Source organism: Scatophagus argus, chromosome 21, assembly GCF_020382885.2.
Source record: "Scatophagus argus isolate fScaArg1 chromosome 21, fScaArg1.pri, whole genome shotgun sequence".
Lineage (NCBI taxonomy): Eukaryota > Metazoa > Chordata > Actinopteri > Scatophagidae > Scatophagus > Scatophagus argus.
The window spans coordinates 4,183,909-4,472,266 of record NC_058513.1 but is presented as its reverse complement, the minus strand read 5'-3'; the positions used below and the strand labels follow the sequence as shown (position 1 = coordinate 4,472,266).

Below are 288,358 nucleotides of genomic sequence, written 5' to 3'. Positions count from 1 at the left end.
CAAAGCAGAGGGGATCTAATCAGCCTCATTTCAGCTTCATTCATGGCCTGGGCTGACTCGCTCAACATTCCTCGCCTCTCCACTAGCATGAGACTCCCCTTGTGGTGCTGGCTGCAGCTTCATAATCTGATAGAACCTGCTATTTAACTCATAACCCTGCAGGATTATGACTTGCTGAGGTTGGGAATTGAAGACTTTTATAGTTTTTTCTGCAGGTTGTTGCATAATACTGTTTTACACTGAAGTGAAATCCATCTATTTTTTTTTGCCATTTTTCTTATAGCATGTAATTGTTGGACACATACAGTCTATTTGCTGGTCCTGTGGTTTAACTTAGCTTATACGTCAACGTGAAATTGGTTTTCTGGATTTGAGGTACTGCATTAAAGGTGCACTTGTCAAAGTCAGTTTACTGCTCGCTGGGAAAACAGTTGTAAAAGGTCTTCTGTGGTTCTGGATGTGGTTTTCAGGGTTTTCTTGGTTTAGCTAATGAAAATTCTGGGTCCTGATGATGGCGTTAGATGAAAATTTAGCAGATTCATCCTCTGCGTACCATCCATCCATCCATCCATCCATCCATTTTCTACACCGCTTATCCGTCTGGGTCGCAGGGGAGCTGGAGCCTATCCCAGCTGACTACGGACGAGAGGCGGGGTGCTATGGGGTGCTTGCTATGAGGTGACAGTGCTAACCACTGCACCACCGAGCCGCCCCCTCTGCGTACCATGAATAAAATTTCATGGTAATCCATCCAGCAGTTGCTAAGATATTATAGTGTGAGCCTAAGTGGTGGGCTGATCGACACTGACGTCCTCCAGCCACGCCGCTAACAAAGCAAAGAAGATGTTATGGAGTTGCATCCGTGGGATCTAGCAGTTGTAGCTTGAGTTGTATTACGGACGGTGACACGACATGAGGTGGTCTGGGTCAGAATGTGTCTCGGTGCAGTGCAGTTTGTTCACAAAAATCTCACCTACGAATTCCCCTAAAGTCACCTATTGCTCACTCAAGCTACCTGGCAAAATGCTATAGATGAGCCCTTGGCATGGTTAAAATGTCCACCAGGTCCACACTGCGAAGAGATGTTCAGATAACAAACCCTTAATATCAAGTGTACGTGCAAATGGCAATTGGCTTTCTGATGGTCATCGTCTTTAAAGGAATCACTCCTCCTTCAAGCTACCCATCTCTGCAGAACGTGATCCTCTCTGAACGGCTTGCTTTTAAAATTCCAACTGTGCACTTTTTAATAAACTCTTTCCACATTATATCCCCGCTTAACCGTATCAGTTTGCTGTAGAGAAAAGCGGAATGATCCCATCTTGACTGTGAGCTTCAACTGTGTCATCAAATGTATGCAGAGATGTGATACTGAGAGCCGGTGTTGCAGAATCTTGGCTGTTGTCGTATCCTGTGCCTGGATACACTTCCTAGTTGACCGGTGGGGAGAGGCTGTGCTATGTCTGAGGGCAGCTCTGCCTTGGATCACTCCGTTTTTATTATGAAAGCGGAGTATAGCCGAGTCTGTGTATGTGTGCATGTTTATTTTTGCAACACCCCCTCCACCTCTCTTCCTTTCTCTCGCTCCCTTATGAGCAGCCTTAAATTACTGTCTGCCAATATTCTCGTCCTCCCCTCCCTGCAACCCTCCTTCAGTTTAGTCTTTCATCTCACTTTCTTCATTTCCCCTGTTTGCGCTCAAGCCTTTTGCTTTCATTCACCCTCTCTCTCCCCTCTGTTCCTTCGTGTCCTCTCTGTGGTTCCTTGGCTTTGCAGGAATGCCTCCACAGCCCCAGTTCACTAATCAATTCCCTCCTGAGTCAGTCACTTTTCTTTCTTTTTCTTTTTTTTTTACTCTCACCTCACTTCTTTCTCTTCTCTCTAGCTCCACATCTATTTGATGTGCTTCATTTTCCCATTTTTGCACAACTCTGCAGCAGAGCCTCTCACCTCACCTGTTTTTATTCACCCATCATTGTTTCCCCTCCCTGTCCACCTCCTGTATTTGCTCTCTACTATCTCTCTCGTTTTCTCTCATTATGTCAGTGTTATCTGGTGATTTGTTCCCTCCCCAACCTCCCACTCTCTCCCGGTCTTCATCCTTCTCCTCTTCTTTCCTCTCCATTGGCTTCGTCTTTATGGGAACTGGTGGGAGGCTGCGGTGGTCCATCTTGAGTTATAGTTTGTTTTGATGTGCTGGTAGAGACAGAGATAGAGGCTGAAGCACTGGGGCAGTGGTAGAGGCTGGGAGGAGAGGAGGGTGAAGAAGAAATTTGGCCAGGGGAGAGACAGAGGAGATTGACAGACACAAAGGAAGAGGAAGCGGAGAGAAGGAGGTGTATGAGTGATGGCTCACTCCACAACGGCTTGTTTTACCTCCCAGCCGACCCTTCGGGATCACTGGACTGAATGAATTAAAGCTAAGCAGTCCTCCAGAGATACTCTCGCTGCATGAAGGGATACAGTGATGGAGGGAAAAGGAGAGGGAGGCAGTGCCCTGTGTTGGGGAGACAGGGGGAAAACCACAGAGAGGTCCCTGTGTGGCGTGAGAACCATGTTAAAGCTACAGATGGAAGCCTGCAAGGATTATGCAAAGAAGGCAAAAAGCAGATGACTGAGCACACTGAAAACGCTTTGTTTCAAGGCTTTCGAGGGAGTAGCTGTTGATTCTTTTCCTTTCACCTTTTAGTATTTAAAGTGTTGTGTGGGTTCCAAGATCAGACCATGAATGGGAGCTAAAAGATCAGACTAGTGTTTGATCGTTGAATCTGCTACTGCTGAAAGATCAAATTCAGCCAAGTCCTCCAAAAGAACTTAAAATAGCAGTTGGTTGCCATTCCTTTCCAGAATGACCCATGCTTTTTGACTGTTTTTTGATCTGGCAATGCTATCATTATCTGCCAGTGGCATTCAAACTTTGGCTGCTGCTGCTGCTACTTGGTCATCAGAGCTGGTTTTGCTGACAGCAGCTGCCTCTTGTTTCTAAAAACAAGAATGAGAGATGGGAAACATCAAATTTACAGGCCTGAAAATCAAAACATTGCGCTTAAAGATGCCGAAACTCCCCCGCAACCCCTGATTTGATCAAGTGTCAATATAAGGGTATTGATTAATACAACTTTAGGGTTACAGATACATTGCTGTTATGGAGACCAACACTGTCTGATTTGATGGGCTGCAGCAGTCTTCCATGCCATGCTTTGCTGACCCAAACGTCCACCTTAAGAAGTTTTGCAGTGCCTCAGCGATTTTTTGACTTCTTCTTTTCTTTGCTTCTCAGTTTTCATGCTAACAAAGATGCTTGTCAGCTAAATTTTAACCACGGGTCGTTTTATGCATTTTAAACAACTAATGCTGATGTTTTTCTCTGTTGCTTGTCTCTGTCAACACTCTTAATTCAGCTCACTGCACAATCATGCACCTTTGACGCAATGTTATTCCCCTCGGTGACAAATACACTGAATTTTCTCGGACTGCTTCACAATGAGAGCTACCCTGGGGTTAGCCATTTATTCACTTTTGATGCGAAGCCATAGGAAATGTTCGGTTTGCCTAAGCATTAACTTAATACCACTCAGATGTGGCTGCAGAGAGCGATTCATGAACGGCGAGGCTTCTATTAATGATATACAATAACAATAATGTTGAAGAACATGCAAGCATTATTTTCTGTGGATACCTTGTGTGTGGAGGCAATTTGAATGCCATGAAGGCAAAACTGCGCTGTAAAAAGGGAAGCCTAACCGTTGTTTGCTTTCTCATGAGGACTGTCTCACTTTAATTTACTGCTCCAACCTGGAGAGTTTAAATGAATGTTTAAATGTTACTCCCCACAAGAACAACATAATTAGAATATAACAATTTATTTTCCTTTGTTCTAAGGTCTGATCCTCTTCTTCCTAGGACAGTTGAGGTAACTAATTTTATTCACTCCAGTTCCTGTAATTTGAATTTGTGTGCACTGAGTCACTAACTTCATTAAGTTTTTATTGACATAATGTACTTCACATAGATCACACTGGGTAATTAATACAAGTGTTGATGGCTTTCCACAAGCATCCAAATTTTGGCATCAAACTTTTGGACCTACTACCAGTGAATGGTTAGTCAGCCAAGAACAAAAATCTGGCTTTACTTTGTGCATTTTGTAATTTCCAATTTTTTCCACTTAAAACAATATGGTTTGAACTGTGTCCTTTAAGCTTTTTGAAGTCGTAAAAAACATTTCCAACTATGTTCTTTCTCTATTGAGTCAGCATGCTTTTCTTTGAAAACACTGTGAAAGCTCTTTTTTACTTTTACTCTTGTAGATTTTTAAGCAAATCGTTTTTCTTCTACTGTACTGAAATGTAGGTAAAATAACGGCACTTTTGCTTGGGGATATTATAGTCGTCTTTCCACCGCTGCTTCATTTTCCTCTGCTTGCCCTTTTTATTCTCCCTCCTCTTTTGATTTGTACAGTACTCCCTCTCTCTCTGCCTTAACCCATTCTCCTCTCCCACACTCCCTCCCTCTCGGGCCTTGGGTTGGTATGCAACCTCTCTCTACCACCTTCTCTCCCTCTCTTTCTCCCCATCGCCAACTTTTTCTTGCATTTTCATCGTCCATATTGCAGCTATTTGCGCCATCTCCCATGATCAAAGCGGAAGCACTAAAGTTCAGTCGCATTCACGTCCCTAAGAGGGTCAGTTGAATCATAGCCACCATAGTCTCTTTCATCCGCAGATCCTCCCGCCTCTTTTCCCTTCTCTGTCTGGCTTTTCAGTTCCGTCACTCTGCTGATGATTTAAGTTTCTGCCCTCCTGTTCCCGTAGATCCATTTCTTTCCTTTTCTCCCCTCCCTTCACCTCCATTTGCAGTCTCCGTCTTCAGTCAGTCAGCTGAGTAAACAGGACCGGTTTATCTCGATGTTTTCGACGTCAGAGAGCCGTCCCACAACCTCTATCATCTGCCTCTGAGATCACGGGGTCATTATTTCTGGTTTCCCCCGGAGACCTCTGAGAAGAAACCAACAAGTCTTGGCCCGGCGGGAGCAGCCCCAGCCCACGCAATAGCAAAACAGACAGCTTTTAAATAAAGTTACAGCTTTGAGGGGACACTACAGCGTCTACTTTTGCTCCAGCACAAGAAATGGTGCTGCACAATTTCACACTGATGCTGAATATGAAGAGAAAGGCCACAAGCAGCTGTGACACATAAATCTGTGATCTGACGTGACTTGATGTATGGAAAGTGAAAGCTTTCGCTGATCAGTCCTGTCAGGATCACAGAAAAGGAAGACATGTTGATTTATCACCTGGAGTCTCCGCGCATAGAAAAGAGATAATTTGGTCATGTCAGAGAAACTTTTCTTTCTTTCATTGTCAGTGTGGAGCTTAAATTGCATAGTCTGTCCAACGATCTCATTTTGCGTGAGACAAAAAAAAACACAAAAAAAAACCCAGCAAAGTGTGTTTATCTCCTTTCAAAACAGATTAGAATTTCTAGAGAAGTGGGCTGTTTTAAAGCATTTATGGGTTTATTTTCTGTTGACATAAAATCTAAACTCCACTTACAACCTTTGAACTGAAAAGCACATAATAGTTATATACTGCTGTGCTGATCCATGTTTAAAGGTTAGTGGGACAGAGTGGGAGCTGATACAGTTAATGGTGTAGTGCAGATTTTTTGACATATGGTGACTCACTTGCAGTTGAATTGATGTGTGGCTATTATAAATAGTGAAAACTGTGGTTTACAGGGTTTCTGGTGGTTTGTAAAAAGTCCAACATCCAATAATCTGAGTTTTGGGTCTTAAAATGTCTTACAGATATGAATTTATTGTTATTCCTTTTTTAGAGAGCTACAAAACGAAACACACACACGGAGCCAATAATCACTAATCGATCGGAGCACACCCTGATAGTGTGTCGTGTGTGGGCTAACATAATGTTATATTTGCTCTTCTGACAATATTTCCATCTAAAATTAATTGCATTCAGCATGGTCTTGAAAAGGCCTCAGAAAGCCTGAAATATAACTTGTTGAAACCTGGTTTAGCTGGGTGACTGTGTATCACAGTGTGAATGTGAAGTCAGGTGTTTCACAGAGAAAAACATGAGGTGTTCTGTTGAACTTCCCTGGCTGGATGAAGGTTAACACAGTCAGATATGATGAAGGTTGTGTATTCTGTTGCTGTGTCTTGTCACAGTGCTGTTGTGTGTCTCCTGTCCGCTGCTCTTTATCTCGTCCTAATCACTACAGCCTCAGCTTCAGTCCTTCAGCTGCAGACGCACTGCACTCTCCAGGCCTGAGAGAACCCTGATAACGCAAACACACACTCACATGTATGCTCATATGCACTTAAGTGCAAGTATTTGTGTACATAGATACACACACATGCAAATACACGCTGAAGTACGACCACTCGCATGAACGAATGTGCAAATGCACATGAAACCCACGTAAGCAGTTGCACACATGCTCAGACGCAGGCATGCATGAGTGGCCAAGAGGCTGAGAGGGGCTAATAAACTAATACCTGCTGTCTGAGCGGGAGTGTGTCTGCCTGCCTCTGTGTGTGGGTGTGGGTGTGATAAGTGAAGTAGAGTAGAAGTTCAGTCCTAATCAGCGGCCGTCTCTCTCTCTCTCTCTCTCTAATGGCTCTCTTCACTGTCCACTCACAGCACCGCCACATCTCCACAACAAACACACACCTTCTCCACAACAGCAGACAGGCAGAGATGATTGGGGCAGACATGCAAACATCTGCACACACACACACACACACACACACCTTGACGATATCCCAGAGAGGCAGCACTTGTGTTTGGCACCAGAGAAAGGAGAATGTAGTCGCACTCTTCAAATCAGTTTACCAACTGATTTAGACTGAGGAGCATTTTTACTCTCAGTGAAGATATTTCATAAGAGGCAGTGTAAGCTGAAGTTGGATGGCAGCCTTTTAACTATAGACTGTGTGCTAAGTTGTCAGGGGTTTTTATCTGTGTCCCTGTGGAGCAGCCCCTGCCTGTCTTAGGCTGCTCAGAAATGCAATAATTTGAAAATATTAAAAAAAAAGAAAAAAAAAAAAAGTCAGTCGATCAAAATAAAATGAAACAGTTTTTATGATTGTCAATTAATTTACGATTATCAAGACAACTTATTATGAAAGTTAGATTTTGCTTCAGAGTTAACATCTGTTAACTACATTTTAACATTACTTCCCTGAATATGCTAAACACTCAGGAAACACACTTACAGGAAAACACACCAACAGATTTTCTGGTTCCTTCCCAACGTCTAGAGTGATGGAGTGGAGACTCTGCCGGGTGAAAACTGCATTAGATAATCCCTGAAGCAAACCCAAACTTTAACAATAACAAAGCTATCATCACCAAAACTATTTGCTGCGCGCGCACACAGGGACACACATGCACACGCACTCACACACAGAAGCACATGCGCTCACGTCCCCATCCACAGTCAGATCAGTGTGGGAATGTTTGTGCCAGCACGAGCGTCTTGTGCTGTGTTGATGTTGTGATTATAGGGGGTGTTTAAGGTTGAGGATGACTCATCTCGCATACACACACATGCTCACATACACACACCGTGCACCCACAGTAATCTAGATAAAGATCATCACTCACTCGCCCTCTCCTCCTCCCTCTCGTCCTCTGACAATGCTTACAGCTCACCGGGATTTATCCTCACCACGTCACTCGTTTAAACATCTTTATGTAAACGCTTTAATTCCTACATGCCGCTCAGGGACGGAAAATAACTTATAAGAAGGAGATAAATTAATTGAAATCGTTATCAGAGCCAGTGTATAAATGGTATTTTTATCTCGGCGCTGTATGTGCATTTCATTAGAACAAGCCAACTTCGTGACTCGCTGAGGGGGGTTCTGGGTTGTTTCGGTGAGCAAAAAGCACATTCTCCTGTCCTGTTTTCGTCCCCACACGTCTGCCTTGTTTAGTTTTCGATCCTGTGAGGGATATTATTCACAAGACATGCCTAAACCCTGTCAGTTGACTGTGTTTAAAAAGATTTATCGTTCTTTGTGCTTGCCGTTTTCATTTTTCGAAGGCTCTTGTTTTTCTTTGCTCCTCACATATTCACTCATCGAGGTTCACATATTTATGTCGGCATGTATACACACTCAGCACCACCCCTCACCCCTCATGCTTGGCGAAAGCCTCTGGCACGAAAGATCAGCTCACAGTATACACTGTCTCTATCTGACTGACTTCAGCTCTTTCTCACCTGTTTTTAAACGCATTCACTGACTGGTTTGTCTCTACAGTGTCATGTTGTGTGGACAAACTTTGATCAGCCCACTTCATTTTAGCTAGCTGTGTTAGCATGTGATATAGCAACATTAGCATTCATCTGGAGACATGTCTCCGGACATGTTCAGTATGTTCACCCGCTAGTTGCTAACTTTGTCTGTCAGTCGTTTGGTATATGGACAGGTAGCACACAGTGTAGCCTCCTACTGCTGAAAACCACGCGAGTTAAAAAGACTACAAGAGCTCTGTAGAACTGCAGTTCGCAGTAATTTCCTGCAGGGTGGGCACTCCGAGCAACATATTTCCAAATTATTTAATTACACATTAGCTGATTGATTTTTAGTTTTACGAAATTTGTTAGTTCAGCTTCAAATTATGTTGTTATGTATTCCATGACTGTGCATGCATTCGGTTGAATTTGAGAAAGACATATAGAATATTTGCTATAGTGCTGTTTTTTGCCTCACACCTGTTGAAACAGCAGTTGGATATGTGGTCCAAAATGAGTCAGTATTTCACCTTGGTGCTTGCTTGCTTTTGCTCAACCAGGACTACAAGTCTTTATTGTGTCACAAGACTGAGGACTCAGCTCTTGGACATTGCATATTCAATATATAGTGGACCCTTTGCCAGCTAGGAAACCAGACACCCTTGTGCATGAGCTGCGACATTGGGCGAAATTATTGTAATCTCTCCCAGTCTTCTTCCCAAACTTTCTAATTTTCTTTTTTTTTATTATTATTATTAGCATAAAATACTCAGTTTGAACCCCAGATTTTGTCTCTGTTACAGTCCAGTCCTCTGTCCTTAATCCCACCTGTGCCCATTCTGTTGCAGCCACGACTGGCAGGCTGAGCCCTTCAAGTCCAGCTCTCCTCACTGTCAAGTGCTAAATCAGTTCTGTTGCTCTTTAGATCTAAACAGACAAGGAGAGTCTGTATGGAGGAATGAAGGAAAGGATGTCAGGCATTGCGGTAGACAGATGGAGGGAATGCGCCATCGAGTCCCAAACAGAGGGAAGGTCCTGAGGGAGAAATTTGTTCTGTTCTCCTCTCCTACGCTTTACCATCCCTCTTTCTCACTCCTTCCCTGTCTACTTTTATCCCTCCTTCTCTCTGTTTGACTTCCCTGGCTCGACTGCAATTTGTTTTGTTTTCTGCTAATGCTATCTGTTGCTATTCTCAGAGGCTCACTGGCTACAAGGATGGACAGTGTGTATACACTAGCCTCGAGTGCGGCGTGGCATCAACACTGCCATGGCTGAGTGTGTGTATGTGTGTGGTGGGCAGGCTGAAGGGGGGTCTTTGTGGGAAAGAAAGGGCCTGAGAGACAGAGAGCTTGCACGTAGACAAGCATGGCTTCACTCCACATTGGCAAAAAAATTTTACTACTAAAAATTCTACTTGTTGACAGAAATTCTATAAAGCACCCTGACTTGTCTGACTTAAAAAAAAAAACTCTCAGTGAAAAGTCTCTGCACTATAAATGAGGTTTCTAGCTCACAAAGCAAAATGTCACTTTTCAGCATGAAGTAAAGAGGAGCTCGGAGCAGTAATCTCTCGTTCTGGAGGCAGCCATTTTAGAGCCTCCTCTCTTCATGGTGGCATTGTGGTGCAGTCCCAGTTGATTAACATGTTGTGGGTAGCTGTGGCTGTGTCTCTCTGCTCTCTGTAAGCTACTGTGCAAAGACAAGACAAAAAATCGTGTAATATATGACTTTGGTTAGAATCCGGGACTTTATTGCATGTTGTGAATACAGTGCATATGGTTCTGATTTGGGTTCCTTTTTTTTTTTCCCTAGCTGGAGTGCAGACATTCAGCCACACACATGCAGATGCACGCAGACGAACACAGAGAAATATGTGTACAAAACACGCACACACAGACATACACACACTCATATATGCAGAGGTGCAGATACAATACACACTGTGTGAAATCCCCTTCAGAGCGGTGTGTTTTCCTATAAGATCACTATATTCACTGATCCCTGCCCTTTGTCTTCCTCACCCAACTATGGCTTATTCCTGATGGCTGCTCTTGCAGTTAATTGGCAGTCATGGTCAGTGTGCCCTTATTGAGTTGCCTTGATTATATATCTGTGCCGGTCATGGACTCATTACTTTAATAGGCCTGTGCTGACAACTATACGTTACAACTGAGGAACCAGGATCTACATGCTCTCTCTAATGGCTTTTGACACATCTTTGTTGCTGTTGCTGCAAACTCAGGAAGGATTTTGCTGGGATGAAATGATGTAGCTTGGCGCAATAGTCTTTGTCAGCGGAAATAAGCTTGGTGTCGTCACCCAGAGATAGTGTAGATGTTGTTTTAGAATATTTAAGTTTCAAGGGTAGAGTGTTGAGTTGAATATTCTCATGCTGTCATGCTGTTATGCAGGGTAACAAACATTGGTTGTTAGTCCTGGAAAAAAACTAGATGAGTTGGTGAAATGAGGGGGAAAATGTTGGCCTACAGTGCAGCTGCCAGGAGGGCAATGAGTATGATCATGAACATACAGAAGCTGCACTCAAATATGCATTCAGCATCCTTCAGAAAGCAGTTTGGAGTTGACTGCTATGGGTTCTCGTTTCTCATTTCAAAGAGACTGAACAAGAGCATTCATGAACAAGCAGGAGCAGTCTGATTCTTTTGTGTTCACAGTGTGGTACTGTGCTCGGAAAAGCATTCTCGTCAAAAAGCGTGCACAAACCTTTTTCAGAAATTTTAAAAGGTAAACCAGGTGTGTTTCTTTATAGCCAGTGCAAAAATATGCCCCCCCCCCCCATTAGGCAGCTGATGTGCCCTTGAGCAATGCACTTAACCTCCAGTTTGCTCCGCGGGAGCTTGATAGCTGCAGCTCATTGCGCCTGTGTGTTTCACTGCATGTAATCTGCCGGGTGTTGCACGTGCGTTCATCTTAGGATGGGTTAAATGCAGAGAACAAAGTCAGTGTGTGTATATGTAAAAAATATACAGTATGTACTGCCAATAAAGTGATTCTTAATTCAAGGAAAACTGGGTTTAAAATCTGGTGTCATACATGGTACGCTCCCATGTGTTAATCTGACAGCTACATTCTTAGTTTAGGTTGTAAGGTGGGTAATTGTACAACTTGGACAAATTCTGAGGGATAATGAGCTGAGGAATAATAAGCACTATAAAATGGATTCAGTATTTCTATATAGAATGTAGACAAACATTTTTCAGGCAATACCAATCTATGAGAAAACATATCCTCCAGTATGAGGGATTGTTTAAGAATATCCTCTGGCTCTGATACAAGAAACTTAGCAATGGTGCTGAAAGACAAAAACACAAAGTAGACATTGTTTTCTGAGTCACGAAATAGTCACTGTCCTTATGAAAAGAAAAGCCAGTGGCGGAACGACACAGCGTGCTGGAGCTGCACATGTATGAAAATACATGATGCCCACCCAAACTGTTGAGAGAGGTGGCTTTAAGGCAATGGTCACAAAAAAAAAAAAAAGGATTCACAGTATGAAATAGCAAGCCACAAACACTTCACACAAAACAATATCCTGAAATTGTACAGCAGCTGTCGTGAGAAAGAGGAGCAAATGGCACACACACACACACACATACACACACATACTCACACATAGCGTCAGCTGTGGAATGTGATTACTTCTACCAACTTGTATTAACCTGCCTCCACAACCACTGTAAAGTATATTAACAATTAATTGATAACTCCAGGCAATAAATTATTACTTTCTGAGAGTCTTCCATATATGGATTTTTCTACTATTGAAAAAGTAAAAATTATTTTGGCATACCCATACACTGTTACCGTAAAATACTGATATGATGCCATGATTATGAAAGTGAACGTCACTGCTAAGCACATTGGGAATTTGACATTTTCCATCCATTTTCTATACCACTTATGCAAAATTTGATATTTGTTTACATTAAATAATATGAAGTCTTGATACCAATAGGCCAGAAAGTGTGCATTATTTTCTGATAATCGTATTACTCTAACATAACAACATCATTGTTCTAAATTGATACTCCCAATACTAATGCTTATTATACCAAGCAAGCGAAGAAGTCTAGTTAACTAGTAATAAATAGTAGTGGATATAGATTAACTAATTAGTAATAGTTGCACTAGCTAAAGGTTGTGGTTAAATTGTTGAAGTGACTAGTTAGCTAAAAATAGTGGCTAAAGTGGTCTGATATTGATAGAGATATTGATAAATCGTTAAAATAAATAGCTAAAGGTAGGCTAATGATTTAGCAGTTCATGTTTGCAGTTCATAATTGAACAGTTCAAACAGTTAGTTATAGGTAATTTATAAATGGTTTGAATAACTGGCTAAATGTGATGTGGTTGAAAGTTTAAAAAGTCTGCCAGTCCTATCAGGACTATCAGGAACGGTGACAGATTGGTCACAAATATATGGAAAAACATTGTAACAATAACAACTTTTCTGTAATTTTTTTTTTTTTTCAAATAACACGTTGTTTGAAATCAGCTCAAATGAAAACAAAGAACATGAGGGGAAGTGTTGATAACCGGGTAGTATGAGTTTATCTGAAAGGGCTGTGGGGGTGTAAGGTGGGAACCACATCAGACCGCCTCACCAGGACACACACTCACGAGAAAGTTCAGATTTTGGTAGCGTACTTAATACAGCCTTTTTGAAAACAACAGTGGGAGGTAACTAGGTCAAAAAATACACACACACACAAGCAAACACCTTATTCCATGAATTATTCATCTCTGCCTCTCATATTTAAAAAGAAAGTTTTTGTTTACTCAAAACCTGATTAACCACAGTGGGGCTGAATTATTGGCAGGGGGAAACTGTCACTGCACTCATTTAATAATATCTCACACAACAGTGTTCCAGCACCCGATTGATTTACTTTTTTTCACATTTCCTGTCAAATATCAGCCCTCTAATGTAAGTCAGTACATTCCTCCCAGGATTTCACTACACGTCTTTATGTATTTGTATTTCGATAGGTTGGTTCAAATTCTGCTCAAATACTATTCTTTACAGTAGATCTCACCTTGGGAATCATACTGAAGCATGCTTGAAAAGTCAGAATAACCAAAAGTAAATCAATGATTGACAAAGTAGTTCCAAAGCCACATATTTATAGTATCTTTATGTACCCTATGTCTGTTTTTCTTGTGATGGATGCAGAGCCTCTGACCCCTGAGCTGAACTCTCAAGTCTATTATTGAACACACAGCTAAGCCCAGCCGTGGCTTAATACATAATTCATAACGCTGGTAATATTTTGGCCCCTTCCTTACATTACTTGCTTTCTTTCACAACTGTTTCTTGGCTTGGAATTAAGGATTCAGACTGCTGCCCTCAGATAATAAAAAGTTGAGGACTCCGGGAAAAAACATGACAAATTTGCCTGACGAAGAGAAATAAGGTCTGGTAGACCAAAAATCCCCTGTATAACCAATACCTTATGGGTATCACTTAGTAAAAGCAAGGCTTTGGATTTTGATAAAATATTATTTACTTAGATGCCTGAGGTCCTTATGTGCCCAGTTAAAAAATGGTACAACCGTAGTAGAAACTGTAGTAGAGACTTTGTCTGTGAGGAAGAATATAATTTTGTATTGTCCCATATGCGATGACCTGAGGAATCGTCTGTTCTGAGAAAAAATCAGTCAAAGAATCCTGATTTGTTTGTGCTGTGTGAATGTATCACCTTGAACTGACTTAAAGAGGAAATCTTCATCATGTCACTATCTTAAGAGAATCAGTGCACTTTGAGATGTTGCCCTTGTGAATTTGTGGAGCTCTATGCTTGCATCTTGGTTGTTACTGCAACATGGTGTGTTTTTTTTTAGCCTATATGAGGTGGGAACCATTGCACTGGGTCAGGACACTTGAATTGGCGATAGACAAGTTTTTTTGCTTTAGCCTATCATTATGAAGTAAATGTTGATTGCACAATGTAATGTGCAATAATGATACCATCAGCATTTAGACTGGTTCACAATAAACCTCATTTTCAATGTGCAGTTCAGTCTGCCACGGGGCATGAAATCTCCTGAGAAAATGAGGGCTGACTGGTGATCCAGTCAAGCTGGCAGTCTTGCAACATTTCTATCTGCTTTCATGCCTCCATTATAGACTAAATGAGCTACTCTGAGGAAAATGTAGAATGATCTAGCTATCTTTGCGACAAGATAATGGGTCTTATTTGTTTACTTTTGGCCATCATTGCCATCAGTAATAACAATAACATTGTTCTCATCAACTTCACTGTAATGCAGTGACATTGTTGAAAGTTGTCAGTCAGAGCAGGCGACATGAAGCTCATAAAGGTTTCATAAAATCCTTCAGGTTAACCAGACTCAACTACTGCTGCACTGTCGTTGTGCGTTTTCCAATGAAGTCATGATAATTGATAGAAATGAGGGTCCTAGAATAAGGTCCAAGTTGTAATCAGACGAAATCATCCTTTAAAGCCTATTCACCCCGAGGAGGGTTGTAAGTTTTGTTGAGAAACAATATTAAACACAGGGATGTTTCATTGCCTTACAGCTTAATGAAGAGACTTGTTTGTTGTTAGGGAGCATGCTGTTCATTAAGGGAAGTGTTTATGTTGCAGGGCAGCCTCTGTGCAGCAGACCGCAGAGGGATCTGCACAGACACTCTTATCCCTACCTGCTCAGAAAGCAACCTGCTCTTCCCACTTTGTCCCACGTAATCATCATAAACCATCACCCCCTGCCACCACCCTCCTCTTTTATCCTCCAAACGCTTTCATCTCTACCCACTTTTGACTCCTTTCTCTCTCCCTAGCCCTTTCTTGTTTACCTTCTCCTTTACTCCTCACCTTGACTTTCTCCACTTTTGCCTTTGCTTTCAAATCCTTATGCCTTTCTTTTTCCCGCCTGCCTCCTTGCCCTGCATCTGATCTCAGTGTTACACCAGCCCCGAGCCTTACAGTGTTTGAGGAGCACTTTAAAAACTGTTCATACCCATGCTGCGTTTTAAAAATGTGAGTACCTCAGTACTTCAGTACTCTGAAGCCAAAAGAAAAAACCTTGATACTATAAAATTCTTGAAAAATGCAAAAAAAATCCCAACTAATGGGAAGACTTTTCATTTGCTTTAGGAAAAAAAAATATGACTTTGAGACACACTGCACCAGAGTAAGTGACTGTATAAGATGCACATTATTCCCAGTGGGAGGCTGATGGATTCAAGACATCTCTCGTATTTGTTCTGGTTTCAAAAAACCATGTATCATTGGTTTTGTCGGGCTGGGTGGCAACACTAAAAGGCAGCAGTATCATTGTGTGGTTGTTTGCATTTGTTAGCTGACAGGGAAATCAGATGAATAAATAGCTGTTGATTGTTGATACAGTAAAAGATGGGGTGGCAGACAAAGCCATGGGCTGCCAATAGATGAATTTTTCTGCATGTAATTCCTCTTTTGTTTCCAGCAAAAAAAGCACCCAACCGTGTTAGGGAGTCAGCCTACCGCAGGGAAAACATACTCTCCTCTCCATCCTCGGGTTCTTCAGCTCCTCACATCTAGAAGCACTCTGCATATTTTAGCATCTATATGAATCTCATGGTTTTTAATGGATCTAATTGGCTTTAGTTCATCACTCTGGAGTGGGCTTTAATCTTTTGTGTGTCAAGGTCTCGCCTCACTTGGTGAACCAAAACAAATGAATCGGTACTTGTCTCCATTTAACTCGTCGTGTTCATCCACCTCCCCTCTTCTCTCTCTGCAAGTGGCTTCACACACAGAGGATCATTTTGGAAATAAATGCAATGTGAAAATTGGTATGTTCATATTGGAAAGGGTGGAAATGAAGAATTACCTGCTCATATCGCTGTGATTGAGTAGCTTTTTTGTGGGTTTGAATAGCTGAGGTCAGGATTTTTGCTTTAACTCAAGTAGGTTTTGACTGAACTATGGATAATTTTTACTGCAGTATTTTCCATTAGCTGCAGAGTGTAAGCTTTAGAGGTTGACATTAAGCATTTTGTATTAAATTGGCATTAGTTCTTTTTTGCCTCCAACACAGAGACAATAAAAAGAAAAAATGTCAGTTTAGGAAATTGAAACTAGAAGCTATTTAAACTTTGAAGACCCTTAGATGAAGTTTCTAACAAACAAATATGAAACCTAAAATTTGAATTATTGTTACAGATAAAGGAAATAAATCAAAACAAAAAGGTACTGCGCTCAAAATGAGATCTCAATTTTTCAGCTTTCTTGGTAGCTTAACCACCTCAGATCAGATGATTGTCCTTCTATATTCAAAGGATGAAACAGCTGTTACTTTGACCCGCTAAGTTATGCTAGTTATCTTTTAATGATGTTTTAATTAGCCTCAATAACCCCTAAGTAGCAGTAATCGCAGGACAGTCCTGAAGGACTGGGATTTTACTTTTTTTTCCCATTATAGTTAGATTTAGCTACAGCTTTACTTATGTTTTATACCAAACTCAATTACTAAAATGTTGGAACAACAAAATAGATGTTTCAGTTCCAGGAAAAAGTGGGTAAATTAGCTTTAGCCAGGGCTATCTAACCAGCTTGTCTCCAGCTGGAGTGCAGTCATTGGAGTTTGTTCTTTTTAACTCTGTTTTGTAGCTCATGTGAATGTAATTACATTTTTCTTCCATAATCATTTTATATGGAAAAACTGATTCTAAAAATGTTTTGGCCAAATATGCAGTTATGGTGTTTTGGCATGTAGTGAGCTGTGCAACATGGAAGCAAACCAAAAGGATAGAAAATTCCATGAGTGCAGTTTGTCTATTATATCCATGGTCAGATATCCCTGTTGGTTACTTTGATTGCTTGAACACTTTTCCTTTTTATCAGTAGCGTCTGTGTGAGATCACATCATCACACTGATTGTATCTGACTTTAAGTGTTTTGGCTATTTGAGTAGAATGATTTTGCATTTGAAGTCGAGAATGAAATGGACCCATTTTCATTCAGTTTAAAAGAGGCTTGAGATTAAGAAGAGACCTAACTGGAATGGAAGGTTGTTGTCTGTGTGATGCTGATTGGTGCACTCACCGCTGTTTTTGTTGTTGTCGCCATCTTGTTTTTGTGTCAAATGTGCTCTGTGTGTGTCTTTGTGTTCGGTGTATGTGTGAGTGCGAAGCCCAGGTGTGGCTGGGGAAGTGAGACCATTAGCATGTTCACACCATGTCAGAGCTGCTCTCCTCGGGGGCACATGAAGGGGAGTGATGCCTCATCCTTTCTCCATGGCAGAGGTACGGTGTGGAAGTGTTAAAGGAAAACAGCATTAGTTTCTGTTCTAAAACTCCTTTGTATTGGTAAATGAGTTTCTTTTCTTATTGAGAGATCACACACAGTACCACAGCATATTCATAAGTAATCCCTTATGAATTTCTAGTCTCTTTTTAAAATTCACCTCGCATTTCTTAGCTTGGAAATTGCAAGTTATTTATATCCTGGACATCTCCCATCTTTCTTTCAGTTTATTTTTTATGTCATTAGCAGCTATTATTTGATTATTCTTTTTTCCCCAGGACCTCGGGGACCCCAAATTTCCCCTGGCTTATCAGTTATTCATTTTCTTTCACCTCTCGGTTGAAAAAAAATAAACAAAAGTGGAGGCAGACATGCAGCTGTTACTGAAAAAAGACCTGGCGCAGCCACCGCTGACCCTTCACAGTTAACCATTTGACAATTCACTAACCTCCTGGATTGGGGTCACAGGGATGCAATGTGTGTCAAATGCACTGTCATGCTTGCAGCCCATCTGCTATAGGAGTCATGGATTGGGTGGCGGAATATAGGGCAGAGCTGTGGGTCATGTTACATCACCACTGTGAAATGTGTCTATGTATGACAGAGAGACAGCGTGGGAGGAGACCTGTGCTCCTGTATAGGAGAAAAGAATATTTTCCCATATGCTTGGCTGCAGATACACGAACATATCTGCATAAGGGGATTTGCCTGTAGAAATAACCATATGTGCCAAAACACAGGAGCACACGACAGCAACATCCTGTGAAAAAAAAACCAGAATAAACCCAAGCACCACTTGTCATGCTTCACTGGTGGAATTTTATGTAAATCCAACTGGGTAGAACACAGAGCTTCGGCGAGTTATTTCTGTTCTAAGAATGCATTATCCAAAGCGATGAGGACATTTTTTGAGGTCGTTCCTGCTGGAAAACACTCAAGACGACTGCATGTGCCCTCCCCCGAAACTCTCTGTTCTCTTCTAATTGCTGCTTCCCAAAAAGCTGCTCCCTGACAGTTTTGCACAGAGTTTGACAAAAGCAGCAGGGAGAGCGGAGGAAGTGAGGTATAGACGGCATGAAGGGGCGAGAAGAAAGAAAGGAGGGTGGGTGGAAAAAAAAAAAAAAAAAGAGAGGGCGAGGTTGAATGGCAGAGACTGAACGTCAATACCGTTACCTTCCAGGGAAGTGCTGCCAGCAGTTTTTCTCAGCTTTAGCTTCGTCTCCAGTGTGCAGAACGCTGCAGCGCCCTCCTACATTAGCTGCTGTGCTTTATGCATTCATCTTAATCCCCACTGTTTTAAACACTGGCCTCCCCTACAGAGTCCTACACTGTACCTGCTGTTTACTGTATTCATCAGGAGAGTCCTGTGATCTACTCCTACAGCCAACCTTTGTAGATGCACATTTTATGGTAAAAAGTACATATGAAGAATGAGCTTCTTGTATAATCATCAAAAGAATTCCTCACCTATAAATATATTCAGTACAAGTATCAAATACTCATCTGGTGAGCCATCCAATGGACCATGGAGGACAGGATACTGCCAAATGACTACATTAAAGTTGTTATTATCATTGGTAATCTATATAGCTAGTTATTTTTGTAGTTGAATTTGCTCGAGAATTCACATAAAGAAGTCAAATTTGACACAAAAGACATTGAGAACCCCTCAAACAGTCAACCAGCTGTGCGTAAAAACAGTGGGTTCCATTGGTGAACCAGAGTCGCAGCAAAAAAAGGGGCATCTGTCAGATCTGAACTTCTCAAGCCACTCCTGCTGTGGAATCCACTTGTTCACTGTTGATCCATATGCTCAGCATGCAGTACTGCTGAATGCTGCTTTCTATTGTGGTATAGAGTATATCTGGCTATGTTGTGGACAAATCACAAGTGAGTGAGCAGATCAGCGGCATTAATCGCATACTTCATGCACTGACAATAAATCTTACTCTGTCAGCTGATGAGGTCTGTGAATAAAAGCTCCAGAAACAGCTAGAGAGTGGACTTTTGAGTTAAGATTATTTGTCACATAGTATATTGGATGTTATTGTTGAAGATAACTTTGAGTTCATTCGTGAACCACACACTCAGTTGCGACACTGTTTGGCTGCCATTGCTTCATAAATAACATAGCACAGTCGTTCCACAACCATGCAGGGTTTCTGCCCGGCCATCAGTCTCTCTGTTTGGATATCTTTCATCAATACAGTCCCTGCCTGTAAGGCTTAGCTGGTGACTCGAACCTGCAAGTTCCCACTGTGACAAACAATGTGCAAATACCCATCTAAAACCAAGGCAGAACAGTGAGTAAGTTAGAGGGTTGGTGGGTGGTTTAGTTGCTGTGTATATCTGCATGCATAGTTTTATTGAAAGAACAAACAGTACGAAGCAAAGGATCCATTACTGTGGTTTATGAATCATTTACTGATCTTAATTTCAAGCCTCAGTAACTAAAGACAGACTCGGGTTTTTATTTGAGATTTTTAATGGATTTTCTGTCCATTGCATGCACTAACATGCCAATGCATTAAAATGTGGAGCCACATGTTTTTATGATTGTTGTTTTCCCCATCATCAAGAATTTTAGGACCAAATTGTATCATTACTGCAGAGATATTGTGCCTGTGGAGAAACGTTCTGCAAAAAGGTTGAAAATACTACGGACCACTGACTGACGTGTGTGTGTGTGTGTGTGTGCAATTCAGAGTCGGCACCCATTTGGTTGACTCGTGATAGGAACAGCTAACATGGTATTTAGCTCTCCATTATGTGTGGATGGGTTTGTCTGTCATGATAACATTAGAATGAGCTCAGGGCTGCAATTTAAAGACCCATTCATCAGTACAATGGAAATCGAGGAGAAAGATTTTATTGTCAATATCCGAACTCACTTAACTTACCGAAAATACTCGCTGGAGGAGGAAGAGTTAATGAAAGAGAAGGTAGTAAAAGAAAAAAATGAAGGGAAGGCTTTGTTGCAGTAGTTGGTGACTGATTACAAATGATCTTAATTATATGAAGTCCCTACAGATGCATTAGACTTCATGTAAACAGCACCAGTGGGAATGGCCGTCTGTTCCCCCATTTTCACCATCCCGAATGCCTCCTTTATTGGTACTTTACTTTCTTTTCTTTTCTTCTCTTGTTCTTTGTTGCTCTTTCTCCTCTCTTTTCCTTTCTTTTCCTTATCGCTCCCTTCAATTATTTATTACTTTACGGTTTTTGAGTGCGTTATTTCCTGTCCATCTGTTGGCGTGAACGGACATTGCCTTCCTGACTGTTTGCACAAATGTCATAAAGATTTGGGAAGCGTTTGATTGACGGTGACAAGCAGTGACAGCGTCGCCAAGTTCAACCAGGCGTTCACTTTCATGGCCTCAAGCTGTAGCCAATTTCGAAGTACGAGTGATGATTGCTTCATGCTGGCTCCAAAAAAAAAATAATCCCAGGTCGCATAGAATGTCCTTCAAAAGCTTTCAGTTTCTATCTTGAAATAAGAACTTAAGAATATTTCTATCCATCCATTCATCCATTTTCTATACCGTTTATCCGTCAGGGTCGCGGGGGAGCTGGAGCCTATCCCAGCTGACTACGGATGAGAGGCGGGGTTCACCCTGGACTGGTCGCCAGTCAATCACAGGGCCGACACACAAAGACAGACAACCACACACGCACACTCTCACACCTAGGAGCAATATAGAGTAGCCAAGCAACCTAACCTAACCATGTGCATGTTTTTGGGATTGTGGGAGGAAGCCGGAGTACCCAGAGAAAACCCACGCAGGCACAGGGAGAACATGCAAACTCCACATAGAAGGGCCCAGACCGGGATTCGAACCTGGAACCCTCTTGCTATGAGGCAACAGTGCTAACCACTGCACCTCCACCCTTGTTTCTATCCACATTATGCTTATTTTTTTATCTATTTTTGAGAGAATGATAAGCCAACATTGTGTATAAGATTTTTTTTAGCCTCTAGAACATCTTCGGTGCTCCTTGAGAAGCAGGATGTTTCCAAAAATTCTTCCTCGTCCATTCATTCACCATTTCTTTCTTATGCAATACAGAAAAGCTGTGAATTAAAATTTCTGATTCTTACTGCACATACCTTTTGCCTCATCACCATTATGTAGAATCTGTAATATGTGACATATTGCATTATGGGATCACTTGTTATAAGTACTGAGGTTGGAATGAATTTTGGGGGTCAAATATAATTCAAATACTCAAAAAAATACTAATCAAATTGAGAAACTGCTATTCAAATAACATTTTTAATGCATGTCTTGGCTAACATGAGCGGAATGGGAGCTTCTAAGGAACAATTTTTCTGTTATTTTTCTGGCCAACCTGCAGGTGAAAACAAAACACTTTTGTGATGTTTCTTAATTACTCTCTCATATTTCCTGTGAGTGATGTCATAATCAGTAACTATAATCAGTCCAGATTATAAATCTGGAGTTAGATTCTAATTACATTGTCAAGGATCACTTGACATTATGTCTTTAAAATGGCAATATGAATGAACTTTCTTTCATGAAACACATCTGCAACAAAAACTTACACCAAAGAAACATCATCTCACATGTTTGTTGAATACACACAGTGAAGGTATAGATTGTGCCAGAAGAGTCATTTGACCAGCTGTAAATGCTGAAAAATGCATTGAATTTGCATTAAAAATGACTTTTCAAGGTTGTGTCCACTTAAGAACAAGGTAAAATCTTTTCAGTGTTGATTTTGAAGCAATCCAAACACACACACACACACACACACATTATTATTTTTTTCATATTCCTTTTGTATTCCTTTTTTATTCATTTCAGAGTAATCTGACTCAACCCTCCACAGATGCAACAGGGTGAAGACAGAGACACTGGAGCGTCCAGTGAATGATGGTCTAGTTAGCAGCAGTCTGAGTCATTCTTTCTTCCTGTTCGAAGGCAAACACAGGCGTTGGTTTGGTTTGCATCAGGTCGGACTGTTCTTCTGTTAATATTTTATGTGCTACTTTAATGCACTCTGCTCTTTGTCCAACTCACTGGGAAGTATGATTGTCATACTTTCCATCTTTTTTGCATTAGTATTATGGTTCTGACCGTATGACGAGATGATCTGCGTTTGCCAAGATTGTGGCTGAATGTGTGTGTGCGCGCGTGTGTGCCTGTGAGTATCCATCTATTTTATTCCTGAAGTTTGATTCCCCATATTTGTGGCTTTATAGATGATCTTAGCATTGTGTGCTTTGTCTACTTGTGTTGATGTTGTGTGCGTCTGTGTGTTTGTGTGTTTGTGTGTGTGTGTGTGGGTGGGTGTTTGGAGCAGACAGGAGGCAGGTTCGGGGCCAGCGTGTTGTGGTGTAGCATGGCCTTCCTCCAAAGCCCTGTGGCTGTTGAACTTTTATGGAGAGTCAAGCGCTGTGCAGACCTTTCAGAGTAGGCCTAACTAGTACACATCGCAAACGCACGCTTCACAAACACACACACACACACACACACACACACACACACATCAGCAGCAGCAGCCCGGCCTTCATTAGAAGTGCCACCAGAAGCCAAGCCTGCAGCCTGACACTTCAAAGAGCTCTCTCTCCCTCTCTGTCTCCCTCTCTGTCTGTCTCTCGTCTCTCTGTCTGTCTCTCTCTTGTCTCTCTGTCTGTCTCTCTCCATCATCCCTCTCTACTCTGTGCTCCTCCTTTCATTTTTGGGGCTTGTTTGCTTGCTCTTCTATCCATCCCATTATGGCTTTCTGTATTTATCGCTTTTCTATTCCATTATTTTTTACTATTAATTTTCCTCCATTCTGTCATGAGCATATTTCATTCAGTTGACTGGATCTGAGAGAAAACACTTATCATTACTTCTCTGTGACCTTTTAAAGGCATATTCCACCAAAAACATTTCCTTTGAGTCTTAAAACTCCCCGGTATTTTCTTATAGTCCTGTAGGTGGCTCTAAAAACACTGTAGTTTGCTCCTTTGTGGAGACAGAAGATGTAATCAGCTTGGATAAACAGCAGTTTGTGCCTGGTCACACCAGTAAGTGGCAAAATGAATTCATTTGCACGGCGTCGTAAAATCGCTGAAAGCATTGCGATCTTGTCACTATTTGCACTTTCATTTCAAAAAACATATAAGTCAAGTCAAGTCAAGTCAACTTTATTTGTATAGCCCATTTTTACAAGCAGTTTGTCTCAAAGGGCTTAACATAACATCAGCAACATCCTCTGCCCTTCGACCCTCACATCGACTAAGGAAAAACTCCCAGAAAAACCTTTAACAGGAAAAAATGGAAGAAACCTCAGGGTGAGCAACAGAGGAGGGATCCCTCACCCAGGACGGGCAGACGTGCAATGGATGTTGTACAGGCAGGAAAGCAATTAACAACATGAGAAATGACATTACTAAAAAGACAAGTAAAACAAAATCTCAACTGTTTAGTTTCACTTTTGCTACCACCTCAATATGATTTTAACATTTCGCAAGACTGAAATTGTAATAATGAAATTATAATGAACTGCTGTAACATTCATGTATTCTTTTTTTATGTGATGTTGAGAATCACTATCATATCAGTTCGATTTCGGCCCGTAGGGAGAACCACCCCCCCATAGTCGGTACATAGAGGAATGACAGGCAGATGTCAACAATACACATTGGGTTGGTCATAGAGCCGGCTACAGTTCAACTTGAAGATCTGGATGGAGAGATACCTGCGGAAAGATACAGAGAGAGAGAGAGAGAGAGAGGGAGGGAGGGAGAGACACAAGACTACGAGGAGCACTGGACACACAGTTAGTGACATAAAATAATGAACTGCATGTTAATCTGACGAGGGGAGAGGATAGAAGAGGAGAAGGAGGAGGGGAAACTGCTTGGTGGATCATGTTTGTGTCCCCCGGCAGCGTAGGCCTATAGCAGCTTAGCTATGATAGAGATTTAAAGATTAACAGTTAGTCAGACCTATTCTACCTGTGGCTATATATCATGAGGTGAGTGAAACTATGCCTACCAGCCCTACACACTTTATTTGGTGCTAACTATATGCTTTACTAAACAGAAAGGTTTTAAGTTTAGTCTTAAAAGTGGAGGTGGTGTCTGCCTGTCGAACCCAGATTGGCAACTGGTTCCATAGCATCCACTCCTGTCTCACGACTTTATTGTGGATAGTTTCAACTCTGAAAAGACAATGGGTGGTGCAGCATAACAAAAATGATGTTGCTTTGTCTCTTTTGTTACCAGTTACAGTTTCCATTTGGTCCAGAACTGTAATGATTACTAGATTAATCATTCAGAAGAAGTCATTTTCAACTTTTCTCTTAAGTCCCTGTTTTGTGTCTTGTATGACAGCAAGCACCAGCACCAGTAACCATATTCACGTCTCAAAACACCTCAAGAATATCAAAATGTCGTTTATACTTTGCACGTTATAGAGAAACTGCAACTGAACATACTGAACTTTGCACATACCAACCGTGTGCATTCATAGCAGAAAAATGGATTATGTTGGACAAAAAACAAGCTCGAATGAGCATTTTGACTCAGCATTTAGACTGTGGGTCCAAAGATGCTGTTGTAACCCACTCAACATTTACAAATATGGATGGTGCGTCTCCACTTCCTCTCCCCCGCCATCTTGCACAGTATGTCATTTGGAGCCAGAGTCCATGCAGTAGCGATCAGGCGGTGGAGCCACTGTATGGAGCCACGAGCAGAGCTCAGCTGTAAATCATGACATTTCACCCCCTTTTTATGACCTCAAACAAACTTAAGAAAAATGCAGACAATGACAGAAACAGAAACCATCTTCGGGAAAAACTTTCTTGGCGTGTACTTTAAGTTTATCCTTTGGCCCATGTACACTCTGCTACCATGGGAGGGAGGGTGATTATGTCCTACGCTGCAGCCAGCCACCATGGAGTGATCAAGATGTTCTAGCTTCACTTTTAGGGAGCTCTCGTGCAGTCCATCTTTATATACAGTCAATGGTTTTACCACCTGCTGTTAACCCCATGAGACGCTCGCACTTTAGAACTGAAATCCTCCTGGGTGTTAAAGGGCTAACAGCTGTGAAGCTAACTCCAGCTTCCACCCACCATTAAGCAGCAAACTAGAAACTTTCCAGAGCCAGCCTTTTTGGTGGAATTTTTCTTTAATCTTCTGGCTGTAAGCAGTGTAAGAGCCATGTGTCGTATCAGATGACAAAACAGACAGATAAAGTCAGGATGTGGAGAAGGACATGGCAGGATTCACGCTTGCACTGGCCAAGTACCGTAACACCCTTCACTACATAATCACGCAGAACAGCGTCTCCTCTATTCATAATCTCTGTTGTGTCTTTCTCCAGTTTCTTTGGTTTATACAGTTACACCGCACATGCACACACACGGCAGAAAGACAGACAGATTTGCAGGCTCAACTTTGTGTATCTCTTTCTGAGCGATGCCGAGGGGTAACTGAGCCCTACTTGGCTGCAGACCAGATCCCACATATTGATTTATCCTCGTGTGGATTGTTCCCGGAGAAATATAGACGGGTCCTGCAGCCACTTACGATGCTCTTCAGCATCAGTCCACTGAGGGAAAGTTTCTCTTGGAGTGGACAGATTAAGTATGTCATGATTCAGCACAGAGCGGGCAACTCTGATGGATTTTTCTTGATTTGGCCAGGGATGAATCATGGTTGTGCACTATAAGCAGCCTGGCAAAGCAAAAACAGGCATCTGAGACATGCAGAGATGAAGAAGTGATGTAGTGAAGCAGAAGTCAGTTTACAAATGGTCATATTAGTAGTACTGAACCTATGCTAAATGCATTTTTAAAAAAGTTAGTGCAATGAAATGTTTCACTGCACTTTTGTGCTTACGATCCTGGATCAGGCTTGAGCCAGTCACCATGTGGTCTCCAGCTGTGTGTATTCCTTTCACAGCATCTGTCAGACCAGAGGAAAAAAAAATCTGTCTGTTTTTTGACTCAGGGAGATCCCAAATGAGTGTGTGTGTGTGCGCGCATGGGTGTGTATATGTATTTAATAGGGGATAACCATGTGACATGCTTCAACTTTGTTCTTTCATTACAGGAAACATTACTCGCTCATTGTTTCGCTTTTATCCTGTTCCTACCTCCCTTCCTCTCATTACCAAACTATCTCTCTCTCTCTCTCACACACACACACACACACACACACACACCTTGCGGTATTAATAGTTCTGCTAATTGTGCATAATATTTAGTTGCAGCCCTGCATCTATGTGAGCGAAAGAAAAGGAGAAAATGGTTCCCAATTAGCTTAACTTGGCCACCATTCCCCTTTTTTTTCTAGAACTTTCCCCCTAGCGGCCCCCAGCAAGGGGTGTGTATGTGCATCCATGTGTGTGTGTTTGTGTTGGTGAGTGTGTATGTATGCATGAGCTTGAGGGTCTGGCACTAAGACGGCCAATTAAAACCAGTGCCGGCAGCAAAGAACCAATGGGAGCAGGGCGCCAAAGCACCACTCCACCGTCGATGTGGTAACGCAAACCAGATGCAGTTGGGCAGTGTGTGTGTGTATGTGTGTCTGTCTGTCTGTGTGTGTGTGTTTGCAGAAGTCTACTGTACGTGTTTTTGCAAATGCCTCTTTGCTGATACACACTTTCTGCTTATGCTTGTAATGAACATTCTTACCTTTCTGGATAAAGAGGTGCAGAGCTTGCAGATTTCTTTGTGCAAGAACCAAAGAGTGTAAGAAAGTGTCAGACAACAAAAATGTGGTGATAGAAAGAGGTATTCCTTCTTTCCCCCCATAGCTGTCCTCTAAAATCCACAACAGGCCTTCACTTGCTTGCCTTAAATATCACAGAAACTCAAGTTGTACTTCTCACTTTCAAACTAGTGCAAAAAGTATTTTCTGCAGTATTTTCTCCATCATGGAGCAGTTTTCACCCTGGAGTGTGATTGCATTGAAAGTTTGCATTATGCACACTAGATTTTTGTTAGTGCCTCTCTTTTTTAATGTCATTCAATTTAATTCTTTTGAAGCTGGATGGATCGACTAGTTCTAAAATCTTATTGTGATTTTTGACGTCTATATATTTGCCGTGCCCAACGGAGGGAAAATGCTGCCTTCTATGTAATGCAAATAACAAGTTTCAGTACGTACGATTTTGGTTTCTGAACAAATACCTGCATAACTGATGTTTCCATCCGCCTCAGCTGTATGTATGTTTAGTTATGTATGTATGTTTAGTGCTAATATGCAAACGTTAGCTTGCTAACACACTAAAATGAGATAATTTAGTAATTATTATATATGTGTTAAACGTTAGCAGGTTGGCAAAGTAGGTGGCGTGGTTGCAGACCCTTGATTTATTTTAAGTTCTCATTAACTCCTCATTCCATTCAGAGGCCGACATTTGAGCGTTCAGATATAGGATATGCAAGAATATTTGTTTGTTTTAAAGGTGACATTTGTGAAAAGCCTAGCTTATTTTTAAAACAGCAATGTATGGTGTGCTTAGCTAAGAACACACATGCAACACCCAGCAAATTACATGCAGTGAAACACACAGGCGCAGTGGGGAGCAAATTGGGAGTTAAGTGCCTTGCTCAAGGTCACATCAGCTGGCTAATGGAGGAGCTGGGGAGCATTTTTTTTGCATTAATCACTCCACCACACCCAAATTTTTCCTACCCGTCCGGTGGGGGAATCAAACCAGTGATCCTCTGATCACAAGCCGCTTCTCCAACCTCTAGGTCACAGCTGCCCCCGGCAACTATGTATTGGCAAGAATCTGGCAATACATATCACAGCACATATATAGGTTTACAATATGCAAAGTCACGATACTCAGTTGTAGCACTATTTTCTTACACACACAGGAATAACTATGGCAAAAGCCTATAGCAAAAACACAAGCAGCTGAAGTTCACCTCTGATGTTTAGATTTCATATCAACAAAAATGATACCCATGAATGCTATGAAACTATGCACTGTGGACCTTTTGTAGAAGAAGTACTTTTCGGCAGGCCAGGGGCTAAATGGTAAAGTTGCTACTCCCTCTTCTCTCCCTCTCACTTTAGTTGTGCTGCTGCTCTCTATCTTTCCTGAGAATGTAACCAACGCCAGGAGAAAATATCTGACTTCCCCTCCAGACTTGCAGTATGACCCAAGTTGGTGTCTGGGGATGCTTTGAGCGCTGGAGTACTTTGGGGATGATTAAACACTCTCTCTCTCTCTCTCTCTCTCTCTCACACACACACACACACACACACACACAAAGCAGCTATATACTATATGATGGATCTTAGCATCCCACAGGGCAGCTGAAGCTGAGATAAAGTGGATCAATCTGTGCATGTGCCCTTGCGTTTGTGTGGGTGTTTTGTGGATGTGTTCGTCTCTTTCTCTCTGCCAGTCATATTGCAGTGTGACTGCAGCCATCAGGAAAGCAGGGAGCTGTTTCTGATTACCTCCGCAGTCATCATTATGCTGTTTGATTGTATTTTCTTTCAACATGCGAGTGCAGAATTTCCACAAACGTACAAAATAACCAAAGCAAATTCTGACACAGCTTCTCGAGCGTCCGTCCACAGATATCTCACTGTGGTGATGAATAACAGAGGAACCTCCTGGGTCTAAGCTGTTCTGTACGTCAGATTGTGGCAGATTTCATTAGATGCATGAAGCAGTTGAAGTTGGGGCGAGGGAACGAAGTATGCATGGATATAAGTAGCGACCTCTCCTGCGATAGCCGGGAGAACTTGTGCAGAGAGGATGATGCAGAGAGGGATGGACAGAAAGAGACAGGCGTTGAAAAGGAGGGAAAGGGATGAATGGAGACAGAGATAGAATGTGACAGTCAGACAAAGGGGCGGAGAGACTTTAGACTTCATCTGCCGTCTGCGGTTGCTCATGATGGATTTGAGACGGAAATGAGAACTCATGACCTCTGAGGGTGTGAAAATTATTATTATTGCCTTTGTGTCTGCCTTTTTGGGAAATGATGTCTTCCTGAAGATGTGGAAACTGTTTCTTTTGGGCGCACCTGTGGAAAATTTCTCAAATGTGGAGACTGTTTGCATCTCTACCTTTTCTATATTCCACTTTTTCCCAAAGGAATGTGCTTCATCTGTCCATTAAGTCACAGCAAATTAGAAATTGATCACTGCGTGTCATAATTCAATCAAGGTGTATTATGTGGTATTGACTTGGTAACAGGATTCCTTAAGATTAAATATCCATGTGCATAAATACAAGCACTTTGCCAACATTAGGGCAAGGCAGTAGTCTGGATTTAGGGATTTAGGAGTAAGTATACTCTTGTACTCCTTTTATATTTAATCTTAAACATTCTTATAGACAAAACTAATTACTATTACTGTTTTAAGTTTTTCTTGATAACATTAAATATTCTACTGGACTAACAAAGAAAAAAAATCAAAGTTTAAAGAAAAAGAAATGTGCTTGGGGCCTAATCAGACAGAATGCAAATTTTGCAGTGAGAGGCAAATTTTTCCAGCTGTTTTCGAAGGACAGTAAGCTTTTTGTGTGCTAATGCCTCCTAACATGCTCAGTGTTTTAAAGGAGTGATCTGAACGCATCAAACGTCATTTGCTCTTTTCCGTCCTTGTCCAACTGGATGAACTGGGAGGAGGGCCTTCTGTGGTGATGAAGATAAAGTTTACAGCTACTCTACAGCAGTCGTGTAGGAGAAACTAGCGCTGGTTGTTTCTGGATAACCGAGTTGTATGACTTTACGATTTGAACGAGAAACTGCGGGCGTGGAGTTTCTTCTGCTTTTTTCTTTTTTTTTTCTACAACCAAAAAACTAGACTTACATTTTGCAACTTGATTGGGTCCTTAGACTTCCAGCCTATGACAACTGATTCTTTTTCTTAGCCACTTGGCTGGCTGAGGAAACAAGATGTGTCTAACATATATAAGCAGTTATATTCATTTAGTTGTGTTTGTGGCCACCTGGTGAGTCTAAGTCTGATATTTACTCTCTTTTAACTTTGTTTTGGACTCCATCAACTCGTGAGAAGAATGTCTGTCTTTATAGCTGGTAAACGCTTTGTTATGTTCACCAGCTACTTGCTGATTTTGTCTGCCTTTTGGTGCTGAGCGGGAAACAGCTGCCTGCTGAGTTTGAATCCGATGCTGGGAGAGCGGTGAGCGTGACTCAAAACACTAAAATTGTGGGCCCGGGCGGCTAAGCAATGAGCTGATATTATATATAAAGTGGATGGGAGCTGCAGATTCAGGTGATGATTGTCTGCTGGGCCATAACTACTAGTTTGTTTCACATTGTCATTTGATACACTGTTATTTAAATATACATTACAGACACTTTGGCATCCCAAAACTCAGCTAATCTACTTCATCTGGAGTGTGTGGAAATGGTTTTCTAAGATTTGATTGACAGTGATGGCATATAAGGATTCCTACTAAAAGTACATGACATCATCTTTTACCAGCTGAGTCCAGCCCACAATCAGAGGAGCACAGACACAAAAAAGTGTCTTGGGAAATAAGCAGCATTGCTCTAACTTAGTAGATGATTTTGTGTTCATGCAGAATCTCATTTCTTACTGACAAAATATGTTTTATGTATATGCATTTGATTTTTTTAAGCTCTTTCATACAGCTTATGTAATATGTCCTGGAGATAAGTATAATAAAACAAAAACTAATGTCTTTGTTCAGTAACCTGAACATCAAAAGAAACTGAATTTATCAGCTGCTGTAATGACAAACAAAAAAACAGGAAGTAAACTCAACACACAGCTATTCCTTCATGTAATCTCCATGAGATCCTCATGTTCTCACTCTGTAGGAGAAGTCCACTTTTCCAACTTCACGTGTCAGACTTTTATCAATGTATTTCATCTGATTGCAATGCAGGAAACAGTGGATTTCATCAGGTAGCAATTACAGCACCACTCTGCCACAAAGTTCATTCACACCAGAAAGCCTTCAAGACACACTGACAAAATTTGTTTCAAATCCATCAAGAGGGGGTTATACTGTTTGTACTGCAACGTATCAACATTCGTGCAGTAGGTTATTGTAGTTTTTAGAAATAATCTCCACAAGGACTGTCTTTATTCATCATAGGGTGCCTAACATCTGCAGTCAATAAACATTTGGTTTGACTATTCTGCAGAGGAGATGGAGGCATTGCTAGTGAGCACGGCGCAAAGATTAATCTATAGAGATGCCGGCAGGAGTTGTAGGGGGTAATCTGTTATTGTTCTTGCAATATGACATGGAGAACTTGCGGAGAGGCTCTTTGCTTCAGTTTTTAGCTTACTTTTCAAACAACTGAGCAAACTGTAGTTGTGGTTGTAAGCTGATTTAAGAAAAACAAAAACAAAAGCCGAGAAACAGAGCTGAGAGTGAAATGATCCTCTGTACCCTCTTCTCATCACATGCTGCACTCTCCTTTCATCTTATTAGCCAGCGCAGTTTGAGAGTTTCCAACAAGCTTGACGCTAAATCCCAAAGCTTTACGGGAATCCTCTGTTAATTAGAATTCACCTTGTGTGAGGTGGATTTTTATCTGAATCTGGCGGCTTCGCTGTGTGGAAACAAATGCTTGTTGAGCTAATGGAACAGAGAGTTTTAGTCTCTAAGCACGTTTCATCCCTGCAGTGGAAGTGCACAGTATGCCTCGGGCCCCTACGGCTTTATACCTGCTGCCTCCACATCACTGCTCGAGGTAGGTGCCCACACGCATTTACTACTTGTGTAAAAAACACTGAAGACTGATTGTGGTGGTACATATAAATGTTGGCAAGCAGGGACTTCCATCAAACAGTTGTAATCCGCAAGGCTTTTGGGTGTGCTTTTTGAAAGAGTTATTGATCAAACACGGAATACATGCTGATAATTTAATGGGCTAATGGTGAGGCGATAAGTAGATGTACATAAATGGTGCCGTTTTGGGTCATTGCAAGCGGGGTGTGAAAGGGAAATAAAGCTGTTTCCACCCTGCATATACCATACACACACCATTTATTTCCCCCAAATAGCTAGAGCTATATGGAAGTCCAAGTGTGTGTGTGTGTGAGAGAGTGCAGACAGATGGCCACCTCTTTCTGTTTGCCTCTGAATGGAGGGATGTGGGGATTACACGACTCATTCCACTACTCCCAACCAGAGAAAAGGAGTGAAGGAAGGAGAAATGGAGCAGAAATGGAGAGATATAAGGTCCCAGAGGAGAAAAAGTGGACCAGCAGTTTAATGAGAACCCTGGTTCTAATGCAAATGGGAATTGATTAACGTTGCCGAAGTGTCAGGAGATACTTAACTCCTACAGGAGGAGAATGTGTGTGTGTGTGTGTGTGTTTGTGTTTGCTGTGTGGGCACGGATGTGTGTTTATCTTTTGTTTATCTTATGGTCAATGTGCTGTCTCTTTCATCTTCTTTACTTGTCACTTCATGAACAATCTCTAATTATACTTTTGTCAGCACTGATGGATTATTGATGGTTTGGGGTTTTTTTTGTTTTTTTTTAAGTTCCTCCTACACTGAGAGCCAGTAGTGGACGAGGGGATACGTGCCTGATTGTGTGCATGTTGTATCAGTGTGAGGCCGAGTGTGTTGGCTTTGTCATTTCATGTTAGCAGCAGCCAGCTATGGCTCCTGAGGGGGCCCGGTGTGACATTTAGACAAGGCGATGGACCAGGACCCCTGTTGATCCATCTGCTCTGTTGTGCCACTGCAAATAAGCAGAGATCTCTGACCAAGAGATAGACCAAGTCAGATTAGACCAAGTCAGTAAACCAAGAGTGTATACCTGTGGGAAAAGGGTTGATGAATGTAATTATAGAGATAATTAGATGTGCACAGCTATTGGAAACACACATCACTGGAACAAAAATTACAAAAATAAACTGCTGTAATGAGGAAGAAATGCTAAAAATGATAAGTCACAGTGAAGATCACGGCCCGAAGCTTTAGTTAACACCAGCATGACCTTTAAACGATTCGTAAAATTGATCCTTATGAATCATCCCCATTGGATTAACATCTTACCTCTCTGTCAAACCCAAACCTCTCCCTCCTTTTTTTTTTCCCCCCATGAAAGCCAGCAGCCCTTTAAAAGTTAACAAAGTGGCCTTCAGCTCTCATTTGCGAATGGATCACTCATTAGGAGCTCCATTAGTGTCTTGTGTTGTGTGATCCCAGTGAATTAGCTGCAATCAAGCCGTCTTACTGATACTAATCTGAAACAACTTAACGGGGTTATCCTAGCTGCTGCCGGCACTCCAATTAAGAGCCGTGTGAGTCACTTAAACAGCCCTCACTTTTAAAAACTGTAATACAAAAGACAGTTTCTCAGCTACACGGGGAAACTGGTGACTACAATGTTTTGATGTTTTTATACTACTTTACTTCATTGCCTAATTCCAGCCCTGTGTCCCACTCATGGGTCAGTATGTATTGCTGCACTAGCTAAAAGAAGATATATATATATTTACATACACACACTGAATTTGTCTTCTGCATTTAACCCATCCTTAGTTGAACACACATGCAACACCCAGCAAATTACATGCAGTGAAACACACACAAGAGCAGTGGGTTGCATCAAGCACCCAGGGAGCATATGGGGGGTTAAGTGCCTTGCTTAAGGGCACATCAGCCAGCTAATGGCGGTGGGGGGAGCAATTTGATTAATGCAATTTTTTCACATTAATCTCTCCACCACACCCAAATTTTTCCTGCCCGTACGGTGGGGGAATCGAACCGCTGACCCTCCGATCACAAGCCGCTTCTCCAACCTCTAGGCCACGGCTGCATGAATGTTCGTTCATAGAGGTGGAGTAACCTTTAGCTGTAGTATTAAGAGTGGCATATACTGTATGCATGTCAAAAACTAATAAGGGGTAGAGAAGTGAGTCTGGATTGAATTCCTTTACAAAGCAGAAGTAGAAAATGATTACAGAGCAAATTCATCAACATGTAGAGGCAGCCACATGTAGCAGAGCAAGACGAACAGGGCCAATATGTGATTTCAGGGAGTTTTCAGAGGAATGAACTTGTCATCTGTAGGAGTATTCACCTTTGTTTATTTCTGTGTATTGACTTAAGTTTTCTGGAGACATCGCTCACTGACCAATTAGACCACAAAATATACAGACAATTACTTTTTAAACTGCTTTTTCCCTTGCATAAATCTGATTTTGATTTTTCTCTTCCACTACATTTTAGTTGGCTAAGCAATGTCTGTGCACATAGCTTTCATTTAGCTACACGCATCTTTTACGCATCAAAGTGTTGTTATCTTCAGGGTTTATCATTAGGAGAGTTGAATCCAAAATCAAAAACTAACTCAGCATCCTGTTAGCCTTGGCTAAACTTTGGAATGTACACCAATCGGCCACAACATTAAACCCACTGACAGGTGAAATAAATAACATTAATCACCTGTTTACAATGCAACGTTCTGTGGGGAAACCTTGGGTTGGGGCAGTCATGTGGACGTTCTTTGACACACATCTAAACACTGTGGACCAAATACAGTAACCATCATCATTTAAACTAATTTAAACATTTGTGAAACAATGTTACCAATTTAACTTTTACTATCCAGGTAAATATTCATACTAATACAAATACATAGCTGATACACAAACAATTTTATTACTATTTAAACACTTTTCACTGACAATGTTTGTTTTCGTTTTCTTACCTTAAACAGGTTTTTCAAGGGGTTACCCCTTGAAAAAGGATGACTGCCAAAATGCCCTCACAATAATTGCTCTCATCATGCTAGATAAGATGTTTGGTCCTGGTGAAGACAAAACCACATCAACACACACTCATACACATATAATAGTTTGATGCTACAGCTATCTGGATCTCTTATAGGGCATTAATGGCTATTAGCCAACCGCTGGTATTTACTCAGCACCCATTAGATCTGATTGTTGGCCTATGTGGCTAATTAGCATTCCCCAGCTGGCTCTTTCACTCTGTTATTAGGTTCTCTATTCACCAGCCGCTACGCTGGCAAATGTATCTGTAATGTGCATCAAACCCCAATGACATCCATGTTTAGCTCTATTGCTATTTGCAGCATTTTTAATGATGTTTCACACAAATCTGGACAGCTTGTGTTCTTGAAGTGGGCTGATTTCTTACCATCAAATTACACATCTATCATGAACTCAGGTTGTCTGACATGAACACTAAATACATCGAGAGAGGAAAAAATGCGTAATCCAGTGCTCTCCACCACCCGAGCCAGGTCCAGCGGTGGTTGGAGCTATTGTTGTCCATGTTAGCAGGTGTCAATGTCACATGTCTCCAGTCCAAACATGAACGCTGCTGAGACAGATCAAACCAAGATCAAACCAATGCAAATCAAACAGGTGGTAGACAGCTTGGATAATAACATCCTTGCGGAAAATAGATTGCTACCATGGATTCGATGGGAAACATCTAAAGTGTTTACCGTCTGTTTATTCAAAGGACTGGAGTGTCATTTGAGATGGTGTTGTGCTTGTTTTGGCTCGAATTTTACTGTTTGTATGACCGGCGCATTTGAGCACATTTGGGCTAAATCACATCTGGAGATTACCAGGAAATAAGAAGCCATCAGAGGGAACTGTGTCTGTTAGCCTGCAAACATGCTGCAGACTCATTACACCGCCATATTAAAAGTGAAGACCATTTTATTGTTCTTCTGCAAGGGAACTGAGTGAGTCAGCGCACAGATAACAAAACATCTGATTAGACCCCATCGTGTGCTTCCATCACATCTATGTAGAAGTGTTATTATTGCACTTGAAAGCAGCGAACAGTGGCTCCCTGGTATTGGTCAGAGCAGCAGAGAAATGCAGACCTGTTGTGCTCTAATTGTGCTGTAGATCGGACTCTCTGTCCCACTCTCTTTGTTTGCGTATGAAAGGCACATTGTTTTTGCCGGGTGCACCTGGAAAGTCACCGGTCACTTCACACGAAGCAGCTCGGGGCCCGCAGAAAGCCGACTGCTCCTCGTGCCTCCTTGTGCTTTTTTATTCCCGTTTACTGATGAGCCTCACCCACTCTGTCTGCTGCTCTTTAACTCCTCCCCTCCTCCCCTTGGCTCCTTTATTCCCCTACATTTCTAGCTTCCTCCCTTTTTTTCTTTTAACCCAATATGTTGTTATTTTAGTGGGGTTCAACTCTTCTTAACCGAGACTAAATCTGTCGCCATCAGCTGGATAGAATTGCACTAGATTACATGTTTGCATTGATTTCCTGTGAAAGCTCAGTCCAGAAAGTCTTTCTTTAACGGAGTGTAACGTTTCAAAAAAATAATATTTGGGCACTTCTTCTTAAAGAGGCCCCATGCCAACCATTCACCATTGTGCATTATATCTTCCATCCAGACAGCCACTGGTTTTATGTTAACCCAGTGTAAAAGCCAGTTTGTAAATACTTAAACTTTGCTTCGGATAGATAATGTAATGCAGTGAAAATGATTCACTGCACAGATATTAATTTCACTAACTCACTCACTCTCGTAAACCCATTCGTTCATTTCTTTGCCCTTTGCTACGCACTTCAGCCTCCTTCCGTCAATCTCTCCACTAGGAACAGAAGCTTCCTTCTTGTTTGTTTCCTATTGTTTGGATTTTTCTCTGTCTCTGATTCTCTCTCCTGCTCTCCCCATCCATCTATATTTCCATCCGTTTCTTTTTCCCCCGGCGCTCACTGGTGTTCCCTCATTACACTGGTTTGCCGACGGCTGCTACTCTGTGAGGGCTGTGTACAGATTAGATGTGTGTGTGTGCGTGCGTGAGTGTGATTAGTTGTGTATTTGATTTTGAATATATGAAAATCCTGCTTTATTCCCAGCGGTTTTTTTTTTGTTTGTTTGTTTTCTCACGGAAGTATTTTAAAGGGATTTGTCTTATCTTGAAAAGAAGACTGTAACTTCTCAAATTTGAAAGACATACAGTACATAATCATGAGAACATCCAACCTACCTAGGAATGATTTCAGTATTATTTTGTCCCATCCCAGTCTCAGATAGAACACTTTCTGTTCAGTCAAATTAAAAATGAACAGCCAATCAGACCACTCATTGCTGCTTTAAAGAAAGGCCATTGGTCAAATTCTCAATTTGGAGACACATGATATTCCTGCTGCATCTCTGCGTGTGTGTTTGTGTAATCACAGCCATATGTGCACGCATTCCTGTACTGTACATAACATCAACACACTCACAGCTCATGATGCCCAAACACAGAGATGCCGACTCCATTGCCATAGAAACGGGATCATAGCCAATAAGAAGGAGTGTAAACATTTTCTTTGTTGTCATGGAGAAATGGACAGTGTTTGCATGGCATGTAGTTGTTCTGATTTTTATACCGCCGTGTGTGTGTGTGAGAAAGAGACCTTAGATACGTTGCCTGCGGGTGTGTGAGGAGGAAGTTCCGGGGCTGGGTATTGTATTAATACCAGCAACACTCACAGTGTGGCGTGTTTTTAGGTGGGGGAATGCTCCAGCAGACTCCACATGTTCTGGACTGTAGAGGTTGTGGTTGGGTCCACGTCAGATGGTGGTGCATAGGTCTGGGAGAGGTTATTTAGAGTTGCTGTTCAATAACTGTTTGTTCTTGTTTGGGTTTTGCCTGCATGCTTGAACTCTATGACACAGACGTCACCGACAGGCAGAGACTGTCAAAAAGGAGCTTATGTTTGAAGATTTAAATTTGCTGTTGTTGCATTTGCTTCTTCTTAGAGATCGTCTCCCTCCCTTCCTCCTTTTCTTTCTTTCTGTTTCTGATGTCGGATGGAGCCAAACAACACAGACCTGGGATTTCTGTAAAGCTACAGAGAAAGTTTTGAGTCATCCAGCACTTATCCACAAGGCATTCTTTGAGATTGGCAAAGCTTTTAGAGTCAGTGGGGTTTATGGGCTCGTTCTCTCCCTCGCACACACACGTTGCCTGTCTTGCTTTCCCTTTCTGAGAAACTATTGGAGCCTATAGCCTTGGCTTATTTGCTTTGTATAATGGTCTGCTCAGTGCCAGAGGATTGGCTTGGCTGGGAGGAAAGACTGGAGGAGAGGAGAAAGTGGAGTCAAGGGAGGGAGACAAAACAGTCGAGCTCAAGGAGGACCTCTGTTCTGGGTCGAAGGTTCCTCAGGTCTCTATTGTAATGACGTGTGTGTATGTGTGTGTGCGTGATGTAGTGGTCACAGGCAGCAGCCAAGTGGAGATTGAAGTATACTTTGAGTGTACTGAGAACCAGACAAAACGCATAACACACCAGACGTTACACCACCCTCATTGCCCCACTTATTATAGACTATTAGAGAGAGTGTGTGTGTATGTCTGCATAACTTACAATGCAGGGACAAAATTATGGAGATGTGTGTTCCAGCTTAGGTTCTTGTTTAAGATATGGTCCGAGGTTTTGATTGAGATAAGGTCTGGGTTAGGAGTTAACTTTGTAATGGTTATGGTTAAGGTTACAACACCAAATGTGCAGAATTTGAAAACTCTGGTTACCACCTGTGAGATCCCAGTTTGGCTTAAATTACAGAATTAATAGCAAATGTTGGCTCTCATGTCTAGAAGCTCAGATACAGTGTGTGTGTGTAACTCATATATGTTGACCAAGGTTCTGTACTTAGATAATGTGATGAAGTCTTGTGCGTGAATTTTGGTTCAATCAATCGAAATTCCGAGATAGCAGCTTTGGAAGACACTTGGGTCTATATATAACTTGTATTAGTCCATGCCAAAGCTTAGTGGATGGATTCTTACACACTCACTTACATTGATCTGCTCTGCTGGGTGAATACACACACACACACACACACACACACACACACACACACACACACACACACACACACACATGTACACATAAACTCCTCTGCTAAAATGAATGTAAGTCTATGTAATGTCCCCAAAGACGATAAAAACACGACACTGTGTGTGTGTGAGTGTGTACATGCTATAGCAATGTTCCTACAACCCCCAAAATAAACTGTTACTTCTCTGAACATTTGTAATCTCAGTAGCAGTAATAAAAGCAAGCCTCTCCACTCTGCCTCACAGGCACATCACTCCAGAACAGACAACACCCCCCCCACACAACCTTTGATCATGATTTAAAACTGAACATTCAGATGTTTTTTGTTTTATTATTATTTTCTCTTTAGCCAGAACAAGACAAGAGAAGACAGTAAGAACAGACTTTTCTGTGTTCTTTTAAAAATGAGACAAGCCACCGAAAGAAAGATAAGAGCAACAGTGCTGTGAAACTCTTCCTTTTATATGGGAATGAAGAATGACTTCAAACTTGTCACGGAAAATCTCACATTCTTTGTCAAGTTCGGTAAAAGGAGTTGAGGATGGCAGACCTAGCAGGATATAACTTGATGCACAGTTCAGCATCTTCTGTATCTTCAGTGTAGAACTTTGGTCACGTGATGACACCTCGTGACACCTGAGCCAGCTCCGTGTGCTGAAGAAGACCTTGAGATGTGATTGAAAGTCCTACAAAAACACATTTGAGTTGATGTATAAATAACAACACAGTATATGACTTTTATTCAACTCATTTCCCTTTTAGCCTTTCCCTACGCTTGAGGGTCCACATAACCTTTTTTGAACTTTTTCCTGTCTGTGTGGATGCATGTCATCGCTGCGCCAGTTTCAATCTGTTTTCCTGTTATTAGCGCTGATTGCTAATTAGCTCTGTATCTTACACATGAATATCCTGTGTATACGACAATTTGAATGCGTTCTCATTGGCCTTGTGTTTGTGTGTGCGTGCAGACCACAGTAGCGTGCCTCTGCTAACTTCTCTAATATTAGCCTGGGTTCTGTTTTGAGGCCAGATCAGCTGCATTGATAAAGCTGACCTCATGTTAATCATGCTGATTCTGGCGCACCACTGCATTTTTCTCATATCATAATTTCCCTCTATTTGCATATTTTCAGTTCGGGCATGCTTTTCACTTCTAATGTTTGTTTGTTTTTTTCTAAGCTTTTCTTTATTCTCTCATTCTGCCAGCTAGCTGACCTTCAGCTGCCCTGTCAATCCAGCACGAGGTGTTTTTCTATTTCCTCTCCCGGAACGATTAAGTGCATATTTGTTTGCTGTGGCATTTAACTGGATTTCCTCAGGCACTGGTATATGTGTGTGTGTTTTTATGCGTGTGTTTTAGGATGTGCATTCAATTCTATTTCCACTGAATGGAAGCAAGGCTCTAAATAGCTTTGGTTATGAATGAAATGGCAGCGGTGGTAGAACTCATGACTGGGCGAGAGAGGGAGAGCGACACAGCGATTCAGTCAATGCTTAATTAATGAGAGGCTGCAGTGAACTGAAACACTTCCTGACCTCTGACCTCTCTCGACTCCCTCTCACTTTCTCTTGTCTCTTGCGCACACTCTTTCACACAGAACAGTTTGTCTGGGAATTTCTCAGAGTGTGTGTTAGCCCACAATAGGTCTATCTGCCATTTAGTCTGATATCATCCTCTCTTCATGATTAAAACCTTGCATGGCCTTCAGATCAGATCAGTTATTTATCCTTCATCTCTCTTTCACCCCCTCACTTTTTGCTCATTTGATTTGCTCTACTCTCATTCTTTGCTTTCTTAGCTCCACGTGTATTCGTGTACTTGCCAGTAACTGGACATGAGATATGAGACATGAGTGTGTGAGCTCGTGTGTGCTTTAAAGAATGTGCACACACATTGAAGTGATTTCTATAGGATGTTGTTCTCTCGTCAAAAACACGTAATATGTATGCTTTCTGTTCCTCTGGGCTGTTAAAGCTCTCACTCACACACTCAGAACACACATGTACACTGGAAAACCAAGCACCTGTCCACACACACACACACACACACATGCACTCTCACACTGGCCAGTGCATCTCTGTCAGTTAGGATGATAGATATGGTGCTGTGTCATATGTGACAAACACACATCTGCCAATTCAGAGCCTTGAGAGCACATCCTGGCCACAGGTGTTTCTTCGTGTGTGTGTGTGTGTGTGTGTGTGTGAGAGAGAGAGAGAGATGATGTGTGTCAGTATTTTCTTGTGTTTTAATGTGTGTCTTCTTATTTCTCTGTCTGTGTGTGTCCTCACCATCAAAACAGCAGCACTGGCTGTTTGTTCAAAAAATTCAAACAAGCTTTTAATTGTCAGTCATTTCACTTGCAGAGAACACGGTTGCTTGGCATCACAACAACAGTGTCAGAAAGGAGGCTGGGTGTGCGAAGAGCGGGTTGGTTTTGACACCCAAGGCCAAAGTTAGCATCACTCCTCCTACCAAAACTTTATTTTATTGTTATTTCACATCATTCTCTCTTCTTTCTGAAAGTTCGCATCTGCAGGCAAATTTGTTTTTCATCCAATTCCCACTCACATCTCTCTGCTGATTTCGCTTGCACTGCCTCGTGCCCTGTCTCAACACACCATTCATCTAACCTTAAAAGCAGGCTTTCCTGAACTAAACAAATAGTTGAGGATTAAGGTCTGCTTTCAATCATATCGTAGGCTCTTCATCAGTAGATGGAGGTGGCATGTTTTCTGAGGTCAAGAGTTGATTCTGAACATGGAGTTCTTTGGACGTCTACTATTCCACTGCAAAGACAAACTCCCTCTGCTACAGAAGATCATAAGTTTGAAAGCTCCAGAACAGCTGTTCAACTGGCCTTGTGGTGATGTTGTTTTCTCTGTTGCTGTTTCCAAGGCCAAGAGGGATTTTTTTTGAACCTTGGCTAAACCCAGCACTTTTACAACCTATTTTTTCATTTAGGTATGAGATTGTTAGATGTGTTATTTGTTGGGCATGTTGGTCATGCAGTAAATTGGATGTGTCTAAGACATTGGCGACTACGTTGGTTTCACCTTGTGTTCACTCACACGGGTAAGCATAAAGCATGAGCAGTATAGTAGTGCAATCACTTCTGAGGAAGGCCTTCACACTGGCTTCCAATATATGGCGCTCAAGAGGTTAGTTCGCCTGTATAAAGCTGCTGATTTGACAGTCTTAGATCAGTGCAAAGAGGCCTTTTACTGAGCAAATAATGTACATCATAAAACTATACTGCAAAAATTAGCACATTTGAAGCTGCAAATGGCAGCAAGAGCTACTGTACCAGTATATAATATACTGTAGTCTTTCCTTCCCACCTTCCTGCTGACCGTAGTGGAGGAAGGGATATTTCCTAATATTACGTCACCACGCATGGCTGCTACAAAAGTGTGAAATCTCTCTCCCACTCCCTTCTCTCTCTCTTTCATCTCTCTATTCACATGTTGGCCTGCTGGCATTTTAATAGGATAGCAGAGCAAAATGTTCTCCTCCGAGTGTGGCAGATCTGAGTCTTTTGACACCACAGGTATTAGATCAGCTCTTTGGTCACACTATGCTTTTTCTATTGCCCACCAGTGACCTGAGGCTTGACAGTATGAAGTCCATTAGGATGGTGAGGGATCATACTTAAGTAAGCTAAGATGACAAGTAAGAGCTTCAGCCTTGGCAGGTGGTTGAAGACAGAAAAGAGTATTCTTTATGTTCCAGGTGCTTCCTGTGGTTGATGACATAGCTGAATTCAATGCCTGACACAGCACAGACTTCCAAATCCCTTGTTCAAAGTTTTACTCCATAACTGCGACAGCACTGCCCCATCACCTCGGCTACAGACACCACAGCAATAGAGATGTGTCTTTGCAATACTTCCCAAAGAAAGCCTGTGTTGCTTAGCAACTCACAGTCCGCAGTGGCAAGATTCAGGGGTGTTTCCTGGCTGATGAGAGAAATGTGTGTGTGTGTGTGGAGAATCTATTTGTGCATTGAGCTCATCACACATACACACCCTTTGGTTCAAGCATTTCATATGTGAAACTAAGTTCTCAAAGCGCAAGGCAGCAGTTTCATGAGCTACCTGCGAGTGATGCACCGTATCCACGAGAAGACATCTGGTTATGTTCTGCATGTTGACCAGGTAAACAGATTGTGAAGTCAGTCTTTTCTTTCACCACCCTCCCATAAAAAATCGATCTTAGTTCATCCTAAGTGTCCCTATTGTGTCAGTGTAATGGTTGCTGTGCTGTTTATATTAATATTCATGAGGGGGGAACATGAAACAAAGATGCTGCCTATTTGAATGGACAGAATCTTAGGGTTGGGGTGAATTTATCAATAATGTAAGCTGGTAAAAGTTTAATGGTGTTTGTTGTTGTTGCTCCCCCATGAGAAATCATTAGGTCAGTTATCTAACTCCCGATCCCCCCACGCCAAACAAACACACACACACACACACACACAGGATAATGCAGTCATTGTGGGGAAATGCCTTGTAAGGACATTAAACTGGTATGGATGTGTGTTCAGTTCTATCCTCCTCATGTATGTCTTCTGTCTTTTTTACGTTTGTCCTGTCGCTTTTCACTTTCATGTCAGCTCGATCACACATACTCCGACGCTCACATATTCCTCATTTTCTGTCCTACTTCCCCTTCCTCCCTTCCTTCCTCCCTCCCTCCTTTCCTCTGTCTCTCTCCTATCCATCCTCCCCGCTTGGTTCTTGCCCATTTTTCATCCCGTCTCTCATATGGAAGGCACCGATACAGCCGGCGTAACAATATGCTGTTATTTGCCTCAACCTCCTAACTCCCCGGCTCCTGACTCATCTACTGATAAGCCGTGTCAGCGAGCGCTTGGGATATGCAGCGTTATACCAGCAGGATTTTCCCTGCCACGAGCTGAGATACTCTGCTGTAACATACTGGGCCTTTTCTTAGAGTTGCTCCTGTCAGCATGTCTCTGAGGCAGCTTATTTAAAAGCCTGATACTCATTTTGAGTGATAAAATTTTGATTAAACTCACAACCACTTGTTGACAGCTGTATCACACCAAAAACTCCAGTATCAACCAGGTCTCCGGGGGTTTTGTGCATCTTCCTCTTGCTTGTCTGTGTGAAGGAAACATATTTCAGCAGTTTATAGAAACAGAGTAAAAAGAACATTAATTGTGTTTGTGGTAATAATGACTGTCTGGAAGCAAAAACTGAGGTAGCATGATGGTGTCTCAAACTGGGCAGATACTGTAATTATCCCACGTGAGTTCTCACAATATGGTCCTTATACTGAATATAAACATAGAACACTGAAAGGTTGTGCCCACAATACCCTCGATACCCTGCTCAAGCTGTTAGACAGCTAGCCAAAATTTTGTACAAGCCAGAAATCCATTGTCCAAAAGTCTGATCACTTGTGCACTTAATCAGGTTCTTCTCCTGGGTTCAACTCTCCAACTCTTTGCCTATTTTTGGCTTAGCCAGAATTAAGGTGGAGTCAGGCATTGCCAAGATTGCGACAGCTGGAGCCATCATACTGAGCTTCACAATGGCTCTTCAGAAAGCCCTGGGTAACATCACAGAGATTACATCCATGCATTATACAGTCTATGAGCCGTAACAGGAAGAAAGAAAGGAAGAAAACTCTATTTTTGTGATAGCGTGGCATTTCTTCATGTGGGGACTCCCAAACATGGACAAATAAATGTAGACATGTGAACGCATGCTCAGGCTTGAGCACACATTGAAGCACAATGACAGTGACAGATAGCACGTTACAAAGGGCTGCAGCAATCGCCCTCAATATTTCATGAACATCCTTCCTCTTTCAGTTCTCTCCTACATTTTTTATTCTATTCTGGCATGTTCAGCATTCTTCCTCTGAAAAAAAAAAAGTTTCAGTTTTGTCAATCTCCTCCTAGCAGGGGTGAGACGATATAGACAGAAAAGTGAAAGCAGAGGGAGAAGAAAGTGATCAGAGGGGACAAAAGCTTTGAGGTGTTTGGAAAGAGGGGGAATTGATGGGAGATGAGCAGCAAAGGTGTGGCAGCAGCAGCTGTCTCTGACTTTTGAGCTAAACCTCACTTTTCACCCTGATTTTTTTCTCCTTCCTGTTTTGCACACCTTCACATATAGTTGCTGTGCTTCTTTTGGCTTTGTAAAGTTTGTTTTCAAAAGAGAAGGCATTGCACTCCTGAGGAAACAATGGCAAAAAGAGAGGTTGTTGTCATGAGTGGTAGAAGACAGAAAATGTTTCGTAAAATACTGAAGCCACTGAAGGGAAGCAAAACTAAGAAAGCTGAGAGTGATTTCAGTGTCAGCATCTCTCTCTGCAGTGGCCATTCGATAATCGTCTCCCCAATTGTTTCATGTTGTCAGACATGAAAAGTTTCAATTAAGTGCCCTTTCTCAAACTGACTTCTGACTGAATAAAAAATGTCCAGACTTCCTTGTACTTCCAGACTTGCAGGCTTCACGGGCTGTACCAATCTAAGACTGGTTAAAAACAGCAGGTTATTTTTATCTCCGGTCAGTGGAATTGCTCATATCCATGGCAATGACTGTGGTTTACAGTCAGGCCTTTTGGTTCATTTAACATTTTATCCTCTTGTGGCCGAGTAGCCTCAGTTAGCCAAGTCACATGTGCAGAAAATGCAGAGATTCCCTTCCTTCCTCTCCATCTTACCCTCATCAAATTGCCAGTAAACAGTCTATCAAAACAGTGAAATCTCATCTGCCTTCTGTTTTCATGCTAACCCAGTCGGTTTTTTCTCTCTTTATTCCTGCTTCTCGTGTCCACCTACCATATCTGTCTCTGCTTCCGTCCATCCAGTTCATCCTACCATTCCAACCCAGTCTGCCCTTTGTAACAAGCCTCAGCGAAGCTTTTAATCGGGTAATGTACGAACACGTTCCGATGTATGGCCGAATGTCACCGAATCTGCCTAGTGCTCACGGGTGCGGGACTCTGCCTTTGTCATGTTTGAACTTCAGGGCAGAATGAGTCAGAATAAAGAAGATGCGCCTTTGCACGTCCTCTGTAAGAACCCTCTGTGCTTTGATATGACTCTCTTTCATGAACATAATGGGGAATCTTGAAGCCAGAATTACACCAGGTTGCATCAAGCAGAGGGTTGTGTTGACACACTATACATAGTAAGCAATACTGTTCTAATTTGGGCCCCCGTTTTTTAATTCCAAAGAGTATTGGTGGAGAATTGAAGCTACCAATTGTAAAAATATATATATATATGATGGAAACATAAGAAGGTAATCCAGAATTATGGACAGAACGTGAAGATAATTCAAAATGATTTTGGTGAGCCAATCAGTCTTCCCTTTGAAAATTAGCCCGACAGAGACTCACAACTTTTCTTTAAGATATTATGTAAAATCATCCAGACAGGTGGAAATTAAAAATATCTAAGAAAGTGAGTGATTTATGATATTGTGATGCTTCAAAGAGACTCCTTCAGTCTCCTTCCAAACTTCATGTAAATATTTACTGAATTTATTTGAAAATTGTCAAAAGAAAAAAATGGGGATAAATGTGTCTTTCAATTTATCCTTACAAATTTCAGCAAAACTTGTCTGTGTACACGAGCAGAGAAGTTTGAGTTTGTGATGACGTGATCAGTGGACTTCTGCACTGTTTGTCACAGCTGAGCTGATGCAGCTGATGGTCATTAGTGGAGTTCCAGCCAATTAAAGCTGCTGGTCCATACTTACATTCCAGCTTCTTTTCAGCATTACAGTAAAGTGAGGTGCTGAACACCTGTCACCCACTTAGCAGTTCATTATCTTTTGTTGGCACACATGACAAAAACATATTTATCTACCTATATTTGTTTCCATATTAACTTAAGGCGTGATACAGACTGAGCAGTTGCATCTTTTTGTTTTATTATATTCCAGCAACACCACATTTTAAGTGTTAACGAGATTTTGTGTGTTGAGGTGGTTAGCTAAACATTCACTGATGGTAAAATAAAATAAAAATATCTGACAAGTGATATTAGATATTTTTTAAACATAAATTTTGTATTAAAGGGCAGGTCCATTTTGTGTGTGTGTGTGTGCGTATCACATCATGCATATCCCGAGATGTAGATTTGGAGAAACAATGCACAAAGAGCAAAGGCTGTGAGGTTTGTGTGGAGACTGGCAGAGCATGGGTGGATGCAGAACCACGTCCTGTGTGAATTATAGTAAACACAATGAATGATATCTATTCAGAGAGGCTTGTGTGTATTGATCGCCCTCGGACTGTGTGTGCACCTCATCTCTTCCTGCCAAGGATTCATTCCCCTGCGCTCATGAAAGAAATAAGAGCTGGAGAGAACTTGATGAGACGAGCTGAAACTTTTTCACACCAGACTTTGCTCTTTTTAATCTGTTTTCTCCTTTCTCCTCCACGGGGCTACACTGACATGCAAACATGTAGTGTACACTATATAGACAAAAATATTCAGACACACCTGTTTTAGGACTGTTTTTCAGCCTACCAAGACATTTTGGACAATGCTATGCTTCCAACTTTGTGGCAGCAGGTTGGGGAAGGCCTCTTTCTATTCCAGCGTGACTGTGTCCCAGTGCACAAAGCAAAGTCCATAAAGACATGGTTGGATGAGTTTGGTGTGGACTTGACTGGCCTGCACAGAATCCTGACCTCAACCCCATCCAACACCTTTGAGATGAACTCAAACTGAGATTGCGATCCAGGTCTTTTTGTCATTTCATTTATGTATTTAGAATTCAATTTCATTAAAGTCCCTGTTGGTGTAATGATCAGGTGGCCCAATACTTTTGTCTATATAGTGTATGTATACATGTACACGCTCTGTTTCTCTTCTCTGTTGTTTGTGTCCCAGTGTCGGATCATTAGTGGACAGAATCAGAATGAATCAGTGGTGTGATTCAAGGAGGCAGGACGTGAGACTTGCATATAATTTTTCCTTTCATTAGGCAAGAAGAAAGGAACTTTAAGTGTGAGTGTGGGCATGTTTGTGTGTGTTAGAGTGTCAAGGAGGGGGATGAACCCATGGGAGCAGAACACAGAATACTTTTTGAGGTCCTGATGAGTTTGATAGTGTTGCCTCTCTGATGAAAGCATTGTTGTGTGAGTTTGCGTCTGTGTGTGCCTGTGTGTCTGCGTTGGAGCTCAGGCTTCTTGCTTTCAGAGTTTTGACAGAGCATATCCTTGTGTATCTTTCCTCTAATTGAATCCATCCCTCAGGGCGTCACCGCTTGTTTATATGCTGACACCATGAAGGTGTGTGTGTGTGTGTGTGTGTTCAGACTGAAGGCAGAACACTCTCTCCTTATTGTTTAATTATAGCCCACCAGCTGTGGAGACAGAGGAAGAGAACAAGGCCAGGAGAGGAAGAGTTATTGATTGAATTAGTCAGATTATTCATTTTTAATGTTTTGCTTTGTCTCTATCCTTCTGCCCAAGACTTCTCCTCTGCCTTTCTGCTAGTAAATTCTCTTTCCCTTTTTTGGTTGTAAGAACTCCAATAAACAATACATTTTATTTTCTTGATCAGTTGACAGGGTCTAAAGTGCACTAATAAAACCTATAAAATCTGCTGTCTACCCGGCTGTCCTACCTTTGTAATGAGAGGGGAAAACCTCCCTTGTTTGTGGGTCTGACTTCTTTCTGAGACCCTGAAAAACTCTTTGGTTTGCTAATTGTTATATTTCTTCTGGATTTTTAGCTCTAAAAGCAGTCTGGATTCCAATATCCTGTGCAACTACATTTTAAGTCATAAAACACATTTTGCCATTTGTAAGTAACTTTTATATGATTATTCACTTCCCAGTAATTCCTGTGCAATATTAGAATTTGCATTAGCTCTTTCAAGTGAACCTGGTTAGGAATTGCAGAATGATGCCAAATGCTAACACATAGTAAGTGTAGTAACGAGTAGAGAAGAGTCATGAAGTCAGCAAAACTAGAAAAAGTAGCAGAAACATCCCAAAAGCTGCTGTTTATCAAGGCTGTAGCAGCAAAATCCCAGAGTGTCTGAAGTCAAACCTGCAATTTTTGGCTACTTGACGTAGCAGAAACAAGTTGCAAACACAGCACTTAAGGCATTATCATCTCAAAGGTAATATGCATACACAACATTAGCATTTGCTTGGACTGGTATTTCTGTCCAGATGATGAATGCATGAAAGTTCACTGTTAGGTTTCCTTTCATTTCTGTCTCTTCAGCTGCTAATCATCCCCTGTGCTCTGTAGCTAGTTGCAAACTTTGTCTATTTTTTTTTCTTTTTTTTGGGTCAAAAACAACTGCCTGCTGAGACTGAGATGTGATGATCATTGCGGGTAGACAATAATAGTGACAGCTAATTATTTTTTAACCCTTTGTTCTTTTTGACTTTGTTTCTTTTTCTAAACGTTACTTAGTCTCAGTTTAAATCTGTATGCTCCCTTTGATATTCTTTCACAGTAAATAAACATCCTCTTCATTTCCCCCAAGGTCTTTTTTCTGCAGTGATTAGTCCAATAATCAATAAGTTGATCAGAGGAAAATTGATCGCAAACTATTTTGATAATCAATAAAGTCAAGTTTTAAACAAAAATATCAAACATTGGCTGATCTTAGATTTTAAATATAAGGACTTGCTGCTTATCTTTATCAATTAGGAAAGTAAATGAAGAGTCTTTGTGCTTTGGACTGTTGCTTGGACAAAAGAAGCAACTTGAAGACTTTGACATTTGGGAAACTGTGAAGAGCATATTTCTTTCCACAATTTCTTAACATTTTATAGACTAAATAATTAATCAAACCATGAACTAGTGTGACTGTCTGTCTTTCAGGCTGTCCAACGTCTGAGAATCCAACCCTGACTGGGTATTGATTATTTCTGCTGCAAGACAGCAGCCTTGTTAAATTATACACCATGTAATGCCTTCAGTGAACCACTCTATCCATCGCATCAGACAGTAATGATACTCAGCATCAGTATTTATGTTGACAGTTTGCCGTGATGATTGTTTGGTTACATTTTACAGAATTCAGAGTGCAAAAACATCCATCCAATGATTTGTACTCAGAGTTTTTGGCATTCAGGATCATTTTCTTTCTTTCTAAATGTATGATTTTTATCAGCCTGCTGTAGGGAGCGTTCAATGTCTCCCAGACCTTGGACAACATTCTGACTTTTAATCAAACAACAGTACATCTATACAAACACTGCTAAAGCAGTATGTTCTTATTCTTTACTACCACTTAGTGTATAACTCAAAACTTAACTCTTGACAGAAATCAAATTGTTTTCCCTTGTCTGCTCTGTCTCCCTTCCTTTGTGCAACGTACACTATCAGTGGATTCTTCTCTGTTTCCTTGGTGATGTAGTTTTGTTTGTACATTGTTGTTTAGGAAGCAAAGTTTCTTAATGAGGACAACTTTTGTTTCTGTTGTGGTACAGACAGAATGTACAAGTTCTGAATATCACTCTGAATAACTCAGTTCAAACTCAAAAGTTTTGTTTTGCTGATGTAAAATAGGAATGAATTGTGATGAAGATGTGCTTATTATTATACTACTGTTGTGCAAGCAGAGCTCAGAAGAAATCAGAGATTAATTAGTGACCTATAAACTATTGCTGTGGTTTAAAAATGATGTAGTATTAAAATGTGTCTGAATGGGGGACAGACATCTCCTTTGAGCTGAATAGTCACACATGCTTTTTGTAGCAGCTCATGTCAGATAGCACACACAAACCAGCAGCTGATCCGTCGAGTGTAGTCTGCATTTTGTTGTTTTGGTTCTCCATAGGAAAAGTTGTCTTTCATACTTCCTGAAACAATGAAAGGCTGTTTATGAAGGAATTGGATTACTATAAATGAGTAAAAGAAATTTTTAATGTAGTCATGCACTTGTATAATAGAACACGCGGTGTATTGTGTTGTCCTCAGAAATCATTAGAAATGTATTTCTCATTTAATATTTCTTTTAGAGGTGGTAATAGAATATCCAAAATAAAGCACTCCAAAATAAAGAAAGATAAGAGAGGTTACAGTATTACAGCAGCAAACAGGATACAGAGGGTGCAAAGCATGCAAGGATAGGGCAAGGTGCATTCAGAAAGAAGAAATACACAGGAAACAAGTACCTCTAGCTGTACACAGTACAGAAAAGAAAAAGACTATTTACACTAGAGTCCCTCAAGTTATGATTAGTGGATGGATTGATTATTGCACAGATTTGTTTCAGGGACTTAGTAAGTAGGTACTGATTCTTGTAGTAGTGTTACATGAGTTAAGATTATTGCACAGTTATTACTACACATGTATTATTGTTATAGCAACATACTGTAAACCATTCACCATCCGGTGGCTGTAGACATGTCCTTTTGCAGAGGAAACTGTTTCTTCTGGACCCTGATGAAGCTCAGTGATGGACTGAAACCGTACTGAACTAAAATGACAATGTGTTTAGCCCTGATGAAGGCTGATAGCATCAGTCACACAGACAACCCATGCAGCTCATTATTTTTAATTAGCCCCACGTTCTCGGTCCTTTGCTGCAAACTTTTGCTGATGCTACCACTGTGTGCCAACAACAGTTTTGCAATCTTTAAAACTTTCGGCGCCACCATTCAAACTGGAGGCCTAAGTGTCTGAGCTTTTGTTTCCTGCTTAATGATTGCACTCTCCATACTGACTGATCTTTTTAATTGTGTCCCCTTGGACTCAAAGTACTTTCTGTGCATCCTCCAGTGTGTAACATAATCCTGTGCTGTCATCTAGATGCAACCATCATTACCCTAACTGGTGCTACTGAGGTTCCTTGTGGTCACAGACTCAACTTCCCTTCACCCTGCAACTGTTGTTCAATATTCCTGTTCAATACTGTATTGGAACTACCACAGAGTATTGCATTCCAGCCAAGTATCCTCTTGGAATGACTTTCATATTGGATGATTCTGCAGCACATGATTTATGCCCGTTGCTAAAGTTCAAAGCCATTGCAGAAAATAGTTTTCTCTTTGTTTAGCGAGGTATGAAACAAAGGTTTGGAGGTTGGGGTTGGTGGATGAGCTCTTACTTTCGGGCAAGAAACATTTCGTTTACCGTCACAGTCCAGGTTACTATATTCCCTTCATAAAGTCACATAGCTCATGGCAGACTCTAGTGTCCCCATTTTTAACCCTAAATTGAAATCTAATACCACGTTCTTTGATACACATGATAATTCTCCTGTTAAAGATTCCTATCATAGCCCAAAGATATTTACAGACTATTGTACGAATGTGGAACCGAGATATTTGAGATTCTCTGTGTTTGACTCTCTGCCCCATACCTGTTTTCAGGTTTTTATCAGGTTGGACAGCATTCTGCTTTGAAATTCCAGCCTGCAGTGACAGCTTTTGACCAGCATAAAGAAAGAAAGTTGAAAACCTGGCTCTCACTGTTGTTGTTTGCCCTGCGCTCACTTCTTTTTATGTTTTGGCTGTGGAGCCATGCTGACCCAGCTGCATTATGGGTCAGCAGGATGAATGAGCAAGTGTGATAAAATGCGATAAAAGACGGACAGGTCGTTTGTCCTCGCAGCCTGTATTGTGCACATTTTTATACAGTCATACACATATACACAGACGAAAAGCACCGTTTTCCTTTTAGCACACACACGCACACACACACGGATGATAAATAGTCTGTTCTGTGTAACATTGTTAACCAGGCTGGATACAGGGTGCTGACTGTGCATACAATACCAATCTACAATATATGTGGTTTTGTTTGTGCATATATATATATACATGTGTGAGTGTGTGCGTGTGTGTGTGTGTGTATGTGTGCTAATTGAAGCAGCCTAATCTATGTTTGGTCTCGTCATTGATTGGTGTCACATACCACAGGCTGCAGTTTAACCTAACCACATTAGGAATGCCCACTTTGACCTTGTGGTCAATAAAGTTCATGCCTGATGCATCACAATGTCTTCACATTCACCAAGACCAAAGCCAGATGCTCCACCCCCCTCTTAGTCCGCCTCTCTCTGTGGTGTCTCCTCGTTAGTATAGTGTGTCTCCTCGTTAGTATAGTGGACAGTATCTCCGCCTGTCACGCGGAAGACCGGGGTTCGATTCCCCGATGGGGAGTGCTTCTTAGGGCGGCACGGTGGTGCAGTGGTTAGCACTGTCGCCTCATAGCAAGAGGGTTCCAGGTTCAAATCCCGGTCTGGGCCCTTCTATGTGGAGTTTGCATGTTCTCCCTGTGCCTGCGTACGTTTAGGGGCAGTCGTGGATCAGCGGTTAGGGTGTTGGACCCGTAACCGGTGGATCGCTGGTTCGATTCCCCGTCCCGGTGTCCATGGCTGAGGTACCCTTGAGCAAGGTACCTAACCCTGCTCCCCGGGCGCTGCACGCAGTCGCCCACTGCCCCGGGTTTGCTGTGTGTGTGCACGTCACTTGGGTGGGTTAAATGCAGAGAACAAATTTCGTTGGAGTGAGTTCTTTGCCTCACACAGTCTCTTTAAAGTGCCTATCCGGCGCCCTCACTAACAAGCTGAACATTCTCCAACACACCTTGCAAACAGGTCTTTGGTTAACAGGGCAATATGGGAGCATCCACTGCCACTCACAACAGCCACGGCTGGGCTTTCCCACTTACCAGACTCCTCTGTGGCTCATTTTTCCACTCATGAACATTTTTTGATTCTGAATTAAAGTGGAAAAGGTAAACGTGCATCACTTTGTCAGAGGAGTTTGAACATTTGAATGGGATAATGAGGTCACTGGAGAAATCTTCTCCTTTTATGCTGGCTTTTACTGCAAACTTTTGACTCTTGTCATTGGTGTGTGTTTTATTTCTTTTTTTGTTGCATTCCTTAACTATTGCTCTCTACATGGTTCGAGCGAGCGTCCATGTTGGTGATCCTGCTGAACTGTGTGACACTGGGCATGTTTCATCCCTGTGAGGACATCGACTGCGACTCTGAGAGGTGCAAGATCCTGCAGGTAAGATTTTTTTTTTTTTTTTGGTTTGATGTATTATGGCTTGAATGCATTTTCTTTCCACACCAAAATCAGAGCAGAGATTTGAGATTTGAAAATTGATTTTTATTTTGCAAACACAGTGGAGATATGTAGCTGAAAGATATGTAAGTAAAAATACACAAGGTGTCCCGTTACATGAAAACAGTGACTGAGGCAGAGGCAGACGCCATGAGGCTGAGTCAATTATTTTCAGGATACCAAAATGTGTATTACAGCAATATGCTGGAAGTGTGGGGCAGTATTCCACTATGAAATAACAGGTTATGCTGAGGAAACTTTTCTCAGTAACCACTAATTCCTAATACCTAATCCTACAGCCATGCACTTCTACACTTCTTGCTTTACCAGTGAGACTCAACTGGTGGCATAGCATGAAGCAGGAGTACTGCTGCTATGGCTACCGGCAGTTTGCTATACAAGAACTCTTTACTGGAACTGATTGCGACTATATGTTTGAAGCATCTTATTGAAAGAAGCACTACAGAGACATGACAGCAGGACGCCTTTATCACTAGCATTCATTTATCTTCCTTGATCTTTATTTAATAAGACAAGTACAACCCAGTGAGAGGCCTTCCGGTGGGATGAGCACGAAGAGAAAACACAAACACGCATTACAGAAACAACAGTCACACACATCGATGTGACACTTAGCTGATGAGGACAACAGATGCAGTGCAATGGCCGGAAAACATCAGACATTACAGCACGACACAGCCACCACAGTTTGCATGGCGGCTCATGAGATGGCACAGGCATTATTTAAAGAACGCAGCAAAACAGATGACAGAGAGCAAGAGCAGTGAAACACTGTTATTTTCTAAACCAGTGCCTTTGATAGAGATCAACTGAAACAATATTTTCCAGCATATCTGGCCTTTGCAGCTCCTTCCATTTGCAACTCAGCAACGTCATCATGTGAAAGTGTTTCCATTAATTCATTGACCTCCATTAAAGCCAACAAATACGAATGGAGGGGTATAGTTGTTTATGTAGTAAAACGCACAGGACAGAAAATACATTTTTTCTGTGTTGGGCAAGAGAATCACGTGGACTGAGGTGCAGTGGAATAGATTTGTGTTACCTGGCACTGTTCATCTTGTGCTGTGAAGAGATAATGCGCTTGCAAAGTGGCTCCAAATAGATCGAATCAGAACAAAGTCCTCTTATTTTCTCGTCCACTGACTCAGTGAAATTGAGCTGTTTCAATTCAAAATGATCTTTAAAAACAGAGCCCTACTTTGAGTATATGCTGTCTGATATTACATTAGTTTGGTAAGGCATTTACTGATCTGCAGTATTTTTTAATGAAATCAATGGTAGCAAATACATCTTTTTTAAAATTTAATCTAAACATTAATTTTGAAAGGAAAGGTATATAAAAGAATGGAAATAAGGAAATGAAATGAGAAGAAAGAAAAGGAGAGGAAAGTAAATACAATAAAATAATAAGAGAGCAATGAGAAAAAAGAAAGGAGCAAAGGATCGAAGAGGGAGGGAAAGGAAAAGAAAGGAAAGCAAAGCAAAAGAGAGCAAAGGGGAGGACAAGAGAGAGGAGAATATGGAGGGTGAATTCAGCAAATATGATGGCTTGAAACAAAAAGAAGCATGAAGAATAGAGGAGTGCATGTTTTGAGGCTGCTGTTGCTAGGGCAGCCCGAGCCCATCGACTCCCTCCATCACTCCGCTCAGGGATATAAGATGTGATTTAATTCAGCCGGTCTGCTCTCTGAAGAGCGGCCGAATGTACAGCCTAGAGGTTAAATGCATTCCTGTTAATTCCTCGCTTCTTCCTTTTCAGTATCCTGATATCAATATGTCACGAGATCGTAAAGGCACATGACCTACACACTCATATGCTTTTGTCTGTCTTCAATCTCTCTCACAATGCTGGAACACACAGACTTTTTTTTCATTATTTACGCACTGTAACAAGTGTTTCTTTTCCTCACTGTCACAGTCTCATGCTCGATGCTTCCACCTCCTTACGTCTGATCTTTCTTAAGAGATCTTGGTTTTAAGGTTCATTTATCACTCTACAACACAGGGTTGGATGAAGAAAAAGGCTTTCTGGTGGTACAACAGCTTCTTCTTTTGCTATAAGAACAATGTAATTATACAATATATACCATACATACCTTTAATGAAATAATGTGGTGTCAGTCATCTGATTGGAAATATAAATAATATAATATTTCAAAGAATTCTCCACTTCACTTTAATGTTATTCTACAAGGCCTATTTGAATTAAAATGATTAACAGCTTTTCTAAAATTATTGCTAAAAAGCATTTAAACTTAAGAATTTTTTTTTGTTCTGGACCACCAACATGCCAACAGTTCTGTGCTCAGGTTTTTACACGATTCACTGGTACAAATGAGCTGTAAGTAATAATAGATTTTGGTGTGAATCCTGCAGCTGATAGCATCCAACTTTCTCGATAAGTTGTAAGTTGATCAGTGGGTAATACAGAAAATAACTGAATCAACAAACAAAATACATTAGCATCAAAAATGATCTGTAACATTCTCTTTCCATTTCTACCCATGAGCTATATTTTCGATATCCCGAAAAGTGATTTTATGATTTCAGTTTCAGTTTGTTGTAATAGCTATTTGGCATGTGTTACATTTGTAACCTAGCAAGAAATGAAAGTGTGCAAGTGAAGTGAGGTGAGGTGCTTTTGCCTTGATGTGCAGGGCTAACCTAACACCACAGTGCAGTGGTGCTGAAATTGATTGGGTGGGCTAACAAATAAATTATAGCCGTAGAATTGCAAGTTAAAGTAACATTCTTATTCTCTCTCTCTCAATATATATATTTATACTGTATTATATTTATATACGTATATTTATATACTTGCGTACACATGCACAAACTCACACATGCACCGTTTTGGCAATTTTTTTCTTCATAGGACATGAAGAAAATGGATTATTAATTATTCTATTATATCAATTATTATTGAAATCAGCCCAAATGGTCAGTGAATGACTCCTTGCGTTGCATAAAATTAGCCCATTTAGAGATATCCTGTGTTATTCTTTTAACTATTTGATGCTGTTGCCACTTTAGGTTTCACTAAAACTAAACCTTTAACGTATAACAAGCTTTTGTGTGTTATTACTTATATATAATTATTATAACTTTCTCATCTTTATTCCATAACGTAGGGAGGGCTTTGCCCCACTAGCCCATTTATACCAGCCATCACTGCTACAATGCTTCTAGTGCAACATGAACACAGTGCCCTACAGTTACACGTGTTCGTGGCTGAGCTCTCAGATCAGGCCTGTGCTTAACATACAGCGTCAGCGCTAATGAGGGGGCTCAGCAAGGCCTCTCAATGGTTCTCCTCTCTGATATGTAAGCTAAATGAGCTCTCATCTCCTGACACAGCTAATGGCTACTATAATAGTCACAGACCACTGTGTCACTGCAGGGTAGAAAGGAAGAGAGGAAGATGACCCATGCTTCATGTGTCAGCATCGTTGAAAAGTTGCCCGGAAGGAATTATTTACAATTTGTTTTAATGATGCTCTAAAGTCACTTGAAATTCTCTTGTTTACAGCTTCATAAACAAGCAAGCAAAGAGGGACAACATCAAAAGAGATAATCCAGCTATCAGGTTGTTACTTAATAGGCCGACTTTTGTTTAATGTCACCCACTAACAGTCTGTTTTCAGTCATGCTAATGCTGTGGCTTTATGGATGCCATTGATGCCATTTGTACACACATTCACGGTCTCCAGATGATTCTGATGACTTTGGTGGTCCTCTGACTTTTTCTCTTTGTGGTTATGAGTGCATTCCATATATATCTACTGAATGGATTGCTGTCGAGTAGTGGTCAGTAGAGGCAAGTGCTAATTGGCAAATGACAGCATCCTATCTATGCTTAGCTAAACTCAGACTTCTACCGCGGTAAACTTGCATGCCTGCTGCATGTTCTCATTGTCATAGCAAGCATGTTAGCTGATATTGACATTAGCCTAAAGTACCACTGTGCCTAAATGCAGCTTCACAGATGTGTTAGCATGACTCTGTGCCTTGGGAATCAATATTCATCTCAATATCTTTGTGTCATACCACAAACTAGAGTTGTAATCTAAACAACAACACGAACACCCTTCCTAAGAAACTTTAAATGTGGTTTTTGGACAATTGTGGTCAAGATATATGATGATTTGGACAGGCTAAGCAATGACAAAACTATTTCTAAATTCCCTCAAACACATCTTTTGTATTTCTGCACTGCACAACAACATAAATGCTGATACCAGTATATCTGTGATCTGCTCAGCTGTATCCTTCATGCTCCAACTGTAACACCTTAATATACACTTCACAACAAGTAAAAATAGTACCACTGTTTTACTTTAATGGGCTGTATCCTCCTTCTCACACTTTATCCCAGTTGATAAATAAACCTGGAAAGGGTACAGATGAGATACAGAAGACAGCACATCAGAGAGCACTCCAGATAAGAGTGAAAAAAATAAGGGAGAAGTGATGATTTAGCCAGTGGAATAGTTTCAAGGAAATGTCAAACTCTGGCTATAATTCAGCAGTTTTAACTTTAAGGATTGTCTCTTTTTTCCCCTGAAGGAGAGCTTTTAATGTTCTGCTCTGAATGCTGCTGCACACACTTTACCCTTCCATCGTCCCTCCACAACCACAGCACAAAACGATGTCTTTGGAAAGCTAATAAATTCATTGCCAGTACAATGGGAACGCTGGGTTACAGAGAGCTACACAGAGAGGAAGAAGGAGTGTGAGAGGGTTGGCAGAAGGAGCCAAAGATTTCAATTCCTCGCAGAGACAGAGCACCTGACATTAGCATATAGAGCCAGAGTGCTGTTGCTGCATGGAGCTGTAGGAAAACACACACACACACACTGGTCCACCCCCGCACCAGCCCGGCATGTGCCTGGAGGATGAAGAAACACTAGATCTTGTGTCTGGGTGTGCGTTTGTGTGCGGCTGCTTTGAATGGTCTTGATTGAGCTGAAAAGTCTCTCTCACAATATTATCTCCCTCCACCTGTGAGCAGTGGATCTCAACTGAATGGCAGATTACAGTTAGCCTGCCCTATTGTCCTTACCGTACGAGGCATGCAGCACCCTCACAGGCACTTATGGCTGTCTGAGAGCATCTTTGTGTGTGTCTGTGATGAAAGCATCTGACCCCTGTGATAATAGCATTCAGACTTGTGACAGGTCGAATTAGCATACATAGTGGCTGAGATTCATTTTCGGGAGAAGCTGCAGGGAGTTGTTCCTGCAGAAATGATGGCACCTGTTTTGGCCCCCAAAAAAGAAGAAGACAAATATGCATTTATAGATACAACTTCATATCATATCTGTGAAGATGTCCTTTAGTTAAGAGAGGGGGAAGAACACAACAGTCATCGAGAAGTGACAGTTTTTTCTTTGCGGTCAGGCTTCAGTAGCCAGGTCTTTCCTCAGAAAATCCTCTCCTGCAGAGAAAGTAATGCACTCACATGAACTTTTAAGAATAAATACAAATTCTGTGGCTGGCGTGGCTTTCATGGCCAAAACTATTGACAGATTTGAACAGAAAAACTAACTTAACTGATTAATGTTGTTTGTAGAGCCCCCCCCAAAAAATAGGTTCCAGTTAACAATGGTCAGGTGAGTTGTAATTAACTGCTTTATGAATTAAGCAGACTATCATAAGTTACTAATATGTCATGAACAATCCCTTCAGCAGATAGCAATTGCTATCTGGCAATTTGGTGGTAAATCCGTTTACTAGCAACTCATCAAGCAAATACAAATAGATTAGCAGCATTTATATTAGCAAAAAGAAAGGAAAAGACACCAGCCCAAAGGATTCTTCACAATCTAATAACGCTTGTTAATGGCTTGTGACTTATCCATAAAGCTTTGGTAAATACGTTAAGCATTAATTAACTTTTCAACCCTTTATAAAGGGTAGCTTATTAGAAAGTGTTTACTTAATTTACTTAATTAAAAAAATTTTTTTAAAAAATCTATGTTCATATTCAGTTCACTATAGAGTAAAACAAAAGGAAAACAGCAAGCTGGAACATGAGAATGTTGAGCATTTTTGATTAATAAATGACTTAAACAATTAGTTGATGATCAAAAGACTAAAACAACTGTCTTTCTGTCCACTAACTAATCAATGGACAAAACGTCAATAACAAAAAAGGATCTCTCTGTTCAAATCACCCGGTCAAAATGCCATGACATTATCCTTTATTGACTGAAATGAATCCCTGCGTACATCCTGTCTATGGAGGTCAGAGGTCAGCTGGTAGGCTTTCATGGTCTTGCTGAAGGGTACTTTGACAGTGCTGTGGACTCGCTGTGGACCCCTTTCTTCTTGAAAGTCTGACCTCCTACGTTCCTATTATTTAACCGCAGATAACCGCTTCACACTTGGCGCCATAACTGCTTTGACACTCACGGGTTTGTAGTGAGCCGCCACATGTCATTAAGGGAGTGTTTTAAGTGCACTCAGCATTAGTGACTGAAGTGCACTTAAAGAACATAAAGGCTCTGTTCAGGAGGTGATGAGAGGGCGTGTAATGTTGGCACTCGTTTGACGCATTGATAACACGCAATACAGCGTGCTGATGTCTGTGTGGGCCTGGCCGACACGTGTGTTTACACTTGTTCTCAGGCAATGAGAGAAGCAACACGTTTACACGCACGCACGCACGCACGCACGCGCGCACACACACACACACACACAGAGGGCGGTTAAGCTTGTGTGTGGTATGACTGTTTAGGCTGAGAGGTTCACACAAGTCTGTATACACATGGAGAGAGAGGGGAAACGAAGCTGTCTGAATGTTTTATGTCTGTATGGCGTAACTGTGTGTGAGAGATAGACACACAGAAGCTTATAGTTACACACACAAATACACTCCAAAGTTATTACGAGCAAGTGCATGAAAAATGACACACACCGTATACACGCGGGCATGCAGACACACAGATGCGCCATTAACCGCGCACACACTCGCACACCGCAGGCGTGCGCACTGAGATACCGTGGGAGACATAATCACAGTAACTGGGGAGTGATATGACTTCCCAGGGAGAGAGACGGAGGCAGTGGGAGAAAAAGATAAGGGAGAGATAAAGATGAGAGAGTTGGAAGTCGGCGGTGGACGTGAGAAGGAGGAAGAGGAGGAGGAGGAATGCCAGTAGCTCACAGAGAGCAGGAATCCCGTCAAGCTGTTACTGCAGAGAGACAGGAGTGGGAGAGCGGAAAAGGATGTCAGAGGGCAAAAGATATCAAGCGTATTTCACACTTCTTTTTCTTCATTGCCATAAAGAGGGGAAATATTAAAGGTTACTTGAATTGGAAACTGAAATAAAATTGAATATGTGTATTCCAAAGGAAAAAGTGATGAGAACCTGGTGTGGACTGCAGCCTCAGTGTCAGTGCGGTTTATATACTGTACAATAACTCAGATGTATTGTCTGTGATGGTTGTCTGTGCGCCACCTGTAGGTTACTAAAGGAACGTTTCACCGCCTGAAACAGGTTTATGGACTGCCACCATCTTTGACAGTCACACAAATGCAATTTTCATTTATAAATATTACATTAAATGTTATGCTTCACATTACTATTGTGTAATAAAATTAGATTCAGTGTTTTTAGGCGTAATTGTATTTTGGGATGTAGAGACCAAAGCAGGAGGCTGCTGCTGTGTCTGCTCAGAGTGAAGACATTTGTAATGCCATGGTACTCATAGTTAAATCACCTTCCTGGTTTACTTCGGTGTACTTTCTGTCGCTGACATGGCAAGACACTGAAAAAGCGACCTAACAGCCGTGGTACTTTGTTTTATGTGTTTTTCTGCCCTCTACTGGCACAAAAATTGATCCATCCCCATACAATAGACTAGACTATAGACTAAATCATATTATGCTTAAGTTAACAGTCCTGCCTTTTGACATGACACAGCACCAGAGTCCTGGTATTGTGCGTACTGACTTGCTGTGTGACTTCCTGGAACGCCTGTATAGAAAGACCTATGCTTTTCCTACCATGACACAGGCCTGTAATGTGCAACATTGGGATATATGTAAATTCATTTCCTTTTTCACTTCCACCAGAGATTAATCCTGTACCCACAGTTCACAGTTTGTAGCTTTTACAATTGCTGTTATAAACAGCGAGTGTCCGGTGAGTCTTTCCAGGGTTCGTCTGGTGCACAGGAAGTGAAGGCTTTTCCTTTTCTGACACTGATTTGTGTGGAATAAATATAGAAGATGAATAGTGTTACCTGCCACCTACACAAAATCAAAAGACAAAGGCTTTACAGTACTGCCAACACTGCTTCATTGACAAATGATCTCTTGAGAGATGCAGTATTAAACCAGTGCAGCAATGAACACAAAAAGCAACAGCAACACAAGCACAACTAGAATGAAAAGTTTTTAAGCTTTTAATGTGTTTTTGAGTTCTGATACACTGGTTAGTTCAGTTTGCCATGGATAACTGCATAACCACCTCCGAAATGACTTGAATCACCACTTAATTTTACTTCAACAGTATTTTTGTATTCATTCTTCCGTCACAGCTTTAAAGAGATAGATTGGGTTGACTCACCACAACTTCTCATTTGTTGGCCTATTTCACATTTGTGACTGTCACGCCAAATGAAAGCCAATTTCACGAGATTGTCTGTACGAGTGTTAGGCTTAATCATATAACATAATTAACTTTTCAGTTTTGTTTTTACATAAAGTCTCTTTAGTCTTTGGAGATAATCCAAAAGTTGCAGAAATTGTTCTACTGGACTTTAAATAGTCTACTCCCTCCCTTTTTTCACTAGGAGCGAAAGCAGCGGAGGGAAGAAATTAGGGACAGTGCGAGCAGTGAGCCATTCAACACAGGTCACTGGTGTCTATTCCCTCTGAGGCAGGGGTGTGTGTGTGTGTGTGTGTGTGTGTGTGTGCGTGTGTGTTAGGCTTCTCTCGACTCCACAAGGACATCCAACCAGTGAACCATGATGACAGTATACACATACAGACACACACACAGACACATTTTGGTAAATAGTCAGCTTGTTGTCGTCAGGAAGCGTTGGCGACCTTAGGCTGTGATTGAAGCGGTATCCACAGAGCTTCTGCTGTATGTTCAAATCCAATCCGTGTTCATCAGAATCATGCAGCGTGTCTCACGCTCTGCTGATGTGTGATGCAAGTTCCAGGAAATTGATATTGCAGAGGCTGTATTCCCATGTGCTGCTACACCAGTGTGCTCAACTGGAAAGTCCTCAGGACTTGGAAGGTTGAGCTGGCTGACATCAGCTCAATGTCAGTTTATCAAGAGTCCTTAAAGGCTGTGTCACAGTATGCATGTAGTGTATGTGTTGTGTAATCAGTGTGCAGAAAAGTAAAGACATTGTCCCCATCATCACCCTGAGTCTTAAGGGGGTTTCTTCTCTTATGGGCTCTGCAGGCTTTAGTTAATGCAAAATAGATGAGTAATCACTCCCCAGCAGAGACAAGAGGAGTCTCCTTCATTAAACAAAAGTGAACAAAGATAAAAGGATGGAATATTAGAGGAGAATGCAATGCAGTCATTATATGCTCAGCACGACCGTAAACATTCCTGCTCTTCTCTATTTTACACCAGGCTAGTTCTCTCTCCGTCATGCACGTTGAGTTGTAACATCTGTCAATAGTTGGATTTTCTGGTTATTCTTCCAGCACACTGTTGATGTGTCCTGTTATCTAACATGCAAAATGTGCAAATAACGTTTTGGAGAGCTGATAACTGACAAGTGCAGGATGCTTCCCTGTTGGTGTAATTGGGATTTTATATCCAGGCAGACAGAAGCTATTCACACATACTTACACGCATATCTATCCTGTGGAAATATCAGCTGCTAAAATATCATTTTCTGTAAGTCATCATTTCCTGGAGTTTGTGCTAGCTAACAGTCTGTTTCACGGCATTAACTTTCTGTACCAGCTCTTACAAGTCATTCAGTTTGAAATTGGAAAGTTAGACCTGAATAAAGTTTTGATTATATTTAATGCTAATTATACCATGGTCTGTGTGAATACTCGATTCTGACTGGCTTCAGGGTGTCCATAACATGGACCACTCTAACTGACATTGAATCTTGCTGGCTTGTTAGCTCAATATTTTATTTCCAGGCACCTGCAGAACAGAACATCACAAGCGTGTGTTTTGCCCTCTTTTTGAAGCTCATGTGTCATGAAGGTAACACATGTCTGTCACACACACCCTCAAGGTGAAGGACTAAAGTGTTCTGGGCTTTCCACATTGTATCAGGTGATAATCAATCCCACCTGATTGATCATCACGTTGAGAATCAACATTTGCAATGTGGCCTTTGCTGAGGGGATTTTCTCTTCCTTTTTCCTCCGAGCCGCCCATCTGTTTATCATAGGAGTTGCAGTGATAATCAGAATCAGAATCAGAATTCCTTTATTAATCCCTGTTCCCTCACAGCAAGAGGGTTCCAGGTTCGAATCCCGGTCTGGGTCCTTCTGTTTGGAGTTTGCATGTTCTCCCTGTGCCTGCATGGGTTTTCTCTGCACCTAGGTGTGAGTGTGTGTGTCTTTGTGTGTCAGCCCTTGACTTTGCTGGGATTGATAAAAGGTATAGAAAATGCACTTTTCCATGAACAGTATTTCATTTATTTATTTAAGACAACAAGTGGGAACTTTTTGCAACGAATTCAGTGATGTTTTTGGAGTGATGTTTTTGCTAGTTTGTGGCTTTTTTTTTTCTATTTTACTAGAATTTCATAGTACATATGCTTTAATGTTAATTTGATCTTTTTTTTTCTTACAAAATAGGTTGAATTTTAAAGCTAAGTTTTAATGTTTTAAAGTTAAATCTTTGCTGTAGTTCAACTTCTGCCCGTGTGAAGTAACTGGTAGCTTCCCCAGTACTGCACAACACTGTAATTTCTCCAGCAGACAGACAGTTTGGATTAAATATAGATCAAACACTGGAGACAATGTTTTTTTTCCCCCACCTTTTCTTTTTGGGGACCATCCATCAGTGAGTAATCTGCTCTTCTGCCACTAAATGAGTAGTGTGTAAAACATCTGGAGTGCTGGACGGTCAGTATTGAGGAGTTAACCTGGGGCAGCTGTTGATTGTATGCCCTGGAAACAGTAGTGCGGGCCCATATGTTTTCTAAGCAGACTACATGAATGCTCTCCAGAGATGGGACAGATGAGAACCTTTCCTTGCATGCACACACACACACACACACACATGTTCATTCCCGTGTGAACCTCTACATTTCACTCACAGTGAACTTCAGAGTAGTGAGAGGCCAGTTTCTGCCTGAGCTAAGAAGATTTGATATATTTATACATTTTTCTGTTCATGTTTGCATGACTCATCTATCAGTGGGTGTCTTGAGCCTTGATCTCCTTCCAGTATTTTTCTTTTATTTTATGACTTTGAGCTGGATTTTTCCCTCTTCATCTCCCATTCTGTCTCTCCTGCCTTTTTAAATGTATTTATTGATTTTTGTATTACAAGAATTAAGGTCTTCTTTTTAATTCTCGTCCAACTCCTGTCCTCATTCTCGCCCTCGTTTTCTTCCTCAGTCCAGTCTGATAATGATTTGGAGAGCTGAAGCTTAGTCAGACAGCCAGACAGAAGGTAATGAGGGCAGGAATACTGATTAGTAAAATGAGTGGCTTGTTGCAGGTTATTACACTGTATACTGTGGACGGGAAGCCATTTGTCAGCTGAGTCTCTGTTAAGGCAGCAAGGTGGCCTCTATGTGCAAAAGCATCATTAGACCGGAGGACCGGCTGTCATGGGCATTTGGCTTGCTGAAGTGCCCTTGAGCAAGTGACTGCAAGGAGGCTGTTCTCTTTTTGTCTTTGCTTTCTTTTTTTTCTTTTCCCTCCACGGGGAGCCTGACCTCCTGACAGCAGGGCAAAGAGAAAAGAGGATTCCTCTGCAGGAATTAATGAAGCATCACATTACCGTCAGGTTCTCAGTAGGCTATTTTTAAACATCAAATATGACTGCTGTTGGAGGCTGCCTAAGATTGGCTGATCTCATGGATTGGCACTATAAAAACACACACACCTATATATATATATATATAGGAGCACTTGTTTACATCAGCAAAACAAAAAATAAAATAAAATAAATTGGATAAATGAAATAATTAAACTACTTAAAAATACAGATTTACTGAAAAGCCATGTAGTATCACAAAATGTAATATCACGATAATTGAGTGTGTTAAGACAGCAAGGTTGTATTTTCTTACACTAATATATGCAAATAAATAACAACGAACTGAAGTGAATTTATGTGGAGATTTATCTGAAGTTAAGCTCAAAGTCTCATTTTTTTTTACCTCAGAAAAAATAGCTCAATTCGATTCCATTTTTGCATTCAGTGAACAGAGTTTGCTTATTGTGATAACAGGCAGCAACTTTAGGTGATCACTTCTTTTACAATCTCTTACAATTTTGTCATATTTAACCACACCCTGTTGCATTCACAGTCTGCTTGAGTCAGTCGGTCACTTTGGTTCATATTAAAATATCTCAACAACTTTTGAATGGATCATCATCAACTTTGTACAGACATTCATGATCCTCAGAGGATGTGTCCTAAAGCTTTTGTTGATCCCTGATTTTTCCTGTTCTGTGACCGTGACGTTTGCATTTGTAAATTTCAGTAAAATGTCTTGAGACCTATGTGATGGATTGCCATGAAATTTGTGTTCCCCTCAGGACGCATTTTAACTTTGGTGGTACTCCGAGTTTTCTTTCAGCGCAAGCACCAGATGAAAATTTTGATTTCTCCAAAACTAAAGCCATTCCCATCGGCTTCAGCTGTACTTTATGTTGTTTTACTCTAGATAATAAAGTTAAGTTGTATTTGTTTGTGTCTGTCTCTCCGCAGGACTTTGATGACTTCATCTTTGCATTCTTTGCCATTGAGATGGTGATCAAGATGGTGGCTCTGGGGATTTTTGGCAAGAAGTGTTACCTTGGAGACACATGGAACCGCTTGGACTTCTTCATAGTAGTGGCTGGGTGAGTTACGCAATGACATGCACAAACACACGCACACAAACACACAGGTGGCCAAGCATAACCATGCATAAACACTGGAGGCTTGAACAAGAAGCAGTATACACACACATGCAACAAATTTGAGTTAGCAATCAGTCTGCAAGTCAGGATTTGGGAAGGCGGGAGCAGATTCACAGAACAAGTACAGAATCAAGAGGTTAATAGATATTTTGAGATTAGAAATGTAATTGTGTCATGAGATTTTAATAAGCTGCAGGATTTTGTTTGCTTGGTGCCCTCAGAGCGGATGAAACATCCTTGGACATGAAGCAGTAACCTGTTAGAACCCGTTCTCTCAGTCACATTGGGCTTCTTCCTAGTGCCTTCCAGACTTTCATGAAATTCATTTTCTCTAAATGTCCTGTGAAAGCCTTTTAAGTAGAAAACATTACCCTCTTAAATTAGTGCTCAGAGTCTGTCTCACTCTCCCTGGTCACACAACCACAGAGAGTGAGCTCAGGTTTTAAGAAAATAAATGCTTAACTTTTTACTCTCTTCATTTGTACACTTTATGACTTTGCTTCACTGGCAGATTTAACGTGTTTTGTGCTTAACACACATGCACACACATGCGTTCGTGTCATGCGCAGAACCCTGCACACGATATACTCACTGACAAATATCGTGGTTTTACACTCACATGTACGTTGAAAAAGGCGCACACAGTGACACACAGTGACACATGCACTAATGCACGCACGCTGTAATTTGATTAAACATTTTACAGAATAAAGCCTGCTGCTTTCAGTCTGACATTTTCATCACGCTACATCCCCTGCTGGTTTTTAATGCCACCCTTCTGCCGCAGCTTCTGTCGTCCATCAGTGGGAACAGCGCATGTTTCCTTCTGAGCGTGTGTGTTTGACTATGTGTGTGTATGTCCTTCAGCAGCAGAGATGAGATATATCTCACCCACTTTTACTCAGTAACACACCTGCAAGGCATAGCTGTGAGAGGCTTTCTTGGGCTTTTTTGTAGCGGCAGCTCCAGAGCTTCTTTCTCAGCCCTCGTTTATTTAATTGCTCTGCTCTCTTTAAACGTATATTTGAGTTGAAATTGTTTAAGATAAAGACTTCTTCCCCAGAGAACAACTGATACAGTGGTAGTGCGTTAGATGGGGATTACCTTAATGCCTGATATTCAGGCACTAATCCACTGAGTGATAGGGCCAATAAAATGATCTTCAAATGTAAACTACAGCAACATTCAATGAAAACAGACGTAATGTTCGGCTATGAAGAGATATTCTACTTAAATGCATACAGATGAATAATGTACTGATGGGAGAAACTGGGTCATTGCAGCTTTCCCTTGCTAACTTGATTTTAAGTTAATGCTGTATTCAAACAAATTCAAACAAATATATTTATACCATCCAGTGCTGTCTCACAACTGAATACAGAAAGACCCGCAAAGAGAAGTGATTCATCGCGCTGGTCACCTTGTAATTATGGGACCACATGCACTTAATATTTAAATATTTAACGATAATTCCTGGAAAAGGTTCCTGGCATAGGTTTGGCGTGTGTGTGTGTGTGTGTACAATATGGAGCCAGAAAACACGGCACAAGAAATGAAGTCTGTTCCTCTGTCGGTAGCTGCTGGTGTCTGCAAGCATGTTGGCTTACATCTGAGAGGTGACGTGTGAGCATGTGTGTGTGTTTGTATGTGTTCATAAACTTTCATGGGTTATGGTATCTTGCCATTTCTGACCAAATAAAAAAAAAAAAAAAAAAACAATATCCCATTTGTACAGAGACAATGGTAACCTTGGAAACGGCTGGTTGTCGAGCATTTGATATATCCTGGCAACAGTTGTTATGTCTGCGGAGGATGGCTCTGATGAACTGTTTGTTTCTCTCCGAGACGATAATTACAGCTAAGCTGCTTTTTCAGCAGGTCTGCGCTCTCTCTTCTTCTATTCACGTCACGGTCAGGAGGGAAACAGGAGGAGGTGATGGAGGGTCGGCTGGTGGAGGTGTGGAGAAGGAGAGGGAAATCTTGGCTGCTGAATGGTGGATGAGAGTGCAGGATTGATGTACTGCTGCATTCACCCAATGAGGACCAAATCAGCAAATAGAAGTTTCTTACCTAAAAGTAACAGATGAAACTCACACTTGATAAATGACATTTTAATGTCGCAAACAATTTGATCACACAAGTCATTTTGCAGTTGCATCACTGGGCATGCCTTCAAAACACTACATATTTCATTCTGTGGCAGGCTCACGTGCATCACTCTTCGGATTCATGTGTGTGAAAAGCTGATGACAGCACCCGGTGTGAATAGAAAAATGCACTCCGGCTGCTTTATGGCTTCAGATGACTTTGTTTGTATTGCCTGTCAAGTCGTTGAGGATCATTCGTGCATGTTATGAACACGGAATATGAAGACATTCGCCTCTTGAGGTCTTTTAACTGTCATCTTTCCATAAAATTCGAAGGCAAGATGGGTCTGTTTTTCATGCATAAATAAGTTCTCACCCTTAACTTGGCAGTCCTTTAAGAACTGTGCTCACATCACAAAAAAAAAAAATACTTTCAGAAAACCAACACATTGCTGAAATCAGACAGAAAATACATTATGGCACATGCTGTTCATATCACATACACGGCAACAGTACAGAAACCAGCAGGAAACACAGCCGACAGTACAGAATATTACAACCCCAGTCTTATTTTTAGCCACTCTGGTGTCAGTCCGTCAGTCGGTCCACAGCCATTGGATGGATTTCATCTTGCTCTTCCATTAGGTTCACATTTCTGATTTTTAATGAAATGTCTCAACAGCTTTTGATTTTCTGGGTATTAAACTTCACTGTGGTGATGTCACTTTAGTACCACATCTCAGTACTCATAACTCTGCCAAGTACAATGTTTTTGTAAGTGGTAGAATTGATTAACAGAACTAGTTATTATTACTGGTACATGTCAAGAAGAAGACACTCAAGTAATCCAACTTACATCTTAGGCTCAGCTCTAAATTGACCGACTTGTGAATAGTGTTTTCATTTATTTATGTATTTATTTATTGATTGGTGCAGTGGAGCCCCAGTCGATAGCCGAGGGAGTCTAAAAAGCAGGGAGTACCGTCACTCACTGCAGCAGACAGGGTATCCTATCCACAGTACATCGATCTGACTTAACACTCTGTCTGTGGCTGAATTCCTCCTGGAGAGAGACAGAAAGGATAACTGAGGAAGAAGAGGGGGAGTGGGGAGGGACCAGGAGGAAGGGTGATAGATTGACAGTGAAAGGCACACAGAGGGGGGAAGAGAAGCTGAGGCAGTCGGGTCGATTTCTTCACTGGACTTCCTCAATATGCATCTGCTCTGATGTTTGGTGACAGGCACCATGGAAAAAAATACTCATTTTGGTTGTACTGGTCAGTTTAAATTTTTTTTTGTTTTGACATTGTCCTGCTATATATTTCATAGACTATGAGTGAGTAGGCGCAGTATGGTAAGGTACCTATTCTAAAGAACCTAGCTACAGAAAACATTTTCGCATCTAAGACATGTAAGCATTTTACTTTAGAATTTTGACATAAAAACCTAAAATTACCCCCTGCCCTGCTATTATCTCTGCCATTATACTACACGCTGGATCAGCATTACAATGCATGCAGTTATTACCTTTATACAGTATCTCCTGTGTATGGCTCACAAACTTTTGTGGCTTCATTAAAATAAGCTGTCTTCCTTTTCCCCCTTGTTTTTCCTTTTTGCTTCAGAGTTTTTGGGTTGTTTCTAATTCCTGTGTTCAGCACCACTGTCGTAGAGCCGTATAGAATTCCTTTTGGGCCAGTTTTTTTATGTTTTGCTGCACTGGACTGTGACTGTAGAGTGATAGACATGACTGAAGATGGATGATTCCTGGCTTAACTCAAACCAATGTCTTTTTAAATTTTAGACATAAAAATGTTATTTTTAGAGGCAAAAATCTATCAACCTGCAATGTACTTTTCCCCTTCAATAAAGTAACCGGAAAAATTCCATTGAAAGTAATTAAATGAAGATATTATTAATTTTACCATGACATATTGGTATTTAAAATGCAAGCTTCGCGTCTTTAACCATCTATAAAAATTCAACACATCCTGTGGATTTCAGAGCTGTGATTGGCTCACACTAAAGGAGGTGAGAGAGAAGCGCAGAACCTAATCCTCAGCGTCCTCTCCTTTTTTCTCTCTTATGATTAATTGATGACTCTTTGGATCGGCTCCAGCCCAGTTTGGGAGACAGCGGAAGGAAGAAAGAGTGTGAAGGTGGAGGAGGAGAGGCGAGGATGGTAGAGATGTCAAGAGGAAGGAAGAGAGAAAGAAAATGTTGAAGGAAAAAAAAATTACGGGGAGAGGAAAAGATGAGGTGGAGGGGGAAATGGAAAGGAAGGGTGCTGATAGAGATGCAGGTAGAGGGAAAAGTGAATGATCATTGTTTTCAGTCAAACATTTTTTGAAAACATGCTTATTTGCTTTCTGTCAGAGAATGAGATGATGATATCAGTTTTATGTCAATGCAAAACAAAGTGCACTGAATCAGTGAATCATTATTCAGGTAACAGACAAACGCAAGCACGTATCAGGCTAGCTAGTTCATGTGTGATTTCCAGAGACATTTTCCTGCTTTCTGTCACCAGTCAGTTGCAGGTTTTGGCTCTGTATTTGCTGAAAGATGCACTTGATAAAATGTCAATGCTTTGAAAGTACTTGACTAAGTTAAACGTTTGTATGAATACAGGTACAATTGTTGAGCTCACTGTGAAAGTTCCAGTCTGTTGCTCAGACTAGCTAGTTCCAACAGAGCACTTAGTGTTGATTTTACACCCACACATTCAACACAACAGGCTGCTGGAGTCAGGGCCCGGTTAGTCTAGCTCAGCATGAAGACCGGAAGCAGAGAGCTAACAGCTAACCTCACTCTGTACGCCATCAGCTACTGTAAAGCTGCCACATTAACATGTTTTATCTTGCTTTAACCCACACATAAACTGAAAAATAGATTGTTTGCGGTGTTAAGGTGAATTGATTTACATTCTCAGTTGATTTCTGACCAAATAACAACCATTCACCCCAGTATGTAAGTCCCACTGAAATTACAAATTATAATTTTTAAGTTTCTGTCAATGTAAAGGTTAAACAAACAGGACACAACATATCGACTACCCTGCTTTAGATGTTGGTAGTTATATTGTTTAACTTTGAGCAGAGCCAGGCAGCCTGTTTCCCTCGTCTCCAGTCTGCATACTAAGCTACGCTAAAGGCCTTCCAATTCCAGCTCTCCTTATCGTACACACAGGAGATTGGTATCGATCTTCTCATCTTCCTTCAGGACAAAGAGCAAATATTTGTATATGACTGTTGGAGAATTCGTTCCATTTCAAAGCAGAGTCAGAGAGAGAAAGCGTGGAAGAGTGATGTTGCAGTCCAGAGAAGAAAGAAAAAGAGAAGACACAGCCTCTATGAACAATGACGGCCATTAAACAATCTGTCCGTTATCAGTAGGTCCCTTGGCTTCTCTCTCTCTCTGCAGACAATGTGCAGTATCAGGACTGTGCTGCTGTATTTCTTGTTCTGGGTGTCCTTAAGCACCTGGGTTCTCCTCCATTGGCTAGATTATCTCCCTACTACAAGTGGGTCAGCAGATTGGTCATAGATTATCAGTCAGGGGGAGGAAAAGAGGAGGGAGGGGGCGAAGATGCAAAAGGCTGAAAGGACGCGTGAGCAGAATGTTTTAATGACAGCATTTGCATGTAAAACTGCAGCTGTATTATCAACCTAAATTACAAAGTTGTAGTCGAGGATCATCCTGCAGAATCTGATTCAGTTTGTGTTCCCGAATGAGACCCTGCTTTCATTAGTCATGGGAAGCCCTCGTCGTGCACAGAGAGTGAATACACTTAGAGTGCAGGCATTCGTCCACAGAATGGACTCATTTGTCTCACGTTATGCTTTTGTCTGTCTCGTTATCAAGAATTTAGGTTATAATGAACTTATGAAAGGGTTGTGAAATTGCTTGTCCTGCTGTCCAAAACAAATAATAATAATAAAAAAAACAAATTTAGTTTTCTTCTTGATGTAGACCTGATACTTTATGATAATGAATGTTGTGCTTCACCACCATCTTCACCACTAGAGCACTGTCAAATACTACTTTAACTTTGATCGATCTTCCATCCTCGTATCTTTTAGTCGAATGTTATAAATGCAAATATATATTAAATGAAACTGAGCCCTGAGTACTGTGTGCAGTCTGCATAGAGCCACACAACCAGGGCCAGACTGGGACCGGTCTCCACACATTCACAACGGACCAACTAGACTGTTTTGCTGAGAATTTGTTTCTGTTCACTCTGCAAGTTATATATCATTTAGTTTTATTGTTACAAAACTCAAATAAACAGCTTAAGTGTCACTTTCAGGTGTTAGTCAGTCACATTTGCATTGTTAAAGCTTCTACCTGGCACTTCTTCAGAGCTGAGTCTGGACTCGTGTTGATTATCGTGAAGCTCTGGTAGCTCCGAGTGACTGCAGGCTCCCTGACAGAGGAGTGTACACATGGTTATTTTCTATAGATTTATCCTTGCATATGTATTTCCTGCTTCCCTGCAAACGGTGATTATGTGTTTCTTATTTTTTGAAAATATTGTATCAACTTGAGATTGTTGTGATATCATTCAGCGTTGAGATCTAACTAATCATCGTGTAATTCTGCAGCAATTAGCGTCACTTCCCTGCAGTCTTTTTCTCCCTCTCGGCTGTACCTCGTCATTTTTTCCCCTCATTCTCCCTCATTTTGCTCGGCTACTCCTCTCCGCACCTTGACTGAACGTTAATGCCGACAGCCTCCACCAAGAAGGCAGGGTAGCCTGTATGTTAAAATAATAATAAATAAATAAAAATCAAGCATGTGCTAAATTTGGCCTGCTGTGAGTAGTAATGCGTTTACAATAAATCTAACTGAAACTGTTCAGTTCCAGAGAAAGTGATGATATGTTTTACACAGTATTCAGCAGTAATTACATAAACTGAAACAGTGTCCATAGAAGCCACTTGATTCTGATTAGCTGGAGAAAGTACATTACTTTCAAATTACATCGTCATTATAGTCATCAAGTTATTATGAAAGCTGGAAGAACACTTCCATTAGTGTCAGCATTTCATAAAGTATAGCTTCTCTTACTTATTGTTGTAGAAAAGTAACAACTCACTTGACATTGATGGTTCATATTTATGTAGTAGTATGAATATGAATATTTTGATAATAAAGAAATTCTTTGGACCATTTTCAAGTGGCGGAGGAATTTCCAAGCTCTGCAGTTATCAAGAAAAGGCACGTATATTATTAAAAACGTACCCTCAGGCATAAGCGCATTCAGAAGAAAATTGGTTTGTTGAGCTTGATTTTGTTTGAACTGGGAGCTATTGGTTTGAATCGGACTATTTTGCATGCAAGAAAGACTGTCGCAGTATGCCAACAGTTTTGTACGCATAGTTTGCTTCATTTACAAAATAATGAGATTTCTGAAGGGGATGAGAGCAAGTAGGTAACTTTATTATTGATATGTTTTATTAATAGCCTGCTGGTTTCACTGGTGTCTTTTGTTTTCATGAGTTTTAAGCAAATTGCACCTCATTACCCATCAGACCTTTCACAGAAAACAGGGGTCTAGCAGTCAGATTTCCCATTAGGGCATATCAACTCTGGTGCACACTGAATGCGTGCCCTATGTATTAGTACAGTTCTGTGGTTAAGACAGTATGTAAGTGTAAGAGAGATATTCAGTAATCAGCCATGACTGTGAGGAATAAGTTGGTTAACATTTGGGTTAGATAAGCAGCAGAGTGGGCTGATGGCAGAAAGTGTTGCTTATGAAAGGCTTTCAATCTGATTCAGCATGAAAACACTCCATCTGTCTGTTCTCTGCGGTTTTTCCTCTCTCCACGTCTCCCCTAATGATACTCTACTTTCTTTCATGTGATTGGACCCTCATTGGTAGCTGTTGTCCATGCAGCACTGTTTAAATGTGTGCTGTCACATAAGAATTGGTAAGTTTCTTCTATGGTACACATACTGAAGTATTTTCCCTTCAGTGATACACTGTGTACAGATATACATACATCAACGCTGAAAATTACCTCCTAAACACACACACACACACACACACATCCACTCAAAGAGCTATCCGTCACTCACAACTCTTTGCTGTGGAACATCCAGTGTGACAGCTTGCCTGTCAGTGATGGAGGAAAATAAAATGCAAACAATATGTGACTAAAGGAATATCAGATGAGGCGTCAGATGACTGGTTAGTTCATAATAAGAGATAAATGACAAGACAGAATCATGTGGAGCTGCAGTGGTAAAGCGGTTTAATCTAATTTTCTAATCTGTTATCTGATGCAACAAGAACATTGGGGTTAAACTCGTGAAGCAGCTGTTTGACTGTGGATCACTCAGTTGGTGTGACGACTGAAGAAATGAACTCAGCTGTGAGACAACGGTTTGATGCCCCAATAAACATCAAATAACTTCTAAATAAATGCATTAATCAGTTTTTGTGACTAGGACTCAGTATTTCGTGGATGAATGGTTTCACTCCAGGATGTTAGTGTTTTATATGCAAATACTTAATATGGTCAGAGAGCCTCGAAAACATTTCAGAATGAGTTCTACTTCTGCACAGAACTAAAACAACCAAATGTAATTTTCTCACTATGGTTGGCACATTGTGGAATTGGAAGTGTGAGCACAGTAACAGTGTGAATGTTTAAAAATATGACTGCAAGGTATTAATTTTAAGATGAGGTTAACTGAAACCATCAGAGAACAGGTTTATTGTTTTCATCCATGTATCTGTTTTATCTAATTGAAAATTTTGACTTGAACAGCTTACTGTCATGTTCATGTTCAGTTTGACAAAGGTGTGCGAGCTGTTTCTCCCAGTTGTGCCATTTCTGGTAATCTGTCAAGAGTGACTCGAGTACTTCTTTTAACTCTGTTTTGTTCTCCACCAACTCCTGAGGGAAATATCTGTCTATCTTTAGCTGCTAAATGTTGACCAGCTAGTTCCTAATCTACAAGTATGAGTCCTGATTCACTCAGTTACAGATAACCCAAGTTTTAGCCCCCCCCCATTAACCCAGGTCTGTGCCATGCTTGCTGCTAACAGCCCATGTAAACATAAAATTATAAACTGTGGCATTCATAATCTCTTTATAATCTACCTCATTCGCTCTAAGTAGTTGTTAGCGAGAAACAGTTGCAACAAATAGCATAAATTACATGGACTTGCAGTGATTACTACCTTATTTGTCATCAGGTGAGTCAGGGAGCCGAAGGAGTCGGGTTAGAAAAATTTCCTGTATGGCCGAAAAGTAGTCCATCCGGATTAGTTGTATCACACTGTAACCAACTGACTTGAGTGGTAGCGTGGGACTCACGATGCCAAACAGATCTGGATCCACAGGACTCGTGACTGTAACTGAGAGCTAGTGGCTTTCTGCCAGGAGTCTTGGCGATATTGTTTGAATTGATGGGATCATGAATGCTGAAAAGTACATGCAGGTTTTAATTCATCATTTCATTCCTTCTGGAAAGCGCTTGATTGGGATTGGTTTTATGTTTCAGCACGATAACGATCCCAAGCACACTGCCAATGCAGTGAAATCATATTTGGAGAGAAAAACAGCTGTTAAAACACTGACAGTCATGGAATGGCTTCTGCAGAGTCCAGACCTGAGTATTATAGACACAGTATGGGATCACCTAGACAGAGAAAGAAATAAAAGACAGCCTAAAAATCTAAAGAAGAAAACTGTGAAGTGCTGAAAGAAGCTTGGTTTAATATGCAAGAAGATTACTTTAGAAAACTTCACGACAGTCTCCTCAAAAGAGTTCAAGATGTGCTCAGTGCCAAGGGAGGTCACACTGAATACTTTGGCCTGTAGAAGTCATTTTGTTCTGAAAATTGTATTTTTAAAATTTTGTGTAAATACAATTCCTAAAGTATTTATCACATAATTTCTTCACTGTTAAACTAAACTCTCCAGTCTCAAAACAAGCACAAAAATTGAGGCGAGTCCATCAGAATTTTGTCAATTCCATTAATCTTTTCTCAGTCTATCCATCATGATTTGCCTAAAAATACAGAGATGGAAACTGAGGCACCTGACCTCACTCGTCAGGTTCCTTTTATCCCTGGCTCACCATTGATTTCACACTGATTTACCGTTTTGGTCCATCTATCAGTCATCCACACCATCTTATTCATCTGTCACATATAGGACTGATGGCTGCCTAAAATTATAACAGCGAAGTAGCTGCAGGAAGTGTGGACTGACTGACACAGACAGAAGATGGACAGACAGAAAGGTAGACAGATAAAGGTTAGTTGAGGACAGGACGGGTGAAAGACTGGACACTGCTCCACATTCCTGAGCTGCCTTGCGTACTTTTCCTATTATAGGTCTTTCTGGGTGGCATTATGTCCATGTTATCATCTGTGTGTGTGTGCGTGTGTGTGTGTGTTTGTTCCACACTGTTCCAACCTGTTCCAGGCTACCTTTGTTTTGGAGGAGACATAGCTGCAAAGCTGTTTGTATACCATCCTCCAGTCTGGTTGCTTTGGCACAAACACACACACACATTCAGCCTGTCCGATAAGAGACGACAGGCTGTCTACAAACACAGGGACGCGTATGTGTGCGTGGGTGTGCTTAAATGTGTGGTTTTGGTTCATGCCCTCATTTTTTGACTTATATGAATCTCATTACGGTCCTCTGTTAGTTTGTCCTTGTGAGGATCTCTCTGTCAGGACGTACACAGGTACCGTATCGGAGCGTGATGTGAAACTGTTTTTCGTCTTCGACTCTGTCTCCATGTGTAGATCTACACTGTGTGCTTTCGTTTGGGAATTCTCCTCACGCAAAGGCCCTCCAAGGTTGGGCCTCCCCCGTCCTCTCCTGCTTCTCATTTCTTAGTCGGCCTCCCATTGTCCTTCCTTGTATCAGCATCATCAACACTGGCACGAGCTCTGACGAAAGCAGCGCACAACTTCCTGTCATTTCCATCGTTTGTTTGATACACTCCATTTCTCCTCGGCTGTTTCTTCATTCCAGATGAGGGGAGATGGGTCAGTTTTCACTGAGCACACCAGACTTCATCTGGCTCTCATCAGAGGCAGCAAGTGTTTTTGCATGGATTTTTTTATTTTTTTTTTATTTTTCAACAGACATCATTCGTCATTCACTTTTAAGTATGTTTATGTAACTCTGTCTGACAAAAAATTACCCTAATATTTGTATTATATTGCTCTGGAGAGTTATAGCGTGTCTTTGGCAGTGTAACTTGGCTTTTCCCATTGGCTTCAATGTTGCCATAAACGGCTCATAGGGACTATGGTTGACTTACCAATTAATTGGCTAAAGTCTTGTACATCACCGTAAATCATTTCTTTCTTCTTTGGTATCTCATAGCCAAATACTTTATCATTGTAGTGTAACAGCAGTACTCTACAGTGACTGTAAACTAAACTTAAAGGGCACTGCAGTGACTCAGTACCGCACATTTATAAAGCAGTTGGACCAACAAGAGACAGATTGAATTTTCGAAAAAAGACAAAAAGAAAGGTCAAAACTGATGAAGCAATGGCTAAAATATTCTGACTTTTATTCTCTAGTATGAGTCAAGCTCCCAAAAAAAAAACAGTCACATTACAGAGACTTCCTTTTCAAGTCCTTTCTCAACTGTTTGGTAATGGTAATTAGGGTTTGGACTTGATTTAGGAAAAAAACAAAAAAACAATATGGATGAATAGTTTCTTAGTCAACAGCTCCTCACAGTCCTGAACAAATAACTTGGATTAAATGGACTTTAATATGCAATATTGTTGACATTGCCCTTTTATGTTATTTTCACATTCCCAATGATGTGAAATCAATGTTAATATTCCTGTTGGGAATAATAATTTTAATGGGACATTCATGTGTTGCATTTCTTTTGTACTTCCAAAGTGCCAGTTGGTTCCTTTTGACCTGGCTGTCCATGGCAGCCATTACCGAACATCGGTCAGCTGTTAATGTGATGTACCTGTTACCAGGAACTACCAGAAACTCCCTGCTGGTGATGGGAGGGCATCTCTGTGCTGTCCTCTTAACGCTTTACCCGTTTACCTACTCTCTGTAGCCCACAGGCCATCTGTCAGCTCTGGGTGTGTGTGTGTGTGTGCTTAGAGCATGTGTATGTGTGTGAGGCTGTGCGTATTTTTGTTTTAGTGTTGCTTTGGGTTTTTTTTTTTTAAAAAAAAGGATAGAAATGGGTTCGTACTGGGACACCTCAAAGAACTGAAAAAGAACAAACACATTCACACATTCATTAAGGGAGTTTCTTGCACTTAAGGTGACCAACCGGCTTGTGTGCAGGCATGCACACGCACACATACACACACACGCACACATACACTGTCCAACATGTGTTGCGGATTTGTCAGACAGACAGACTTGGACTTGGTGCGAGAAGGGAATTCCTTCATCTGCACGCCCCTTCAAGCTGCACATGTGCTCAGCATCTGCTCCACAGACACACACACGCACACACACACAATGAGAGAGAGAGAGAGAGAGAGAGAGAGAGAGAGAGAAGAGCCACTGATAAACACTGATCAAGAAACAAGAAAAACGTTTTTGCAAGCATTCCACATTTGCACTCTCCTCTAAGCGCTGTCCTTCTAACCTCCATCACAGCCTGAGAGAGCCCGCTGGAGAGGCTGTTAAGTGTGTGTGTATGTGTTTGCCTTCTCAAGGTTATGAGGCAGACTGATGTGATTCTGCTCTTTTACGTACTGTGGATGCCACAACCTCCTCTCAATGACGAGTGATTCACCCTCTCTTGACGTCTCTCGAAGGGGATGCACATATGCTGCTTGCTCCTTTGAAGGCTGATTGTGCGAGGGTGCATGTGAATGTATGCGTGTGTTTGTAGGACACACAAACATTGCGTGTATGCTGCGCTCCATGTACAAGCACAAACACACATATTGTGTGTGTGTGGTGTTTTTCTGATTTTCTGGTCTGGTAGTTGGTGTCCAATGAGCATTGGAATGGGAACATATTGTTTGCCAGAACACATGTATTTCAGTCATCTCCAAAGGCAAGAATCTAAATGTGATTCGCAACATTAGAAGGTTAATTACCGCTCGAGTTGGAGAGCATGTAATGCATGTCATAAAAAATTTGCTACATAATATTTCCCTTACATTTTCTGTGGTTTTATTCCCACATGAAAGAGCAGGTTATGCAGGCTGGTAGTTCAAGTATTTGGTTTGTGGCTGCTGTATCTTCACATATTTTCTTTCTTTCTCTCCATACGTTGCAGGATGTTAGAGTACTCCCTCAACCTGCAGAACGTCAGTTTTTCAGCAGTGAGGACAGTTCGTGTGCTGAGACCTCTGAGAGCCATCAATCGAGTGCCAAGTGAGTTCAAACCTACTGACCTCTCACACTTCTATGGATTCCAAACACTCTGTGCTACACCTGTGGTGCTGAACCAAAGCCAAGCTGCTACAGATACACAAATTGTGTAAGGTTTGACTATTGGTGCCATATTGTTGCCGTTGTGAGGGATTTTTAAAAGAGTCGACTTTTTCAGTGCAAGTCTGAGGTGAAAACATATATATTCAAATGTTTGATATGTGAGGTTTAAAGGTCAACTGCTGGATGGAGTCAGTCAGTCAGTCAGTCAGAGAATGCGGAGCCAAAAAAAAAAAGACAGTGAGTGAGTTTAAATTAGGCCTCAGTCTTGAAGTTTCAACAATGCTTTGTCTTCATCCTCAAAATGGACAAATACAAAGTGCAAATATGCATAAAGTCATCTTAGACTCAGTTTCGGTACTTTTGGATAGTGAATCAAAGGACGGGAGTCCCATGTGTGCCAAACACTACACTGTAGCAGGGCTTTGGACTGAAATGCGCTTTAATCTGGAGCAGACCACTTACCGTGTAATGTGAGGATGTGGTGCACTATATAGACAAAAGTATTTGGTATGGGGCTTTTTTTCAGGGGTTGGGCTGAGGCCCTTTACTTCCAGTGAAATCTTAATGCTTCAGCATACCAGGACATTTTGGACAATGCTATGCAGTACAGTTTGGGGAAGGCCCTTTTCTATTCCATCATGGCCGTGCCCCAGTTCACATAGGAAGGTCCATAAAGACATGGTTGGATGAGTTTGGTGTGGAAGAACTTGACTGACCCACACAGAGCCCTGACATCAACCCCACCCAACACCTTTGGGATGAACTGGAACGGAGATTGTGAGTCAGGCCTTTTTGTCCAGCATCAGTGTCTGACCTCACAAATGCTCTACACACAAATGGACAAAAAATTCCCATAGACACAAACTTGTGTGTCATTAAAGTCCATTTTGTCCATATAGTGTATGTGTGCAGGCTGCACCTTCTTCAGTATCTCTGATACTAAAGAAATAGTTTGATATTTTTGGAAATATACTTATTCGATCTCTTGCCAAGATTGAGATGAGAAGATTGATACTACTCTCATGTCTGTACACTAAATATGAAGCTGGTGTTGGCTGTGTTCACTCTCTGGAAGAAAGTGAATAAGTATGTTTCCCACACTGTCATACTAAATCTTTAAGTAGCATTCATAAACAGAGCTTGCCGACACTTTCTCATCATATGTAACCAGTTTAGTTCTTAAGGCCTAAGGAAACAATGTTCATTAGATAATATTAAATAACAATAGGCTAATTAGGCCTCATAAATTTAATTTTTATACTTTAAAGTCTGCCTCCCAGAAAGTCTCTTTTGAAAAATTCTTGCCCTTACGAAAGTATCTGATGCCATATTAGTGTCTTTACACACTAAGTTGAGCAAAAATTGAAGTGAAGCCACAGTTTATAGACTGAAAAGACAGAGAGCTAATAACTTATCACTGTAACCAACAAGTACCAACAGCAACTCAAGATTAATCTGGCTTGGCAGCAGAAATTATCAGCTGTACAGTTTCAGAGAGGACTCCAAAAGCAGACGACAGACTAAGATAAACAGTTAACAAAGTCTTTAGTGGAGATCTTCAGTAAATAGTACAAAACACAGAATGGAAATAGTTCACAAGAACAGGAAATGAAACCGGCAGATGTCCAGGAAGCAGGTGAGGGCAAAAGTCCGGGAGATGTCCAGATTGAAGAATCCAAAACACAAAGGCAAACTCCAAAAGCTGGGGAATAGCAGGTCTGAAGACAGAGTCGAGCAGGGCAGACAGGAGCATGGAGGTGAACCTGAGCAAGGAGAGCAACATTAGTCTTCTCAAAATGAGCAACAACGAAATTCAAAAAATGAGCCTGACAAGATGCCACTAGAGTAGACGGTACGATCTGGCCAGGGTGGAGAGGGAGAGCCGATCTTAAATATCCACGGGCAGTGATGAGTGATTGGAGGCAGGTGAGGAACAGGTGTGCAGGCAGGTGACTGACAGGACACAGGAATGGCTCCACTCCGCTCCGGATTGGACAGGCAACAGAAAAACCAACCGGATGAATCACACGAAGACAGGAAACGAACAGAACGGAACACAAAACAAAGAGACAAAGACATGTCAAGATACTAACCCTAACAACTTCGGCTCCTCTGTCAGGACTGAGTTCCTACACAGCAGTGGAATGTAGGTCAGGGACATGCAGGTCCACGCTTAGTAAGCTGCCTCGAGTGCGTCTCTGTGATTCTGGCTTTCCCCATCCAGTCAGCTTCCGACTCAGACAGATTTATACGCAATTTTCTAACTCATCGCCTTTGATTAAAGTACTGTAGTTCATAGCTACACACGCACACACACACATAGACTGTCACACTTGTTCATTGTGACGCAAACACACAGATCCCTTAGTTGTTTTCTCCATCTGTCATCCTCCCCCTTCCTTTCTCTTATACACACATGTATTATCCAAACCCCCTGAAAAGGCTCTGTATCCCCCTCCCACTTTCTCCCATTAGTCTCCATTAGAGTTTAATCAGCACAGATTGAATTTCCAGTGCACACATTAATGTTAAAATAAAACCACGAGCATTACCCGTTCAGTAGTCCACTCTGTGTATTCGTTCATACCTGGGTTCCACCCACTGCGATGCATTCATGTAAATACAGACCCTAATTGTTATTAGCTCCTCAATTGTTGAGAGGAGATTGTAAGCTAACTGAGCAATGATCCCCAGCATGTGTGTGTGTGTGTGCGTACGCAGGTGTTTAGCCCGTGTAGGTGCACAAATGGGATATCAGCCTCCTTCCCCTCTCTCTCATCCCTCAACTGATGACACTCCCAAACCACCTCTGTAATATCACCCTCTTGTCAATCAAAGCTGTCACAGTGGTCCAATGCTGCTCATTAGGCCACATCTATGTAGACACACACAGAGAGAGAGAGAGAGAGAGCACACTGTCTCACACACACAGACTCACTCATTAGGCATCCAACCATTCCTCATCCTAATCACTGGACTAATAGCGACATTAATGCGTGGGTGATTTGGTCTGGTTCTGGCCCTGCGAGGAAAATGTCATTGGGTAGAGTAGTGGTGATAGAGGGAGTGGAGGGGGACTATTCCCCCTAAGCATTTGGTGTAGCTGATATCTGTCTTCTGCCCCCCCCCATCCTTTCACCCGCCTAATCAAGTCCTGCGGAGAAGCTTGCAGCATTCATCGTAGCTGTGGCTGGGGATGTTTATTGTGGAGCTGTTCTGAGGCTTCGCTCACTTTTAAATACATGGGTGCTCTACTTCTTGGATGCTGTGAATTCACTTTCTACGTGTTGGAATGGTTTTATGACACTGAGTAAGGTGTTTTTTCATCCTCCATTATTAAGCAGTTGTTGGATTGGTAAGAAACAAGGTCGGAGGAAAAGCTGTAGTTTGACTTTTCAAAGTTTGCCAAGTAATGTACAAGGAATTAGTTCTGTCTAATTGGTGCAGCAACATTGCAAAAGAGCTACAGAGTAGGGATGACAAATCATGACAAATCACAATGGATCCTGACAGTACACACATAGAAATAATGCTATGTGGGATGTTTCTGTTTTATTACTCCTGCAGAGTTCAGATTTTTTTTAATTCTTCCTCAAAAACATTGATTGCATGCACATATGCACACTGATTATGTGCATAAGTGACTAGTCAGTATTGAAGGTTTAGGGGTAAACCAGCTGAATCTTCTATAAATTGACAGAAAGCCACTTGGCACATTAGCGACAATTACTCTAATGCAATGGGCATCTAATCAATGTAATATAGCTATGATGTAAATTAAAGAATAATTTATGGCAGAAGCCAGTGTAAAGCATACAAACAACAGGCTGTCATCCATATGAATAGATAAAGTGTCCACAATGGATCTCTAAGTAACCAAAGTGAAGCTGTCAATTTTAAATATCGTAATATGTAGCGTAATAACTGCTGTTTTGGGTGAGGACAAGAGAGATTTATTGTTACTGTGCATCCTGGAGATGTCACTGCATTTTATTATTAAGTGGAAGTGTAGTGCAGTAAATCACATGAGATGCTTATTAATGCCAGGTGCAAACGGAGCCAAGGCTGATCTATAGCTGAAGATGGAGACCAGACGGCGATGTGCACCTCAGCTCATACACACTATAGAACAAATAGCTCCTATCAGAGTGCTTTTACAGGTCAGCACGTTCACTCGACCTGTCAGTCGGTTGTGGTATAAACATTCTCCAGTCTCTTAGTTGACTTTCTTGTTGGTATTTTGGTCACTGCTGCTTATGTGTAACCCAGCTGAACCCGGATCAGCAGATGTATTAGCTGTCAGTCCTCCATTGCCCTTTTCTGCTATCTGTCTATTACATTTTACCTTAGTTCTATATCAGAACAGCTCATCTTAAAATACTCACAAGCACACCCCATCACACTTGTATTAACAAAAACATTGTTCCTCGGCTGCTGTCCACGTCCTGGGCTCTGGCATTGATTGATGCATTAACATGGCAGTCCTGCCAGTGGAAGTGACAGTTACATTTTGCAGGCTTCATCCACCGGCCGCCAACAAAAACCAAAAATCCCAAGCTGTGTCACCATCACATCACCAGCCACCGTCTGCTACCTGATTGCTATTACCCTCACGTCCAGTACTGGCCCACAGGGACCTCGCGCTGGGCCTGTCATTGACAACATCAAGGCAGACACGACAACTTGTGACATACCTCTGTGTGAGTCTCAATATTCACAGATGGCAACTGGTCATTTGTGTGTCCAGAATACTGTTTTTCCTGAGGGACAGATGAGGATCTCCCTCTCTGGAAGCCAAATTCTCATGCATCGGAAACACTGCCCATGCCGTGGACACATCCCCTACATTATGTAATGTAGGGGATGTGTTATGAAATTACATCAGAATCAGTATCTATCGCCATGAAAAGAAAGAAAAACAGCAGGAAAAAAAAGTATTAAATAACGGCTCACTTTAACATCAGGAATATATTGTCAGCAAATGCAACTTATTTGACTTGACTCAGCTGCTATAATATGCAAATTGAGGTGAAGAGCTGTTTGAATGGCTTTACGTTTCAGGCCTCAAGGCACTGAAAACAATACTGACTTTAAAATGCTTAAATTTGTCTTGGATAAACTGTCTTCTGTTTGAAAGAGTAAAGATTTCATTTTTTTACACACAGAAGGAAAACAGGTTTTTTTTTGTTTTTTTTTTTTATCCTCAGGCTGTAGTGCCAAGTTTATTTGACTATCAAGCAAACACTACTGCAGTTTTTTTCAAGCCAACATGTTTTTGAAATAGAAAAGATGGTGACTGCTCAGCTGGCAAAGCGCCTGACTTGGTGGACATCCATCCAGCTGCAGTCTGCAATTTATTCTATGCCTGCTGGCAAGAGTTAATGTAATTTCCCACCCTGGTTATGAGCAGTTACTTAATGCAGCTTAAGTTAAAGCGGAAATCCACTGATTTTACACATAAAAAGTCAGCTCAGAGACATCGTGGGTTCAAGTCAGCTTGTATTTTTTGGCAAGGCATCTAAGGGTAAATCCTGCCTTGCAAAGACAGTGCTTAGAAAAACATGAAATGCAGAAAGCCTGAAAGACTCTAACAGGCTAGAGGTTCTAATGAGGAGACTACTGGTTGAAACATGTGAAATACAGGGTGCAGGTGTTTAAAGCTCCGCTGCACTGAAAGTCAGAACATCTTGTCCTTTGCTGCTTTGGTTAAGCAATATGTCTTTTGTGAGTAGCATAAATTTTGAGACTCAAACCTGGCCTGTACTCGTGTCTTTAGGACCCAACCTGACTGAACCCAACTACCAAATCCAACATCCAAACCTGACCCAAGATTTCTTTTTTTCCCCAGTACTAACTGTAAGCTTATTAGTTTAGTAAGATATTAGTTTCCCTCTTCCCTTTAACTCGACCAGAGCCTGACCCCAGCAAAGGAGACAATGGGTAATTAAAGAAGGAGAACAGGCTGCATCAGGGTGGAGGGCAGAGGTGGAACAGGCCTGTAAATGAACAACAGGCATAACAGAATAAAACAATAACATCCTTCCCCTCTTGGCATTGATGAAGCTTTCAATGCAGCGAGGAAGCCATATTTGAGTGAGGCAGGGTTGATTGATAAGCAGCTGTCAACAGGTGATTATCATTGGACATAAACCCTTACACACACCCTTCTTAATGAGTCAAGGGCCAGAACAGAATATTTATAGCCTCAACACATCCCCTTTCCCCAAAGTCTTCACAAACCTGCACACAAGCTGAGCTCACACACACATTTTCCTCGCGCTTTTACATGTACATGTAGGGCACCCATTTTTTCACCCATGCATCAGTAATGCAAAGCGTTTCATCTTGTTCTCCAAGCTTTGTTAGTCCTGGTGTTTCAGCAGCGCCTAGTTCATACACGCTGTCTTGTACTTCCGCCCAGATAAGCCCTAAAGCCGGTATCACACAGCAACATGATCGACCTCCCAGCTCCCCGTGTGCTCATGCCCTCTCCTCCTCCTTCTCCTCCTATAGCACATTGTTTGCAGAGCCTCATTACTGTAATTAAAGAGCTGCTGGCTTCTATTCTTCACGAGTCCTACAAGTCACCCTTTGACTTCTGTTCTTGCATCGTGAAGTGAGGGAGAGGAGGAGAGCCAGAGGACTCAGTGGACTGGTTTGATCTGGGGGAATCCTTGTTTATGAGTGGAAGTGAAGAAATAAGAGACTGATAAGGTTAGATGGAGTTCAGAGGAGGAAGTTGTCTGCCAGAAGCAAAGAATGTCATGGACGAGTCCCTGCTCCCTGCTGTCAAACCCTGCCCTGCTTAAAACAAAAGATCTTGTTAGTCGAACCTCAGTATGACACCCCAAGCAGCCCTTGGCATGCAAGTGATATTTTGTTGCTTTAAAAGAGAAGAGATTCTGTTTTAACTTATATTAAGTTCAAATTCATTTGCAGTTCAAGGTTTTGAGCTGCTGCAGTTTCCTGAAGCTTGAAATTCAGTTCTTTGATCCCTTCATGCGGTGCTACAGTATTCCCAGATAGCCTGAAGACAGGTAGGGAACCATCTCCCCAGCACAGCTGAGACTTGTCAAAGAGATTTCAGCTAAGTGATTCTTTTGAACCACTAGCTGTGTAAAAATGTTTCTTTTAAAATGAGCATTCTGTGGAGAGATCAATGATCTCTTCTGAATTTATTGCCTTTTTTTCTTAAGTCCAGGGGTTCTACATAGCGATACAGTAAATATGTCTGTACAAAGAAGACAATAGGGTCAACCATACTCATTTGGAAATTCCTAAACTTAATGTAGAAGCTACTATAATCCCACTAGGACATGAGTTGTGGAGAAAAGTAGCAACAATAAAGACAAAAATAATCAGAGATAACAAGGTAAAGCTACTTAGTAAACAGCATTTTTAAAACAATATAAAGCAGAGTAATAGGACAATCCTATAACATACTAAATCACATCCAGAAATATCTCACTTTTGTAATAATATCGGAATATAAGCACGGTGAGACTTGCATCACGCTAGTTGCCGACATACAATACTGCAAAATGTTTTTACATTTAATGTTTTTATACTAAACACAATGTAAAAACTGTGGTATTATGTAAATTAGGAGGTTTAGTACAATTTAACTGAGTAATTTTAGTGATATTTGTGAAAACATACCATATAGGTCAAAACATTACTATATTTGCCTGAATCAAAAAAGCCAGTCGTGGTGCTAAATGAAAGTGTCGGCTCTTATAGCTGAGCTTAGCCAAATGATCTGGCTTGTTAAAAAGCAGCAGAATTCCCATCAGTGGCGGTTGTACCCAACGGTGTTTCTGTTGAGACGAAACACAGAGTGAACAGTGAGCTGACAGTGAAATTATGTGCTAATGGTGTCATTTCAGTTTGGAAGCAGTTGTTTTCTTGCTCATCATCAGCAACTGGTTTTCTGTTAGTTATGCTCACGTGATTGAAAGTAGAGTTGGGGATTGTTTATCCTTGATAACATCATCATTGGATCACAAAGGCTTTGTTAGTATGGTATACATAATCAGGTGTGGTTGGAGAATTGAGCTTACACGTGGCCTTGTACTTCTGGTACTTGTGGGTACTAAATGAGATCAGATTCTACTTCCTGTAATTTCATACAAATTGGTGTACACAAAAACAGGTCACTCCAGCAAACAAAACAGCAGGTAAACAGAGTTCAGATGGGTTCTCTGTTCTTTTTTCTCTCCATCAGTTCTCATTTTTCTGCACGCACTCTCTCCAGGTCACATGGCTCGCTTATGCAGAGGCACATTTCCATTTCAGGGACGTCTAGTCATCTCTGTCTGGGGTCGCTGACATGCAGCTAGTTACCGTTCACTCGGAGCAAATAAGAAGAGACGCAGGTGTACGCTGGTGCTCGACTCCAAAAGCCCATTAGTTCACAGTACACAGATTACAAAGCTGGCTGGGTTGGAGCTAGACCTGGACAGGAGAGCAAAGGAAGCAGACCTAATCTGCCTGCTAACAGATGGCTCCCCGATCACACACAGCCACCCGCCTGCCAGCCATGTTGGAATGGAGTGGCCGCCCACAGTGAGGTTGGAGAGGGCGCACGGGTGGAGGAGGAGATGATTGTTATTGAATATGAAATGTCGATCACTTGGAATGAGCTTGCTATTCAGGTCGGGAGAGGCTCCGAGGATTGATTCTCTTATCTGGGAGGAACACAGAGGTCCATTTCTTGATATTCATGTTTGCCAGCTTCGCTGAGTGAAATGTTGTCCTCATACGGGGCTCTTGTCCAGTTGATGTATTGTTTGATGCCTTTATTTATACCACCATCAAATGAGCAATCAATCTTGAAAAAACTAATTTTTGCCACCAGAAATATTTTATGCCCTCATACCGTTGGGTGAATTGCTCCTTAATTGCATCATTCTTCTTAAAATTCAATGTTCTTTCAAAGCGCTGACCTGGTTTGTGCTCATAAAGAAGGTTGAATTTCTTATGGTTGCCCGATCTTTTGTGAGTGACGTATATTGAAAATTTAAATTGAGACAATTACGCAAACAAAAAAAAATGATTGAAATAAAATATAAAATTACAAATCAGTAAAATAATTAAATGATTTTATGCTGGCCAAACTGATCTGTGTATTGCACCTCCTCTTTTCCTCTCCCAATAAAGACTAATCTTATAATCCTAAATAGCTAATTTAATCTCTCCTTCCTTTACCTTTCTTTTGTGATACATGAAAATAGCTTAATCGTCTGCATAAATAAAAAGTTCAGATGGAACAGGCATCCTTCAGGTCATTAATATATAATTTAAAAAAAAAGTCAGCCTAAGATCTCATATCTTAGCTTTGGAAAATGTTCAATTTATATCCACTATCTGTGTCATTCTGGAGAGATAACTCCTTACATTTTTGATGGGTATCTTAATAAACCCCGTGGGCTTTATCTTAAACAGCAGGTTCACAGGTTTTTGGGGGAAATACAAAACCATACCACAGTAAGTGCCTGCATAAATAGCAGGTTTTAGTGGAATGGGATTCTCTCAAACTGTTGTTCATATCATATGTTGTGATTCATTATTTATCTAATTAATGAACTTGTAAAAGACACTTAAGATTCAAACTTGTCTGTAAATTCCTTTCTCAAGTGTATTACCCCTCTTCTAGATAGGAATGAGTCCTGCACTCTGCAGATACTTTACTACAACATGCCCTATAGAGACGTTGATTAAATGGGTTACAGCAGGTGTAACACACTCCCCTGCATCCCTTAGGAACCTAGCAGGTATTTTATCTAAACCTGTTGCTTTATTGTCATTCAGCTCACTCAACCTTTTACGGTTTGCATTTTCCATTACTCTCTTAAAAGAAAATGAGTCAGCTTGAGGTTCTTTATGAGAATAAAAGCTCTGTAACCATGTTTCTTCTCACCAAATGAGTTATAGTGAACAACTCATTTGGAGTCAAAGATCTTTGCCATCTGACAAAATGGTCTTTTAATCATGTTTAAATACCATTTTCCTGTTTAAAGGCACCCTACAGTATATCTGATCACCACTAATGCTTTGGGGCAATATTTTTATTATGAGGTCCAACCAGAGTGCCGTGACGTAATACTCAAGTATATTACTGCCAATGACTTCATAATATTCCACCGGCTGGTAGTAATGTGCTAAGAAGTGCAGCAATGTGGCAACAAAGATGAGGAATACTGTACGTTATATACCTTTTAAATGTATTTCACAATTAAACATTTATTGAGTGCATTTGTTATGTAATTTTCAATGCACGATTACAGGTTTAGAGAAAAACATGTCAACTCAGAGTTAAACTAATCAATTTCGCCAATTCAGAGATCACTGAGTTTCATGTCAACGATTCAGAGGTTTGTCAAATTCAAAGTCAGCTGCACTGTATGATAAATGAAAAAAATATGTGACAAAGGATCAGTGTTGTTCTGTAAGAGGTGTGAATACCAATGCAAGGTGGTTCAAGTATTAAACTTCATTGTGCAGACATATCTCCACTCTGGATCACAGCGTAGTCAGTGTGCCTCGGCCTGCAGTGGACACTAATCCCAGCTGCTGTCGCTAACTCAGGCACAGCTAAGCAGCATGCTAACAGCTCAGCACATTACACTATGAGGGCAATCGCTTGAAGAAGTCGCTGCTTAATGTAAGCTCTGTGTGTGTGTGTGTGTGTGTGTACAGTCAGGCAAGGGATCCGAGTCAGGTTTGTCAGTGTGAATGAACCTCCACACCTCTGTGACAGCAACTGGGAGCAGCAGAGTATCAGTTCAGAGCAATTATGTTAAACGGGTGTCCTATCAAAGAGCAAGTGGCAACAAATCGCCACAGGCATTGACTCACACTTTTATTTTTACATTTCATGACATTCACTCATGATTGTCTTGTAAAAAGGGCTGTAGCCCAGTACTTAAAAACCTTTTCACACTGTGATTATGAGAGTTTCTGAGATATTTCATCTCACACTGTATACACGTTTATGCTGGTAATTATATCTAATTGCGTAATGTTATTGTGCAAGTTGAAATAACCTGGCAACAGTTCTTCAAGAGTATTGAATGTCATTCGAGAGTTTCCATGTTTTCATTGCTGTCACTTTCTCCCCAGCCGGGTTTCATATTTAGATCTTCCCCTTTGAGACAAGAATGATGCTGTGAAAGACATAATCCACACATGTGTGTTATCCTGCAGATCCTCTTGTCTGCCACTCAATTCCCTGTCCTTTGGTAGAACTTTTGCTCCTTTCCTCCCTTCATCTCCTCCCTTCCTCTCCTGGCTGCCTTCTCCTTTCCTTGTTTTCTATATCTTTGCAAATCTACAAAATCCTCCTTGTTTTCCTTCCATCTGTCTGCAGTGTCAACACTGTCTGCCTCAGTGTGTACCCATATGAAAAAAATGAAAAATCAGACTCTACAGATATGAAAAGTTTCTCATGCAGTTTGGTGCAGTACTCCCAGATGGCACAGTACAGATGAAAGGTGTTGGAACATGGATGGAATTTTTTCTTAAAAAACAAACAAAAAAACAAAACGGGTCTTGTAAATACACATTTTTCATTTAAAGCAACAACTCTAAACAAGAGAGGATTTCACTGAGTGGCACCACATTTCAAACCCAACAAAACACTATAATCTATAAACAATACAACAGTTAAGACTCCCTTTCTGAAATATACCCACATTCAGGGAAAAAAAAAATAAAAGTTTTGAATACACTGAACTGAAACATGTTCTGAGTAGTAAATATATTTAAATATGCCTTCTCTTAAAGTCTACTGTAATTTCATCATACTTGCATGTAGTTGGCCCTCCCTCTGTTGCCTCTGTTCCTCGGCGACTTTCAGCCCAACAGACGAGCTCTGCTGTCGCTCTGGGCCTCTCCAATTACCCAGGAAACTCCTGATCAGGAAAAGATCACCATCACCATCACCTGATTCACCAGGTTACTGCTGGATAGGAAGATAGAGAGAGAGAGAGACCGAGGACCGAGACAAGGAAGGCTACACAGTTGCTGAACTTATCGATCGATAGACAGATAGATAGATAGATAGATAGATAGATAGATAGATAGATAGATAGATAGATGTGAAAATAAGAGCAGAAGCTGCAACAGCAGAGGGACACAGCCAGATTTAGCAGAGGGAGCGTGTGGGCGGCAGGAAGTGTGCGTTGTCAGAAACTTGAGGGAACACTGTTCAGAGCTGACAGAATCAGGGATGTACTGCATGAAAGGCGAAGAAGCAGGTCTTTTACTGCGGCGTTAATTCAGAGCAAACTGTAGGTGTACTGCTGACATTCTCACATGCTGCGAACAAAACTCTTGCGCTTCCGTTTGATTCAGGACTCTCGTGTCTCATCCAAATGTATTTTTAACCTTTATTCATGCAAGAGCGGATGTTTTTAACCACAGTGTTTTGTTTCTGTTTTCCCACAATGGCCTGCTTAATATTTATGCAGTAACAGGTTCATCCACACCCACAACTGAGACAGACATCTTTGGCTATTGCTGCCTTGCTCATAGGTACTTCATTGGATCAGACAATCAATACGTCAAAACTCAACGCAAGGTTCATCACACATTAAAAAATAATAGTCTTTTCATCCCTAGCCACACACAAGCAGCACAGACAGCATCACTATTGGTTTTTGGTGATGATCACGATATGCTGCTGCTGTGTGCTGCGTTTAAGGCTCATCACTGGGATTTCACTCTTAGGTATCACTTTCAACTGGTATGCTGATAACAACAGTAAGGTACAGCTATTCTGTTTTGACAGGCCCTCATTTAGCCAATTTAAATAATATAAAACACAGAGCGGCTAAAGTCACTAGGCTGTGATGTGTAGTAGAGTATCATTTCTAACATTACTATCTGATTCTCAGTAAAAAAAAGTGTTGATTAAATGACACTGAATTGTGTACTTGTTCCACGAAGTGTGTTTTAACAGGCCAGTGCTCAGCAGAGTGAATGGCTGTGAACTGAGAGGCACTTGGATTGGTGCTTATATCGACCAGTGTATTCAATAAAATACCCAATCAGCTTGCTAAAGAGGTTGACTTTTCAGTTCTAACAGTAACATACTGTATACCTCATCCACATGACAACATGTCTACTGCATGTGCATTGGAGCACTGGTTCGTGCTGCCCAGCTGTTTGACTTTGTCCTTGTCTTGTCTCTCAGGTATGCGCATCCTGGTGACCCTGCTGCTCGACACCCTGCCCATGCTGGGTAACGTGCTTCTGCTCTGCTTCTTTGTCTTCTTCATATTCGGCATCGTAGGCGTCCAGCTGTGGGTCGGCCGGCTCAGAAACCGCTGCTTTGTGGAAGAGAACTTCCCTTTGTGAGTTCAACATTTGCTTTTACAATACTTCATCTGTGTATTTGAGTGTATTTGGAGTTTTTTCTGGTCAGTATCTATCTGAGTTTAATGTTAACTGCAGGATTAACATTAAGGAGTGTTTGTAAAGATTAGCTACAGTATTGGTCACACTATCTATTATGTGCAATATGAAAGCTAGCTTGGGAAAATAACTGAAATACAGTGGTTAATTGTAGTTTTGAGGTACTTACACTTCACATTTCATATGTGTTACTTAATACTTTTGCTCCTGAGATGATCTGTTGTACTTAATCTGTACAAAATATGTTTTTGAAATCAGAAATCACATTGAAATGTTACATGCAAAACACCTGATTGTCTTACAAAATATGTTGCACTGTATTTCAAAGTGTCAGTTCATCAATAATAATGATACAATAATAGAACACTGACAGGTTCCACTCTGCATACAACTACTTTTATATTTATACTCCGTGTACATTTTGTTGATAATGCTGTACTTCTCTTGTTTTACTTACTGTCAGGACTTAGTGGAATTTATTTAATTTTATAGTGTGGCAAAGTATCACTACTTTTACTTCAGTAAAATTCAGTAAACTTGTTCTACTATTTGATAGATACATTTATGCCAACAGATGATAGATTAACACTTAAATATTATTGAAAAGGCCGGGAACTTTAGCATTAACGAATCATTCTATTTTTGGCAGTGAAAGAAAACAAAACATAATGGTTGTGCACAAAATGAGCCCATGTTCTCAACTTAATTCTTAATTTCATAAGCATAAGACAGTAACAGTTTTATGCTGTTACTGGCTTTCAAACACATATGTATTCCAAAGGTACACGAGGTGACTGGGTTAATTTATTTCTTCATTATTTTCCTAATAGAGATAAAATAAACAACACTGATGATATTGCAAACAGGTCTACAGGAGGTCAAGGTAATACTACAGAGTAAACCTTGACCTCACACACCAAACTAGGTCATGTACTAAAGTCAATGAGGTCAGCGATTATAGAGAAGTCTCATCACAGTGATGAATGGGAGAGCGACAAACCCTGGAATAATGAGAAAGACCCCGTGAGACCCATGGTATATGGAACATGGCCACCCATGACTTATTCATGTTCCCTGTGTCATCCTGGCTTCATTACTTTCTATAGGATTTATGACATCTTGCAGCTGTAATTTAAGTTCATGCATAATGGCTTTGGTGAGCTGGCATATTTTTTTGTCATCTTCATCAATTTTTACACCTTCTTCATACATCTAAAGGGTCCGTATTTCTGCTTCAGATGAATGCCATTCAAGTTCAAAGTCAAAGTCTGTTTCGGTGCTTGCTTCGGTTCCTCTTGAAATCATATTGCTGATACGTATTTTAGTGCTTTAGCAAAATAACAGCTGTTAATTGTTAACTGGGTTAACAGTGACTCATGCGACATGTGAAAGCACCCGGTAGGCACCACATCCTGCGCATCATGTTAAGGTGTTGTACACCACATGTGTTTCATAATGAGACCGGTAAGTGTTCTCGTAGATCATTCTTAAGTGTGAAATAGCTTTTATGGATACATAAATAAATACAGGTAAGTGAGTGTGAAGTGGTCTAGAAGTGAAAAGGACTCTCCGGTCTCTGGTCCCATAAAGTGTATGAGGCTACCATACAGTAACAGAGCCCACCAGCTGAGTGCATCTTAATAGACAGGCCTGATAACTGACAGTCACCAGACACACATACCAATTATTCCAGACAGAGGAACACTCTGTCACAGATAGGCCAAAAGGTGGTGTAGCATGCAGACAAATGTGTGTGTTCATCTCAAACAATGCACACAGGAGTCTCCTCAACCATTTAGCCCTGGGTTTGTCAAAACAATTACAGCTGGCTTCACTGATTAGTTCCTCCTATTTGTTTGAAGGATTGTTAATCAGTGAAATCAACTGCCTGTCGGATTTTCCTGGAATTAAAACAGACTCTGGGGCTTCAAATTTCAAAGTGAGCTTCATCACTTCATATAAAAACACCCAGCCATTTTATCTGCCTTAACCTGGCTACAAAAGCAAGTTGTGGTAGAACTGAAGGGCAAGGAAAGTGACAGATGATTTTGATGTTTACTGAATAAGCCTATGTACCATACTTCAGTTTGTTGTACTCTTTTTATCTTTCATTTCAGTGGTTAGGCATATCTTAAAGCGGCATTCTGTAATTTTTGAAAAGAGATCATATGATCCCCTTATAAATAAAGGATTTATTCATAAGCAATAAAATGCTCACATGCACATTTCAATAAACCCAGTAGGGTTGCCACTACAGCCTTTCTTGGCTTGGTATGACCACTAGCTTATGGTGGCTAATGTTAGTTAATGTTTGCATAGTTTAGGTCATTTGACTGACTCACTATGTTACCGCAGCAGGTATCAGGCTGTGCTGCCATGAATCTACTGATCCTCCAGTAGACTAACCGCTGCAATGTCCTCTTGTCTCCCCGAAAGCTCTCTTACTTATAACTACTACCACACTGAAAACGACGACGAGAACCCCTTCATCTGCTCTCAGGCCAAAGATAACGGCATGAGGGAATGCAAATCTATCCCCAAGCTATATGAGGAAGGAGGCCTGCAGTGCAACCTAGACATGTATTCTAACATCACTGACAACACCACCTGCATCAACTGGAACCAGTACTACACCAACTGCTCTGATAGTATGGTCAACCCCTTCAAGGGCGCCATCAACTTCGACAACATCTTCTACGCCTGGATCGCCATCTTTCAGGTAACACAGCTTTTCACTCCTGCAAGGTACAGATGAAATGCTGGACCAAAAAAGTAGTCTGTTTGTAAGACACAACATTTTACAGTGAGGCACGTGCAGTGTGGTTTGGCTGGCATGCAAGCCTGTAATACAAGATGAAGACAGCGAGAGAGAAAGAGAACCTAATTGCTCCAGCGGCTGGTGTATCAGAGAAGTAGGGTTTACAGGATTAGCAGGTCGCCACAGCCACACCACCAGACTGCGGCCTCATTTTTCCACACCATTTGTTTGCTATCTCCACATCATCTGAAAAGCCTTTTGTTGGATTGTTCATTCTTCACTGTATAACTGAGGGAGGTAATTTTTGCAGGATGAAAGCCAGATGATTTCTCCCATAAGTCTGCTCACTGCTTCTGTTTGCATATGTGTGGAGTAACACAAGAGAAATGTTGGGGATTAGTCTTCCACTGAAATGCGAAATGTGTTATCTCATAATTCATATTTTTAATTATTCTCTGTATATATCTGTATTTTTTTTCACCATATACTCTCATATTCTCTCTTTTGTGTCCTTCTTTAGGTGATCACTCTGGAGGGCTGGGTGGACATCATGTATTTTGTGATGGATGCTCACTCCTTCTACAACTTCATCTACTTCATCCTACTCATCATTGTAAGTACCACTTCATGTTGCCACCAGCTGTGAGTGTACGTCTCTGCTGATGATTGAACAAGTGGGTCAGCTGAGGGTCTGTTGTGTGAGCATCCATTAAGAGTGTGTGAATAATGACATCTACCCCTCCTTATCCTTAGATTGGCTCATTCTTTATGATCAACCTGTGCCTGGTGGTCATTGCAACTCAGTTCTCAGAGACCAAACAGAGGGAGAGTCAGCTGATGAAGGAGCAGCGGGTACGCTTCATGTCCAACGCCAGCACGCTGGCTTCCCTCTCTGAGCCGGGCTCCTGCTACAATGAGCTGCTCAAGTACCTGGTTCATATCATTCGCAAGGGGGCAAAACAAGTGGCTCATATCTGCAGGCTCTTGGCTCGCCGTGCAGGGCTCAACATCGCTGCCTCGCCCCCAGCCTCCGATCCCCAACGTAGCCAGAGAAGGAGGAGGAAGTCCTCCAGGCAGGGATCTGTCTCAGTTCATCACATGATGCACCACCATCATCATCACCACCACCACCACCACTATCACCTGGGAAATGGCAGTGTGAGGGGAGGAGGGAGCATCAGGTGTCTGGAGGGTAGGGATGTGGAGGCTGGTGCTCATAACAACAATGGAGGGGGTCTTGTAGCAAGCACTGACACAGGGCACCTTACTTTAGTCCCACCATCTTCTGTGACAGCAGCCACCTCTGATACAAACCTGGCCACTTTGTCCAATCCTGCTGCAGGAGCTGCTGATTTATCTTCAGTTCGTAGTGTATTCCACACGGAAACTCCTCGCTGTACCCCCTCACCCACTAACCTGGGGCCTAACGCTGGCCCTTTCTCCCTAGCCCCAGCTCCCATGTCCAGGGCCATGAAAAGAAACTCTGTACCCTTTGTGGCTTCAGGGCCTAAGAACTACCCCACTCTGCAGGCTCGAGCCCTGGCAGAGTCCAGACGAGGGAGTGCTGCTGCCAGCACTCTGACTAACATCAACTTCAACTTAAATATCCCACCCATGCCCCTGGAGCGACGACCATCAAGCCTGGTGGACACACACTTTCCCACAGGTACACAAACACACATTAACGCAAAACACACAAACAGGGTCTTTAATGACATTGCATTCTAAATACCTCATGTCATGTGATAGAGTATTTGTCAGGTCAGGTGCTGATGTTGGATGAAAAAGCCTACCTTGTAATCTCCATTCCTGTTCATCCCAAAAGTGTTGGATGGGGTTGAGATCAGGGTTCTGTGTGGGCCAGTCAGGTTCTTCCACACCAAACTCATCCAGCCATATCTTTATGGAGCTTTGCTTTGTGCAGTGAGGTACAATCATGCTGGAATATAAAAGGGCCTTTTCCAAACTGCTGGTGAAAGCATAACATTGTCCAAAATGTCTTTAAGTTTAAGATTTCCCTTCACTGGGATTAAGAAGCTGAGCCCAACCCCTGAAAAACAGCTCCATACAGAGGTGTGTCTGAATACTTGTGTCTGTATAGTGTACATTGCACTGAAAATAATGATCATAAATACAATGCTTGATTAGCTGCATTAGCTTCATAGCTTTGGTGGATAGAATTTTTAAGGTTGTGCTTTGAAAATAACAAGAGTATCTCATTCAGTCATAATCGTTGTTCAATCTTCATATCAGCGACGCACCACTGGAAGTGTTCCTGTCTCTGCAATTGCCTGTTTGGTGGAGTGCAATATTAGCTTGCTGTGATCAAGCCTCAAACACCATCCTCAAACACCAGTGCAGATTTTTTTTTCATTAGAGACATAAAGAGTGTTAATCACGGTCAATAAATGTTAATCCCTGATGTCCAAGCTTGCAGCCAGCATTGTCTGCCCCTGGCCAAATTCTATTCAGGTCTGCTTAGATTGTACAGAAGATGGAAACGCTGGCAGTCAGCCAGACAGACCAGAGCACAGCCTGTAGAGACAAGGCATTACACATACAGCACACACTGCCCATCACCATCGAACATGCTCCCTCTGAATCACATGCAAATATCCAAAAATGCTGTTAACAACAGATCCCTTTCACTGGATTCAACAATTGTCTAAACCACTTCATTTATGTAATTTATCACACAGATTTCACTGCAGCTTACTTCTCTTTGTCTCACTTTCTGCATCTGACCTTTCTCACTTGGCTGCAGCCCAGCTCTCCTGCCAGCTGTCGGCCTGTGACCTCAGCACCGTCAGCAGTGCCATGGACCCAGCCGCTTTGACCCTGGATCCTGAGAATTGCCCTTACTGCGCCAAGGCCCTTGCCAATGAATCAGAGGGTGGCACCGATGGCAATGAGACCCCTGGAGACTCCGACAGTGAGGGCGTATATGAGTTCACCCAGGACCTTCACCACAGGGACAGGAGAGACAGCCGGCAGCCTAAGAAGAAGCACATTAGGCTGGGAAAAACGGCGGCGAACATTGTTCACTTCTGGAGGCTGGTGTGCGACACATTCAGGAAGATCGTAGACAGCAAGTACTTTGGACGAGGGATTATGATCGCCATTCTGATCAACACTCTAAGCATGGGGATCGAGTACCATGAGCAGGTTAGTGTGCGTGTGTGTTTTTCTATGTCTTATAAAGACAAGTATGGGTGTGTTGAATGAAAAAGTTTAATGCAGCTGTTGGATGGTGCTCCATTTACTTAGTAAACCAAAATAGGAATATACAGCACAGTACAGTGCAGTCATGAATAAAGAGAAGTCACATGAGACCTAATGAAGGCTTGTGAGGTATTAGATTGACTTAGATCGTCCATGCTGGTGCGTGTCATTCTGTGTGATTGTGAAAGCTACACAGCTCCCACAGGCCCATCTGGAATTCCTGATGTCTCTCTCCGGTCTCGTTTGTTTACATAACTGTAATTACAGTCATGTGAGAGAGAAAACGGAAATGAGAGACAGTGGATACAGTGAGAGAGAGGAATCAGAACAGTGTGATTTAACAGGTGATGAAGGCCCCACAACATCTGTCAGAGATGTTTCATCTTTCTCTCATTCTCAGTTTGCAGGTTTTACACCATTTACAGCTGATATAAACAATGCAGTCTGTATCAGGACAGTTTATCTGGATTAGGAAGGCACGTTAACACAAGGTAAAGATGCATGCAGAACACGTTGCAATTGATTTTTCTCCAGTGTTCAAGTGTGTTTTAAGAGCGCAAAATACTGTATCAAGAATTCATGCTCTCACAGCGCAGTTTTCTTCGGATGAGTGTTTTAAATAAATATCTTTATGGTTAGCACTGTCCCACAGTAAGAACGTTCTGGGTGTGAACAGTTGTTTGTGACAAACTGGTAACTTGTCCGGTGCTCTGCCTGTTGTCTATTGCCATCTGGGATAGGCTTGTGTGTGTAGGTTTGTAGCAGGAGTAATAGAGCCAGGTTTTATGGGGTTACTTTCGGTCCTTGACCCAGTGCCTATAAACAAAACCAGATGCCCTCATCCCTAGCACACACACAAGGTTTTATAGCTTTCTAGTCTCCAGTTTTGCTCACTCCTTACTTTTCCTGACTCGCCTCCTTTGCTGTCTGCCCTCTGTCCTCTTTTCTTTTTCTTGGAATAGTCTTCCTCCTTCCTGCTTTTTGTTTTCCAGTAGCCTCTTTCCTCCTACCTTTTTCCCCTCTTCTTCCACTTCTCCTACTTCTCCTTTCTTTCTTTTCCTCAATCTCTTCTCAGTTTCACCTCTTTCGTCATTCCTTCTTCTTCTACCCTCCTTCTTATGTCACTCCTCTTAAGTCTTTCCTCCTCTCTTGAGTGCTCTTTCCCCAGTTTGAGTAACATGGATCCTCTCGTCTCCAGACAGGCCGCTGAAAACCTTACTGAGACGCTTCATTGATTGCAAGCCCATCGACATCCAATAGAAACAAGGATCATTAAGTCTCTGTAAGCCTCCTTCTGCACATCCACATGAAGGAGAGGCAGGGTTTCAACTTCCATGCCTCCTCCTGCCAAATTTTCCACAATATTTATTCAGTTTTGCACACAGCGTGTTCTCCATGAAACCACTATAGGAATGAGGTTCAGTCAAGTCTGACAGACTGTGTTTAGTGTTATACAAGTTTAGAATGATCTTTCATCTGCACCTGGCTGATAAACCAAATATCAGCAACATTAATTACATAATGGAAAAGATAGAAAAGATATGTACGACTTGAGTTTTGCAGTGTCTTGATGTGATTGGTATTTACGAGCTGCACGTGCTGGTATTTACAAATATCTGCACCTTCTTGTTTTTTGTTTTAGTCTTTAGTCTTCAATTTCAAATTTAAGCATTTCAGGAGGCATCAAGTTCAAAATATTAATTATAGGTTTCTCATGTTTACACTAAACTCTACAGTATATTTATATTTTTTATTTATTTGTTTTTTAATATTTTTTAAAATATTTTTTATATTATTTTTTATATTATATTATATTTATTTATATTTATATATATAATTTATAAGCTGTTTATCTAAGGGAATCTGCTGAATGTTGCATACTGCCAGTGGTGTGCCAAAAAAAACCCAAAATGAAACAAAAGAAATTCATCAGTTACACATTAAAATTTTTCACACTACATGTCTGCAGAGAAAAAAAATCTTTTAAATTTGCATAATGGGTAGGCATCTTTCATCTCCTGTCTCAGGTCCTTCCTGTTCTCACGCCCGCCTGTTCAAACGTTTAAAATCTGATCTGAGCTGCAAAGTACAAGCAAAAACCGTAGGTTCGCAAAGAAAGAAGAGAACAAAGAATGAAAAATAAATTGTACAAATAAATGGATAAACAATACATGTGTCAAATATCACTTATTAAGGATGTGATGTCCAAACTTTCCAAAGTTTGTTCATTCATCATGTACTGTCCATCTGAACGTATCGTAGAATGTCATATTTGCAGCCATAATGTTTGATCTGGTACCTCACTGATAGATCGAAATAATTTGTTTATCATCTGCTAAATATGAAACTTTGTGTTCTTTGTGTTTAAGAAATTCTGTTTAGCGTGACTGCCTATCGATCAAGTTGACCTGTTTTGCAGTACCCCCTCCTGTTCTGTAGATTGATCACACACACACATGCGCACACACGCACACAGCAGACCTGGTATTATGTATCATTCAGCTGCAAATAAGATTTTAGAGTTCTAACTGTGTCTTAAGGAGAATTTAGCAACATCCACCCTGATGAGTAATTGATGAACATGTACCAAGTGAATCAAACTTCAGCCTATTTGTAAAGACTAACACCGTGTTTATGCTGGCAGTAATAATAATTACATATAATGTGCATATTAATCATCAATTATCCTGATTATAAGCCGGATGAACAGGAAGTTAGGGTTTCTGTAGCTGCGTGTCTGTGGATTCAATATTACAGTATTTTCCGCTGCAGCTGATTTGTCCCATTAAACAACTTTGAAGTCATCGAGATTTATTGAAGTGTATTTCTCTCCAGACGCAGAATGACTCAGAAACAGTTCAGTCAGTGATAACAGATCTGATCTGGCAGCCCTTCAGCTGTAAATGACAAAATAGTGTTACTGCTGATGGTGTTTATATACTTTAAGAATTCACACATTTTAAGATGGTTTAATGGTTTAATCTCTCATTCATTTCCTGTCACCTCTCTACTGGGACAATTTAAAATAAGAAGGCCATAAAAGGGCATAAAAATTGCTCAAAATTATAGTAAGCATCAGCCAGTGTGTATTAAGTGAAGGGAAACCTCAAAGTTTTTATAATTGCCCAGAATATCTTCGAATCATTATGATTAAGAGCAGCTCTAATACTGTGGACATATCTCATGAACTTATAGCCATTGACTCTTTAGACCTATAACACTAGTCCTGGCACCGTTGATGAGACTAATGAAAGTAACAAATGCACACACAATTAGATACATGTACCTTATGTACTGCTGTGCCCTGACCTCTGAGATAAAAACCAGCCTTTTGAGTAGACTCACCAAAACAGATGTTCATCCACACACGCGTCCTTAAGGAACATCCTACAACCCATCAGGGCGTACGGGGCTACAGGCCACAGCACCTGAACCCTCACTGTCCATGATACATAACAGAGCCCCCTGTCTGCTTCCTATCTCTGAAACACACACTCATAAATATGCACACACAAACACTCTGTGCTGGTTGGAAAATGATGCATGAATACTCTCACTTTGAGAGCAGAAGAAGGAGCAAGCGCAGCAAATGTAAATGTGTGTGCGATACAGAGATGGAAGGATAAAAAGATGATTAAATAGAGTGTTGGATAGAGATGACAGAGTGTAAGGACTTGGAGGTGAAGGGATAGAGGGGGTGATGGGTGGAAGAGTGGAGGAGGATGCTTTGGACCAGTAAGGAGAGGGTGTCTGCTTTATCTCTCCATGCAGTTTAAGAGCGTTACCTTTTATGGTGGAGCTGATGGAATAGTTGTGAGTCTGCCAACTATGTGACACAGCCCATAGTCTATTTACTTGGCAAGGTCATCGTCTCTCTCGCTTTACATAAGAAACTTCCATCCATCTTTATGGTCACAGAGGCAGCCCAGTCCGTCTTGTCCCTGTTTTCTTTTTCCTGCGGTTCTCCTGGCGGCGTTGATGCTGAAATAGATTGAGGCGAAGTTAAGAGGCGTAGAAAAGATGGAGATGTCAGGGGATAAGCGTGGTAAAATACATGGTTCCTGTTTTGGACATTGTTGTCACTGTTATAGTGGAAGCTTTTTAGCACTGACGTGAATATTGATTCAGCATGTACAGTGGCTGTTACATGAGCACAAAGTGAATGAAGTCACTCTTGGGTCACTTGGTCTACATTTCCCACAGGCAAAGTTTTGACTTTATTAACCTTGAAAGCTATGTGCCTGAAGAAGTATATGCCAGAGTGGTTCTTTAAAATTCTCAGTGCTGCTCAGCAGTGATGCCTTTATGTCTTTGATCTTGTTTTCCCGCTTTATGAGGACAAGAGGGAAGGAGTTACTTTAAGAATGGCATGTTAGGGTCAAGTGCATTGGACTGACTTTAAAAGTGGTGTTACACAAACACAATGACCAAACATTTATGGCTAAAACACATTGCAATCCAAAGCATTAACTGACACTTAATGCACAACTTAACATTTGACTCCTAATTAAAATGAATAAACTGATTTTGAGATCTGCCTTTTAAAGCTCCTTGCTAAGTGCAACTGAAACATGTAAGCGCGTTTCTGTGTTTTCTTGCACCAGTGCAGCTAGTTACAGTAATAATGATTCACACTGACAGCAAAACTTACCTGAAATTCAGTGAAGCTTTGACTCCTTGCGCTGAATTTCAGTTACAAATGTCTGCCCATTGAGTCAAGTGCCCAAAACCATTACCATTAGGGAAAATGCTTTTTGAAAGCTGTTTAACCACTGACCTTGAACTTAATTTGTCTCCTAAATTCAGTTTAACAAGACTAAGTCTAAAACTTAGTGAGGCTGTACTTATTCACAGCTGAGCCAAAATCTAATATGAGCATGCTAACATGTGATGTGAAGTATATGTCTACTGCCATCATCATCTTGTTTTTGCGGTCATTTGGTCATCTATCAAAGTTTTGGGCTTAGTTAAAAGGAGAAATACAAAACCCCAAAAAATTTTAACTCAAAAGGAAACCTTAAGACATTAGAGCAGAATGAACAGCAGGACAGAGTGCGACAGGTGGAAAGAAGGCACCATAACAAAAGATTTGCAAAATAAAGTTGTTCCAGCTCTACCTAACTGTACTAGTAGAAGACAGCAGTAGTTTGTAGATGGTAGTTAAACCTGATTGTGTTGTGACCTGCCGGATGAAAGACTGAATATTGAACTCATGTTACTGAGGCCATTATCTTTTTGTTTTTTTGTTGTTGTTTTTTTGAGTGCTGTTTCTTCTGTCTTAGATTTACATTTCACTCTCGAGAGGTAGAATTTGATCCGGTTATTGTAAGGACTATGACTTGTTTCATTTCCATAGGTTATGGAATTAATGTACACTAGTCAGTGTGTTTGTGTATGTTGGATGGCCTCTTGATGCATTCTCATGCTGTGTTGTGTACGCACACATTTGCTTCCCTTGCCGAACACAGAGACAGTGGAAAAACCCTCTTACTGAGCTTCCTGCACCCACCAGAGACAATATTTACTCAGCTTTTATCCTGCCCTGCCTGAGGAATGCAGAGTTGGCATCTGAAGATGCTGGCCTACCTCCAAGACAGGCCTAAGAAAAGTGATTTTCTAATTTGTACAATGGTGAAGACGAAACAACATCTCCTAATCCTGGTTTATAGAGGGAGGGCTTTTCCAAGCCTGAAAGCCATGAAATCAAAACAGGAGAATCAATGAAGTGATCAACTGATGGATTTGGTTATTTCCTGGTTCAGTGAGAAGTCAAATGATATTCTGAATTTAGCAAGTTCTCCTTTCTAGCTCCTGCTCTGAATCCACTAGTTTATCCCTCATTGCCCCCTGAAGTTCTAGTTTCAACTGTTTGTTAATATGATAAAGTCATCATTTAACACTGAGGACAGAGACTGTTTGAAAAGTACAAATGTAACAACTTTGGGTTTGACGATTTGGAACATGATGAGAATGGCAGTTTTTAAAAATTAAAAATCTGTGTGTATGAAATCAGACTGCGAGAGTAACTGATACTGTAAGTTTTCTCATTTTGTATGGTGTTAACCAGTTACCCAAACTTTGTAAATTACTTCTCATAAAGGCTTAATCATAGAATAATATTGCCAGGTTTTAACACCAAAATTGAATGTGGACCCCAAAATGCTGAACACCACAAGACTGACACAGGAATAAAAGTTAACAGTTTAATACAGATAATCAAAGATATTACACAAGAGCTCAGTACATCCAAAAGAGAATGATACAAGAGTTCATGCGTTGGTGTGGAGGGTGAGGCAGTGTGGTCAAAATGGCTGAAGCCAATAGTGTATCCAGAGAACAAACAGTCCAACGGAAAATACGAGGAGGAGCTGGACTCAGAGAATGGCGGAGGGAGGCTGGAGCAGACATCGGTCAGAGAGTGCAAAAATTAGCAATCTTGTCCAAAAGCAAACGAAATTGAAGTGTAGCACAAAGAGTACTTGGCCTGAGGCAGCAATACTGGTATTGCTTTGTAAATAAAATGCTATATGCCAGTGTTCAAACATTAAATATTTGAAATTCATGTAAAGCTGATCACTGTTCAGAGTTTGGTAGAACATATAAATTAAAAACAGCAAGGACACTAAAACTGACCCTTGAGGAACACCAGACTTAAATATACTTATTTCCTTTCTGGCTGAAGGATAGATGACACTTTCAGTAACATTCTCATGTCTGTTCCTTAAATATGAAGACTTTATTTTACATTTTGATCTGAAGCTACTTAGCATGTGCAGATTTGTCTAATGTGCACAACAACCTAACAGTTTTTTTTTTTTTACAGTGGATTGTATTTTGTATATTCTCTTAGCTTGGAAAAAAGTCTCCACTAGGCATGGAATTGTTTTTGTACAGATTAGGCAAGTGGCATATGTGGTAAATAAGTGTTTATTTGTGATTATAAATGAACTCTTAGGGGTTTGTTTCCTTTCAGATGGGTTCCCCTGTTCTTGTCTGGTTTTGTCAAGAAAGCAGTTAACAGCACTGACATTATAAAATGTCATAAAATTTAACTTAACTAATTAAATTAAATCTTAGACTTCAGTCATAAAGCATCATTGCCATTATCAGGCACACCTCGCCTCTGTAGCTTCTGTAAAAGTGTAGTATGGTCAGCCATGTCAAATGCTTTAGAAAGGCCTACCAAACCAATGTAAATTACCTATTGTAATTATTCTTATGTAGTTCTTCCATCTGATAGGTCCAAGGTACTGATAGAGACTTTCAGATCATCTAATACAAATCATAATTATTATTGAATCCCACCCAATTAACTGTAATAATGAGTGTATCATTCTGAATTTCATGTTTAAAATTTCCTCTTTTGTAGCATGTCTTGGCAAATCACTTGATTAAACTAACACACACGCACACACCTTGACACACATGTACCAGACATGGTGCTGCATCGTTGACAGTCTGGAGCAGTGCAGCTCACAGCATCCAGTTTCAATTGGATCGCATCAGATTAGGTGGCATTACATTAGCGTTAACCAGATTACACTATTCCTCATCTAACACACTTTACCCTCCTAATGCTCCTGCAGCCTCATTACCCAGGAAACAGCCATTGAAGGAAGCAATTAGTAAAGGGAGAGCTTCCTTTTCCCTTACACACTCGTGCATGTGGACGCATTCCACTCCCTTTAGGTAGTATGCACACTTCAGTGGCCATTAGACAATTAAGGAATTTCTCCTGTTTGATAAGCTAATAACTGTGAACCTTTGTTGATGCTAGCATGTGTATGTGTTGTGGGGGCGATTTTCTATCTTCTTGTCTTTTGTGTGTTCCTTTGTGTGAGAAGGGTTTTTTATGGTCTCGTTCCCTTGCAGTAATTTTGCATGATGTAATATACAAGCTGGAACAATAGCAGAGCAGCAACAGTGGGGAAAAAATAACGAGCTGAACCTCAGTCTCAAGGCCAGATTCAATCCAAGTCTCACCTCATAAAAACAGTACTTCTTGTTCTGGCTTATCAATCTCATCTATTATAAAGCTGGTTTAAACACACGTGGTTAAAAGTGAGAGTCTGTGCGGTATGTGTCCACACATGGTAATGTGTGGGAGTCGAGCTCACAGAGTGGGTTTACGTGTGTGGCCTGTGGATGTGTGAGTACACAGTATTAGTGTAGCTTTTGGTTACACCTCTGTTCATTTGTTCTATCATACTTGTCTGTACATGAGTGTGTGTGTCGACATAGTTGTGTGTGAGGGCATTCATCTGAAAGAACACATTTGTTTACCCTTTGAACATTTCTTTATCGCACAACATACGTGCGCATATGAAGGATTTGCCGCCGCCTCGCTCGTCATTGTACAAATGAATGGACACAATAAAGCAGCGGGATCAAACGAATAGATTCATCTGTGTCTGTGAACCCAGACACAGACACAAGAGACACAGGCGGTGACAAAGAGGTGAGATGAAACGGAGAAAAGCTTGTTTTCCAGGAAGCGGGGTTCCCTAGCAGGAGCTGCATTGCAGGCTGTGGGCAAATTATTCTTTTTTAACAAGGGGACAGGAAGGGAAAGATGTCACCCTCTTCCCTGGACGTGTTTTCCTGTATTTTTCATTTAACATTGCACATGTATTGCATGATGCCTGCATTAACACGCCTAACAAATAATGGGATGAAATGCATGTCATTTATATTATTTCTGCCCAGTGGTGGCATCTAGCTCAAGTACTGTTACTTGAGTACAAGGTTGAGATACTTTTCCTCTCTCCTCTTTCCTTCTCTACTGCAGAAAATTGCAAAGGGAAACATTATACTATTACTCCACCGCATTTATCTGACAGCTTTAGTTATGAGTTACTTTGCAAATGAAGAATTTTGCACACAAAACCTAATAAGGGCTTTGAAGAGTCCATTGACATAAATCATCTATTTTGATAATCCTTTAACTCATTTTTTTGTGTAAATACATTTCAAGGTCCACGTTCCCAAAGATTTGCTCTTTTTGCTCTGAATTATCTCAATTTTTTAATGCAGTTTTCATAATCTTGAAGTTTAGACTGTGATCCGGGCAGTTGTGACATTATTTCTCACTGACTTGAGAGTTTTTACAAATCAAGCATCAATTAAAGAAGAAGATAACCAGCAGATTAACCCTGCTTTTACATTAATGCATGAGCAACAATAAGGTAATGATATCATATATAATAGTATCATACATACAGTCACAGGGGTCATTTTAATGTATTTAGTATATTTATATACTTACATACTTTTCTTTAATAAGTATTTCAGTTCTGTAACTGCCACTACTGAAGAAAGCGAGTAATCATGTTTCGACTCCTCTTCAAATCACAGTGTGGTAGTTTATCATAAGCCAATGGAATTCAGGTTTGAAATTCCAGGCTCTTAATTATGGTGCAATATCAGGCCCTGGTGCTGCTGGACCTTCGTTTCTGCCTCAGGGCTTACTGTTGCATTCAAGCCTTAGGGGAGCAATGACTTAATACCAAGCAATGATTCATAAGTGTTGACTTGTTTAAACTTAGACAAGTTGTCAAGATGCTCTTATTGAAGTTTTCTGTAGCTAGTGATTGATGTTGACTGTGCTTACACTCCACATATTGAATGAACTGTTTCAAGTTTCAACAACTGAATTCTAAAAAGCTCTGTAAGTTGTTGTTTCACTGCTATGCTGCAAATGGTTTCTATTGTTTATTTTAAGTTGTGTGTGAAATCAACCCTATGCCTAGTTTGGAAGCTGATTCTTGTCCAATACTGAACATACACAAGTGTGGTGTGGAACCTACGATAGGCCTTCACTGGTGCTGCAGTGGGGAAATTCTCACCTTGAAGCGTTTTGTGCAAATACACTGAGAACAGACCTTACAGTGAAAGAGGGTGACATCTTGTGTCCAACAACTTAACTTTTAAAGTGAAAAAAATAGTTATATGTTCATAGATTTTGAAAGTTTAAACGAGAGAAAAGGAGGGCTTTTTTGGGAAAAGACCAAATTATTATTCCAAGTAGATTATTTTATACACATTTAACAATGTTATTCTGCATCTCTTTTGTTTAAAATGTACAGAATCTGAAGTGTAAAAACAATAATTTGCTATTTTTAAAGAGGGTTTCTGTGCCTAACTATGGTGCCAAGCTAGCCAACTAGCCAACGACTGTTGCCTTATATTGACAGTGTGCATGCTCTCATGTAACTGGGCTGAATAAGACTATTCTCAAAATACTAAGCTATTCTTTTAAAGAGGTAAACAAAAACAAGCAGCTGGAATGATACATAATTTACTTTTTAATCGTTTCTCATTACACTTGAGTCTAGATGGAGTATTTTCTGTACCAGATAAAAACTTTATAGGTTTAATTGCATTTTAAATGTGTCCTGCTTTAGAGCAGGCATACCCAAGCAGCCATTTTCACATATGACCTGAAAGCAGTGCAACAGTGACTCTGTGTCATAGTGGCTTAAGTGATCTAGACAAACTGGTGCCATAATGCAGCATGAGGAGCTGTGATGTTAATCTCTTGTGTTCCTTTCTCTCCATATCCATGCTTGAGTTGAGTAGTCCTGCTTACACAGTCATGTTGTATAATGATTAGTGGGAGCCCACCAGGACAGGCTTAATGGCACACACTGTGTTTACATTAAATTACATTACCTCCTGGTTTCAGCCAGGGGATAATGTTTCTGTCTGGACGACGCCTCTACTTATGCACACACACGCAATGGGATGTTGAAACGATAAGGTAGACCGTTAAACACACATGTGCACACATTTGCTTATGCATCTATGATGGAGAATGTGCAAGCCCAGATCAGGTCCTCAACACCTTCCATCGTCTGTGTCATGTCACTGTAATATGCGTGTATGACACCATGTTTGGGTTGTGTAAACTGTGTACTGCATGGGGATGAAAGGCCCCATGAAGCTTGTCTGGGGTGTTACACAGTCCACAGACACAGAACAACATTCCCTCTGGCTCTTTTCTCCTTGCCGATAATTACAGATACTCGCTATAGATGTCTGATTTACATATTGTGTCATATTCGGATGTGCCGCTCCTTTCATCTTTTGGCTTGTGTTCTTTCTCTTGTATGTCTGTGCTGCCTGTTTTCCTCTTCTTTTTTTTTTTTTTTCTGGCACACATACACCCACACTCAAATGCTCACACATGCACACACACATACACAGTAGCTGTTTGATGAAGATGTGAGTGGCAGCCCAATTTTCTGATGAGCTTTGAGCGGGCGTCCCAGGCATATTGTGTGTGTGTCCTGTGTTTGAGATAAAGTTTGAGTGTGTGTTTTGTATTGAGTGTGAAAGCACACATTTGTCATATACAAATTCAATTTAGTCTTTTGCACAGTTCCTTGTGCACATGTAACACAGCAGCTGCTGCCATCATACGAATGTCTTGTTGGTCGGTGATTTTCAGGTTTTATACAGATCACACAGTAATGTCGGAAGAAGTTCTAGAAGTACTAGCAGTCAATCTGAAACCAAGGCAAATTTCTTGGTTCTTAATTTGGAGATACACTGTTTATTAAAGAGTGTATCATCCCATAATCATGCACTAACCACTCTCTTCTCGCTGTTTCTGTCTCCAGCCTGCCGAGTTGACCAATGCTTTGGAGATCAGTAACATTGTGTTCACCAGCCTGTTCTCCCTGGAGATGCTGTTGAAGGTATTGGTCTATGGACCTTTTGGCTACATCAAGAACCCCTACAATATCTTTGATGGCATCATCGTGGTCATCAGGTGAGATGCAGAGCCTCACAACCTGAACCTCAGCCATGTGGGCAGAAAAAAGAACTCAAAAACTAAAAGAATTCAAAACAGTCTAAAAGGGTGATGCAGCAGCTTGTAGTCTGATAGTGCTGTGCTGGTTTTGATCTGATTGTTTTTGTCCCAGAGTGGCCAAAAGAATAAATTAAAACAGCTTTAATGATCTAATCAAAGGAGAGTACTAGACCTTAAAGTAAACACATCATGTTTAGAAGTAGAAAAAAACCTAAAAGATCTAACATAAATGTGTGTGTGGTGTGTGTGTGTGTCTTTTCTCTTTGGACAGCGTGTGGGAGATTGTGGGTCAGCAGGATGGCGGTCTGTCAGTGCTGAGGACCTTCCGACTGATGCGGGTGCTGAAGCTGGTCCGTTTCATGCCGGCCCTGCAGAGGCAGCTGGTGGTGCTGATGAAAACCATGGACAATGTGGCCACCTTCTGCATGCTGCTCATGCTCTTTATCTTCATCTTCAGGTAGCCACAGGGAAACAGGGAGACCTTGCATCGTGTCTCACACCGCCAAAAACATATGTGCATTGATCTTAGAAAAAAAAAAGAGCAGCCTAGTTTAACTTGCTAATGGAGGAATGGCATCAAAGGAAGTTGAAATAGAAGACAGTTGAGGTAAACTGAAAGGAGCTAAGTCAGTCACCATGTATAAATACTGTAGATGTATGGTAATTGAAAGCACAGAAGTGAGGAATGAGATGGGAAGCATGAAGCTGAGAAAACCAGGGATCAGTACTGACATGTGACCAAAGATCAGCCAATGGCCTGATGAAAATAGGTGATTCCCTCTCGGTGTCAGGAGCCCTTGTTTTCTGCCTGATTAGGCCTGTGACCTAGGTCAGCAAAATCAAACATTTCATTTTGTTCAAGTTCTCTGCACTAGTCCAATACACAAGCACTTACTGACTCGCTTACTTACACTTACCTGATCATTAGAGAAACAGAATATACTTTTCTTGTTTTTATGGCTTCACTAGTAAATACCGAAATCCCGAAGCGATGACCACTCCAAAGGGGTCTCCATGTGCACATGTGTTGACTACAAAGACCTGGTTTCTTTCAAAAATGGGTAATTTTTCTTAAAGCCTCTGAAACCGTAACAACATCTCTGTAACATGAAATATTCATGACTAAATGAGCAACACAAAGTAGAATTAAATGCTGCTGACGTTATTTAATCTGTTCCAAAGAGTGAGCACAGTCTGATCAGATTTGACACACCGACTGTCAACAGATTCAGACTCAGTTGTTGCTAAAGACGGAGCTGAGAGAGCTGAGAAGAACCAAAACCAGAAAAATATGTGTTTCAATTAATATAGTTTGAACTCCATGGCTTACAGCAAGAAACTGTTGAATAAAAATCTCTCAGAAGCCTTAAATGTTTCCAACATTAAGCATTTTATTTCAAAATGAAAATATCTAGAAAATAGTTATGGTCACTTTCATTTGAAATTTTTCAGATGCAGATGGGTAAATGAGTGTTAGGTTTATCTGAGCGTGTGCTGCTTCCTTTTATCAGCTTGTTGGGATTTGTGTACATGTAAATGCATGTATTTGAGGGCGCACATGCACTTCACAAACACACACACACACACACACGGATACACACACACACTGTCCAAGGGCTTGTATATGCATAGATAAACAGCCTTTGATTTGAGTGAAGAGTTGCCAAGTTGACACAGCAGAGGCCTGTTCATTGATCCCTCAGCTCCAGTTGAGCTTCAGTGTGTGCGTTTGTGAATAAAAGGCAGACTGCAGTGCAGACTCACTGCTGTTTCATAATAATAACATCACAGATTAGCTGTCCTATTGTATGGAGCAGGGATTTCTTCTTTTCTTTCTGTCCTTTATCCTATCACCCATAGTTTTACTACCAAGTCTACATTAATACTCTAGACTTGGTGACATGGATTTCTAGTAAAGATGGCAAATGATGCTAATAATAATATTACCAAAATTGTCAGTGTTTCTGCTAATGTCTTAAAATGAGAAGAAAATTGCGCTATTTTTGGAAATATGCTGATTTGTTTTCTTTGATTGATTGATACAACTCTCATGGCTGTGCCTTACAGAAAGTATGGAAGTAGAGCCAGGAGTCTTTTAGCATAAACACTGGAAGCCAGGGGAAAAACAGCCAGCTTGCCTCTCACCAATGTTCATATTCTGTTTTATTTGTATATGGACAGAAATGTAGAAACAACAATGCGTAATTGTAGGGAAAGTTTCATCCTCTAACTGTTTGTTGAAGAGCTTGTGACTTCCCAGGGTCGTCTGAGTGAGATTCACAGGAAAACAGTGGAGGTGCAGCACAAACAAACTGGGTGGAGGGATGACCTGCTGTTAACCACTATCCAGGAAATGTTTTTGCAATTTGTGACTCCTTATAAAACCACAAGTTGGCATCTCTGCATGGTATTGCTTGTGTGCAGATTCAAAAATTGATAATCAGTGAGCTTTGAAGGTGTTGGTGGGTATCGTATATTGCATTGCGTTTGGACAAATCTAGGGTCCCAGATCTATCCAGCCCCAGATCCATAATTAAAACATAGTTTTCTGTAATCACCTCATCTCACTCTCTGAAAACGTATTGGTAATATTGTTGGACTATTCATTTAATTGACAAACTAGTGGAAATAACTGGTTTGTCTGAATCAGTGTGTTAGACATTTTACATAAGGCATCACTGCCATGGGTTTTGACGCTCTCCATGGTGCTGAACTTGGCATAAACACTCCATTTCCACTTCCTTTAATGGCAGCATTTCAGCTTCAACGCATTAGGGTTTATTTCGTTGTCTTTGCTAAGGTTTTGGTCATAAAAAACTTGTGTTAATTCCTTTAGTTATGGTTTTGTATAACTGTCCTTGAGGCAGTGATTATTATTAACGTTCAATATATTCTGTCACAGATATTGCAAGAATCAGAATGATATAGTCAAAACAGCAACAAAGTCAAGCAACTTATGTTAATTTCCTTCTATTTGCGCTCTATGAAATGGGTTGGTTGGCTTGATGTAAACAATTATTCCTCTGTTTCCTGTTTGTCTTGTTCTTCCCTCAGCATCCTGGGAATGCATCTGTTTGGTTGCAAGTTTGGGTCTGAGAGAGATGGAGACACCCTGCCAGACAGAAAGAACTTTGACTCTCTTCTCTGGGCCATAGTGACTGTCTTCCAGGTATGCATCGTACCCCTGAATGCTGAAGCCGCTGAAATGCCCCCCAAGCAAGCAACTTAACTTCTTCCCGCTTCATCTGTGCTGACTGAAGCTGTCCTCATTCAGTGGCTGGAAAGACAATTTCCTCTTGAATAAATAAAATATATCAAATTAAAAATTCCCCTTCATTCTCATATCCCCTCTCTCCCTAACTGCCTGGGCTTTATCTATCTCCTTTGCTTTTTCCCCACTCATTTAATTTTCCAAGTATCTTGCAATGGTTAAGTGGGTCTTTCATGTCAGCTTGAATTAGTGAATCAACTCAAAGGGGTCCAATGGGGGTCCAATATCCATCCATTATCTCTACATATCCCACTGTAAAGTATTTTTCACCCTTAATATAGTATTCATTCATAATTCAATGAAACATCTGAACAGGGACGATCTCAAGTCTCACCATGTACAGGACGTTGTTCTGACATGTCTCCTCTCTTGGTGCAACATATGGAGTCTTCGTTGAATCAGTCCATTTACTCGTGAAAGCTTTTAAATTTCAGCGTTTTGTGTTTCCATATGAAAAACTTGTGATGCACACATTTTTTGTTTTTGACAGAGAAGTGCAAGGGAGACACCTATTAGCCTCTGAAATATTATGGAATTGATGATTTGTGTTCCCTGTAACACAGGTCATCCATTATCACTTAGTACCTTTAATTAGGAAACTAGCCTTAATCTTAAGGGTGTGCATGGTGCTGTACAGTAACAGTGATTTTGCATTTAAGGTTTTAGCTTTGCCAAAATGAAAGCACAAGAACCAAAGTGTAAAAGATAGATTCAACAGTTGTTCATTAACCTATCTGGCTAACTACCTAAACCTGTATGGCTGAAGCTAACCTTAACCCAATGTTACTTCCAGAGGAGCCAAGGAGCACTTGGTAAGCTACATGTTTGTGGGGTTACATGATACATTTTGATAAAGCCTTGTTCACAAGCTATCAGAGTTTGGGGAAATACTAACTCCCCTAGGCTGTGTTGCTTTTGTCAAACACATGCTAGCAATCATCTTAAAACATAACATAAAATAACGTAATGTAATGTGACGTGAAAGGTAAGAATATACCCTTTGAAATGAAAATACGGTAAGCTAAGTAGTCAAATGGCAATGTTAAGTTAAAATAAGAGTCTGATCTTATACTTTTTATGATACATAGAATACTAAGACGAGCTGTACAGTAAACATAAAAATCAAGCGGTCAATTATCAGACATACATTACTGAACTACTGGAACAATTGCTGAATAGTGACATGCTTTATATATATATATGTATATATATACGTTTTCTTCTCTTCTCCTGCAGATTCTAACCCAGGAAGACTGGAACAAGGTATTATATAACGGCATGGCCTCCACCTCTCCCGCAGCTGCCCTCTACTTCATCGCGCTCATGACGTTTGGCAACTATGTCCTTTTCAACTTGCTGGTGGCCATCTTGGTTGAGGGTTTCCAGACAGAGGTATAATAATGCCACAAAACTCACTAGTTCTAACCACCTGCTTGAATTATTAAGCTGTTTTTCTGAAATTCACTCTTCAAATCTAAATAATAATAAATTGTGAGAAATCTGCCTTTGGGGTGAGATTGTTTATCTTCTCCTAAATGCAGATCACCTTGTTATACCTTGCACAGTGATCTGGTTTGCTTCCAGAACTTAACAGAAATCATTCCTGTAGAGGGTGAAAGTGTTTTGGACACGTTTTTGTCATTATTCATGCTATTTGTTTTGGTGTTTATTTTTATAGAAAAATTAAGATTTGAGACTAAAGCACAAGGCTAAATTAATATAAGGTGCTTATTTTTCAGTGCAGGAACATTTTACACTAATGGATGGATGTTCACACCCACAGTTACATAACAAACATTCTTAAACACTGTGGGCATTAACCTGTACCTTTTCTTGCACTCTCTGCAGCAGGTTATGTGAGGACATGAGATCACACTAGTTGCAGCGTTTCATTTTCCTCTCCTCTTCATCTTCATCTCGCTGTCAGCCTCTTTTCCTCCCACTCTTTCCCACTATCTCAGCAGTCATCCTCATTATTGTTCTGCTTATTTTGCCAATGCAGTCATGCCATAAAGTACATCATAAGAAAACTATGTCTGCTAGACTTGACTGTGCATCAGCCCACATCTCCCACAACCCCTGCTTCATAAGTCTCATGCTCTGATACCTTCTTTTCATGCCCCCCTTTCCCATCCTTAGTATAACTCTCCTGTGTCATAAACCAAAAATGATATGTTATCCACCACCACAGTATGTTTGGGATTCTTTCCTGAGACAGAAAAAAAAAGTGAGAGGCAGCAAAAAGAGAGTGAAGAAGTTGGATTAATGGCTGTTTTTGTTTAGAGACAGCAGCTGGCAAAAAGCAGTTTCCCCCCTGAACATTTTTGTGTCTACAGGGAGCAAAGAAGTTGAAACTCATTGAGCAACCTCTCTTCACTTTTATAGCCAGGCCATTTGAAGCCTACATATGTACACCTGAGACAGATGGAGTGACTGAGAGAAAGGAATAGAGGGTGAGAATAGATAGAGAGAGTAAATCGCAGGAGTGTTCAGCCTTCCTTTAGCTGTCTACTTGTCTTCTACTCTCTCTCTTTCTTTAAGTGGTGGAAGCACCTATGCTTTGATCTCTGATGCTCTTTGGCTCTTTGGATGAGAGGAGAGAGAGGATAGATGAAGGGTGGCAGAGATAGGGCTTGACAGCTTCATAAAATATGGATTAATTGAAGTTGGGTTCTCCTGCTATTGCATTTAGCTGCTATACAAATATCAAGTGGGTGAGTGGAGTCACATAGGAGGTGGGAGACGTTGGCCAAAGATGCTTAAGATGATACTTTACACTACTATGAAGACTGGAATTAATGCAATTCTGTTGACTTCTTTAAGTCAAACCGAATTTAAATTGAATTTGCTAAAAATAATATTTCATATCTTTGGTTTTTGTTTTGACCAGATTTACTTTTGTCATTAGCAAAAAGAAAAGGTAAAGCTTTATTTATGTATTTAGTCTATAGTTGTTTTTCAGTTAGAAACTGACAAAGATTCAAATTTCAGTTTGGAGGTTTATAGTGTGCTGTCTTTAACTTTTATGGCTGTGATAGCTATGAGAGAAAAAAGAGAGAAATCCTCAAGAACACAAGCATGTACATGCTCTCATATACACACATAAACAGATGTAAGAACTTCCTAAGTCTATTAGCTCGTGCTCTGCATTACAAAGCTTTCGGCTTAAGTCTCCTCTCTCCTGTTTTCAACTTAGCATCCTCTTCTGCAAACACCAAGTTTATTTTTAGTTGGTCAAACTTTCCCTGCGTCAGAGTTGCTTAGCAACGGGCGCTTGAACGACGTGAGCTAAGCCAAGAGAGATGTGTGCACGTGAAGCCAAGACACACACAGCCATACAACTATGGTGTATTACTTATGATGTTCAAATTGCTTTGGACCTAAGGCAGATGGGAAATTATCTTATGTAGATGTCAGTCCTCTTTGCCTGCTTTTCTTGATTTAACTCTTTCCTTTTCATCTCCTCCATACTCTATTTCTTCCTTTATCTCTTTCTCTCCCCTCTTCTCTCATTGGGTCTTTCTCTCAGGTTGAGATAGTGTGAATATCTGCTGCAGAGACTGTAACCAGAGCGTTCTGTGTCTTCACGGAGACGAATGTTGTACTTCTTTTTTTCATTACACCTCTCAATGTGACAAGACACATACATTTCACACATACCAGTATGCAAACAGTTCACATGTGAACACTGAACAATGCACAGCTGCACTGCATTGTCATTAAATGTATATGTCAAAATCATTTTCATTTTATTTCTGACACAAAACATCAATGGACCAAGTGAACAGTAAAACATGGACGTGCTTTTCTCTTCTACCCTTTGCTGTCCAGACTTTTCATGCTTTCAGCTAATTCAGGTTGCTGAAATACACATGTGCAGCACATGCACACTGTGATCCGGGACAGTCGCTTCAATATGCTCTGTTGCATGGTAAAGACAAAATGTTACAACAGGCCGAATCTCCTATGACTCTGTCCCTCTGCTCTTGTCTACTCCTGTGGTTCCACCTCTCACCTTCTGTGCCTCTTTTCCTGTGTGTGCCTCCCTCTCCTGTCCGGCTGCAACAAACACTTCCACTATAGGAAGTGGCCAAGCGGGAGGAATTGCATGCCCAGCTGAGCCTAATTCAGCTGCCTGTAGATTCAGGGGTATGTAAAGCTCTGCAGCTCTGCCTTCCCTCCTTCCATTTAATTGACTAGTGTCCTCCTACGTCCTCCCCTCTGCCCTCCCTCCACCCGTTCTCCTCATCCTTCCCTCACAGAGGCTTTTGCAGTTATGTGTCAGATTTCTCATCAGCCACAACTTGGAGGTCACCCTCTTCTTATTAATGGCTGAATATACAACAGTAACAACATTGCTCAAAGTGTATGTTGCTCAGTTTTTCTGTTCTAAGCCCAGCTTTTGTGCATTATTTTGACTGATCAACAAGCCATCTGGATCATTTATCAAATACACTAATGTGGATAATAAATTCCTGTGCTAGCAGCTAGTGTCTTAAAGGGTCACTCCACCCAAATGACACATATTTTCTAAATTGCTGTTGCCAAGCAAATCATTGCACTTTAATTCACAAAGGTTTTGAGATCTTCACTGCTAAATGTCCTGCTGCCAACCCCATTCAATAGAGTACTGCAATGAGATATAAGAGTGCAGTTCATTTTCTGCATGGACTGTATCAGTTGGCTTGAAATTGGAGCTTTTCCAAGGCTTGAATGGATATCAAACTCTCTCGAATGAATCATCAGTACAAAAGATGAGTAACTGAGTTAGAAAGTGTCTGGTTTCTTTATGAAAAAATAAATACATAAAAAACACAAAGGCACTAACCTGTGTACATAAAGAGAGAAGTCAGCTACAACTCTGGCGTGCTGGTAACATCCAGTCACAGAGATTAAAATTCTATAACTGTCATGCTAACAGAATCCAGGAACCTGACGATATATAAACTATAAATCAATCCACTTCAATGACAAGTCAATGACAAGTACATCAAACTACAGCTAAACAAATAGTAAGAACTGTTCTGAGCAAACTCTGAGGATTATCTTGATGAAATAAAATAGCTTTGGAAAGATACACTGCTATTTGGTTTTTTCAGAGTAAGTTTTCTGTTACTGCAACACAAATGGAAATATCCACAATTCCTCTGTGTTGGGGTGAATGAAATCTCAAAGAGCAACCTAACATCCAGAAATGAACAAAATTATTTACTGCTGACAAATGAGTTTGTCACATATGTTTGTAGGACATCCAACATGGCTGCCAGAGAATGTGACACATCATTTAAAAGTCCTCTAATCTGCTTCCTGCATGATGCCTCAGCTGAAACTAACCGCAGCAGTGACTGACTGTTCAGTGGACTTTAGGAGAGACAAGAAAACTACTTAAACATTTGTGTCACTTTGCTGTGTGTGTGTTGTTCTTTTTTTAAAGTAGACTCCACATTAAACCTCAGATTGAATGTTCACCTCCCACCAGCTCTCCACACCTCTCTTTTTTTCTTTCCAGCCTCATGATAAGAACACTGCATTGGCTCTGCCAGAAATCTTCCTCTCTCAGTCTGTTTTATCTGGCTGGAGCATAGAGATGAAGGAGAGAGAGGAGGATGAGGGGGGTGGGTGCCAGCTTTTTGGGAGGCCCCAGCACAGCCAGAAAAATCCAGCCAGACCTGAATATGAGAGCTAATACGGGGAGGGGGGATCAGCTCTGTTTGCATGACTCAGGCTCTTGAGGCAAGGCCAGTACACTCTGTAAAATGAGGACTTTGAAATACAGATGATTGTAAGTCTTGTCCTTGTGTCCTCTAATTTTACACTGTTGAATGCTATCCAGAACTCAACCAGGAGTTTTACAATGGGAAAATGTTCCAAATTGTTCTCAAGTTATATATTTTATTATCTTAAAATACCGCAGTCCACTGGGGGGGGCAGGCTTAAAGTGGGGATTAGAGTGGAGTCTGCTTGGTGGTCTAATGGTTAAATCAGTTGTTATGGTTTTATTCTCCTTTATTGCCTCTTTTAACTGTCTAAACACTGTATACTTTACATACATTGTATTTATAAGCCATCTGCAGAGGTCAAGGGCTGCCAATATTAAAATGAAATTATATAATCGAATAGAAATTCAACTATTTCCATTTTATTTTCATGTTTAGTGTCTATTTGAACATAAAAATGAAAATTTATCACTCAGTTTTTATTATAATTTAAACTAGTGTTATGCTAGACTAACCCTGAAATTATTTACAAAAGGATTTTTTTCATTTTGAGTTTCATTTTGGCAGTAAGTATGCATTTTTGAGATAGCAGTGAGGGTTGGTCCACCACTTTGTTCCAGACTGAAATATCCGTAAGTCTCTGGATGGATTGCCACTGAATTTGATACAGACATTCATGCTGCTCTCAGGCTGAAGTAATAATGACTTTGTGAATCCCTTACATTTTAATCTCGGACCACCAGGTAAACGGGTTCAGGATGCAGATTGGAAATTTAATGCTAAGAAATTATCATTTCGGCACTGTTATGTTTTGAGGTATTTGACAATGGGGTTTCCATTTTAATTTTTACTGTGGTAGTAATCACCAGTTTTGAAATATGAAAATCTTCATATTTTACTGTGTGATTACAAACAGAAAATGAAATTACTGTTTGATTAAATAATTTCTTTTAAATACTGGCATCCCTTGGCTTCCATACATGTTTTGTTGTTGTGTCATTAATGCCTGGGTGTTAGTAGGTTTGCTACGATAGCACAGGGATCCAATCCAATTCTGGTTTAATGAGAAATGCAGCTGTGGTACGATACAATTTTGGTGGACAGACACGCAATTACCTCCTATCAAATTCCAACCTCCGTCTCCCATTTACACCCTCTTTGAAGCAATCCCTTGTCTCCTGCTGGTGTCTATTATTGTCTGGCTATCAGCAGCAGGACTGGTCGGGTCCATCTCCCACTCTCACCACCATGTCCAAACTGGGGTGGCAGGCAGTAAAGCTCCTATGAAACCTCTATTCTCTAATGCATAGTGAGAACATGTCTACTCATCAATCTGGGTTGAACTCCCCCCAAACCAACAGTATGCTCACCACCAACATATCATATTTACGGTCAGTAATATAATCTAGCTAATATCTCCTCCCTCCCCCAAATTAGTATTAAAGCCAAAACATGCAACGACTTTTCCTCCTCTTCTTTCAGGTCAGCTTGATCTTTTGACACAATTGGGCAGAATTGTAAAGTAAATGACTCTTTCTGTCTTAACCTTCTAACATCACCTGTACATACTGTACATGCATCGGTTTTGTTTAATTGCTAGTCTCAAGTGAAACTAAATGGCCTTACTGAAAAGCGTGGTCATTAAATAAATAAATAAGCATCATTTTTCAAATTCTAGACTATATACAGTATCTTACCTTAGACTCACACTGTAACATGTGTTTAGACAAATAGTTTTCACTGTGTTATTCGTGCATATGTTATGACTGAACAGTCTCTTCGGACCAGCCAGTGTGCTAACTGCACTGGTGTTTCATGTAAGTTAGCAAGCCACCAGTGTGTACGGTCAGTGAGTGGTTTTTCTGTAGAAGCTCAGCATCTGACTGATCTCACAACTCACCATGATCAGTTTTTTTTCTGTTTATTTTCCAGAGGAGGCGTCCATTCGAGTCACATGACTTGGGCTTGAGACACAAATTTGATGACTTTAGACTCAATTTGGCAAAATCAAAAAAGATTTGCAACTTGACTTGGACTTTAGCATACATGTCTTGCAACTTTACTTGTACTTTGGCTTTTTGACTTGAAAATACTTGATCTCCTTCCTCTAGTCCAAAGATGGTGTGTAAATCTCACAAGGCCATCATACGATAAAAAACTTTGTTAAAGTGTCATTGAACTTAGTGAAGAGTACATTATGATGTGTTTAATACTTAAAACTCAAACTTTAGGACACCGGATTTGACTAGAGACTAGAGACCTGATTTTGACACTAATAAACCGCTATATTTCCACCTGTCTTGCTTCTTTCTCCTTTCATCTCTGTATGTTTCTGAAATAATGCAAGATTAAAGTCTTGTGATGAGCACAAATGTTAAAATCATGTCTGTTCATGCCCACTTGTGCCTTCTCATGGATTTTATATGCAGTCACAGCACTTCTAAAATTCACCTCATTTTTGGTCTAAACATACCTTTATATTGCCCTTTGCACTGTTTGACATGTCCTTTATATATATAATTAACCTTAGAATAAAGAACCATAGCACCTAATGTATGGAGGACACATGGAAGATGATGGGTAAACTGATGAAACTCAAGTTTTCAAAACCTGGGTCAGTTCCAAAGCTAGCTGTTTTTCTCTGTGTGCCTCAGAAAGGAAAGACAAGGGTAAGGTTGTCCCATCCCTCTTCACCTGGGCCTGTCAGGTCTGGTACATATGCTTATCCAACAAGGTCGCCACAACAGAGCCTCTGGCCTAGCTTTGACTTTCCTGTGAGTACACACACTTTGTTACGCTGACCTTTACACTGACCAGAGCCTGCTGCAGATACAAGCTCCTAACTGACCACCGCTCAGCAGGAACCAAAACCAAGACCAAAAGCACAGCTGCTCTCCTCTCTTTCGCCCCTACCTGAAAAAGACAGGAGAGAGGGAGAGGAGTTATGGTTGAGCATCCACAATGCTTAGTGCTAATGCTCCACACAGTTTGTCTTATCACAGCTGTTCTGTCTGATTGATTGTGTGTAGGCTGATGAGCCCTGTGGGAGAGGGCTTCTTGCTGTGGTTAAAACAGATTTTATTTTTAAATTTGTCTGGTGATTAATTGTTGTGGGTGTGGGCTATGTGTTTGGTGAGCAGTTTGTCTATGTGATGCTGGATGTGTTAATATTTGTCTGCAGTATCATCTTTATGCCCAAACATTTGTAAAATATTCATGCATATTCAAAAGTTTGGAATCGCCTGCTACAAAATCTTGATTTGGTATACAGTCGTGTGGCTGTGACGACTGCTCTATTTCTGACTGGTCTTTCATTCTTTTAGGTTGTAGACAGTCCCCTTTACGAATAGATGTGGTTTTGTGTGTGGAATTAACAGGCACATTCCTTTAGCAAAGCTAGTCTTAAAACTTGTCAGAACAAGTAATATCAGCTGGGCATAATGTGCCGTGACAAATCACAGCTTAAACCTTTTCAGTTTCACCACTGGGTACTTCAGTTCATCCTGTGAGGAACCAGATTTCATGGTAAATCATGCAATAGTTGATCAGATATGATAACAGAAACAGAAAATGTATTTCAATTTTTCATACCTACTTTCTGTTTAGAGTAACTCCATGTTTCCTGATATAAGTCAACATTTTTAGGCAGGAACGATCCACTGTGATTAGTTTGTAAATGCAGAAATGTGATAAGCACGGCAACCACAGCAGTCTCCAAGTAGCACTTGAGTTGACTGGCCTCTTAGTTCATTAGCAACCACTTTCCTTACCTAATTTTCCCATACTTCACAGGTCCAGGTATGTCACTCTGGGGCATACAAATAGGAGCTTTAACTACAAGACAAGAATGCAAATTGGTGTCTCAAAGATAGCCATAGCCAACATGCCCGCAGTAAACAATATGCAGTATATCTACACCCTCTGTCTTACTCTTACACTCATGGGAAGTATCAAGAAGTAATTTGTCAGTTTCAGAGGAGGTGTACAGTGATTAGGTCCTGAGGCTTTTCTGCACACAGTTTGTTCTCTTTGCTACCACATAGGTCTGACTCACCAGATCAGCATTTTATTAATGTAGCATCCACCTGGCACCCTTGCACATATTAATGAAGTCTGCAGGCTCTGGAACAGTGCAACAAGTCCAAGAAGGAACTCTGAGGTTCACTACAGTAGCTTTGCAAGTGTAAAGGAACTGTGAAGCAGAGGCTAGTGGTGAGTAATTTAGAGCATGAGAATAGTTTGTGAAAGATAGTTGTCCAAAGTAGAAAGATATGTAAATGTGAGATAATGAGGAAGACTGACTTCAATCCGAAAGAACAAAACAAGGCATCAACAGTTCTGCTTTTCTGACAAGAGTTATACTTGGTTGCTGATTTACAGATATGCTGCGTGTTAGTGAAGTGTGAACATTTTTGATCTACCAACCACACTGAACCTCTCTTGTGGCTGTTGAGGAGTCATGGTGTGTAAAAAGAATTGCCATGTAACCAATGTGTTTCTGTACAACAAAGTGATCTCAGTGCACTAACCAGGTTCTCTCTGAAAAGTGATTTGTCCTGGGTGAGTTTCAGTGTGGTTTCTTGTGAACCTCCCTGCATGATGACACTTTACTCATTTATTCTTTCTCACCTTCTCTCTGTCACATCTGACCTTTGGACTTCGGGATCAGGGGGAGTACAACCTTACCTGTCTGCTTGCAAGAGGGTGGTTGCCTTTAGTGAATGATCCAAGGTCAGATCTGAAGAAGGATTGATGCGACATGCAGTTAAGCAAGGATCTGTGTTTAGAGGCAACCTCAGCCCACCTGCTTTCCGTTAACACTACCAAGAAACTGTGATTTTCTCAGGTGTTCTCTTCTAACATCTTGTGTGCTTATGTGTGTGAAGGGCGATGCTTCTAAATCAGGTTCGGAGATCGATTCCTGTGCACGAAGTATGGAGGATGTTAACGGCAGCAAGAAGGATTTATCAGCCTCTGCAGGTGAGCCATGCACATTAACTGCACATATGTAAACAGACAGCGCACACTGAATCGCTGCACTCTGCTGCTTTATTCGGTGAGGAATGCATAGGGTTGAACTCAACCCTCTGCGATTTATCGAAGCTGTTGTTTCAAACACTTGGCAAATCTTGTACCATCTGTGTTTGCACAATTAACTGCTGGCATGTTACCTCCATAATCTTTGTTAGATCCCTGTAGATTACATGCTGTGTTATTTTTTTTACAAAATGTATGTAAAAAAAAAAAAGGTAGAAAGTTATTTGGAAGCCACTTAGAGCTTATTCTGTGCAAACATACCTTTACCTGTTCTACATCTGCAGTATACAGTTCTCAGTCTTTTCCCTTTGGGTTTTCCAACCACACTCAGCAGACACGTGCCTGGCTGTCTCAAACCATCAAACCAGTATAGCAGCCTCATCCATAATTCCTCATATGCCAGTTCCCATCCCCTGTAATTACTCTTCTCCCAGACTGAAAAGCCCAATGGAAATGCTACTGTATGGAGTACACCTCCCAGACATACAGTATCATCTCCTCTTCAGCCCCTTCAGACTTGGTATAAAACTGCTTACATAGCTGGAAGAGCCTAATACACATCTTATAGGCCTCGGATAAAGGTTGGAAGATGGAGGAATTAGCGTTATTAAAATTGCATTGCCCTCCGCATGTCATGTATTTGTGTTGCTGCCAAACATAATATTTCCTCCCACGCATCCCATAAGATTAATGCCCTACTGAAATATTAATGTTGCTCAATAACAGTATGAGGCATCCATTTTTAAATATGCCATACTGCGCCACTGAGGGCGCACCCATGCGCCACCTTTTTCTGCTCTTCTTCCTGTCTTTATTCAATTTTCGTTCTCTTCTGTTATGCTTTTTTTGAAACTTTTGGTCAGTTTGTCACTTTCTTTTCAACAATGCCCTTTTTATCCACTGCTCTCATTCATTTTCTCATCCATCCTAACACTCTTCCCTTTTCTTCTTACCTACTTTTCACTAGTAGTGCCTGTAAATGGTCACGTGGACCTGAAGACCAACTTGACTCCACCTCTAATTACCCACACGGCTGCCACCCCAATGCCTGTACCCAAGTTGCCTGTCGGAGGTGACCCCATCCTGGGCTACGAGTCCCGTCGGGGCAGCAGCGTTTCCATAGACCCGGCATGCTATGACAAATCACCGGTTCGTATATACATTCTCATATGCAACAAAAGCTTGTGTCGATTATAAAGTGTAAGAACCCCGTTTCAGTATGTCAGAGAGTTAATATTAATGTATGTGTAAGGGGATAAGTGCCAAGTATTATCCCCACCCCTCATCACCACCAAGCACTCCCATAAGAGTCTCTCTGAATTCATTGTATGTGTCCTGCTGACGTGTGGAGGTCTTAATGATTGATGATGATTAATGAGGCGTGCGGTCTGACACTCTACTTACTGCTGCCACTGCCACTCTCTATTTGACAAACTGATGATTGGAATAAAGACCTGAGAAAATAAGCCCAGGTCTTTGCATCTGCTCCTGTTTGTCTGTCAGCATGAATCGCTATTCAGTTCAGCTCATGTCTACCTGAGTCAATCCAGTTCAGCTCATGTGCACGAGAGAACAGTATTGCCAGAGTTCTATTGCCAAGATTCAAGATGAACACATTTGCTTGCATTTGCTTATTATTCCTTTTCTGTTTCTTGTGTTGTTTTCACTTTGTCCTCTGCTTGTCCTCCTGCTGCAGACCAGTGCCCGCAGCTCTTCCCCCCACGCCCCATGGAGCTCCGGAAGCGGCTGGACTAGCCGGCGGTCCAGCTGGAACAGCCTGGGCCGTGCCCCATCGCTGAAACGCCAGAAGCGTCAGTCTGGGGAGCGACGGTCTCTCCTGTCCGGGGATGGTGGCTCCAGTTCTGAAGATGGGGAAGGAGAAGGAGGAGATGGGCTGATGGAGGACGATGACGGCTCTCTGGCCAGGACGGACTCCATGTCCCAGTCACAGAGAGGGCCCCGACACCGAAGGATGGAGTCTGTGGAGACTCGGAGCTCCATGGATTTGCCTCCTGATGCTCTACTGCAGGTAGATTCTGTACATCTTCGTCTTTGTTGCGCTCAATGGGTTGTTATTTCTAGTCGAAGAGATGCAGGAGATGCATCCTGTTGTTGAGGATGGCGCACTCAAAGAATTCAGTTCAATTCAATTTTATTCAGTACAAAAGTTAGATTTTTTAAACAAAACTAACCATATCTATAAAGGTGTCACAGAGTGTGCCTGTAACATAATAAGAGTATATAATTTACATGAGTGTTACGACATCGTGTTCCTTTCCCTGTGCAGGTACCCTACCTGTGCCGCTCGGCCAGTATGCACAGCTCCAGACCCCCCTCACTGGCCCACTTCCGGTCCCTTGAGCACAGCGACTGCAATGGGAAGGGCTCTCCATCAGTCTTGGGCCCCACACATGTCTCTCTGGAGGAAAACACTGAAGACGAAAATGCAGAAGAGGAGCTGAATCTGGTCAGTCTGTGCATTTCTGGTTGTGCTTCATATACTTCTGCCTTCACAAATGAAAATCTCTTACCAAGCACGTTAAAGGCAGACAAAGTGTTTCTTGGGTTTACAATCAGGAGTATTTCTGAATTATAATCCCCCAAGAACTGAAACTTGGGGGTTAAAACAGTTAAAAGCAAACAAATTCACACCAATTTTAAATGAAAGCTGTTCTGATTTTCTCACATTAGTTAGATGTGCGTAGGATCATCTGAAAATATGTTACGTTTACTATATCTTGATGTTTTGATGTTGTCAATGCAATCAGAGATGGGGAAAAAGGGTAGTCCTGCTTTATACAACTCTCCATAAGACATTCCCCAGATAAATATTATTCTTAAATTCAGAGTCATATGTGTAATGTGTAATTTCAAGAAAACATATAATCTCAGCTGGAATCTCAGCGTGTGTGGCTCACAATATGCAACAGAAAATTTGCGAACATATGAATAATAAATGTATTGTGCACATCCCTCTCCTTCCAGGGTCGTTTTGCTCGACTGTTCCGCTGGCTGGAGAAGAAACAGCCGGAGTGGTGTCGACAGAGAGACGCCTGGTCACTCTACCTCTTCCCTCCAGATTCAAGGTAGCATTAAACTCTACCTCTTTGCCCCCAGTTTTACAGATCTTTTTCTATAATGTAAGCATTTATATATATTCATTAATGTTCTGCTTACACAGCATTCTAAATGTTTGTTGTTTGCGAAAGGAAAACGCATGTAAATTGCTTCCTCCTGTGGCAGTTGGGATAAATTAAGTTTAGTGTATTTTAAAACTAAATGAAACGTCAAAAATGAACAAATCCACGGCGGTTTTTAAATTATAGAATTTTTGTTATCAGTGCACAAGAAAAGGCTGAGCCCTCTTCTCGACAAGAAGATGATTCTTAACATTGCTTTTGACTGACATCCCATCATGCTGACTGTAATGACAAAGTGTATTTTTGCCCGCAGTGTGAGCACAGCAATTTTTTTTTTTGTGCTTCCTATATCAACTACTGTTCCCTCCCACATTCTCACTTCAGAAGTCTCTTTTATCTGCACATTTCTGCCATGTCAGGGGTGAGTAAGAAGGAGCAGAGGGGGAAGGGAGTTTCTCCCACTGCGTGCTGCGTGTTATCTCAGCCACGTGCTGGATCCTTCTCTTCCCACCCTCCTTCACACCCTCTTCCTTTACTCCTCCTCCCCTTCTGGGACTTTGATCTGTGCATCTCTGCTGTCTGTTTGGAGAATATGGCTGTGAAAGTAACACGCTGGCCTCAGTCTGCCGCCACAGCACTGCAACATGCTAATTAAACTTCAAACAAAAAGCCCCACCCCAACCATCCAATGGGAATTTAATGTTAGCCATCACTGGTATCTTATAAAGTCTATTCCAAATGAGTAGATGACTTTTGAAACTGAAGGTCTCCAAATAGAGCATAAAATGATCTCCAGCATCAGACTTACAAGTGAGTTGGCAGCAGCAGAGAGAACCAGAGAATATTTAAATGAAATTAAAAATTCATTTTTTGTCAAGAAATAAGTGTGTGCGCCATCAGTTTGTTTTGGTTTGTGCACTTATTTGGTAAAAATTATGATTACCTCCTTTTTTCTCCTGATTTGCACTGATTTCATGGAGTCAGTCTGTGAATTTGAACCTTTTTGAAAGTTCTGGCTGGTTCTCCTCTCCGTTGGCCGTGTTATATAATTTGGAAAAGGTTAATAGGAAAAGCTCCCCGTAGTCTGTTATTGTCAGAGTATGAAGAAAACTGAAGGATCTTGGCTCAAACTAAGCTTCTAGCTGGCTTTCAATCGCAGCGTGCCACAAGCTTCGCCTGTCGCTAAGAGTGACACCGAGGACACGGGCTCTGTGTGACGCCCATTCTGGCCTTGAACTACTACGGACGCCCGTCTGTGCTCACAGTCACATCAAGAGACAGCAGCGCAGTAGGAGGCCAGAGTCCAGTGGCGTTCACATGGACCTGAGTTCACCTCAACCTGCCTTTGTGCTTGCTGTTGATACTGCTGCTGCTGATTACTGTAGGGCAAGTTTTAAATGAGTGGAGGCGTGGGCTCGGCTATGAAGGCATACTGTGAAGCAGTCACTGCAATTACACTTGTTCACCACAAGAATGAGATGTGGTGTCTATCAACATGGGGACCGGGGTGTGTTGTGCACATGGTCCCATACGGAATATGATTAGATTATGTGGAACGAGACCAAACTTTGTGGGTGAAGTCGGTCATCTGAGCTGCACGTAATAAGATATGGATAAGAATAGAGCAAATACACAGCAGGGAAGACATTTCAGAATTACAGTAAATAGTGAAAGCAATGATACGTGGCATTTTTATGTCGAAACTTTCTGCATTGCTACTTTCCAGCACCGAGTGATGCAACATCAAAGTGATTCAGTCTATATATGAAGAAAACATTAACTGTGCTCAGCATCTGCCAGCTCTTTCCTGGAAAGCTCTTTCCAGTTTGTTTGGAATGCGCAGAATAAGAACTGGGTAATTAGCATGAGCGGCTATTGTCTTCTCTAGCCATTCTAAACAAAGAGGTCATGCCATTGCCTGAGCACCGCCGACAGAAACTCGAACCTCTTCAGCAGAAGATCCAAGCAAACATGTCACGCTACCACCCACACTGTTAATGTGCAGTGCAAAACCACTGAGATGCTCACAGACTTCAAAATGGAAAAAAGGAATCAATAAGTAAAGATTCACAGCTTTACATGAGAGAATTTGTAAGAGAGTAGTGTGTGTAGTGAGACACTTGGTGATGTTTTAAAAATGTAAAACTAACCATAATCAATATTTAAGTCAATTACATTAACTGTCATTTAGAAGCAGTTGAGGCACTGATGCCAGAAACCTCAAAAAGTCAGCAAATGTCATCGGAGCATAACGCTTCAAACACTTGTCAAAATCTGTTCATGTAAACATCAGTGCATCAAAATGTCACAGTCCCAGGTCTGATAGGAAGGGGTGTTTCTGCATGAGCATGTGGTGGCAGGCTTTTCCCGAGGTTTTCGGGGTGTACGTGCATTTGTAGGTCCAACTTGAGATCTCTGCAGATAGATGTTGGCCCTTCAAACCACAGAGGAGGAAGTGGCACCAGAGGTGTGTGTGTGTGTTTACCATGTGTCCTCCTCCCTCGTGCTTGAGGAAAACATTTGAATGCTTCAACGCTCTGGCGTGCAGATATCAAAGAGGAATTAACTCATATACTGTGTGAATAATGATCGCCACAGTCAGATGACACACACAGACACTCAGACTTAGCAACACGCAGCAGTGTTGACACAATGGTGTCTGCATTGTCAAATAAAGCCAAAAATCCTGATGTGAGCCTCACAATATTGTCCCCTGCTGAACACTTACGCCGATATGAGCCATCAAAGCGGATTTGATGCACGGTTAAATCCTTTCCAGTGCCATATATAACAAGCGTCCCCTCTTTCTTTCTCTCCGTTGTCACGAGCTAAAAGCCTGGGAACCTTTTCATGTCATGTAATGAAAGTCAGGCATAATTAATGACTCTTAATTCTAAGGCGGTTCATTACAGAATTACTGTATGTGACACAAGCTGTTTTAAATTGAATGAGATATTTCATTATTGATAAAGTGTGCATTGGATTTCAGTAAATGTCCTTGCACATGACGTATTTCAGGTTTCATCGAACATGTCTATACTGAGCTGCAAACTGGATTAGGGTTTTCTTGAGTATTTATATGTCATACTATTTTATACATACCACTCCACCGCAGTTCATAGGGAAATAATGTACTTTTTACCGCTCAGCATGTACAGATGTCATTGCTAGTTGGGCTTCTTTGCAAATTAAGATTTCACATACAAAACATAGAATAAGTTTAAAAAATGTGATGTAATGTAGGTTAAGTTATTAATCAGTTCAAAAAAATATCTCCATCTCAAATTTTAGTTACAATCAGGTGCTTTTATATTGTAGTAATGCTTATTTTTCTTGAAGAATAAATAATTTCCAATCCAATTTTGTGAAGCTGTGTTTTTTTTTAACCAAAACCATGATATCTTTTTATGCAGCATGTCAAGTCTTATTTAATTTAACCGTAGTTTCAAATTCCCGTGTTTTTTTTTTCTTTGTCAGGTTTCGGGTCCTGTGCAATAAGATCATCACCCACAAGATGTTTGATCACATTGTGTTGGTCATCATCTTCTTCAACTGCATCACTATCGCCATGGAGAGGCCTGCCATTGGCAACACCAGTGCTGTGAGTCTCAAAACATGTTTAGCAGCACAAACGCACTGTCAACTACGCACTACGTGATTGTCCATTTTGTAAAGTTCACGTCTATGAAGAGATTGCTTTCACAGTCGACAAGGACGAACAAAAAAAGAAGTGGAATACTAAGGAAAGCACTGAAGGAAAAAAGAGAAAAAGTACCTTGATAGCTGACACACTCATATCAAAACAGAATTACCACTGTAGTTTGCTCTCTGCAGAGAAATGGAGTGGAACGTGGTGTAAGCAGGGAATCACTCCTGTATGACTGTTAGTCAGTAGCTTTGGGTAATGTGTGCTATACCACTGTACCCTGTATCTACTGCGATGCATCATCAACACCATCACTACCTTAGCTGATGCACCATCGCTTCAAATAGAGAAGGGATGGCTGAATGCCTTGCAGCAACACACACACACACACATACACACACACATACACACAGCTATCCAACCCATACTATCCTACTTCCAGCAGCAGAACATAGCCCAGCCGCTTCATGCATAAACACAATAATTATCACTGTTTGATTTTTTTTTTCTTTCTCACTGAGCGATGTGTTCTGTGGATGGGTCTAATTGTGGTTCGGTCTCGCTGGAACGCTCCGTTCTGCTTGTTTTGCGACTGAAACACGGAGGAGACAGTGCTGTTGTAATTGATTCAATTATCTGTGGGCTGGTATACGTGGCTAATGTCCAGGAAAGGAGATGTTTAACAAATGAAGGCAGCCCCATGGGCAGCCCGGTCTAATCAGGGAGAAGAGATCATACTCACACATATAGATGAGATGATTTCATCCCTTTCACCTTTGCATACAGACACACACATATGTAGTTACAACATGGACAAATGCACAAAATCCTGCAGCCACGCTAATAGATCAGAGAGCAGTATTTTTGGATGCACATATTTTTTGTCAGATTCCTGTCATGGCCGTCATGTCCAGTCTGCAAAATGAGGACAGGACATTAGGTTCAGGGCATTATTGAAATGAGATGGAAATATATGACGCAGCAAGCCGCCCAAAACAAGAGAATGAGCAGTCATTACAAGTGTGAGCTATGATACTTAATGCTCCACATCTCATTTGCCTGGATGGTCACTGCATTATGCTATTTGTTTGTCAGTGTGGGGTTTTTGGAATTAATGAAGCTGACCGTGAATCGATTTCTACTCGCCGATTCTGTTTTGTGTGTGTATAACAACCAAACATGTATAATTTATCACGTCGCTGCCACTCTTTTGAAGTGCTTGCTTTACGTCACCCGTGGCGCCAGTTTGTCTAAAGATATCTTATATTCAAATAGAATGTACTGATTGTTACAGAGATAAAATCTTTCAGTCACATTTTAGTATGGAATGCAGGCTGAATAATTATTCTCCTGGAAGCTATGTCACATACTTTGTATTTGGCATGCAGGCCATTTCTGTTTTGGTTTGGTGCTTGGTTGCCTGGATACCGTCTTCCTGTAGCTTAGTGGAAATGATTGAGGATGATTATACCACGTATTATGATTTATTATTCCTAATTGAATTAGGGGACAATGCATCACTGTCTAGAGCTCAAAATTGAATTATGTCAGCAGTAACAATGTAAAATACAATCAGTCTAAGTTTTCTGCATCCACATCATCTGCTCCATCCACACTGGACTCTGATGAAAGCTTTCCAGAAGGTGTGGGCTGACTCAGGAGTACATCAGGACTTTATTGCTGTATAATGGAAAGTTGCACTGAATTGCTTTTTATGTAACAGTGCATTACTGTACATTGGCCTTCTTAATTATTGCTATCTTTACACAGTTCTTTGAAAGTTGAAGAGATGCTGTACCTGTCCAGCATCTGGAGCTGCCAGAGCACCATGGAACTGTGGATTACTTCCTGGTTATATTTATTTGTCGCTGTTTTCACTGTTTTGTAACTAAGCAAACTGCCTCTCAGTTATGCTGGTTTCAGCTGCATTACTTCAGAACAAGCAAAGGCTTGTGGTTCCCCAAGTTGTGGTCAGAAACACTGGATGCCAGGTATTGAACTGGGAATAACACCACCACCACTGGAGATGTGGAATGAGAAATGGGCAAGAGGGTGGTGCTTTACTGGATTTCTTTTTGTTACAATCTGTTTCTTTCAATTTACAGCGCAGAATACATAAGAGTGGTATAAAAAGCACACACACAGCACACAATGAAATGCCAAATGCCATCATGCAACAGGTTGAGCAAAGTGCCATTCAGTATTCTTCATTTTTCTTCTTCATTTGGACTTGTTACCTTTTTCATTTTTTACTTCATTTCAGTTTGATGAAACATATGCCTACATGGAAAATGTAGTAGTTATAGTTTATGTTGTATTTTTGCAGGCTAGCTACTATTTACATGTAATGTTTTGGCTTGCTAGCTAAACAAATGGCTTGTCTACAGTTTGAGCAAATCCTCAGCTTCACAAATTTTATGATCAATTATATTTTATAACTAATTTTCTTGACAAGTTGATATGAAAGGTAGCCTGTGTTTGGGTAACCTGCCAGAGCTAAAGTTTACAGCTTGTAGACTACAGTTGGTAATGTCATTATACACATCTAAATCACCAACTCCCATGGCAAAATGCATTTGGACTGGTAACAAATTGGTCAATTCCTGGTCAATTCCATGTCTCATGAAGACAAATAGCATATAGAGTTTTATAAGCCCCACCCCCACCCTCTACATTCCCCCTTCTCTCATTCCTTATCACATGCCTGCTAATTCATAATGAATGAAAGTATGGAAACAAGTCTAGAATTTATAAACTATTCCCAGTGATGTCATGCCTGACATTTCCAGAGACTTGACAAAAAAAAATGCAGTAGGACTGCCATTTCTGTTTTTGTGTGTATGATTTTGTGCTCCTCGGAGCATGGGTGATGGTAGTCAGGGGCCGTGGGAAAGGCAGCCACCTACAACCACTCAGACACCCCCACACACACACACACGTAGTACATAGACAGTCAGCGGCCAGGGTTATGTCTCCTCAGACGGAGGGGAAGTTGTGTAAATAAGCAGTCATTGAAAGGATCTTATTCTTGCTAGCTTGCTTGTTTTTTCTCCTCAGTCCTTGTTTAGCTCAGTAAATAGGCTCCCATCCTCTGCTGCGTGCACACACACCACTGGGCCATGCTGCCTCAAGCAATAGGGAGGCATGGAATGCAGTAATGTGTGTTTAGAAGGATATTTAACAGTGCAGACCTGATGGTGTTTTGTTGCATGCATGCTCACAAAACAAAATGATAGCGCTCGATTTCTGAATTGACTGTTTATCTCTGGTGAAAAAAATAAAGGATGTGATGCAATGTGCTCATTTCACTGGAAAACTGCCAATTTCAGCTTTAAATTCCTGTTTTCCAACACAACTGAAGTTCCCCATGCAGCTCAGTTGATTCAGGGAATTATTGTAACAAGTTTGTTTGCACTACACAAAACTGAGGATAACGCTGCCGTTTTTTTTTTCCACCAATAAAAGGAAACGTAAAATTTTAGGCCCTGAATACTTCCTGCAGTGCTAATTAATGAGTAGTAAACTTTCTAATTGCCTGCCAGCCATCATTATTAGTGAGTGTGACAGGGAAAATTGTTTGTGAAATAGCTCCTTCATACATTATTCAGCTAAGCAGTAGATCATTTTAAAGGCAGAAAAGTCTTGGTAATTAACTATTGGCACTATTAGCATGTAGCTCAACTCATTCAGGTCTGTCTTCTTTCTTTACTGCAGGAACGCCTCTTCTTAACGTTGTCCAACTACATCTTCACAGCGATCTTTGTGGCTGAGATGTCTATAAAGGTGAGACACTCTGGAATTCCACTGACTTGTTAGTTTGTGAGAGCCCTCATGGTGTATTTCCCAAAACTCATTTTATCCATTATACGAGGGGAAGCTGAATGTTAGTAAATATCTTGACTCTGTAGCATGAAATTATATGTTATGGCCTGTGGTTGTCATTTTAAAGGCATGTATTTGTGTGCATTCTTTGTTTAAGTCACCACTGACTTCTGTTCTTAAGTTGACATGGACTTTTAAGTGAACATATTTGATAGGTAGCAATTCTTTAGTGACATCAAACACTGGTTGCTTCACATCGAAACCCCCCCCATCAGCTTTGAAAGGAACAAGATGTGACACATCTGGGTTCACTCACAAACTCACGAAATTTTTTGCATAAGACGGAGAAACCCAAACCAGACTCCGAAAAATGCTCACACACAAAGCTGCAGAGAAAATACAGTCAGCCTAATAGCCTCATGTACCGAAAGCCCCTAAAATACAAAAGGAAGCAGAGTTAGGCGGGAGGAGAGGGAAAAGAAGGGGAGGAATAGAATGAGAGACTCAAACAGACAGCGAGCAGACACAGTGTGCACTAACGCACTCTCAGGGCCGTTTCATAATGCTAAGCGGAGGATTGTCTCGCCAGTATTCAAATGGACCAGCTTTCAATGGAGGTCCGTGCAGGCGTGGGCAGGAGCGAGCGGAGGCAGCGGGGAGGAAAGTTCATGGGTGTCACTCATTCAAAGTCTCTGTCTCTATTTTTGGTCTCAGTGCACTTGGGCTCACAAACACGGGCCTACACACACACACACACACACAGAGCACTGGGCGTATCATTTTATTTTTAAATAATGTCTTTAGGTGTACTGCAAAAACACAAGAGATGTTTGGTTATCAGCTAAACATCTCACCTAATTAAATTATTATTATTATTATTATTTTTTTTTGGGGGGGGGGGGTTGAGGTGCTATTTAATTCAATCTGCATTAATTAACATATTACCATTATTATAATTAACATAGTACTGGGAGAACTATTAACATATTTTATCTCCAGATGTTGGAGTAACATAATGTAAAAATGCACAATTACAAGTAAAAGTCCAGAGTGCAAAGATTTTAAGTTAAAGTCAGTGATGAAAAGGAAAAAAGAACATTTATTTCAGTGCTGGAGTGCAGTTTTCATGTAATTCTGTCCCACTAGGACCCTTTTTACTCCAGTGCATTTATATGATATATTAAGTTAATGTTTACGCATTAAACATTAGGATTTTACTTAAGCAAAGCATCTGATCAAGTTCTATAATGTGAAAACACTTTTTGTTTCCCCTCACAAAAAACAGAATTAGATTAAAGTCTAAAAAATGTATATAAACTTGTGCAACTGAACTTTGTGTATTTCTTCTTTGTTGCCTCATTAATCACCTTACAGCCTATAAGATTCGTCTTGTGACCCTTTGAAGGGGTCCCCTGTATAATTAAAATTAACTACACCTCAACCAGCTACAACAGTAACATGCTGCATACTGATGCATCAGTATTAATAAAGATGTAGTATAATAACATATCAGTCACCAGTATGAGTTGAAATGCAGGACCTTTACTTGTAATACAATATATTGTTTTATCAGTACTTTTACTTATGTAAAGAATCTGAAAAGTCTGTCTGAGCTTCAAAGTGACCCATCTGTGCTGATAAAGTTTGATGCGCCTCTTTAATGATTCTCCTGCCTAATTATTCACATACAGTATGTACCATTATGCATTGATTAGCGTTGACTAAGTCCACCCCCCCCCACCCCCCTTTCTTACTCTTTCCTCTTTTCAGTCACATTAGGTATATAGCAACACATAAATAGTTCTAAAATAGTTGTCCTGATTTAATAAACCTGAGCTAAAAAGCACAAAGCCAGCCAGTCTCTGTTATTTTCTGAAATGCAGATCACTAGATGGGCAGAATAAATGATGAGTGGAACCTATACAATTACAAATTGGGTTTGGAAAATGCTTGCAGCTTTTATCATCTTCGCCGGCAATTTCCAAGTAAACAATCTCTGCAAAGTCAATAAACTGTGCATAGGATATTAAGCATGGACTTTGAATAAGTACAAAAAAATGGCTTCATAACAAACAAATCTGCAAAACACACAGACAAGAGTGGATATTGAATTACTGATTTGTCTATAATTTTATGCCACTTACACAGGATTTCATATAAAATTTTAAATGTATCCCAGGCAAATGTAACCACAGCAATTTACTCATTGTGTCGTCTGCTCAGCATAGTATCTCTGTCTACTATATATCGATATCTGTTATGTCTCGTTTATGTTCAGATCGTAGCTTTGGGCTGGTGTTTCGGGGAAAAGGCCTACCTGAGGAGCAGCTGGAACATTCTGGACGGGATGTTAGTGATGATCTCTGTTATTGACATCCTGGTGTCTCTCATCTCCAATTCGGGCACCAAGATCCTGGGCATGCTCCGAGTGCTGAGGCTGCTGAGGACCCTGAGGCCGTTACGGTAAGTGGCTCTCGCAGGGACGAACAAACATGCTGAGAAGACGAGACAGCCACCCCGGATACTGCTGAGGGGAACGAAATAAAGTCTTACTTTTTATATTATATGATCTTAAAGAAATCACTAGCTGGACAAACATGGTGGCTAATTTTAAGAAGTCAGTATCTTCATGTCATGGAAGTCATGGGACGATAAAAGCTGCCTGATGTGGATGCTTTGTTTTAGAACGGAGGTGGAAACAAACAGAGCTCTGACATGTTCCACCTTTTGGCGCTTTTGGGATATGTGCGTGTATTTTTGTATGTGTGTAGGCATTTGTTTTAGTGCACATTTATGCCTGTGTTATTGTCAGCATGTACACTATTGCTCAGTAATGTTTATTTGGGCAAAAATAAGGCGGAAATCACCAATTTGAGGACTGTATTTGCACTTACGTCTCCAAATATATGTGTGTGTGTCCTTTTTTAATGTCAGACAGGTTCCTCATGTGTGCTTGCTGCATTAGTTTTAGCCCCAGTGTGTGTTTGTGTGTGTCCCATTTGCATGCATGTGGCCTCACGCTTGACTTGACTCACAGCCACATGCTTGGCGTCTCATCTCGGGAATGTGAGCTCTCAGGGCTTTGCCCTCTCTTGAATATTTATCACAGTTCTTAGCAAGAGCAGGAAAATCAAATATTAATTTTCATTCTGCCAAATTTACCCACTAAGCATGGCTCTTTTCTGTATTTTTTCTTTTAACTTTCATCTTTGACATGAAATTGAAATCTTACACACCCCCTGCCTTCAATGTATTACTTTCTGTCACACAGCAGATCAATCAGTTGATCAACTCGCCCCAAATTAAACAAATTTTTTTTATCTGCTTTTCTGCTATGTTCAGGAATACTGGAACAGACTTTCAGAACATGCAAACATCAGTGATGAGTGGTGACTGTTACAGTCTTAACAGGAAAAATATTAAAAATTATTAAAATATTAAACCCAATTAGTCAGCCAGAAAGATTTTAATGTGAATGTAGAATACCAGTAGTATTGATGTTTGGCATCTAACCTGGTCGCTTCCTGTGATTAAGCACTCGTAAGAGCCCAGCAGGAAGTGGGAAGTCACAAACCTTTGCTCCTCAGGCTCGAATCTACAGGTGGATGCAGGGGTGGAGATGGGGCAAGCAGCAGCATAGCTTTCTCAACTCAGGGTGTTTGCTGATACAAGCTACCAATCAAAGTCAAATCTAACAAATTTTAATCTGTACACCTACTTGGGTAGAGCTCCTAGGTATATTTTCTGGTGTGGCACTGAAAATTGAGAGGGAGTGCAGGAGGAAACAGAGCCAACAAGTGAGTGAGTGAGTAAAAAGCTACTAATACTTCATTTAACATGCTGAAACATAATTCAGAATTTGGTTAAGTATGCCACTCGTAATTAATTACAAGCACGTTGATCAGAAGTGAAAATGTTAATGTGACATTAGAGAGTGTGCTTGCTGTCAAACAAGGGCCTTTCTAATTAGATCTGGTGCAACTGTGACAAACCGAGCGCCTGAAAAGAGCACCTCATTTTAACTGCTGCTGAATCTTCTGTCTCCAAATTATTCTGCTGTTTGCCCTCTCTTATTTAATCCCCAGAGGGCCATGAGGCTAAGGCTGCATTAATGTCGAGTATGGAAGGTTTTAAAGTCAGATTAGAAAATATGTAGCAATTACAGGAGAAAATTGGACAAATTTTAAGTTTGGGGGAAGTATTCCCAGGAGCAAAGGGCAACCACTTCTTCTCTCAGGAGAGACGTCTTCAGTTTGAGAAAAATGTAAAGTGACAGAGAGAGAAAAATGGGATTAGGACTGCATGAAGACAGGCAGAGAGTGAGCAAGGGAGGAACAGGAGACGATGGAAAAAGAAAGAGGAAAGAGCCGAGCTTGGTTGTCTCTCTCGCTCCCCTGAGGCTGCAGATGAGTTACGAGAAAGCAATACTGTAAAATCATTTTTAAGGTTGTTATTAACTTTCAACCCAAACAAGTAGCACAGCATTTAAAGGCTGCAGCATATTAAAGTGTAAGTGTGCTGCTGGGTGTACTGCATGGCTTGTACAGCAGGTACTTTAAACTCTGATAATTTAGCCTGGTGAACAAATGCCATGCTTGTGGAGACATGGAGTTGCATTTCAGTAAACTCATTGTTTGACTGAAAGATGGCAGGCATTACCACATCTTCTCCTTTATGCCATGTGGTTACATTTGAATTTCTCATTTTGATCTTTTAGATCAAAATGTTTAGATGTTTCAGATGCAGTGCCAGAAACTACTGCTAGTGTATATGGTGGCTATAGACTAAATATATAGCTTAGTGTCTCTTCTTTTTTAACCACATGGTGAACTACTTCTTAAGATATCACAGCCAATAGTGAAACACAGCCTCTCTCACACACACATCTGATATGATGGTGGTCTGAAAAAACAGCATTGTCCAAATCTTTCTGTGTGGCATATCATCAGGATGCCATGCTAACGGAAAATGCTAGACAGCTTTTTTTCAACTGCAGACCAGTAGGACATATTTATATGGTACATTATCATATAGTTTGCAGAGTTATAAAATCAGTCGGTAAAATTTCCTCATCACTCAAATACATATCTTCATCATCATCAGTGGAATTCAATACAAGAATAGTTTAATTCAATAGCAATAGTAAACAAATCAAGTTAAAGTCAGGCTCTAAACAACAAATATATCATTTTCTTTCAGTAAAGAGCCTGTTTGTTAGATGTGTGATTTTAAAAATGTATAATTACATGTAATTAAAAAAATGTGATGTCACCACAATAGGCTGTAATGACTTTGAGAATGATTTTTCCATTGTTTCATTTTTCATGGGTGAAACTTCTAAGCCAAGAAGTTAAAAACTATTTTTCTCCATACTGTGTGTCAAACGGTTTGACAGGCACATTCTGGAGAAAAACAGTTACGAGGCAGGCACAGCTTTGTCACTCGTCGTTCTTCTGTGTGAGTTTCAATATCAGCTTGTTGTCACTGCAGCTCGATTGTGGCAGACTGGCGCTCGCTGGCTCTTTGAATTAAATATGAGCTTGTCTGTGTTTTCCCCTCTGGCAGCGCAGCGCACGTGGGGTTCACACGGGCGCCACCGTCAGCATAATCTTGAGTTGCCTGCTACATGTGTTTGTGTGAGGGTTGTTGCAGCAAACAGGTGACTTTTGGCGAGTGTGAATGTGTTTGTGTGCGTGAGTCTGTTCCTCGTTAGAGATGACCGGCACTGGATTGCACAAGAGAGGAGGATCCACGGGGGTGAACATGAGAGTGCGCGTGTGCGTCTGACAGAATGATGCATCGTTTTTGTTTAACAGAACACACACACACACACACACACACACACACACACACACACCTCTGCAGCCATTCATCAAACCTACAACCTGAGCGGAGGGCCGGCCTCAGGGAAGCCCAGACATTAGTACCCTGTGTCACCAAATGGCACTTTTATGTCAGCCAACACCACCTACACCTCGTTGACAGTTCAGCTGCAACTCCTCCACACTGGCGCGTGTCCATTAATTGTACCTGCCACCCAACAGACTGATCTAAACAGCTTTGTGGTGTTTGTGAGGTCATGGCTGGCCAACAGGTTTCTTTATTGATAACCCCCCCCACACACACACACACCCCCGTGGTTGACCCCTGTCGACTCAGCCTTTGAGCTCATCTATCACTTGATGATGATGTAATTATCCTAAGGCTTCCACAGGGTAGTTTATGTGCCTTCTCGCTTAGTGTGTACATTTGTTTGACCCTCACGCCTTGTGTGTGACACCGCTGATGGTGTCGCCAATTAACTCAGGGCCTGATTCTTCAGTGTGCCACCTGAATTCTCTGGCCCACGGTTTACATTTCGCTCATTTGTCGGCGGGTACAAAAACAGCGAGTGGTAAAGTTTGACAGCTGAAAGGGAAGGACGGCTGTGGGTTGAAAAAGAGGAGAGTGGGAAGAGATTTACACAGCAAGGTGGAAAGAGAAACAAAGTTTAGACAAAAAAGTGAGAAAACAGTAGCTGCCTGATTTTTTATTCCCTTTTTATCCCTGCAACTCCCCAGCCCTCCTCCCTCCATTCCCTGTTTCAGCCTCCCCACGTCTCTTAATTACACCCAGTGTTTGTGCTGTGGGAACAAGCCTGCCACTTACTGCCTTACTTGTTGTTCTCTTTCCTAAGTGTGAGGGATATACTGGTAGAGGAGAGAGAGATGAGTATTGCATGTGTGCAGGTGTTGTGCATCGCAGCAGAATCCTTCCTACTCCTTTGTAGAGCACACAAAGGACACACTGCGAACTGCTGTGAAATTATGCAGAGAGATAGATTAGAAGAAGCGAGCGCTTACTCCCCTCCCCAGCTCTCTCCAGCCAGCTCCTCCTTATCCTTTCTTTTTTATGTCATATGCAAATAGACTTTACGGAGAAGAGCCCATCGCAGTGTGTGTCCTTCACACACCGCATCATCAGAGTGTATTGACTCGTAATAAGAAGCTCGTCTCTCCTGCGTTTCCCTCCTTAAGCCTTTTCACTTCGGCACATTTGTTAGAGTGGATCTCAAAAAGAGAACATGATGTAAAGAAGTGGAGAGGTTGACTTGGGGTTTTCATATGCAAAGCAGCAATGTGTGGAAACATCTCTTTGTACAGGTAATGTGTGATCTGAGCCACTGAACTGAGAGAAGATGAAATCTGCAAACTCTCTGACCTCACCAGCAAGTATCTTATTTTTTCTTTCTTTGTAATTCCACTTTTATGGCATCTATTTTATTCTTAAACTAATTTTATAACTCTCTCTTTTTTAGAGAGACAAGCGCAGAATGGCATGTTGGTCTAGATCAGGAGCTAAACATTTGAGCTAAAAGGATACATTCAATGAACATCTTCAGCGAGTCTTTAGTGCTTTGCATTTCTATTTAACTGTAAAAATATGAGTCAGCATTGCTCGAATTGAAAGGTAAACTATTCTCCAGACAAATATACTGAAACTGGACTCAGATCCCCTCCTGGTCAATGACTTCAATGCAAACGTGTTCCCATACCACCATAACTGCATCAGTCCTAATATGCAGATACAGTTCTTGAACAATAGTACCCTCTATAGCTCAGTGCTGGTACTGCAGTCCATAGCTTTTCAACAGAACATCATGAAAGGCAGTGAGGTGCAAAGTGATGAGTTGTAGCTATACGCTCGTTATTCTCTGATCAAGGCTATTGATCAGTGGCCTTGGTCAGCCCTGGCCTTTTATTATCTCATGTCTTCTCTTAATGTGCTATTGACTCTCCCTTCACTCAACTGTCTGCTTGGAAGAAAAGATACGATGAAGACAAAGACTGATAGTCAAAGGCAGAGCAGATTATCACCTTGACAGCCTCTTTGACTGTGTAGCATTGTTATTCTCTTGTAGACTTTTTAAAGTATTATCTTATCTATCACATTGACTTTGGGGTGTATGTGAGCGTGTGTTTGTGTGTGTGTGTGTGGTGGGGGAGCTGTTGCATCTTGCTCATGCATGCACATATACACACAGTGCAAAAGCCTGTGTGCTGTCAGAGCGTGCGTGCTGATTTTTTTTGTACTATATGTGCGTCTGTGTTTTACCCTGCTGGAGAAGCTCAGCTGCAGTGAAGAACCATGCCGGGAACCATGCTGGCACTAATTAAACATCCTCATCAGTCCATTGGCTTAATTAGATATGTCTGTTTCCTTCATTGCAGAAATGGAATTAAACTGAAAGGTGTGAAAGAGAGAAAAAAGAAGAGCAGTGAATAAATGAAAGGTTAAGTTTTCTTGAAGCCAACAAGTGTTTTTGCTTTGACAAGTTCTAAAATGTGTGAAAATGAGAAAAAGGGTTTCTGACTGTGGTCAAATAAAAAAAAACAACGGAAATAAAGGGGTTTATGTGTGTAGAAGTGTGTGTGCAGACAGGGTTATGGCCTGAGGGTGTGCTGGGGTTGTGGGTTGGAAGGCTGCAGGCGTCCTTGCTCCATCTGGTATGAGCTGTACTGTAAATGCCCCACATATACACACTCAAACACACATACAGGCAGTGCACTAAAACCTATTATATGCTGTGTTCCAGTGTGATCAGCAGAGCCCCGGGGCTGAAGCTGGTGGTAGAGACCCTGATGTCGTCACTGAAGCCCATCGGCAACATCGTGGTCATCTGCTGCGCCTTCTTCATTATCTTTGGCATCTTGGGAGTACAGGTGAGAGGGGAGACTGGGCAAAGGGGAGGACAGAAATAATGAGAAAAGAAAAAGGCAGTGAGACCACAGTCTAGTCGGCCATTACACCGAAACATTATCCCTCCTCCTTGTACGCTGCAAGAATTTGACTTGTGACAAATATTCCCACAATTCTTCACTTTCTCCTGTCCCATTTTAGTAGTATATACATCAAAAAATCTCAGCAGAAAAATAGTTTTTCCATGCACTCTGTACACTATAACTCACATGCTGGGATAATTATGTATGCTCATCTAGTCGCAATGGAGGTTTCATGGCTAACAGCCCAAGGTTCAATCTATACCAACGAGCTCTTTGCCCTTGGCGTAGTTCAGACTTCTGCTATCCGTCATCAGCATGTTTATGTCCATAAACCATCTGTCTGCAAAAATAAGTGTCATGAAGGGTTAATGGCTGTGACGATACCAAGAGGCAGTGACTGTCGCTCATTAAAAGACGTCCATGGAATTCACTGCACTGCCCTTAACCTTCGGCATTGAAAATATTTGAAATGTTGCCAGCTGGGTGTGGTCACTCAGTGACCTACATTTTTTCTTACATATTTCTGATATACACCAAGAGGCTATTGCTGTATTTTGTAGGCTTTAAGTTGACCATCAGCTCAGCCATTACCCTAACGATATAACCCAAACCTGTTTAACTGACATAGCCTGACTGGATACTTTGCCAGGCCGTGTTCTCAGGAAAACAGATTCATTGTATTGTCTCAGATTTTTTTTTTGTTGTTGTTGTTAAAGCTAAGGTGGTAAGGATCTATCATGATACATATGCATTCTAAAAATGTAAATAAATCCTGTAAATCGCTTTCTTGACAAGAGTTAGATCAGAAGGTTTATGCCTTTCTGCTGTTTTCTCCACCCTGTTGAGAAGACTGATCCCTGTATCACCAGCGGTGTTACGTCTCTGTGGTCTACTGCTGAGCTTCAAGCTGGTCTTAGAGCCGCTGGAAACCAACCCACTTTTTATCAATAATAAAACAAAGATATTGCCCAACTGCAGCTCTCCTGTGCATGGATAAAAACAAAACAACACAAGAAAATGACTTATCGGGTTCCTCAGCAAATTTTTGAAATCATATGAAGCTTCTGGATATGAGATGTACAGTATGTACTTATTTAAATGCATGTAAAGAAAGTGGGGAAGTGTGTCTAACTCTTTTAACATATGTATTTGGGAAAATGAATATTGTTTTAAGATAGACTTGAACAAAGTTGAAATAACTTACCAGCATTTGTAACTGTAATATGTTAGACTTCTGCAGCTATGGAAGGACAAAAAAAAAAAAAAAACATTTTGGAAAATCAATAGTGTATGCATACATGAAGTACTACTGAAGTACTACCAACTAAACTGACCTATTTTGACCCCTCTCTCAATTTCTGAAACCAAACCTACTGCAGAAAGCATACTGTAGTAATGTATTTTCTGTTTGGATTCATTGGAAAGTAAAGGATGTGTATGTCTTTGTCTTCCCAGCTGTTCAAGGGGAAGTTCTTTGTTTGTCAGGGAGAAGATGTAAGGAACATTACCAACAAGTCAGACTGTTTGCTGGCCAAATACAAATGGGTCAGACACAAGTACAACTTTGACAACTTGGGACAGGTGAGGCCTCAGAAATGTCCAGATTTCTGATCATAAAAATAAACAAATATTTTGCTGAATGGCTGCAATATGAAGTTTATGGAAGTCTATTAGTGCTGTATTTCTATTTCATCCCTTCTTCTCCTTCTCTGTCACAGGCTTTGATGTCTCTGTTTGTTCTGGCGTCAAAAGATGGCTGGGTAGATATTATGTATGATGGACTAGATGCCGTAGGAGTGGATCAACAGGTTAATACATTCAAACTTTCTCATCTGTATACAGAAACACTCATGACGCACATGTAAAATACACCCAGAGTACCAGAGCACATTTTGTTTGGCTACAGCCAAAGAAAATCATTTTAGGCAATCCACCCAAAATTATGTACTAATATTGTCTGTTCACAGTCAATATGACTTTAACAACTACATAAAGTAAAAGAGGGCTTCTACTGTAAATCTTTATAAAATTGTTTGTTTTCTGTGTATGTTTCAGCCAATTATGAACTATAACCCATGGATGCTGCTCTACTTCATCTCCTTTCTGCTGATCGTGGCCTTCTTTGTGCTCAACATGTTCGTTGGTGTGGTGGTGGAGAACTTCCACAAGTGTCGGCGCCACCAGGAGGCTGAGGAGGCCAAGCGCAGGGAGGAGAAGAGACTGAAACGCATGGAGAAAAAGAGACGGAGTAAGGAGAAGGAGCTGGCTGGTCGGTAGTCTTTCCACTTCTTTCTGAGTCCTGCTTGATTTGAGCTTGAACCTTTTTTTTACATTTTGCTTTTTGATTTGGTTTGGCCGAAATCAGAAGAACGCAATTAGTGAGCTAGTACCAACTACTCTGCGGTACAACCCTCCTCTTTTCCTTTCCCGGTAGACCCTCTGCCTAGTTTTTCTTGCAGTCCGGTGGCTATCTTTTCTGGCTCTGCAGACTCTGTTGCAGACTGTGGAGGCTCCTCTTCAACTCTAATATCAATTTTACCAAGTTGGATGTTAAGAAAAGCTTCCATAATCAGCCACTTTGCAGAGCTAGGGCAGCTGACCGCTAATTTTAGCCCCCCTTCCTTACCCTCCCCCTTCCTTTGCCTGGACTACCATAGACGCCGTGCTTGGGATGGCCCCTTGGAGCATGCCCAGTGAGTGCTGACAGACGGGGCTTGCATGGTGGTGGGTATATGGAGCTAGAGGGAGGGGGAGTTGTTGATAATTTAATCGCCCTAAACAAAAACAAGACAACCCCCCTCCCTTCCCCTCTTCTGCATGTGGTTTAGTACAGCCGCAGGGGCAGGGATAGACTAAAATCTCAGAGAAAATGAAGAGTCTCTTTGGTTTTCCTGTAGCTAAGATCTGAGATACTGCGAGAGATTTAGCTAATTCCTGTTCCTGTCTGTTCCCCCTCCCCTTCGGCTGTATAGGAGTTGGTGACGAACTGCTTGGTTTGGTTTTTATTCTTTCCACTGCTTCCTAAAAATAAAAATACAGGTGCTAGCTCAGCTAGCATTACGCTTTTTGTGGATTTAGTGCCTAAACTTAAAGTGTTTCACTCACATAATCCAAAGGCACTTTTTAAAAAAATATCTACTAGGAGCAGTGGACACCATTCATTTCTTAAAGCTGAAATAGTAAATTCCTTTGTTTCCATCTACATGACATGATAATTTAATTTGAGAGGAATGTTTCTGTCCAACTCTTGAGAAATACAGATAGAGACTGATCTTCCTTTTTCAGGAGGCGTCTGCCAAGGGTATCCGACCAATCGAGAGACTCTTCCACACCTTTGCACACTCGGTCCAACACGTACACATTATATCACAAGGTTTTGAAATCACACAAAATCCTTTATATTTCTGACTGTGTTTAACTGAAGTATGACTTCTTTTTTTGGGGCTTTGTATTTTTTTGCCACCTTTTCATGCGGAGTACTGTTTAGGGTGAAGAAGCGGCTATATTTATTAGCAAAATAGCAACACAAAAAGGCAGGCGCTTACTGTTGTAACTCGGTATGATACACTTTCTAAGGTGGTTGTAAATGTCTTCTTTGGTTTAAGAGACAACAGCTTCCCAATTGTGACAAAACAAAACCCCCATGAACTGGACTCAGAATCACTGGAAAGACGAAACGTAGGAACATAAACCAGCTTAATCTTTCATCGCTTCCTTCTGGCCTTACTCCATCCTTCTTTCCCTCTTTCTCTCTCTTTGCCTCTCTCCTGTTTCTAACTCTCCATCCTTCCTTCCTTGCTTTCTACTGCTTCTCCTTGACTAACACAGTCTCATTCCTCTAGATTTATTGGTTCCGGGGGTGAGTTGGGCCCTCTCTGAAGGCACACTGAAAGGTACAGAGTTTCCAGCATGTTCTGTGTGTCCCTTTAAACCCCCACCACCACCACTGACCACGACCACCCACCATGGTGGCTAGGGTTCTAAGTTCAATGATCACGGGAGGTAGGGTCCCATCCCGCGTCCCCGCCCCCTGCCTCTCTCCCATCAGCCCTCAGTCCGCTGGATATGCTGTTACCTGTTTTTTCTGTTGTGGCTTTGTCTTTCACAGCTCTTTCACGCTGTCCTCGATCCATCCACCGTCCACAGCACTGCACCATCACCGCTAAAAAAAGAGGACTCTTGCCTAGTTATAGAAGCAGGGTAACTGAGATAGACATTTCAAGACAAGGAAAGGAAACTGTAGTCCCATTCAGTTCTTTCAGGAGACATCTTTTCTGTTTGCTGTGATGATCAACCTGATGATATTGCTATAATGAAGTGTGATAAGGCAAGAAACATCTAGCAGGTTGTAACAATAATAAAGTTTTGACAATGCTTCAGTACAGACCTTAGTTTAGTAGGTTAGCATGCTAACATTTTTAATTAGGCGTGAACACAAAGCACAGCTTAATTTTAGTAGGTATTTGGTCATACACTATGATGTTGGGCACAGTGAAATGTTGAGTCATGATGAGTCATTAAGATTCATCCTCTGGCAACAAAGAACAACTGTACCAAATTTCCATCCCGAAGATATTGAGATGTTTCCTAGATTAGACGAGGTCACATTTTTGACTTTCTTGTGGCTCTAGGTAAAAAGTCAACAGAACACCAAAATCATGGTTGTTAAGATAGTTAATGACAGATGGGCAATGTTTATGAGTTTATGTAATCATTTTACTCCTGACCATGTTTTCCTTCAAAATAAGTTTGGCTTTGCCTGTCTGATTTGCTGAGGATGAAGTTATTATCACAAATGGGAATGGTGGCCAGAGTTCTAACAATGAGACTCAACTTATGATAACTCTGAATTATTCTTTAAACATGGCTGACTGCGGTATCGCGCTCTCATTGTGTCTTGTAATTTTAGCCCAAAGCAGTTACAGTAGATCAGATCCAGAGAGACTAGAGAGCTTCTTCAGGGTGTCCAGCAGATGCTATCTTTGATGAAAAGATTCTTTCTCTGTTGCTAACTTTATCTAATAGCATCCTCTATTAAAGGTCACTGGCCTCCATTAAAGAGCAATGGACCACAAAAATTCAATCAGGACCATTCTGTTATTACACACTATTATTCTCATGAGTCTGGGCTTTAAAGCTTAAATTAAGACAACCAGTGGCAAAATGTGTAAATATACTGACAATTAATTAAATTACAGCAAAGTTTTGTAGCTGTAATCCTCACAGTTAAGGCTCCAAATAGCTTGTTTTACTTACAAAGATAACTTAAATAGATTCTGTGGTGGAAAACAACATTTATTCCTAGTTTGTGAGATGTACATCAGTAGCATACCAATATTAAGTCATGATCTAAAATTAAATAAGATCACTTGCCAAACTGCATAAATTTATCTCGACCTAACAGCTGATTTACTACAACACACTGTGTACAAAGGTCACAGCAGTACAAGTTCTTATTAAGCAAGACCACAGCAGGTTCGTTAACAGCAGTTGGCTCTTGTTGGGCATAAAGGTCACCTCTGGTTTGCTGCGGCCAACCTGTTTCCATGGCAATCTGCTTAAGGTATTATTATGATTGGTGGGAGCTGCTGAGAGGCATGTTAGTAAATGACAAACCCCTTCCCTAAATCTGCATTCTGAAAATTTGTATGCGTGTGTGTGTGGTTTTTGCACATCAATGACCAGGTGCAAAGTTTGTTAAACGGGCACATTCCTAGAAGGTAGACTTGACCGTGCTAGATTGTATTTGTGTTTGTGTGTGTGTGGATGCAATATGCGAGCATGTCCGGGAGCAGATGGTTGCAGAACAGGTTGTAAAATATGCAGGAGCAGCTCTCATCCCCAAATCCCCTCTCCTCTCGGTCTGGAGGCCTCTCTGAGAGGCGAGCAGGACCCTAAACCCCTCTGTTGATCCTATGCAGCATTTCACAATTGCTTGCAGTATTTTGATATTGTTATCCAAAGGTAATTACAGAAGTGCCATGGGTACAAAACACTCATAAAATACAACATCCACACACAGTGTGATTGTGTTAGGATGGTCGACACTGAAAGAATAAGGTGTTTGTGTGTGTGTGGGTGTGCAAGCATGCCACGCACAGTGCTTTTTTGTGTGAGTGTGTGGACTCTTATCTTCAGTTTGCACTGCATGGAAGCAGCGTTTGGTAGAGGCAAGAAAGAAGAGAGGAACAAAGAGAGGAGAGGAGGTGATAGAGGAGGCACATTAAGATTTTGACTGAAGGAGGAAGGAGGAGAAGAGGAAACACACACACTCACAAAATCACAAAGAGACACACAGGCAGGGTGGCACTAGTTCCCTTCAGGGTCAGTGTGAAGTGTCTCCCTGTTTGAGCTGACTTGTTGTGTTGAGTCATGCATTCTGCAGTCAGAGCCAGCTGCTTGTGACAGACACATCAGGAGATGCTACACTACACTGCTCATGATGTATGCTGCAAATTGTAAATATAGTTTCATATTATTTCCTCCTCGTTCCACCCTCAGTGAGCTATCAGAGAGATGGCATGCTGGATATTTTGACGGACAGCAGCTTGTATCGGGGTAATGATGTTTTTGGCGTTTCTGCACTTCTATAGGCTTTTGGCTGCTGCGTGCAGCAGAGGCAGTAGAGGTAGTATTAGTATTACTCAAAAACCCTCGTCACCTGTATTTTTACAGCAAGTATTTGAAATATAGATTTGTGAGACAAGATATCAGCAATAATGAATTAACCAATTCATTGCCCATCAATGATGTGATTATACAGTGTATATGCAGTATTTTAGTGTGTGTATATATACTTACATTGGACGAGCTAGTACTTAATATTCGGCAAGAAGCTGAATTAAAAATTATACTTTGCTATTTCATTCTCTGTTTTTCAGCATCACATACCTTAATGCCATACCTCAAAGTCTTTGGGAACTCCGTGAATAAGTAATAATACTAAGGCAACATTTGATCCTCACATTTTAAACAGTTATCGGACTAACCCTGTTTCCTATTATGTTTATATACTTTTCATTTGTGTTTCCATTTACATTTTGTAAGACGTGTAATTGCTGCCAGGATTATGTTTGGTTTGAATGTGTTTTTCCAGGGAACAATGTGCCAAATTCATGTACTGCACGGAAGTTGTAGGCGGGTGGTCAGGGCGGATGGTGGGCGTACAAAACGCAAGACTCTGACACAACAGATCGTGGTTAGTTTTTAGGCAAAAAAATACTTTGATTTAGTTTAGGGAAAGATGGTGGCTAAACTAGATGCAGATTTTTTTCGATATTATACCAAACCACAATCCTTCTCAACTTTCTGATTTTATTCAAAGATTATTGGTTTTAAACTACCAAAGTAGCACACGTAGGTTGAATGAACAGTCGACTGATGATTTTTCTCAGTATAATCTTATAGGAACAGTCAGTCTTTCGAGGCTGTGATAGAGAAGACTTGTGTTTGTCAGTTGTCTGCCACAGGGCACTCTTAAAGCTGAACTGTGTAGAATAAACCAAAGCTTAGAACAGTGAAGAAAAATGCAATGTCCCATCAATTCAGTGTTTCCAACTGCGTGTGTGAGCTCTGTGACTTCATTTTCTGTCATTGTATGGAATTTGATTTATGTCAATATGATCAAGCAAAAATTCTTTGGATAGTGAATCTTTGGATAGAGGATAAAACTCACTGAAGCAAAAAAAAATCATCTGAATTGTAAAACTTGCAAACAAATTATTTGTGTAATCTTGTCAACTATTGATTTTGTCAACTGACCATCACACTGACAGGAACTTTATAGACATCGCATTCTAAATACAGTGGAGTGTCTGAATTTTTGCCCCATTCATGCAGTACAGCATTTGTGAGGTCAGATGCTGATGTTGGATCCAGTTCATCCCAAAGGTGTTGGATGGGGTTGAGGGTTGAGGGTCAGGGTTCTGTGTGGGCCAGTCAAGTTCTTCTACACCAAACTCATCCAACCACATCTTTATGGACTTTGCTTTGTGCACAGAGGCATAGTCATTGTCCAGTATGTCTTGGTATGCTGAAGCATTAAGATTTTCTTTCACTGGAGGAAAGGGCCCAAGCCCAACCCCTGAGAAACAGCCCCATAAAGAGGTCTGTCTAGATACTTTTGTCTATATGGTTTATGTCCTTTTGCTGTCACCTTATTTTGTGGTGTCAGATTGAAATGCTTCCAAACATTTGAACGTTGCTTTCCAGGAGTGCTTGGCATATCTTATAAATGATCTCTCCAGCAATCGCTAAAGATGGCAAATTAGCTAATGGTAATTAGGTAAAAGCTGAGCTGTACTTCTAACACAACATAACGAAAAGTTTGATCAATACTTACACTTCATTAATCTTGTAAGAATCCAGTAAAGTTAACTGGCGGGCACTGAACATTAAGTGCTGCCTTTATGTGATCTTGCCGTACTAAACAATATCTGGGTCACTGAGTTGTCACTCCAGAACTCATTAGCCAATGGGAATGAGTCGCTGAAAAAGCCCGCCCATGCGAGAGGTTTACGTCACAGCTACAAACAGAGAGTCAGGCAGTGCGATCGAGAGAGCTGATATTGTAACTGCAAAGCTATTCTCTCAGTTTTAGTGCTTCTCAAATTGAATTTTTTTGTTTGATATTTAAGAAGTGTTGTGTGATCATATTGACACAAATCTAAATTCATAAAGATTAGGCATTTATCTGGACATGCAGGATGTGTTTTCATGTGTTACAGCTGAGTGCTGTTTTCAATTTGTATGTTATATATGCAGTCAGATTAAATCAGTGATTGTTAGTGATCGATATGATGCTGAAATGTACAATAGCATTAGGTTTCCTTCAAAGCAAAACTAGCTGTTACATATTGATACTAAATATATTGCATGTAATTTAGATTCAACAAACAGCTAAACTGGTAAAAGATGTAAGCTTTAATAAGCTGCAGTGAAGCAGGAAGTAGTTGAACAGTGACACACTGGTGTTGTCCCTGTACTCCAGCACATGACAGTGGTATCTGAAACTGAACATTCTGAAAGTAATTCTGAGATGAAAGTAGCAACTTTTAGCATTCATTTATGGGCATTTACATCCATCTTATAAGCCGTGTGAGGTAAAAGTTGTTTAGATGTTTAGGTTTACACTTCACTACATTGCTGAAACACAGCCGCAAACCATCTTATAATGATAACTAAATATAAAAACAGATGCTTTTAGGAGTGATATTGTTTTTTTTAATTGTGGTGTTTAACACCAGGGCAGAAATATCTAGTAAACAAGGATGAAAAGTAAGAGAAGATGATGAAGGTATGAGACACAAACAGAAGGAACAAGGAAATCTAAGAAGAGAGAAAGTATCCGACACCGTCTTAACGTCTGTCAACAGAAGGGAGAAGTTATGCAACCTGTGGTGTGTTTTTCTTCAGCCTATCCTATGGATGTGTCCGGGCTGTGAGGATGTTTTGTTATATTAGATGCTGCTTTGTGTGCTTAGGATATGAGATTGACCGTGTGTGCCATGCTTGGACTCCTCCTGTACGTCAGTCAGAGAATTGTGTCTCTGCCATGTTAACAGATGGCCCTCAGGCTTCCAAAACAGGCCGAACAGATCAACACTGTAGCCCAAGCAGCTCTGTCTGGGTCAGCCCCCGCATGAATTCTCTCCATCTCAACACTCGCTCATCACTTTTCACCCCAAACAGTCATCTTATCAAAGAATACGTGTGCATGGACAAACTAATGTATACACCTTAAACACTGGGCTGTCTATAGTCATCTTTATATTTACTGTATATGCATCACAGTTTCAGTTCCTTACCAGTTTGGTAAGATTGTTATCCTTAAACTGAATAATTTTAAACTCTTGCCCCCCCTGTTGGTGGCACACACACGTTGCTTCACATATTTTAAGTGTTGATTGCCAGAGGTGTCAGGCAAAATAACAGACTCAGATCTTTTGTGCTACTTAATTTTCAAGTGCAGTGCATAATGGACCTGCAGTGCTTTCTGTAAATCAGCCTCCTACTCAGAGTCACAAAAAAATAAATAAATAAATAAGAAGCTCTTCCCCACTGTCTACTCATTGTTTTTGTATGTGACCAAGCTAACTGCACACAGCCAGGGAGCACAATCCAAACAGAACCTTAAAGATGCCCTCTGGGATTTTTTTTTTTATTTTTTTAAATGAAGAAGTTATATTTACATTTACTATTTCTCACCAAAACACGTTATGTGTATCCATGAGAACAAACAAACATGCTGAATGCATTTCCTTCCTCATAAAACATTTGCAGAGCCATTTTTAGATGAATTTGAAACCAGCCTTGTTTACAATCATGTTTGATTTCCGGTAACCTTTTCTCTATTTTTTTTTTTTTTCTGGCATATTTCTATATTTCACGACTCCGACTACCACCACCGACTGTCAATCTGTGGAGTAGTGTGCAATCATCAGCAAGACAGTGCACTGAATATAAACAACCCAGGAACCCAGTCTTAAGATACTGCTCCTTAGCAACATCCCACTAGTGGTCTTAACTCCATACAGTACCTTTAACTCTGTTAAAAAACCACCCTAAGCATTGTCAGTAGTGCGACAAAAGAAGAAAGTGATATCTTCCCTCTTTCCACCACCTTCTGGAAAGCGATGAAAAAAACAATTCATTGATACAAACAACTTAAAGCTCCCCTGTGGAGTTTTTGACCTCTAAATGGCACTATGTAGCAATGTTTTTGATACCGGCTTCCCCATTGTGTTTGTATAGTGCACTCTCTAAAGCATTTGGGTAATGCAATGCGTATTTCTGCCACTTCTTTCAGGCTACAGTTGGTGGCAGTAACCAGCCAAGAAATGAAGCAATGCACCCACTTCATTGTGAAAACCAAAAGAGTTCCAAAACATTAAGTCTTTTATCCATTTTTTTTTTTGGATAGTTCTTGTGGGTGAGTTCCTTCACAATCAGTTTAATGGCCTCTTGTTAAGTAGAGTTAAGTTAATTTGGATGCCTTCAGTGATGACAGCTTGATCTGTCACCTGTTTTCAATTCTAACAATTATCTAATTATAAAGAACTTGCAGTAATGAATCATATTTATCTCTGAATTGCTTATTTACTAAATACCTTTTCTTTGTTAGCGTAATTTATTTATTAATGAAAACCACACAAGGACATTGACTAATGTATAACAATGCAAATTAAACAAAGTGATGAACTGACTAATTTACAGACTGTAATTACGGCATGAAAACATCTGCTCATATTAAACCTAATAAGAATACTCCAATTCTGCCTTTAGGATTGTAGACTTCACCATAAATGTAACAAACCATAATGCAGGTCAGAATTACTCTGAGGTTCACAAGGTTTTCAGACCTTTTGAACCTTTTTAAGTCCAGCAAAGAATATGTAAATCTGAACCTAAGCTGCCACATAGTATAAGTCTCTGTATCTAAGGTCGGTCAGTTTTAGTCAGTCAGAATAAAAATGGAATAGGGCTTAAACTTCAGTTCCATATAATGGTTTTTCCATTTGCAAAAAGTACACCTACAACTGAGCAGATAGTGTAGTCAGCAACAATGTGACTGTTGTATTTACCAAGTAGATTCGTAAATCCTCATCACCTTGAGGTGGGTAAACAAAGTTGTTCCCTATGTTGTGGTCTTAATCTCTGCTGTCAGTACACGGCCAGCAGTCGACAACAAGACGAGGATAATAGGATCATCTCCTCGCACATCGTTTATCCGTGTGGCAAACACACATACAAGACATCCAAAAACGTAAGTGTGGGCACATGCAAAGCAGATTGACATTCTCTGAATAGCTGCTCTTCATCTATTAGCACACACACACACACACACACACACAGAGAGAGAGAGAGAGAGAGAGAGAGAGAGAGAGAGAAGCCATTCCCAGCTGTATCTGGGTCAGAGCTAACAGAGATGAATCTCACAGAAGTTTCACATTGCCCCTCTTTCTTTCTTCTATTCCTCTGTTGTAGAGACGTAATTAATAACACCAGTCCTTTGGGAAGAGAGCGGATAAGAGAGAGAGAGCAAGAGAGCAAGAGAGAGTGTGTGTGGGAGAAGGAAACAGAGAAAGAGTGAGGGATGGTGAAATATCTTGACAAAAAGTCTTTCAAGATGTTCCTCAGGGCTGTAAACGTTTGATGCCACAAGGTGTAGGTAGCAGTGTTAAGTGAGGTGTCAGTTGTGATGAATCTTTCACAACTTTTGGGGTGTTAGCAACAACTGGAAGCCATGTTACTGCAACTGCTTGAGGGTGTGCCAGTGGGTGTGCATCAAAGTTTCCTGATACGTCTCCTATAAAGTCAAACTGAACCATGTGATGTATTAATGTAATTTCCTCCAATAAACTAGCTAACAAAGCTCATTTGCCTCCTGGAAACACTAAATATATTAGTTCATCCATAAATGTGACTGATGATGGATATGTACTAAATAAGTGACAGCACAATCGTTGATATGCCTGAGAGTAAAATCAAAAGTAATAGAATGAGAAATAAAGCTCATTCATTCCCACCAAATGAGATGTTCATTAATAACTGTGATAATTAACTGATGTGAAAGAACATACAGTAAATACTCTGTATGCCTGAAAGGCTGTAAGAAATTCTTTGGAGGAAAAACTGCCCCCACAACACTCACTATGAATGTTTCATATTGGAAACTTTCTCCATGAATATTTCATGTACAGAAATGTCAAGAAGAGAACAGCATGGAGCAGAGTGGCAGACAGGCTTATACCGTACTGCTGCCCTGTTGCACTACATGTAGTGATGAAAGGGACAAGAGGTGGGCTTTGAATTTTTGTTATTTCTCCTGAGCAGAGGAGTTCTCTATGCAGGGGTCCAAAACCAAAAGCCATGGCTAAAATTCAAGATCAGGCCTTTAGCACAAATGCTGCAGTAGCAGATGAGCTGTGTGTGTGATTAAATCAAGCCGGACACATCACGCATTTTGATTATTGGAATGGTGCTACTTTTAATTTTTCCATCACAGGTGACTAAGTTGGATGGACTCTGTTCCAGTCTGTACCAGTTTGAAATTGGTAGATGGAATCTAACCATGTTTACTTAAGTGGCAGGAGAAACAATAACAGGTGAAGATTAAGAGTCCAAGCCACACTAGTGCCTCTGTGAGGTTGCATTTAGGCACAGTGGTGCTTTGAGCTAAATGCTAAAATGCTAACATGCTAATGTTTAGCTAATTAACATAAATCAGCTGTGCCTGAGAATGAAAGGCAAAGTAATCAGTTTGGTTATAAACCAAAAATTTGACCCGGCAGTGGCAGTAGATGACAGTTTGAGGCATTACCAAAATATTACAGTTCATCCTGAGGGGGGCGTTGGCGTCTTTGCCAGATTTCAGAGCAATCAATCCAAAAGATATTCTTGGGATATTATTGAGGATATTTTACTCAAATCCAGAAATGTCAATCTCATGGTGGTGCCAGAAGAGAAGTCAGGGGATCCCCAAAGTCTGAAATATACATCCTTTGGTCACCGTGGAGGTCTGAACCAATTTTCTCGGTAATCAATTTAATGGTTCTCAAGACATTTAACTAAATGAAGAGAAAAGGTAGCCTCATTGGTGGCACTAGGTGTGAAGTGAAGTAGGATTCATCCTTTAGGGAATATAAATGTCTGTATAAAATTTTATTGCAACGCATCCAGCAGTTGAGATATTTCAGTAAGCACCAAAGCCATCAGACTGATGTTGTTAACCCTGCAGCCATGTAAGCTAATGAAAAAGAGTGAGAATTATTAGTCCAATCCAGCAGGTTTCAGTGCAGCACCTCTTGTCTCTATGTAGAGTCTCCACCCCCTTTTTCCTACAACTATTTCGTTGCCTTTTCCATGTAATTTCCAATATATGTCTGTTTCTGTGCTGATATAGGAACTTGTGACAAGACTAAAGGGGTTGTTCAGGTTGTCGAGTGCAGTCCTGGTAGAAATGATGTCCACTATTTTGTTCTTTGTATTTACTCAGTCATTAAACATGTGTTACTCTCTGAGTGTCAATTCTAAATGATCAGTGCACGGTGGTGGAAACAGACTACAGATAGTCATCATTTCCATTTGCATGGTGTCAAGTCTTAATAGGTTTCAGTAATCTTAAAAATCTCTTCTCAGGTTAATGCTAGAGACAAAGGATGATATTGGAGTGAAATAGACAATGAGATTTATTTTAGCAATTGTATGTGTGCTTTATAGGTTTGAATGGGTTTTACACTGTTTTAACTGAGAATCTTGCTTGAAGAGTTATATTAAATTCAAGTCTGGGGACTTGATAGAAGGCTCAGGTAGTTAAGGGATCCATCTCTTGTTGTGTGTAGTTGACAGGGTTGACAGTGTTGCTCTGGATAAAAACATGGATTCCACGAAGGAAGAAAGGGTAAAATGCCGTGTCATTTTAATGTTAAAAAGCTTCCCATCGGTCTGCACCTTGTCATCACTGTTATCCCTGTTACTCCGCCCTCCACTCACACCGTCCAATCGCTTGCCTTCACCATACAGTCCCCCATTTCAATTGGTCCATCCTGCTCAAGTATGACTCAGAAAGAAGTGTGTCAGTCTACCATGTGACCCAGCACAATATGTGTTTGTATGTTAAAGAGTGCAGATGTGTGTGTGTGTGTGCGTATGTGTGTGTGTGTGTGTGTGTGTGTGTGTTATCATGCACTGTCATTTTGAATGATGTCATGTTTTGTTATTTCTTTGCCTCTTTTCTTCTGGACTCCTTTGCTCTGCTGCTCCTTCCTGTTATCCTACAGTTTAATTATTTTCTCTTTTTTATGTTTTGTCTGTTTTGTCCCTGTACGTGTACCTTTTTGTTTCCCTCTGTTTTGATATTTAAGCACGGCAGCAGAGCATTCAGGAATTCCAGTTAAATCTTTTTATGATTGTTTTACAGTGACTGTTTATGTTGACAGTTTTCTTTTAGACTCAGTGTTTGCTGGATTTCAAAATTGGACATCCAGTCCGCTGACACATTTTTCCTGGCAGACACTGAGTCTCAAGGTTTACCTCTGAGCCATTCACCATGAAGGACAGGGGCATGAAAGCAGCAGCCGCATCCAACCAAACCACTGCCTCCAAAATGTGAAAATATAAGTGTTTGTCACTGACATTTTCCCCATTTCCATCAAGATCTTTTACCTTTAAAGTGCACTGTCGCTGCTTTTGTGGCCCACTGTCCTGCTCTTCCTTTCACAGCCATTCTTTTTATCATGCCGGATCCAAACTTTCAGTCTCTTCTAGTCCCTACATCTCCTCTGTTCCCTTCAGCCATATCAATCCACACTTCTCACCCCAATATTCCAGTCATCTCTAAATCTCTGATGGAACTATCAAGCCCCATAAAGCTTTCAGGCACACTCACATGAGATCTAGCTAAACAGAAACCATAGTATCTTCGGACCAAAGTCATAGCACTGTCCCCTGTTGTTCTGAGATTCATGGTCAGGCCTCCTTTTCATTGGAGTATCCTTTCCGCTTCACAACCTACTGTGGACACCTTCACGAGATCACCACATCCTGGACAGCTGTAGGTCCGCTGTGTTCCAGACCCATTCTCTACATACCCAGTCCAGCCCACACAGCCACAGTGCTGTGCTGTGCTGTTCCAACTCATCGGTCCCACAACCAAGGACCCTTACTGTGTCTGTATTTCCCAACAAAGACCGCCTCGGAAATGTATCAATTATGTTTTTGAGCGTGGACGCGTCCAAAAGCAACTCCCAGGCCAAATCCCCTGCCACTCATATCCTCACCCCCAAAGGTGAGTTGCCAGTCCACAGAGGGGGAGGTGAGTGCTTTGAAAGGAACAAGGAATGAGGCTCTTGGCGTTGTTTTTGGACAGGGAATTATTTATGTCTTTTGTCTTTTCTAATAATGTTTTTCCTTCTTCCTTCTTATCTGTCAGACCTCAGGCGGATTTTCAACGGGGTTTTAGATCTCCATAGTCAGTGAAGTCACTGAGTAAACTGAATGTCCACGGGATCCAGCTGCTTTGCATTCAGGTTGTGCTGTAGCTCACATCAATTCTCCATCACTGTTTCAGTGTCCTAATTAAGTGTTTCAGAAGCGCTGAGTTGGTTCTTCTGCGGCTACATTCACAATATGGTTTTACACTACATGTTGGCAGCTCATTTAGCTGTGGTACCAGATAGCCATACACCATAGCTGTACTTTAATAGATTTCATTATTGGATTGCTCAGTGCCCAAATAAGGCATCAGTTGGTGGATAAAATGAATAGACACATATTTTTCTCTTAGTTTGGGCCTACCACCTTCACCAATTCGATTTCTCCGAGCTTTTGCACAACAATACACCTGCTAGTGAGGGTCTGGAGCTGTGTGGCATTAAGACGACCTTTTGTCCACGGCTGTGATCGCTCATTTGAAATGTCAGTGATTTTATAATAATGAAATAAATAATAATTTTATTGACACCACAGTGTAAATGATACAGTATAGTGCGGTATAAATAATCAGAGAGAATAGGAAAGGACAGCACAGAGCTATAAACTAATCTGTGTCTGTCACACTCCTGGCTATATTGTGCAGTTTTGCTGTAATACAAGTGAAGTTTTGTATAAATGCATGGGAAAGAAACTAATTTTGGATCTTTTTTATTGTCCAGTCAATGAATTTGCACATGGAGCATCATTGAGACAAAACCAGAATCAATAACACATGGCAACAAATTAGAACAACAAATCTGAACAGTAATAAACACTAAATAATGGATAGATAGCACAGAGGTTCCCCAAGGAAAAAATGTTACTTTCAGTTGAGTTGCACATATACAGATAGGCATGTGGAAATGAAAACCTGAAATGTGGACATGGCATTAAAAATAAATAGAGCAATGTGCAGGGAGCTGCCAACATGGATGAATATGACCTCACCAGTAAGAATGGCAGCAAATCATCTCCTGAAGCCATGATGGAGCTGAAGTGCGCTGTAGCCAGATCCGGTGGACATTGGTCATGAAATCAGCATAGCTCCTTTTTGTGGGTCACCTAAGAATAAGAAGACAAATTGCCTTCACTAGAGATTCTTGAAATTACATGTAGAACAGTTATTTAACAAACATAATGAGACCTAAGTTCCCATGAAATGATGTCCTGGGTGGTTTGTTAAATTTGAGGATGGAGATGCAGAGTGCAGGTGCTGTGACCTGCATGACCTTTGGACCCATCCTCGTTCCGTTTCAAAATGATGAGAGCTGAGAGAGGAGGCAGCCACATCATCAGTGAAGGAGGGGGAAGAGTGTGTTTTCTTCATTTCACCAAATATCTTTCTTATGTTACCTTACACACAAAAAAATACTAATTTTAGTACTAGCATGGACTCAAAGCAGGAGCAGCAAAAACTCCATTAAGAGCAGTGGAAGTGAGAGCAGGAGAGATGGAGCACCAAGTGTAATTTAGCTTGCTAAACTTTCACCTTTTCTTCCGTCACTTCATTCCCTTCTGTTTCATCTAGAGACTAGTTGAGCTTTAGCCAAAAGGTTTCGCTCTCATTTTCCTTCCATTTCTCCTCCCTTAGCCCCTTATCTCTTGTTGGGTCTTGCCCTCCTTGCCCCATCCATAATGTTAAGGGTAATGCTTGCTTATTTCATCAGATTACTTTTTAGGGAGAAGGTGAACCAATTTAGCAGGCTTACTTCAGCTATCCCGTGCCATATGAGACTTGTTTTCTCGGCCCTGTAAATGTATTCTGCTATATGGCGATGTAAATGGGACGGCAGACATGCCACACTAGGAAGAGAAAAGGGTGCAGCATCTTTTGCAGCATATTTAGATGAATGAGGGAGTATAAAGGAGGATGTGAAACAAAGGGACTGCTGTTATGTGGGAGTGTGTCTAACTTAGTGCACCACGCACCTGCAGACAGTAAGTAGAACAGAGTAAAAATAATGTTTGTTCATCCAAAGATGATGGAGGACCATGTAACTAGGAATTCCCGGTGAATGAAGCTAATGCATCCCACAAGGACTATACCTAACTGCCCTGATTCAAAGAAATATAACCAGATGCACCCAAGATGCTTTAAGCATTCTTTATCACTGTCTACTCGGTGGGCCATATGGTGGAATGTCCGAAAGTATAGCCTCATTTACAAAGAGCAGGTGACAAGCTGAGGAAGCGCACAGACAGCTCCACTACTTGAAGTGCCGAAGAGCAAAGCAGGTGACTGAGTAAGTCATGCTGTTCTTGTGCATTTATTTGAAGAGCCCAAGACCAAGCACACCAGAAGCCACATTATTTTCACATCGTGGCACGCACAGCTCTGTAGGAGTGCAGGAGCAGTCAAACTCCAACTGACTGCCCAGCGGTTTAGCACATACCACCAGTAGTCAGGTTCCGCTCCCCTGTTGTCAGTATCAATAATTACCAGCAGGCACAAAATTACCCTATAAAATGACCCTGAACACTAACATTAAAAAGTTAACTTCAAGGCACTTTTCAGAGTGCTGACTTTTTTAGTTCAGCAACTCTTCAACATGCAATGCTGTTGCTATGGTTATTAGTTACACTAATAGCTTTTATTTTAAACAGACCTACATTAGATACACGTCTCCTTAATTCTTAATATTCTCCAATATATTTTTAAAGAAGTTTTCCCTGTTTGCTGGTCTGCGCCCAGTTTTGATTTGTTGTTTGTTGTTATGCCAAATCAATAGGTTTTTCATGTTCACCTTGATGAATTTAGGTTAAATGTAAATTTCCCTATAACATTTTTCCTCATTATAGAAAGTGATGTCACACGACAACAGTCATGAGTCATGTCTTAGTTACCTCTCTGTTGCTCTTAATTCCGCTGTAGAACCTCGATCCTACATTTGTCATTATGCATCTATTTTAACATTTTTGATGCTACCTGCTGCTGTGTCCCTGCCTGATAAACGGTCATATTTTTCAAAATCCACACCGCTGGTTTGAAACATAAGCTTTCTGTCAAAAAGTTTAAACTCTAACTGAACACTTCACATTAAAAGTCATTAAAAGTAAAATATTAGCTTGTAGGGCATCATTTTCATCATCTTCAGGGAAAGCTGAGTTTAATTCCCAGTAACTTAATCCTGAATGACATAACAGCCAAGTTGAAGGAATTAGAAATAATTAAAGAAAAACAACTAGAAAACACTGCATCTACCATATACGTCAGAATATTCTGGGTCCCCCACTGAGGGTAAGTCTGTACCTTTAAGGGTTTATTTCTTTAAGATTCATTTAAATTCCAATAGATGCAGGTATATATATTTAACGTCATGGATGGATGGGTAGCCTGCCTACTCAGCTCTCCCATCTTCTTCCCTGATTTATAGGTGGAGTTTCTCCAACAGGGAAACCACCAGGCACGCACCATGAATTGAACACGCACATCCACATTCTTATGGGAATCGTTCGAGCCCAGTACAGCTGCAACTGCAGCAGCACACCTGGGCTAATTGGGCATAGAGGGAGCTCTCCCAACACCCAAAGGACTTTTACCTTTTGAGTGTTGTGTTTGCGTGTGTGCGTGTGTGTGCGCGCACAGCGTGTGTGTGACCTAGAGCCTCTCCTTCACTTATAGACTGATAACATAATAGATGGAGCGTGCTTCCTCTCTCTTCCTCATCCTAACTCCCAGCCTGTCCATCCATCCTCTTCGGATGGATGGAGAGGTGATAAACATCCTGCGTTAAGTTCTTTTCTTGAGAGGAAGTGAAAGGAATAAAGGAGGGGGGCTGAGTCATGTGATGATCAGATAGACAGAGAAAGAGAAATCTCCAGACCAACGGCCTTCTCCATGGAGTCTCTTACACATGCACACACACATGTTGGGCAGTGTTATTTATCTCCCATCACACTCACTCAGAGAGTTCACTTAAATAATTGTTGATCGAATGAGAGAGATTTGATTTGATTAGTCATGAATGTAGACCACAGGAGGGCTTGGCTGGAATCTCCCTTTTTCTCTTTGTCCACTATCTGATCTGCCTTCCTCTTTTCTAATCTCTTCACATCTCTCTTTGCACATTCTTAATACTGCCTTGAGTGACTTTAACACCTGTGAATGTGTTGTCGTGTTTCACTAAACCCTCTTTTCAAAGCAGCGTTGGTGGCTTCAGTCCTCAACACAGCAGGTCTACTGTACAGTATCCCAGTGTATTACTTCCTATCTCACTTTATGAACACCACCTCCTCCTCCCGCCCTCCTCCTCCCCCTCCTCATTACCCCACTCCTGATACCCCACCCCCCACTACTTCCCACTTCCAACAGAAGCTCAGAGTAAGCCCTACTACTCCGATTACTCCCCCACCCGCCTGCTCATCCACAAGATGTGCACCAGCCACTACCTGGACCTGTTCATCACCATTGTCATAGGGCTCAACGTCATCGCCATGTCCATGGAGCACTACAAGCAGCCTGAGGTCAGATGTGTGGGGACGAAGGTGGGGTAATGATAGGCTGAAATCGATGCAGTTTGTTTGCATGCTGGGTCAGTCCTACACTGACTAAAAAGGAAATAACTGATTCTGTGTCCTTTAGTCTGGTTGTAAACTATTCTTGAGGAAATACTGAGTTCTAAAATATTATGCAAATATTTAAGACCATTTTTGGAATGAAAATGTTGAAGTTTAAAAGATACTGTATACTGGGTGTTAAAGGTCTTATTCTGAAGAAGACCTTCATCTGCACAGGTCTTTAATTGAATGTCACTGGAATATTAGCTTTAATCCTTTCCTGGAAAACCAGGCTTATGGCTTCAGAGGATTTCAAATACTGTCAGTTATACTAGCTGTACCATAATAATAAAATACCAATAATAAAACAAATAAACCTTTCAAACCATCCTTAATAGGCATTATGTCAAAAGAAAAAAATGTAAATGAGATAAAAAATTGCTAAGGACTATTATGGCAATGGTGAACTGTAAAAGGGAGGCCAAACAATAAATATGAGATTAATACAGTCAGTAAAACAGGGAAAGATGAATGAAAAGGGTTTATAATAATGTCTCAAACTGTAGACATTCCAGTTAACATGGGGTACAGCAAGTTTCACCCAGCTGGTAAACCTGAAAGGTAATACAAATTCATAACCAAGGTCTGGTTTGGATATTTCGATTTTATAGCCCCTGTTTTAATCACCAGCAGGCAGGGGCTCCAGCTGGGGTTTGTCTTCCACTCCTTTTAGAAATATTTCTTTTTCTTTTACATATTATTGGCCACCTGCTTGATCAGAACCCTGAGTTGGAGGTAGAACAAAAGAAGGCTGAGGGAGAGATTGTATTTAGCAAGATTCCACAAAAGTGAAAGATAAACAGAGATGCAGCATGAAAGAAAAGGCCAGCAGAGTAAAAAACGTTAGAAGAATAGAAGGTTACAGGATAGATAAGGAGGTAAGACATGGTAGATGGGAATGGGGGAGAGTGGGAGGTGGTAACGTATCATCAATTGGAACTGGCTGTGAGTCAATGAATTGCCACCAGTTAGCAAAATCCCTCCTAACCACCAGTTCTCTCCTCGTCTGTTAAAGGTCACTTTTTACATGCAGCAAAGTTGCATATTTACACAGCAAAAAATAGCCAAGTAATTTATTGTAGTCAAGCTGACAGATTGTTTTCCCATTAAAAAGTGAAAAGACACCAACAGAGTGAGATAACTGAATTGATTTTCAACATATTTCATTTAAGGTCTGGTGTGTAGCATTTAGTGGCATCTAGTGGTGTGTTTGCAACCAACTCAAACACAGAAGGTGCTTTCCAGAGCCAGTGTTTGGTTTCTTCCGTCTGTGCTACAGGAGGAACATGGCTCTACAGAAGATGTAGATATAAAAGAAGGATTCGAAGGTAATGAAAATACAATGATTCCTAGTTTCAGGTAATAATTCACTAATGAAAATATAATTTTGAATATTATATTAAAGTTTTGCCAAAATTACGTCCCATTTATGCCCATAAATCCCCCTAAATCCTACACACTGGACCTTTAAATGAGTAACAATGGCAAGCCACATCTGACTGATAGTACTTCTGAAGTTTATCAATCCTTATCATGTCTATCCCTGATATCTTCAGGAGTTGACCGAGGCCTTGAAGATCTGTAACTACATCTTCACCCTCATCTTTGTGCTGGAGTCCGTCTTCAAGCTGGTGGCCTTCGGCTTCCGGCGCTTCTTCAAGGACAAGTCAGTATTTATGTAACTGCCGTGCTCCCTAAAGTTATGACCTTTCCTAAAGATCCTGGACACAGATCAGACAGAAATCCTAAATAAACATTAACCTCCAAGTGTAGGGCTTTGACATTTTAGTGACTGTGATATTGTAATACATTAGTGGTTAAAGGTACCGTTCTTTAACCTCTGAGTCATGTGGAAAATCTGAGGCAGCATTCAGAGAGCTTAAATGAGCTTTTTCTAAGGTGCTCCAGTGGATGGATCTCAGTGAGGCCTGCATGAATGCAAACGGCCTCGTTAAGTGCCCATAAAACATGCTGCCTTAGATGATTTCATAGCTTCAAAATCCCTGGCGTCCCGCTGAAAACCACACAATAATACACAAACACAATTACAACAACACTAAAGTATAATAGCACACATCACATTCACATGGATACGCACACACACGCACACACTCCTCAGCAGAGGCATCATGATTTCAGAGCTGACCACCAAGGGCTCCATGATGTCCGTTCTCTTTGCCAGAGTAGACCATTATGATTTTTGGATTTGGCAGTGCTCCACTTTGATATTACCTCACTACACACACTCCCTCACTCACATACAGGAATACACACACAGAGATAAACATTTGGCCAAGATGTCAAGGACTAGTGGCCTATCCCATTGAATTTTAAGTTGATTTTCTTGTGTTGGCTCTTTGAGTATCTAAATGAGGATGTGAGGGATAAACTGCAGATTTGTGGAAAACAATGGAAATTGAAAACCCGATAAGTACGACCGCCCACGACTTTCTTTCCTCACTTTTTACATGTCCGTTCTCTTCCAAACATTTTGTTTAGTGCACATATACTGTCCAGCAGCTGGAAAATAAGGTTTGGTCAAGTCACAGAATTGATGCAAGAAAGTAGCCTGCAGATTTTTGATCTGAGTTGGGAATATATGGAGCGAGGTAGTTCAGGCAGCCAACTTGAGCTGCACCGCTATATCGCTATGATCGTGAGTTGTCTGACTGAACTATCTTTATCATACACTGAAATGAAATGATTCAATTGCTGCTCTGTTTAATCTGCCTCATAACATTGAAATAGCCTGCATACTTTCACGCATCCTGGAAATGATAGGTCTCTCAATGTAAAGTTTGTGAGATTAGTTAATTGTGTATGACAGGAGTTTGGGCTTTATGGATGGATATGGATAATTATAGTAATAGTCAACACAAAATCTATCTTTGCAGTGCGAAATACACACCCTCGTATGATTGAAAAGTTGTAAAACATATAGCATAGCTTTATGTACAGCTTCTATTTGACACTATGAACAAGCATGCATGTGCACTGACAGAAAATCAAGTTATTTCATCCCAACAGAAATGTGGCGGAACCTGATCACTGAAATACAGAACCAAAATCTGACATACTGGCTTCACAGACACAGAGAAATGCTGATGTCAGTAAACCAAATCAAAACAGTTATTAAAGATGCTTCTAACGACCAATTTCGGCGACTTTTAAACTGGAAGTCTTAGACACAACAGTTTACCAGCCTTGTTTACATTAGTAATTTTTTATAAAGCAAAATCTGGCTGAGAAGACATGACATTTTAGTGCAAATAATGTCAGTATGTAATTTAAATGTGTACTGTAGCAGCTAAGCCTAAACCCGAGGTTACTGAAGGGCTACATAGACAGGCTAATAACTGACGTCTTCATCGTAGAACCACTTAGCAGGTGCAGGTGAAATAACAGAGTCTGACTTCTGCTTCTTGTCTTTTCCAGAATATTTCTTACTCGCCTATGTTGTAAGTGGTACAAAGCACAAAGGTGACACCTATTGGACCAATGTGTTGTTCTACATACACTAGAAATGGCTCCTGCATTTACATTAATGAAATAATACTAGGTTTAATAATCAACAAGATCATCACAGCCATGCTAGTTGTTTCTGCCTTCTTTTTGATCTGTGTGCTTGGCTAGCTGCCTTCTGACTGATATCCATCTTCATATCCACCTCTTGAGAAATGTAAATCTTTTGAGCCCTTCTAAACAGCAAACATACAAAAATGTCAAGGTGTGTGTCCCTCCCCTGTGATTGGTTGTGTGAGTGGCAGGTGGTGGACTGTGTCTGCTATAATGAAATCATCTGATTTGGCTTTGGGTCCTCGCATATGTGAGTACTTTTAACACCAAGTGAAGACCAACGACTCTATTGTGATTCAAGTCAAGGTCGCTCAAGTTCACATTCCTTCACTAAAGCAAAATGACTTAGAAATGAATGACTTTCATGGTTGGTTTAGATCCATTTTTCAAGCCAACCAAGCTTTTCAGGTTTCAGCAACAAAAAGTAATTGCAGTTTGTGCAAGGGATTTAATGAGTGTGTGTTTGTTTGTAGGTGGAACCAACTGGATCTGGTCATTGTGCTGCTGTCCATCATGGGCATTACTCTGGAGAAGATTGAGGAGGCCTCTCTGCCTATCAACCCCACCATTATCCGCATCATGAGAGTGCTGAGGATTGCACGAGGTATCAACCCTCTGCTCCTTGTCCTGTCCATTCACCCATTCTCCCTGATACTCTCTCTCATACAGACAATTACACTCTGTAGTCTCTTTCATGGTGCTGTACCTTTAAGATGTCTTGTAAAACAGCCACGTCCCTGGGACTCCCCTCTTTGTCATTTTTGCATGGTGGGTCTCAGCAGGGTTCAGGCAGGGTGTGAGTCGACCAGATGGCACAGAGGAACATGATCAACTGACAAACACAGCACCGAGAAGGAGAGAGAAGACTATAGAGACAAATACTGAGGCAGGAGAGATGTGAGGAAAGATAGCTGAGCATAGAAGAGAGCCAAGACACATTAAGACAGTAAGTGAATTAAGTTGTAAGAGACTGGGTATGGAGGGAATAAATGAGAGTAGATAGGGAGGAAAAGAGAAATAAAAAAGCAGGGGTGATGAAGATCTTCTGACCTGAAAATACATTAGAAGAAGATGGCAAGAACTCAAAAAGAGCAGATGAATGAATAGAGGGAAGGTATGATGGTGGGTGAGAAAGACAGAGAGCATAAAGTATATCTGGAGAGACAATGATGGGTGGAAAAGGGTGGAAGTCGAGTTAAAGAGACGGGATAGATTTGGCAGGAGGGAAGAAGAAGAAGAGGAAGAAACGCTTAACAGCCCATGTGCTTCAGGCTGATTACTTGTCCAGGTAATTAAAGATAAGAGAAGGTTGGAGGGGGTGGGTGGGGGAGGAGAGCTGAGAGAAAGAAGAGATAAGTTGGACAGGAGGGAAGCTCAGCTGTGTTGTCTGATTACTGAACGTGTAATAAAAGGAGCAGCATGGAAGTCGATATTGACACACCGAAGACACAAACGTGATCTTGTGTGCAATGTGTGTGTATTTGGCAATGTGCGTCACCATGCATTGCATATTCAGATGGTCAGTGCAGATTTCTGGATTACACAGTAGCTCCAGTGTAATCACATTTGATCGTCCTGGCCAATGTACCATGTTCGATCAAAATATTTCTGCTCTTTGAACTTTTTCTTTAAGCTACCTAACAGTAGCAACAAGTGTTTGGATTGTTGGTGCTTTGTAATTACAATATGTGTGTATACTGGATATTTCGCACGTAACTTTCAGTAACCCTCAACCTCCTTGCTATGAGGTTGGTAACCAGTGGTCCAGGTCAAAAAAACTGTGTGTGTATCTCTACTGTTCCATTCATTATTATGCATTATCTATTGGTTTTGGTGTACCACATTGGCATAGCAGTGACCTCATCAAACTGCAACCCCAATCAGGATATGACCTCAGTCAGGCTATGTGAAATCTTGATGGTGTTTAATAAAAGGAAATCTGTAACGACACAAATGGAGCAGGATTATTCGGGAAAATGTTGAGTCCTTTCATTTTCACAGAAGGCGTGATGGCACAAGTCCCTGTCCTGTTACGTAAGACTGAACAATTTTAATATTGGTAAGACACTTTTTCATATTCTCTTTGTTTTTGTGTGTCTCCACAGTATTGAAGCTCTTGAAGATGGCAGTAGGAATGAGAGCTTTGCTGGACACCGTTATGCAAGCCCTGCCTCAGGTACACAGTTAATGGTGTTAAATAACATCCATTGAAGCCATTAAATTTTCTTCTCCTTCTCTGTCTATATTTTCCTCCATGGATCGATCTCTCACTTCCTCACATGTCTCACAAAAACTGTCCTTAAAATTACATCCCAAAGGCATTTTCTTTTTCGGGGCGCTGTTGTTTCCCATGAGCTTTTTGCTAACTCTAGAGCCCCGTATTTGCATAACCAGCTCCCTGCAGAAAAGAGAAGCAAGTGTAGCTCGCGGATTTGTTTTGAACGATGGTGGGTGGATTTGAGGGTGGTGGAGTTGGTAAAGTAGAACAACTTTGGCAGTGTTTGGATTGAGAGAAAAAAAAAAATAACACTCCTATATTTGCAGCGTTCTTTGATGCTACGGCTGTCATTCAGAGAGAGATTGAGTGTTGTTCCAGGCTAATTCCGCCTCAAGCTCGTCAGTAGTCTTCATAATTAATAGATTGGATAATAGGGGTTGGTGGAGGTGTAAGCATGTTGCCTCATGCTGATTAGAATTAACAGTAGCAGAAGTAGCAAACCCTTATGATTTTTATTACCCAAGCCCTTTTATATGTAAAGCTGTTACTCCCTATTATCTGCTACACTCTTCTGCATGATCAGCTGCACATTAGCTCCTCATATTTCTTTTCATATTTTGCTTTTTTACTCCTTTGTGTTATGCAGCATACATGCATGACACATAATCAGTTTACAGCAATGACTGAGGAAGATTTACGACCTAAACTTCTTGAAACAATGCATCCTCGATTTCAGGCAAAAGCAGATTCTCATTTCAAGCTCATTTCAGTTTTGTGGACTGTCAACTGTGGCTTGGAAGCGCATTGTGCCGAAGCATCACTTGCTTAAAAAATCATTTTTCCATGGACAGATTAAGATTTTGTAATCACTTCCAAAATTCATTATTTGTTTTTTTTTGTCTAATTAAATATTCTGCTTCAATCCGTATTTGCTGGTGCTTTGCCTCTCTCCACAAACTGTTTGCTCTCTAGCGTACTACATCGATTGTTTTATTAAAGTTCATAATCATTCTATAGGCTAAATGTTACTTTAACAGCTGCAGTAGCCTAACAGCCTATATTGGCCCACTGTGGTTTGTGATTTGTTTTTCATGAATAAAAACATTTCTTGTTGTGTAGCTTCATCATGGCCCTCCATTTATTTTCTCAATGGAAAGAGCTGTTTGTTGTCCCTCATCATTGGTTTGTTTTGCCAGGGATTTCTCTGCTCTGACTAATCCCCCTTTCTTCCTGTTGTCTCTCTGCAGGTGGGGAATCTGGGTCTTCTCTTCATGCTTCTCTTCTTTATCTTTGCAGCCTTGGGAGTGGAGCTGTTTGGTGAATTGAGTAAGGATACACACACCGTGCATACAGGCAGTCAGGCATACCAGACAAAGCGCACATAGAGAATCACGTGCATACATACCACTCAGTCCATGCACAGGCATGCACCAAGTATTTAATTCTTCTGGCTATGGGTTTAATCTTTCTGATCTTGCTGCTTTCTAAAGTCCTTGTTGAATTACCTTATTGATTTCTCAAACTGATTTCTAATTGAAGCTACTCTCTTTCAAGTAATACAACAGTATAACAGTTATCATTTTATTGCAAATCCCTGTGTTGTGTGCATTGTGTGCATTGTGAAATTCAAAAGGCCATGGAAGTCTCAAAAACTCTTTCTTCATGTCTCTCTGGGTATTCCTACCCTTCTTCATTCCCCCTCCCTGCTCCTCTTCGTCTTCCCAGTTTGCGATGAGCAGCACCCATGTGAAGGTTTGGGGCGCTATGCTACCTTCCGAAACTTTGGGATGGCATTTTTACTGCTCTTCAGAGTTTCCACAGGAGACAACTGGAATGGCATAATGAAGGTGAAACTAAGACTGCAGTTTGGGACTGTGAAGACATGCATACACATACTGCTTCAAATTTGGCTTAAGGGCAATTTAGATACTAATTTGCCTACTACTTTAAAATAACTCATCTAATTTTCATGCACTTTTTATGTGGTTGTTTAACTTATCCCTAACTTATTCCTACATTTCACATGTATATGGGAAGGTTATGCAGCACAAGTCCAATGTCAGCGTTCAGTGTCAGTTGTGTAATGAGGCAGATAGTAAGAGTGGAGGTCTTGGTGATCAATGGGCAAAGTGAACTGACTTTTGCACCAGAGATCTGACTTTCTGCCCCATTTTAGAGCTTTTTGAACCATGATCATGATCTTTTCCTAACTTTAACCATACTGTAGCTAGACAGTCTTCTGCACTAATAAAAAGCTGATCACAACATAAATATTCATTGTGTAATTCAAAAATGTCAACGTCTGTTGTGCTAGATGAAAGGTTAGGACCACCAAAGTCATGAGGATTTGTCCTCTGAGGGCCATGAGTGTCCATATAGAATACCAGAGCAATCCTTACAACAATGCTTGAGATATTATTGGACTGAGTGGACTGACTGGCATTCCCATCCCTAAAAACATTGCCACTGGGCATTCCAAACTTTCACTGCTGAATGTAATCCAGGGTTCTGCCAGGTCATCCTCTATCAATGTTCTGCCTTTTAGCTGGTGGAGTCTCAAGCAAATGTACTAATGTACGGTTTTCATGTTTTGCCCAGGACACATTAAGGGACTGTGCTAATGACACCGGCACCTGCTACAATACTGTGGTCTCTCCCATCTACTTCGTCTCTTTCGTTTTGACTGCTCAATTTGTCCTGGTCAACGTTGTCATCGCTGTCCTGATGAAACACTTGGAAGAGAGCAACAAGGAAGCCAAGGAGGAGGCAGAGCTGGAGGCTGAGTTGGAGCTGGAGAACCGTCTCCAGGCAGATGACATGGCAACGAGGTCACCCCAGCTAAACCCTATGGCAACAGGCATAGACCGGTCAAGTTCTGGCGGTTCCCCCTGGATGTCCACTGTCGGACGGGGCAGGGAGACGGAAAGGGGCGGTCCAGTGGACTCTCCCACAGCTGATATAACCAGAGACTCAGTTAACATCAGAGCAGACCCCGCTTCATGTCTGGAGCCCCCACTGGAGGTGATAAATCTTTTTAAGTTGCTTATATGTTATGTATATGTTTGTATGTAGGGCTGTGTTTTTGCAAAGAATTTGACCAGAGATTCAATATAATACGATATACATAAATGTTATATCCGATAACAGTCAACCACAATGTTAAAACCGTAGACTGGTGAAGTGATTAACAATTGCCCATCTCGTTACAATGCAGTGGTTTGCTGGGAAACCATTTAAACACAACACAACGTGAACCACTGTCAGAAATCTTGGCATATATATAAACTATTAATTAAAAATACATAGTGTTTTTAAGAATTAATACAGTATGTGGTTTCCTCTTCAGCCATGTTAAGATGTTCTCACAAAACACCTGTCAGGTTTGTGCTGAATAATGGAAACAAAGTTAATTTACTCAAAAATCAGAACAATTGAATTATTTATTTTGTAGATAGATTGTTTAGTTGCACTGATACATTTATGACATCCCTGAGGCTACTTTAAAAAACACCATGTCATGTTGGGGACTTTATGTCTACATAAATCGCACTGTTGTCTCGCTGCATACATTCTCAAGATTTGCATTGTTGTGCATAAGTAAAAGTTAGACGCACATTCAAATAACATCTAGGTAAGATTGCTCGATTCTCAGTGGTCCACACAGCATCGTGCACAATGTGACAGATGCTCCTGGGTCACTTCCTGATGGGAGCCAGGCTGTGCGGCCAGTCGGATGACCCAGTCATCTGACTCCAGTCCAGAGCATTAGTTAATTCTCTGCTGGCCCATGCTGAGGGCTGAGAATGCCGGATGGTATCTGAAATAATGAATTTCTTGGGATGAATGTCCCTTCATTGTCTCAATCTACTGACTGTAGTTCCTATGTAAACAAACTAAAGAGGATATGGCCATATTAGGATATATTCACTGCACATTCTGGCATCCTTTCAGAATATAAGTGGACACATTTATAAGTGACACGTCCAAAACAATGATGAACAGCGTCCAGAAAACTGATGTATTCTTTTCACATTTCAGACACTGTTTGATAATGACTCCATAGTTAGAGTTTATGCCAAGTAAATATCCAGAATATTACAAATATATTCAAATTCATTACTCTGTGTAAGCCATACTGACCCACATCAGGATGTTTTACAGTTTGTGTGGGTGCATGATTGTATGTGTGTGTAGCTGGTCCCTGTTGAGGACATGCCAGTCACAGACAGGTCACAGTGCCATGGGAAAGCTGGACCACAGGGGCCGGTTGTTCACTTCAACAGCTATTTCCAGCCAGCAGGGAACTTTTTGTGGATAGGAAATAAAGGTCTCGCTGTCGTTATGTTCCCTCCCCTAAGATGTTATCCGTCTTCCTTGGCCACTCTTCCAAAATATGTGTGGTTAAGCCGCAGTTTCTCTTACAGCCCTATGGGAGACCTGTTCTGCTGCAGTATTGTAGTGACCCCTTGTGGTATTAAGTGGTAACACAGGAGAGCCTGTCAGATGTCGGTCAGGAGCAGGTCAAGTATGTTCAGTTGCTCTGCTAGTCACATAATAAAATATTTACAGTTTGCCAGATAATATAGTTCTACTTGGCCGTGTTTCTTTCGTCTTATTTCTGTTTTGTATATCTGTTTCTTCCTGATGGACTGCCTATTTCCTTATCTTTCTTTTTTTGTTATCCATTCTTTATTTCAATGTTTATTCATGTGTGTGTGTCTTGACTTCTGTCTTTCTTTCTCTCCCATCCCTGTCTTTTTTCCAAAACTTCTGCCCCTTTTTTCTTTCTTTCTGTCTCTCTCTCTCTCTCTCTCTCTCTCTGCTATCTTGTTTCTCTGCATTATCTAAGTTTGTCCAGCGGAGAGCGCAGTTTGACTCGGTCTCCCTGGTCATCCAGGGTTCAATGGAGGGAGAGTTGAGTTTGATGGACAACTTGTCTGGCTCTATCTGCCACTACTACGCGCTGCCCCCCAAGCCCAGCAAGCACAACACCGACAAGAAGGTCAATAATCACCAGAGCTATGACTCACTTCCTCCATTTCATATATCCAGTGGGTCTTATCTCTCACAGATGTGTAGAGCTGCACAAGTATACATGAGAAAATGAACAACGAAGCAGATGCTGCTGTCATTTTTGATTATCAAAAACAAAATCCAGAAGTGTTGAAGATAGATTTGTTTTCACTTGCACAAGGAAAATATAATCATCCCTCTGCACGACTTACTTAAAACAATTGATAATGTCCTTAAATGGCCTGTTCACCCAAAAGAACCCAATAATTTTGAGATATTTATCTTTTTTTGTCTCCAATCCCCTGTGCAAAAAAAAAAAAAAAAGCTGAATGGGATTGTGATTGGTGATTGTGGTTGTTGTTAATAATGACATGTTAAACATCAAACAGTCAGAAACAATGTTCTGGTTGCTGCTCAGGATAATCTGCAGACCTCATTAAAATTCTGTTATTCAGAATTTTGTTAATTTATCAAAATTCTTTTCTGTAATCTCTCAGTCTCTTCTCTTAAATGTATGTAATGTTGAAATGGTCTCAACTCATAGGTATATAATAAGAGGTTGCAAGTATATTTCATTTTGCCTTAAAGGTTGGTGCCATCTGTACCCCAGCTAAGAAAGAATATACCCTATATAGATAAAAGTATTGAGACACACCCCTTTATTATTGAATTCAGGTGTGGTATGGAGTGCTTTTCAGGGGTTGGGCTTGGCCCCTTATTTCCAGTGAAGGGAAATCTTAGTGCTTCAGCAGACAAAGACATTTTGGACAATGCTATGCTTCCAGCTTTGTGCCAACCCTTTTGGGGACGGACTTTTTCTATTCCAGCATGACTGTGTCCCAGTGCACAAAGCAAAGTCCATAAAGACATGGCTGGATGGGATTGGTGTGGGAGATCTTGGCTGGCCCACTCAGAACCCTGACCTCAACCCCATCCAACACCTTTGGGATGAGCTGGAACAAAGACTGTGAGCCAGGCATTTTTGCACTCTACTGCATGAATGGGCAAAAATTCCCACAGAAACACACAGAAAAATGTCCCTGTTAGTGTAATGGTCTGGTGTCCCAATATTTTTGTCCATATGGTGTATGTTTGTTTTTAATTTGGGTGATCTGACCCTTTAAATAAACTGCACAGTAGGGAGATGAGCATGGTTGAAACAATCGATTTTGATTGAAAACAGGTGAAATTATCTCACCGCTATTGGCAGGATTTACTACTTGCTTTAATAAAACAAAGAAATTTAATGACTCCAGACAAAATTACTTAAAGATGGATAAAGTCTGTAGACCACAAAATCCCTGGGCTACAAAATAAAAGTTAGTTGTGCAGGAATCAAGTAAAAACTTAATTTCATCAGATAAATGAAAAAATATGATAATGTGATTTTTTTTTTGTACATCTCGTGCAGCCCTACGCCCATTACCATGTTTGTACTGGCATTCCTCCACAGAATACTTTTCCCTTTCTAACCGGCCCTTCATCAAATCTCGCCTTAGCTATGATCTCATTCTGTTGCTCATGTCTCCTCTCACTTACATTCATCAGTGCTTGGCAGGTTGCTCGTCTGGTTCAGCAGCCTCAGTGGCATGGTTTAGAATTGTTGTTTTCTCTAAGCAGCTTAATGTCTTCATTTGTGTGCGGCATGTTTGTGTGTTTATATGTGTGAAACCCGTCTATGCCAAAAGTGAAAACCCACCAAACGCATTCCTGAAACAAGCAGACCACACTCTTACCCTTGAGTCTACAGAGCAATGGTTCAATCAATAAGCTATGGATCACTGAGCCGCTGAATAATACATCTGGCTTCCTATTTTCCACATTTGAGGGCAATTTCATTAGCATTGCAAAACCCCATCTTCTAAAAGCTTTAAATGGGTTTGGGATGTCATGATTAGATGCCATAGGCCACCTCTCACCTAGCAGAAATGTTTTCCATTGAGTTTCGGCCCCTGCTCTTCTCCGCTCACAGAACCCATTTCCCTGTCAGAAAGCATTTCCCACATTTAAGCAGCTACATGGCCAAATATACAGAGGCCAGCAATGCTCAAGGCTTCCAAACACCGCAGGGCTGAAAGATCTGCAGAGTTAAGTGATGTTCATTAACTCAAAACTAGAATCTTGGCATCTTCGGTGAATTAAGGTTTGTAGGTTCCCAGAGGTGTCAAATGTATGCATCCACCATGATGACGTATAGAATATAAATGAATCCCCATCTTGTCTTGTTGTTTGTGAAGAGTGTGACTGTCTCATTTGCATCATGTGTGTCTTTTGTTCAAAATCATCAGGTTGTACATTTGTGTGTGTCTGTGTGTGTGACATAATATTGCTGTTGGTAACACCTCAATCCAATAATACCAGTGCCGTACAATAATATGCAATTTGTCTCTTTTCTTCATTCTGTGCTCTGCTAAATACCTCCAGTTTTATATGTTTCAAACATGTATTTTCCTGTTAGCTACAGGGTTTTTTTCTGTGTGTAGCGTCATTTTTGTGTGTTGCAGTGTGCGTTTGTTTTCTCTGCTCACCAGCCGTTGTCTCTTCCTGCCTAGATCCCTCTAGCGGAGATGGAAGCTCTGTCTCTGGCCTCTGAGAAATCCTGGTCCCTAGCTCTGACAGACGACTCGGCCCCCGACGATTTTAACCCCCTCTTTCTAACCAGTCTGGAATGCAATGTACTGACAGTTCCTCTCTTTCTCCCTTTCTCTCTCTCATCCCTCTTCTTACTCTTCCTTCTCTGCAGTATCTTGTAGTGTTTCCTTTCCTTGGGCACTTTCAAAGCCTCTTGTCCGCCGAAACCACTAAATTAGCCAAACAGCTCATTAACAGCTGCGGTCCCAGCACATCTAAAAATATTTAAAGCAGCTATAATCAGTTTGTTTTAATAATAATAATGGATCACATGACCACTTGACGAATTTGTCACTCCTCCCATCAAACCAACATGTTCTGCTTCGCTGTACAGAACCCAATACACACAACAGCAGACAGAGTTAGCAATTACCTGGTGAATGCAGTAGAGCATTTAGCAGCCACAGCTCTTTAATACAGTCTGTCAATACTGACAATATAGTATCTCTATGATGCTACCAGTGGGGGGCGCCAAAGTCGGAAATGTAAAAATCTAATCTTAAATGCTCATTTTTAACTACTCATGAGACCACATATGATGGCTACAGAAAACATGTTAGTGCTTTGTTATACAGGTCCAATGGTTTCCTATAATTTCTTACATGTAACTGTAAGTTTATAGGAAAGTTCCTGGAAACAACTGTGCAATTTGTTATTACTTACAGGGACTGGAGGCAGTGTTCAATCAAAACACTCCCAGTGAACAGCAGGTTGCCTGAACATGAAAAGGTGATGATTTTTTCTCTAAAAGCAAGCATACTATTCAACATATATAGAAAATAATATATTCAATAATAAATGAGTAATTCGTGAATACTTATTTGATATTAAATTAAGCTTTTTGCTGCTCCTAAACTTAACAACTGACCAAACTTCAATAACCCTGTCACTGTTTTCTTTATAATTAGTCTCAAGTTGCATATTTTTTTTTTCCAGGAAACTTCTTAGGAAATTACCAGGAAATTATAGACCCATAAAATAAAGCCTCACCCAAAATACTTATACATGGATGTATTGTATTCATCCTGGGTACGTGCCTGGAAGGAACCCAGCTGCTTCACATCACAGTGCTCTTTGTCACCACCACTTTGTCAGCCATTATTTTCTCATACCAAAGCAAGTCTTATGTATGCGTCCTCATGAGAATTAATCTATACATCCCCCTGTGATATCCTGTCCCAGAGGGCTGTCATCAAGGGAAAGGACATCTCCCCTCTAAATTGAAAATGAGCTGAATGTCATCTGGTTGTCAGGGTATAATTAACAACCAGTTTGGCTCATTAATGACCCCACAGTTTCCCTGCAGTCACATATCTTCCTAAGAAAGGGTCATTGTAACCTTGGCCCCAGCCGGTGATGCAGTGGGATTGATTTCCTTTATATAAAATCAGTCTCACCAACAGAGAATCCTGGCCAATGCATGAAATGAAATCACTGTTAATTGGATTATGCTGGGACAAATAGGAAGGAAAAGAGGGGAGTGAAGAGGTCGAGGAGCACAAGAGGTGTTGAAAGACCCTTGTGAATCTAACCATGTGCACCCAACTTTCTATTCTCTCTCTCATTCCACCTTTCCAGCCTAATGTGTGTGACGCTCCAGTCCAGTCCAGTCCAGTAGAGTAGTGCGCCTCCTCACCTGCCAGTTTGAAGTTTTTGCTCCCCTTCCTCTACTCTTACTACTCTTGTCTCTCTCTGTGTCTGTCTTCTAACTCTTTCTCTGTCCTTTTGCCCGTCCTCTGTCTTTTTCCTATGTGCTTTACACGTGAGTCTACGTCTTTTCTCATCGTCCTTTCCTATCAGTCTTTCTCTGTGTTTGTACGGTCTTCTGTCCTCTGCTGTTGCAGTAGTTTTCACTCTTATCCGAGCTATCATGTGTTTGCCACTAAGGTGTCACGTGTGCTGGATCTCCAGTAGCTCTGTGATGAATGTGAACTGGTTCTGTAATGGGTCAGGCTGCAGGACACTGCCCCAGCTGACACACAATCACGGAGCAGGCTTACATAAACTTTCACGACTATGGGGGTAGATGCAGACATAAGAGATCTCATGTTTAAAACAATTTAAAAACAAAACAAAAATGCTTGGAAAGTTTAACCCAGCACAGTCTTGTATCTGTGATCTGTGGCAGCTCTGCGCCAGTCAACTCCAACATGCAAAGAGCCTGTCTTGTTTTCTGTGTATGCTGATGACTACTGCCTCTCTGTTCACATTGTGTCTCAGTAATATATCAACTGTGAATGTGTTAGAAAGAGTATGAAAGTGCCCGAGTTAAAGAGTAGCCTCAACCCGTCCATCTCCAGAGGGACTCTGACCCTCTTCTCTCTTCCACCAGCCAGAGCAGCTCGATCCTGGGGAGCCACTGGAGAGCAACCTGCTGAGCGTCAGGAAGCCTACGGTGGGACGCACACACTCCCTGCCCAACGACAGCTACATGTTCCTCCCCCCGCAGCCCTTAGGCCATGCAGCTCCAACTCACCTTCTAGCACAGACACAGGAGCCCCAGCATGTGCTGGGTACCCACAGGGCCCAATCAGGTACTGTATGACAGCACGGGTACAGCATTGTAGCATATTTATTTGTTTTGATACAGGATTTGTAACGCCTTATTAGGATAAAAATGGGAGGCCTTGATCTTGCAGGATGGCTGTAGGAAGATACAAATCATGTCGTCTGAGTGCCGTTTGTCCTTACTTACCTGTCATATTCAGTGCTGTGCCTGTTTGTGTGCAGGCTCCAGTGGCTCGGTGCGTTCGCAGCCGGAGGACTTTTCTCAACAGCTGACTGTTCCCACAGACCTGTTTAGACCCATCAGCCCCCACAGCCACTCAGACTCTGAGAGTATACCACGACTACCCCCTCCCAGACGCACACACACACTCAGCCGCACGCTCCGCAGACAGGTGACTAAATCACCCCATTTCTGATTTCAGCTTTTATGGTCTGTGTGTGTACTGTATGTGATGAAAGCTGTGTTTAATATCAATGGTTCTCAGCCATGTGCCATTTAGGCCCATTGATCTGGAAGTTTTTATTCATACCAATCACCACAGAAGCTCATTTTACTGATTAAAGCATGCAGTAAACAGAAGAAACATATCTTAAAACAGCTGCTGGGGTGTTCGGTGAAAATGAAAACCTACAGGCCTTTGGGTTATAAATAAGCAGAGTATTAGGGCTACAGTTGGGGAAGAAAATAAAGATTTTATTCCAAGATTCATTTAATTGTCACTATACAGCAACACAGCTGGGATTATAGTTCCCTATGCTACACATGGAGAAATCTATGAACTAATTAAAGCATAAATATAAATATATTACAGAAATAAAGTTTTCAAGTTCAGGAGTCACACAGCCTGAGGAAAGAAACTTAAGTTATGTCATTTTTAGAAAAAGTGTGAAAATGTTATGTGAAAAAAACCCTCATAATATTATTATTAAATTACAGAGTTAAGTTGGAATTATACAATAATGTTTTTGAAATAATAATGCAGTATTTGAGAAATCCAGCTATTATTTTCATTTACTAGTAGAATTCTGTCTAATCATGACATTTTAAAATGAAATATTGATGTCATGTTAACAATAAACATGATGTTAGGCCTTTTGAATCTTAGTTTATCAGCTGGTTATCTTTCCCCTCTTCATTCAGTGTACCTGTTCTCTCTACCTCAATGGATTTGGACTGATGGCATTATTATTTTTATTGTGATATCATTACCATAAATTGCTTTGGCCACGATAATCATGTAGTGAAAAGTTGATATGGTGACCACCCTAATTCTATCCAAGAATTGTGGGTATACAGGTGACAGGCTTACTATTTATGAGATTTATGTCATACTGAGGAAAGTGAGGATGTGAGGCTAACTTCCTACCACCACTCAGAAAGTGTAGTTACCCTTGATATAACTACATGATAAATATCTTACATTTTAGAACCATAGAATAGTCATCACCAATATGTTTGCCGTGTTCTTGACAAATAGATTTATTCTGATTTTACAAGCAGATTTAAACCAATGACATGACTTGTGTGTTGAAGCAGTGGGTGTTTTCCTGCAGACAGTGGCGCCAAAGAGCACAAAGATCAAAACATAAGTTAATGGCCTAAGAAAAGCATTCAAGTATGTCACCGAGCTGTGAGCTTGTTGTCATATCATATAAGATTTGCTTGCTAATTTTAATGGCTCTTAAAATGACGAGTTATTGTTATGAGACTATATTCTCGCATTAAATTCTCAATAAATTATATTTTTCTTAAAGTAGTTCAAGTTCATTATCAGATGACCTGATTTTTTTTCCTCAAACTGTGGCCCTGTGACCCTGTCACACAGGCTCAAAGCTCTCCTAAATCTCGTTCCTCGTTGCATGCTCTAAACAATATCACTTTTCTTTCTCCTTTTTTCTCCCCTTCTTCCTTGGATTCCTATCTGTTGATATTGCATATGTTGTCTCATTCTCCATATTGTATCTGTTACCCTCTGATCGCAGCTCAGCTGGGCCCAAAAGCCGCCTGACCCTGAGCTACTGCTCAAGCACAGATACTCCTGTTTCTGAAACAGCATCAAACAGCAGTCTTTAGCTCCCACTGGGCATTTCAGAAACACTAGACTCCATCTTCATCTTCCAAGAGACAGACAGACTAACACAAACAGGCTTCCCGCCTCTTTTTCCTTTGTTAACCATGAGATTTTGGTTTACAGCTACCCATCAGCCACAAAGCATCTAAAACTCTCTAACAGGTAGCTTTTGCCTGCAGGAAACCTTAATACTTAAAACTTTGAGTTAATTATATTCTTATACAAGTGGCAGGAGGACAGTGGAACATTGCATCTATGGATTATTTGGTAATTGAGTGATAGAATGTATTCAAGCCAGACAAAGATGTTATTTGGCTGAGAAATCTACCCACAATGCAGTGCACTTACTACGCTACAAACTATACAACTCAGGGGATTGCTACAGAACAGCAAGTGCTGTCCATATGCATTTGGCCATTTTGTACACACAGCACCGCATTGATAGAGCACTTGTGAATTTTCTATTGACTAGCTTAGTGCTTGAAATGTGCATAGATGTTAACCAGAGTACAGTAGTTATTGCACTTACCCCTATTTTGCTTCATAAGTCTGACAGGGTGGTCACTTTTTCGTCATGTTGCAGTATGCACTCTTATTATTAGTGGTTCTGTGTTGTATTGCCGTGGCTGGTGATTGGCCTGGCGTGGTTGTGATTCCTTTGACCACTAGGTGTCTCTGTGGTCACACTATTCAGGCTCATGCAGGGAAGCCCATGATTCCAAACATTTCTCCTTTAAAGTGCTGTGCCCTAAAACTCATGCATGCCTTGTTTCCTCATCTCTGTAGATTCAAGATGTTTTAATTGACCTGATTCAACACGATTATATTTAAATGTTGCTTATTCCCCCTTCTCAGCTTGTGGTCTATGAGGAACAAGTCATGAGTTCATGAGGACATTTTATTTTTTTTTAGCAACCATTGCGTTTACTAACTCTTCTTCTCCTGCAGTAGCTACATGTTACATTTACCCTCTTACTATTGGCCTCATACCCTGTAGATGGTTTTGTTCAGAGTTAAGGATGACAGCATGGAAACACTCCTAAGAATTTGGTCACAAGTTTAACTACAAACCATCCTTCTGACGGTTCACAGGGTTTTGTGTGAATGGTCAAAAGTTAGAGGGTAAGGTGGTCTGGCTCAGAGTTCACTGTGTCAGCCAGCACTCAGTCAGTCCTTCTGTCCATCTAAAAACAAAAACAACAACAACAACAACAAAAAAAAAAAAAGCAGTGTGCACGTGCCTGGACAAAAAACAGTAAATGGGAGCTTCTTATTTGGAAATATTGTTCACATCGATTGGCACATACTTGGAAACGTCCTTTGGTCAGCTGAATTCAAACATGGTTTAGTGCCACAAGTGAAGTAATTTTTGGCCACAATCATATTCCTAATTAAAAAGACAAAATTAAAAAGTATAAAAATGTGAGCAAAATTGTCCAAAAAGCAAAAAAATTTGACCATTGTGGTTTGAGTTTCCGGGATGTTCAAGGACATGCTTTAATACAATTGAAATATTCTGCTTTGAATACTCACTTGTCTCTGAGATGGGTTTTCAGCAGCAAAAAGTTTAATTTACTAGATGTTGTGACTTCTACTCCTTCTACCTCATAAATATAAATTCCAGAATCTATCAATATGCCTAAATGTCTCGAACTCCACTAAATAATGTATCTTCAGTGTTTTTGCACTGGGGGTTTTAAAGTTTCCACATCACACTATGTTGCATATTGGATCGGGACTGACATCCAAACTAGCTGCGATGTCGCATTGTCTTGCTGGTGTGCACGTACACGTGTTAAACTTTAGAAACTTTTCTCCCCCAGCAGATGAATGTGAAACAGTCTTCTAGTGTCAAACTCTGTACATGAGTCACTCTGCACAGTGGAGCTCAAACATCCGAGTCATGCAAGAACAAAAGCTACTCTCAAATGTGAATACAAATTAATAGCTCTGCTTAAACAAAAGCACTGCACAATAAACTGATAAAACAAAACAGAAGAACGCATCCAGTTATTTCAGAAGTTATTTACTCAGCTTACTCTTGACAAATCTTTATATGGAACTCTGCCATTGAGTAATGCAGTGCAACCTTTGTGTTTCCATGTTATAACTCATGGAAAAATGTTGCAATTTCAGTTCAAGACCATGACAAGTACAGAGAGGATTCTGGGAATACGCTGACTGAACTTTGACCCAGACTGCTGCTCCTCATCTTCATCACCTCATACTAACCAGTCTCCCCCTCTCATCTTCCCTGATCCCCCCACACCTATATTTTTGCATATTTACCTCCATCTCCTCACCCCTCTCTCCTGAATATTTCATCCATTCCCCTGTCCCTTCCATGCCCCGTCTTCCAGGTTGCAGTGTCTGCTGATTCTCAGGAGGCCCTGTGTTCAGACGGAGGGGAGAGCAATGAAGGACTTGTGAATGTGGCCTCTCTTAGCCTCCCTCCATCCCCCTCCACCTCCTCCCCTCCCTCCAACTCTCCCTCACCCTGCTCCCATCATCATCAGCAGCCTGCCCTCTGTCTGGTCCCCGCCACACCAGGCGCTTCCCCTAAACCCTTGCACCCTAGCAGCGTGCACACCCAGCTTCATGACCAGCACTGCCTCACCTCCTCCTCCCCCTCCTCCTCCTCCCCTTCCTCCTCTTCCTCCTCCTCCCTGCCTCCTCCACACTTACCAGCCAGGCAGCAAGGGGACGCATTGGTCGATCAGGAAGTGTCTCTCATTACCCACACGGGGTTGGCTGGAAGCGATGACATCATGACAGAGGACAGTGGTGATGGCAGTAATGAGGGTTACAGAGGGTACACAGGCTGCCAGGAAAGCCGGAGTCCATGTTTGAGGCAGCTGAAGAGGTTCCACAGCGCTGACACACAGGGCCGCAGCACCCTCCTGCCCCGCCCCCGCCCCTATTCCTGGTTGGACGACCCACGACGCCACTCTGTAGAGGTATGCTCCTCGGTAGAGTCTAGCCCCCAGCGCAGCACCACCTCCACCTCCTCTGGCTTTGTGTCACGAGCCGACAGCCTGCAGATCCACAGTCAGACCTCCACTCAGAACTCGCTGCCCTCGCCCAGACGCAAGAAAAAGATGAGTCCACCATGCATCTCTGTGGACCCCCCTGACGGACTGGAGCCTCAGCCTGGCTTCTACCCGGGTGTGGGTGCACTCGGGGGCATGGGGCTGGTGGGATTAGGGATGCCCCCTCCTCTGCCCAGCCGGGAAACCTGCCTGAGAAGGAGGGCGCCCTCCAGTGACTCCAAGGACTCCTTTGACCTGGGAGTAGGAGAGGGTTCAGGACGGGACGGAGGCTCGCCAAACCCCAACACCAACCCCAAGCTATTGACTCTCCCCAGTTTCTCCTTTGAGAAGACAAGCTCTGAGCACTGAACACTGATAACTCCAACACACACACACACACACACACACACAGACACACACACACAGCCAGATGAACCCTCCACACACACAAACACACGATGCACTCGGTGTATCTGTGATGGTGATAGTCCTAGTAATAATGCTGTAGAAAGTAATAATGGTAAAACTACAACAAACAGTGAAAACATCCTTGGTTTCATAAGGAGTGCAGTACTGTAGTAGTGTGACCATCCCTTGTCTTTGTATTGTTACTGCCAAAACAACCAGAGAAGAAGAGAACACATGGAACAACAACACAAACATGACTGTTTCTCTTCTGCTACACCTGCATGCCACTGGCTGCAGCTTGACCCCATAACCTCTGGAGTGACATCAGCACCTGGGATTTGGCGCCCTCTGTGGTCGCTGTCTGAACTGCCTGGTGTTGCACAGGGTGGGCTTTGCCCAGTCAGTGGAGGTACAAAGCAATATGAACGTTTTAGAGACACTATTTTCTTAAATTATTGGGCCATCGTGTTTGTACAGGATGTTGTTTTTAATTTCATTCTATTGTTATTTTCATGTCTTTTTTGTGATTTTCTTTGGGGTTTTTTTTGTCAAAATGGGTTGTCTTTGTCCCTTTTTTCACTGTAGGATATTTCTAGCTTTCTTGGTTTACTGAGGAAAGTGAACGTTTTTCAAAGTGCTGAAAACCATGTATTTGTAGGAATAATATATAAATATATATATTAAAAAAAGTCATTAAACTGAGCTTGGATTTTTAAGCACATGCATTAGATTGTGGTGGTTTGATTACTGGAGGAAAAGGGTGGCTGCAGTCAAAGTTTTTCCACTGATTGCTGGATTCTCTTGAGTGTCTCAAACAGCCCCAGTGTGCAGGATGTGAACACAGACTGAAGAACAATTTGAAAATTTAAAATTAATTATCCTTTTCTTTCTTAATCTCAATTTAAGTATGACTTCTTCATAGATTGTGATGATCCAACTTTTTATGTTCAGACGTGAGTGTGTGTCGGGTCACACTAACACAAAATCAAAGAGCACCAGCCTCATGAGATGGAACTGATCTTTCCATTGACATCTTCGGTAAGTAGAACATTGGTTTTCATTGTACTGCCTTTGAAATCCACATTAATCCAGCACATTCACACACTGCATCATGCAGCTATATGTGTACATTCTGAAGCTACACCATAGCCAACCTCCTCCTTCTCAAAACTCTTGAGTTGGGGCTAAAGAGATACTGCACCAAGCAGAGACAACAATAACTGTCACTGGTCAGCCTGGACTTCTTGTGTTTTCTCTTGTGTTTTCAGTTTATCTTCTCAAAGCCATCTGTACTGCAAACCTGTTTACCACAGTAAAAGTCTCCTGTATGAGTCAAGCAAAGACATGATCTGGATGTAACTCCAGTTGTACATGTCAGTAGGCCACTGTCACTTTCAAGGTTCAAGGTTCTTTATTGTCATTGCATGCTTTCATATGAAACAAAATTTGTCCTCCGGACCAACAGTATACCTGTGAACATAATCCTACAGTAAACATAAATAATAACTCAGACCTATAGTAATAACTTAATGCTAAATACTAATTGCTATACATATAATAAATAACAACTATACAATAAATGAATAATTTATAACCGTGGAGGTTAAGGCAGTTAACAAAAACAGAGCATCATGTTGGGAAACAGCAGCACAGCAGAGCAGAGCTATGTAGGGTGCATCAGTGAGGCACAGAGTTCACCAGTCTTACAGCTTCTGGGTACAAGCTGTATTTGAGCCTAGTTGTTAGAGGGAAGGGGGTCAAACAACTTATGGTCCAGATGGGTAGGGTCCCCCATGATGCAGGTCGCTCTGCTCCTGCACCTGCACCTGCACCTGCTGATGGTAAGTGTCCTCGATGGAAGGGAGGCTGCTGCGAGTGATCTTCTGAGCAGCTTTCACCGCTCTCTGCAGTGCCTTCCTGTCAGCAGCGGAGCAGTTCCTGTGCCCAGTGGTGATGGAGAAGGTGAGAGTGCTCTCCACCACACACCAGTAGAAAGCTGTCAGCACGGCAATGTTGAGGCCGGCCTGCTTCAGCCTCCTAAGGAAATAAAGGCATTGGTGGGCCTTCTTTATGATGTTGGAGGTGTTCATGGTCCACGTCAAATCCCTGGAAAACTGCGACCACGACCAGCTCCTTTGTCTTCCCCACACTGATGAAGAGGTTATTCTCCCCACACCAGTACGCAAGATCTTTCACCTCCTGCCATTGCGACAACTCGTCTTTGTGGGATTTCAAACCCACCACTGCTGTGTCATGTGCAAATTTCATGGTACGGTTACTCAGGTGTTTAGGTAAGCAGTTGTATGTGAGTAACGTGTACAGCAGGGGGCTCAGGACACACCCCTGTGGGGAACCTTTGTTGAGCATAATGGGGGAGGATGAGTTGCCATTTTAGCATTTCAGCAGTCTGTGGCCAATTTATCAAAAAGTCCAGGACCCAATTGCACAGGGAGGGTGTTAATCCAAGCAGAAGTAATTTATTGACTGTTATCTGCAGGATGACTGTATTGAAGGCAGAACTAAAGTCCAGAAGAGCAACCTTGCGTAAGAATCCCTGCTCTCTAGGTGGGTGAGAGCAGAGTGGATGACAGACGTCACTGCGTCCAATACAGAGCGGTTCTTCCAGTAGGCGTACAGGTGTGGGACCACGTTGTTGTCAATGGCTGAATTTTGCTTTCTAAGGAGAAAAAAAATGCTTTCTCAACAAACAAGCAGCTACACCAGCAGCATACATATCTGCTGTAATCAGCCCCCTTCCCCTAAATCTGTTGTATTGACTGGGGATCAGTTAGTGGAGATTAATGAAGGCTGCACAGAGGATGCATTGTTTTAAAACATCTGCACCTTTTGTCAGCTGTTATCAGCGGTTTGGTGGCAGCAGCAAATTAAAGAGCTTTAGCTGTATATCAGTTGAGAACTTATGTCCCATGGGATGTACACACATTTGTCCATTTGGAACAGGATTTCAGTCTTGTTCTTCCCACAACAGCAAAGGCTATTTATAAGGGTTTCTTTCTTATTCAGATACATAATAGCATGGTTGTACAGCAATGAGAATGATGTAAAGCTCTGGGTTTTTTATGTTACAGCACCAGTATTATGACATACATCAACAGGCGATAAATGTGCTCGCAGCCCAAAATATCCCATCTGCTTTTAGCACAGACAAACAGCAGCATACAGTCAAAGACACACGGCAACACAGAATGAACAGAACAGCATATATCCAACGAGGCACTAAAATATTAGTATAAACAATCTTCATTTGGGCTGTTTCTGATCGGCAGGAGATTTCATAACAAGCAGTGTACAAATGACAAATAAGCACAGGTTCCATCTCTGCTTCAATGCTCACAATGTTTTAAAAACTAAAGACATCAGAACCAAAGGTACGTGGGAAAAGAATGGGACTTCATAAATGTGTTTCTCCACAGTGATTTGGCCTCTACATCTGTTCATTTTCAAAGTGTAAATATTGGGCCTGATTTTTATGTTTAGAGCTGAACTAAATAATTATCACTCACGTAGTTCTGAAAGTGCTATGATGTCTGCAGGAGTGTAAAAGAATTCCTCAGGAGCTTGTGGTTAATAATCAACTGCTTCTGGAAACTGATATAACAATAGGAGCCTGAGATGTAGAAACAAAGCAGCTTTTAACAGTGATGATACTTTAGTAGACTCAGAACCACAAAAACACATGCCAGGCGATGTTTGAAAAACCTAGAAGGTTGTCAGTGCATCTCCTCAAGGTCCTCCAGAATCCTCAAAGATATGTTGAACTGTCTGGGTAAATATCCAGATGAATTGTCTTTCCAACATTTTATATGTTCATACAAACTGATGCATTCATATTTTAGTTTAGTATTTAGTTTTCCAAAAGAATTTACAGTATGTCATTTGTGGTTACTTGGGTTAGGGACTAAAGTTGCAGCTGTTAGGTTTCAAATTGATTTAATTTGATTCAAAATGATTTCAATTCTGGGAATACCTTCAAATTGTCTGTCTTTGTGTGTTGGCCCTGAGATTGACTGGCGACCAGTCCAGGGTGAACCCCGCCTCTCGCCCGTAGTCAGCTGGGATAGGCTCCAGCTCCCCCGCGACCCTGACGGATAAGCGGTATAGAAAATGGATGGATGAATGGATGGAATACCTTCAAAATTCACTGTATTGACTTTTTGGATACCTGCAATTTAGGGCCTGCACTGCAGCCAGCCAGCCACCAGGGGCATGTTTTGACTTTTAGGGAGCTGTCATGTCATCCATTTATTCATCCATCTTTATATACATTCAGTGTTTGGCCATTATTAAATGATGATGTTCCATGTTGACCCAAGAAGCAAAAAAGAAAGAAAAGTGCATTGACTTTTAAAGTTGCAATATTTTCCATTTTCCTTTGTGCAGTGATAAAAGAAGTTGGAATCACTTATATTTTGATGTTCTAACTTTGTTTGGAGATAACCTGAAATCTATTGACATGTGTAACTAATCCCAGGTGAGGGTGAATATATTATATAATGATCCAGACTATCATTTCCACGCTTACTCCTGTCCTTGAAAAAACCCAATAAATTGCCTGACACAACCCAACAAAAATCCATTTAGAACGCCATCACATTCACGGTTGCTTTCTCTCTTTTTCTGATCTTTTATGTCTCCTATTACATTCCCCAATGTTCTTTCTTCTCAACTCTTTATGATTCCCTGTCTGTAACTGATATCTCATTTCCATCCACGCTTTTTATATTCGACCCCCCCTCGGCACCCTGAGAACAGACAGAATGACACTCCATCAGCCTCAATAAACCAAATTAAGATGTCGGATGGCCTCCCAATAACAATCTCTCACCTCATCCACAGGGTTGAGAATTAGTGACGCAATACAGCCAGGCATGGAAAAACAAAGGACTGATGGGCATTAACACAAAACATTCTTGTTTACCAGTGTAGGCCAGTGTCTGGCAGAGGCCCTTTGGGACATCAGCCACAACAGCTGGAGCAGAAAGAGATCAGAGCAGGTTTTTGCTACACCAACATGGCAAACTAAGTATATGGCTGCTCCTCCCAAAAAAGGACTGGCACTTGAAGCTCTGCTCATATGGCATTAAATTGTCAAATACCTGAATTTAGTATGGGTCACACATGCCAGTAAATGTTTTAAAAGCAAACAATTTTCTGTTCAAGGTATAGCATGTGCAAACAATGCTTCATTTTTAAAATTAACCATCTCCTGAACCAGAAAACATAGTAGAAAACACACACACACACACAAATGAATTGTGAATGTACTAATCTTCATTAAAAGGGTTTATCTATATTCAAAATTACAGGTGCAGACAGGTTTTAGACGTTGTCTTAAATTGTTAATTCTACTGTATGCCTGTGAAATATTGCAACGGCAGTCGCCATTTCAGTTGAAGCACTCAAAGGAGTTGAAGTTACTGAAATTGTTCCAGATGAAATGTAAACATGTGAAAAATGTTTAGATGTCAGTTGCTATAAACATGTGAAGTCTCAGCATAGTCAGTCATCACTTTATATGTAAGTGCTGAAATAAATTGAGTTTATGGAATTGAAGATGAGTCATACTGTGTGTTAGTGATAATAATTAGCTCGATCACAGACTTTAATCTTCTACAGTTTTTTTTTTTTTTCACTTTTTACCTTCACTTGGGCCAGCTACTCAAATTAAATTCCTCATTATGTTTTGTTATTTAATTATTAAGAAGAAAAGCCAAGAAGAAAATGAAGCTGGAGAAGTCAAGGTGTGAGCAGAGGAGTAAAAATCATTTGATTTGTAGATGATCAAAGAAGCTAAAGTATCAGAGAAAATGATGTAGGCAGTTTATATTTTGGTGTGAAGACGACCTTGTAAATCAGTAATATTGCAACAATATAGTCCCTGTTTCACTAGGACTTAAAGTGCTGTAATGCTGTCTTTTAAAAACAGTTTTTCTTAAATTCAGTTCGAAAGATTGCAATTTTCCCAGCCTGGGTTGAGTACAGATCCATCAAATAGAGAAACAGAATTGGACAGAATACAAGTTAGACTCAAAATATTAAAATATTTATAGTACCCTATCAACCATCACTGTGTAATGAAAACACAAAAGCAATATGATTTTATAATTATTCTGATTTACACAAAATTATTGGAAAAGCAATCAGAATCTCAAATATATACAAGATTAACATATAAGAAGTAACTTTACAGTGCCTGCCATTGTGTCTGGAACTCACTCTGGAGAGTGTTGCTGCAAGCCTCTTAAATTCTATTGAGAGTGTATGTGTATCACCTCACAGTATTTTTGCTAATGGGAGCCCCTGCTGTGGAATAAGAACACATAATGAACAGCTCCTAAAACACTGTGAGACACGTCAAAGAACATTTTGTGAAATCCTCTTAAATAATGATCAAAGCGACTTTGATGCTCAAATATCTGTGCAGACAACTGAGTGTGTGTTGCAAACAAAACCCCAACACATGCTGACATTGATTTGATGTGGTGTCTCCTTATGCAGCGTGCAGAGTTCTGCAAAACACCACTGTCTCAACTTTTCTAACTTTGTTCAGCATCCAATCAACCGGTCCCGATATTTCACTTTATCGATTCCCTAAAAGTCCCATTAAATCAACGAAACCCACATGAGGCTGCTGCTCGAGTCTTTCATTTGAAATTCACCAGTGTTTGTAATTGATGTCAGGCTGAGTGTGGAGGGCAGAGATAAGATGGCTCTGTAAACCTGGGCCTTATTTGATTCCACATATGAAACAGGAAAATATCTGATCCCGCATGCTCAGTGGGGAGATTAGTGGAAGTATCTGAACTTATCACAGATTGATTCATGACTGTATGGGAGTCTAGTTATAAAAGTAAACAAATCACAAATGAGCCACAGCAGAAACTGATAATAACAAAGAATCAGAGTCTGCAGGTGGATGCTGTAGAGGTGCTGCAGCTGATGATGCTGTGATACTTAGCAGCAGCATAGTCAAAGAACGAGCTGTGCATTGTAATATCTGATTGAAAATCAAATAATTGATTAACATTTAAATATGAACCATAAGCCAATTAAATTATAATGCATAATTACACTGCATTTCTATTCTCGGTTTAATTAAGGCTTGAGAACTCCTGATTAATACGGGATGACATTAATCATTAATGAAAAGAGAGCATCTGCGCACCAATGAATGAAACCTATTAAACAACGCTACTACACAATTCAAATATAGCATTGGGATCATAGTAACACAGTCAAAACAATCAGAATCCCCACTCTCAACATAACAGAGAACGTGTGCACTTGTGAGTGCGGGAATGGGAAAAGAGGCTCATCAGGCAGGAACACTGATAAGGAGGAAACTGAACCGAATGAGTGTTCCCAGGTGCTTGTTGCTCAACGAGGTTATGGCTGTCTTTGAAACACGAGGGAACCCCCACAACCAGCCAGGAACCTGGTCGGCACTGATTCTTGATATGGAACCATCGTCAAGGGTGAGTGTTGCATCCTTGCTTGTCACATGTTAACACACAAAGTAGCCAATAGGCAGACACACTGAAGAGAAATGTTCTGACTAGTGGTGGGCAATACCACAAAATCTGGTTTTCACCTGATGCCTACTAATACTGGGGTCAGAACATTTTGGTACTGAAAGCAGCTGATGTAATATGATGTATTGGACAGCCAATTGTTATGACTTCCAAGGGAAAAATGCATCAACAATTGCTTTTTTTCTGAACACATTTTCATTTACCACCACTAAGTCTTGAAACTAATACAAACACATGATCACTTTCTCCAACTGTGTAGAAGTGAGGCCAAAGGCTATAAGAAAAGACAAAAAATAATAATACGTGTACAGAGTATCATTAGTCTTATTCTTTAAGCTATCATTGTATCTATTGCTGTGTGTTCTTCCACTCCACTGCAGCTCTTTACTGTTTAACCTGACTGACACCCTGAAAGCTGGACCTGAATACTTTATCTTTCTGTTTTTATGCAATTCACGGCCTTGAGGCGAGAAGTCTGGGGGAAAATTATTCAAGACCGTGCCACTTTAACTTTTTATCGACTCCATTAATTATTTCATTTAGACCAGCTTAATGAAAGAGTCCCTACTAATATTCATTACTGAAGCACAAAGGTACAGATATGAGGAGGTTTTTTTGTGCTTTGTTGTGCAAATCTTCCTGATATTCAGCAGCCCAGATGACAGACAAGCTGCAGCTACTGATTTCCGTTTGGCCAAGTTAAACTTTTAATGCAGTTTTCTTTTAATGCAGTTTTCTCCGTTAAACAATGCAGTTGAGGCATTCTACTGGATTTGAAGGAGACTGATGCAATTAAGGTGTTTTGACAGTCCAACCAGATGGGACATCACAGTGTGTACCTCATATATTATTATTAGACTTGGGAAGAACACCCAGATTTGGATTCAAAAGATGTTCTCTTTCATGAATGAGAAAAATCAGTCCAATAATATAAGTGTGGATGGAATATTGTAATTTGGTCTACTGTCCTCCACAATTCAGGAGGGTGTTAGCTGCCATGTTAAAACTGGAACGTACCACAGCTGAGACTGAAGTCAGAGGTACAGCTGAGTGGCAGACAAACAGGCACTCTTGAAATTAGAACCCACCCCGAGGCGTGCCAGGTGACACGTACCAAACACACCTCTGTAATTATAAAAATGATGTCTCTGGTGTCTTTGCCTCCAGCTGTCAGGACTGCTGTTACTGAATGAGTGACAGCAAATTCATTTGTCTTCTGCTCCCTTACCTCTCACAGCTTTCCGCTACAACCCATTATCTGCTCCATTCAGCAGTGTGTTCATCGTGCATAGATTACTTTTTCCCTTTGTACTGGTTTTCTATAAGAGCAAGCTTTATCCAAGAAAATGCAGTTAAATCATTCAGCCTTGTGCATAAAACTGAATCAGCATAAATTTCTGCAATTTCTGCACACTGTTTGTGGATAATAAAATGAAAAGTCCTTCATGTGTAACGATATACAAACTACAAGGTGTATATTCCCCTGTTATTTCATTTCACACGATCAGAATTATTCTTTTTTTTTTTTCAGATTTAGTTTGCTGAGGCAGTGCAGTGTTACTTGCAAATTTATTTTCTAATGCAGAAGGAATGCAAAGATTAGCATTTTAATGTGTGATGCCCACAGAAGGCAATCAGACTGTTCCCGGTCAGAAATAGGGTGCATCTCCTGTTGAGATAAACCTCATATCTTTCTCAACTCAACAATCTGAAGAGACACAAGGGACATAAGCAAACCAGCTTGCACAAACGTCCTCAAAGTTTCAGTTTAGAGAACGCAATACTAAGCTGCCATTTTTAAAAGCATACTGCATTACTTAAGAAAAAGAAGCAAATGGAACCATTTACTGTCATACTTTTCCTGTGATCACACAGTTAGTCAGACTTGGGCAGAATCAACTTTTGTAACTGTCAAAGTGTTTCTATTTGCAGCTGTAACAAGGTCAGACTTGAGTGAGGAGAAGTGTGTATTGCAGCCTGCGGTTTTATTGTATCTGTGTATAAAGGAGAAACTCCATTGTCTGTACCAGTGCCTTTATAAAGCGGTGAAAACTGCTTCAGTTCAGCTTCTTTAGTTGATTAAGTTGAGAAAATTGTTACATGGCAGCAAATCCACCAGCAAGAAAATGTAATTGAACTAAAAGGAGATATTAAAGCTGCACATACGCTATATCTGTATATTAACAACAAGTCAGATGACTGGTCAGATACTCATTAGTTCAGTTTTAACACCCACAGCTCAACTTGTTTTGTTTCAGTTTTATTACTCTCAGGAGGAACATTGTTTTCTACGAAATAAAGATGAAAGCTGAGCATTTAGGGCCAGAGCCACATACTCCCTTTCAGGACATGGTGGAAACGAGAAAAAGAAGTGTGGATATCAGACACATCCAGCATTCAAATAAATGCTAATGTTGCTCCATGTCTGCTGTATGTGGAAAGTAAATAGTCCACTGTTTATTAAAAGGTCACCCATAACAGGTTTATAAGTTGATAATATGTCAGTCTTGTCTTTGTTCCCTCTCTGCTGCCCCCAGTGGCCAAAAACTCAATTGTTACAGATTTAAGCTATTTATTTTTGTTTGAGTTGTGTTGTAATGCAAACTGACTAAAGAAGGACTGATTTGGCTGCGAAAGAAATAAAACAGCTCACATCTGTGTTCTGAATATCAAACTCACCTCCTGTAGCCTTCATAGGTTTACATATTGCTCCTTTATGGAGGATGGCAGCTGTGATGTGCTTGGAACCACATTGTTTTAAAGGGAATTCAAAGGCTCAGGAGAGAAAATTCAAAAACAAAACAAGTAACTCCTTCAAGCGCAACTGCAGCATGATCAACTTCTTCTAAAAGTCAAAAAAATAAAAAAATAAATAAAAAAGTTGCATTTTGTTTTATTACTTACTGCTTCTTACATAAGGCACCAGGCACCACCACTTAATTATTTAAATGAAAATAAAATAAATAAATAAGTGAAAGAATTACCAATCTTTCAATACAGTGCATGAGGACTCACATGAGGACTGATGTGAACACTAGGCTCTTACATGGCCACACTCACTAAATCCTTTTTTTTTTTTTTTTTGTTATCCTTTCCTGGCATCTTTGCCTTTCAGCTTTGGGCTCACAATTTAGACTCTCCACCATTGCTGCATCCCTTCTCCAAGATATATGACAGTCATACTATTTGGTAAGTACCTAAAACTGCATGCTGAAGTTCAATCCAACCTGTACAAATTTCTGTCATATTTCCTTGCAGCCTGTCCCAGACTTGGGTGTACGTGTGTGTTCGGATGTGGTCCTGACTCTAATCGGATTCTGTATCTCACCTCCTTCCTGTAATCTCCCTCCTTCATGACCTTCCCTCATGACCCCACCCCTCCACACATGGACAACAGATGGAGGAGATAATACAGCTGCGGTATGTAGCTGCATGCTTTTTTAAGCCATACAGCAAAAAGAAAAAAAAGAGCATTTTTTTTAAGTGCCTCCTTTTGTATGTAACAAACAGATTTCCTCAAATTAAAACCAGTAGTCAATTAAAAGCTGTATAACTTCAACAATATAATCTTTCTATGGGTACTTTAGATTATTTAGCTTAAGTATCCATAGGCTCTAGACCTCTTGAATTTCCCCTGTGTGGATCGATAAAGGACTTATTTCTTATTTCATCTTATCTTATCTTATGTTTACATAAGTTAGACAAGACTAACTGTATACTATTGTGAGGACTGCGTGGGCTAATTACCATGCAGCAGAGCCAAAGCTTGTACAGTTTTTTATTTGTGATAATATTGACATATCTTAATAATTTATAAAATACTGTATTCTAACAGCATTATAAGTATTACTTAATTGTGTTCTATTACTTTTAGACTGACAAATGGACTAAACTGTTATAAAGGGGTGAGGATTGTTGTGGGCAGACTGGGATGTCGGGTGTGACTGTGTGGCAATAGTGAAAGGTTTACGTGGTTCACCTGTCAGGTAGAAGGACCCCTTAGCAGAATTTTGCTTCGGGCCAAAGGGAAATCAGGACTGACTGTTAACTCCTCATGAACCTTACAATAATGTAGACTTGTTGATTTTATTTTATTTTATTTTGACTTTTCAGTTGCATTTTGATTCGGTTTAGGAAAAGATCATAGTTTGGATTATATTAGCTCCTTCACAACATTAACCTTTTGTTAGAAAAACCTGACAATCAAAAGAACACACTGAAGCAACAAGTACTAGCATGTCACAGCACAGTAGGATAAGAAAAGGTAACACTTGTGACTTCGGGACATAAATTCATAACTAACACCACTGAATATCTTAATCTGGAGGTTGGCTAAGTGTCTCAACAGCTGAGGGCACTAACAGTGCAAGTAATATTCTTGACTACGGACACCTGGGTGCTTGCTTCTCTCTGCCATGCTATATACACCGAGGTGTAAGCCACATTGGCTATTCCACCCCACTTGCAAATAGCAAATTGTCATCTGACACCTGGATGCTAAGAATATCTGCTATCTTTTATTCACACTAGAAGGTCAGAATGTAATACTTGATGATTTCCAAACAGAAGTCAATACACAGGTCAACGTGATTCAAGTACTACCACTTTTTCCTTTTCAAGCAGTGGAGTGCATTACACCATAAATATGCTCAAAATACTCATCAAACATTCTGAAAATGCTGGATTTGTATTTGTGTGTGTGTGTGTGTGTGTGTGTGTTGCACATGTGCAATGTTGTGAGTATAGAAGAGAATAAAAAGTTCTCCATATTTTCCAAGGTTACGTTCAGTACAGACATTAGGATGACAAACGGCCTTGTACAGACAAATACACCCTCCTGCTATTCCTCCCTCTGGGGCCTGACTGCACAAATAGCCTTGTCACTGTGCTGAAGTTGTGTTCCATTCAGCATATGAAGATTACGAGGGATCAATTGTCTCTTAGCTGCTCTACCATTAACCTTTTATCGGCTCATCACCTCTCTTTTTTCCTTTCTGCTTCACTTTCACGTAATAGCTGCTCTACACGCTTCTGAATCGTCTCTCTGTCTCTCTCTCGATCCCTTTCCCATGTTTCCTCTTGTCTCTCTCTCTCTCTTTCTCTGTCACACACAGACACACAAAATAAGAGTCATAATTGGTCCTGCTGGAAGCCTCCTCCCACTTTTAAGCTTCCCTATGGTCAGATTATAACTATATATATGTGACAGTTACCCTTAGGGAAGTTCGACTCAGGAGTCTACAGGTGAAGCCTGAGCCATTTCACAACCTTTTTATAACATCAAATAATTAATTAAAACAGTTGAACATACATCAGCATGATAAGAAGAACTTAAAATGGCAGAAACCGTCTTTGGGAAAAATGTATTGGACTTGTACTTCAATCTTTTAGTTTGGCGCATGTCCCACCTGCTAACATGGAGGGGAAGGAGTTTATGACCTGTTCTGGAGCCAGTCACTAGGGGGTGATCAAGAAGTTTTGGTTTCACTTTTGGAACACTCTTATGTTGTCCGTCTTTATTGACATATATACAATACAAGTATTATATAGTATTAGTGACAGTAATCGGTCAGTTTATGACTGATCCATTCAGTGCACATTTGTAAACATGACTAAAACTAGATTCAAAATCATGGAAATTTCACCAACCTGAGGTACAAAAAAAAGAAAAAGAAAAAGAAAAACAGCACACACATACACACACACACTGTTACACTCCATTTCTTGTACATAAGTACCTGAATTTGCATCAAGTAGCTCTCGCTGGCAAAACTGTATCTATCGTACCTCTTATACACAGGCTCTTGGACCACATCGATTGACTTGCTTGCTTGACAGGGAATTCATTTTGACCGTAACTCCAAAGAGAATATACACACTTGTTCCACAGTGCGCTACAAGTGCTGTCAGCCAGCCTTAGGGATCTGACTCATGGTTTTCAGAGGAGAATTAGGACAGATACTGCACCTGAAGGAGCAACGTAGAGGCTGATCTAATTCCAGAAGAGAGCATTCATCGATGACGAAGGAACTAAGCTGTCCCTTCTGGCACTTGAGAGGATCCACAAGTCACTGCAGACGACTCTTCTAATTAGAAATACAACACATGCTCATTATAAAGAGTGAATGCCTTGCCTGTGACATCTTTCTGCTTTGAACTTAAAAGTCTGTTTCCTCTCTAATAAACACAAAGTTTCACGTGAGTAGGTTAGCAGAGGGGCATCAAAGAGGAGGATAAACAGCTCTAAACAGAACTGAACACAATGTTTTCTGCTTTTCCTCTTTATTTTGTCTCCCTGTGCCATCTCTCCCCTCTTATTACCAGGCTCCAGCTGCAGAACCATTTAAACCTCCGGCACAAGAAGCCCCTACGGCCGATACGCTTTGACACCTCTCATCCAATTCGACTCATTCCAGGCTGTGGTGATAGGGAGGGTTAAGAAGGGCCTGTGGGCTGTCACAGAGGTTGAGTCCAGACCGTTCCGGCACACCAGCCACGGCCTCTCTCCTGTCCGCCACTGAGTGCTGTGACTGAATACCAAACCCCACTCTTAGATAGAGCTTGCTCACACACCACTCTACAAACAGGTTCTTAAGAAAATGTACAGCAAGGAGGTGATGGTTGTGTGTGTGTGTGTGTGTGTGTGTGTGTATTCCTGTAGTTGTGGGGACACAACTGAGGACACAACAGTCACATTATGAGATCCTGCCTTACTTATGGTGAAAAAAATGCAAGTCCCCACAACATAAATCATTAAATAAAGTTATTAGTAAGGTTGCTTTAAGGTTAGGTCAAGGTAAGGTTTAGGATTAGGCAAGTAATGTTTGTTGTTATGGTTAGGTGGTGGTTAAGCTTACAGGAAATGAATGTAAATCTATGTAATGTCCCCAAAAGTGATTGAAACATGACTGTCTCTCTCTCTGCGTGGTGTGTGTGTGTGTGTGTGTGAGAGAGAGAGAGAGAGAGAGAGATAGAGAGAGAGAGAGAGAGAATTATCTTGGGGTCATGCAAGTTTGCAACTGATATCAAAGCAATTACGGGAAGTTCCAAGATTTACCCAATGTGTAATCTGCTAAAGAAAAAAATAAAAAGAAGAATAAGAAGAGTGTTTGAATGTTATGTTAATCACAGGAAGCAACCCCGTGTCTCTGTGCCTTTCTGACAAAGCAACCCCTGAGCAGTGGCAGTGCGCTGAAACCACAGGTCAGTTCACTTCATTTACCTGATTGAATCAGATGTTGATTATCAAACATAATGAAGATAGGCTGATCAGTCAAGGTGTCTCATGCTACAAGCCAGCCACCTTCTTGAATATCAAGCCAAGTCCATGATCTTTCCATGATGTTATCTCAGTGCTTCGAGTTCCTTACAAACAGGCAACAGCAGTGGATTTTGGAGGGTGGTCACACCAGACCAGACCAGACCAGATGGAGTATAAATTAAGAGGTCAGACTGCTGCTATGTTGATTAGCCTGTAATCATTAATCACTGAAAGACTGGGAGCACATTCTGCATAAATCAGCTTTAATTTTTTTGAGGGTACCTTAGGGAATATCTACTGTATTTATACTGAGCATCTCCTTCTGGGTTGGAAAATGTAACAGCAGCTGTGCTGAGTAAAGCAAAGTAATCTGGATGAATCAAACTCCCCCTGGCATAACTAATATATTTGCCCAACCCAGACACAACTTTGGTCTCATAAATAAACTGTTCTTGGATTCAATATTTGTTATGTTCCAAATCCTTTCTGGTGGTACAAATAATTCAGGCTGACTAACATGCAGCATTTCCATACAGTATGTGTTTCTTCTGTTTTAAGTACTTTTTATTTAATTCACTTACTCGTTAAAACTATGGTTACGGAAAACAATAAGTTTGAACATACAGCTATGTTATATTTGTTGTAACTTCCCACAATTCAAGCCAGTAAATAAAGGGACAAACAACATCATATAACCCACTGCTAACAATATAGCTGCTGTATAAACTGACACCTTACTTTACAATGGTCTGTGTTGCTGCCTCAGGTTGTGGGAGGCTGTGTGGGTTTGAGGATCTATTGTCAGCTGCATAGAGATGAGCACATTGCGGACAAAGCTGCTCTAGTCATAGTATGCCCACATGGAAATTTGTCCTTTTATTTATGTATGACTTCAAAACTGTCTGCAAGCAAATGTTTGTGCAGATTTTCTAAGTCTGCTGAACAGGAGGACCTGAACATGGCGAATATGAAGGAGACAAAGACAAACCTTTGTAAGAATAAAGTCCCTGAAATAGACCTGGGGCATCAGGTCCATTTCAGCAACTTCATTTTTACAAAGGGACCTGAGGCATTTGGCGATTGTAATCTTCTATTACTGTGACTTAATGCTGAGCCCATTTGATCTTTTCTGTTTGCTGCCGGTGGTTGAATTTAAGCTTAGAAACTCACCAGTGAAATGCTACCCATTGGGATTTAGTGGAAAACTTTTTTTTATCCCTCTCACTGGATTTAATTCAGATAAATCCGAAGTGTGTCTCTGCAGACCAGAGTTTGTAAACACGTACTGTGGCGTGTGGACCTTGCTTCCTCTATATACATTTTTAAACTGGAAAACTAATATATCTTCTCGAATTAAAGTGAGACTTTACTGCATCTTACAAATTTACTGGGATTGCAAAATATATCAGCAGGATGCCAGCACTGCAATTTGTGGCAAGTCTCAAAGATGAGAAGGTCTTTTTGCAGTCTGCATTCAGTGACAAGCATCTCTGAAACTCAGTCTAGCAGTCCACAGAGAGTTGGCTTAAAAAAAACCTTGATTATAGGAAAAGTCCGATCACTTTATCCCTGCTTGAGCTCCCTGATACCATGAGGCCAGCTTTTATGGTGCTACTATAAACATTTTAAATCTAAGCTCCTCTGCTCCAGCTCCAGCTTTGTTCACTTCATCCACATTGCCACAAACTGAAAACTTTGACCCTGAGCATGTTTGTATTAACTCACAAATTGGACAGGATATCAAAAACATTTGTGTCGAACAGAAAGGAATAAGTGAACCCGCTGAAACTAATTAAAACTCATGTTTATCTCAGCGACTTACTTGACTGCCTCTTTTCTTTCCCCGCAGCAGCATTCCCCTGGTGTTCTCTACTTTTTAACATTTGTGTTTTATCTTTTGCTACCCACTTGCAAATTTAACTTGTTCGAGTAACTTACAGTAACTGAGCTTGTTATCTCTGATTTTACTCCTAACCTTACTCTTATTTAAGGCTAACCTCCTCATTCACCACTATCTGTCCATCTGTTGGATTGGTGGAGATAACAGTGGAAGAGTTCATTTGGTGTGCAGCTATTTTACCTTAAACAGTATGATTTCTGTTTTTGAATTGTTGAGTTGAAGAGAGTGCTGGGCCATCCAGCAGTTTATATCACTGAGACAGTCAGTAGAATTTTTCCTCTGCATTTAACCCATCCTTGGTTGAACACGCATGCAATTCCAGCAAATTACATGCAGTGAACACACGCACACACACACACACACACACACAGGAGCAGTGGGATGCCACTGTCAGGCACCTGGGGAGCAAACTGGGGATTAAGTGCCTTGCTCAAGGGCATCAGCCGGCTAATAGCTAATCTCATTATTCACTCCACCACATCCAAATTTTCCTGCCAGCCCAGTGGGGGAATCAAACCAGCCACCCTCTGGTCACAAGCCGTTTCTCCAACCTCTAGGCCACAGCTGCTCCCAAGGGGAGGTATGTCTGTGTGTCATCAGTGAAAGGAGACATTGTGTCTCTGTATGATTTGAGCAAGTGGAAGCATATAAATAGAGAATAACTTTGAACCTAAAATTGAGCCCTGCAGCATACCACAGGTGATGTGGGCTGGGAATGATGTGTATTCACCTATGCTGACTGCAAAAAGTCTGTCCAGAAGGTAAGAGCGCAGCCAATGGAGTGCAGTGCCCCAGATGCCCACCCAAGAGGAGGGCAGTTTCTGTGCTATGCAGTGATCTAAAACCAGACTGAAATTTCCCAAAGAGCTCATTATGACACATGAACTCTAAAAGCTGAGCAAATACTACTTTCTCTAGCACCTTAGATAAAAATGGCAGCTTTGAAATTGGTCTAAAATTACTAAAAACAGATGGATCAAGGTTAGGTTTCTTTAAAAGACGTTGCACCATAGCATATTTAAAAAGGGAAAGATACCTTTATAATAAATAAAATAATGGTACTGATGGCATTAAAAATCTCTTTGAGAAATTTAGTGGGAATAACATGAAGAATGCATTTGGTTGAATTTGAGTGTGCCACAATATCTTCTAAGGAGTATAGTGAGATTTTCTTAAAATTACAAATAAATTTAAAAAAAAAACCCAAAAAAACAGTGTATCAGTATCAGGTAGTTTATTTAGATTTCTAATGTTTTAAATTTCCATATCTGATAAAATACCTGAAGTCTTGTTTTTTTACGCTCCATCCTTCTACGTTCCTTTTTTAAAATTTGGTGGATTCATCCAACCAGAGCTGTGATGATTTTGCCGATTTTTTAACTTTGGAAGGATCTATGGAGTCCAGGATAGACTGACAGGTGCACTTAAAAAGGAGACAAGTCCCTCCATATTAAAATTTGGATCAAGATTTTGTAGAATAGCAGAAGTAAAATGCCAAGAGAACAAGCTAGCAGATGTAGAGTTAAAAACCCAGTGACATATGGGTGTGGAGTGATTAGGGAGTTGGTGAGTTAAAATGACATTGAATAGAACTGCTTCATGGTTAGACACACAGATATCCTTGAAGTTGAAGTTTGAAAGACTCAGACCGCTGTGAAGGACCAGGTCAAGAGTGTGATCTTTCAGATGGGTTGGATAAGGATTCTAAAATGTCCATAAAATTAGACACAAGTGGCGTAGAAGGGCAGCAGACATGGATGTTAAAATCACCTAAAATGAGAATATTGCTATATCTTGAGATAAAATGTGATAGAAACTCAGTGAACTCTTGGATAAAAACATTGTTAGGCTTAGGTGGTCTATAGATTATAAAATCAGTAACAGGGATTTTAGAGTGGATTGTAAAGTGGTTCGAAAAAGACAAAATGGTCATGTAAAACAGGAGTGCATTTAAAATTCTCTCTGAAGATGACAGAAAACCCCTCTGAAAAGCCTGAAAATCCTGGTTGATGGAAGTGTTTAAAATTCAGGGGGGATACCTCAATGATTGGACTGCAGTCCCCTTTAGATAACCATGTTTCAGTCAGGATAACCAGGATATCCATACGACCAATGTTGGCAACAGGTGGAGAGGATTTGGTGGCCATGGGAGGAGTAACAACCACCGCAGCTTTGTCGCATTGAACCAGAGCTTCTTCCTTCATGGAGGAAAAGCGGTTGGAGGGGGCTACAGGTGGTAATGCCCCTTACCAGCTGACATTCTTTATCAGCTGTGGCTAACCACCTCGGTCCAGAGTGGTTGGGATGGTTTCGGAGTGGAGCTGTGGGGGCCAGAGGCATCAATCCAGATTCCACACTGGGGTCCGCCAACAGCAGTGGAGCTATGTGGCCCAGGTCAGGCACGACGGCTGTGAGAGAAAACCGGCGCTCCTGTACCCAGCTCCTGCTTGTGGGAGAGATGCCTCAACTCGGCCTGAAGGTCCTCTAGGCAGACTGGCAAAATACCCATCGATGTCAGCCAGGGGAGGGTGGCGGAAGAAGCTGAAACCACCTGAGGCACCTGGTAGGGCCACAGAGGCAGCAACACCGGAGGCCCTCAGGATGGAGAGTTTCTACCATAAAGAACTCCTCGATCAGCTTGTCTTTGCCTCGGATATCTTGCTTCAGCAGCTGTGAGTATTGCTGTTTGCAGTCTGCACAGATGTCAATTTTTACTCCATTTTCTCCATGCAGTGAAGAACTGGGTTCATCGGGTTCACCATACACAGTGCAGGCACTGATCGACTTCTTTTCCGCCATATTGATTAACATCTTAGACTGCAATGACACTAGAATTAGGTAAGAAAAATGACAGAAGTTAACTATAGAATTGTGAGATAATTACAAGATGTCAATACACTGGCCCAAAAAAAAGAGTCTGAGTTGATGAAATTCTATAGTTTAAAGCTTTAATGTTGACTTAAAAATGAAATCATTTCTTACAGTTTCTCATCATCTATATTTCAAGCCAAGTTAAATTTTATTTATATTGTCCAAAACTACAAATCAGAGTTTTCATCTTCCAGCTTGGGTACGGACAGAGATAGAAACACATATATTTCATAATCTGGTATATATAGATTCTAAAATATTTCTGAAGAATATGCATCGGCATGACCTCGTCACCACTGTGGGGACCTGGAAAAGTACAGGCCACACAAACAGACAAGGCTTGCAGCTTTCGAGAAGATAGGAGGGAAAAATACAAAGACAGAGTGACAAGAAAACATGCCAAATTAGGGAGAGAAGAGAAGAGAAGAGAAGAGAGGAGGCTGAATCTCCTTGAGGAAAAGAGCCACATCTGGATGGAGCAGTCAGGAGAGAGAGAGAGAGAGAGAGAGAGAGAGAGAGAGAGAGAGAGAGAGAGAGAGGTGCTAGTCCAAGTGTGGGGTTAAGATGTTAGTTTAAAATGAGAGTGACCCACTGAAAGGACAGCGGTGACAATCGTGAGGCCTGAACTAACCAACGAATAAGCACTAACTGAAGAAATGGTGGGAGATGCGATATGAGGTCTAGTGAGGTTAGATCACGAGCCCACTGAAGCTCTTTGAGTCAAAAAAGTGTAGCTTAAATTGGTGTAATACGCTCAAACTCTCTGGCTTCAGTTAAGACTCTAGCTGCAGCATACTGAATCATCTGAAGAGTTTTAGTGCTAGCACGCAGTACCCAGACAAGAAAACATTCTAATAATCAAGTCCGAATGAAACAAAGGCATGAATTTTGATCTTTGCATCAGCCAAGGACAGGATGCAAAAAATGGGATTCCGGTGGCTTCTTTAATGTGGTGAGCAGTGTGGAAGGTGGGATCACACGTAACAAGACCCTTGGCTGTTAATCTTTGACAAATCACACTGTTATCGAGAGTTAATTAATTAATTTAACTTGACCAAAGTGGTGTCAGTGTCAAATAGGTTAAATGGACAGTATATCAGAATTTAGGAGCAGGAAGTTACATGACATCCATTTTTTGCACCACTGACAGTCAGGTTGTACAGTTTGTACACATTTATAATATCAGCTGCCATTAATCAGATCCTGCACTTATCTAATCTAGGCTCACCACAAAGGGCTTGGTTGATCCAGCTACGAGCAGTTGATTACAGTAGCAATCTTGTTACTTCATTCTCATTTGGAAGCACAGAATACCATCTGTGTAACTCTGTGGCTGAGTTTTCTCAATAGTTATACTTTCTGGTATTTCTTTCTTTCTGCTGCTGACTCAAATCCTCACGTGAATCCTTACATACATCCACACACACAAATCCAACCTTTATACCCATCTGGAAGACAGTAGATATCACACCTAAAAACCATAAGCAAACTGCTGTGGATTCTCATATTCTTCAAGTTATTCACCATTGATCTTCTTTACATAACTTAAAAGACTTCCTTTCCTCCTGAGTCTGTCTGCTTGACTGGTTATTGTATGGAAGCTTGCAGAGCTGCTTTAGAGAACAGGTCAAGGAAAGGTAAAGGAGGGATAAGACAGAACAGTCTGAACTTACAGAAGAGCAATAAAATAAGACAAGTACACTGCGAAGAGGTCATTCTTATGGTTATAATTTCACCAGATCCACCGTAAAACCAAACCAAAGAACCCCATTTTGTTGAGATAAGGAGGTATTACTTCCACTTTATAGTCACAGATTTAATCAAAAGAATGTTTCTCCCTCACCAGAGCTTCAAAGTAAATATTATTCAATATTATTCAGGTGATTTTGCATGGCCTCATGAGACCCAAATTTCAAGACTCATGTCTGTGACCAATAATGTGTAACTAAGCACTGGGACAAAAGATTTTGCGCAATCAAATTCCATACCCATTTAAGGCAGCATTTTCTTAGTATTTAAAATGACTGTGTTCCCATAAAACATAGCAGTCAGTGCAATCCACCTCAGATTTATGAACCGATCACTATTCACATCCTCATCAGTTCAGCTGATAGAAAGCACAGATTACCTCCAGACAGTAGCACAGATGTCCAGGACACAGGCAACGGTCCACTGGGAGAGCGTATGGAATACAAAATAATTATAAATCAGGATATAAACATTGGTTTTGTGTGTAGAAAATGCACATCTCCATGCCTAGAATAGTTTTCAACACTCCTTCAGTTGCATTTCCTGTGTACAAGTAATTTTGTAAATTAACACAGTAAGACTCTGCTCACAACCTTGAGAGAGAGGAACGGCTGCTAAATTTACATAACACCTGTAGCTAATTCCGAACAGAAGATAAGCCAGGCAACAGGACAGTCTCTGCCAGCTATTCTTTCCCTGTGAGTCCTTTTTTATATACTGATTTTGAAGTTGATGTTTGTCTGAAAAGAGGCCTTAAGGATAGAGAGCTCTATGCACTGTGCAGGGTGTAATTTAGGCCCTCTGAGTTTGATTTTTGACTTAAAATTGTATTTTAAGATTTTACAGAATGCTGTATTTTATTAACAAACCAAAAGTAGGGAATACTTTTGTCAGTACCATGTGGATTTTTCTTCAGTGACTAAATAATAAGTGACAATAATGTGAATAAAAAAATAATGCCACAAGTCATGTCACAGATTACATTTTTTAATGTTCAGTAATGCATTAGCAGCAATGCTCTTTCAAGAGTTTTGGGATGGTCATCTTGTTTTAAACCATTTATTTCATTTTGTCTTCAATGGAGACAGACTGGTCTGGGATGTGTCAGCTTGGTGCAGGGACAGAGGAGACAGCTAGCTCTGCCAGACTAGGAGGAATACCAGATCCTCCTTTTAAAACGTGTCTTATTTGTCCTGGTTTGCTAATTATCAGAAACGTGGACTCGAATCACATGACTTGGACTCCAGTCAGTCTTGAGCCTTTTGACTTGAATTTGTTTCAAACGTTCTCCCAAAAGCATGCCAAAAATCAGTTGTTTCCCTTTATTTCCTAAATCAACTAACATTAACACCAAAACTAACTGCAGTAAGTAGGACTCTTTTATTTTTACTGTTACTTTTCTGGCTGTATTAGGACTTGCCTTGCAAATTGACAGCAAAGTCTTGAGACTTACTTGAGCCTTGCAAGACAATGACTTGGTCTCACCACTGCTAATGAATAAGCAGTAAGTCTACCTGTGTAGGTATGAATGTAGCAGAGATTTTAACTTGTCATACATCAGACTTCCAAAACATCATCTAGCTTCAAATAAAGAAAATACTGTGAGAGTAGCATCATAGTAGCTAGTCTGACTAGATGCTACAAACCAGCGGTGGTTTTCCATCAGGTATGCTATTGTTTATTTCCATTTTCCAAAACTGGAAACTGGCCTGACCTGGCAAAATAAATCAATTTCAGTTTCATACCGCCTGCGACTATGAAAAGGAGTACAATATATCCTGACATTTCTCTCTCATTACTTTCACTCTCGTTTCTCTGATTCCCTCAAGTTCAACACTCCTTCCAACATGCCATTATTAGTAACTTACGCTGCTCAGTAGTCAGTCCATATGCCATATGAACCCTTTGTTAAAGCCCGATATATGAAGCATCAACAGCTCAGTGGGTGACGAGTCTGATGCCACTCCTTGTGTGTCACATACATCTATGGGTAGCTACAGTGTCCAAGAATGCACTGGTATAATCTCACATTGTATAAACGTTATATAAACAAAAGTATTGAGACATGAGTACTCCGACCTTAATATGGAGTTAGGCCTCCTTTTGCTGCTATAGCAGCTTTCACTCTTCTGCAAAGGCTTTCCACGCGATTTAGGAGTGTGTATGTGGGAATATTTGCCCATTTATGCAGTTGCGCATTTGTGAGGTCAGACACTGATGCTGGATGAAAAGGACTGGCTCACAGTTTTTGTTCCAGTTCATCCCAAAGGTGTTCAACAGGACTGAAGTCAGGGCTCTGTGTGGGTCAGTCAAGTTCTTCCACACCAAACTCTCCAACCATGTTTTTATGAAGCTTTGCTTTGTGCACGGAGACACAGTCATGCTGGAATAGAAAAGGTCCTTCCCCAAACAAAGTTGGAAGCATAGCATTGTCCAGAATGTCTTGATGTGCTGAGGCATTAAGATTTCCCTTCACTGGAAGTAAGGGACCGCGCCCAGCCGCTGAAAAATAGCCCCATACTACACCTGAATTCAATAATAAAGAGGTGTGCCCTAATATTTTTGTCCATGTGGTGTATTTCCACATTGCTAATTTCCAACTTGACTGCAAATTAGGGAGTGCAGGGCAGTCAGAGATAAGAAAAAAAAGACTGCAGCACTTAAACCTACAGAATTCGACTAAGATTACCTGTCAAAATAATTTTGATTCATGAGAGTCATCTACTACACTCATACGTCTTCAATTCAATATGTTTCACAGCACATCTCAAAGGTCAAAAGGCAGTCTAAACTTCATTCTGTGTAATTGCTCCGTGGAAGCCATTTACTGGCTGAACATTTAAAACTGCCATTTGCTGCAGTCTACTGTCAGGAACCACAGGCCAAGAAGAGAAGCTCCTTGAGAAGCCGGGCTTAGTTCACTATCACTGCCTCTATGACTTCATAGAACCTGCAGTTTGATAAATTTGTGTGAATGTAATTCATCTCTGACCTTGCCTGACCTGACATGTGCAGGTTTGACTTATGTGTTACCGCCTGCAGTCAGCCAACAAACCAGTCACATCCCTTGTATTTAGAGAACCTCGAGACAGAACACACAGCTTAATCCAGTAGAAGATTTGTAATTAGAGCTTCAAAAATGAAAGAAAATATTGTCTTTTATCATTTGTCTTTTTAAACTTGCATTTTATTTGTGGCTCCTTATATTTTTCAGCACTTGAGGAGCTTGCTTACTGATAAACAAACACTTTAAATTACAGTCATGTTAAGAAACTTCATGAAATCACCCACTGGATTTTCATTAGCTGACACAGATGAGACTGTGTATCAGCCTTATGGATCACAGCATCGAGGACATTTCTGTTGCTGCCATCTGTTTGTGACTGCCTTGTGTCTTCACAGCCTCACAAAAAACATATTAACCACTATTAGCAGCAGCAGTGCTAATTAGATCAGTCCTCTCGCACACGACTGGAATCAGCTGTTCATGTTTATCACAGTTGGATGTCAGGAAGTATTGTTAGATAATGTTTATATAGAAAGTAATATAACCAGTTGGGTCTACCACTTATAAATGAGCATTTCCATCCATTCATTTTCTATACTGCTTTATACATGGGATGGGGGGTTACTATATACTATTCTTTAAATATACTGAAATACTCTTAGATTTTATATATACTGATGTATTTTTTATATACAGTATCTCTTTAACTTTCGTGAACCAACCAAACACAAATCATTACTTAACAGTTTGAATGACTGGTTGTGACACTAACTCATTTTTATCCACTTTCAGCATGAAGCCCATATAACCATTTTCTTTTACTAAAAAGTCAGACAAGAAAGACCGTTCAGAGGGCAAAACAAATGTGACTAACGTAATAACTTGCATCACTGTAAAGCTCCCTTGACTCAACCCAATTTTAATTATTTCAAACTCATTTCTGTGTGATTGTTATGTCTGTCACTGTGACCTGACATATGGCTCAGTATAATACAACAGAATTGCCTGTGACATCTGTGAAAAGGGGTTCCAGCTGCATTTATCGACAGAAATTGGTAAAAGATTTCAGTTTCTCACAACAACAGTTTGCCCCAGGGAAAGGGGTCTGTCTGACGGAACCACACTCGCCTAGCATTGCTTTCTTTCTTCTGTCCAAAATCATTTTACATTTTTACTTGAAGTGCACAAAATCCTGTGTTTTCAACTTAAAACACAAATGAACAGAAGCACTATGTGAGAAGTGATGCAAAGTATTTTAGATATAATTGTTCTTGCATGTCTTCGCTCCATATTTCACCATCTGTCTCTACGTGTTTCTTCCTCTCTCACAGAGGTCGTGACTCAGAGTCTCTGTCTGGAGTTTTTTTTTTTTTTTTTTTTTTTTTTTTTTTTTTTGTTAAAGCCCGGAATATTCAGGTTTCCAGAGTACTTTTCTCTCCCACAAACCAGATTTTCCTGTCAGGGATGCGACTGCAGGTCATACATTGATGGTGAATCACTGGAAAAGGGACACTGCAGTCATTATGCAGAAGAACAACAAGCTGCAGACCCTCGATGTGATGCCAAATTCTTCTTAAATCCATCCAGACTGGGCCTGCTTACTGGTTGTAAAGTGAAGTCAAATAAATTGAAAACATAAAATTGAGTTTTTAGAAAGATTGCACAGGAAATGATAAAACCCTTGTGATCCCAGCACCACCTGAGAATCCCAGAAGAAACAGATGAGGCTGTCATTGATGTCTACGCCAGCTATTTGTGCAAAGAGAGAGACAGATCAGTAAACACGCGTCTACATGTCATATCAACACACACAAAAATCAGCAGGTTTACTGACAGAAACTAAACATGCACACACAGGAGGCAGTACCTTTCAGGAGAAAAGACATTGAGAAAAGACACGGAAAGACATTGTTTCGAATGTGCTAGCCTTTGTTGCATCCCCTGGTGTGCATACAATTTTCTGTCAGTTTATCCTCATCACAGTAAGGAGGGGTTCTCCATCAATTTCATGGTGTATAAATAGATTGTTTTCAAAGTATGTTAAAAACTGATGCAGCTGCAGTCAGTATCCTTACTTTGAGCTATAATCTAATATGTTTACAATGACAGTATTAGATAGATAGATAGATAGATATACTTTATTGATCCCAGGCTAGGAAATTGCAGTGCAGCAGCAGCAGCAATACACACAACAAGCAAAAAAAAATGTTAAAAATAGCAAAATAAAAAGTGGCATATATAAAATACCTATACAAGGCAATATAAAAAGTAAATATACAACAGTAAACAGTGCAACGTAATGTGTAATGTATGTAATGTAATGTGTGTAATGTAATTAGCGTGCAGCTTCTTAATTTCCTCATCTTAGTATGTTAGTACCTGCTATGTAACACTAAACACAGTACAAGGCAGGGCAGATGGAAATGTCATTAGTTAGCATCCTCCAGAGTGGTTGGACCATCCATTGCTAAATCTACAGAGCTAGTGTTGCTAAAAAGGATGCTCCAGACTTGTAGTCCACCATGTGGGTCAACTCAAAACAAATACTAGATCTTACATTTCACATAACACAACTTCATTGCATCTTTCATTAGACCCTCCCTTGCTCAGTCTCCAAACCCCACGTTTTAAAAGACTTGAAAGTCTCCAAATCAAGGCCAAGTTGAGATCACGGGTCAACACCTCAGACTCAAAGCTTCCCCAGACACAGTGGAAACAGTTACACATTCATTTTCACAGGTCGTATTGTACTCCTCATCATAAGTTCATTCAACTTCATGAGTACAGTTGTTTAGATAAGGTTGTTAACGATACAGACCCTTATTCTTTTTGCATCGCATTCGATTATTGGTGCTTTTACACCATCAAAAGATTTATTTGCCACTTAGATGTTTTTATTACACTTTATGCACATTTTTAATGTGTCTCCAAAAGTTAAAAGAGCACCACCTGTAAAACACCCTGATGTATATGCCAAGAAAGACAAAACCATTGCAATAAATTTCGTAAATAAATCGGAATAAATCTCATGTAATTGCTCAGTTTGTGGAGTGTAGCCACAAGTGGGTGGGAAGATGCTACAGGTAAATGATGAAACTTGATGTTTTGCTTAACTGCTGGATCAGACTTCAGATTAGTGTGCTGCTCTGCCAAATTCAGCACTGAATTCAGCACTGTAATAATAATAATAATAATAACAATTATAGTAAACTCTATGTAGCACTTTTTTCAACAAAGTGCTCAGCAAAAGAAATAAAAACCAGACCAGGCAGATAAGAATAAAATGAATAAAATCAAATAAATAGAAATAAAAGGTATGAATAAAAACATACATCAAACATTTCCAAAAGCTTTCACAAAGAGAAAGGTTTCAAACAGACTTAAAAGATAAGAGAGACTCAGTCTGAGTTCAGTAGGTAGACAGTTCCATAGTCTGGTCAACCTTTATCCCTAAATGTTACCTGGAAGTAAGGGCTCAACCTGCAGATCAATGATCAAGAGGTACATATCAGGTACTTAGGAACAAGGCCATTTAAGGTCTTAAGTGTAAGCGATAACGATTTGAAACCCAACAGGGAGCCAGTGGGAGGCAAACACAAGGAGGATATAATTATGCGTCTTTCAAAGTTTTTCCACGTGATTGTGCTGGTTCATGTTTAGTCTCTCTGTATTAGAACACGGTCAAGACCTGCTCTATTTGGAAAGTGTTATGAGGTGAGGAGAGCAGGAATAGGATTTTGAAAAGTAAGCCCTTCCCTTCCCCGGATGGAATCACCCCCTTAGTCTGACCACTCTCATCGGTATCTTTTGCTGACACAACACACAGCAGTGTCCAACAACAGATTTCTAAAAAAAAGTCATTTCCCAATGTTTCCCCAGCAACAAACAACAGACAGACAAAGTTAGCAACTACCTAGTGAACCCTGCAGCATTAAACAGCTGCTATTTTTTTAAAAAAACAGCAGACATTTCCATCAGGGTTTGCTGAAGAGCCAAAAAAAAAAAAAAAAAAACTGAGTGAATATTGGACTTGCATTCATCAGGTGGTTGGTGGCTGGTGAATGTGTCTGCTGATTATTTCTTTCTGATTGCAGCCTGACACTGTCATTAGCTACAGTCTAATCTCGCTGCATCCTGAACCTCAGACAGCGGCAGAGCAGCAGACTGTTTGACTTAACTCCAGCCTTGTCTGAGCAGTAAAAAGAGGGAATAATTATTAACACAGTATGCTTTGTGAAGTAAATGGAAACGGGTGGTAAGAAATCAAAACAGTCTGTCTTAGTTTGGCAGATCAGGTTCATTTCTATTGATTCATGTGCTGCTGACCGTATTTAAGGATTTGGTGAATTACCAACATTTTTTATTTTTACCATTAGGAAGACAAAACAATAATGGTTTTCCTGTTAACTAACTTGACTTACTCATGTGGTCTTCGTTGCCATAGTAACAAAAACAATCACGTGATTAACTTTTTGAAATTGTCACAGTTTCTTGTGGTTTCTTTAGGAGTTTGGTGCTTCAGTGCAACAAATGGTTTCAGGTAATGAAAACGAAAGAGGATAAGGGGAGAAAGAGGAAAAGATGTGGGCGAAGCAGGTGCCAGAGGGCAGCGTGAGGTCACACTGCAGGATTTCCTTCAGTTTTAACAATGAACGAAGAAGCACACTGACAACAGTCTACTGTTCTCCTGCAGGAAGACCGAAACATTTCATATTCAACACAGTTTACATTTCAGCTATAGTTCGATTTCTCCAGCCACTTTTCTTTCCTTTTGTGTCTTATGTTCAAGAGATTCTCCCAGACAGTCCATTTAAGATTGATGCTATCATACTAAATATTTTAAAGTTTTGCATGCTGTCTATGCACCTCATAACACCTAAAGGCAAGTGGTACTCTCAGTCAAATTAAGTCATACTGACAGATTTTGGCAAATATGTTGTGTCTGCATGTGAAATACAGTTCTGTCTGAGATCTTCCAGAAGAAACTGGAGCTTCAGAACTGGCTGTCTGTTTGTTTGGTTCACTTTCACCACAGAACCTGTTTCTTACATCTCTTTTCTTTCACTGGGATGTCTGAGTATGAGAAGACATGAGCAGACACCCACACACACACACAAAGGGGTGCTAAAAATTGTTATAACATTAGATATTCTCTTAATGTTAATTATAAACATGTTTTTTTTTTTTTGCAGAAACAGGAAAAAAAGAACCCAAACACTGAGCAACTTTTTCCATTTACTTTATTTCTGTAAGTTAAGCTACAGCTTTTTGACAGTGCAACTTGTGTTAACATGTGGAATATAACTTTAATAAAGCTGAGGCCATGTGGCTGATTTTTGTTAGGTTAATGTTAAATGATGGCTCCCCTACACAGGTTGAATGAGGCATTAGCAATTGAAAACAGATCAGTAGATTACAAATGGTTACTTCTAACAGATCAGTAGATTACAAATGGTTACTTCTAACAGATCAGTAGATTACAAATGGTTACTTCTCATGAACTCGTGAAAAAATAAACAGAAAGCTGAGGAAATATGGCAAAATGTAACTTGAAGTGCATTTTCCAAAACCAAAACTCATCTCTGCATTTAAGTGGTGGCTCAGCAGTGAAACACACAGGAGCAGTGGGCTGCCATTTCAGGCACCCAGGGAGCAAACGGGGGGGGGGGGTTAAGTGCCTTGCTCAAGGACACATCAGCTGGCTAATGGAGGGGGGAGAATTGATTAATCACTCCACCACACCCAATTTTTTCTTTTTTCTGGTCACAAGCCACTTCTCCAATCTCTAGGCCACGGCTGCCCCCACATTCTTAACACATTCTTAACTCAGTTCCAGTCCCTCAATTTACTTAATCCTTTTATGCATGTTGAATTTTGTTCAACTTGTATTTCTCCATCCGGTGCTTTCAGGATTACAGCATTCTATTTTTTTAACCAAGCATTGCAGTGAATTACAGTATTTTTTATAACCATTTCACGTGTTAACAAGATAGCCCTACATAACCAGTGTTTCTGGTTTCATGTCCAACAGATGCAGCTCCAGGCCCAGCAGCCTTGTTTGCCTATACCCTTACAAATGAGAAGAAGCCCTACTCCCAGCTGAGGAAGGAGGTGAGCAGCATTGTGTTATGGAGGTGTGGTTACAGCAGTTAGTCTGTGGTGGTGTGGTGGTGAGGTCAGTGCCAGTGTTTTCATGGCTTTTGTCTGAGTCTGTGGGCAATCTGACTGCACATATGCAAACACACGAGAGAAAACGTCAGCATATGTCATGTAACCTCAGTTTGACAACAGACAGAAAGCAACCTCTGTCTGTCACACACCAACATCTACACTTATAGACACCTTGTCAGCCAGTTTGACCATAGATTTATAATAGAACTAGATACCAGATCCAAAGAGGTGCCCATTCAGTCCAATGATCATATATGTACAGTTTCCCCAGCCACAAGGCCCTCCTTGGTCCATAGACTTTATGTTGTAATGATGTCAGAGATTTTAAGATCACTTTCAGCTCAAGATAAATTTTACAAACATAAAACCTCCATGCATCAAAAAATGAAAAAAAAAACATAATAAAAAGACTCATAACTGATAGGCGTCCTGTCTACAGTTTTACAGGCATTTCTTGTCTGATGGGGATCTATAGAGAAAATGCTTTTATAGGAGGAATTTTTAATTGGAATACCGTGAATGACCAATGGGGAAAATTAGAAGCAAGTAAGTAGTGCCTTGGTTTCCAGGTCTAAATAATACACGCATGAGTGGTGAAGTATTTATGGCTTACTTCACCAACACGTAACACGATTGGACTTATTTTTTCCAACCATAGTTGCTCCCTGCTGGCCATTAGAAAGACCTAGGGTTTTTAGGACTTCCACGCTGGCTTCACTTCCGCAACAACGTTCTGTATGCATTAACCGTAGAACTGATATGTAAGAATGGTTATGGTATGAGAGTAGAGCCATACCTCAACCACAGCTGTCAAAGCCATTTATACCTGGTTCAGCCATTTTCTTTTGCTTATAGGCATCAGTTTTGATCCATACTTGTAAGCCACACCTTTCTGAACCCCCTCCACATCTTTTCATCTGTCTTCCTTTTATCTTCTGCATCCTTTCATTCAATCACAACCATTCACTCCCCATTCTCCCCTGAGTCCCCTTTTAAGGTATTATCAGGGGATAGCAGCCTCAAATAATTGGCTTGGGTTTGACAGATTGCCCACACTGAGTTTCTTGTTCCATCTGTCCCAGACCAAAGACGTCAGTACACTCAAAACAAAATTCATGTGTGTTGTCTGACGATGTCTAAAGGCAAGGTTTTTTAGCCTACCGTCACAGACAGGGGAAAGATGTGGTAATGGTTCAAACGGGGATACACTTTTGGACAGTCTCTCCTCGAAGGTATTATGTTATACTTTGTTTTAAAAGCGAAGAGTGACGTAAGTCGTTGTGTAAAGAATGAAAAAGAGAGCCTCGCAGAGAAGGTCAAACCCTGTATACTTCTCACCTTCACACACCTGGTCAACGACTGTGTGAAGGGGCTGTGTTAGAACGTTTGGAACGTTTTAGAAATTGTTGGAAGCAGTCCCCCTCTCAGTTCCAACATAGGACAGATGTGAGTGTGTGTGTGAGTGTGTGAATACTGATGTCTTACGTGGTAAATCTCCAGTTGATCCATTGATTCCTTCTCCATCCATGTTGTTATTAAACTTTTAATCAGCCATTGTTGTGTCATAACCCCTCTACTTACTGCTATTATTGTGTATATAAAAATAAGTCACTCTTGTGTTATGCACTCATGTACTGCACAAAATCAAATGTCAGAAAGGCCCAAAATAGACATTGGCTCCACTTTTTATTTTAACAGGCACGACAAAATGAATGTCTACTAACTTGAAAGAACACAGACCAATAGGTCACTCTAGAATCTAGAAAATCAAGTTGTATCTCATCCCTGTGCATTTCTCCCTTCTCTGGAAAAATATATAGAAATTCCTGAAATGTGGCAGGATTGAGCCCAGACTGCACAGATTGTTTGAAGATCTCATAGCAATATGAGAAACACATATCTCATTTTTTTGCACCCAGATCTGTCTCTGAATTCTCTGAATTTGTTGACATTACGGGGTGATAGACGCTGCACTATTATAAGACGTAAAGTCTGACACTGTCATAAAATGAATCTACCCGCACCCGCATTGTGACTTTCCCCAGACTTTGCATTTGAATGGAGCCTCCTGCTGTTGTACTCTATGACAGAGTAATGCATTGCATTGTGATGGGCTGCAGATGTGCTTCCAAAACCCACCAGAGAACAAAACAATCTGTTGCGTTAAATCCCTTCTCAAACTGGAGGAATGATTTATACACACACAAACACACGCACAGTGAGCTGACAGCAGTGCTTTTAGATGTGAGTTTGTGTCTTTATTGAGACTGATCCATGTGGGAGGATCGACTGTGATTGTGTCAGTGGAATGAATGATTTGCAACGGCTGTCTTTACTGGCAAACTAACACTTGCATAACTCCAGCTCTCACTCTTTCTCTTCTTTTTCTACAGAAAGCAGTTTTGATGTGGTTAATAAGACAGATCCAGTAATTTTTATTTTTCACTTTCATTTTTGGGATTTTGTTCTACGAGTGTTTTTCAGTTTCTTTCTTTTGTTTTGAACTGTGCTTTATTTGTATATTTTATTTGATTAATGTATCATTTTTTCTCTTCTACTCCTATCTGTCTGCTACATTGACAAGCGTCATCCCTTTATCCACAGAGCAAATGAACAGCAGACAGCAGCCCCTTCATTGCTTCAGAGTATGCATTATGCATGTCGTGCACTCGTACAGCTTCAAATGGTAAACAGAGCTACGTACACCTGTCATTTCTCACACACACACACACACACGCTATTACGAATTTCATTGAGTGCACTTTGAAGATGCATTTACGCATTCAGTCACACTGATATTTACCAGAGGCTTAAGGCTTACTTGACAAAGTGTGTGATTTTCTGAGCAGCTGATTGATGCAGCTGTCCCTCCGCATCTGTACTCACATTTAGTAGGACGACTAACATACGCAGACACAGACACACATATGCAACAGTTTAGTCGGGAAAATAATGTGCTTTATTTTTTTTTCTCTCTCTCTCAGTTTTTCCTCCTTCTCCGCTCTGTTTTGTTTTCATGTGTGTGTGTGCATGTGTATGTATGTGTGTGTGTGTGTGTGTGTGTGTGTGTGTGTGTGTGTGTGTGTGTGTGTGTGTGTGTGTGTGTGTGTGTGTAATATCAGTGAAATGGAGGTATTATCCTGTAAAGTATGTTGTAAATTGTAGAAATCCATGACAGGCAGTTGCATTGGTTTATTTACTATGTAAGCAGCAGATATCCAGGTCTGATCTGGTTGTATAGTCTTCTCATCAATGCTCCCTTAATCCCTTTACAAATAGTCTCTAGTTTTATGAGGATGACCTCTGAACATGAGGTCTAAACTCCAAGTGCATCGTAAATTCTCCTACACACACACATTCCTGCAGAACCGAATATTACATAACAGACAATGATTTAATTTAAATCCTTAATAATGCAGAGAAGAGACCTGCTCATTTTTCGACTGACATGTTTAATTTCACTTACACCTGCTCAGCTATGATAGGAATTATTTGACATGTAATTCAGTCGTAAAAGCAAATTCATGTCGTAAGAAAGATTTGCATCTCTCTTGTGCATCCTAAGTGTCTCTTCCAGCAGACATTTATCATTTGAATCCTGCTTCCAATTTGCAGTGGCTGTAATTTCATGAATACAACATGGGGACTGAGAAACAGTATCACTTTATTGGCTTGTTGAGTGGCTCAACATATTGACTTGCAAAAAAGAGAGGCTCTATTGTTAGAAATGACACTCTAACCTGGGAGGTTAAAAGGTTACAGCAGTGAATACAGAAACATAAAAGGCCTGTGCAGTGTACGTGTCTGCATAAAATCAGTCTGCCTGGAAGCATTGTCTGATTAGATAAGTGCCAAATGACACACAGAATGGGAGGGTAAAGCCGCAGTCACATCAGGCTCAGTAAGCCACCAACTCGGAAATAGCACTCATGTTAGCCTTCAGTGCTAACAAAAACAATTGGTTAGATTTTTCTTTTCTCCCACTAGGCATCTGATTTGCTTTTCTTTTTAAATGACCAGGAATTTCGAAGAAGCAGAGGTAAAAAGGAAAAGTAGGAAGATGAAAAAAAGATGAGGAAGACAAATGAGAAATACAGGAGGCTTCAACAGCAGAACTGACTGCACCAAAATCACCATTAAACCAAATTGTTATATATGTAATTCATGCAACTTGAGTGAGTGGTCAGTTTGCATCATCTAGGTGTTGAACTCACAAAATTTCCCACCACTCAACATAACAACAAACAGAACAATTTTAATAAAAAAAAAACAAAAACAAATACGTAGTAATTAAATAGCTTCTCAGTTATGGCCCTGCCCTGCATCTTTTAGATTAGTTGCCCTGCTTCAAATGGAGGGCTTGTTATCAGGCCCCTGTAGAACTGAATGACAAGCTGATCATTGGAATCAGGCGTGTTGGAGCAGGGAAACATGTAAACCATGCAGGGCAGGCTGATCTCAGCACAGTGACTGATCAGGCACAATTCTTTCTGCATAACCCAAGGCTCAAACACATAACCTTAGACACCAAGGACAAGTCACGAACATGTTGAACTACGTCTTAGATGACCTTGTGTTACACACAGGAGGGTTGCACATAAAGGCAGATTTCAACCCAGTGTCAAGAATTTTGTGTGCTCCTTAACTGATGTTTAAAGATGATCTATTTTCCATCGACTGCAGTATTTTACATGAGGATAGAATGAAAAATATCGTCAAAAATTCTGAAATTTACCGCACTACATCCAATATATCCTTGGTTCCCATGAAGACTGGAGATTTATTTGGAGAGAATTTGAGGTATCTGAATACTGTCAAATATTCTGATACAACGTGGGCTAGATTTTTGATAATCTAGCTGGATCGTTTGTGGAGGACAGCCTGGCAAGTCTGGTGTCAACTGAGCAAAATATGTGTGAGGAGAAAGGTTTAAGTTTTACTGTTTTTGAAAGACAGTCTTGAGTTCATGATTCCTGCCAGCTGTGCATCTGAAGAAGAAGAAGAAGAAGTAGCAGAAGCAGACTGTCTGTTTACCAGAGAAGTTATTTTACTCCAGAATAACAGCAGTAAATAGTCTTTGAAAACAGCCTGTGTTACAAAGGGAGCCCAGTTTAAAGCACTGGTTCTTTTTTCTGGCTTCTTAAGGGAGCTTCAGAAACCAAGTTCACATTTTCATCATTTTTTATCTATCCTTTACAATAATAGTTGCTTCACCTACCAATTATAACAACACATTATAAAATATCTCTGTTAAAATGCCCTTCAGTTGCATATAACCCTCTCTCCGTCTTCAGTTCAGTAGCGAGTATGCAGTCTGTTCAAGTCCTTTTGTTCAGAACCAGGCCTATGCAAGAGTTGATTATGAGGTTAATAGCTCAGTAGCCACCTGTTTGCAAATGTGCAAGTCATTACAGGAGGGCTGGCTTTGGGTCTTTTAATAAGCTTTTAACCAGGCAGCAACTACACTGTGTATAATTGCTGAGCTGATAAGGTTTTCATTCACCAGTGAGGGGAGCTAAAAGCCGCTGATGGTCTGTGACAGTGATTATTTATGTATGTTCAATTTAAAGACTCCGTGTTAAAGATACATATAATGAACACCTCAGCCGTGGTGACATGAGTGGGCTGAAATCAACAAATAGACTACATCATTTTAAAATGACTGTCTCACTTTTCTCATGGTGCATTCGGGCTTAATGTGAAGCAAGTTTTCACCTTATATGATCTACTCCTCCACCCCAAACAGCTAAGAACCCCAAATAAAGGAAGTAGCTGTTCCCACCCAGCAACATATGCATCAACCATGTGCTGTGTCTCTGTGCTGTGTCTGAGTATAGCTTTGCCACTGAGTTCAATTTGAATACTAATTCTATCTATTATCCTTTTCCAGACAATTTTGTGTGTTGAAAACTATAAAATTGAGTCATTTAGCCTTGAAGTATGTCCTAATTTTTATCTTAAAGTCAGAATCCTTATTATAATCCAAACATCCAGCATGTTGATTTGGCAACAGCTTACAAGAGATCAGTTCAAAATGGCAGGTAGGAAATCCAGCAGCAGAAGATGAGCAAGTTGAGCATGATGCATGATGAAATGTTGATGTGCACATATGCCTGTTTTGATTTTTGTATGTGCAAGCATCATTTCATGTGAATTATGCATATGTACGATGGATGTAAATAAAAATACTGGATACTGCATTCAGAGATGGTTCGCCATTCCTTCCACCCATTCCAGCGCCCCCAGCTCCATTCCAGGGGGCTTGATGTGGCAGACTCCACCACTGACTGTGCATATTACCACATGAAAAAAATAACTAATGAATGTAAATACATTTAATGACTATGGCAGAAGCTGAAACATTTTCAGGTTTGTCTTATTGATATGATATAGTCTTATTGTTAACTTGATATATAACAATTTTGCCTTGAAAATGGGCTCCATACACAGTCAGAATTCATTTTAAAAACAAAAACAAATGCCATCGGAATTTTCAGAACACTGATGCATTCATTTTTCACATTTTTCATTTAAAATGGCAGCATCAGTGAGGAAGAGCACATGTCAGAAAGGTTAATATTTACCATCCATTTATAAATGCATAAATTTAAAAAGAACAAAAGCTTTGTCCCTCTGTAGAGGTCAAAGACATTGTTTAGCTTGGCTTGCCATCTCCGCCCCTGCAGCAGACGATGTTTGATGACTCTGCTTAGGTAAATTGCTGCAGCAGTAAGTGACATTGAACCTAACGCTATCCTTTTAAAATAATACATAGTGGATATTCCACATTGGGACAAATGGGCAGTGCTGGCTGTCTTTTTTTTGCTATTGATTTATAGTGCATGTGTGTTCTTGTCAGCAGGGTTGTTCTGTCAGCGTGTAACGTTTCTCAAGTGTGGCACACGCCCCCACTGCATGGAAATAAATGGCACAGGGGTTAGAGTAGAGAGAGAGAGAACAGAACACATTTCCTGCATACCTCTCTCTCTCCGTCTTCTCCCTCCCACTTTGGACGAGAGTGCCTCACCAGCAGCTCGATCCTGTCTCTCTCTCTCTCTCTCCCCCTCTATTGCTCTCTCTCTCTCTCTACCTCAGAGCTCTCTCTCTCTTACTCTCCCTCAGTCAAAGGGGGGGACTCTTCGTAACCAGCTGTAGCTTAATGTGATCCTCATTTCTCCTCATCATTTCATTGATGTTCTCTTGGTTTTTTTTTTTCTTTCTTTTCTGAGTTAAATGTCTGACTGACATCCCGTGTTTGGATGCTACCAAGGTGTACAGGCGAGAGAGAGAGAGAGAGAGAGAGAGAGAGAGAGAGAGAGAGAGAGATTGGAAGAGAACTTTTAAGGCTGCTCTCAGTGCACCTTTCGTCTGAATCTAGACACACTGGGTTGGGTAATTTACTGTTGAGATCAACAATGGAGGGAGTTTTGTTGTAGTGGATGACTCATTTAGGTTATTTTCTCCCTTGAGAGTGCTGAGAGATTTCCTTTTTTCTTTTTCTTCTTTTTTTGTTCCACCTGCGTGTTTCTCCTCTCAGACACTCTGTAGAATCTGTTGTGACTTTTATGGAGTGCGAAATTTTTGCAGTCAGTGCGAAGTTTGGAGGAACAAAACTGATACCAAGCATGGCTGATGAAACAGCAGCTGAGTGCTGAACCCCTCTGTCCAGGGAGGCAGTCCAGGTAAGACTGTGTATATTCACTTGCATGCTATACTGTGCATTTATACGCATGGACAAATGGCTGTGCTGCTTATTGGAGCAAACAGGTGTATTAGCAAGGACTGAAATGTAATATTAATCCTGCCAGGCATGTCTGCCCTGGTGCTTTTGGAACAGTATGTCGCAAGGGAAGAATACTTTCTCAAATATGATCTGAATCTCACAGCTTAGCAATAAAGTGGAAAAAGGGAAAGCTATGAGACTGAGTTAAAAGTTCTCAGTGTTCCCTCAACAGTTGCATCAAGGCTGATACATTTGGCTTTTTTTTTTTTTTTAATATACGCCTTGGGTGCATGCTTTCATGCATTTCGTCAGCCCTGATATAAATAATAAAATATCTCCCAATAACGATAGCTGTCTTTTCAAATAGAAATTCTTTCACTGTAAGAATTGTATCAGCATTGAGCAATCAAAATGCATCATCCAAAATAGTTTGCTGTCATTTTGTTTGATAAATGCTTTGGTAAATCTTTGAATCAGACTGTGACACTTCTGTTCACGCTCAGCCCAGGTAGTTGCAGTGGTGGAATGAAATGAAGTACATTTAGTTAAGTATTGTATTCAAGTACAGTTCTGAGGAACCTTCATTTGAGTATTTCCATTTTATGTTATCTAAACTTTGGTTCATATGGGAGGCAAATATTGTACTTTTTCTCCACTGCATTTATTTGGTAGTTTTGCCACTTTGCAGATTATATTATATGTTTTTCTCATGCTTTAGTATCTTAACTTTTAGTAGAAAGTATTGCTACTTTCACTTGATTAAAAGATGTAAGCAATTCTTCCACAAATGGACAGTTTTGCCATCTAAAAACCCGAGGTCAGAAGCAAAGACACTTCCAAAACTGTTCCAACTTCTCATTTCATCACCAATTAAGGTAAACTTGGGAACGAACAGATTCATGGTATTTGCATAAACATTCAATTGAATTGAAAGGAGCTTGAAGGCCTTTTAAGAGCTGCTTTTTAAGCCATGACTAATATGACTGATTGGAAGCAGTCAGAGGTACTTCAACTGAGAGATACAGATTTTGCAAATGAGAGATCGAGCTTGAAATGAAGCTTTGCAATGACAGTAAGCTCATTAAGTCCTTTCCTGATTTCTTCTTATTATCACAAATGGAGATTATAAATGAAATCAAGCAGGCCTGCATAGTCTCTCTCAGGGACCACTTCAAGTTAGTAGACCTTGACCAAAAGTCTTTTCTGTATGACTACCACCCTCACCCTTTACGTTTCTGTTCTCACATGTCTAGATATGACAACAGTATCCATGGAGCCTGTAGGAGTCCTTGTGGAAAGGGGCACCAATGCCACTGACCCCCCTCTGAATGCACATGAGGACATAGCTGCCACCTTTGCCATTGGCACCATCCTCTCGATCATGTGCCTCGTTGGAGTCTCAATGAACATCTACACCCTGGTGGTCATGTGCCACTCCATGAGGAATGCAGCCTCTATGTACATCTACATCGTAAACCTTGCTTTGGCAGATCTGCTGTATCTTCTTACTATACCCTTTGTAGTTTGCACCCATTACCTTAAGGGATGGTACTATGGGGATGCAGGATGTCGGATTCTGATCAGCATGGACTTCCTGACAATGCACGCCAGTATCTTCACCCTGACAATCATGAGCACGGAGCGCTACTTTGCTGTGCTCAAACCACTCGACACAGTCAAGCGATCCAAAAGTTACCGGAAGGCCATCGCTCTGCTGGTATGGGTTGCATCTCTCATCCTCACAATACCAATGATTGTGGGCATTCAACTAATGACAGTGGGGAACAAGGTTATGTGCCAGTCCACCTTGTCACAACTCTCCTACAAAATTTACATCACCTTCCTGTTCTGCACCAGCATTGTCGCCCCAGGACTGATCATTGGTTATCTCTATATCCAGCTTGCACGCACCTATTGGGTTTCACAGACCGAGACCTTCAAACAGACCAAGAAACCTCCCAATCAAAAGGTCAGTGCATCCACAAGAGAAAATATAAGTTTAAGTCATGTCAAGTCAACATCATGTGTCAGTAACTGCTGCCACAGATTTGATTAGGTTATGGTACTGGAATGATTTGTTTAGGGAGAAGTAAACAAAAATAACTTCTTGGTTACAGCTTGGGAATGATCATGCTCCTCTCTGCTTTTTCAAAAATGCTGGCTGTGAAACCAGAAACCAAACTCAGGTCCAGTTTCTTTGTCCCATTTTTTGGTGCCAAGCATTACTCTAGACTGGGAAATTGATCCAGATACATCCATCAGGCAGAACCTGATGAATAGGAAGGGCGCTAGGCAAGACTTTGTGGATGTTTATACTTCTCATGGAGAGGTGGTATCAACTCCTGCAGGAGGGGTCTTATAGAGTTTTCACCTTCTGTCTGAAAGCTATTATGAGATGTTATTATGACCTCCTGTTTGGGCAAGAGTTTTCCAAAAATAATGTCATCGTAAAAGACAAACAGTTGTATATTACTTTAGCAGCATCAGTGGTGCTCTCTGTTTTAACAACCCTGTTATCAATCCTCTTCCTGCTCCTGTAGCTTCTTTATTTCACATTCCCTTCTTGATCCCTGTTCACACTGAGAAAAAACCTGTTAAAATTTGCTTCATAGCAGGCCTTAAGATGACTTCATTTTGTCTTATCTGTGTGATTAACAATAAGGCTCTTCAGTTGCATTAAAGGCAGCTCAAAGGATTTACGTGAACCTTGAAGCAAGGGAAAATGCCCTGTTAAACTTTTTTGTACAGGAATAATTACTCTCTAAATTGCTACCTAGACAGTGGATTCCTTGCTGTGGTAATGTTGGAGCAGGGAGTCAGAGTTTTTTAGGATGGATGGACATCATTAATGGATCACTATCAGGTGCACCCATGATTTTTCTTAATGGTTCATCTCTGTGGTCTCATGTCTCAAAAGGTGTTGTACCTTATCTTCACCATCGTGCTCCTCTTCTGGGCATGCTTCTTGCCCTTCTGGATCTGGCAGCTGCTCGATCAGTTTGAACTCTCACAGTCCCTGTCCGCCAAAGCCAAACGCAACATAAACTACCTGACCACGTGCCTGACATATTCCAACAGCTGCATCAACCCATTTCTGTACACACTGCTCACCAAGAACTACAAGGAGTACATGAGGAAGCACAAGCGGTCCTGGACAGCTGGCAGCTACTTCAGCAGGAGTCGTCGCTTTCAGCGCTCGCCACGTAGGTCACCATCTTCCAGCAGTCAGCAGTGTACTGAGAGCTTCATGCTCTCACATACAGCCTCCCTGCCAGCCCATAACAGCTGTTTGTAAGGTAGGAGCAGATTTTTCTGAGTAAAATTTGTGATTTTGTTAACTGGTGAGAAAAACAAAAGACGGTTTCTAAACTACACCCTTTCCCTATACACAGTTTAGTTCTGCCGTAATTTTCTTATTTGTTCAAGTTTTCTGTCAGATGAAAGCCTTTTTCTGATGGGTTGTGTGATTTCAGATGGTATCAATTTATGGTCCTCCTCAAACATGTCTGTTTAGAACTCCAACTTCCTGGTATTCAGTGTAAACATGTTCATGTGGGACAAACAGTCTCACTCTTGATGTTTATGTATGGAACTGGGTGAGCTGGTGAAACATGTTCATTAACAATAATTGCAATTGAAATTCAGAAAGTTCAGAACAACTTCTTAAAAAGGTTTTGGAGAACTCAAAGGCACAAAGTATGAACAAATCAAACTTATACTCAGTGGATAGTAGTTACAGAGAAATTTGCAATGTGTTCACTGCCCCCAGAAGTCACTGTTGGTGCAGTGTTACTATGTCACCTTTAACATCCTTACGACAGGATTGGTCGAGTCTATGAAAAGGTGGTTAGCAGCTATAAGCTAGGCGAAAATAAATTCAGCTAGCCTAAAACCAGAGGTCTTGTCACCACAGTTTACAGCTGTGGATCTGAAAAGGTAGGCAATGCAAACAATACTCACCGAATCGAGGTTTCGTTTTGTTAGCAGTGATATAATTAGTCAACATTTCTGAATATCTCTTAGTGTATAAAAATAATTAGAGTGTACATACATTATTTATAGATATATGAATATTTATTAATGGGGATCTTCCAGCTAAACTTTACCTAGCAGGTTGTGTTTTTAAGTTTTACTCTTGGGATTTCTGTTGCAAGAAAACCATCAAGAAACATTATGTATTGTAGATTTTATTTTATATTGCCATAAGGCCCTCATGTTTTTCTTTCCTGTTCATTTTATAACATAATTTGGGTCAGATTCTGACAAAAGAGATATTAGTGTTAAGATGGCTGTTGTTTGGAATCTGAGGTTTAATTATTTCACCAGTTGCCCCAATTCTTGCAAAGCATAAATACTCTTGGGTGGTGTATTTATTTATGTGCCTATCAGTCTGCATGACTGTCTAATGCATTAAATGGGTTTTAGATGTTGGTTGCAAATGTTCTCTGCAGTGGAAGCTGGAGGACTGAATCATAGTGCAGCGAAGAGAAATGAAGGTTAAAGAGCAGGGGAGTAATGGGTGGGTTGGAATGGGCTGGACTGGCATTTTGCCGAGCCACACACATAGCATTAACTTGTCACTTTGAAAGTTTTGTAGCGCACACATTTTTTTGTTCTTTTACAACTGATAACATCTGCCAAAACATTAACTAAAATGAATGTGGATGTAAAGTACTTCCATATTAACACAGCGAGATATTATGGCTGAGTGTCTACCATGTTCCCCATAACCTTTCCAATGAAAATAGACTATATATTCCATAATAATTTCACTATTTATTCTAATTCATCCCACAAGATGGTACAAGGAAAAATTCAGTATTTACAGTCCTGTTCCTAACTTTGCACTCAGCTAATACAGGATATTGGAGCAGCTTTACTTTTGATTACCAGTGGTGTACGGCCACCTGCAGAGAGAAAGGATCAGTGAGTCATATATTACTACTCTCTTGGAATAGCTCCAATGTGCTGAGTTGCATCTACCATAATTCACAAGGGCAGAGAATATGGCTCCATATTTGTGCCTGCACACACAGACACATGCACACCGCACACACATTATTTGGAGTCAGAGGCTGCACAGTAGTGATTGGGCGATGGAGCAGCGGAATCACGTTCCCATATAAACCCATCTGATGCAATTGCGAGCAGCACCCAGCTGTCACTGATGACATTCACCCCCTTTTTATAACATCAAATAACTAATTTCAACCAAACTTATCAGTTAAATGAACACTTGAACATATATCAGCATGAAATTTCAATAACTGCTGACTGTACGTTGAGTTTTTAGTTTGGCCCACGTTGTCTCTGCTAACATGGAGGGGGAGGAGTTTATGCTTGCTTGCTACCTACACCTCCTAAACCACTGAAAGTTGTTGCTCAACCATTCTTGTCAATGCAGCAATGTAAGCTGATTAAAATGAGCCAATGGGAAAACATGAAATTTGTCTTTAAATTTACCGGCCAGGACATACTTTGCAAGCATTCAATTATAAAGATACACACAGTTTATGGGCCCTGGAGAAACACAGTGTGATTTTACAACCATCAAAAACATGGAAACCCACCAGCTGGAAGGAAAACAAGGCAGCAAATATCAAATAATATAAAATATCAAACTGGGAGCGTGGATTGATTTGATATTGTCCTACTGTGTAACCACTAAGGGATGCAAAACAGTAGCAAATGTAAGATGTATTCCGTGAGCTTGAAACTATAGTATAATTTGCTTTTTCTGTGCAAAGAAATCTCTGTATGATAGATTAATGTTTAATTAAAATTTAATTACTGGATAGCAGCTGCTTCTCCGCCCTTCCTCAAAGGTTATTTCACACTTGGCTCTGCTGACTACTGGTGAGTATTGGTGCCTACAGCCTGTTCAGAGAGATTCTGAAAATCAGGAGTAAATGAGCTTTTGGAAAATTCAGTGGCTCATGAAAATGGAATTATATACTGTACTTTAGTCTAAACTGTTACAATTATTTAAAAGCTACACCTTTTTTTCTTTTTATTGGTTTCCACACACGTCTTTCAGTGCCCAAAGTGGATTTTTGTGAAAGGGTCCCTTGACAATCTGTCAGTGTTAGTTAATATGTTTTTGTGCTAAATGCTAAAGTGACCCATAAATGTTTCCTCAATAAAAAAAAAGTTTCAGGCAAAACTCATGAATCCACATGGTGACAGCTGCTTGGCAGGCTATGTGGAAGTCCTAACGGTCTCTGATAGAATCATATTTTTAATGTAGTGCAGGCCACAACAGGAAGCAGCCAGTAGACGAAGGAAATGGTAGCAATTTTTAGCAATCACCGTGGAAAACATGGACTATAACCCAGCTTTGTAGGGTTGTGGTTTAATATTCACAGCAGCAGCAAGCACATATGGAATCTCCCCTTTGACATGCTTAGTTATTCTGTACATATAAAGGATAAATATTCCCTACACACAGGTATAAAATTGCCATCTAAAGGAATGTAAATGAAATAAAAGGGAATGAGAACATTTGTTTAGTTGCTTTGATATTGCTTATCTTCATCTATGGCAACTTTGCTCATTGGTATTAACTATCTACAAAATGGCAGTGTCTGGATAAAAACCATAGCCTGGGCTGTGATACATGGTAACACAGAGAGAGAGATTACATTCATATAATCTGTACACATATCATTATGAATAACTTCTTACATATGTAGCACATTCACAATAATACATCTGATATTTTCATTGTTGTGGTGACAGGTCTAAACACTTGCCCTTTTCCTCCCAGAAAAGGAGAGGAAATATATGCACAGAAAGAGCGGATATAGAAATAAATGAAAGGAAAACAAAAAAAAAGAGTGCCTAAAAGTGCCCAACTTTGAGATTTGCTTGCCCAACCAAAGTCAGTCCTAACTGTTCTTTGTGTGTAGCACTAATTAGCAAACGTTAGCAGGCTAACACGTTAAACATAGATGGTGAACCTAGATAGTTCATATTATACCCACCAAACAGAATTGTCACTATCATCTTGTTAAGCATGTTGACCTAAGCATTGAGCTCAAAACAACACAGTGACTAATTATGGTCCTATAGAGGCGCTAATTGGAAGCAATGTGATGTCCTAACTTCCTCTGTGTGTCAGGCTCAGCAGCATGTCGCTTATTTGAAAAAATATTTGTGCTGGTTCTGTTTTTGCTAAGGTTTGCACACTTACTCTTTCTCCAGTCTATTTTCATTGATGAAAACCAACGCTGACATTTCTGTTAACATGGATGTTGAAAGACTAATTTCTGGAGTTGAGAAGCAGCACATCTTGTATGATCCACGGTGTCCTTTTTATAAGGAGCAAAATGATTAAAACTTAAGAGAATTATGTCAGATAGGAAGTAATAGTTTTGACACTCATTTGCAGAGGGAGAAGTCACAGATGGCACCAAAAATGTACACCATGGCTTATAGCATATATAGACAGCTTTTCAGTCTTGTTGAAATCATAGTAAAGTCTAAGTCAAATAAGCGTCAAAGGGTGCATGTTTTGCTGTTAGCATAAATCATCAAGGTTGTCAAATCTCCCTGCTCTCACAGTTCATGGTGCAGCCGTGTCCAATTCTTACCCCATAAACTCCATAAAGATCAAACGAGCAAAGCCTTGACCACTATTAGAGCTAGATATGAAATGCTCATTCCCTCATAGACCAGACATGTTCCATCTTTAATCATAATTGCTTTAATCCCATGTCTACAGCTGCACGTTAGCCCCACTTTAAAGCAATTCTAATCTGTCACAGGCTGTACCATGGCGTGTTACAGAAATATTGATAAAGGACTCATTAACTTGGCTTTTTTCTCATACAGTTTCCATCTGAGCTGCCAAATGAAATAGCATTTGGACGAAGGGTCTCTTGGCAGAATGAAGAAGAGGTCACCTCTGCAAAGGTCACCCATAGTAACTCATTCTCTTTCAGTCATGATGGTGGAAGGACTATTGATCTCCCAGCTAAATATCTGAAAGCTGATTACATCGACTGGGCTCATTTTGGGAATTGGAAAGGGAAACTGCTGTTCTTTTCTCATCATTGGTAGCAGGAAGCTTTGCCTGTAATAACTATAAGCTATGTTGTCTGGGAAAGTCCCCAGTGTGATCAGTAAGCACCTTCAGTCACCCACTACTGCTGGTGTACAAGATTACATAGAGACTGCGATTGATCGGGTGCCCTCTTATCTTAGTAGGGTTCATGTTATGTTCCAACCTTCATTTAGAAAAGTCTTAAACATCTGAAACATGGGTTTCACTGATGATTTAATGCACATAAATATATTGCACATAGCCTACCCTTTATCCTGGGCATCACTCCATCCTTATTAGTTAAGAGCACATAGATTTTTAAGTAGCTTGTGCGTCATGTTCTTGTTCTTTCACTGTTTCCAGTCAAATAATGTGAACTGGTAATGGAATGACTGTTTGTGCAGAGTTCAGCAAAGTAAGCAGGCAGGGAATGATGATAAGAAATTCTTTTGGGTGACAGCAGGTGACAGCTTCTAGTTCCCTTTCTGTGCTCTAAGCCCTTCAACTTGCAAATATTACGGTATTTTTGAAAAGAGCTGCACTTTTCACATTTAAATGATTGGCAACATGTCAGAGTTATGAAACTCATAGACGGCAATTTCCTGCATCTCTGCAGTTCTCATATGATTTATGCAGAGTATAAGTCTACCTGAGCACAGCACAAATTATTTACATTCAGTTTCAAATTCTAATCTGTGTGTCAGTTCAGACCCACAGAACCAATTTACATTACGTTACATTACACTACATTTAATTAATTTAACTTAACTGTAACGCTCAATGGGCTTATATACATTGCTTTAACAGGGGTCTAGTGGTTAAATCTGTTGTTGGGCCTCCACTGATATCCCTGTCTCTAGTGGTACCCATTCAGCTTGAAGGAGCTGGACTAGTTTTGCATTGAGGAATGGGCAAAAATCCCAGCGCATCCCAGAGATGTGGCAAGCTCATAGAAATTTACCCAAAGTGACTTGCAGCTGTAATTGCTGCAAAAGGTGGCTCTACAAAGTACTGACTTTAGGTGAATAGTTATGCCTGATGAAGTTTTCTGTTTTGTTGTCCTATTTGTTGTTTGCTTCATAATAATAAAAAAAAAAATTACATCTTCAAAGTTGCAGGCATATTCTGTAAATGAAATGATGCAAACCCTCAAACAATCCATTTTAATTCCAGAGTGAAGGCAACAAAACGTGAAAAATGCCAAAGGGGGTGAATACTTTTGCAAGGCGCTGTATATGTAGTATATACGGTATTAGTGAAAAATGGGTCCTTTTCTTACGATGACATTGCAACACAATCTGTGCTGACGCTCACTTCTCCCATTGGAATGAAAACCATCATGGTCTACCACTGGTCTTTTACAAGAGCATTGCACTGGTGAAACCCACATGACACAGAAGCAAGAAATGACTCTTATGAGTCTTATTATCTACTCTTATAAATGAGTAGACAACTGTTAAAAAAGGCATGAGCTCATTCATTCATTAAGTAGTCATGGAAGCATGAAAGCAGACAGAAATCATTGGCTGCCAGCCTGACTGGATCACCAGTCAGCATTCATTTTCTATCCAGCAGATTTCCTGCCTGGTGGCAGACAGAACTGCATCAGGAAGTTGAGGTTTATAGGGAACCTACATAAATGCCGATGATGTCATTATTCTGTAGCCATTACACTATGCAATCAACATTTGCTTCATAATGATACATTAAAAGAAACTTGTCTATTACTTGTTCGAGTGAGGCATCTCTTTTTTGAATCATGTCTGGTGTAGGAGCCAGATGCAATGTTATGGGGAAACAGGGTGAATTTCTCTCTCTCTCTCTCTCTCCCTCTCTCCCCCCCCTCTCAAATTTTCATTTAGAACAAGACAGCACTCTTCTACAAAACAGGGCCACATTAGGAACTAATGCAGGTATTGTAATTTGTCTTTCACTGAATTTGCATTTAATCAAATTACACGCAGCCCATGCATGTAATTTAATTGGCACCCACTAAACCTATCCCTTCCAGCACTAGTTGTCCACTTTTCCCAGTTGGTAATCCAGCCTTCACAGTCTGGTATCAGTCAGATGAAGCTGCTGTATATGCGCACTTTACTGTACACAAACCATGCTGAACCTGAATGGAAAAACCTGCTGCATTGTGTCAGCATGGACAGTATAGTACAGTACACACCACTGGAGAGGCTGCTGGCTCTTTTCTGACAAAAAAGAAGGTTTGGGGACATGGTGGCTATAATGTGATAGTGAACCATTTCTTCAGCACTTTAAGCCTCAGCTCTCACTTGGCATGCAAAATGCCTACATGCCTGTAAGCACTTCAGAAGGTGTTAGAGGCTGCTTCTACAAGGATTTAGAGCTTCTGGTTTTGAGGGAATATAGAGTTGAGGGTGAGAAGAGGAATGATAGAGAGGGTCAGTAGGGTATACATTTTTACAGAAAGATAAGGATAGGTGAACCTGTGAAGCCCTACTGTCATGAAAATGAACGATGCAAAAGTAAAGGAAGAGGCAAAAAATTGGTTCAGTGAGAAGACAAGGAAAATAGATGAAATTTATGTGTTCATGGATAACAGAAAGGCATGCTATACATAGACAAGAGAGAGAGACTTTTGAGTAAAGAAGCTAAGAAGAATATGGATTAATTTTGTGTGGATAGGTGTGTGTGTTTGTGTGTGTGTGTGTGTGTGTGCTGAGCCATGTGACTGACCCAGGACAGCTGTGTGTGTTTATAGTCCTCAGGTTCTCGGCTGCACATATGCTTGTAAATACTTATCCTCTGACCCTGGACAAAAGTGTCTGGCATCTGCACACAATTTGGCATCCTAGACTAGGGGTGGGGGGTTTGTACACAAACAACAAAGGACATTAAAAATCATCCCCTAGCTTATTCGTGTTAATCCATGTCTACTGTGTTAAACACCTCTAAAACCTGCTGCTGGCTTCTGGTGACATCTTCCCATCTTGTTGTTTCCTTTTGTGCTCCTGTCCTGCTGATGATACAGCTCAGTGGAAGATGCTGCACCATGTTCAAGTGCACAGGACCGTTGCAGAAATTTTGCTTCCCTCTGCTGTCTCTCCCGTCTAAACTGAATTTGTGACGTGAACTGTGAAGACTCTCACTGCTGTGGTGTCAGTCAGTATGAATAATTGTCGCACCTCATAACAGCAGAAAATGGAACTCCAGAGCCATCATTTGTCCGTGTACAGTCTGGCATCCTGGGAAGAATGCTGACCTTGTAAAATGAGCAATATGCCTTTTAAAATAACTGAATCTGATTGATTGGGCAGTAGTACTACTGACACTAAACCTTTACATCCAGCCTCTACTCCTTCATCACTGGCCAAACACGAGGTTGGTACTGCATGATTGTGCAAAACCCCAGATATTGGTAACATTTTCAACAGTTAAGATCAGGTGACTAAACTATTTGGTTAAGTGCTTTGTTAACCCTTAGAGTAGTGTGTAAATCCATTGATTTATGAAGTTGTAAATAGACAGGGGTCATGTGTAGCTCACAGCAGTCCCTGACTGCATTGCAAAATTACCCTTTTATTTCAAAAACAGAAGTGGAGGGGGGGTAAATCTTGAGGTAAATCTTTAATTAATCTAGGGAGATGTAATAATATTGACAGAGGAGGGAGAGGGAGGCCTGACTTCAGAGAAGCAGCAGCGGAGAACAACACGTCTTCTGCCTCGATGGACAGACCATGTGGTGGTTCACTTTATCACTGGCACCGTTAATAATAGGATGATTAGCTGCTGGCGTTTGTTGTTTGAAATGTGCGCATGGATGTGCAGACAGATATCACTGGATTACCTTGACACTGAAAAACACTGAGAAAAACATGATGACTGATGAGTTTTTGGGGACTGTTCAAGTTTGAGTTTTTTATGACTCAGAGAAGAATGCAGTTTTAGCTGCAAGGAATGGGAATAGGGAGCAAAGACTAGTACTTTAATATCATTTCAGTGGCAGAGATACTGCTTTGTCACAGCACAATAGGTGCAGGTGTAACTAATAACATTAATGGTGGCTCCATGCCATTTAATTCGGTCTGGCACATCTGAATGTATACTTGAACTACACTATTATTGACAGTATTAGTTCTACCTGTGCTATTTCTTCTGTGATAATGAAGAGAAGCAGTGACGATCCTGTCCTTGTCCTTGAAGGGAAATAGAACCGTCCAGCAGGAACAAATCCTAGGGAGACTTGGCTGCTTGTCAGTCGGATATCACACGGTTGGCACAGGAACAAGATTGCAAAGTTTCTCTGAGATCATTTCAAAATGAGTGCATTACTTAGCATGGAAAAAGAATTCATTTGAATCAAGTGCGTTCTGCTGTAATGGCCTCCCCAAGGCCATGCGGGATGAAGACCTGATATCTTCATCCCTCAGCAGACTTTTCCCGGCTGCAGGAGCATGTTTGATCATGACACCAGGAAGGCTCTGAATGAGGCGGATGCATTATTTAAGCCGTCTTCTATCAAAGTGCTCCCTCTTTACTTCTCCGGAATCTGCTGAATTCTTTTTATCCACTGCTGTGCCTGTTTTGAATTACTTTTTTCTCTGTATTTTTCTACCAGTCTATGCATCTATCTCTCTTTTGGTGCAGCTGCCTATCTTGTTTATCTCCATCTCCCCAGGCAAACATAGAAAATCAATCTGGCTCACTGAAGGACAGGGTGAAAAAGAATACCAAGAAGCTACTCTCACATGTTTGATTTCCTGTAGTGATCACTAATGTCAGATTGTACTGGTATCCATGGGAACATAGAGATCTTCCATTACAGTAAACTAAGATATATTTGCACTTGTTTGGTGAGAGGTCCACCTTCTGCATGGGTTAATCAGATGCACTCTAGGAGTCACAAAAATGTGATAAAATCAATAGGAGATGTGCACTCACAAAGCATCTAGAGAGTGTAATCTAACCACAGCTTTCTCTTTTTATAACCATGCACACTACATAGGTAAAAATATGTGGACAGACAAACAAGGTACACCGTCAAAGCCAATTTATTTTCTTTTTATATTTTATATTTATATTTTTAAATTCTCTCCTCTTCTAGTATTAAATTCACTCTCAACTCAGGAACTCAGGAGTTTGTCAGTTTGATATCACCACTTGGTTATACAATAATTGTTCCAGAATTTAATCATGACTTCAGTTTTCTAACTTGCAACAGTTTTATAAAAATGTTTTGCTAAAAATTTAAATTAAAAGCTATAAACACTTGGATATCAATGACATAAGAATTATAAACGTTCATGTCGGATTATGTACACATACAGGCATACAAGTTGAATCCAGCATAGTGATGGCAGACTCTGCCACCCATGATGACAAATATGACACAAAGAGAGTAAATCAGTAAATACACAATGAGTGACCTCTGCTGAAAATGGAAGAAATATATCAGAAATATATAAGATATCGTCTGATTTCATGAAAAGATGATAACTTTATATCCAACTGAGGGTTTGCTCAATACATTAAGCTGTTTACATGTAGCTGCTAGTATACACTTCAGTTAAAAAATAATATTTTTGCTAGTCTGAAAACAGTTACATGAGGGAAACATGTTATGTGTCTTTCCATGTTTCATACATGCACTGCATGGTCTTTTGATCAATATTAAAGAAATGCAAATGACTGAGATGAGTATTCACGTTGACTATACAAAGGTGTTGGATGGTGTTGAGGTCAGCGCTCCGTGGGGGCCAGTCCAATTTTTCCACACCAAAATTGGATAACTATTTTTTATGGACCTGGCTTTGTACTTGAGGGCATTGTCATGTGTTAACAGGAAGGTGCCTTCCCAGAATTGTTGCCACACAGTTGGAAGCACACCGTCTTTGTCTGAAATACCATTCCATGCTGTGGCAGTAAGGTGTTCCATGACAGAAGCTAGAGCCTTACAAGGAAGGCACACCATACTGAAAAGAAAGTTAAAAGTTATTGAAATTGCAGTGCATTATAATACAGGCTCCTGCATCTCTCTCTCTCTCTCTCTCTCTCTCTCTGTCAAGATGAAGAAATAGACTTGCTGGGCATAAATGTAAAGAAAAGCACATGATCTGCTTGACCAAATACCAAACTTATTTGCTATTAACTCACAACTGTTGGCCTTTTTCCATTTGGTCAAAATTAATGGGAAATGAATGGTCAACATCAAAATGTTATCACATAAGAATCTCTTGGTGACTGGAGTTACTGATGTCCAAATACACCTAAATGTCTGTATTATATACAAATATCTATGTATTATAATATACAGTATTTGGACGTTTGCCTCAACTTAGAATACAAATTGCAAACCTCCCGCAATATCTGAAAATAATATACCAGTGTTAGTTCAACTCAGTCTACCAAATTAAAAAGGGCAAAGATGGTGTACTCAAAGCTTAATGTTCACACTTAACAGAGGTGTGGTAATTTGAATTTTGAAATGTTGCTCTATTGCTGTTCTTTTCCATCTCTGCCTCATTGACCTGCTTCACATTGTGATCATCTACAGTCATTGGCCATGCTGCAATCCTCCATGATGATGTTTTAACACCTCAGAGACAGAACACAAATTTAGCACTGCATTTGCTCTGTCACCTTGAGCCAGCAAATACAGCAATCAAGTGATCCATCAAATGGGAGCATCCACTATTGTTACTAATGAGAGTTAAATAGAAACATTTAGAGTTTGCATTTTTAATCTAAATGTCCTGTGAGGCCTATTGAGATACTGCTGCCTTTACTAAGTGCACAAAGCAAAACCATAAACAAGTTTACCTTGTTAGTATCACATTGGATAGATTTTCACAACACCTTGAGGCATGCAGGTGCTGGAAGTGTAACGCAGAGATAATTGAGACCATGCAGACTCAATAGCATCATGCAGCATCTGCTGATAATACGGGAAACATCCTGATGTTCCACATTCCGAAGGTGGTTTAAAAAATGGCATCTCACTCATCTTTTGGAGCCACTGCGAGCACATAATCCTGCTGGAGTCTTCAACTGAAAAAACATGGCTATGAACAGTTTTTTTGGAAGTAATTTTTAGAGATGATCAGTTCATGATTACATGACAAAGAAAACTAATCTCAGATATTTTAATAGATATTGCAGATGAATCAGATCATGAAATTGCAATTTTAAGATACAGAATGAAATTGAAAAACTAACAGAATATTTAAATGGTTAAACTTATAACTGCAACAAGCACAGTGGAAAATGAAAACTGAGTGTAAGCTGGAAATTTGGTGTCCATTTTGAAATAGCACTGCAGAGTAATTTAATAGATCTGTACTCAGGTTAATGACTTGATCAACCTTATTCTAAATATAAAATTAAAGTTTTCATAGAGCAACTCTATTTTATAACATCTCCATAAAATTATAATAAACTTAGACTATCATAAAACATTGAAAAAATAGCACAATGTGTTGGTTTATAGGTTGCTGTTTGATCTAATCTACATGGATGGAAATACAACACAGAGATTATTCTTATTAATATTGTATTTTATTATTATTATTTGTATTAAACTCGTGGACAGCATTTCCTTGTGGGCTGAGGACATTCTCCCACCTCTCATCCTAATTCAGTTATTTGACAACTTTTAGTTGAAAAACACATCGTCACAAAGTCAGTAACATCTTTCCTAAACCTTTATAGGAAACAAACAGACAGTTTAACAAGTTGTGTGCTGAACTACTTTACTACTACTCTGCACATCACCTTTGTACTTTCTAATGTTGTTTAAAAGCTCAGCTCAGGTATATTTTGTTTCAGAAGCACCAGGCCAATCCCCTCTCACATAGGGACAGTCTTATTGTGGGTATTTTTAAGTTTCCCAGCTCATTAAAGCTCTATAAAGAATTTCCCCTCGGGGATAAATACAGGAATTCTGATTCTGATTTATTAAACTATAAATAGTATATTAAGTTCCTATTTTAAATGCATGTTGATTTTGGAGGATTGCAGCAACATTACCTGATGTCACCGACTCTGCAGTTTTCTTTCCTATCATTCATATTTTCTCTGTTCTTCCCTAACCTTTTTGTGAGCAGATTTGCAGTTGCCAAACCAATAAAGATTTTATTTCTTGCAGTGTATTTACTGTACCACTTCACCCCGCCTGTGTTTTTCATACCCATATCTTATTTATACAGTAGAAGCACTGCCTGAGCGCTTGAGTTGTGTGAATAAATTAGTAGATGAGGCTAATTGGCAGATAGGGAGTGTGCCGTACAGTGTTATCTGCTCTCTTTGGCCCAAACAACACCATCAGTGTCACTGAGGTTAAAGCAGGGTTTCGTGTGTTAACAAAGCTTACCGATGTTTTCTAATTAGCACTAAACACACAATACAGCTTAAGCTGATAGGAATGTTGTTGCTTTTTTAGGTATTTATTCATAAGTCAAGTATTGAAATGCTTTTAAAGCTGCATTTCTTATTATTTTTTGTTAACTCAAATAGTTCATATATGTTTCTGAGGGTTCATATGACCCTTTTGACATTATATGTGCTCATTTCACATGATTTTAATATATTTTAAAAAAAGAATAGCACAGATAGGCCTTCAGCAGAAGACCAAAGTCAATAGCTTACAGTTCACTGTTTCTGCAGGGAATGTGAATCTACCAAATCTCCTGGCAATCCATCCAATAGTTGAGATATTTCAGTTCGAAACAAAATGCTGGACCAACCTTGCCCTTGGACACTGCTGTCCACAGTGTCCTACATGGCTAGATAGTTATAAAGACGTTCAAACTTATATAAAGGTGAATGTGAGTCTGCTCAGGCCCATATAGCAGGAGGAGGTTGTGATAATGAAGACCTCACAGTATACGTATGGTGGCTATGGAAGGAAAACAAGGTGAACATAGATTCCAATAGCTTTGGAGGGCAGAGCAATGAGCTAGAAACAGGGCAGGAACTATCAAGGTTTGTTGTTGTGCTTCTCTCCTGTGACCACTGAACCAGTCCTGAGGTTGTTCGCAGTGTCAAAGGGATGTGTGTGGTCTTGTGTGAACAAATCCACACACAAACAAGCTCGTTCTCTTTCACACACCCGTTTGTTTTTGACATTAGGGGCTCCAGAAAGGCAAAAATGATAGATGGAGCTTGAACGAAGAAGACAAATGATGTCTGAGGAGACCGCAGCCACTTGTATGGACCTTTTGACCTCATAAAACACACAAACTAGCCAGCAAAGTGGAGAATGAAAGATAGCTCGAGGGCGCAGCAGAAAGAAAGATGACAGCGAAAGTGAGACATTTGAAGTGGTGAGGTATGGAAATAACGATATCTGGCAGTGTGTCTAGAACCTGTAACTAGAGACATAAATGTCTAAGGAAGCTAATGAAAGCCAGGAAGGAGCGGCCACAGGGTTCGATCTGGATGATTAATAATGCTGAATATTTTAATGTTCATGTATTAAAGTGTGGGATTAAATGTCTCTTACTGATGGTTCTCACGGAGTAATTGTCCTGTGAGACTCATTTGCTCTGAGAATGCCACGACTTCAATTAGTACACCATGTCTACAAATACAAATAGACGTCTTTCCAGGATCAAGAGTAATGGTTTGTTTGGTCACACACTCTTTGTCTCCCACAGGCACACACACACACATACATACACACACATACATACAAATCAGAAACCCCAAATGCATCAGCTAATCTTAAATCCAACTATCATTATTCCATTTTAATAGCATGAAAATAAGGACTAACAATTTAGACTCCTGTCCCAGACAGAAGGAAATTATTCACCTCCACAAAGCAATTTGAATGTTGACTCTCAAATTGTTTTTTTTCGGAAAAAAAAAGAGGTGCATCTATATTCAGTTATTTCAAACACAAATCCAACATTACCTTACAAGATTTTTTTTGCTACCTGGTGAATAAATATTTAGCTGCAGAAAAAGCCTTAAAAGGCATCAAAACTCATTGAGGCCAACATTTTAAGGCACAGTCACTCGAAGGATGTGTCACAATCGTGATGGGTCTCCCTAGTGGAAATAAAAATATGCCAGTTTGTGAGAATGTGGCCTCTGGTTTACTTAAAGCAATCTGGATTCTGGCACAACTCACAAGGGCAACATTCCCAGCAGTTTCCCGCGCATAGACATGAGTAAAGCCGCATGTGAATTTTAATTTTTACTTTCGCTTACCTTGAAGAGAAAGCATGCATTTATGAACTACAAAGTCTAATAGATTTGTCAAATCATAATAGCTGTAACCTTAAAAGAGCTAGTCCAGCACTTACTGGAGGTCTTGCAAAAGACAGATTTAAAAAGGAGCGGTCCAAATGCCGAGATAGTCTGACTTTAATCCTCCTGTGGGTTAAAGGATAGATACAGTGATACTCTATATATTTTTCTTATTGCCAACAAAAAATAAGTAGACCAAAACCAACAATGAAAGTATCCTACTTGTAAGTATTGTTCCTGATATATCTTATTCCCCTGTGCCATAGAGCTCTGCTGTTGTCCAGAAACTAATAAAATAAAAACACATCAGTGAGACACTGGTTGACATGTTCCTTCATTAAAACAATACACACACAGACACACACACACAATGGGGTTTATTTTGACTGACTTCCATCCACACTGTAATGTGGTGCAGTCTAGTTTATGGTAGTGAGCTTACTGTGTAACCCTCCACAACGTTGCACGCACCCATCCATTTTATGTATGTGCTCAGGAGCACATCGCAAAAGACTGTGTAGATGTGAGACCTCCTGAATCAACAGCCAGGAACATTTAGAGAGACTTAAACACTTTGGACAAGTCGATTTACTACTTTTTTCAGTCCTTTAGCAGCTCTTACCGTTTGCACTGAGTTATGATGGAGTTACCTCTAAAGTGTAGCCCATGTCATGTATATAAACCATATGATCATGTGTTTTTTATATGAAGTTATTGTAATGGAAGTCACATCAGCTGAGATATCATAAATCATTTAATGGTAAGCGGAGATGGGAAGAGTTTTAGCATATTATACTCAAGTAAAACCACTGTTACTTTAAAGCTAAAGTCTGACACTAAAACAGCAGAAAGATCTCAGACATCTCACTGAAGGCACAAGTTTGTTTGCATGATGTTGCTTTATGTCTTTTCATTTGCAAGCTGAATGTAAGTTATTGAGGGTACAATAGGTCTCTTGTGTTGTTTTCTGGAGTCTGCTTTCTATTTCATGTGGATTAGCTTAGTTTATCATGAGATAAGTAACAGCTTACTTGGGCATTTGGTGACTCCACTGGATTCTCTGTATTTTGGCTTGAACTCTGTATCATTTGATCCAAATTAAAAACATTAATTTACTCTTAGAAGATTCAAAAGGCACATTTAACCCACATGATATCGACTCTGAAGTTGTGTTTCAGTGAAGAAGCCAGGAGCAGCAGCTTATTTCTCTTCTAATAACTAATTTATTTAACTGTGGGCACTACACTGACACGAAAGTCTCGTTTTAAAGTGAGGCACAGCTAAGTAAAGCCGTGGCATCAAAAATACTGAGGTGAACAAATACAGAGAGGCATAAAGGAGCCAGAAACCTAATGGGTAATGACTGTCAATATGCACTTGAGCTCCATAATCAAAGATTTTAAATTGTTCATAACTGAAATGTTAAAACTTTAACCCTTATTATGTACTTATCTACCATCAGACATTTCTGTTTCTTGGTACTTCATCAGATGGTACACTACAGGGAGGAGTAGGACTTTCAGTGCTGAGTGTGAGCCATAAGTAAAAGGACATTTCAAGTACATCCAGCACCGCTTCCCCTTCTGAGTCAGCCAAGCTCCTCAAAGTTCAAGTCCTTCGGAGATTAAAAGTATTTGTGGGGGCTGATTACAGCTATAACCCCCTGATGCTGTGGCGTCCGACGTACACATACCTCAGAAACTTTGCATATACGTACCTATGTCAACAAGCAGCGTGTTGCATCTCAATTATGGCTGTACAGATGCTACATTACAACTAAACATTCTCCTTGTGAACCCAGGCATGATGAAATCTCATAAACATCCTGCCCGTCTTCATCTCACCCAGGTAAATAGATTATCCATCGAAATTAAGTCATGAATCCAAGCAGTTAGGACCATATGTGAGAGGTTGGCTGAGCCTATTAAATGATGAGTGCACAGCAGGAGGAGGGCTGATGGTAGACAGATGCAGGCCTTACTATAATCAGATCACACAGGGTGAAAGTGGGGTGGACTTCAGCTCGCTTAATGAGAACTTTTCCCAACTTCCCGCAGAGATTCCTATAATATGAAACCAAACACACAAACAAAGAGGAAAGGCCGCAGATGTGCCACATTCAGGCACACACACACATGTAAATTGTCAGCGTGAAATTATATGTTTCATCCAGAAACTCAAAACTACAATGCACTTCAAATGATTGAAGGACTTATCAGCAGCTCAAGCCATGAAAATAGAGAAATAGTTTTGTTCAAAGAGATTGGGAAGGACTGAGACCATCAGAAAGGTGCACTGGGGGCCTGTGAGGCATCTCTAGGACCTTGGCCTGCCTGGGTGTCCCTTAGCAAGGCTTTACCGAACACCTCTCATATTTACTAATGTTTGGAACTGCAGAATGAGAATAAAGTACTGCAATCACAAAGGTGAAGAAAGTCTGGTGATATTATATATAACCGCATTTATACACATGGACCGGTGGATGCTTCTGTACAGGGCACCAGGACTCAGTCTGACTGTGATCAGATTCGCCAGAACCAGTCAGTAAAGTGGAGTTAGAGTAGAGACAGCTCTGTCAACTGTGGTTTCCAAAGCCAAAAATGAACCATCAAGCTTAACAAATTACACGGTCTTTAATTTCCCATTAAAAGATTCTGGATTAGGCTCTGAATAAATCAACCTATTGATCCATCAGTATTAAATTCACAAGCTGGGATGAGAAAAAATGGACACAAACGGTAAACTTTTTCAAGGCAAATATGTTTGCTTATTCTCTCTGTTGAAGTTTTATTTTCCTAAAACTTTCTTAAAGAAAGTGGAATCAGCCGGCTTATCCTGTGCATAAACTGGATGTACATAAGTGACATGAAAGATAAAGTTTCAACAATAGCCTTGTACAGTCTGCAACAGTTGAGTGGGGAAAGGCACCCGCAAAGAGTTGTTGGAGCTCCAGACTGCCGGCAGCTTGTGACAGCTATTTGATGGTATTACAGTACGCTGGTTTAATCCGGAAGTCTGCAGACAACTCTCTCCACGGAACTTTGATTGTTAAAAGAATCAAGTAAGTTAAGGGCACACTTTGTACTGTGCTACAGGAAGTGTCATGACAGTCTGCTCTCAGTGTTATTCATGAGGTCACCCAGAGTGCCATTGCAGTGATCTGGTGGCAAACAGATGTTGTTTCCTGTCAGGACAGCTTCTGTTTTCTCTGTCGTCTCTTGTTGTAATACTTCATCCAACAATGGAAGACGTTGGAAAGTGGAAAGTGAGAGGCATGTTGTTTGCTGAATTTCATCGCACTCTACCAGGCACAGAGAAAGTCTGCGCTATCAGGCACTTCAAAGATTCTGAGTTCAGTGACAGCAGGTTTTCTTCTTTTTCTGTTTATTAGTATTGTTAATGATAAGTCACTGCCTTTCTTTTCCAGGAATTATTGTGCATTCAAATGTGACTGTTAAATGAACAATATGTTCTCAGTTAAAAACTCAGGAGATTTTTGGTGGTTCTCAAAGTGGGGTCTCCCCAGGGGTCTTTGAGTGGGTGGTTCTAAGGGGTGTCCAAGCAAAACAGGGAATAATTTGACTTCACTATAATTCCCTCTAAAAGTAACAGCTCTGCTTTGGTCATAGGTTTCTCACACATCTAAAAACAAAATTCTTCTGTAACAAAATCCTAACAAATGGGTATCAGTGGCATAATTCCTGTTAGTACAGGGGTCTTTGAGAACCACTGTATCGCACTATTGATCCTAAATCCACTTTTCATAACTATAGACAAATGTACAGTATGATGGATGCTTGGACCCACCACCCTATGTATGAAGCAGTGTCACGGTCATCCCCCCACACACCAGTGTGGCCTGTGTGAAAGACTGTGAGCATGCAAGTGAGACTAGCAGCAGTAGAAATACTACAGTAGTAGAAATATTACCTTTATTATTTGTAAACCAGTAGTTTTCTGGACTGATAAATGTTATAGCCTAGGGCTTACACCTTCCATATCACTCCTTCACGTCTCCTGTTCTGTCACTCTCCACTGCCACTGCTAACATTGCTAAGCTAAGGTTAAGGTAACAGGTGAAACATAGGCGAACATTAGCTGTCGTTGAAAGTGGAGACTTGGGAGAGCCGAAACTAGTGTTAGCTGGTTAACTTCCCTCTGTGGCCACTGGTGATGAACTCATATTATGAACTATTTTTAGTGTATTTACAGATATTGCATCAGTCCAGTTAATCCACTTCCAATACAGAGAATGTCAATTGGAACCAAATATGTCACCTAGAGAACATTGTTGTGGGAAGTGCATTCAGGGAAGAAAAATAAATAAAATTCCCTTTTGGTTACAGTTTTGACCCCTGTCAAAAAAATAATTGAAATGTTAGTCAGACTTCAAAGAAGAAAGTATTTTGTCCATTGTTCAGAAGCTTTCCTTGTGTAATGACTGCCTTTCGTAATAGGCTGGAAAGTTTTTGTCAAGGAGCATTAAATTTAACACAACAGCACAAATGGAACATTATCAGTGAGGAGCATATTACAATGTGCCATTTCAGACAAGAGCGAGGCCATCTGTAGAGAGACCTTAATTAGGGATACACTTTTGAAAACATGCCAGGATATGTAGGCTACATACTTTGATGTGCCAACACAATTAATTGAAAATGCCATCAGTTCATGAGGAAAAATGTCAATAGTTCATGTGCACATATAGAGGTGATTTGGGTTTATTTTACATTTCAACTTGATGCTATCAGTGGAGGGAATGGTTGACATGGATTTGATTAGTATTAAAACAAATAAATGAAAAAGCTATTTACTTAAAATTTACTTTAAAAAGAAAAGACAATTATACAGACAAACGTGAGCAAAAGGAAACCTTCCTGCAGAGATAAATCAAAAGGACAGGGAGTGTTTACAAAGGCGAAACAAACACATTTTTGTCCTCCTCACAATCAAGACAGTTACACGAAGCATTAATGAAAGGAATTGCTTAAGGGTCCAGAGTACCTGAGGGCTCATGAGAGAAGGACCTTAATATTATACAAGTACGACATGTCCTAGCCTGATGAAAGAAGTGAAGTACAGTAAACAAGTGGATGCAATTACTTGTGAGGCTTTACGACTACACATACAGACACTGCAATCAAAGGCTTTGCTGTTCAGTGGAGGGTGGGATTCACAAGACGAGCTCTGTGATTACTGGCTACCAGTCGACGGTGAGGCTAAAACTTCAGGAATGATGAACATGAAATTGTTTTCCTTTGGTTACCAAATCCCATGGTAGCTCTCTTCCCTCTAGTGAAGACTGTGGAGATCAGTTCTCTGCAGTGTGGAGGAATTTATATTATATTAATCATTTTCAGCTCTGTGGATGAGATATGATTTCAGTCAGGATTCCCACAAAAGTAGACCAGTAAGATAGTATAGCAAAATATTTCAAGTATTAAGTTTCTAAAAATATCAGTTGAAAACCCATGCAAAACCGATGAGCATAAAAGAAAAAGAAGAAAAAAAGAGAGAAAAAAGTCCATAAAGGGGTCCAAGTACAGAACAAGGCTAAATTAGATTTTAGGATAAAATTACAGCCTATCCAAAATGTGGATGACCTCAACAGACCCAAATGGAGGTGACATCAACAATGGCAGCAGCAGCAGCACGATATGTCAAGACTTAAAAAGCAGTCGCAATCAAAAAGAGTGGCAGTACATACTGAGGTACTTTTGCCTTCTACTTTGTAGTACGGTGTGGTTAACACACCACAACTGAATTGGAGCTTGGGCCATTTGAGACTGAGAATCATTTGGACACAGTCTTGATCATCAGGAACCTGTGTACAAGTGATGCATTAGTGTCTGCACACATAAGCCACCATACTGATATAATAATTCATAGTCATTATGATTTAATTTTGTGTAAAATTCATGGATTAAAACAACCAATAAAAGGTTCATTTTATACCTCTTACCTCTCACCTTACTGACAACTGTTTTTACCGTCTTTATAAAATGCAAAAATGTAGATTTTGACTGACTCTGAAAGCAGGAGGATTAAACAACAATTTGGATTTGAGCTTTTAAAAGCATAGAGTAATGAGAGATGTTAAAAGTCCAGGCCAAGCAGCTTTTTTCCATTAGCAGCAACCTGGAATCACAGGCACCAACACTACTGATACAGAAACAAAAAGCAATGAAAGTCTGTTATTGTGCAGTGAAAGCCTGGCAATGAACACGGCAGAAGGAGGTTTGACAGGCAGCTAATGAAGAATGTATCATAAAAAGAATGTTGATGACAGTGCATAACGCTGAAGGGCATATTGGAAGCACTAAAATCAATTGGAAAGTCATTTTATACACAATATTTACCTCAAGGACTCTCCACTAAATGGCCACATGTCAATTAAAATTATTATCATCAAACAAGAGACATCACAATCAAATGGAAGCAATCATACTGAAATGAAATATTCATCTAATTCCACAGAGGGATTGTATTGCTGATAAATCACCTCAGAATTTGAATGTGATTTTATTGAATCAATTTCTGAAGAATTTCAGTGTAATCTTAGTAGATGTTTTAGATAACAACGGGGTAAGCGACTTTCTCTTTTTCTCCTGTGAGCAGCCCTTCTTCCTTCCATTGCTAATGCTGCTGCTTTCATGGAGCTGTTTCTATCACCCCTGCTTGGTGCTGAGTATTACCAACTCCAGCTTGATCAGCATTCCATTAGTCTGCAGCTCCTGGTGATCAAGAGAAAACATTCCACGAGGGTCAACACAATCAAACAACCCTGAGAAAAAATGAATGCAGGACAATTTGCACATTCAATGGTGCTGTCATTCAGCTGGCTATTTTATCAAAAATAATGACAAAATGATTCCTGTGTTGTTCTGAAATGTGTCTGAAGGAATCATGCTGTGCTGGAAGCTTCATCCAGTCTTACTTCCTTTTGGTCGAGTGAAATGTGACACGTGGATATAAAGATATCCATGCTATATTCTTCCACCTTGACACAAATAGTCAAGGGGAAAGCCATGAAATGAACACACACATACAGAGAGAATGACAGAGCTAAGAGGAAAGGGGATGAAAGAAACCCAATAAACTTAGCCTCAGATCTTGCAAAAGTGAAATCAAAAAGCTAAAGAACAGTTGTTCAACAGGTGTGGAAAAAGACCTAAATGAAACTTAATGGAGAAGAAAAGACAATGTGGGTTTGCGGGAAAAGCTCTTCTCTGTTTACCACATTTATGCTGCCGCTGGTTTGTTTCGATCAGATTTAGCTATTTTGGTCTGATTTATCAAATTGTTTTGGAGCAACAAGAACGGATCACAAGTAATGGAAAGAATCAAGGAAAAAACATGTCATGTTGTGAGCTAAAGCAACAGGTTGGACAAAGTTCTCTGCAGTAGTCTGCACACAGTTTGGCAGGCCAGCAGACAGTAGAAATATTTCAAACGCATCCTTACGTCAATAATTTATGCTTGATAAGCAGTCAAAAGCTTCAATCTGATATTCCATCTGAGACCTTAAAAGGATCATCTCAGTTTAGCCCTTCACCACCTCTTAGTGCCTGACTTTTTTCAAAGTCCAGAAGACGTGGGTGTGAGAAGAGGTGTCAGGGGACACAGAGGACATAACTGAGGTGTGAAAGTGAGGGTCAGGGTGCATGTAAGGCTTGTGCACATGTCTTGAGTTTGAATGAAAGGGAGAGGGTGGGATAAAATGTGCAATACTCCCTTATTTCAACATCCTCACTGATGAAAGGCAGGTTACAGTGTTGGATTTCAATGTTTTTTTGATGGTGGCATCAAAATAGTTTACTCCAAAACTTGAACCAAACAGAATCAGCTTCAGAAATAAATTAATATTAACACCACTCAGTGAAGCTTTACACTGTTTTTCAAGTGTTGGTTTTGTGGCACGCAACTTCAAGGCCTCAGTTTACTCCCACCACTCTCATCAGTAATAGTGCTTGGCATTAAACTAACTCCACTCAGACAAAGTTAGAAATTAGCTACAACATAAGTACATAATGTAGTATTTAGCAGACAAAGAGCAGATATTTCCTTCAGGGGCTGATGAAGACCAAAAGCAGTACTAAAAAGACAATGAAGTACTTTCAAATAAATGCTAATGTTGCACCGTATCTTCTGGATGTGCAAATTGGTAAGTTATTGCAAAAAAAGGTTCACCAACTTAAAATGTCAATATTGTGCTCACAGTTTGTTTATGCATTTTCTATATTAAGTAACAGACTACCATCAGGATGTCAGATAAAATGACATTTAAATAGCCAGCATAGTCAAAGATCATAGATAAGAACAAATGCCTCACCACACTCTTTATACTGGCTGGCAACTGGTGGGAGAGTATCTCCCAACCGCCTGAACATCCTACTTCCTTACAAGTATGGAAGTAACTGCTGGGCCCAAAGCATCAAGGCGCAGACTGTTGCAATGGAAAAAGACGATCGCTAAGAACAACAGCTCTGTTGGAAGGTTCATCAGCAGCTGAGCTATGCTCGTCAAGCATTCTTTGATTCACGGATCTGCTCTCACACATACTAGCCTACATTAAAGGAGCCAAAACAAAGTCTAAGAAAACTTTGAGTTTATACAGGCAGAAATGCATGTTGAGATTTCCTGTTGATGTGCCAGAGTTTGATGAAAAGACATTTAAATATGAGAAGGGATCAAAGGGTGCCCTTGCTGCAACTGCGTCGAGGATTTCTCTTTGACGTATCCCTGGAGTGAAACAGCTCTCGACTCTGTCGCATCCTCCGGTGATGCAGGCATCATTGCAATTTTCTTTCTATTCTACTTTTAAACAAAGCTTTTCCAGCGACCTTTCCTTCTTCCTCCTTCTGTTCTCTAGAACAAAACCAAAAAGCCATACCGTGGCAGTCTGTAAGAGCATCCAGGGGATGTAGACATGTAAAAAGACTCTTCTGATCTTTCCTGCTTTTATAGGGGCTGTTCAGGCTAATGGAAGCGAGCTTTATGTACATTCTAATGCCCCTATAGTTATTGACTGTGAGTCTCACGAGAAGACCTCTGCACATGTATTTAAATTTGCATGAGTAGCTACACAAAGACATAGCCTCTGTGTGACATTTCTAACCACTGAGAAAAGCAAGACTGAGCTTTGACCAAAATAACCCAAATACAGAGCTCCCAGTGGAGTGTAAACACTCCTACACCTAATTATGCTGTAGCCAAAAATATATACAGACAAACAAAATGATCAGTTATGCTTTTAATACTTAAATCCTGAAGAAAAATTATTACTGATAATTAATGGTTGTGTATATGCATTTATGTTATATCATAAATTGGTTATGGTATAATTTGTTGCTTTCACGACTCATCCAGTTTACAGCATGCTTTCATCTCGGTTTGTTAATAAGATACCATCTGCAGAGGCTTCACAGAGCTATAATTGTGCACACATTATAATCCCTCGGCCTATCTCTGTGAAGGAAGTGGTATTCTTGCATAAACTTGAAAGATATATTATTAATAGGATTTCCAAATATGTCAGCTTTGTTTTTGTGATATATAGTAATCCTACATACTGTATATTAATGTACAGAGACAGGAGCTGAACAAAATAATGCAAATATAGCAACAATTTGGTCTTGTGTGGGGTGAGTGTATTAGAGAAGGTTCAGGGAAATCTGTGTGTAGGCATGTAGGAGTGTGTATGTGAATGAAATAGTTATCATAAGCGCCTATCATTAGCGCCTATTACTGTAGGCCCGGGGGCTACAGATTTATTTTGAAAAACTGATAGTTCTATATGCTGTGCACGCCTACAGCTACTTTTATCTGGCTCAAACGGCCAGTGTGCAAAATTTATGTCAGTAATAAAAGTAAAGTTTGTCTCTGTGAAACCCAAACTGTGGCCAAATAAATATTTGCAGTTCATAATCAGGCGTGAAATTTATGTGATTATAGGCAGTTCTATTCTATTATTTTTCCTCACTGCTTACTGGGCTGGATGTCTGTGGAGTTCTGATGAGCTGAGGTGTGTGCCTGAGAAAAGAAGCCGTTCTGCAGTCTGGTGGTACGGCAACAGATGGTAACAGAACAACTAGCTGCATAACTAGAACGTTAAATTGCTGCCGAGCTACAGCTTGTTCTTGCTTTATTATTACAAGAATATGACGTTACTGGAGAATGTAGATAACTATCTACAAAAAACCTATTAGGCTAAAAAGCAAACAAATCTGTTAGCTTAAGTAACCAGGGGTTACCAGTAAGCAGTTTAATTCTACAGCATTCATTGAGCATGCTGCTACTGATTTCATGCTGCACATGATGTGTGTTGTTTTCCTCATGCCAGCAGGCTCCAATTAAAGGAGCTTATTACCTTGCTAATAATGACAGTGTGTTGTTTGTCGAACACATTTTCAATCTTGGTCAAAAATTCATTATGTTTCCTGTGGCTGCTTCATAATAAAAGCAACCTTGTATTTCACCAGTCAGTTGCTTTTAAGGTGAACTGAATTTTTTTTTTGTAAGTAGCCTATTAGCAGTAACTTTGCTCTGACAGGCATTAAGTGAGTGACCAGTAAAAACATGAAGCTAAAATAAATGAAGGGGGGAAATAACAATAATGCTGGATCACATAGCCTACAGCATCACATGGCAAATACACTGAATGGCTCATTCTGGAAAACCATATGAATCATGTGAATCAATTAGAAAAGATAATAAATGTACATCAGCATGGATTAAGCATGGAGTGTAAAATTTTATATTCCTTACATTTCTAATTTCTGAAGTTAAAATTGAAATTTCATACATTTGCTGCCAGTATCTGGTAATTTTAAGAGACTATAAATGTCTTTGGTATAATGTATTCATGCAGTGGACAGTTTGAAAAGCACACGTAAACAGAGGCACATGTGTGCACACTCAGTACTGACATTCTGTCCTTATTAGTGGTCTGCGTGCACTGGTGTAATTGCATGTGTGGATGAGGCCTGCAGTACTGCAAGCCTAAGATAAGAACCAGCCAGTATGTTGTGTGTTAAGCCAGGCAGGATAAGCCAGGTCTGTATGTCCTGCCAGAGAGGGAGCGAGCAAGAAGCAGGAGCCATAACAGGCAGAGAACCGGCAACTCTGACTCTCATGTTCTCATGGTGCAAAAACAGGAACAGAAATGCTGTTTCTGACCCATCTTTTACTCAGATATTCACCCAATATCACAGCATGGACCAAACACACACATACGATTTAACATTCTGCACCTCTCGGGGCATTTTTCATCCACAAGTGGAGTAATCTATTCCAAATTTAAAATGGTCGCAAACCAGGTTGAATGTGGTCCACAATGTGTGAATTACATAACAATAACAGCTCTGATAACTCCAGTAATTACCCCATTAATCTTTCCCCCCAGCTACGTCATGGAGGAGATTTATACTCCTCTGCTGCTAATATGCTTCACTTTGCAGTCAACATTACTGAATCCCTTGAAGCACAATCCCTTGTAGCAAGCATGCTGTGGTTTGCGTCTTCTTTGACCTAACTGAATAATTTGATATCTGTATAGTTAGAGCAAATGGCAGAGGCCACTTTATTTCCTCGCAAGACTGATTTCCAACACTCATGGTCTCTGATGAGCTCTTGATGATGAGACCTTGGCAAAGAGGGGCAAATATTCACCTCGCTGCCTGAATGCTGCTGCCAAGTGGGTCGTAAGGTGGTATGGCTGCCACTTAGACAGTAATGGAGGTCTGGTGGAAAAGGGTAGTGGCAAAAATGAGAGGGTGGCATAGAGGGGGTAATGAAGGAGACATCAATGGTAGGGCTCACAGCCAAATGCATAGCAATAGCAAGTCAGCAGGTGGTCAGTGAATAACTGGACTCTGGGAACAGAGTAGCTCAGGTTTCTAATTTCTGCAAACTGCTGTTCAAACCAAACTGAACCTGACTCTGTTTTCTGCAGCATTAGGGACAAGGAAGTCAGCAACTTAAGACACTAAAAGCATTAAAACTTGCACAATAAAGTCTCTAAAGGAGAATAGCAGAACGCTTTAATCAAATTATTATTATTATTATTATTATTATTATTATTATTATTATTATTATTATTTGATTAAATTGTGATAAGGTCTTCTTTTCTTTTTTGCTCAGTGGGATAAGCTATGGCTTAAGATGCTACGAAGAAAAAGGGGAGATAAAGACAATCCAATTAGGAGAGACAAGTGAATGAAGCAGAGATAATGGTTTATTGCAACAGATGATATGTGATAGTTAGGTCTTGTCAGAAAGTCTTTGGCATTTGGACTGTACAGGGGAATTCTGTGATCAAAGAGCATCAGCTGTGGGCAGTGCCGAGATAAATGTGGCACTGCTGTGGTATTAGTGGTGTCTGCTGAAATGATGAAGCTGGTGAATCTGAAAGAGAGTCATATTTCAAAAGACAGCTGTTCTGACCTTCCTGACTGAATATTCTTCATTTTAAAGTTTGTGTTCAGTAGTTGGTGAAAATGTCCATTCATTCATCCAAAACACTCAAAGAAACTAATGTACAGCTGTGCTAACGGTTTGTGCTATAATTATATTATGTTGGTTCTAGCTAAAATGCTAAGATACATGCTAAAACATGACAATGTTAACATACTGGTTAAACACCAGCTTGTTCATTTTCGGTTATTTTGCCTTATTATGAACCTGTTTTTCTTGTAAAGATCTGGGCTACTCTGCCTGTCATTGGATGGAACAATGATGAATTTAATACTACTGCTTATTAGAGTATCGAGTGATGGAAAACTAAAAAACCGAGTTAACAGGTTGTGCTAGTCTAGCTCGCCTGCCCTGCATAGCTCAGAGACGTTCCAGCAGTGAAGACCAATGAGGAGTGACCTTGAGAGGAGTAGCAGCAGGCTGGGAATTAAGTTTCTTTGGCAGGGAAACAGCACACAGTCTGTATCTGTACATCATATAGTACAGCCTCTATTCTCAAACTGTCAACTTATTGTACCGAAACCTAACTGATGCAACCAACGAAGGCAACCAACGAAGGCAATCAATCACAGGCGCCATATTGTGTTCATCCATATCGTGTAATCCATGCAATAATTGGTGCAATATTTCAGTCTGGATCAAAGTGGTGCATAGGCCAACAGACCGATACTGCCATTCCTAGAACTGCAGTACTACCACGTCTAAAACTGTGAGGGGACACACAGGGGACAGTGCAATAAGTAGACAGAGTTTCGTTCCTCATTTTATAGCTGATTAGTCAGGCTTTTATGTCTTTTAAGCAGATTCTCTTTCAGCTTTTAAAAAGTGTTCTCTACTTTGACAAAATATGGAGATAAACTATATGATGAATTTTAATATGTTAATATTATACGCAGTTCAAGATGTCTGCACGTATATTTATTTTCTATTTCAAAAGTGAAAAGTTTCTTAATTCACTTGCTGTTTGCTCGTCACATTGGTCTTCTGTCATGCCTCTCTGTTATCTGGAAACTTAGATGTCAAAACCTGACATTTTGTTTGCTAAATACCATGCAATTAGTTAAAATGTCGAAGTTTAAAGCAGTACATTTCGATTGGCTGAAACCAATTTTTTTTTCTCACATACTGTAATTTTTATTAAATTACAAAATGCAAATCTCATGGCATTTGATGAATCTCAGGTTGAAGAAAGTGAAAGGAGCCCTGATGAGGGGATATAACCAGACTCATGCAAGAAAATGCCACCGTAGCAGGCGGTTTCTTCTTGAAAGCAGTTCTGTTTTTATTTCTTCCAACACCACAGTAAGAATTATACAGTGGAAATCAGTGGGGCGTCAACTTCTCCAGTGTGTGAAGGACACCCAGAGCTGATGTGTGCTTCAGATGAACTTATAAACCTTACAGTATCTTGCTTGTTTAATGTATAGCCTGCAGCTTGTAGATGATGATAAATAAAATCCATTACACCAGTTCATGGGGCATGTAAAACACAACAACTATGGTAGTCAGGCGTCACCAACAAAGTATTCTAGAGCAAAAACTGCCACCAGGTCAGAACCACGCACACACACACACACCAGCAGACCATTTTTGCTCAAACACAGGCCCACTATGTTGTATCAGAGCCAGAGACAATATCAACATGCCAAAGAGGTGAGATGAACTCCTAGATTTCTGCATGAGAAAGGCAATACACTAACTAAATATCCACAACAACACAAAAAAAACTAATAAAATGAACCCTCCCTTGTCTCAATGCTCATGACTGAATGCATTAACTGAACAAAATATTCATTTGTTCTGCATCTTGTGAGTTAAAGATTTTAGCTTTGTCTCAATTAGGGTGCCCCATTCAGAAGGACATGGTCCACGAAGGTGAGATTGTCCAGTCCTGTGGAGAATGTTATGTTTATGTTCCCAGCTGTTCCTGCCTTTACCCCTGAGTCACAAAGTACCGCTTCCTTTTCCTGGTAAACCTTATAAGCTACAGCTGTTAAAAAAAAAACCCCAAAAAACAAAAACTGTTCACTGTTCATTAGCACATGACCATACAGCATCGCATTTCAAAGCAAGGCCCTGGTTGGGTGCAATACAAATAAATGAACTTGATTCTGTAGTTAATGTGACTGTGAGTAATAAGCGTTTAGTCTTACAATGCACAATATTCTCATTGAAGCAACATGGGCGTTGTTTTGCTCAAGCTTATCCATCCATGATTTTTGATTTTAACAATTGGAAAGATAAAAATATTCAAATGTAGGTCAATCAAAGCAACCTTGAGCTGAAATTCTTAAGGTTTGACAGAAATTTAAAGCAGTACTGGATTTTATCATTGAAGTTATCACTGAGTCCAAAGTGCAGTAAAGTGCAGCTCTGGTTGCAGCAGGGTGTGTTAGAGAGAGAAAGAACAGATCAGGAAAGATAGAGTCAAATAAAGAGATAGATGTTGAAACAGCGTGCATAGACCATCTCTGTCAGCGTCTTTGCATGCCAACAACAACAGTACACTATGCTGGAAAGGGCTTTAAGTGTCCCCCGCTGGGTGCCAAGTTTTGTGTGTGTGTGAGTGTGTTTTCCATATCCTTTAATAATAGAGCTCTCACGTTTACAGGTCAGGGTGATCCAGTGAAAGAGCCCTGTAAAATGAATGTGGAAAGAGTGATGTGAACATCACATCAAACAGCATCACGTACAAACACATGTATACTTCATTACAGATGATACTGGGTGGTCCAGTAGCCTACTACTCACATTACAGTCAAATGTTATCCATTTCCACTTGTCATTACTTATAATGTATCCATTCATCAGGCATGTAACAATCATTTTCATAACATAAAGAGGAATAATTGACTGTGAACAGCAACAGCTTCACAGATGTTTCTTATAATGGTGGCTTTAAGGGATTTGTTTGTAGAACTACTCCAAGTGACATGGCAGAAGCAAAAGTGCTAACTTAGATGACCATATGGGTATAATAAAGTGACCACTACATGTGCAAGGAAATGATGAAGTGTTAAAGTGATGACATGTCCTTTAACGGTGCACTAATGGGTGACTTAAATAGAGAAAATGTGATTCAGTGCCTTGAGGGCAATGGTTTTCTAAGTGAAGTCCAGGGAAACATCGGGGTCCTTGAGGGTATTCCAGCGGCTCTCCAGCAAAACATGTTGCATTCAAAGCTGCACGATGACAGAATGTTGTATTGTGTAAGTGTTGTAAAAATATGGAACCTTAAAGCAAAATTCTCATCATATGAGATACCCTTGTTTAAATTGTACCACTTTAGTGGTCCCCACAATGAAAATGGTATCTAGAGGAGTAAACATTTGCAAAGCCCTCTCAGGCAAGACCTGAAGAAGGCTTAACTATGGGGTCCGTCCATTACAGAAAATGTAATACAATGCACTAATGGGTACAATTAAGATGTAGAAAATGTAATGCACTCTAGGGTTCCCTTTCAGTAGAGATAACATGCAGTGACTTTTAGGATGTTAATCCAGTAGAAAAATGCAATGCAGTGTTCTTATAGTAATAAACTAGTGATAAATAAAATTAGTCTATGTGCCACTAATTGGTTAAATCATTTATATCTCCTTGTGTCTTTTAAACAGAGTTGTATAAATCTGAGTCACATAACAAACATTTTAAATCTCAGACATGGTTTGTAACAGTTTCATCATGATTGCATAACAATGTTCTGCACACTGGTGCCTCACAATCAGTCTTCCAGTTGGTGCTAAGCTAAGCTAACCAGCTGCTGTCTCCAGCTTGTATAGCTTGTGAAAGGAAAGTGTCTAAATGTGTTTCTGAAGATGAAAAACTATTCCTTTACTTGCCTGACTTAGAAAAATAGATCCAGAAATTAGATTCTAAATATATCAGCAGCACCTAATATGATCACTTCATTTTCCATCTCATTAGTACTTTGTACTTCGTATTCCCCAATGATCTTTGCAATTTCTTGTTTCATTAATAAAAATACAGTAGATGCGTTCATACATTTTAGGACTCTCTGTGAGCCTGATGCAAATGGAGTAATGAAGTTGAATGAATAACATTAAAGTGTTTCATACGAAGGAAACAAACTTTATGATTCAAATGACTGGGATAGCTAATATTATGGTGATGAGAGCATTCCATTGATTTTTTTTCTTCCTTTTTACAGATATTAAAAGAAACAGCCCCTCTAACTAATGAAATACTTCATTAACATGCTGCAGACAGCAAATTAATTCATATATCTGAGGTTTTCTGTATTGCACTCAGATTTAATTTCAGTAAGAGTTGAGAAATTGCGAGGACAGATATATTTGCTTATTATTCCTTTGGTTGAAAAGGAAAATGAAGCAGAGAGCAGAAAGTATGAGTCGATTATAGCTGAATTTATTCTGCCAGGGGAAGACCTGATTTGAACCACACCAAAGGAAGGACAAGAGAGATGGGTCCTAAATATATCCAGCAGCAATACTTGGCACAACCCCTGTGCATGCATTAAATAAACTGTATGTGCTATAATTAGACATTTGTGTACATCAAATTGAGTGAATTGTTTATTTACTATTCATGTTGTCGGACCAAATCTTATGAAGCAGATGAATAGTTATTATATGAATGAATTTACATCTGACCCACTTCCATTTGATTTGAAAAAGCAGGAGGGGAGTTGTAGTATGCAGATACAGTGGTACAAAAGCTGTGAGCTGTGAGAAGACATTCAAATTAGAAGTACAGACTAAGACTAAAGGTTTTTATATCTCAGGGCACACCTGAAGGCAAAAATGAACAGCTACACTCAAAGCATGCTGTCATATATGCAAACATGATGACTGTTTGAATGGAGTTCATGACCAAGACTTGTAGTGTTGTGCTCAGTTGGATGTGTTGGGAAGCAGGGATGCTGCAGGTAGCAGCTACTACTACTACTAGCTACGTTTTCCAGTACCTTAGAGTGGCTTTTTTTTTTTTAAATCTGTGGTGCACCATTTCCATTAGCCAACCATTTAAATTAAATAAGCAAAGTAGCACAAACTATTTTATTTTTCTCATGAAGGAAAGAAAGCTCAGAACTGGGTGTGTTGCTTTAATACAAGTGCAGATTCAGCACATGCACCTCCCTGTCTTCTTGTGTGATTGATTTGATTGATGATTCATGAGAGAATCAATCAAGCAGGAAGGTGTGGAGCAGAGAGATCAGGCCAAGAGTTGTTACTGCTACTTTTTGTATGATATTTTCAACGAGATCTTGCTGCAGCACTTCTTCATTTTGGAAAATTACACAAATTGCTGGATGCAGACCCTCTTTTTTTTCTGTTGGAAAGTTAAATGACTTTCATACACTGTCGGAGCATCTATCAAGAGTTTCATAAATAACCATCCATAATCCATGATAATGTTCTTGTTCCTTTCAGTGTTTGGAAGCCACAAATAGTAGCTATTCTTAGGAAATCATCTGTGTGAAATCAGCGAGTAAAAACTTTGAGGAAATGACAACAACAGATAAACACTCTCTTCTGTCAAAAAGATCTCATGGGATCTCTGATTTTGAGACAAAGATTACATACAGTTCTGCAGAAGCACAATACTGGAGAGAACTGGTTCATCTGAAGGAATCATAAATAATGTATGAGTATAAACTGTGTTTTTGACACCTGCGGGATAATGGCAATGAAACCACAGACACTCTTCACTGCTAATCTGATACTTCCAGGCAATCCTGTTAACTATGCTCTCTAAACCATGCAATAATGATTCCTTTGAGTTTGAATTCTGTATGTTCATGTGTGTTCATGAAATCCAAAACAAACAAACAAACAAAAAAAAAACGCTGTGCCTACCTTTCTAAATGCACATAGGAAACTATGACTGCTTATTTGCTATTTTTACCAGCATGTTGTTTCCAAACAGAGCACGTTCTGCATGTGTATGTGTGTGTTCAGAGGATTTACAACCACAGTATTAATAGCCTGTCCTGTGTTTTCCTGATACAGACATGACTACGCTGTGCTGACTGTGGAAGAGGAAGAAAGGACAAGACGAACCTGTTGGAGATGACACACAACAGTTGCAGACCCTGAACTCCTCATCAGCACGGCAGTGAAACAGGATGAGGAAGATCAAAGCGTCTTTTGTATTTGCGGTTTAGTATGCGTGCACACAACAACACTGTATGAGCACCAACAGGGACTGAATGAGAAGCTTGCTACAAAGTAGACACCCTCAAGTCTGTATTTATTCCCGTGGCATGAGGAGAATGATGAAAGTCTTACAGAACCAAAACTTTCAACTTCTATGCTTTCTCTTATGTTTACCCTGGGTCACTCTCACAGTGCTCTCTGTTGGCCTTGATGTAAAAAATATTCTTAAACCTGTTGTCTCTTGACAAAGGAGAGGAGCTGACAACAGCAGAGTAATGTTGTGGATGCACTGGCGAGGTAAGGGAAACATGATGGAAGCATCAGTGGATTGATTTACAAAAAAAGCAAATGATGTGGGAATTGTTGAGAAAGTTGAGCTTCAGGGAAAAAAAAAAAAAAAAGTGTACATGAGATACTTAAATCCGTGACAGATCAAAATGCATGACAGAGCTTCAACTGCAGTAAACGACTGTGGGATATTTTTGTTACTGCAGAGTACAAACGGACAACAGCACCGTGTGAAAAATGACAACCCCCTCATTCATTTGGGACCACCACACATGCACACACACACACACCCACACACACACACACTCACACACACACTCACACACAAAAAGGGGTATTGTGACATCATCCAGCAAGATGCTACAATCATATACGTGCAGAGACACATTCCTGGTAGATTACTAGATTACTAATGCCATAATTCTGTTGTTTCTCACAGTCGTAAAGTGGTAAAGTCCTTTCTCATGGTATCAGATTAATGTGCAATGTTGTGGTGTCTGATAAGTCAAACTCATTGATTTGTCTGTCCAGCTGGACTTATGTGGGTCGCATTTTATTGCCTGTTATATAAAGCAACATGCCTACACTAGAGCAGCTTTTTTTTAAACACAGTGCTGTTTCTAGATGTAAATGTCCAGTGGGGGTGGCAATATTGTGTAGTTCTCTTACTGTCAACAAATGAAAAGACCAAAATCAGAAATGAATGGATCCTATTGATGAGTCTGCAGCCTTGCTTGCAGCTCTGTGAGACTGTATGCGGGTTGTTAACTGCTAACGTCAGCATGCTAGCATACTCACAATATGGCTAACATGCCGATCTTAGCTTTTAACATCTTTGCCATTTTAGTTTGGTATTTATCATGGTACATACTCTGATTAGCAATAAACACAGCTGGGGCTGATGGATGAATGTTATTAGTTTTGCAGATATGTAGTGATAAACCAAAGATAAAATAAGGTAAGATAATCCTGTATTAGTCCCACAGTGGGGAAATTCACATTGTCAGGATAGCAAATAAAGGTACACAATATTTACACTATTTCACAATTGTTTACATTATTAGCAGTAAACAACAAAGTTATTTTATTGCACTGGGAGATTATTGCATAATGATTTATTGAAATTCAGTTTGTTGTGGAGTGGGTGGGGTCTGCCGGGAGCAGTGCTGGTTGCACAGTGTCACAGCAGTGGGAGGAAGGACTTGCGGTAACGCTCCTTCACACATTTGGAGTGAAGCAGCCTGCCACTGAAGGAGCTGCCCAGTGCCATCAGAGTCTCATGCAGGGGGGGGGGTTGTTGCCCAGCAAAGCAGATAGCTTAGATATCACACTTGCACTGGGTCAAGGGGGCTCCTTAGGACAGAGCTGGCCTTCCTAATGATTTTATCCAGTCTCTTCCCATCTGCAGTAGAGATGCTGCTGCCCCAGCAGCCCACTCCACAGAATAAGGCTGATGCCACCACAGAGTTGAAAAAGGTCCTGAGAAGTGCACCTCTGCACTCCAAAGGACCCATCTCCTCAGCAGGTACAGTCTGCTTTGGCCGTGGAGTTGTCCACTGAATTGGACAAATTAAAATTGGAGCTACATAAAAGGTTAGAAGTCACTACAGATTCCTCAGTAAGGTGACATGAACGTGAAAATTTGTTTTAAAACAACAACGTGAAACAACAATAACTTGATGGTGGCGCTAGAGCAAAACTCAGAGGATCACCACAGTTATACCTGGGACCATGGATGTTCTCACCTACCAACAGGAACTACGCTAGCATGGCTAAAAGCTATGAAAAATGAATCAGTGGGCCACAGTTCCACTGGCACATGTTCCTTCCTCACCATCACTACTGTACGGTTTTTGACTCAATGCAATATATGCCATGATGTTGGAAATATTAACACGAAATATGTATTAATCTGGCAGTTGTCCCCAACATATGCAATATTTTCTCCTGTGAGAGTGATATTAAGGCTACTAAACACTACAGTGCTAAAGACGTGTTTTAGGAAACATGTAAAACAAATGCACTAAGTATTGACTTAATTTTAAAGATTTTTACCTTTAGTAGGAACATATGGACTTGGAGCTGAGTGACAAAGTATTGAAAGGTGGACTAACACACTGCTGGTTTTGGTCTTTTCTGGTATTATTATTATTATTATTATCATTTTGTCTTGAACAAGGAAAATAAAGAGAAACAGCAGCCTTATGCTATGTGCAAAACAAGATGTTCCTTCAGTCCATGAAAACATCAGAAGCTTGCTCCCAACTTTATAAATAAACTGTAAAAAGACTTATTAAATTAAATATATGGTTGAAAAAAAAATCTCTGTAAAAATATTGTTGCTGATGTATTTCATCTGTTTACAAATATTTGAATTCTTTTGCATGTCAATACTGCTATTTCATGCTACTGTGCAATGCTAACAATTATAACAAACACTAAAAAGCCAAAAGCGTTTTTTGTGTGCGTTTTCTCAGATCTGTGAGACTCTTCAGAGGCCTCTTTTGTCATACCAGGTCACTTGATAATGTTACGATTTGGATGAAAAAGGACACAGAGTGTGAGCAGAATTGCAGGTAGGAACCAAGCTGTTACTCCTCTATTGATATAACTTCCAGAGCATCAAGTGAAATGCTGGCTGATGCATATTTAACCAATCTATCCTCTGAAGAAATCTCGTATATGGATTTGGGAGGATTTGTATGCAGGAGCTTGAAAAGTGGGAAATAATTTACATCAATCTCAAAGTGGGATCTTAAGCATTTTTAAAGCTATCCTGCTGGCTTTGTACTCATATATACTGTACACATGAAAAGTCGAAAGTGGCTGTGCTTTTAAGCAGTGAAGTAAACCCAAATTTCATACCCCGTGTATGAGTCTTCAAAGTCATAAATAAATCAATTTGCCAGCCACAGATGGAGCTGCATGCCGACCGTGAAGCATGAAAAAGGTTTGGATGTCTTTGGCAGAGCGCAACATCGCTTGGGATACAAGAAAAGGAAAAGATGATAATAATGATGATGTATAATAGCAATGAGCCCCATTCTTTACATTTCAGTATGTTCAATATGTGCTAAGAGTTGAAGTGAGTGTTTCTGATTTTAAACCTTTTAAGGTAAACAATAAAAGTTATTTAAAAGTTCATTTTGTCTGATTTGTCAAATATGTAAAGCTTCAGTGTCCAGTTTAATATGAACCATGATTTGGATTTGGAATCACAAACCAATAGTAGACTCTACTGCTCTATCTCAGAGTTCAGTTAGCTGTGTCAATCCCTCAGCTCAACTGCTGTCATAAGCACAAGCGATTTGCGTTTAAACGTATGAGTTCAACATTAGATGTAACTCGGTGTCTGCTTTGTAACGGCAGTAGCAATGACTACATCGACAGAAACTTGTCCAGTTCTACTTGAATTAAAGTGAAAGTGTACTAATTAACGTCTAACATAATTACCTAAATTTAATTTTACCTTGAAACATTCTCATCCTACAGCCATTGAAATTCGTTCTCAAATTGAACACTTTAATTTATATTGCCAATGCCAATGCAGACTCACTGAAGATTCATCAGTTATTGCTTGAAATCCAAATAGACCACTTTTGACATGGCCAGAAATGACATCCACTGTACAGCACAGGAATATGTCACACAGTAGTGAAGAACACGAGAAGCAGATGCCAGGGGTTTTTATTAAAACAAAATCACAACTGGTGTGCTAACTGTATGCCAAATTAATGAGAGTGCAAAAAGCCAATTTGCCTCCTAGGGTACCATATGACTAGTTGCTGGCATGTACTACTGCATTTAAAAGGCTAGATCACTTCCTCCTGCAAACTTCACAGAGCACAATGAAAGCAAAACAGCATCACCAATCTCTCTTAATCGAATATTCTTTGGTCTCGTTCACAAAAACTTCCTCTCTCCTTTGCTTTGCTCTGCTCTGTGTGTGGGAGGGGGGCCCCGACCTCGATGAAACACAAGAGAGCGGTGGAAACAAGCACGACTGTGAGTGACAGAAAAACACACTAAAGACTCTCACTGCGCTGAAATGAAACAAATGCACATAAATTAGGTAAATAAGATAAATGAAATATTTTGTTTCTTCCAGTATGGGTGGGCTCTGCTGCTGTAATACATTATCTCCCATAACTTTGTAAAAGAACAAAACCACTTATTTTCATTATCACACATAAGTGAGTTATCTGATCGAAGGTAGCATACAATCATCATAGAATACGAGGATCTTAAATAATGTACTTCAATAATGGCAAGTCTCTGGCAAGTCAGCAAGTCTCTCGTGCAACTGGTGACTCACACGATGGCTTACTTAATCATAGTAACATAATGATATTATATTCCATTTCTGCCAAAAGATACCTAAAGAAAAAACAAAGCTGCAGACACAGAGCAACAGTACCCCGCTGGAAATGTTTGTGGACAGCCAATGAATGCTTTTAAGGTCAGTGTCAAAACCTTCATGCAACACATCCTCCCCTTTAGACATTAAATCCTTGTTGTCTGCTTGTGGTAATCCCACTATTATTCCCAAAGACCTGGATAAAAAAACTTCTTCTGGATAGCTTTTTCAGCTATTATCAGCTATTCAGTATGAAGCCCAGGATGCCCACTTCAAGCTCCATGCTCAAACGCATACCAAACATACCAAACCCTGCAAGTCTGGATCAAATGCTCAAGGGCGTGACAAAGCTTCTGTCTGTCACGAGTCTACTGTCAATCCAGTCCCATTCAAGCCTAAAATGTATACTGTCATATGTACATGTAGATACACTCTCACATTTACCTCTAATAAATGTAACATAAAGCACAGACTGGTTATTAAAGCCAGATGTTTATATACTTACTAAAGCATATACATGAATTATATGAGTTAAAAACAGATTTATTTCATGCATGCAAATGAAGAACATTCATCTTCATACTTGTAGCTGACCTTTTTTTAGTACACAGTGTAAACCTAATTGCATTTTCTCTGCGGCTTACAAAACTCCTGGAGCCACAGTGTGAAGCAGATGCTGTTATTCTCAAGTGAAGACAAGGAGGGATGTAAATTATGTGTTTGTGCATTTAAAAAAACAGTTTGATCTCTCTGTGACTCAATGTCTTTGTGTCCTTCATAGGATTGATATTAATCTCTATAATTAATTGGGTTAATCATAATTCTGACTTTGCATTGTACCGCTGAGGGGTTATCTGAAGAAACCTGCTCAGCACCCCTAATGAAACGACAGACAAACCTCCCGTGAAGCGTTCTTCATTATCACACATCCTGCTGAGATGTGCCGAGCTCTGACTGCAGGGGAGGAATCAGAAATCACAGATTAGCGCCAAAGAACACAATAGCACATCCAGGAGTCACACACACACACATGTGCACAGAGAGAGAGAGAGAGAAAGAACATTAAATAAAATCAAAATTGTAAAGATGCGACAAGAGGTGAGGGTATAATGCAGTGAAAAAATGACAAAAGGTGTATTCTAAGTAATTAGTACATTTGCAATTGAGCTATTTTGCTTTTTTTCGTTCCTTCAGAAGAAACCATTGGTTGCCGCTGAGTAACTGTGAGACATCATTACATTCTTGCAACCTGAAAACAATTACTAAACATTCTCTATAAAAGTTGTTCATCTGACATTCAGCAGTCACATCAAGGCAGCAACTGAATCTGCGTTTTTTTTTTTTTTCATTTTATCAGACAACAAGAATTAGAGGTCTCATAGAGGTCTTGTGGATCTTTTATTTATCCGTTCAACTTTGTTTTCATCTCCTTACTCTATTTATTTCTCTATTCATTAAGTGTAATTATTATGATATGTAAAGATAAGCAGCACTCTACAATAACAATAACAAATAGGTTTTGTGTCACTAAGCACTTAGAGCTAATTGGGAATGATAAATAGATATTTAGAACTTAACTTATGTATGAAAATTTAGTCTTAATTAACTTTTAATGCTATAATGACTTTAGTAATCCATAATTACGTTGCAAATTGAATAACTATTTGCAACGTAATTAATTAGTAATTAAATTTGGAACTTTTTTTCTTTTTTCAGGCAGATTTGGGGGTTGGCAGCTGGTTGCTGTGGCTGCTGTGGACTGGGGCCTGGCCATCCCAATTGTTATTGCCTTTTTTTTTGTTTGTTTTTTGTTTGTTGTTGGTGCCACAATCTTGTCTTCACCTGTCATTATTAATAACAATGCAGTATAATAATACCCTACTAATAACACTTTTAATCATTTACTTCTTTGTGAGCTCTTTGAAGAATATACATATACATATCAAAAGCATTGCTGTATAAGCTTCTGTATACATTCATTTGCTGCACGATTTAACTTGCTGTAACAGTAACTGGTCCCATCATGGCCACCTCACTGTAAAATTGCCTGACTCCAACCACTGCACCTTTCACACCTGTTTTTGTTGATATAAAGAACGCTGTTAGCTCAGAAAGACTTAAAAACTCTCTGCACAGTCACAGAGTCATGTGACACCATGACAACACTCAGCCACTTGAACATAGACCCTGAGGCCTGTATTTTAGATTTGCCATACCATGTGCATGTGCCTTAGCCTAGAATGCAACATAAACTTTAATGAATGGCATGATTTGAATGCCTTCATTTGAGCTTAATCTGGAATACCAAGCAGCATGTGATGTCTGTCAGTTTAGTTTCATAAATGTGCAAATTTACTCATGCCAGTTCAGCAAAGAAATAATTAATAATATAAGATAATGTCACATAAGCCTCCATAGCTCCAGCTAAATGTACATCATGGGAAGTGCACTCAACTTCAGTGCACATAGTGCTGACTCTCTCTTTGCTGAGTGGAGTCTCTTAATTGGTGTCCCAAAGGTCCACTGCTGATCAGCATTTCAAGACAATGCATACTGTTCCAGCTACTTTGCAAGCCTAAAGCGGAAAACAGCGCAAAAAAGGAAAGCATCTGATGAATGCAATGGGGAGTCACCGGGCAAAAAAATTTGCTAGTTGCTTGCTGGATTCAACACCTCCATATCTACTGAGGGTTCTGTTTTCACTACAAGTCTCAAAGTGAAGAAATGCCATTAAAAATGGATTATAGCTCGATGTTATACTTCAGTAAGTATTATTGACTGCTGATCCTCAAGGGGGAGGAGAAAATATTCAGCTACAGCCCTAATGAGCTGCTTTAAATAGGCAACCCGACACACTAATCTATAATGTATCTCCTCATGTGTAACTGTTGTACACATTCTTATGCGTGCAGTCAGGTAAACCTGCTGGTAGTCCTTTCGCCGCCTTCACCCGCTGCTGTCAAGACGTCCTTCATCAAGTCTCATAACCCTAAACTGTTTGAAGGAGCTGCACAAGAGTCAAAGGTTTGAAAGTATGATATGAATATCTACCGCATGAATGTTTCACTACCTTTAAACCTGAAGACTAAACCTAAGAGAGGACAAACCACACATAAAAATTCTTTCCATCAACATGTGCAGATTTTTTTGGGTTATGACAGAAAGGAGCAAACAGTAAAAACATCACATCACCACCAAAAAAAAAGACTTTTGTAAGTTTTCCAAATGAAAGTTCAACGCAATGTTTTGGAATTGACTAGAGGGGACCACAAAAATGATTTCACATTCATTTTCATTTAGCTGGATACATTCAGTATACAATTTATTTCTGACAGACAAGATAATAACATGGAGGCCAACCAGCAGCATCTACTGTATTAGTACAATTTGCACTGACCAGGCCGAAAAGGAAAACATTTTCATAGCGTGGGCAGATAGCAACAGGGCGACAGGGTACCAACCAAGTTGATAACTGCGAAGGTGGCAACATTAATAAAAAGGAACCAAAAGGGCAAAAACACAAGCGATCAGAAGATCAGGCTTGATCAGCCTTCAGAATTGCTGATTGCAATACTTTTACAATGAGAATGGGATCAATTGGCAGTACAGAAAAAAGTAATGCACGGGGGCTGTTTTTCAGGGGTTGGGCTCGGCCCCTTAATTCCAGTGAAGGGAAATCTTAATGCTTCAGCATACCAAGACATTTTGGACAATGCTATGGTTCCAACTTTGTGACAGCAGTTTGGGGAAGGATTTTTTCTATTGCAGCATGACTGTGTCCCAGTGCACAAAGCAAAGTCCATAAAGACATGGCTGGATGAGTTTGGTGTGGAAGATCTTGAGTGGCCCACACAGAGCCCTGACCTCAACCCCATCCAACACCTTTGGGATGAACTGGAACAGGGATTGTGAGCCAGGCCTTTTGGTCCAACATCAGTGTCTTAGGGATTGTTTGCTACAGTTTGCTCATTTCTTCTTGTTTGACCTGTTGGTTTGTTTGCAACCTGCTACATCATCTGAACTCTGCCCTCTGTCTCTCAGCCCAGTAAACTTTACTGTAATGATGCTATTTTCACCAGTCTCTGCATTTACTGCAGTTAACAAAAGTCTTAGTATTCAGAGTATTGAATCATTTCACATGGTGACAGGAATTCCTCCAAGGAATGCCTCCTGGAAATCAGCAAGGGCTTGTTAAACACTGCTGGAAGTCTTGTTTACCTCCATAGTTGTGCTCCTGCTTGTGTCCAGGATTATCTTATCTCAAGACCTCAGTGTGTCAGACTGAATAATAATGTCTCTGACATCATCTTCTCTGAACAGGCGCTCTCGTGGGTACACTCTTATCTCCCTTTGTTTACTTATTGCACAGCTGACTGCAGGCATACACAATTGTCTTATGATCTCTGAATATCGTCTGCCCTTGGATAATTCAAATGGCAGCAATCAGATTATTAAAGAGCAGTGGATTCTTTGTTGGCAAATCAATCTGGGTGGTCATGGACATATGAACTGGAGGCATAAACAAATGTTGCCTTTAATAAATCCTAAATACATGGAATAGATTATCCTCAGTCTCTCTATCAGATGTGAAAGTGAAAAAGCATTAACACTTGCTGGCAAAATAAAACTTGGGGAAAAAAATCTGAAATTCCCCTGGCAGTGATCAAACAGCATTGAGCCATACTTTCGGAGTCTTTCCATACCAGTGCTGCTGAAAACAAATCAGAATGTTTCTTCATTATCATCTACAGTTGTTAATACAACATTAAAATGCTGAGGGAAAAAAATACTTGGATTATTTTTGGTGGACTCAAAGAAATACGTTGGAAACAAAACTAAAAGTGGTGTGATCTGTATAATGTGAAAAAATATAATTATGAGAAATAAATAAGACACAGACTTTGGTGAGTCTGTCATTCTCTCAGTCTTTGTCCTAAGGTCTTTGTGTCCTGAGGCCAATACTGCACCGCTTGGTCACTGCTTCTATCTGGTTAATTTCATCTCTGACACAAATTTAGTCAAATGCACCCTGACGTGAAGTGGCTGTGACTCCAAACTCAAAGCACTTTTACCTGCAGACTGTACTCAGCTGAAGTAAGTTCAAGTATCTACTGTTGGATGATCACACTGGACTGCAGTTCAGTGTACACTTCATGCTTCTCTGAACAGAAACTATCAGTCTGCTATAAGCCATTAGCTGATTGAGCTGCCAGCTCCCTTAGCCACACACACCATAGAACTATGGTGTTTGCCTGCAAAGAGGTGGGGTGGTTAGTACTGTCACCTCACAGCAAGAGGGTTCCAGGTTTGAATCCCAGACTGGGCCCTTCTGTGTGGAGTTTTTCTGTAGGTTTTCTCTGGTTACTCTGGCTTCCTCGCACAGTCCCAAAAACATGCACATTAGGTTAACTGGCTACTCTACATTGCCCCTAGGTGTGAGAGTGTGCGTGTGTGGTTATCTGTCTTTGTAAGTCAGCCCTGCGAATGACTGGCAATCATCCATCCATTTTCTATACCGCTTATGACTGGCAATCAGTCCAGGGTAAACTCCATCTCTCGCCCGTAGTCAGCTGGGATAGAACCAGGACCACTGTGACTCTGCACGGATAAAACAGGTATAGAAAATGGATGGATGGCCGGTCAGAGAGAGTAACTACACTAAGAGCATAAGAACAGGTACTCTGTTGTGGTCAGGACTCGATTCAGCTGATGATTGCTAAGCAATAGTCTGTTTGTTCTAGACACATTTTCTGTCATCCCCAGAAAATTTTTACTTTATACTTGATGTAATTAGTCTGTAACCTTAGTTGTGCACTGCTATAGTGACCAAACAATGACCTGATGAACCTACTGCTATAGCCCCATCATAAATAACTTCCTGGGTAAAGCAGAGGGCAGGATGACATCTTGATCCCAGAGGAGATTACACCCAGTCCTAAGTGCCTGAAATGGGTCACTGCCTTTTCCTTTTACCCGACTGTTTTCCATCAACCTGTAGAAGAATGTTTGTGAAGCTCCAAACAAGGGACCAGACACATACCAGAGAGTATAAAAATGGGATGAAGTCGTCAGTCAGTGGGACACACCTCTGAACTGCTTACTGCCGTGTGGCTCTGTGTGTTGCCTCCTTTCTATATGGAACCCTTCCAGTCTTGTTGTTTTTTTCTTTTTTAACTCACTACGGACAGACAAGAAATTGCCATAACAGCAGCAGCTAACAATTGGTGGCCAAATACTGGAGCACTTTTAGAGAAAGATAGGTAAGATTCTGATATTAAAGTAATACCTATTACACAAGTAGAATCAAGCAGTCAAATGAACCATGTCTAAGGACAACAAATCTAATGGAAAAACAAAGACGTCTGTGTGGAATTTAAAACATCCAGTCTGTTCAGTAATTTAGTGAATAAATACTCATTTAACTACTAAACATGTTACTGCCCAGAGCAATTAGTTTCTTTTTGCTTCTTGTTTGTACCTGCCAAGTCAGACAAGGTGAGACAAGCAGTGCTATAAATCTGTCTTACATTTGTTGTTCGGTGCATCTTGTGCAAGACAGATTTTTTAAAAGATAAACATAACTTAAAGGAACTGTCATTGCTTAAGTGTTTTACCATTTTTGTTGCAATGACAATTACTACACCAGATGTGAGCATACCAAAACTTGCACTGCGATTGATTTGTCATGGCAGGAAAACCACGCACAGAACTAATAATATTAATCATGGCTCCGTTTCAACTATGGCAAGTAAAAATGTCTCACAGCAGCCTAGGAGTTTTATCAAGTCTTCTTTAATTCAGTAATTTCAGATCATTTATTCAAGTCAGGAAACAAATGAAAGAAATCCCAGGAAGAGCCACAAAGGAGAGATTTATACTCTTATCAAACACCTTCAACTTAGCTTTGGTTAGAGGATACACTGTCCTAAGGAGTTAATGGTCTCTGAAATCATTCCTGCCATCTACACTGGCCACTTCTTGTAATGGAAGAGTTAGAGGACAAAACCCACAGTCCTGATTCTGTTCAAAGATTCTGAAGTTCATAAGCTAATAAGAGGCTTCAGTGGTTTGAGATCAAATCAAGTGGCTATTAAGTTACAGTCTGTTTAGCAAGACGCCCCCATTGTGATCATTACGAGGAATCAGTGTCCAGGGAAAGAGAGAGAGAAAGGTTGAGAGAAAATGGCTGTAACTTTAGAAAATATTCATTTGTCTAACTCGGACTACTGATGGCTCATATGAGTCTAGTATGCTAACCTGCCAGACTAAGATGGTAAACAAATTTACCATTATACCATGGATATAAAATTTATTCCTGATAAACCTATATAACCCATATACATTTACCCTGAATGTGATGCCAGATACGCTTTTCAAACACGTTGGGATAGAGGCAACAAAAGACTGGGAAGGTTGTGTACTGCTCAATAAAACACCTGTTTGGAACATTCCACAGGTCAACAGGTTCACTGCTAACAGGTGATAGGATCGTGATTGGCTATGAAAGTTGTCCCTCGGTTGGTCCCAAGCAAGGATGAACTGAGGTTCCTAATTTTCTCAAACACATGATTGTATAAAGGATATTACTACATGGGCTCAGGAGCTGTTCTCATCAAACACCTTTTGAAAATGATTGCAATGCGTTTCTATTTTGTTCTATTTTTGAAATCTGGGCTTGTGAGACTCATAGACATTTCCCTTCTCTCTGAACCTTTACAGAACGTGTATTGAAAATTATAATTGTGTTGGTCACAAACCAGAAAGAAGAAGAAGGAGTAGAAGAAATCCAGGACAACATCAGACCTTTTTCAGAAAAGATGTTTCCATTTCCTATTAAGCTCATTAACTCATTTTCAAAAAAGGAAAAACTCACATCAAATGAGCATTAAAACTTTTTTGCAAAATTGGCAAATTATGATATTTGTATCAAGCTTCTTGTCATGCTGATACTTAACAATCAAGACAAAATCAGCTAAAGGGCTCGTGTCTGTAGAAGTGTTGGGGTGTATACAGGATATGAACCCTGCTTTTGTACTTCTGCTTTGGGCCCCGGAAATCCTTGGGACAGCCCTGCTTCTCTGACATATAAATCAGAGCCCCCTCACACCTGTTTTGTCATTCCCACCCAGTGAGCCAGCTGGATAATTTGCTGCTACAAAACAGAAGCAGAGAAATGTGACTGCCTGGCCGCTGTGAGCAGCCATCATGGTGGGTCAGTGGGGTTTTACTAAATGAAAAGCTGGCAGATTTAGTGTATGGGAGGAAAAGCAGTCAAGGCCTGTCATCTTCTGTTGTATTTTATCACGCTGTCAAATGCATCGCAAAAGAGATTTACTGATCTCTGGTTAAGGAGTTATTTTCATGTTTGAATGAGCTGATTATCACATCAACTTCACTTTTAGAGGAAATAACAAAAAGAATATTATTATCCCTGGCTAAGTTGGGTGTCATGTGAAACCACCTAAATTTCATTCTTGGTCTTTAAAAATACGATGTCTCTCATTTGCCATTCCTTCTTTCCACTCTTCAAAAGCATGGCATGAACCCCACATGATTTCACAGTAATGGCTTGCTTTCTTCCTATTACAACTTCTCTGGAATTATTTATCACACCTTATTCCCCCTTTCCGCCTTATTCTCCAAACCTAGACCAATCACAACACTCACTGAAGATCATTTTCCCAGGACAACTGGCTGTGGGGACTTCCCATTACCTATGAGACATTTCAATAAAAAAAAACTATGCTGTACCATACAGAAGGCAGGCAGTGCAGTAACAGTGTGTTTCTGTAGGGCAGCATAATTCCTTTTGGTGCACCATGGATTGTACGCTTTGTAACTTCATATTCACCAAAGAAGAGTTATGCTTTCCCACAGAAACACTGTTTCTGAAATGCTCTCCTTCTTTGTAGTACGACCTTTCATTTCATTACTTGTCTGTGTCACTATATAACACATGATCACCTCCAGCTCGGTGACCATTTGCCCAGCGAAGCCCAGTGAGTATGCCCTGCATTTGCCATTGTCAGCTATACGAAGATGTATAACTAAAAGGGAATGCAAGAGCCAACACCAAAGCCACCATTTACCCTCACCATCTGAGGATGAGAAGGTCCAGTGGATTAACTTCATTTTTGACTGAAATGTGACAGAAAAATCCCCGCAACAACTGAAAATCTGGAATACTATACTTTATAGATATGCCCTGAATGTAACAACATGTGTGAAAAAGAAATAGTCAATATTGGTTTAGAAGTGGTCATTGTGGTGATGTTTATGGTAGAAAGTGCAGCCAGACTCAGTTATAGGGACCTCCTGGCAGCAAAAACATTCACAAAGGTGACGGGTACTGATCAATCTCAGCAGACTAAGACTTTCAAAAAGGCTGAGAGAAAAAGAAGCATTTCAAATAGAGGATGAATAGAGACGGTGTACAGTATAAGAAAAAATGGACTTTTTGAACATCAAAGCACGAAACCCATTGGAGGAGTCCCCTCAAAAGTGTGAACCTGAAAATGAGCAAAATGTGGCCTCTTTAAACAACATCATACTTAGTTCCTTTATTCTGGGACAATTAAATTCTTTAAATGAAGAAAAGTCAGAATGCTGCACGAATGGGTACTAAACCTGCAGGTCATAGAAGATTAGTGTGCGGTGAACAAAGGTGAATGTTTTAATGCTTGTGCAGTTCAGGATTCCTCGGGGAGCATATGAGTTTGAATGTTTTCTTTTAGCAACAGCAGGAAACCTCATCGTTTGCTGTTCTGCCTGCCAAAGGAACAAAACTGAAAGACTGAATCAGACATTCATGCACACAATGGTGTACTTGGCATCTGATACTTTTCAGATACACTTCAGATACATGCTTTTTTTATGTGTAACCATGTGCTTGACCTTCACCCAAAAATGCTCTGAGCCTTTTAAACCTGACATACGCTGAACAGCTCTGTGGATTTGATGACTTTGCCAGCAGTGTAGATCATACAGCAGCCTGGCCAGCCCAAAGCTAAATGACACCTGTGAATTTAAGTCCATAATAAAACTACAGTGGATGAGCTTCATGAGGTGTCCACCCTTGAACCGAGTTCCCTCAGGTCTTTCATCATGCAGAGGGGACCTGCTTACTGAACAGGGCTATCACTTATTTTAGAATTTCAGAATTTAAGACACAGCTTCCTCTTGAATTACGCTCACCTCTCCTAATCTAATCTAATCTAATTTATAGATAATTTATAATGTATTCATTGTTAATGGCAAGGCCACAAAACATTCTTGATGGCAGTGAAGACCCAGAGATCTTGATGCTGATGCATCGAGTGCCAAAAGCAGTACCGTAGTGGAACGTAAATCAGACATTTAGTTGTACTGCTGTATTGTGTTGACACCAAGTTGGCATCCACCCACCACTCACTCAACATGAGAAAACCAAGACCAAAATTCCTTTAATGGAGGACGAAAACTCACAGGATGGACAAATGCACCAAATAATATCTATCAAAAAAAGGACCATGAGGTAAGTAGCTAGTTATGTTATTAGGCACACTGTTGGTATGGCTCTTTGTTCCAGACTATAATATCTCAACACATATGGGATGAATTTTGATGATCATTCATGGTGCTCAGGTATACTGTATTTTCATATAGGGACTACTATGCAAGAATAGTATAAAAACTATAAAATATAATATACTCAGTGTGTGATAGGTCTGTCACAAAAGACATTTTGATATGTCACAGTACATGCTAGTGATGGCTGAACTTCAAGGGCTTATCATTTAAATATTTAAATATATATTTAAATATAAAAAAAAAATTGTGGTCAAAAATTGCTGTAGTCACAATTTTTTGATCACTACAGCACAGCCCAAGAGTATTGCGTTCTTAAAAAGTGTATGACAGTGGATTCACATTGCACTTGCATTCAGACATGTTACAGATACAAGAATTCATGTATCTCAGTCTCCAAAACAGCTCTAATTCTCCAGTATAATTGGACATGATTCAAGATGAGACTGATGGAATCAGTGACAAACACTTTGGGATGCTGAGACTGGTTTCCCTCCCCGCCAAACACTGGATTAACTTGTGCCAGGGTAAGGAAGTGATTCTGTACAAATTATAAACTGTGGATTTGCATCCATCTAATCATCTTGTTTTTTAAGGGTTACATTGTTAGATTAGCATGAATCCTGTCTGGGGTAAGGCAAAGATATGGCCTGCACAGCAGGTTTTGGATGGTTTTGGCTCACAAACTTTGTTTCCAATAATTTAAGTTTTATAGGAATGATAACATTGCATCATGAACATTTGCTGTTGCTAATATAAATCTTGACTTTGGGCTGTATTTATAGAAACAAAACTCAATAATTTGTTGACACCAATACTGACTGAGAAAAGGCAGATTAAAGCTCTGAACTGAGCCATTTCTGACCAACACACTCTTCTATTTTATCACTCTCATTTGTGTGTGTGTGTGTGTGAGAGAGAGAGAGAGAGAGAGAGCTTATATGAGAGTTTTTGGCTTGTCTGAAAAATTTATTAGGACAATATTGCAAAAGGTGTTACAAAACCCAAGGAGCATAGTATTCCATCCTTTGTGCCACATGAAATTAGCTCAGTGCAAAAAAATAGCACACCCCCATTATCTTTGAAGAATGTTTTAGTATTCTGTGGCATCTGTGGCGGAAATTGACAAATGGCGACTGGGCTTTTGCTTCCTTGAAAGAGACAAAAAGTGAATGAGTTTAAGTTTGCTGGAATTAAACAACATGTGACAGGGATCCTGTTGGAAAAGTTACTAATGTTCGCACTCAAGGGCTTGGTCACCCCTATCAAATTAAGTAGTATTTGTCACTGAGAGCTGTGGGTCAATGAAAGAGCTTCAGGAGAGCAGTCTGGTAGATCACTATATATCTTTGCAAATAAGGGTGGTAATTGCTTGTCTTGGCCACAACTAAAAACCTCCCAAGTACAAAACCACATCAGAATTTAAACAGATAATGTTGCTTCTAACGTATGGTACTTTCGAAATCAAAACCTTACCTGGACTATTATATATATATATATATATATATAGTCACTGCTGATTGCTAACCGTATCACATCTCCAAGGTTCAGCTATGTTGTCAAAATTAGGATTTTTTTTTTTTGGCTTAAGTAACTGACACATCAAATTTCAGGCTTCAGCAGGCTGGACATGAGTGTGTTTTGACAGTTCACGTTACAGTGCTGTAATGTGGCGTATGCACTATAAGCTCCACTTACCTGGTCTAGTAAATACCCTACATGGAAATGGTGAGCCATGTGTCTTGGCACATCCTTCTGTATCTCATCCAGATGCAGAAGCTACCGTTGTGCATTAGGATGAGATGTGCCAAGTTTTAAAGTACATACAATGAAAACACATCCATGTCATCAGATAAGCTGCACAATATGATGTTGTTTACATAGCAAGAAAGTCCTCAAGAAGGGTGGAGGTGAGGATACAATGATGGGTGACCCACATGCCTCTTAACCAAAGAGAGCATCGTTCGCATCCCATGTGAAAGGAAACACAAGTTGGCAATTTTTTTCAAAAGGTAACCATGTACATTTCATACCTAAACTACCCTTTAGCATCGGTCAAAGATCCTAAAGGGTACCGTGCACATCTGAGTGCACAAGGGTGTGACAAAGTGTCAGAATATGACGAGCTGGAATCAAACAGCCTGCAGTTTCAAAAGATTGTGGATGTTTTTCATTACACAAACTCATGCTTCCTCACACCTCCTGTGAGCTGAAATCATTCTTCCTCCACCACCTTGGAGGATTTTCCAATCTCCTAAATGCACCTGAAGGTGGTCATTGATGATTAATTTAATTATGAAAAGATACTGTAAGATTTTGAAGTTGTTCTTAAATAAGGGCTTCTATGAACATTCATAGCAGCTGGTTTGACAGGTTACACAGTTGTGCAGCACATCATAAGCAGCTGACGATGCTTAAGACCGATGCTATGGAACGAGGATTTCTCACTTGGTAACTTCAGCTCCTCCTCACCTCATTTCTGTTCTTCTCTCTCATCTCAGTTAAGATGTGAGGGAGAGACAGGAGTGAGGGAAACAAGAACATATGCTGGCTTGATGAAAAGCATCAGCCTACAGCCATGCTGGTAACTCTGTGTGTCTGTACTTCAGCAGTGCTTTGATAAATCAGAATTCTAATGTGCTCATAATGACAATGATGACATGATAATGTTGAACAGGTATGATGTTTGCTATGTGCATACATCAGCATACTAACAATGTGCCATTGGTATTGCTGGTATTTGCTTATAAACCAAAGCGTGGCACAAATTAAAATTTTGACTTTGTAGTGCTGCTAGTTAAAAAGTTGAAAATGGGATCACCAAGGTCATCAGGATTCCTTCTCTGGAGGGTACATGGATGTCCAAAATTCCCTGATATTTCATGCAACAAATATTGAGATATTTCATCCAGACCAAAGTGATGGACCATGTCTTTCCCTGAGTTACACCACTGGGATGGTGAAAGCAGCTCATCATGTTATCTGGCAGTGTTTCGATCAATAATGTGAAGGACATCAACTCATCAGCGTGTAAAGCATTTTTTTGCTAATATTGCTGTAATTGTGTACTGTACTGTACAAATATTTGGACAAATTGTAGGGTAACTCAAAAAAAATACAACACTACAACAGGCAACCACACACCGCCATAAACACTAGCAAATGTAAATTTAACTAGTTGCTGGCTGTATGGCAGTTGTGCATGTGGTCCCAGTGGTTTTACCGTACCCAGCTGTCCAAAATGGCGTACAAGCTTGTGCATGTGCGACTGATATCATGTAGTGACATTCCTTACACTTTAATCACTGTTTAGGGGTGGGGTTTAGGAAATGGTCATCTGATGACCTGATGATAATGGTTCTAAATTTGCTGAACACTTGGAGGGATATGATCACTTTAAAAATATGCAATAATGTGAAACTGCACAACAGAACATGAACTTATGTATTTGTATGAAAAAGAAATTTCTTTCAACAGTTAATGTCTTCATTTCCTCTGATTCCCTTTCATGTCACTCCCAAATTATTGAGGTGAATAGGAATGTACCCTGAAGCAGTTTCTGTGAGGCTTCACCTTACCAAACCTCACTTCACACACTCAAACCAATTGAGTTCAAACATTAAAAGCTCTGGGCTGTGTGCAGACCCTGCCTCAACCTCTCCATTCCTTCTGTCTCATCCGTGGAGCTAAAAGGAAAGCAGCTGTCAGGTGTAAACTCAAAGGGACAAAAAGGCTGCATCTTCCTGTTTCATGTTTGTCTTTGCCTCCCTTATGAATTGTGGTCTTTTGAATAGCAAGCAGCAGACACGGTCCGAAGTGGTACAGCATCTCATTAATAACACAGCAGGATTGCACTTCATTCTTTTTAGCTCACCACTTTCAATAACACTTAACAGGTGCTCAAAGGCTTGTGGTGGCATTTTCTTTGGTTCTGTCTTTTCCAAATTCTTATGGAGGATGGCATCAGATGAAAGCACTTCCATTAACTGTCAGCTGTCGGTGAAGAAAGACAGGCTTACTCTGAAACCTTTGCATGGTTTGTACTCATGCTTGAACTGTTCGCTTTCACTGGACAGACGCATTTACACAAGTTCTCGTAATCAAATAACTGAAGCTGGTAGCATTACCCCTCTGATGGGTGTGACACAAGACACAAGACACAGTCACCCAGAAAATGAGCCAGGCTGCACTCTTTTGATCTAATTGCTCCTGACATTCTTTTATAATCCATTAGACTTGGTTCTGACATATCTGACTCAGACAAACAACTAAACATTCTCTTAAAAGAGCAATAGCAAAAGGCTTTGTTTTGGCTTAGCTGAAAACTATCAGGGGCAGTTTTATGGAGCAAAACACCAGGTTTTCAACAGGTTTCATAAACTCAGCACAGGCCTCTGCTCCAGAAAAACTTCAGACTTTCAAACATTTAATTACTACTCACCTCTACCCGCTATATTAACATCATCCATGTCTTTTATGAGTCGTTCTGAAACATGTCAAACACATTAAACAATGAAACGATTGGCCTCACACATAGTGGTGTTGAGAAAACAACATATGAACGAAAAGTGCAATAAATTAGATTAGAGAGAATGTAGGCTCAGTTTGCAAATACCGCTTTCACTTTGAATGCCTGACATCAAGGGAATAACAGAACCTTTACTCAAACACACAACCAACCAACTCAGCCAAGCATAAAAACTTTCATGTGATCTCATAGATAGATGGAAACACACTTGAAAACATGGCAAGGAGCCGCAACCAGATACAATTTTTTGAGCCACAAACCGAAAAAGTTGGCTACCACTGTTTAACCATTAACAATATGTGGTGGATTTGGGTAAAGCAAGGTAATTCAAGGTTGTACCTTAAGTACAGTAAAACGTATTTGGCTGCTTTCCACCAATGGTGGAAGACTCAGAACATTGCATACATGCAATCCATTCTAGAATGGAACTCTAACAGTCTATATCTACTGTGTACATTCACTCAGAACCAACACACTCGCTTCACCCTCAGCAGTCGAACAAAGAAAACGTGTGTGTCTTCAGAGGAAATTATCTGATCGACCAAAGAAATCGTACTTCTACAACCTATCCTGCGTCTCACGTGCTCGTTGTCAGTATCATCCACCACCATGGAGAGAAGAGACAGCCAACCCAGCTGGGTGAGATGTTCAAACCAGGAGACACTTTACACATTTTAGTCACTACTGCTCTTGGAGAGAAACTTCCTCTTGTTTAACTGTTTGTTCATAGTTTTTTTTCCTCAAAAGCTTCAGCTGTTAAAACTGATTTAATTAATGATTAATGATTTGATGAATGAGATTATATTTCCGACTAATTACAAATTCATAATGTGAAGTCTTTTCACATACAAACTCTTTTGCTTTAGGTGTCACTGTCAAATAAATGAACAAAAAAACAAACACCAACACTTTTCTTAATCTGTGAAATGAAGATGTTTTCATGTATTTCTTCAAATGTATTTCACACAGGCGGACATCATGGAAATGGAGGACATTTCCTTTGATGAGGAAAATAAAAAATTAAAGGCTGAGCTCCAAGAGGCCAAAGACGAGATCAGACGCAAAGAAAACAAAATCAGCTGTCTTCAGCGCAACCTCTCTGCTCTAGAGGAAAATTACTACACAGCTATCAAGAAAGAGCGTGAGAAGGCAGAGCATGAACTGAAAAAGAAAGAAGAGGAGATCTTCTATGTAAGAAAGAGGCTCCACGCTCAGAGCAAAGAAACAGAGAGGGTGAGAGCATCTCTTGATGAATGGAAAAAGTCCACCAAACTGAACAGTGTGGAAGAAAAGTGGCAGAGGAAAGTCAGCCAGCTTGAGGAACTCCTCCTACAGAAAGATAAGCTGGTCAGGCAGGCTGATAACAAAAGAAGAGCCCGTGCTAAGGCTCACATTGATACCTTGGCCCAGCTGGGTGTCACAGAGTCAGCTTTGAAACAGAGCAGACAGACCTGTGAGGCTTTGGAGCAGAAGATCCAAAGTCAGTTGGCTGAAAGGAACGTGAGCCACCAGAAGAAGCTCTTAGAGCAAGAGAAGGGCTTCAAGAAAGAGCTTGAAGAAAAAGTGAGGAGTTTCCAGAGACAACTGGAAGAAAAAGAAAAGACCTTCCAGAAAGAGATGGAAGAAAAAGAAAGGAGCTTCCAGAGAGAGCTGGAAGAAAAAGAAAAGACCTTCCAGAAAGAGATGGAAGAAAAAGAAAGGAGCTTCCAGAAAGAGCTTTCCCAGGCAAACCAGAGCTTTAAGAAGGAGCTCTCAGACAGTCAGCTTCAGTCCTCAAAGGAGCTCTTCCTATTGTCTGAGACTTGGGAGAGAAGAGCCCAGCAGTGGAAACAAGAAAAGAGAGATCTGGAGAAGACGCTGCTGGTGAAAGAGAACATACTGAAGCACAAAGAAGCAGAGGGGGTGAAAGCATCTCATGATGAGTGGAAAAAGTCCACTGAACGGAAAAGCCTGGAAGAAAAGTGGCAGAGGAAAGTCAGCCAGCTTGAGGAACTCCTCCTACAGAAAGATAAGCTGGTCAGGCAGGCTGATAACAAAAGAAGAGCTCATGCTCAGGCTCACACTGACACTTTGGCCCAGCTGGTCGTCACACAGTCAGCTCTGAAACAGAGCAGACAGACATGTGAGGCTTTGGAGCAGAAGATCCAAAGTCAGATGGCTAAAAATAATGTGAGCCACCAGAAGAAGCTCTTAGGGCAAGAGAAGGGCTTCAAGAAAAAACTGGAAGCAAAAGAGCGACATTTCCAGAGAGAGCTGGAAGAAAAAGAAAAGACCTTCCAGAAAGAGATGGAAGAAAAAGAAAAGACCTTCCAGAAAGAGCTTTCCCAGGCAAACCAGAGCTTTAAGAAGGAGCTCTCAGACAGTCAGCTTCAGTCCTCAAAAGAGCTCTTCCTATTGTCTGAGACTTGGGAGATAAGAGCCCAGCAGTGGAAACGAGAAAAGAGAGATCTGGAGGAGACGCTGCTGGTGAAAGAGAACATACTGAAGCACAAAGAAGCAGAGGGGGTGAAAGCATCTCTTGATGAATGGAAAAAGTCCACCGAACTGAACAGTGTGGAAGAAAAGTGGCAGAGGAAAGTCAGCCAGCTTGAGGAAGTCCTCCAAGAGAAAGATAAGCTGGTCAGCAGAGCTGATGACAAAAGAGCCCTTGCTAAGGCTCACACTGACACTTTGGCCCAGCTGGACGCCACACAGTCAGCTCTGAAACAGAGCAGACAGACATGTGAGGCTTTGGAGCAGAAGATCCAAAGTCAGTTGGCTGAAAGTAATGTGAGCCACCAGAAGAAGCTCTTAGAGCAAGAGAAGGGCTTCAAGAAAGTGCTGGAAGAAAAAGAAAGGAGCTTCCAGAAACAGTTTTCCCAGGCAAAACAGAGCTTTGAGAAGGAGCTCTCAGACAGTCAGCTTCAGTCCACAAAGGAGCTCTTCCTATTGTCTGAGACTTGGGAGAGAAGAGCCCAGCAGTGGAAACAAGAAAAGAGAGATCTGGAGGAGACGCTGCTGGTGAAAGAGAAAATATGGAACAATGAAGAAGCAGAGAGGAAAAAGGAGCTCCAGCACCTCACAAAGATTCCCTTCCAGCTTCAGGTAAGCAGTCACATCTCATCTTTTTGATTCTAACAGTATTTTTCATTGGACTTGTGGACGTGAAATAAAACACACTGTTTTTCTCTTTACAGCAACTGACAAAAGCAAAGGCAGAACCCAAGCAGAAGAAGAACTTGTGGAGCTGCAGGCTGCAGAAATGGAACAGCAGCAAAGGCAGTTTTTCTGCTACTTGTCCTTTTCAGGACGACTCGCCTCCCTCAACTCACCCCACCCTTTACCCTAACCCCTAAGACCACCTCCTCTTCGTATCTTTCCTTCTCTCTTTCTCTCTACTTGCTCCTACTTTCATGTCTTTCTTGAAAACAGAATTTAAATAAAATTCTGAAAAAAAAGATATGTATCACAACTTTTACCTTAAAAATAAGAGAAATAAGAAGAATTTGCCTGATTTAAGAAGTACTAAACATGGAGTTCTACATGGTGGTGCCATCTTCACAGTGCTGATCTATAAGGGGACAGAGAGCCAGAGAATCCAAATAGAGGGAGTATCTCTGTTACATTTTTACTGTTTTTTGAAGCTTTGCTGGTCAGCTACAGCATTTACTTGTTTTGCAGCAACATAATTTATGGTTATATTTAACAATAAAATGGTTTTACTGTGTTTTATTCTGACGTAATTGTTGGTATTGGATATGATATTGTGTTTTATAGTATCATACTGTAATTATATTATTATAGGAATTATTGCCAACAGTTAGTTACATCAGTTGCATGGATAATTTCATTTGAAGTGTTTATATGTCATGTATTCATGCATTTCATCAGCATGTACATGTGCTAATGTATAGCATAAAGATTACTTGAATATTGTTGCACACTGTGCAAAAGGGAAAAAAATCCAGCACTTCAGTTTTACTAGAATACACATGCAGTCATCCGTTGATCTTTACAAATCAAGACTTGAAGGTCATAGCTGCCAGTGCTGAAAAAAAAGATTAAATTTAAAACTGTGACCGAGAAATTTAAAGTCAAATCAAACCATGGATTTGGAGGATCGTCACACCCCAAACACTGAATGATAAAAGTAGAAAAAAGAAGGTGTACATTCTTCGTTCCTTTGTGGTGCTATTACTGCTGATACTTCTGACGCTGTTCTTTTGTTGGTCAGATCTCAATATTCCTTCTCTGTGAGAAGATCCTCGTTAGAGATGGAAAATGTGAAAAAGCTTACCTTTCAACTTTTCAAAAACTTTGAACATACTAAACTATCGACCATCAACACTGCTACCTGAAGCGGCACATCTGCTCCTCCCAGAGGTCGACCAAACTGGGAAGCCGGGTCGCCAGTCCGGTGCCCGCATAAGGAGACTCTGCGGAGTTCATTCTGGTCAGTGCGTTCTGTCACAATTTGCGTCGCTGACGCAGAAAAAGGCTGAGCCCCGATGCAGAGTCAAAAAGGCAGGTAGGCGAGGCAGAGGTCCAAACAATGGTCTTTATTTTCAAAAATCAAAAAACTAAACAAAACAGGCTCACTCTTACTGTGACCAGGGATCTAAGAAAATACTGTGGCAAAAAACTCCCGGCAAGACAAAAGCTTTCCTGACCTGAACGGAGGACTTTCAAAATCAAACAGGACAAAAACCTTGAACCTAATACATGGAAACACAAAACACACATGGAACATGACACATGGACTCAAAACCAAAAGACAAAGCACAGCAGAAAACACCAAGCATGACAGTGTCTCAACAATGGATCTCCCTGCACTCATGAAGAGAAAGACACGAACATTTGTGCATGCAAACGATTCAGTCCTCTATGGCAGCAAGGTTTTGATTAAATGAAACATATGTGATTGTAGTGGCGGGATTCTGTTTTCATTCCCTTCAAGAGTCGGTTCTTGCAAAACTGAATTGTCTTTGGTCAAGGACTAAGCCTGAAAATATAAATAGATCCGTTCATGAAATCTGCTCTACACTTGGGCTAGAAAAAGCAGGAGGAATCCTGTTCTTCTGTGCTTTTATTGGTTCTGATGTTGTGTCAACATTTGAAGGCAAGTTAAATAAGTCTGCTCGGGACACTTGGAATGTGTATGATGAGGCCACATTTCTCTTCTCAAAACTTTGCCAACATCCACCAGTCAATCATGGCACTAATATGCAGACCTTAGAGAGCTATGCAGTCAACATGTATGGCTGGTCCAGTACTGCTGATACTGCAAATTGATTTAAACCTTCCAAAACTGATGAATAAATAAAACAAACCAAGACAATGTATAAATAGAATGTGTAAGTGTTTCAACACAGGAATTGACTCTACAAATGAAGAGCTCTTTTCCAAAACGCATAAGCGCCAATTTTAAAAAAAATCGAGCTTGTCATGTCATTTTGCTGTGTACTTGACCTATTCACTGTTCCATCAACATTTCATGCCAAATCGCTTTATTTCCTTGTTTAAAATGTACTGCAAGATGAAGTTTCTTTCCAAACCAAAAAATGTTGACCATGTTGGATTTTCATTTGACTAATGTTAACATCTTAATAATAAGGCTAATGGTGAAGCACATGCACCATTTCATGCTCGTATCACCATCTGAATGATTTTCGCACTCAGCCGCCCCGCTATGTGCTGCTGAGGTGATCATTCGTTCTTTCCCTTGCTGCTCTTGCCTGCCTTTGTCGTCTCTCCCTTTCTGCATGGGACAATATTGTCACCATGCATGTTATCGTTGTCATCATACCAATGCCCTTATTTACCTCCCACCTGCAGCCTTCTGAAGCCTCTCCGTGATCACTTCTACACGGTTCTCTCTGATGCATCACTTCAGACTCTCTGCCTCTCTGTGGGTACACCCTCTCCCCTATT

At 40.6% G+C, this 288,358-nt stretch overlaps 3 protein-coding genes and 1 non-coding gene across 12 annotated transcripts; all 4 read left to right on the top strand.

Moving 5' to 3' along the window:
- Positions 1-53,394: 53,394 nt before the first annotated feature.
- trnad-guc lies at positions 53,395-53,466 on the top strand. The gene has a single exon. It is a non-coding gene; the product is annotated as a tRNA-Asp (tRNA).
- A 751-nt stretch (positions 53,467-54,217) lies between these two features.
- On the top strand, positions 54,218-188,428 carry cacna1g (calcium channel, voltage-dependent, T type, alpha 1G subunit). Of its 9 annotated transcripts, none has more exons than XM_046376690.1 (37): positions 54,218-54,324; positions 67,302-67,435; positions 80,848-80,945; positions 94,201-94,360; positions 96,858-97,140; positions 97,700-97,792; positions 97,933-98,845; positions 99,944-100,344; positions 112,023-112,174; positions 112,488-112,673; positions 115,271-115,385; positions 116,724-116,879; positions 119,571-119,636; positions 126,091-126,184; positions 127,212-127,390; positions 127,938-128,270; positions 128,529-128,708; positions 129,227-129,327; positions 132,859-132,982; positions 136,742-136,810; positions 139,128-139,312; positions 145,425-145,551; positions 147,067-147,192; positions 147,330-147,419; positions 147,667-147,859; positions 165,896-166,047; positions 167,697-167,806; positions 170,190-170,320; positions 171,822-171,892; positions 173,182-173,260; positions 173,660-173,781; positions 174,533-174,955; positions 176,784-176,936; positions 179,500-179,622; positions 181,911-182,112; positions 182,309-182,478; positions 186,519-188,428. In XM_046376690.1, exons 1-37 carry the CDS (start codon positions 54,232-54,234, stop codon positions 187,554-187,556), a joined length of 7,425 nt encoding a protein of 2,474 aa, XP_046232646.1. In that variant the 5' UTR covers positions 54,218-54,231; the 3' UTR covers positions 187,557-188,428. The 9 variants fall into 9 exon arrangements, with proteins under 9 accessions (XP_046232646.1, XP_046232647.1, XP_046232645.1 ...); XM_046376691.1 differs by having other exon boundaries at positions 127,209-127,390; positions 165,899-166,047; XM_046376689.1 differs by having other exon boundaries at positions 127,209-127,390.
- Positions 188,429-225,213: 36,785 nt separating this feature from the next.
- Positions 225,214-266,141, top strand: LOC124052246 (urotensin-2 receptor). Its single transcript, XM_046376259.1, has 4 exons — positions 225,214-225,789; positions 227,084-227,799; positions 228,748-229,126; positions 262,563-266,141. Exons 2-3 carry the CDS (start codon positions 227,086-227,088, stop codon positions 229,123-229,125), a joined length of 1,092 nt encoding a protein of 363 aa, XP_046232215.1. The 5' UTR covers positions 225,214-225,789; positions 227,084-227,085; the 3' UTR covers position 229,126; positions 262,563-266,141.
- Positions 266,142-282,891: 16,750 nt separating this feature from the next.
- Positions 282,892-285,875, top strand: LOC124053089 (trichohyalin-like). Its single transcript, XM_046378052.1, has 3 exons — positions 282,892-283,087; positions 283,418-285,532; positions 285,625-285,875. Exons 1-3 carry the CDS (start codon positions 283,058-283,060, stop codon positions 285,781-285,783), a joined length of 2,304 nt encoding a protein of 767 aa, XP_046234008.1. The 5' UTR covers positions 282,892-283,057; the 3' UTR covers positions 285,784-285,875.
- The last annotated feature ends 2,483 nt before the right edge of the window (positions 285,876-288,358 follow it).

Bases quoted from the DNA above. Each gene is read 5' to 3' on its own strand.
- cacna1g (XM_046376689.1), top strand. From the start codon at position 54,232: ATGTTGGTGATCCTGCTGAACTGTGTGACACTGGGCATGTTTCATCCC. The intron at 170,321-171,821 runs GTATCAACCCTC...GTGTCTCCACAG, and splicing joins AGTGCTGAGGATTGCACGAG to TATTGAAGCTCTTGAAGATG. The intron at 176,937-179,499 runs GTCAATAATCAC...CTTCCTGCCTAG, and splicing joins AGCACAACACCGACAAGAAG to ATCCCTCTAGCGGAGATGGA.
- LOC124052246 (XM_046376259.1), top strand. From the start codon at position 227,086: ATGACAACAGTATCCATGGAGCCTGTAGGAGTCCTTGTGGAAAGGGGC. The intron at 227,800-228,747 runs GTCAGTGCATCC...ATGTCTCAAAAG, and splicing joins AGAAACCTCCCAATCAAAAG to GTGTTGTACCTTATCTTCAC.
- LOC124053089 (XM_046378052.1), top strand. From the start codon at position 283,058: ATGGAGAGAAGAGACAGCCAACCCAGCTGG. The intron at 283,088-283,417 runs GTGAGATGTTCA...TATTTCACACAG, and splicing joins GAGACAGCCAACCCAGCTGG to GCGGACATCATGGAAATGGA. The intron at 285,533-285,624 runs GTAAGCAGTCAC...TTCTCTTTACAG, and splicing joins AGATTCCCTTCCAGCTTCAG to CAACTGACAAAAGCAAAGGC.